At 41.3% G+C, this 225,444-nt stretch overlaps 8 protein-coding genes, 1 long non-coding RNA gene, 1 other non-coding gene and 1 pseudogene across 18 annotated transcripts; 6 read left to right on the top strand and 5 right to left on the bottom strand.

Moving 5' to 3' along the window:
• Positions 1-5,506: 5,506 nt before the first annotated feature.
• Positions 5,507-7,875, bottom strand: TBCC (tubulin folding cofactor C). The gene has a single exon (XM_020976893.2). The coding sequence runs from the start codon at positions 7,525-7,527 to the stop codon at positions 6,457-6,459; it is 1,071 nt and encodes a 356-aa protein (XP_020832552.1). The 5' UTR covers positions 7,528-7,875; the 3' UTR covers positions 5,507-6,456.
• A 50-nt stretch (positions 7,876-7,925) lies between these two features.
• BICRAL (BICRA like chromatin remodeling complex associated protein) lies at positions 7,926-111,891 on the top strand. 4 transcript variants are annotated; one of them, XM_020976805.2, is made up of 12 exons: positions 7,926-7,980; positions 77,608-77,653; positions 78,010-78,058; positions 78,151-78,219; positions 81,008-82,693; positions 91,756-91,861; positions 92,507-92,607; positions 93,860-93,921; positions 95,640-95,785; positions 97,783-97,877; positions 99,332-99,434; positions 107,956-111,891. In XM_020976805.2, the coding sequence occupies exons 2-12, from the start codon at positions 77,613-77,615 to the stop codon at positions 108,750-108,752; spliced, it is 3,255 nt and encodes a 1,084-aa protein (XP_020832464.1). In that variant the 5' UTR covers positions 7,926-7,980; positions 77,608-77,612; the 3' UTR covers positions 108,753-111,891. The 4 variants fall into 4 exon arrangements, with proteins under 4 accessions (XP_020832464.1, XP_020832463.1, XP_020832465.1 ...); XM_020976804.2 differs by lacking the exon at positions 7,926-7,980 and adding an exon at positions 35,338-35,425; XM_020976806.2 differs by lacking the exon at positions 7,926-7,980 and adding an exon at positions 73,091-76,710.
• LOC144458038 (U6 spliceosomal RNA) lies at positions 9,972-10,071 on the bottom strand (annotated as a pseudogene).
• LOC144457587 (uncharacterized) lies at positions 42,116-71,894 on the bottom strand. Its single transcript, XR_013487018.1, has 4 exons — positions 71,817-71,894; positions 43,592-43,697; positions 43,051-43,161; positions 42,116-42,228 (listed from the first exon to the last, which is right to left on the bottom strand). It is a non-coding gene; the product is annotated as an uncharacterized LOC144457587 (long non-coding RNA).
• Positions 111,892-123,244: 11,353 nt separating the features above from the next.
• On the top strand, positions 123,245-131,491 carry RPL7L1 (ribosomal protein L7 like 1). 2 transcript variants are annotated; one of them, XM_020976855.2, is made up of 7 exons: positions 123,245-123,469; positions 125,125-125,233; positions 126,432-126,595; positions 128,055-128,192; positions 129,754-129,863; positions 130,019-130,233; positions 130,897-131,491. In XM_020976855.2, exons 1-6 carry the CDS (start codon positions 123,456-123,458, stop codon positions 130,225-130,227), a joined length of 744 nt encoding a protein of 247 aa, XP_020832514.1. In that variant the 5' UTR covers positions 123,245-123,455; the 3' UTR covers positions 130,228-130,233; positions 130,897-131,491. The 2 variants fall into 2 exon arrangements, with proteins under 2 accessions (XP_020832514.1, XP_020832515.1); XM_020976856.2 differs by lacking the exons at positions 123,245-123,469; positions 125,125-125,233 and adding an exon at positions 125,991-126,080.
• On the bottom strand, positions 125,543-185,502 carry PEX39 (peroxisomal biogenesis factor 39). Of its 3 annotated transcripts, none has more exons than XR_013487017.1 (3): positions 185,411-185,502; positions 130,840-139,431; positions 125,543-126,656 (listed from the first exon to the last, which is right to left on the bottom strand). XR_013487017.1 is itself a non-coding variant. In XM_078155355.1 (3 exons), exon 3 carries the CDS (start codon positions 134,447-134,449, stop codon positions 133,913-133,915), a length of 537 nt encoding a protein of 178 aa, XP_078011481.1. In that variant the 5' UTR covers positions 134,450-137,592; positions 138,385-139,431; positions 185,411-185,502; the 3' UTR covers positions 125,543-133,912. The 3 variants fall into 3 exon arrangements, 2 of the variants coding, with proteins under 2 accessions (XP_078011481.1, XP_078011480.1); XM_078155355.1 differs by having other exon boundaries at positions 125,543-137,592; positions 138,385-139,431; XM_078155354.1 differs by having other exon boundaries at positions 125,543-139,431.
• On the top strand, positions 152,719-152,825 carry LOC144458014 (U6 spliceosomal RNA). Its single transcript, XR_013487577.1, has one exon. It is a non-coding gene; the product is annotated as a U6 spliceosomal RNA (small nuclear RNA).
• Positions 161,689-168,903, top strand: PTCRA (pre T cell antigen receptor alpha). Its single transcript, XM_020976857.2, has 4 exons — positions 161,689-161,804; positions 164,658-164,978; positions 165,854-165,895; positions 167,552-168,903. The coding sequence occupies exons 1-4, from the start codon at positions 161,747-161,749 to the stop codon at positions 167,716-167,718; spliced, it is 588 nt and encodes a 195-aa protein (XP_020832516.2). The 5' UTR covers positions 161,689-161,746; the 3' UTR covers positions 167,719-168,903.
• Positions 185,503-185,726: 224 nt separating the features above from the next.
• Positions 185,727-194,122, top strand: CNPY3 (canopy FGF signaling regulator 3). Of its 2 annotated transcripts, none has more exons than XM_020976853.2 (6): positions 185,727-185,898; positions 190,185-190,308; positions 190,734-190,830; positions 191,673-191,795; positions 192,407-192,524; positions 193,338-194,122. In XM_020976853.2, the coding sequence occupies exons 1-6, from the start codon at positions 185,727-185,729 to the stop codon at positions 193,553-193,555; spliced, it is 852 nt and encodes a 283-aa protein (XP_020832512.1). In that variant the 3' UTR covers positions 193,556-194,122. The 2 variants fall into 2 exon arrangements, with proteins under 2 accessions (XP_020832512.1, XP_020832513.1); XM_020976854.1 differs by having other exon boundaries at positions 185,869-185,890.
• Positions 194,123-196,974: 2,852 nt separating this feature from the next.
• Positions 196,975-203,024, top strand: GNMT (glycine N-methyltransferase). Of its 2 annotated transcripts, none has more exons than XM_020976851.2 (6): positions 196,975-197,260; positions 198,070-198,197; positions 200,253-200,369; positions 200,765-200,907; positions 202,452-202,573; positions 202,790-203,024. In XM_020976851.2, the coding sequence occupies exons 1-6, from the start codon at positions 197,055-197,057 to the stop codon at positions 202,959-202,961; spliced, it is 888 nt and encodes a 295-aa protein (XP_020832510.1). In that variant the 5' UTR covers positions 196,975-197,054; the 3' UTR covers positions 202,962-203,024. The 2 variants fall into 2 exon arrangements, with proteins under 2 accessions (XP_020832510.1, XP_020832511.1); XM_020976852.2 differs by lacking the exon at positions 196,975-197,260 and adding an exon at positions 197,323-197,408.
• PEX6 (peroxisomal biogenesis factor 6) lies at positions 201,016-218,858 on the bottom strand. The gene is made up of 17 exons (XM_020976850.2): positions 217,791-218,858; positions 215,368-215,531; positions 214,205-214,288; positions 210,033-210,135; positions 209,814-209,947; positions 209,118-209,229; positions 208,610-208,818; positions 207,956-208,151; positions 207,407-207,480; positions 207,112-207,250; positions 206,814-207,019; positions 206,625-206,686; positions 206,110-206,218; positions 205,568-205,684; positions 205,216-205,293; positions 204,838-204,977; positions 201,016-204,342 (listed from the first exon to the last, which is right to left on the bottom strand). The coding sequence occupies exons 1-17, from the start codon at positions 218,814-218,816 to the stop codon at positions 204,206-204,208; spliced, it is 3,090 nt and encodes a 1,029-aa protein (XP_020832509.1). The 5' UTR covers positions 218,817-218,858; the 3' UTR covers positions 201,016-204,205.
• Between the last annotated feature and the right edge of the window lie 6,586 nt (positions 218,859-225,444).

Here is a 225,444-nt window from a genome sequence, read left to right as displayed (position 1 = left end):
ACATGACACGAGCTGTGTGACCCTGGGCAAGTCACTTAACCCCATCACCTCACCAAAAATAAATAAATAAATAAAGTGAACTGTGCGGGGGGGGGGGGCAGAACCTTGTTGGTAAAAGGAAGGATACAATTTTTAAAGCACTGTGCCTTTGTAGGCAGGCGGGGCAGAGCATAATTGTTCAAGGTGAGAGGGTGACAGAATCATGAGGGCAGAGGAAGCGTTTATCTAAAGAAAGGACATTGTTTCACCTGAGAAAGAAACAAAGATAAATATGATATAGTTCCTCCTCTTAAGGACTGTACAATCTAACAAAGATGTGCAAAAATAACTATCAGGTGGATTAGAACACAGTAAAAGCACAGGAGAAGAGAGTGCTATCAGGGCTCAGGAGAGATCACACTTCTTACTGTGTTAGCACTGATCAATGAAGGCTTCATGGAGAAGGTACCTAAGTACAGCCTTTAAGAAAGGGTTTGCTTAACCAGGATTCCAGAGGGCTGATGATAAACCATGCCATACATCCCCAAGAAACAACATTCTCAAGATGCAACATGAAACATACATTTTTGGACATGGCTAGTGTGAGAATTTGTTTTGCTCATCTATGCATATTTGTTAGGGCAGCCAGGTGGTACTGTGGATAGAGTTCTGGGCCTGGAGTAAGGAAGACCTGAGTTCAAATCCCGCCCGAGATACTTGCTAGATGTGTGGCCTTGGGCAAGTCTTACTCAACCCTGTTTGCTTCAGTTTCCTCATCTGGAAAAGGAGCAGGAAAAGCAAATGGCAAACCACTCCAGTATCTTTGCCATGAAAACCCCAAATAGAGTCACAAAGATTCAGAAACAACCCATGGGGATGGAGAACCTTCAGCCTTGAGGCTACACGTGGCCCTGTAGGTCCTCAAGTGTGGCCCTTTGGCTGAATCCAAACTTCACAGAACAAATCCTATTAATAAAAGGATTTGTTCTGTAAACTTGGACTCACTCAAAAGGCCACACCCAAGGACCTAGAAGGCCACAGGTTCCCTACTCCTGCTTCAATAACAAGAAAAATGCATATTTGTTACAAGAGTTTTGTTTTCTTTTTAAAAAAAGTTGTTTTTTTTTTTTGCAACGAGAAATGGAGATAAAAGGAAGACAGGGGCTAGGGACAGTGTAACAAAAAGAAAAAAAAAAGGAAAAAGAGGCATTGAAGCATTTTTTTAAATGTACAGAAGACAGCTGATGGCCAGAATCACAGACAAGTTGTATGTATAGCTTTGAAAATTACATGTTAAATATATGACATATTTAAAAATAAGAGAGCTGTACTTAAAAGATTCCCAGTTTTATGTGAAATCCACGTTTTCTCTTCTAGTTTGTATATGGAAATGCTAATTTAATTTGATGCTTGTTAAGTTCAGAATTTTTTAAAAAATAAACTGATTTTATACTCTCTAAAAGAACCAAAAAATGGTTTTCAACAGGTGGAGTTGCAAATGTTGTGACCATAAGCATAAAGGTAGGAAAGGGTAGGAGGAGTTCATGGTTAGAGTCATTGGATACATTAGACCCAACTTGGGGATTAGAAAAATGGACATGGAAGAAATTCAAGGTGGCATGGAATTCACTGAAATGTCAGACTATGAGTTCAATGTGGAAAAAAATGAACCAGAAGGGAACTGTTAGACAAAAATTTGCAGAGCTCCTATGGTTCAAGGAATCAGAAGTTAAGATGGGGAGAAGAAGAGTCTCAATATAAGGGAAAGGTAACAAATAAGGTCATATTTAGAGAGCTTAGAGTGGAACAGTTGAGTGGTGCTGCTATACCGAAGGGTGGCTTAAGTAGAGAAGACATTCAACTCAATTTAAGTGCCTACTATGTGCAAGGCTATGCGCTAAGCTTTGGGCATACAGATTTTTTAAATGAAAAAAGAGTCTCTGCCCTCAAGCTTACCTTATACTGAAGGATAGAATATGTAAACAGATCATTTGGAGGTTGAGGGTGTGGGATGTGGATTGGTCCAGACTGGTATGGAAACTTCCTCTACCAAGGCATATCTGCAACTGTAAATTGTAGCCTTAGAGCATTGCTTGGGGCGCTGAAAGGTTCAACGTTTGGTCCATGGTCACATAGATAGTATGTGTCCAGGGAGTGACTTAAATCTTAAGTCTTTCTGACTCTAAGGCTAGTCCTCCACATCCATTACACCCTATTGCCTTTTAGATACTACATACAGCTCATACTACTTGAATGAGATAGAAGCAACTCTAAACCCTTGGGTGAGATGGGAGGATCGCAAGGCTTTTCCAACTGCACTCTCACTGTGTTTCACCAGCCTACGAACCTTACCGTCTATCTAATTCTGTGCCTTCCAGGCCTTTGTGAACTATCATCTGACCTAGGAGCATAACTTAAGGACCATTGAGTCTTGCTATCTGACTTGTTACTTAATCCTTAGGGGCCTTATTATAGTCCTTTCTTCTGAACTCTCCAATTACAGCATAAACTCCTGAAAGCAGGTACCATATTACTTTTCCCATTTGTATCCTCAGTCCTTAATGCATAGCAAATGCTAATGAATGCTTTTTCATTCATTCATAGATAAATATGAGATAGTTTGAGAGCACTCACAAGAAAGGTTTCCTATAATAGGTAGCACGTGAGTTGAGCCCTGAAGGAGGCTGAGGTGAGGAGGGAATATATTCAAAGAATGGGAGATAGCCTGGGCAAAGCCAGGGAGAACCAAAATGGAACAGAATGTAACTAAGACATCTGGTGGGTTGGAATCTGATTGTAAAGTCCTTAAATGTCTTATCTATAATTTGAATTTATGTGAGTGTGACATGGTTAGCTCAATGCTTTGGTTTCTGTGTGGAAGATAAATTAGGGTAAGGCTGAAAGCAGGGAAGATCAATGAGGAAGCTATTTACAATATTACAGGGATTGCTGCCAGAGGATCTAACTTTGGGTGGTGGCCCTGGGAGAGGAGACACAGTAGATCTGAATAGTGTAGAATTAGAATTGACAGGACTTGGCATCTGATTGGACTTGGGAGTTGAAGTGATGGGGCACTAGTGATGGACCCCTAAAAGGCTCTAGACTTTCTCATGTGGCCCAAGTCCCTGGTGCTCACCTGGGGCACCCAGCCCTATCCAATTCTTTGCATTATAGCTTTGACCCTGCCCCAGTCTCCAATTCTGTTACCTCTAACCTAGCCCAGCCCTTCTTTGTCTGTTACCTACAGATCACTTTCAGTCCCATCCACCCTTAATTACTTACACCTAGACCCCTTTCCACGAAGTCCAGATCCCCAGCGTTCACCTGGGGCACTCAGCCCTTCTGGGTCCTTCTCTGCTAGCTCCCAGTCATCCAAGCTATTGGCCACTCCTTGACTACTGTATGTAAGTGCCCATCTTGCCTCCACTAAATGCTCAAATTCTTAAAATCTAGCCAACAGCGCACTCACCAGGAATCTCACTCACCCCAATAGGTGTTCTAATACACTTTGTCTTTGGCTAAAAGGCTTGGGTCGAATTCATTCAAGGCAGGACTTTCGTCACTTGCCCCTGAATTTTGGAGTCCCAGTACCCCTAGATGCCAGCAGAGGGATATGGAAGTTGTTGGTGATATCTCACCATCTGGCTCCAAGATTACCTTTCCAGATCATCTCACATTCCTCACTTGAATTTAGCACTCCAATTTGTTTCCTTGAACCTTTGCCCCATACCTAGCACATAAGTGCCTCTTTATCTTGGCCTTTTAGAGCCCTTAGTTTCCTTCAGGACAGCTTAGGTGATCCCTCCTACTGAAAACCTTTCTTGACTCTTTCTTACCAGGCAGCAGTGGAACCCAGATCTTCCTTGAAAGATCACTATGCCACCAACAAAGTCCTTATTGTCCAGCAGCTTACATTCTCTTGTTCTAGGTAATGAGCAAACATAAGTGGATAAATGATAATTTGAGGAGACAGAGCACAAATAAAGATGAATCAGGAAAGGTTTCCAGTAGGAGGGATCACCTAAACTGGGTTGTCATCTAATCTCTCTTTTTTTTCTTTTTTTTTGGGGGGGCAGTTAGGCAATGGGATTAAGTGACTTGCCCAAGGTCACACAGCTAGTAAGTGTTATGTGTTTGAGGCTGGATTTGAACTCAGGTCCTCCTGACTTCAGGGCCAGTATTCTATCCACTGCGCCACCTAGCTGCCCCAGTTGTCATCTAATCTCCGAGCCTGTAAAAAGGGGCTATCTTCAAGAATCAAATGAGATATTATACATAAAGTACTGCATTTCAATTAATGTTTGTCTTCAGAACCCCAGCACTTGTTTAATTGAAGTTATCATGTATTCTTATTTTCATGGTTTCTCCCCAATAAAGTAGAGGCTTCTGAGAACAATGGGAAGAGCAAGATATTATAGATTAGAAAACACAAATTCAAATTCCACTTCTACTACTTCCTGTTTGATATTGGGTAAATCCTTTACTTCTCTGGGATTCACTTTTATCTCGAGGGAGGTTGGAGTAGGTGGTAACTAAGGATACTAGCAGATTTAAATCTTTTCTTTAGAACAGGAAGTGTCTTCTCTTGCTTGCAGTGAAAAAAAAACACTATTTTGAACCAAATTATCCCCCTTGCTGACTTTGAAACTTTCCTGAGTAAAAACCATGAAAACTATACATAATGATCATATAAATGAATATGTAATTATGACCATGCTCCTAAAAAGAAAAAATGCAACCACCACACCTTTTTTGCATAGATAGGAAAATGGATATATGATATTGAATATTCTCTCAGACTACAATGATATATTGCTGAATTTTACTAAACTACCTTCCTTTTCTTTGTTACAAAGGATGGCTATCTGGGGAAGGCAGGAATATATTTGGAAATGAATTTGTTTTAACAAAAGATATCAATAAAAATTTAAAAGAAAAAACTTCCCTGAGTCTATTTATCTTCATCAATAAAAAAGGGACACAAACTTTACCTGATAGGGTTTACCATGAGGCTAAATATATGTAAAGCTTAGAGTGAGTGCTATGTAATAGTTATAATACTAATAGCTAATATTTATATAGTGTTACTATATGCTAAGCACTTTACAAAAATTATTTCATTTGATCCTCATAAAAACCCTGGGATCTAGGTGCTATGATTATACTCATTTTACAGATAAGGAAACTGAGGCGAATAGTTAAGTGTTAAGCCCAGAGTATGTAAACGTGAACTATTTTTAAAAATTTAATTTTAATTCCCCCAAATACTAGTACAGCAGTCTACATCTAGAGGGCACCCAATGGGTAACACTGCTGAGATTTTTAATACCGATCATTTTCTTCATAAAACACCTTGCATTCTAGACTTCATTTTCTATTAATGTTACTTCTTAAGATCCTACAGCAATTTTACATGATTGTGGTTAACATGACTTATAAGAATTACAACCAATTTAACCAAACTTAGAAGGATAATTAATGTGACTAAGGTTTTTTGAAACTCTATAGTTACAAAGTATAAATAAAATACGGGTCTTAAGAGAATTTATTTTAGACCACTAAGATTGAACATTTCTCCTAAAAATTTTATAAAAGCATGTCTATACATTTAATAACTTGTGGATGCCAGTTATCCTCTAAAAAAAAAACAAACAGAAAACTGAGACCGAAAAAGACTTTCAGACTTATCTGGTATATGCCTCAATCCTCTTCATTTAAAAGTAACAGGAACCTAAAAAAGTTCTAGCAATTTACCCTCACAAAACAATTGTTCTCTGTTGCATGCTCCCCAGTTGATAAAGGCCGTTCTTACAAATTCTTAACAAATCACAGGGAAATTCTGTATTAGATTAGCTCGATGCTAGAACTCTGGAGGAAAATAAACTCAGACGCTGGGCTAGGTTCTACAGCTATATTCCACAGCCCTAAAGCCGATATTAATGCTTGAAGACACGTTTGTGTACCACCCATTAAGCAGTACCATAAAGCAATCCTCAAACGCGAAACAATGAGTTGGCCTACAAAATAATTCAACAGCAATCTGCTGGGTGTTAAGTAATCTCACTGATTTTTTACACTAGCAATTGATGGTATTCCACAGGGCACTAAAACTGTTTTTCTATACTAACTAGCAATCAGTGATATTCCACATGACACTAAAACTACTAAAAAAGGGAACGTACACTCACGACTTTTTTCATTTTTATTCATCCCAATGTAGCCAACCCGAATCATCTAGCCATTAACAAATAAAAAGTTAAAAAAAAATAAAGATAGCTCTATTTTTAAACTACCCACTACCAGAGGCACTGCATTATTTAAACGCGAGCTATTTACAATGGAAATGACAGCAAAGAATCCTTGCCATAGCCGGTATTAAGACACTGAAAACGTGTAATAAAGTGCAAGTGTGAAGAACAGGTGCATCGCGGCGTCAATTAGAAGAAACAGTGGTTTAACGGCAAGTCACTGGCCCGATCAATCCCACTGGATTATCCTCTCCTCCTCTGGAAGGATACTCCAGTTCGGGGAGGCCACACCTCGGGCCAGCCAATTGAAGTCGTCCACATCCTTCCAGTTGTTTTTGTTTCTGTCCAGCCCCGACCCCTCAAAGTCCTGGTCGATGCCCGGGTAGCTCCAGGAGTACGGGGCGAACTGGACGCCGCTGCAGTCCTCCACGATGGCCCGGCTGGTCACCTGCAGAAAGATGCGGGTGTCCCGGGTGCTGTGCGTGCGGAGCTGCTGACAGGCCACGGCCAGGACGCAGCCGACGCAGTCGTCCAGGAACACGGAGGTGGAGACGGGCCCGCAGAGCACCGTGCAGCCGCGGGCCTTGGTCAGCCGCAGCGTGTTGGGGTTCCCGTACAGCCGGACGGTGCAGTCCGTCAGACCGGTCAGGAGGATGTCGCGCTGGTGCAGCTCCTCGGCCCGCATCTGCAGGGTCTGCGACTCCCGGTTGGAGAAGCCAAAGCCGGAGGGGACGTGGAGCTGGCCGGGCGGCAGGGCCGCGGGCGGCGGCGGCTGCGGGGCATCGGCCGCGGGGCTGGGATCCGGGGCGGCGGCCTCCTTCCGCCGGGACTTGAAGGCGAAGCGTTTCTTGGGCTGCAGCTCCTGGCGCCGCTCGGCCAGGGCCCCCTGCAGCCGCGCCAGCGCCTCCTGGCCGAGCCGCACGTCGTAGGGCGCCAGGTAGAACACGGCGTCGTTGAGCAGCTTCTGGAGGGCCTGCAGCCGCGAGGCCGCCTCGTCCAGCCGCGACGGCGCCTCCTGGCCCGCGCACCCCAGCAGCTGCTCCACGGCCTCCCGCTCACGGGCAAAGGCGGCCGCGAAGAAGTCGCTCTTCTCCTCCTTCACCGTCTGGCTCTGCCGCTCCTGCTTCCGCCGCTCCACCTCCAGCAACCGCTCCTGCTCGCGCTTCTGGAGCCGCTCCGGCACCAGGCCTAAGCCCCCACCACCCCGGGGCCCGCCCATGTCCCCGTTGGCCGCCAGCATCTCCGCAGGAACAGCCGAGGCGGTGCACTCGGCTGCAGCCGCACTGTCCGGGGCCTCCATATCCCCCTCCTCTCAATAACTCTCTCAGCTTTTCTCGATCCCTTCCCGTCTCTCGCTAGACGCGCGCTCCGAGGGGCCCCTCACTAAGGTGCCCTCTCATTGGCTCACGCAGGCCACGCCGCAGCCCCGACCTCATTCTCTCTCGCTATTGGGTCGCTTCTACCCCCCTCCCCCGCCTCTCTGAGACGGCGGAGGGAAGGAGTGGGCCGGCGGGTGCCAGAAGGGAGGAGGCGGGGGAAGGTGGAAGGAGGGGAATGGGAAGGAGGAGGAGGAGAAGGTTAGGGAGGAGGAGGAGGAGGAGGAGATGGAGAAGGAGGAGGGGCGGGGCCGACGGGAGGGAGACAAAGGTCCCTGTCAAAGGGAGGGGAAGGGAGGGGTGGGAGGCGGGCTGGGGAAGGTTGTTTTTTTTCCTCTCTCTCTTAAAGGGGCAGGACTTGTATCCGGGATTGTGGGGTGAGTTGCAGCAGCGGCAGCTGCACATGTGGGTTTGTTTATAAGAACAAGGTTAGAAACTCGCAGGCCTCCCCCTGCCCCCCCACCCCAGCTCCTCCCCGCTCCCCCCTACAGGCCTGAGACCTGCTGCTGGGGAGTGTGTGTGCGCGCTCCCAGGGAGGGTTCAGGTAGCGGTGAGAAAGATGGGGGGGTGAAGAGAAGGGAGACAGGAGAAAAAATATTGCACGGGCCAGCGGTGGAGGAAGCAGCAGCTGGAACAGCTGGGGACCCGCTTGTCTGCCCCGCGTTCGCTTTCTACTCCACTCCCCCCTCCACTCGCCACAGCTGCTCCAGCTGTCGCTGCCGCCCTGCCCCTGGCCACCCCCCAAACCCCTGCAGTTGTGCAGAGCGCGGCCTCCGCAGCAGCTGCTGCTGCTGGATCCCTACAGACAAACGAGGCCTTCCCGGGGGGGGGTAGGAGAAGGGGGGGAAGAAGAGCCAGGCGAGGGGATGGTGACGGCGGAGACGAGGTCCCCCAAAGCCTACCTAGACTGGGGGAAATTGGTTTGGGGGTTGTTCACTGCGAGAATGGGAGGGGAGGGGTGGGGGGGATTGGATACTTCCCCCCCATCTGCAGCAATGGGAATAGTGGAGGTGGGGTGGAGATCCTACCCCCCCTTTTCTTCCCTTTTCCTCCTTCACCTTACAAGCTCCCTTTCCCCGCCCCAGCTGTGCACAGCTGGCTGGGTTGGTGGGTGGGGGAGAGAAAACCTTAGTCTCAGCGAAGCTCGAAGGCTGCAACCTACGGTTCCCTTTAGAAAAAAAAATTGGGGCAAAATTGTTACATTATTTCTAAAGGCAGGGGGAGGAGTTTGTCACCGGAAGTGAATTAGGAAGCCCAGCCTTAAATACGGACAGTGGGAGGATGGGGGTGGAAAAAGCTTAAGATAGCGGAGTAGTGGAAAAAGTCGTAGAACCAGATGGGGAGGGAAGTGCTCCGCCCTCCTAAGCTCTTTCCTCCAGAGGGAGATGCAGTGGTCAGTGGGATCAAATGTATATGCCTTAGATGGTGGCAAAGCAACCGAGCCCCTTATCCTTCTCTCTTTTCCTCATCACCTGCTGCCCTCCACCTTTAAAAAAAATCGAAATTTATCATCCAAAGACCTGTCATTATGACCACAGCATCACTGATGAGGGAAAGATATAAGGTTAGGGACAATCCTATAAGTTAAAAGACGGCTGTCCAAACCCATCATTCCTCTATCTTTTCCCTCTCCCTTGAAAAGAGTAATTCAGAAGCTGGTATTCATCAATGATGGCATCATTTGAGGGCTGGTGATGATTGTTGAGAAGAGGGGTGGGAGGAGAGTGATGGAGAGGAGATGGAGTGCTAGAGATACAGTATTGACTTGGTAGTAGATAAGCTTATTGAGTTTATTTCTTCTGTATCTGTTATTTTAGAAATCCAATGTTTTCTCAAGATTTGTTTTATGATCAAGATACGAGTTTTTTATTAGCAGGTTTTTTTTCTCTCAAAGGCAGAATAGCTATGGCTTAGAGGTAAAGTATAGACATCTAGTTTTGAAAGTCCTACTAAGGAATCAAGTCTCTGCTTTGTGTCACTGAGCATTAGTTAAACCAGAAGAAATGTATGAAACTTTCTGAGATTACCTGATAGGAAAAAGTAAATCTTACCACTGGCCTCTTGTTCTTTCATGAACTGACCAGTTTCCCCTTCTGTAATTGTTAGATGTGGTTTTAACTGTATTGGTACTGAACATGTCCAGCTTGAAACAAGAGAAGTTGTGACTAGAGATGTATACCCTAGGTTGGTAATGTGGACAGTCTATCTTGAGTCACTATTATGTAATAACCAATTATAAATGGTTCTGTCAGGCCACATGGGAAGTTAAATATAATACAGCTCTTTTAACAACTTGAATTCTAACTAAAGGAAGATTTCAGTTGAATGCTGTAGACCGTAAACCTGTGTGATTTTTTTTTAATTAAAGAAAAATAGGGAACTCTTCACAAATTTGAGTCATCCTTGGGCAGGGGCCATGCTAATCTTTTTATCAGTACAATTTTATTATTTTGCTGCCAAAACAAGTACCTGTGTGATTTTCAGAGTGACGGCACCATACTTTAGAATGGAAAAGAAATAAGGAGAAAAAAGGACATCATGTAGTTCACCCACCACATCCCTTTGAGTAGCATCTTCAGAATGTCCTGGGTTAGAATGAATGGAGGAGAGACAGTATATGGTACGGTGGAAAGCTTACTGGATTTGGAGTCAGGAGGCCTGAGTGTAAATCCTGGACCTCCCACTTATTAGCTGTGTGACCTTGGGCAAGTCATGTCATTACTTGGGGACTCCCACTTCCTCATCTGTAAAATGAGGGGGTTGGACTACTACTGTCCTTTTCAGGTGTAAATCTCTGATCCTATGAGGTCACTGGCATAATTTTCCATGAGATTAGGGTTTTCTGGAGGGGTAGGTCTCAGAGATCTAGTCTAAGCAAGTTCTTTTAAGAGGTCAGCACAGCAGCATACATTTAGGATTAATAACAACTTTTTGATTGTGTGCTGAAATAAAAGACTTCTAGATATTGGAAATAGCAATCCTTGGTATTGGGGCATTAAGCAGGAAAGGGTAAAAGTTCAGAATTATTTTGACATTGGTATTTAGTATATTCACCATGCATTTTTCAAGCTGATTTTTAGCTTGCCAGGGTAAACAATGGTTTTATTGGAAGAAAAGTAGATAATGTATTGTAAAATGAATTGTGGTACTACAAAATCAAAGCATATACAGAGGTTCGTGTCCAGACTTCCACTTCTAAAGAAATACTACAAGGTTCCACACATCAACATGATGTGTCATACCTAGGAGTGGGTAATTTTGAAAAAGTCTTAAGATGACCTTTCATCTTTTAAATTTCTAACTAGAAATTTCCGGGTTGTTTCCTTAGCTAAAATTTCAGTGTGTTATCTGTATACTATTTTTCATTACAGTTTACAGAATGACTGGTATCCCATTCATCACAACTTGAATGTGTAGAACACTTCAAGGTTTGCAGAGCATTTCAGTGCAAAACCCTGTGAGGTTAATAGGGCAAACATCGTCGTCCTCATTTTGCAGATGAGGAAACTAAGGATTAGAAAGGCAAAGTACCTTTCCCAGCCCTGATATCTCAGGACTTGAACCCGGGTACATTTGTTACATCAAGCTGCCTCTTAAAGGATCATAGGAAGGGACCTTAGAGTCCATTACATTCAGCCCCCTCATTTTGCAGAGGAGGAAACAGGCCAAGAGAAGCTGTGTCAAGTCAAAGTGCCGCCTGTATGCCGACTTGCCTGGGGTCGCACATAGCTAGTGTCTGAGGCAGGATTTGAACCCAGGTTTTCCTCTCACGTATGCCACTCTATCCACTACACTATGCTGCATGATGAATTAATTGTATGCCATTCTACAATAGGAAGTGAACAAAAGCTAAATAGTTTGTATACGAATAAGATACTATTTCCAAAAATTTTAACAACAAAGGAATTTGGTCCTTTGTGTATTTTTATCTTTTCCTTAGTGGTAAGAGTACTGGTCTTTGGATTTTAGATCTGGGCTAGAAACTCTTTAGCTCTACCGCTTGCTACCTTTGTGACTTTGGACAAATCCTTTCCTCTTTCTGTGCCTCAGCTTTCTCATCTGTAAAATGAGGGAGTTGGACCTCATGATCTCTTTCAGCTCTTGGTATCATGATTCTAAATTTACAGAAAAACAGTGGTATTTGTAGATGAGGAAAGGCATTTACCAATAAAATAGGTAAAATCCCTGTCTTCTAGAGACTGTTTTCTAAAATTAGATAACACAGCTGTGTTATTTTTAGGGTTAACTGTCAGCAAGTGTTCCCGAGCCACAAAAATGGTGGAGTGTCCTGTTCCCTAGGAAGGTTTCAAAATAGCTAGTTTGAGAAGGAAGAATTAATCCCTTTGTCCTTTGCTCATTGCCTTCCAACTGCCCCATGTCGTTCTTGAAGAAGACCAAAATGACATCACTATGCTAGAGTCAGGTTTCAGTATGTCTGATTGTGGCTGACCAGACCCATATGAGCTTGGAACGCTCTGCCACAAGTCAGGCACAAAGACTCCTATGAACGTTTGGGGTGGATTCTCAAAATCTGTGCATCCTGCATTTCAGTTGTTTCAATTGTGCTCTGCACTGCCCCTACTAATTCTCTTAAGTTATTGAAACAAAACATGGAAGTTTGGACTAAGGGCCCTGCTCAGAAATGAGCCCTTCCAGCTGTAAATCCTATAGTCACCTTATCATCAAATATAAAGTCTAATTAGTGCAAGTGGGGTTATCTAGGTACTGCAGTTGGAGGGGGTTAGAAGCTAGTGAAGAGCCTCTACCTCCTGGCAAATAGGTGAGATCAGAATTGGTACTGAGACAAGGTGGGGATGTGTCAGATCAGCAGCTCCACAAACAGCAGGCTGCAAAAAAAAAAAATTTGAGAGAGCATTTTAGGACAAATCTGCAACTGACGGGGCATTCCAGTTTTCAAAGATTGACTAACAAGAGTCTGTCAAGATGTTTCTTCAGTCTGGTACACATAGACTTAGGCAGAAACCCACTCAAAGACAGACATTCTTGTAGGTGAAAAGAGACCTAGATTTGAATCTGAGGCCTTAAGTTGATATCCGGGTTCTGATATAATTAATTAATAATAACTCACATTTACATAGTGAAAGTGCTTTACATATATTAATCACGTGAACCCTGAGGGAAGTACTTAGAGGTATTATAAGAGAATGCAGAGGTGGTGGATAGAGCTGTTGTACTAGATGTCTGGAAGACTTGAGTGCAAATCTTATCTCTGGTATGGCCCAGCTCTGTCACAATGGGCAAGTCATTTAATGTGGCTAAGTCTCAGTTTCTTGAATATTCTTGGTGCCAGCCTTACAGGGTTGTTCCGAGGTTCACGTGAGATTGTGTTTGAAAAGTATTCTATAAAGTACTCAGTTATTGTTATTTCCAGATGAAGAAAGAGGGGTAGAGAGGGAAATTGAAAATGGAGGCAGATTCTGGTGTCCTGGAGGCTTGTGGAAGCTGTGTGAGGCTCTCCAACCCAGCATTTTCCAATATACGTGATGGAGTTCTTCATTCTTTTTTCACTGGGTGATTTTAGACAGAAAGTTCAATTTCAGGATAGCAAATCCCTTTTGTTTTAAAATATTGGTGTGACTGGAGTCCTCAAATGAGTTTGGGCTACATTTTCTGCCATCTTTATTTGTCTTTGATATTTCTAGGTGGTATGTTGCTTTTCAGCCTCATGTCCTTTTCCTTATTATCTTAAATGCTTCTAATTGTGATTGCCTTGGTCTTACTCAGATGTCTAAATGTTTCCAGATATCTGGATCTTGTCATTGATAGGGATCATGTCTTTGCCATGTAGAGTGTATTATTCTCTGGCTTAGTCCTAGTCTTGTCCTCAGTCTTTATCAAAGTCAGTGGTTCTCAAACATTTTGGTCTCAGGGTCCCTTTAAACTCTTAAAATTCATTGAAGGCTCCAAAGAACTTTCGCTGATGTGGATTATATCTATCGATATTTGCTGTATTAGAAATTTAAACTGATAAAATATTTAACTATTTATCAGTTCATTTTAAAATAAGAAACCTATTACATGTTAACAAAAGTAACATATTTTTATGAAAATAGTCATATTTTACAAAACAAAAAAAATTAGTGAGGAGGGTGGCATTGTTAGAGTGACAAAATATGTAAATATCTTTATTTATATATTTTTGCCACTCTCTTTAACATCTAGCTTGATAGGAGACAGCTGGATTCTCATAAATACTTCTGTATTCCATCTATTGTGATATGTTGTTTTGGGTGAAGTATGTGAAGAAAATCCAGCCTCACACAGATATATAGTTGGAAAAGGAAGGAGTATTTTAATAGGCAAATAATTATTATGAAAATATTTTGACCTCCTGGTCAAAATTTGACCTCTTGGGTTCTCTAAAAGGCTCATGAGGACCCCAGGTGTCTGGGGATCCTACTTTAAGAACCACTGAGCTAAATGCATCTTTAATGCATTCATTGTACTTAAATTGAACTTAATCTTGCTTTTGCATTTATTTGAACAATTATTAATTTAACAGTCCCTACCTCAGGCCTATCACGGAGGTGAAAATGGGCTAGGCTTAATTCAGTAGATATTTATAAGGTATCTGCTGTCTTCAGAGCTTTAAGCTAGGTGATGGGGAAAATACAAAATTTATATATGGCACTCTTTGCCTTCATGTCTAGGAGGATGATAATATACATATACCAGTAACTGTAAAATAACACAACATTACATGATAAATATACATAAGAAAGTTTCAAAATGAAGTGTTGCATGGGAGATAAAGTCATTACACTTCCACAGAATCAAAAAAGGCTTTATGGAAGTAGCATGTGAGCTGGACTTTAAACATGGATAGGAATTCAACCATGGAAGAGGTACCAGGGGTGGGGAACAACATGAGCAAAGGCATGGAAGTGGGAGAGTACGTTATTTTCAGAGAACAGGGAGAAGTCCAGTTAGGCTGAAGCATTTTCTTCATGTCGCGTGTTTACTGTGCATTCTCTCTGCAGAGATGCACAAAGAAGGGCAGCTAGGTAGCACAGTGGATAGAGTGCCAAGCTTGGAGTCAGGAGGACCTGAGTTCAAATCCAACCTCAGACACTTGACAATTACTAGCTGTGTGACCCTGGGCAAGTCACTTAACTCTGGTTGCCTCACCAATGAAAAAGGAAAAAAAAAGGATGCATAAAGATGTGACAGACCAAAGCCTGTTGATCTTTCAAGTGAGACCAGGATTTTTAAAAGTTATTATTAGTAGTAATAACAATAATAGTAGCTAGTGTTTATATAGTACTTTAAAGCTTTGCTAAGCTTTATATCTATTATCTCATTTGATCCTCATAACAACCCTGTGAGGTAGGTGCTATTATTATCCCCATTTTATAGATAAGGAAACTAAGGCCGAGGGGTGGTTAAATGACTTGCCCAAAGTCATATAAGATTAGTATATGGGAAAGTCAGAATTTGAACCTAGGTCCTTTGACTCCACAATTCATTATACCATCCTGCTTCTTCTTAAAAATAAAGATAAATGTATTATTATCTCACAAGTTTTTTGTATACTTTGCTGTTGATTTTATATAAATGGTAGTTAGTATCACAACTCCTTAGAGGTTTGGAATATCATACTAGGGAAATCCTTTGAGAAATTTTCAAACAGAGCCACTTTGATTTGCTTTTTGATCTCTTATGGGACCTTTAGAAACTGGTAATTTCTCTTCTTTGAAGATCTTAAATCAGAGGCTAGATATCCATTTGATTGATATGTTGAAGTGAGGGATTCCTTTCTGGTATGGATTGGATCAGATAATGGTCCCTGAGATCCAGGAGTGTGGTAGCTCTTTAAGAAAAAAAAAATACACAAGACATACTTTTAAGTTTAATTTGTATTATTAACATTTCTCCATCACTTTATTAATCTAGATGATCAACAAAACAATAATTCTGATTTGTAGTATTTGCCAGTTTCTGAAGTGTAATTGCTTACACTGAAAATTTCACAATCAGGCTTTTGAGGATTGGCCCCAGCACACTTCTGCTGAGATTCTAACTCTGAGATTCAGTGATTCTGCAGTCTTAAAGGGATTGCTTAAAGCTGGGAGTGGGGGGGGGGGGCGAGTTTAGATACAACTAGAAACAAGTTAGACTCCCAACCTAGAGAAAAATGATTATTTGGCCACTAATAATTCAAGCACAGACATCAGTGAAGTACCCACTAGTCAGCACCACACTTTTGTATCTCACTTGGTAAGATACAGAAGTTTAGTTTCAGACACAATACCTTTCCCATCTCCCCTTCTGGTTTAAAGACTAATAAGGGGGCATGATAAATTTTACTTATTGCAAAGAAACATGTCCTCGCACAAAGTGTTATATTGAGAGCCAAAAGCCATCTCACAGATTTCTAATTGATAGAGTTATGGCTTTTGGAAACAGAAACTTCTTGTGTTGAATTCTCTGTGTATGTCAGTAGTTTTCAAACTTTTTGCTCATGGCCCAGTATTATTCTTTTCCATGAGGAAACAGGGTGCCCTCTTCAAGAAGTTGGGTTCTTGGGCCTGTCCATGGGATCATAAATATAAGTTTCATACAGTTCTTAGCACATCTAGGAAATGTGTCTTGACATACTGTTTGAGAATGACTAGTGTATAATTATTAAAATAATAAAGAGTAGAAAGTAGATGCCTCTTTGCATATTCTACTCATTCCTATTGTAATGGCATTTTACAAAGCCATTTGAAATAGCTGGGCCCTGGAATGAATAAGCAAATCCTTTGAAGAAGTAGAATGTTAGTGCTAAAAGGGACTCTTTTTTTTTTTTAGCAGATGAAGAAACTGAGGCCCAGGAAGAAAAATTTACTTGCTAGAGGAAGCTGAGTGGCACAGTGAATAGAGTGCCAGGCCTAGAATTGGAGAGACCTGACTTCAAATCTAGCTTCAGATACTTACAGTATGACCCTGGACAAGTTTATTAACTTCTGTTTGCCTCAGTTTCCTCATCTGTAAAATGGTGATAGTAACAGCATCTACCTCCTGTTATTGCAAAGATCAAATGCGAATTAATAATTGTAAAGTGCTTGTTAGCCCAGTGCCTGGCACATAATAAGAACTATATAAATGTTAGCTACTGTTATTATTATTGCTAAAAATCATACAAGTATTTCTTGAATTGCATACAAGTCTTTGACTATTCTTTGTGTAGCACCACCCAACTTTTGGGAGGATAGGTAAAGGTGTAGAGACCTATGATTTCATCAGTGTGGGAAACTCATCCTAATAAGGAAACTCCCTCTAATAGGAGATGGAATGAATGGAGATTCAACAATGGTTCTGCAACTTCCAGTCTTTGAGAGTTGCCAGGAATGTGTTTCAGAAAATGGACTTTGAACTCAAGGCTTTCTTATTCTGAGGCCAACTTTCTATCCACTGCACCATACTGAAACTCTTTTATGTTCTTAAAATGGTCTGATGGGTTGATGATCTGATGAGACTGCTCACTAGCCACATCAAATCTATAGACTATATGTCCGTGAGAGATCTTGTGGGCCAACCTTATAAGGAAGGAAGGAGGCAAGATTGACTCTTAAAGTCTTGTTGACAGGAGTCTGGCAAACTCTTGAGGCTGCCCTTCGCTGGCTGCTTTGCTTGGTGAGAGCACTATGGTGCTTACATCTAGTCTCAGCTCTGTCAAGAATTTGAGTGGGCAGCTCAGAGGGTATCAGGCACTGGGCAAACTTGTCCATGTCACACCTGAACTTGTTTGATAATAATTTGTACCAAAAGCCTAATTTATTGATTTTAGAGGGAGATAAACCATGCCAACAAATTGGATACTTGTATTAGCTGAGCAGGGCATTGACATTATTGACGTTAAGGTATATAGGGAAACAATGGGGACCATGAAGAAGCAGGCTCAGCAGATGTCTACAAGATATATATGTGAGCAGTGCTTTTTATTACTACTTTTTATAAAGGCATACATTCGAATGCCAAAAATGTATGCTTTCCATGGCATGTCAATATTTATTTTGTGACCAATCATATCAAGTGTGTTGCAGTGGAGTTTCCCTTTCTCTAGTATACAGTAACATATGGGCATTTTCTCCATCTTTCTTAAGTTGTCCAGAAGCCTTGACTGGGCTTTCCTGGAATACCTAATGAATAACCATAAGGATGCTTAATGAATAGAGAATTAGAGTATAAAGAGTTGGAAAGCCATTTTGGTCAATCTGTGGTAGCCTGATGAGCACCTTCCTTCCTTCCTTATTGACAAAATAGAGCTTGTCTTACATTCATATCATATCCAAACAGAGCCACTCTCATTTGGAGGAAAACTTACTAGATTGTAAGCTCCATGAGGGCAAAGACCTTCTCACAGAGAAATTTTGAATCTCCTTTTTCCCTGTCCCTATTCCTAGCATACTGTAGGTGTTTAATTTTTCTAGTGGGTTCTTTTTGATAGATGGTCAGCTCTTTAAGGTTAGAGACCATTTCTTATGTATCTTTGTATCTCAAGACCTGGCACTTAGGCCCCTTATCTTTGCTAAATTGAATTGTTAAAATACTATGCTCTGTCATTTTCTACACTCTAAACTACTACTGCCTTGGAGGTTGCTCTCGTCATCCTCATTTCACCCTTATTTTCAGCAGAGCTTAATTTCATGGCACATTGGTTCCCAAGTTTATGTCTTATTTCTCCTTGATCACCTTTTAGGTTGGCTGCTTCCCAGTGACAGCTAAGAAGCCACCCTTATCTCTGATAAATCATTTATTTGGAATTGTTTCCTGAAAATAACTAATCCCTTCCACAATATGTGGCTTCTTGTTTACCTCATATTTTCCTTTTTTTTTTAGCTTTCAAATTTTTATCTTGGGATCCACCTTGTTTAGGGTATATAATAGCCACTGTTCAGCTCCTATATCCCCAGAGATTGAGATAGAAAGAAAATTTTCTCCGGGAACCCCTTGGTACGGGCAAAACTGTTGAGTCCTCAGCATTTAATGTGTGTCCTTGGCCAAAGCAAAGATGGATTAAAGATGGTTACTCAAGAAACAGGTTATCCATGGTTCTCAAATTGTGGGACATAGACTATACTGATAGATTTTAAGAACACACAGAAAGAGCACTGAGTCATAGAATCGTAGAATTTTCAAGTTGAAAGGGCACTCACAGCCATCCAGTCCAATCTTTACTAGAAAGGAGCCCTCCACTATAATATGTGGAGTGATCATTGAGCCTATGCTTGAAGACCTCCAAAAGGAAGAGAAACTTACCACCTCTCAAGGCTCCAACCATTAGGAAGTTTTCCTTGACAGCAAGTCTATATTTTCCTCTTTGCAAATTTTACCCATTATTCCTGATTCTACCCTCTGAGGCCGAACAGTATTAAATCTAATCCCTCCTTTACATGACAGCCCTTTAAAGGTTTAAAGAGTGGCTGTCTTCCCCCAAGGCCTTTCTTCTGCCAGACTAAACATGCCCAGTTCTTTCAGCTTCTCTTTATGTGACTTGAACAAAGGGCTACTGCCCTCCTCTGGACACTCCCCAGTTTATGAGTGTCATCCTTGGTACACAGAATTAATGAGATCCGATCAGGGCAGGGTGAACAAGAGCTGTCACCTCCCTCTTCCTGGAAGCAGTGCCTCTCAATGCAGCCCAAGATTGCATTAGGATTTTTGGCTGCCACACAACTCTGCTGACTCACTGAGCTTACAATTCACTAAAACTCCTAGGTCTTTTTTTTTTCCGAACAATTAAAGGCACCAACCATGCCTTGCCTATCTTGTACTTTTTACTTTCAAAGTTTATTTTTTGTACCCAAGTTTAAGGCTTTACTTTTATCCCTTTCAAAATCATTTGATTAATTTCAGTGTAATGCTCCAGCCTCTTAGCATCCTTTTGGATCCTGACTCTGTCATCCAGTATGTCAGCTGTCCCTCCCAGCTCTGCGTCACCTGCATATTTGGTGAGCATTCTGTCTAAGCCTATTTTCAGGGCATTGATAACAATGTTAAACACTAGTCCTAGGATCTGAGGGCCTGGCTTTGCCACTATTTACTTAAATTATGTGACCTTGGGCAAATCACTTAACTCATTGAACCTTAGTTTCCTCCTACACAGAGTGAGAGATTGGACTGGTTGACCTCTGAGGTCCCTTCTAACTAGGTCTCTGAGCTTGAGTTTCTGAGTTCTGTATGTTAGGAATGATCAGAGAGAAACCCCGGGGTCAGGAAAGTTCTAACCATGTATATGACCAGTGTCAGAGTCTATTGGGCATTTATCATCATCTATCCTGATCAGTTATGACATGCCATGGTTTTTAATTCTGGCTGAATTTTCTTCTTTTCTCATTTGGTCCAATTGATAAGGATAACCTGGGGAGAGAGAAACTGTTCAAGCTGAGATATAGTAAGCCACTCTCTCTCTGGCTACCCTCTACCCGAACTGGAGAAAAGCTTTAAGCTTTTGAAATATGTCTCCATTCAAAGAAGTTAAATGTATTTTTCCACAGTTGAATTGCCAGATGTCCAATTAAAAGCCCAAAAAGTCAATGGTCTTGGAAACATTTTGTGAAGGAAGTGGGACAGAGGGGAGGGAGGAGATTGGGATCTTGAATGTGGATTTTGTACTTGCATTATATTGTATTATATTAACTTTTTGGGATTACATCCTGATTACTTCCAGAGAAGTGGCTTTTTCCACCCCCAACTATATCTGCTTAAGTACTGAATCCTAGGGTAGTTCTCCTGACTCCAAAGCAGTCTTTTTACTGTTCCTCCCATACAGTACTGTCTCCATGCTCGATCCATGCCTACAATGTACTCCCTCTTCACTTCTGCCTGGTAGAACTCTTGCTTTCTTTCCAAAGTTAGCTCAAGTACTACTTTCCACAGGAGGACTTTCCTGATTCACTCAGCTGCCAGTGCTTCCTCTGCCACCAAAAAATTACCTTGTATTTATTTTGTGGAAATCTTGTATATGTTTACACACATGTACATTTTGTTTCCCCAGAGAGAATGTAAGTTTCTTAATGGTAGAGACTGTTTCATTTTCATTTCACTTTTCATCCCTTCTATGTAGCACAGTGCCTGTTACAGAATATGGGCTTAAATAAATGCTTGTTGATTGAATAAGTGGGAAGGATTCTAGGAGGTGAGTAAGGATGAGATCAAATTACTACATTGACATGAGTTAGAAATAGTTAAATAGCCATGGGTGTGTGTGTGTGTGTGTGTGTGAGAGAGAGAGAGAGAGAGACAGAGAGAGACAGAGAGACAGACAGAGAGAGAGAGAGAGAGAGAGAGAGAGAGAGAGAGAGAGAGAGAGAGAGAGGAGGGAATTGTTCTCTAACCACCCCCGGCCCAGGATGTAATCCCAAAAAGTTAATAATGTGTCAGTCTAAATATGAAGACTGTGTATTTGCCTGTATCCCTTTGGAGTCTGAAAAGGTTCTCTGATTGAATTGAAAGGGGTAGCTGTCATTGGCTGGTTGAGGAATGGCCATGCCCCTGGTCACTTTTAAGAAGCTAAGCTTGCTGGTTCTGAAGTCAGTCCAGATGGGAGTCAGGAACTCAAGCAATAGCTAAGTCCCAGAGAGGAAATCTTTCTTCACTTCCTGGGGGCAAAAAGGGAATTCCTTTCTCATTTCTGCCCCACCCCATCCCACCCCATCAGCCAGAGTACTTTGCAGGAGTCATTCCTCCAGTAGGAGACACTGCACCACCCAGCAGGAGGCAGTAGCTAGTCAATTCAAGAGAAATATAGTTGAATGCCTCCAATAGTCAATAGTCAATAAACATTTATTAAGCACCTATTAGGTGCCAGTAACAGTGCTAAACTCTGGAGACACAAATCCAAAAAGAAAAACAGTCCTTGCCCTTAAGGAGCTTACAGTCTAATTGGGGAAAACAAGCAGGAAGGAACAGGGACAAAGACACAAAGAAGAGAAACAGTTAAGGCAGAAAGCAGCCTCAAGAAGCAAGACTGTCTTCTCTGGGGAAAAGTGAAGCAAGATGACTGGATTCAAGAGGTAATTAGCCCTGGCATTTAAGAGTCAAACTTTGGAGAGGAGTGGACTTAGGGAGCCCAGGTGAACAGCCTACCCAAGAGAGATATGAAGCCTAATGGGCAACAGCAAGAGGACCCTATGAGAAGAGGAACATCCTCAGAACCCTTCAGTACTAGAGACATGAGTTACCTTGGCCTTACCATGTTCCCCATGTATGTGTAACTACTAGTGTACTCCAAGTTTATGTTTATTCTTCTCATGAATGTTGTGTATATTTGTAGCAGAGTGTGCCCCAGGTTTATTAGCTAAGGTTTTGTAGTTATTTTTCTTATTGTGCTGTCTTAGTATATGCTTTTGCTTTGAGCTAATTGTGTGTAATGGCTGATTATTTAAGTTAAGTTCGCTGATAGGGACTTGCGAGCCATAGTTTTGGATTGTAAGTCCACAGAATAACCTTTGAACTTATGAGAGTAATGACACCCACTCACCTCCCTTAGAGCCAACCTGCAAACCTGTGAATGCTAAGTTGAGGAAGTAGCCCAGATGGCATACTATATCAAATGAGATAATATATGTAAGTAAGCAAAGTACTATGTTACCGTTGATCGTTGTAGCTCTCCATGTTCTATATAGCTGGGGAAATTTTTCAAGTATGTTTGGAAATCTTTCTAAAATGCATTTCTTACTTCTGTGCCTTCTTAAATAGAATAATAGATAACAATTGAATTTTTCCTTAATGATTCAGGGTCATCCTTCTCAACATTCAGTATTACCTTGTGCTTTTATACAAAATCCACTCTGGAATCACGCTTTTTCATTCTAACCATCTTCCAACACAAACATAGCCCACTTGCCATCTCTTCTTCTGGGAGCTATAATCAGCTTAACATTACCATTGCTTCTGGAAAGGGCATGTTATCCAACTGCCCTCTGAATCAATTCAACCATTCCAGGACCAAAATTCCCTTTCCTGACCACCATTCTCCTTTATGCATTATCTCTTCCTGGTAGAACTTAAGTTCCCAGAGGCCAGCAACTGGCTCACTTTTATATTTATATCCCTAGTGCTTAGCACAGAGTAAGGCCACACTGGCATAGAGTAAGGATTTAATAAATGCGTTTTTATTCAGCTCTTCATTCATTTTTTCTTTTAGGCAATTGGGGTTAAGTGACTTGCCTGGGGTCGCACAGCTAGTCAAGTGTTTGGTATGAGGTCAGATTTGAAATCAGGTCCTTCTGACTTCAGGGCCGGTGCTCTGTCCACTTCACCCTCTAGCTGCCCCCTTCATTCATTATTGAAAGATTATTTGCCCCAGCACTAAATGGCTCTAGATCAATCTGCCTTTTATTAAGGTCTCTCATACAGTTTTTCTGTCTTTTCCCTTGCTGCTCTCAGTAATAATGCCTCTCCTCTCTTCTGATTTGCTACTTGTAATTTACTGTAGCTTCAGCTAAAGTCAATCAGCAAGCATTTATTAAGCCTGCAATATACTAGGTCATGGAGATAATACAAAGACAAAAGGGACAGTTCCAGCCCTCAGGGAGATACAGACAATATGTTCACAGCTACATAAATATAAGCTTTATAGAAAATATACACTAACTTGGAGGAGGGAGCACTAATGATTGGGGGAATCAGGAGATACTTCTTGTAGAAGGTGGCACTTGAACTGAACCATGAATGAAGCTGGGAGTTTCAAAATGCAGAAGTAGAGACAGAGGATTCCAGGAATGGAGCTTAGCCTCTACCAAGGCATAGAGGGGTTTGGTCTATGGAGAACAACAAGTGGCCGTAAGGGCATGAGGGGAGCAATGAGTGTTCAACCCTGCGAGGTAGACTGGGGTCAGGTTGTGAAGGACTTTAAATGCCAGAGGAGCTTGTGTTTTCTCCTAAAGACAAGGAGGAGCCACTGAAGTTTTTTCGGCAGAGGAGGGACATGGTTTTAACAATTTCTCTTTGGCAGGTTTTGAAATGGGAAGAGGATGAATGGAAGGAGACCCATAAGGAATTGTTAGTAATCATCTAGATGAGAGTTGATGAGGGCCTGGGTAAGTGTGGTTGTAGTGTCAGGAGAGTGAAGGGGATGGATGCTAGAGATGAAGAAAGAAAACTGACAAGACTTGGCAGCTGATTGGTTGTGGGACGTGAGGAACTGAGAATAGCTCCTGGGTGATGAAACTACACTGTGCTGGAGCGTGGAGACAATCTTGGGTTTTTAAAGGCAATTTTGGTATATCAAGGCAATATACTTTTCAAGCTAATAAAAGAATCCATTTGGCATCTAGGCAGCATGGGGCCGAGAGTCCAGAAGACTTGAGTTCAAATCTAGCCTCAAACACTTATAACTGGACAAGTCACTTAACCTGTTTGTTTCAGTTCCCTTATCTGTAAAATGGGGACGGTAATAATAACACCTATCTTGAAGCATTGTTGTGAGGATCAAATGAGATAATAATTGGAAAGAGCTTAGCACAGTGCCTGGCATATAGTAGGTGCTATGTAAATGTTAGCTACTATTATTAGAGGGTAGCAAGGTGGCACAATGCCAGGCCTGGAGTCAGGATGACCTGAGTTCAAATCTGGCCTCAGATACTTAGTAGCTGTGTGACCTTGGGTAAATCACTTAACTTTGCCTCAGTTTCCTTATTTGTCAAATGAGCTGGAGAAGGAAATGGCAAACCACTCCAGTATCTTTGCCAAGAAAACCTCAAAAATAGAGTCACAAAGAGTGACATGACTAAACAACACTAAAGTCAGTATTTTTATTGTGTAGTTATTCAGTTATCAGTAATCTCTTAATGACCACATCCAATGGCTTTTTTTCATTCCTTATCCTTCTTGACCTCTCTTCTGCCTTTGACACTATTGACCTTTTCCAGCTTAAAACTCCTTCCTCTCTGGATTTTCTTGATTCTTCTCTCTCATGGCCCTCCTCCTACCTGTCTGACCACCCCTTCTCAGTCTCCTTTGCTGAACCTGTATCTATGTTGTGCCAACTAACTATGGGTGTCCCCAAAGGCTCTGTCCTTGGCCATCCTTTTTTTACTCTCTTTACTCTCTCAGTTTGTGATCTTATCAGTTCCCAATGATTCAATTTTCATCTCTGTGTAGTTGGTTCACAGATTTACTTAATCTAGTCCTAGTCTCTTTCCTGAGCTACATTTCTGAATCACCAACTTCCTATTGTACATTTTACATGTATACATGTATACATACAAGAGAATTCATTACCTTACTAATCCTTGACCCAGACTCTTCCAAATTTTCCTATTAAAGGACACCAGCATCCTTCTAGTTACCCATGGTATTAACCTTTGTAACATAGTCAACTCTCTTTTTTGCTTACTCCACATATCCAGTCAGTTGCCAAATCCTGTAATTTCTTTTTCTGCGACATCGATAGACTACCTCCCCTTCTCTTTACTCATATATCTACCAACCTAGTTCGTGCCCTCATCACTTTTTACCTGGACTACAGCTAGGTCCTGTTAAGTGTGAATAAGGAATCCCCCTGAAGGGATCTCATTATTGGAATTTGCACTGCATTTTTCCATTGGACTGGAATAATCACCATATTTTACATAATTGTAACATGGAATAGTATGGATTCAAATACATGTGACCAAAGTATTCATTTTTCTATATTTCAGTAGCTTTCTAATTGGATTCCCTAGCTCTTCTCTCCCTACTCCAATCCGTCCTCCACCCAGTTGCTAAATTGATTTTCCTAAACTGTAGATCTGGCCATATTTGCCTCTGCTAAGGTCCAATAGTTTCCTATTACCTCCAGGATCAAATATGAACTTCTATATTTGGCTTTTAAAGCCCTTCACAGCCTGGCCCTTTCCTATCTTTCCACTTACTCTGTAGTCTGGGCCTACTGGCTTGTTTACTGTTCTTCACATAAAACTGTCCATCTCTTGTCTTTGCATTTGATTATCCCCTATCCCTAGAATGTTCTCCCCCCTCACCTCCACCTCTTAAAATTCCTGGATTCCTTTAAGACTCAGCTCTAGCCAGGTTTCCACAAATACTACTGCTTTCCTTCTAAGGCTTCCTTCTATAAAGTTGAATTTATCTTAAATATATAGCTATTAACTGCTGTCTCCAAAGTTGCTAATAATCTTTTATTGCCTAATCCAATGGCTTTTTTTTCAATCCTCATTCTCCTTGACCTCTCTTTAGCCTTTGACAATGTTGATCACTCTCTCCTCCTTTATACTCTCTTCTGTCTAGGGTTTCAGGGCACCACTCTCTCCTGGTTTTCCTTCTACCTATTTGACTGCTACTTCTCTGTTTCCTTTGCAGGATCTTCCTCCAGATGACACCCTCTAACCACAGGTATCCCTCAAGGTTCTTTCCTGGGCCCTTTTCTCTTCTCTGTCTATATTATTTCACTTGGTGACCTTATCAGCTCCCATGGATTTAATGACCATATCTATGCTGTTGATTCTCAGATCTACCTATATTGCCCCAATCTTTCAGTGGACCTCTAATCTCAAATTTCCAACTGCCTTTCAGACATGGCAAACTGGATGTCCAGTAGACATCTTAAACTCAATATGTCTGAAATGGAACTCATTATTTTCCCCTAAACCCTTCACAATCCCTCCTCCTAGTCCCTCTGCCTCACACTCACTGTGTCTCCCCATATAAAAACTATTGCCAAAGCTATTACCTTTGCAAAATCTCTTGAATACATCTCCTCTCCTCTGACACTGCCACCATTATGGTACAGGTATCACCTCACACCTAGATTACTGGAGGTCACCTTCCTACTCAACAAATTTCAGTGGTTTCCTATTGCTTCCAGGAACCTGCTCTGTTTGGCATTTAAAGTCTTTCGTCACCTAGCCCCCTCCTACCTTTCTAGTCTTCTTACACCCTACTCTCTAATATATACTCTTCAATCCAGCAGCACTAGTCTCCTAGCTATTCCACAAACTAGACAATTCATATTTCTGCTCTGGGCATTCTCTCAGGCTGTCTCCTCGGCCTGGAACACTCTCCTTCCTCTACTCTTAACTACTTACTTCCCTGGCCTTCTTTAAGTCCCAAATAAAATCCCATGTTCTACAGGAAGCCTTCCCTAACCTCTCTTAATTCTAGTGCCTTCCTACTGTTAATTATTTCCTATTTATCCTGTATAATAGCTTGTTTATACATATTTGTTTGCATGCTGTTCCCCCATTAAATTGTGAGCTGCTAGAGAGCAGGGACTATTTTTGCCTCTTTTTGTGTTCCCAGGGCTTAGCACTGTGCCTGACATACAGTTGGTGCTTAATAAATGTTTGTTTATTGACTGATTGTACCTTTGGTGTCCCTCATTAGAATGTAAAATTGCTTGAGAGCTAGAACTGTTTTTGCTCTCTCTTTGCCCCACCCCAAGTGGCAAGTACAAAGCAAGGGCTTAATAAATGCTTTTTCAGTCAATCACTATTTTTTTGGGGGGGAGCAATTGGGGTTAAGTGACTTGCCTAGGGTCACACAGCTAGTAAGGATCAAGTGTTTGGTCTGAGGCTGGATTTGAACTCAGGTCCTCCTGATTTCAGGGCCGGTGCTCTATCCACTTCACCACCTAGCTGCCCCTCTTTTTCAGTCAATCAACAAGCATTTATTAAGCCCCTCCTCTGACCTAGGTACTGTATTTACTTTTGAGGATAAAATACAAAAGCAGAAACAGTCGCAATCTTCAAAGAGCTCATATTCTAGCAGGGGGAGATAACACATATAGGGGAGTGGTGACCTGGAGCAGTATTTTTGGGAAAGGGAAAAAAGCATTTATTAAACCTCTGCTACTTGTAAATAGCAATTGTTTCTGTTTTGGCCAAAAACCCTGAGTGTCTTCCTCTCCCAGATTTTGTGTGTGTGTTGTGTGTGTGTTACACACACACACAACACACACACACACACATATATTTTTTGACTAGATAAAAGGGACCATTCTTTGCCTCATTTCTTACCTAGCCTTAATCATTAGATGGGTGTTGCCTCAGTCAAACTGAGACCTGGGAAAGACCTTAGCTTAAAAAGGCCAAGGTCTCCCACTGCATCTGGAGCTAGCTCCAGTGTTGCCACTGGAACCAGATGGCTCCAGAGGAAAATGTGAAGCTGGTGACTTTGCATGGCCCTCCCTCACTTAAATCCAATTCACTTGCAAGCCATGGCATTGCCTTCCTGATGTCATGGTCCTCTTCTAGAATAAGGGATAAACAACAACGACTACTCGCTAATCTCTGTTTTTGGTCTGGGAAGTCTTGGAGGTATAGAGTAGAATGATGGGAGAGTCAATTAGCATACCCTTTCAGAAGGATTACAGTTCTCTGAGCTGTGATCTAGAATGTGGGAGGCAGGGGTGGAAGGCAGGTAGTGAAGGGGGGAGGGCAAAGGAATGGCCAAGGGATGAAAGACTATGAGTTTTCTTGATATTGTAATACAAATATTAAATTATGGTTTTATGTGTGTTATGATGAAAATAACTATATACCTTAACCGCCTGTTTTGTTTTTGGGTTTTTTTGGTGAGGCAGTTGGGGTTAAGTGACTTGCCCAGAGTCACACAGTTAGTGAGTGTTATGTGTCTGAGGCCAGAATAGAACTCAGGTCCTCCTGACTCCAGGGCCAGTGCTCTATCCACTTCACCACCTAGATGCCCCCAGCCTGCAATTTAAGAGACCACATTACATGCGTATGTATATATGTCATAATATAACAATTAGATTTGAGATCAACTAACCCAGTCCATCAGTCTTACAAATACTTTTTGGTAGGTGAGTAGAAGAAAAATTGATTTGATTTCTTTTGGCAATTATATGTGCCCAGAGTATGAAGAGAAAGGCTGGAAAAAAAAATGTTCTGATAGAATTATCTAGTTCTTTTTACATATGGCCATAGAATATTCAGTAAGTAGGTAGTATATTCCTTTCTTTGAATCACAGAGTCATAGAGTGGGAAGGGATCTCAGAAGTCATCTGACAGTCCAGCTTCCCTCCCTTCTGATATGGCTGGCAAGTGTTTACAGTTTCATAGGTCAAAGGTTAACACATTTAAAGCTGGAAGGGACCTCAGAAGCTCTTAGTTCAAACCTCTTATTTTATAGATGAGGAGACTGAGGCCCAGAGAGGTTATGTGACTTGGCCAAAGTCATATAGGTAGTAAATATAAAAGGTGAGATTTGAACTTAAGTCCTCTGATTCCAGAGTCAGTGTTCTTTTTATTTTATCATGCTACTTCCCTATTTCTAATTTTGGACCTCCAGTGGCAAGGTTCTCACTGCCTATAGTAATGGCCAATTCATTCCATTTATGGACAGCTCTCATTGTTGAGTAGTTTTTCCATATAGTGAGAGGAAATCTGTCTCCCTCTAACTTCCACCCTTTAAGAGTTCTGCCTTCTAGAGTCAAACAGAGTAAATCTAATATGTCCTTTATAACCCTTCAGGTATTTGAAGAAAGTACTCCTTTTCCTCCCTAATTTCTCTTGGGGTAGAGGGTCAGTTTCTCCAGGGTTTTATTTATTTGCGTCTGAGTAGGATTTGAACTCAGGCCTTCCAGACTCCAAATCCGACATTCTATCCGTTATATCACCAGTTAAGTGTTCAGTACCTCCTGTGTTTATGGCACAGTATTAGGCACTGTTAGAACAGATACATGTATCCTTCTACCTTCCAAGGGTTGAGTGTCTAATAAATACTTGTTGATCCAGCTGGAGAGTCTAACACCTCTGAACAGCTGAAGAGAATACAAAATAGCATCTTTTATGTGTGGATAGGAGTTCAGTGAAGAGGGAACTCAATTGAGGGCTATTATAGTTAGAGAAGTTTTCTTGAAAATGAGGCTGGCATCTAGACCTTGTTGGATGTAGAGCTTAAAGAAGAGGAGCAGAGAGGGAAGGGTATTCCAGAAGGGGAAAAAGCGTAAGTGAAAGCAGAGACTGAAATGAAAAGCTGAGACAGTGAAGAAACCAGCCAATTGGTAAATGGATAGAATAGAGCCAGATCATGAAGGGCTTTGAGAAGCTGGCAGAGCAGTGGTACAGAGAGTGTACTGTGTCATATTCAAGGCAAGCTGATTTTCTTGGAAGGCTGGGGGTGGAAGAAAGAAAGGGGTATGAGGGGGAAGGGGGTGGCTAAGATCTATAGTCCTGCCCAAGGCACTGGAAAAATACAGAAAAAATGATATAGATTCAGGAATATATCCTATTGTTGTCTCTCAAAGTCTATCCTTTCTAGATTAGCCAGGTCTTTCTTGTAAAGTTTACTTAGGCATTTAAAGACATCTTAATGATTGATTGTGTAATTAGTCAATCATATTGACTGTGGACTAGTCCAATTAGGTCATCAAGACAGGTGAAATGTTCATTTGGAAGTCTGATTATTTCAGGCAGATAGATGTGGCCTATGTCTATTTTGTTTTCTTGATATCATATCAGTTCATCTCCTTGGCCATTATATAAAGTAAAGCCGACTTACTTTCTAAGTGGGGCAGGAAATCATTCATATTTTGAAATTGACATAGAGGTGGGCAGCTGAGCCAGACAAGCCATGGGAGATGAGTCTTCCAACATCTTGTGGTATCCTCCCAGATAATTGCTGTCCTCCCTTCTTATACACAGTGGAAAAACAGGATAGATGTGTCAGATAGGAGGAGCAGGGGGGAGGTCTAGGGAGTGTTGTCTACCCTGGCACTGAATAATTTCTTAATAGCTCCAACATTTATCAGCAACTAATAATTACTTAGTATATAGGACGGCTGATATTTGTTTTTAATGTTTTGCTGGTATCTTTTTTTAATGTCCATCAAGCAGAATCGTTAGCTTGAAAGAAGGCCTAGCTTCCCTTTAGAATGGTCAGAGCCACTCAGTGATAATTGAAAATGTTTTTATGTTCATGTGTATTATGTTCATGTTTACGAAAATGTTTATTGTGATAAAATAGGTGAGTTAGCAATGGCATTTATAATCACCCCCCAAAACAGCCTTTTATAGCTGACGAAGTAATTCTGAGTTCATTGTTGCATATTAACTAGCTTTTCCTTTTTTCACTGACTTAGTAAATTAGATGCCCAAGTGAAGATATATTTACTTTCTTTATTCCCAGAGTCTTTGTGAGTTTGGTATCTTCCATGCATGGTGTTTTATTTATTCAGATGCTATCTTGATTGGCTGGTCTTGAAGTTCCTGGCATTAGAAAACACTGCTTCATTCATATTATTTCATATCTTTCTTTATTCTCCCCTCTGGCCAATCACTCATTCAAGTGGAAAATGTGGAGAGAGTAAAGTCAATTTCAATTTTAATTGTTTTGTGAACTTTGGACCAACATCTGCTTGGAGACATATAGACAAAATAGGATATAGTAATAGAGTATTTAAAATTACATCTTATTTTCTGAATGCAACGAACTGTTATCAGGTGGAGCCAAATTCCTCATCTTAAATACCGGTGGGACTGTGCATGACTTATTCTGGGAAACTGGCCTGTGTGATTAAAGATATTATATACAGTAAAAGCTCTCCTAAGAAACTCCTTTCTAAAAAAGTTTTCTGAGAGATGAGTCCTTGTTATAATGTCTTTAGTAGCTGGGTGGTTAACTGAGTAGCTAAATAGTTTTCAGTTCAGAGCTATTGGTCCTCCTGTAACAATTTATCCACTCCATTTAAAATATCTTACAGCAGGCTTAAGAGCAAGGCTAGAGCTAGATTTGCCTAATTGGATGACAAAAGTTATAGGTCTTCCTAAATTAAATAAGAAGGAATCCAGTCTTGCCCAGTTGTTTTTCTGAGGGAAAAATGATCCTTTACCAAGAAATCATCTTTATTATTATTATTATTATTGATAACAATAATCAATAACATTTGCATTGCACTAGTATATAACAACAGTAATTCAAATTTATATGGTACATTTTAATCAAATAAGCTAATATAGGTAAAACAATCAAAATATCTTTAAAGTGCCATCTATCTATCTGTCTGTCTGTCTATCTATCTTTCTATCTGTCTGTCTGTCTGTCTGTCTATCTATCTATCTCTATCTATCTATCTATCTATCTATCTATCTATCTATCTATCTGTCTGTCTGTCTATCTATCTATCTATCTATCTATCTATCTATCTGTGTGTGTGTGTTGAGGCCATATAAGCTCTGAGGGTATTTATCCTAATTCCTGCTCCCACTGAGGAGTCAGGTCCCTAGAGTTTGGCTATATCTCTCCCTCAGGGTTTTAGGGATACTCTTGAGTGGTCAGGGCTGGAGCCCCCATGGATATACTTTCTCTTCTCCTCTCTCCATCATCAGTTGAGAATTCGCCAGCCTTGTCCCTTTTAGAAAAGAATACTTATTTACTCAGGTGAATAGGAGCAGTTGGGGTACGATATCCCTCTAAAAATCTGACACCCTTTCCCTCAAGTACATATGAATTGTAGAGAGCACATGAGGGAAAGAAAGAGACAACATACCTCAGGTTTGCTGGAGGAAGTTCACCTTGGGCATGGGGTAGTTTCTTTGCAGGGCTCGTTTGTGGAGTCATGAATTTATGTACACTCTGTCCTTGGCTCCCACTGTAGACACTGCCATTAATTGATCAGGATATACTGCTAGGATAGTAATGGGAAGATGGGGAAAGCCAACAACCTTCAGCCAGAAGGCAGAAGGAAAAGACCTGACCAAAGCCTTTCATTTTTTCCTTCTCCCTGTACTGAGGTGGGCATGCTGAACGTCACACTTGCTCAAATTTCTGGATTTCTTTGATTCTGGGTAATTTGATGCTTTTATACTTCACTCAGAGAAAGGGATGAAATACCCCAGCCAATTGGAATAGACTTCCTTTCTGGCATCATTTTACTTCATCAAAAGGCTTTTCACACTAAGTCTAAGGCCTAGGACCCAAACAAATTCATTAGGCATCTTATCAGCATCTCACCACAGGCTAGGGTGACTTAATTAAATAAAATATCAATCTGCTCCACTCTTGCCACCTATTAATTATTATTAGTTTTCAGTTTACAAGTTGATTTTCCCTCACGACAATCTTGTGAGGAGTTGTATTGTGCAAGTAGATGAAAAAACTGAGGCTCAGAATGACCAGGTGATTTGTCCCAAATGACAGTATGGTTTATGATAGAGTCCTTTGGTGGCAAAAGGCACTAGATTTGGAATCAGAGGACTGAGGTTCATGGCAGCTTTGTTTCTTAATACCTGGGTGATTTTGAGCAAATAACTTAACCTTTCTCTGGACTTGGGTTGCCTCATCCTTAAGGGGGTTAGCTGAATGGGCTGCTGTGGCTAGTGATGGGGCCGCCTTATTAAAAAACTTCAAGTAGAGGCAAGTTGACCACTTTGTCAGGTATGTTATAATAGGAATTCCTTTTGGGTATGGGTTGGATTAGGTGGCTGTTGAGGTCCCTTTCTGAATTCTCAAAATTATGAGATTCTAACTGACTTACCTCAGAGATCCTATCTCTAAATCCTCTGATTCTGACTTAGCCCAGTTCTCTTTCCACTATTCTATCCAGATTTGTTATTTCATTAAAAAAAATCTTACTGTTCTTAGAATAGTGGTCATAAATTACCTTACTTTAGATTTCTTGTATCATCTCTTTGAATTTTATTTTAGGATTCGGCTTTTTTGTGGGAGTGAGATAGCTGTTATGGGATGATATATTTCTGAAACATCATTATTTAATATTAAACTCTGGAGTAACAGCTATAAAATTTGTTTGACATATTCTAATTTCAGTGAATAATCCATAACCTCTTCTGTAATATAATTATTTAGATTATTTAGTATGTTAGAGTCCAGCCAATAATGGAGTACTTGGAAAAAAGTTTAAATTTTTCCCAAACCAGTTAGAAAGCTGGTTGGACCAAGTAATAAGTGTGGAGAAATATGTTAATTTATGGACAGACTAGTATTCTGAAAAAGGCAGTGCCTGAATGAAGCAGATTCTCCAGAAATATACTTCAAATATTTAAGTATCAAATGATATAATAAGTGCATTAAATGAACATTTTAAGTCATTAGGAATGACAGTTTTGTGGTTACTAAAAAAGGCATTTAATTTGGAAGAATGTTTTCTTGTTTGTGACAAAATTTTTTGACATGTGCAGATCTATCTACCTCATATAGAGCCCATTTATATGATCATAAGGACATAATCCTTAAGGTTGCTATGTAGACTTATCCTTTAAAATTTTTTTCTCTTCCACTAAGATAGCTTAGAAACTAAAGCGTCTTCATTTGTATTTTCATTAAAATAACTGAAACCTAGGTCACACTTCCTAAAGTTCACCAAAGGTTTGGAAGAAATGAGCCCTTTATTCCAGGCAACATAAAGGACAAATCTTTTCTCCTTCTATGACATACTTAAATGTCCTACATTATTGTTAAATTCATCTTTGGGTTGTTCCAACTGTAATTATGCATCAAAGAGTGCAGAAGACTAAGCACATAAGATATGGCCTAAATTTCTTTTCTTCAAATCTATATAATTCTGAAAACATTTCTTTCTTTTTCTGGACATTCAAGGGTCAGCTGGAAAGGGAGCTAGTTAATGTAGATTACAAAGAAAAGTAATTGGAGGATATTTATTTAAATTCTCATGAGATGCCAGGTGCATTAAAGAAATAACATTTGTTCTTTAAAAATTCACTCAAAAAAAGACATTTTTAGGTGTGCATACATATGCGAATATAAGCGAACATTTGGATAGACAAGTAAACATTTGATTTTGAATTAAAGAAGGTAAAAATCTGTGGCGGTGGCCAACTGTACTTAGATTAAAGCATTTTTAAGGTGTTGTAGCCATGTTAGAATTTTTTTTGGTTATATTCTACTGATTTGAGAGTAAAAGACATATTTAGAAGGCAGTGAGGCTTGAGCTTTATGTGTGACTTCCTCTTCGACAAGTCTTCCTAACTCCACATCTTGGTCTTCACCGGCTTTTTTTTTTTTAAATGTTGACATAAAATATAAGGTTTCACAAGTAAGCTTTCTGGTGGTTTTAAAATGAGAACTAGGAAGTCAAGTTCATAGCTAAGGAGCTCTTAACAGCTTAAAAAGTTACAACAAACCGGTTATTTCCTGTGTAACTAAGTTAAATTGTTTTCTGAAGGGAAAATGCTAAGGCACAGGGGTGGCAATGAGGCTGCACATGTAAACCCCCAAACCCGCTCCATCTTCTAGGTGGGGTGGGGTAATGGTGGTGGTGTGCTAAATGGGAAGTAGCAGGAGTCTGGTGCATCTGTATTTCTCAGGAGATAACTATGTTTCCCAAGTAAAGCAATGAACTTTTGAAGTTTAAAAAAAATCAAGGGCAAGAGTGAGAGTGCAATAGAAGTAGAGTGGCCCTATTTTTTTTTCTTTTAAATAGATTAAAAATAAATGAATCGTCAGGTCTACACGTTTTCTAGGTGAGGCCCGAAGTTTTCAGGTGGCGGCGGCAGGGGGGTGGGGGGTGTGGGGTGTGGGGGGGAAGCCCCGCTATTTCTCTGGGAGAAGAGCCTAAGATGAAGGCCAGAGGGAGAGGGCGAGCAGAGCAGGGCTGCTGGTGCGGGGCTGGAGCTGGGGCTGGGGCTGGTGCGGAGCTGGGGCTGGTGCGGGGCTGGGGCTGGTGCGGGGCTGGGGCTGGTGCGTGTGAGCGCAGGCAGTGTGTGCTGCTGGGGGTAGGCTCGCTCCTCGCTCGCTCCTCGCTCGCTCCTCTGGCTGGGAACTCCTGCTCCCGTCGCTCCCCCGCTCCCCCTGCCGCCGCCGCCGCCGCCGCCTGCCAGCCCCTGATGTGATGGCGCAGAAACCCCGTTGACAAGGCACTGCTTTTTCATGACGGTGAGTTTCCCTTTGAGTGTATTATAATTTTGTGATAAAAATTTCAAGGAAAAAAAAAAACACACAACCTCTTTCCTCTGCCTCTTTCCTTCGGGGAGGGGAAAGCGAGGGAGGGGGGGTCCGGGGGAGGGGGGGCCGAGGAGGGGGGGCTCCCTCTCCAGACAGAGAGAAGAGAAAGAGGAGCAAATTAAACACCGAGTTGCCCAAACCAGGCTATTAGGTTTCAGCCCGGAGAGCTATTGGCTCAGACTGTGTTTTTTTGGGGGGTGGGGGTGGGTGGATGTTTAATGGACTCGGCAAAGGGGGGAATAAACAGTTTATTCCTTCCCCGCCGTCCCTGTTAGGGGCCCCGCGGAGACAAAGTTCACAGTGTCTTCCGAGGGGTGCGGGCAGGCAGCCTGGGCGGCGGGCACGGCGGGCACGGGCTGGGGGCGGGCGGGGGGGGGAGCCCGGCGGGGGGTGGAGTGGGGGGTGATTTCTTTCTTTTTCCGCTGATGCAAATTTCAGGAGCGGGGCGAGGGCGAGCTGGGGGAGGGGGCCGGGGGAGCCTTTAATGACTCATTGATTGAGCTGGTTTAAAATTAGTGGTGTGTGTGTATGTGTGTGCGCGCGTGTGTGCAGGGAGTGGGGGGGACGGTGGTGGTGTTTTTTCGAGGCCCCCCCCAGTCAGCCGATCCGCGCCGAGGAAGGGAGGGGAGGGCAGGGCGCGAGGCTGCTCCAGCGGGGAAGGAGCCGTGAGGCTGGAGGGAGGAGAAGGGAGAAGGGGCAGAGGCGGGGGCAGGGGAGAGGGGGAGGGCGGCGGAGAAAGAAAAATAATCTTTCCCAATCTCCTCCCTCTTTTTTTTCTCTTGTTCCTTCCCCCTCATCTCTTTCTCCCTCAGAAGCTCTTGGGCGTGAATCGCATTTTCTTTTTCCTCTGTATAATGGACCCCACGTCCTGGGAGGGAGGGCGGGAGGCAGAGCCGAGGAGGGGGACGCTGCGCTCGGTGCCTCCGGGCGGCTCTTGCCCGCTCGGCCTGCGGCCGCCAGCCCTCCTGCGGCGCTCCGTTTCTCCCGCGGCCGGCCCACCTGGACCAGGCCGGGCTCTCCTCGGCTGGATTTCCGTCTTTCGGGGGAGCAGATCGGATACCTGGGACTGGGGGCTGCGAAGCCGCCGCCTCCTGCCCCCGGCCCGGCCGCGACCCGAGCTCCGGGGCTCGCCTCCCTCGGCTAGGCCCCAACGGGGACGGAGACTGGGACGGGGACCCGAGAGCCGGCCCGATCCTCACCTTCCGCGGCCTCGGCGGCTGCTCGGGACCCTACCTTTTATTTTCAATGCTCTTTAAAGAGAACGAACCGGGGGCTCGCAGAGATTGGGGGGGCTGGGGGGGGTTGAGGAGAAAGGCGGTTTGGGGTGCCCATTAAGATGGCGCCGGCCTGGCTCGCCGCCAGGGTTTGTTGCGCAGTTTCTCCGTGAATGCTGCGCGCCCAAGGGCGCCATTTTCTCTCCTTGCTGGGGCGGGGCCCTCGCGGCGGGGTTCCCCCCCAGGAGCTCGAGGGAAAGCAGCCTGGGGTGGAGGGCGAGTGTGACTCACCCACGGGCCGGTGGACCAAGTTTGGATGGGGGGGGGAGGCTGAGGCTTTTCAAGGTTCTGAAGTACCACTCCCCCACCCCCAAAATCGAAGTATTCGTGGTCTTCTTTGCTGGAGGAAGATGAGGGGATTTTTTAGCTGCTTCTCCACTCCCCACCCCACTTTACCCCACCCTATACACTAATCCTAAAACTCTGGGACAGACAGGTTTCCTCAGCCTCGAGACTTGGCATGTTGTTTCTACCCCCCACCCCCAAGAGGATGACATTTGGGGTTTTCCTTCATTCTCCCCAAAGACATCTGGAATAGGGCTACATCTGATCCCCAAGCCCATTAAAATAAATGGATTGTTGACGCGTTGGTCTGCCTCTCTGTAAATTTCATTAATTGGCGTCTTAAACCTCAGAGTTTATAGCAGAATGGTCCTGGAGGAGGAAACAAACATCATCTCTCTATACCTGTTTTCTAAGTAAAATCCTGCCTTCTTGTCTAAATCGTTGACGTATCATTTTAATTTTTAATTTAATAGACTATTAGGGAAGAGATGAGTTAAGTATTTTGACTCCTCTTCCATGTTGGCTTTACCATCTTGATAGTAAATTCCAAGCAGTTTCTTAGGGTTGGTGGGTTTGTGTCATAGGTTTTCTTAGGGACTGATTTTGTATTCAAACGAAGGGAGAGAAAAAACTGCCCAGGCCTTTTGGGCTACGCCTTTTTCAGCTTTCTAGGGGTTTGGTATCAGATTATTTCTAAACAGTTATTGGTTTACTGATGTAAATTCGACTGACTTTAATAAAAAGATAAAAGTATTTCACTATATTTATATGTACTCGCTTTTCCCAGTGTAGGAGAGTGAACGGAGCTCTGTGCAGGGGCACGTGGAAAGTACTGACAAAGTAATAAGAGAGTTATGTGTATGTTACTTTGGTTGTGTGTGGTAGTACTAAGTTAAGGGATTTCAAAACCTCAAGCTCTCTTCATAGTCTTACTTTCTCCATTTCCTGTCTACCTAAAAATAAGCTAAATCCTTACAACTAGTCAGTATCTTCCATTTGGATAGTTTATGTTCATTACTTAATCTGTAGAAATGGTAACATCTACCTAATTTAAGGCATAAAAGTTACTTAGCATTATGTAGTGGAGCTAAGCTTGGCCCTGGCCCTAACCACTGACATTTTGAGTTGAGACCTTAAAGTTACACCCCTTTTTCAATGTGGGATCCCAACAGTGTTATTACGCACTCTTATCTTTTGTTATCTCACACCTATATATAGAATTCTTGGGATGATTTCAGGACATTGCTTGAGGTATCAAATTTTAATTCTAGATTTGTCAACAGAGTTTGTGAATTGGTGCCAGGTAATCCAATGCCAAAAAATGTTTCTAAACCTTAGTCTTCTAGTTAAATATGGTTAACAGCAAAAAAGCCAAAATAGTCCAGATTATGTCTCCAATTAAAAATGGATACAAAAACCTACATGATAATTATAGGAGAAAAGTGACCAGCACTGTTTCCTATTTAGCAAAGACTTCTTTGGCAGAGAGGAACCTTAATTCTACTTTTAAATTGTTATAGAGGTGCTTTGTGGTGGGTAGACTTCTAAGCAAGAGGTTTAGTGAAGGTGAAAGTAAAGAAATTAATGAAAAGAAAGGGTAGCAGATTAATAAGTTACTTGACTGTAGAATGGAGAGAAGTTTGTAGAAGAGGGAAAGGATACCAGGTAGCATTAAATCAGAAACTTATTTGGGTAGTGATGATGACTTGTACTTAGCAATGTTAGTCTGTTCTGTTCAGTTGCTTTGTCAGTCATGTCCAACTTTCCATGACCCCATTTGGTGTTTTCTTGGCTAAGATAAGGTTTGCCATTTCTTTCTGCAGTTTATTTTACAGATGAGGAAACTGAGGCAAATAGGGTTGAGTGACTTGCCCAGAGTCACATAGCTAGTAAGGGTGTGAGGCCAAATTTGAACTCGGGAGGATAAGTTTTTGTAATTCTAGGTCAAGCACCTGATCCATTGTGCCACCTACCTTGCCCTCTTAGTCTGTACACATGATGTTTCCTATTGGGTAGGGACTTTTGAGGCCAAAATTAGTTTTTTGAGTTTGATACCTTGTTTATCAAAAATTCTGTTAAATCTCAAAGACCAGGTTAGCAAAATTACATCCATAATTGCATGTACTTTATCTCTCACCTTCATTCACAGTGGAAGTATTTTTTTACTGGAGCTAAATAACTATTGTATGGAGTCTGATAATGGGCACAAAAGAAATTATGCTATTGATGAAATACCTAGCTTTAGGGTTTTTCCTGGTTTTTTGTATTGCAAGATAATAAATTAGTTATTACTTATAGTTTCTGATTAAAACTGTTAAAAGCAGTTATTACTTATAGTTTCTGATTAAAACTGTTAAAAGCAGTTATTACTTATAGTTTCTGATTAAAACTGTTAAATCAAAAGCATAGGAAAATCTAAAATGTTGTACCAGAATATCCAAAAAAAGGCATTTTTCACTGTCAAGTACTTTAGAGGCATTATGCTTGGCTCCTATTAAAATGCATCTTTGAATGAGAAACAAAAATAGTATGTATAGTTAACATTAGGTTATTAAAATGAATTGTTCTCCCACCAATTTCTCCTTTCTCAGCTACCAAATTGACATTCTTAAAGCACAGGTTAGTCAATGTCACTTCTCTACTCAAACTTTTTGGTTATGGCTCCTTATTCTCTTCAGGATAAAATACAACCTCCTCTATCTTGCATTTAAAAGCCCTTGACAGTCTGGCTCCAACCTATCTTTCCTTGCTTGGTTTCACATTATTCTAGTCTAGCTAAGCTGGCCTACTTGTGATTTCTGGCATAAGACAGTCTATCACCTACCTAAGTACCTTTGCATAAGCTGTTCCCCTTGCCAGGAATGTACTTATTCTTTACTATAGCCTCTTAGACCCTCTATCTTCCTTCAAGACCCAACTCAAGTACCACCTCCTTGTCTTGAGTGCAGCAGCTTCTCGGAACTCTATAGCTTCCTTCAGCAGGTAGGTATTGCAATGAATAGCATGCTGGACCTGGAGTCAGGAAGACCTGAGTTCAAATTCAACTTCAAACACTTCTTAGCTTTTTATGAATGGAAAAAAAAATCTAAGTTCTGTGTGTTAAGCAGTGGGGATATAAATGGAAATGTAAGACAGCCCCTGCTCTCAAGGGGCTCCCATTCTAATAGGGGAGATGATACATATGGGAGGTTTCAGCTGTAAGTCAGATGGAAAGGTCCCATGGTCCGACTATGCAGGGGCAAAGCAGATGTTAATACCTTTTCTTTGATGTCATTTACACTGATAAGGTATCACTTTCTGATGTTGAGCCATTTGATAATACCAGGGACTTTAGTGGGGAAAAGTTTCTTTCCTGAGTCTTTAGTAGCTGTGACTGCAGCACCTGAAGGAGTGATTGTCAGATTGCTTCTCCACAGGGGCTGGTTCCTGGGATGATGGCTGAGGGCACTGAGCTGGAAGCATTCCCATTTTCAAGGCTGTTGGGTTCTGGGTCTTGGGCTCCTTCCATCCGGTAGTCGGGATGGTGGTCAAGGTGGTGGTCTGACTTACCTGGCACTTGCCTTCTGATTTTTCCATCCAAGATCCTTGCTGCTTGAGCTAGACTGGCTTGCCTGTCCTGTGTGTGGCAGTCAGTTGGCAGTGAGGGGGGATGGCTGACCCCTTTTCCACACAAGTTGCTTTACTGGATGATGGCTGTAAGACTTGAGGCTTGAAGCAGGAGCAGTGATCTGGGAACCGCTGCCACTTCCAGAACTTCTGTACCTGTCTGTTGGTGGCAGTCAGGCAGCAGTTGTTGCTAGTAGTGGTGAAGAAGATGGGCCCCCTCTCCTCAGTGACAGCTGTGGAGGGTGAGCCGAAAGCAGGTTTGGTGGTTGGGGGACAGGAGGGATACTGTTATTCCCAAGGCTCTTGGGTTCAGAGTCCTGGGTTGCCTCCGTCACTTTCTAAGGGGAAATGGTGGTCAAGGTGGTGGTGGTGATTTGACTTGGCTAGTGCATACTGCCTCTCCTTTCCTTCAGGCTGCCTTGTTGCTTCTGGCTGTGTGACCCTGGGCAAGTTATTTAACTTCTGTCTGCTTGAGTTACCTCATCTGTAAAATGGAGATAGTAGTACCTGTCCCCAGAGTTATGAAGATAAAATGAAATGGCTGTAATGTACTTTGCAAATCTTAAGGCACTATATAAATCTTTATTATTATTATCGTTGTTATTACTATTGTTATTCAGGTATAAGCTCAAGTGCTACCTCCTCCTATAGAAGGCCTTTCCAGAGGTCTCTCCTTGTTGTTCTTCCACTTCCAAGTTACTTTGTATTTATATTATATAATTTTGTATCAAATCTGTATATATACTATTTACCTTCAGAAAAAGGCAAGCTCATTGTTAACTTTTTTTTTTTTTGGCTAGGCAGTGGGGTTAAGTGACTTACCCAGGGTCACACAGCTAGTAAGTGTCAAGTGTCTGAGGTTAGATTTGAACCCGGGTCCACTGTGCCACTCAGCTGCCACTACCTTTTTTTTTCTTTTTTGATCTTTGTGTTCCCCTGTGCCCAACACAGATGCCTGACCCATCATAGGGATAGGCTTGGACCTGTGATTTCATGCTCTGGGGAGCTACCCTATCCCAATTTGAGTCAGCCCCTTCTCTGTCTTAGAGAGTGGGCTAGGAGGGCAGCTAGGTGGTGCAGTGGGTAGAGCACCGGCCCTGAAGTCAGGAGGACCTGAGTTCAAACTTGACACTTACTAGCTGTGTGATCCTGGGTAGGTCACTTAACCCCAATTGCCTAAAAAAAAAAAAGAAAAAGAAAAGAAAAAAAAAGAGATTGGCCTAGGGCAACAGTTCTCAAAGTGTAGTCAGGACCCCTGGGAGTCCCTGAGACCCTTTCAAAGGGTCTGTGAGGTCATAACTATTTACATAATAATATCAAGACATTTAAAGTTCTAATATGACAAATATGGATACACACACGAATATAAACATACACACACACATACACACCTCCCACATAAAGACAAGGTCTTTCCAATCTTCCATAATTTTTAAGCATGTATAGGGGTCCTGTGTATAGTATATAGGGGCAGCTAGGTGGTGAAATGGATAGAGTGTTGGGTCTGGAGGCAGGAAGACTTACCTGTTTATTTTTCCTCTCCTCACTTTGAGATTCTTTTTTCATGCCCTGTATAGGTAAAATAGAAAAATAAATTCTAGCATGTGTTACTCATGGTCAGACAGAGATTTTCACACAGCTACAACACAAAAAGGGCAGCTAAGTGGTACAGTGGTTTCTGGGGTCAACTTCCTGAGTTCAGATCTGGCCCCAGACACTACCTGTGTGACCCTGGGCAAGTGACTTAACTTTGTTTGCCTCAGTTTCCTCATCTGTAAAATGAACTGTAGAAGGAAATGGCAAACCATTCCAGTGTCTTTGCCAAGAAAACCTCAAATGGTGTCAAAGAGAGTTGCACACAACTGAAAAATAGCAGGGGTCCTGAGACCCAATAGTTTGAGAACTTTGGGCTTAGAGCACTGAAAGGTTAAATGACCCAGGGTCACCTAGCCCATCAGTATCAGAGGTCATATTTGAATCCAGGTGTTCCTGGTTTCAAGGTTGACTTTTAATTTATTAAGACCTGATATCTAGTAGGCCCTTAAAAATACTTAGTGAGGGCAGCTAGGTGGTCCAGTGGGTAAAGCTCTGGCCTTGGAGTCATGAGGACCTGAGTTCAAATCTGGCCTCAGACATTTGACAATTACAAGTTGTGTGACCCTGGGCAAGTCACTTAACCCTGATTGTCTTAGCAAAAAGCAAAAAAAAAATGCATAATGAATGAAAAAGAAAACAGAAAATAAAGAAAAATGCTTATCAAATGAAAAGTCTGTACATCAGATATAAGACATTATGATTTAGTATATTAAGCAGATGTTTAGAAATGTTTGACATTTTAATATCTAAATTTGGAAACCAGCATTTTGTGTTTAAAAGTTATTTGCCCATTACCTTTTTCTCTTTGGAAGAAAGGTGCAGTAGAAATCAATTCTGACACTTGTAGGGCTGGAGAGGAAAGCAGTCACTTCCTTTTCATTTAGACTGTAGATTAAAGATTCTAATCTTTATTAAAAAATGAAGAGAAGATTTTACACAGAAGAATTTCAACAATAAATTGGAAATACTATTGGAACTCTGACATTTGAAAAATAAAATCTAAGGGCAGCTAGGTGGCACAGTGGATAGAGCACCTGCTGTGAAGTCAGGAGGACCTGAGTTCAAATTCGACCTCAGACCAAACATTTGACACTTACTAGCTGTGTAACCCTGGGCAAGTCACTTAACCCCAATTGCCTAAAAATAAATAAATACATAAATAAACAAATGAATGAAAATAAGCTATTAAAAAAAAAAAAGAAAACCTGCAGTTCAGATTTGTATATCTGTCCCTTGCCCATCCTCAGCTCTGTTTTATCATTTATGAGTTTGGTGTTGAAGTCATTTGGAATGGTGAAAATGGGTCCTGGCGAGTAAGTAGTTTATCCAGACTTACCTGATGCAAGCTTGTTTACACAAAAGGAACTGTGTGTATGCCCAGATGTGTCATGTGAAAACGAGAGATCTCCCCAGTCTCTTTTGCCCATGTCCTGTTTAGATACCTAAATAGACAGAACATTTATTGATTGCCAGAATTGTAGAAAGTACTGGGGATATAGATATAAGCAAACAAATAAATCACTACCCTCAAGCAGCTTTCTTTATAGTGAAAGCGACAATACATAAAGGGGAGTTAGAAGCGGGATGTGCAGGAAATATGGTCTGGAAATAGTTGGGAAGTGACATGGAGGCCTGGTTCTGGGCAAGAGAAGGTCAGAGTTTACTTAGAGGAAAATCCCAAATTAGGAGTCCAAGACTGGGATGGAGGGAGGGGGAAGTGGAAATGATAATGTGGGAGGGGATTCCTGGAGTAGAGGCTGAATGGTTTGAAAACTGACTAGGAAATGGGTAGTGATCAAGTTCCCTCCAGATGGTCTGCTCATTTCATGAGAATGAGGTAGGGAGGAGGTTAGTGATTGGGATCTTGTGATTTTACTGTATACATGTCCCTGTACCCAATTTTCATAAACTCAGTCCTGACCAGTCTGGCTATGATATAGTTTGGCAAAATAGCTTTAAATAGCATTTTGAAATTTAATTTATTCTAGTTTATGGTTTCTTTGATTTTTTTCTTGAAAATGTTAAGCACTTTAATTTTGAATGTGAGATTTTGAAGAAATGTTAAGTGGAGTAAAGCATACTACTATTTTCTAAAGAGGATTTGTTTTCAATTTAACCAAATTCCATAGTACTTCCTAATATTTCTAGAAAATTAAAAATGTTGATGTCAGCATGAAACTTGAACATTTTTTCCAAGGTAAAAAAAAGAAATGAGGGGTTTGCTGTAGATATTCAAGCTAGGTATAAATAAAAGCCATTTAATATACAAATATCTATATATTTTGACCAGGTACTATTAGTCCTTGCTATGACATTTGATATTCTTTTCCCTTTGATATTCTTTTCCCTTTGATATTCTTTTCCCCTCAGAATGTAGGAATAAGATAAAAGTGGCCTTTGTGTTGCTATCTTTAGCTAGTTAAAAAGAAACAAGGACATCTTTTGTGGTGGTTCTCAGCAGTTTTACTTCAGAGTAGTTAATCTGGCCTTTTTTAGATACTTCAGGTTTTATTTGCATAGTATGTTGATGAGCTTACAGGATCCAGATATGAGTCAAAAAGAGAATGGCAGTTTTAACTCCATATTTGTTAGCATCTGGGTGTTATGAATCATTATTTTCATTTTTTAAAGTCTTTTAATTAAGAGAAAATATTTTTGACCTGGATTGAACATAATGCAGTTTGAAATTCTTCATATACTTTGGAGTATTATTGTCAACTTACCGTACATTTATGTTACAAATTTGACAAGGTATTTAGTTATACTATGTTACCTGTTAATAGATTTGCTCTAAAGGAGAATTTTTTTAAAAGAGCCCATATTAAAAGATTGATTCAGGCACATTTACTAAATTTTGGCTTCTGAGAAGGGATCAGTTTTGATTTTTTGTAGGAAAGCTTAGTCTTGATGTAGAACTATAATATGCATTATAAAACATTCTAACTGTATATGACAAATAACCAACAACTCATGAGTTTCATCTTGCTTGTGAAAGTCTTCATGCAAAGCTGCAGGAATTGTGACCGGTCAGTTTTCCTTCTGGCCTACTCCACCTCTCATGTGCTCCAAAACTACCTCAGTACTTAACTAGTGGTAAGCCTGTTTGGGGGGATTAAGACTCTGAAAGCTTTGATTTATACTTTGTAAATGTTTTGCTCATCAAACCAAAGAGTTTGGAGACATTTTTGTACAGTAGTATCTTAAAAGCAATTTGCAATATATATTAAATTTTTTTTTAACTTTTTGCAGCTAACTAAACCAATCTAACTCATTTCCTATTTTCTGGAATAATTTTTAGCTTTATGCTACCTTTCAACAGTTATTAAGATGGACTAATAATTTTAAATATTTTCTTTTTGTATCCCTATCAGTAATTCTAATGCCATAAATAGCCTTACCTTTCACCTAAGTTTGAAGCAGTACAAAAACTCTGTGAGTATATAAACACATGTACAAATATACGTATATAGTTAATTTTAGCCTTATATGCATTGGAAATAGATTTTTAAAAAAGATTTTATGAAAGATCATTGGAGATAGTTTTAAAACTAAAGATTTTTACTTAGAAAAGTAAAAATTCAGGAATCATTTATAGTAATTGTATAGTAGTTTGTAGAATAGGGAAACTTTAATGTAATTGGAGAGGTTTAATTTAAAATGTACTTCATCTTAGCACAATATCTAGAATAATATTATGGTAGTTTTGTAAAACTGAGTATAAGCTAAATCAGGAATAAAATTCAGAGGAAGCTTTTCAGAATTTATACATATCTTAAAATGTAACCTGGAGAAAGACTGTGTAATAGATTTTCTTAAAACTTAACTACATTTTTCCTTTTCTGGCATCTGAAACATTTAAGAAGTTGTCATGTCAGTCAAATAAATAGAAACTTTGTGATCTTTAGGTTTTTCTTTGTTCTGCCAATTGCTGAAAGCTAAAGTTATTTTTGTGAGTATGTTTTTTTTTTATCAGAAAGCATTTTTCTTAAGATTAAGTATCAAATGAATAAGATTATATTGAGAGACTGTTTTCTCCAAAGAGATATTTCTACTGAGGTCCATTCAGATTTAAGAATATTCCACTTTCTTCTTTCTCCTAGATCCTTGAACTCAAAAACATTTTGCCTGTTTGTATACTGATTTTCCAAGGACTGGAAAGGTCAATAGGTATTGAAACATTTGTCCTCGTTCTTAGAAATGTCTTCCCCAATTACTGAGTTATAGTTGGCAAAATACAGGCATAAGCTTATATTCATATTTTATGGAACTCTTTCATTGCCATTTCTACCCAAATCTTTTGTGTTGAATTGTTCTTGATTTTTTTCAGTTGTGTCTGACTCTTTGTGATTCCATTTGGGGATTTTCTTATCAAAGATGTGAGTGGTTTACTATTTCCTTCTCCAGCTCATTTTACAGATGAGGAAACAGAAGCAAACAGGGTTAAGTGATTTGTGCAGGGTCACACAGCAAGGACATGTCTGAGGCCAGATTTGAACTCAGGAAGATGAGTCCTCCTGACTTCAGGCCTGGTACTCTATCTACTGTGCCACTTAGCTGGCCCTTTTGTGTTGTAGCTGTATAAAAATCTCTGCCAGACAATGTGTGACATATGCTATACTAGAATTTATTTTCTATCTTACCTATATAGGGCATGAAAAAAGAATCTCAAAGTGAGGAGAGGAAAATAAATGTAGGCAAATGACATTTGGGTAATTTATTGACACAAAAAGACATCAAAATTGTCTACTTAAACTTAATAAATGTATTTAATAACATCTTATTAAATAACAAATGAAATGGGATGATCTTTTTTATCCAGTATTTCATATATTTGCTTATTTAACATTTTGTGTAAGTTCTAAGTTATATTGTCATTGTTGTAGATGTATAATAATTTAAAAAAAGAGATGCTCTACTCCATACTGCATTTCTTAATTAATACCAAACCAATTAAAATTATTTTGTAAGATTTCACTAAGATTTCACTGGACACATATATACTTATGTTTGGCTAAAAAATTATTTTGCATATGAGACTTTTTCCATTATAATTAAATTCTCCATAAGTAGAGTTTTTCCAGCTAACATTGATCCTGTGGATCCTATGAACTAAAAAAATTTAAACTGAAGTTAAAGGTTCTGATTGGCAGTCTTTAACTTTTGTTCAGCTTTCTAGCATATAAATCTCTACTAACCTCAATAGTTTGAGCTAAAATACATTGAGTTTCAAATTTCCTGACTACACAAATAATTTACGTGAGTGCAGTTTATTTTTTAGTTTAAGCATTATGTCCACTTGCATTAACATAGATTCCTTGATTTTCTAGGTTGTATTCTGTTTTCTAATGGATTGTTATGAAAGCCTCAAAAATTTTTTTGTTTATCTCAAGTATATGGCACATTTTTTAATACCTTTACAATTCGCATTTCTATGAGAATTCTTCCCTTTCCCAATTTCAGATCAAGTGGTCAAAACATTTTATAGCATTACAAGTAGATCTTAAGGAACAATGGCATATTATTTTGCTGTAGAATATTTCTAGGATTTCTACTATGATGGTAGATTCCAGTAGATAGTAGATAGATTCTTCTTATACCACGACATCATCATTATAACTATCAAGGAAAGTATTTATTGAGTTCCTAGTAACTAGGTGGTGAAGTGGATGGATAGAGCAGAAAGGCCCAAGTTCAAATTCAGCCTCAGACATGCACTAGCTTTGTGACCTTGAGCAGGTCTTTTAATCTGTTTGTCTCAGTTTCCTCAACTGTGAAATGGGGATAATAGCACTTGTTCTAAGGGTCAGATGTTCTGGAGTTTTTTTAGTAAATACTTTTAATTTTTTTCCCCAATTACTAAAGTAAAGATGGTTTTAAACATCCATTTTTATAAGATTTTTAGTTCCAAATTTTTCTCCTTCTCTCCTTTCCCTCCCCCACACCAAGATAGCAGCAATCTGATATAGGTTATACATGTGCAGTAATGTTAAACATATTTCCACATTAATCATGTTGTGAAAGAAGAAATAGAACAAAAGGGAAAAACATTGGGAAAAATTGAAAATAGTATCTGTTGATCTGTATTCAGACTCCATAGTTCTTTCTCTGGATGTGAATAACATTTTCGGTGATGAGTCTTGGATTGTCTTGGAGCATTGTATTGCTGAGAAAAGCTAAGTCTATCATAGTTGATCATCACACAATGTTGCTGTTACTGTATACGATGTTCTCCTGGTTCTGCTTGTTTCGTTCAGTATCGGTTTATGTAGATCTTTCCAGGTGTTTCTGAAATCTGCTTGCTCATCATTTTTTTTCTGATCTCTATCATTTATTTTGTGATAATGTAAATAACAAGTTTTATAGGGAAGGCACAAAGCCTTTATTTTTAAAAAATAATTTATTTTTAGTTTTCAATGTTCACTTTCCTAAGATTTTGAATTTTAAATTTTCATCTCTTACCCCTCCACAAGAGGACATGCAATCTGATATAGGCGCTACTTCTACATTCATATTAAGCATATTTCCCATTAGTCATGCTGTAAAGAAGAATTAGAACTGATGGGAGGAACTATGAGAATGAAGCAATAAAACAAAACAACAAAAGGAAAGGAAAGCAAATAGTATGCTTCCGTCTGTATTCAGACTCCATAATTCTTTGTCTGGATGTGGATAGCATTTTCCATCGTGAGTCTTTTGGAGTTGTCTTAGATCCTTGCATTACAGAAAAGAGCTAAATCTATCAAAGTTAGTCATTGCACAAAGTGGCTGTTACGGTGTACAATGTTCTCCTGGTTCTGCTCACTTCAGTCAGCATCAGTCCATACAAGTCTTTCCAGGTTTTTCTGAAGTCTTCCTGCTCATCATTTCTTATAGCACAATAAATAGTATGCCATTACATTTATATCCCACAACTTGTTCCCCAATTGCTGGGCATCCCCTCAACTTACAATTTTTTGCCACCACAAAAAGATCTGCTATAAATATTTTTTTACATGTGGGTCCTTTTCCCTTTTTTATAAATGAGATCATATTTGTAAAAAGCACTATGTGCCTGTCATATAGTAGGCATTACATAAATGTTACTATTATTACATAGTATGTACAGGGCATTGTGTTAGTCATTACAGGAGATACATATAAAATACCATCGGTTTCTACCCTCCAGAAGCCCCATCTATTCAGAATAACAGCTTCAGAGTTGAAAGGGAACTTTGGAAGCCATACCTGAACAAGAATCCTCTTTGCATCATGTCCTCTAAAGTAGTCACACAAACTGTGCTTGAAAACCTCCAGTGAGGGAAAAACCTAATTTTTCAAGAGACATTTCATTTTTGTATAGTTCAATGTTAGGAAGTTATTCCTCACATCAAGCACAAACTCACTTCTTTGCAACTTCCCATTCATTGTTCCCAGATTTGTTCTTATTCTCCCCACCCTTCCACCACCGTGGGGCCTAGAAGAACAAATTTAATCCTTTATCCACTTGACAGCCCTTGAGACTCTTGAAGGTATGTCTTGTTCCCTCTAAGTCTTCTCTTTTCCAGAACAAACATCACTAGTTTCCTTTAGCAGACCTTCACGTGGCATAATGTAGAAAAATGTGATTAATGGGAACAGTACTGAATTTGGGTTCAAATCCTAGTTCTGCTATTAACTTTGTAAATTTGAAAATTTTACTTAACTTTTTTGTGCCTCACTTTATTCATTTCTAAAAGCAGAGGTTTGGGCTGGATGGCTTCTAAAGTTATTTCCAGGAACCAGTGATCCTCTGAGATCTTTTTCCATCATAACATGGTCATCCTCCAGGTTATCAGTCCCTTTCCTAAATTGTGGCTGCAGAACTGAATATAGGAAATATAATCATGAAAAATAGCTACAAAAAGTTTTTGGTTAGTGCCAAGTGAGTGTTACAGTTAATGAGGAGTTTATACTAAATTTATATTAAGACATCCCAAGAGGAAGAGAATACTTCCAGTTAGGGAAAGCTTTATTGAGAATGTAGGATTTGATAAGAGTCTTGAAGAATATAAATGATTTTAATAATAAGAGAATGGGAGTTTGGGCCTGGAGGGTTAGGGATAGAGAATGCCATGATCAAAAGTGCTCAATCAGAGAAATGCAAGGCAGGGTGCATTTGGGGGTTAGTGAGTAAATCAGGGTTAGTGAGTAAATCAGTTGGACTGAAGCATTGAATTTGTGCCAGGAGATGGTGATGGATAAATTGGAGATTGAAAGTTTGAGAACAGGTTGTAAGGAACCTTGAATGACAGACTAAAGAATATAATAATACCTAGCATTTATATGAAGTTGTATTCCAGGCACTATACTAAGTGCTTCACAAATCTCTCATTTGGTCCTCATAACAACCCTTTGAGGTAGGGGCTATTATTATCCTTATTTTACAGATGAGGAAACTGAGGCAGGCAGCAGTTCAGTGGTTTGCCCAGCGTCACAGCTAGGAAATGTCCAAGGCAGATTTGAGCTTGGATTACCGTACATTCAGACTGATAGCTCTCCCACTGTGCCATTGAGCTGCCTGTGGATTTTTTAAATTGTGTGAACTTTTCTGAGCAGAGCAGATACAAGGAGAGTTTTAAGGAGATTACCATGGTAGGTACCACTGTGCAATAAGTATTGAAGGGGGAAGGACAGTGCCTAGTTAGGCAACTATTAATTGTCAGTGTGTCAGTGCTCTGGGTTGATCAGCTTTTCCCTTCTATCCCACCAACCATTTGAAGAGAAAGAAAGAAATACGTAATAGTTTTTTCTTTACATACTCTTTGACATGAAGCTTTCTGTGTCAGCTGAAGAATGGTATCTTTGAAGTGAGCCTTTTTTTTTTTTAAAGATAGTTTAGCGTTCCTGTTTGCCTGCTTCATACTGGGCAGTTTCCCCCAATCCTGTTTCAGGCAGGGACAGCAATCAGTAAGAAGAAAATTATTTTTTTGGCCTTACTATTCATTGGGCTGTAGACTGTCAATCTAAGTTTTCACTACCCTTTCAAAGTCCCATTAGCTCTCAGTTTACTTTTATAGAAATACATAGTAATTAGGGAAAAAAACCTATATAAACATAAATTTTTTTAAAAAGACAACTAGAGAGTTATTGGATAGACTTCTTGGAGTTAGGAAGACCTTCAGGGCCTGCTCCTGACAGGAATTTCCTAGCTATGTGACCAAGAACAAATCACTTAGTGGCAGCTGGTGGCACAGAGAATGGAGCACTGGGCTTGAAGTCAGGAAGACCTGCATTCAAATTCAATCTCAGATACTTAACTAGCTGTGTGATCCTGGGCAAGTCATTTAACCTGTTTGCCTCATTTTCCTCAAATGTAAAAATGGGAATAATAATAATAGCACTGACCTCATGGGGTTATTGTGAGGATCAAATAAGATGATTTTTGTAAAAAGTGTTTAACTAGGCTCTGTATAAATACTTATTCCCTTCCCCTCTTATTTCCCCCATACCTCCACTCAATCTCTGAATACTTTAGGCAATTCTCTAAGTTGAAATTTCCTACTCTAATGATGAAATCACTGGTTCTGACAATAGCAACAACAAAAAGAAACGTCAGGTTGCTTTTTCTTTTCAAATTCAGTTTTTAATGAATTACTTTGCTTTGGGCTTCTGAAGGTTTTCCTAATAGTGAGTTAGGTTAAGTTTATCAAATTCATTTTGTGATTTTAAAAATATAATTCACTTAAATATCCTTTTGATGTCCAAAAGCCATGGGACTCTTTTTTAACTTTGTTCTCTAAAGATTTTGATGATATCAGTTCAATGCCTAAAAGATATATTTGATATATAGCCAATCTAATTAGGATATTGGAAAGATAAAAAGAAAAGTAATATGGGAAGTACCAAAGTCTTCTTAAATGCCTTCTATTATATTATCATTTAGCTTTATTGTCTTAAACCTTTTTTTTTGCCATCTATACTCATCTATGTCCTAGTAACATGATATTTGGTGGAAACTCCCCTCAAAAAAAAAAACTCAATGAAAAACACCCTTTGTAAATAAATGTGTTGAGTCCTGTTGATACCTCCTGAGCTCTTTTTGATTTCAGACTCAGAGCTTGGGAAGCTCCAGTTGACCACTCCTTTGGAGAATTACAAACTCTCCAGAGTGAAGGCCTGAGCATCAGCACTTCAGGGTGCTCAGGGACCAAGCACTATCCCCGCGTAATTTCACACTCCCAGCTCCCCATTAAGCCAGTTACAGGAGGAAAAAGGTGACATTTTCCAAGTCTGTAGACCGCTTCTACTGCTTCCATGCCAGACTCTAGTAACTAAATCGTGCAGAACGCAGTTTGATAACCAGTCAGTCAGCAAGCATTTCCTAAGTGCCAGCTACGTGCCCACTGCTTCTTGGCACTGAGGATACAGATACAAAGAATCAAACCATCCCACCTAAATAACTTTCACTCTAACTAGTGATGATGCTGGTTTAAGGAGAAAATTGACCGAAATTACTAATCTGTTCCTGGTATTCAGTCCAAGAAAAAATATAATTGTGTGCCTACTATGTGCTTAGGAACTGGGACCACAAAAATACCCCAAAGGCCCTTGTTCTCAAGGAAATGAAAATCTGGGAGAGGGGGCAGGACCAGTACACAAATAACTCCTATAAAGAGTGAAATAAGTGCTTAGAGTAGGTCCTGGTAAAGCAGTGCTCAAAAGTTTCAAAGCCTAAAATCACTTTTCACTTAACGGCAGGTGGCTTTGGTCAGACAAGGCTTCATTAAGGAGGTAAGATTTGAGTTGGACTTTATAGAACATCAGAAAGATGGTATTTAAAATAATATATTTTACTTTTCCTGTGTGGAAACACTTTCTTAGTCTTAACTTAATTCTTAATTCTATAACCATAGCTTTTAAAGATAGTCTTTCTGTTTTGTGAAGCTGTATCTCTCTGTTCTTTAATAAAAATATAATATGGGAAATATTTTCAGATGTCACATTCTATTCCAAAAATTTACAGTTTTAAAAAACCTTTTTTACCTTTTCTCCTTAACATATTAATAGGAAATGGTTTTAGAAATCACTATACAGAAATATACATTATTTTTTATTCTTCCTTGCCTAGTCTTTTCCAGTTAACCTACTTAAATTTTTTTTTCCAGGACCAAATCATTTTGATGTTTACTGTTGTATAATATATAGTTTGACATTTAAAAGTGCTATTCCCCCTTCATTTTTACCTTTTTTCATTATTTCCTTGACATTCTGTATTTTTGGTTCCTCCAGGTGAATTATTTTCTCTAGTTCTGTAAAGGTATCCTATTGGTAGTTTGATTGGTATGGCACAGTCCAGCTACAAGTACTTGCTATTCCTCTGGTTATTTAAGATCTTTATTTCTTTAAGGAACATTTTGCAATTGTATCCATATAGATATTAAGTATGCTTTGGTAGATTGACTTCCAGATATTGTATATATTTTGTATTTATTTTGGATGGGATTTCCCTTTTTATTACAGCCTCCCAGATTTTGTTATTGCTATATAGAAATGTTGATTTTTTTTAAGGGGGGAGGGGGAAGGGCAGTTATTTGTAGCCCACAACTTTACTTAAGTTATATTTGTCTCCGTTTCTTTGCTGATTCTCTAGGATTTCCTGTGTAACCTCTCAGCACAGAAAGGTGATTTTGTCTTGGCTCATCTTTGGCCTTTAAATTGCTTTCTCTTGTCTTATTGCTAGCGTTAGCATTTTTATGTCAAATAACAACACAGAAATAGTGCATCCTTGCTTTACTATTGTTTTTATTGGAGATGCTGTTGTTTCCCCATTGGATATAATCCTAGCTTTTGGTTTTACAATGATACTTTTTACAATGTTAGGAAATTTCTCTATGCCTATAAATCTGAAAATATAAATTTCCTGGGAAAGAGCTACATATTTGACAATATTTGCCAGAAAATCAAGAGAACAGTCTGGCAGAAATTATGTTTGGGCCAGTGTCTTACTCATATGTCACAATAAATTAAAAATGGATATATGTCTTGAATATTAAATATCAGGCCACACATAATTAAATGAGAAGCAGAGCTTTCACAGCCATGAGTAAGGGATGAATTTTTAACCAAACAAGGGATAGAGATGATTATAAAAGATAAAAGGGATAATTTGGATGAAATTGAAAAGGCTTTTGCATGAGCAGAATTAATGCAACCAAGATAAGAAGGGAAGTGATCACTGGGAGAAAATCTTCATGTCAGATGTCCTTAAAGAGTTCTTGAAAGAAGAACTGCAAGCTATGGCAACCATAGGCAAAGAATACTCCAAATCACTAATAATGTGAGAAATACTTATCAATACAACCCTGAGGTTTCACTTCACACTTTGAAAATTAGCAAGGGTCAGAAAAGGTGGAAATAGTCAACATTGGAGCTTTTATGGAAGGACAGTCACACCAAAGACTTGTTGGTGAAGCTATCATTTGCTCCAGCTATTCTTGAAAGCAGTTTGGGATTATTTGAAGAGAGTAACTAAAATATCCATAGTCTTTGACCCAGAGATTCCTGCTCTTGGGCATACGACTCCCCCTCCCCCAAGGATATCCGTGACAAAAATAAACATCCACCAAAATATTTATACTAATACTTTTTATGGTAATAAAGAACTGGAACAAAGTTGATGCTCTTCAACTCTGCCAATTGGGAGAAAGGTAAAGAAATTAAGGTACATGAATGTAACACAGTATCTCTTTGTTGTAAGAAAACAGTGAGTGTGAAGAACCCAGAGAGGCATAAAAAGACTTATATGAACTGATGCAAAGTGAAGTAAGCAGAACCAGCAAAACAGTGTACACAGTGACTACAACAATGTAAATGGAAAGAACAAAAACAAATCAACTAAAATTGAAAACTAAAATTATAATGATACTTCCACCACCCTGAGGCCCTTGTCATCTCATGCCTGGTTTACTGCAATACCCAGCTGGTAGGACTACCTGCCACAAGTCTCTCCCCAGTCCAGCCCATCTTCCATCTAGCCACCAAAGTGATTTTCCTAAAGCATACCTCCAACTATGACACCCTCTATTTAATAATAGGGGTTATTATGGGCCTCTGTCACCTCCAGGGCCAAATATAAAACATTCTTTTTGGCATTCAAAGACCTTCATAACTTAGCCCTCTCCCACTTTTCCAGTCTTCTTACTTCCCAACATGTGGTAATGTACTGTTTGATCCAGTGACACTGGCCTTCTGGCTGTTCCATGACCAAGATGCTCGTCTCTCAGTTTCAGGCATTTTCTTTGGTTGTCCCTCATGCCTGGAATGCTATTTTCATTTCTGCCTCCTGGCTTCGCAGGCTCCAGAAAGATATGCCTCATGAATACAGCATGGTATAGTGGGGAAAGTGCTGAATGTAGAGTTGCTAAAGACTTGGGTTCCAGTCTCACTTCTGGCACATCAACTATTGACCATAGGCAAGTGCTCAATCTCTTTGAACCTCAGTTTCTTCATCTATAAAATGAGAATAATTCTTGTAGTACCTGGCTGTTGAGGATCAAATGAAATAATGCATATAAATTAATAATGTATATGGTTTGCATGTCTTAAATTGCTATAAAAATATCAGCTTTTTACAACTGAAATACAGCTTCTGTCATGTGAGAGATTTTTAATGTTTAAAAGGGTTCCTTATTTTGGCAGTTGGGTGGCATAGTAGATAGGGTGCAAGACTTAAGATCAGGAGTGCCTGGATTCTAGACCTGCCTCAAATACTAGCTGTTTGACTCTCTGGAATTATTTAGCCTGTCTCAACCTCAGTTTCCTCCCAGGGTTGTTGTCAGGGTGAGGGGAGAATATATGTAAAACTCTTTACAAACCTTGTAGCATTATGTAACTGTTAGCTTATAATTACTGCTAATACTGTTATTACTTGAAAAGTTTAGTAACTATGTTGTATTGAACTTTTAAATCGAAACATCCTTAGTTCTGTGTAGAATTACAATAATAAATGTACTATACCATGTGATTTCAGCATAAAATCTTAAATGAATAATTTTTTCTTTTGCACTTAATAGTATTTTATTTTTTCCAGTTACATGTAGTTTTCAACATTCATGTTTGTAAGATTTTGAGTTCCATATTTTTCTCTCTCCCTCTCCTCTCCCCAAAACAGCAAACAGTCTGATATAGGTTATACATGTACAATCATGTTAAACATATTTCCACAATTATTCATGTTGTGAAAGAAGAATCAGAACAAAAGGGAAAAACCATGAGAAAGAAAAAATAAATTAAAGAAGTGAAAATAGTATGCTTCGATCTGCATTCAGACTCCATGGTTTTTTCTCTGGATTGGATAGCATTTTCTGTCATGAGTCTTTTGAAATTGTCTTGGATCATTGTAGTGCTGAGAAGAGCCAAGTCTATCACAGTTGATCGTTGCACAATGTTGCTGTTACTGTGTACAAGTTCTGGTTCTGCTTACTTCACTCAGCATCAGTTCATGTAAATCTTTCTAGGTTTTTCTGAAATTTGTCTGCTCATCATTTCTTATAGCACAGCAGTATTCTGTTACATTCATATGCCACAACTTGTTCATCCAATCCCCAAATGATGGGCATCCTCACAATTTCCAATTCTTGGCCACCACAATAAGAGCTGCTATAAATATTTTTATACGTGTGGGTTCTTTTCCCATTTTGATGATTTCTTTGAGATACAGACCTAGAAGTGGTATTGCTGGGTCAAAGGCTATGCACAATTTTATAGCCCTTTGGGCACAGTTCCAAAATGCTCTCTAGAGTGGTTCACAACTCTACCAACAATGCATTAGTGTTCTAATTTTCCCACATTTTCTCCAACATTTGTGATTTTCCTTTTCTGTCATACTAGGCAACCTTATAGGTATGGAGTGGTACCTCAGAGTTGTTTTAATTTGCATTTCTCTAATCAGTAATGAGTTAGAGCATTTTTTTATATGACTATAGATAGCTTTAATTTCTTCATCTAAAAACTGCCTGTTCATATCTTAAATGGACAATTTCAAAGCAAAGAGATGTCAGTGTTATATTAATAGAAATTTGTTCAACAAAATTATTCTACTTTGTGCAAATGAATTGTTTGCTTAATGATGGGAGAGATGACAAAGATAGATTAGACATGATCCATGCCTTTAAGTTACCTATGGTCTACTAATGAACAAAATTACCAGTAAACTATTAGTGAGATGTTAAATGATAGTAAGACTTTCACAGAAAAAGTATTTGCTCATTTATAGTATGAGGATGGATGGAAGGCTATCATGGTATCCAACAACTGTACTGTAATATGCTCTAGCCAGATGAGGCATGGTAAAGCCTGAATGTGGTACAAAGGTTAACTTGTATCTGGAAGGAGACACTGCTAGGTCTGATGAGTAGGGTGAATAATGAGAAACGTTCACGTTATTAGATTCACAGTCTTTGAAATATATTTACATATAAAATACGTTTACTGGTTACAGCCCAATAGAAATACGCAGTGAAAATTTGAATAATGCAATCACTTCATAGGATTCGTTATTCATGCTAATCAGAACCTAGCTGCACATCAGTATTATTGAATGAAAGTTCCCATATACCTCTCTTCTTATAAATAGCAAAGAAATGACAGTAGAAACTGTCCTATTCCCCTCCCCAAATTAGAGGCTTATATACATGTCTCAGAGTAAAGCTTTTGGGATTGTGTTCTAAGTTATTTTAGCCTGCCTTATTTTTAGCACATATGATTGTCACTCAGAATTTATGGTTTTCAGTGAAAATAACCCTAAGTTGGATTTAAAGGAAATACATTTAAAATTAGTGGAATATTTTTCTTAGCACAATGCTTTATAATTTAGGCTGTTGGGATTATTTTTGAGAAACTATTGATGAAACAGGTTTGAAAAAACCATAAGTAGTTTGTACTGGGATATTTTGTTTTGTTTTGAAATTTAGGCTCTTTCTACATTGTACTATACATCCAACTGGACACTGAAGAATTATGCTAATCATTCAAATATTGTCAATCCTAAATGTATGATGTTATATAGATTTGAAATTTAATTGTATTTTTTACTTTTCAGTCAGATTTGTTAAATACAATCTTTTATACATTAACAAAGAAAAATATTTTCCAAATGACTCTGCCATTTTACCTTTCCACTTTGGTGACAATAGAGGTGGTAGTAGAGGTAGTAGGTGGGACATTTCATTCTTGTTTGTGGCTTTCCATGTTGGAGGGGTGTGTGTGTGTGTACCCTTATGCATAGATATATTTTTTGCCATATATGAAACTAGAGAATAAGTAATTTTGTCTCTTTTCACATAGAGAATTCTTTGGTGACTGTAGGCCATGGTAAATGTAGTATGGCTCTCCCAGCATTGCTGAAATTAACAGCTTGTCAACACCAAAGCTAACTGCAGGGTAGCATGTCAGAATAACAGAGGAATTTTGAATTCCACTTTTTGCATGACTTTTCAGGGTAGTATTTCAGTATATATATTTTAGCATAATTAGATTAGATGTCAATATAGGCATATTACAGGTTTTTTAACTGCCCTGAGCCCTAACTTTTTGCTTTTTATTAATGTAGTTGAACATGATTTATAAGCATGGTTATGAATGACACTTAATTGGACATTTCATAATTTTTGAAAAAGTCTTAGATATATGGTTTTATGCCTCCCATCTTTTTGGATAGATGGAAAAATGGTTAACTGAATACTCCCAAATGTTCCTAGAAATAAATTAAAAATCTTGCTAAGTATAACAGAGTATGATTGTATCCTGTAAAAAAAAAATTTTTTTTTTGCTTTCATGTTTTTTCTGCTTGGTATCTTTCAGTTCTGTTTACTTGAGAAACTGAAGTTGATAGCAAAACCCAGGAGAAACTTCTAATTTTTTAAAAGGGCAGTTTTATGTTCCATTTTGAATTTCATATTTTTCTTTAGTTTTAAAATTAAAAATAAAGCTTTATAGTCTTTCCATTTGACATTGCTTTCCTCCAATTATCCTTCTTCTAAAATTATTCCTGTTCAAATTTAAAATTAGTTCTTACCTCAAAAGCATCTTCATTAATTATGTCAAATGGAATTTCAGTTGTTAGTCATTGATGTTAAAGAAACTCATTTTTCTTGGGGTTTATTATAAAATCACAACATTTTGCAGATTCTTCATTGACAGAAATTAAAAGCAAAGGAATTTGGAAATTGAGAAGGGAACTCATATCAAATGATGCCTGTGAAAGTGTACAACAGAAGAGAAAATTATGTTTATAATTTATTTTTCATTATGAAATATTTCACGATTACCTTTTCATAAGTAGCCAAGGACATAAGAGCAATAATGTACAAATGCTTTGCTGTTAGGGAACAAGGAATTGCAAAACTTGAGAAGATGGAGAGAAGAGATTAGGCCAGGGGATTTTGTGGGACTTAGGTTTGTTATTGTTCTTAATAAGGATTGATTATAAAGTATTGTGCTTTATTGAGTTCTGTGAAAGGTATTAGCCAGTCATATTCTTGACATTATCATTATTACTTGACTTGAAATGCAATAAATACAAAACAATCTATATTACAATAAGAATAGAGGGCACAACTGTCTGGTTGACCTCCATTTCATTGTGCAAGATATGTTTTCTTTTCTCAATGATAGATTTCAGAAAGTACTGTTCATTATTCAGAATATTTGGGCTTTTGGGTGTGATATGAATATAATACTACAAAGCACAGAGAAAATGTGTGATCACTTAGGTTTTTTCTCCCCTGTGTTATCAATTTTACTGATTAGAGGAAAATACTAATTTGCCTTAGTATTATGAGGTATTACAGGTGTTTTGGTATAGCACCTATAACATTGGCAGTGCCATCTTTACTGCAAGTTTATCTGTTTATTAGGAGTTAATTGTACTCTCTAGAGAGGTATAAACAGATTGTTTTTGTAGAAAAAATAATTCCGTGGTACTCTGGTTTTGTATAGTTTTTAGTGCTGTGTATAAGAGTTGTTGAACAAGTTTAGATTAATGTAGATTAATGTTGAACAATTGGCTATTTCTCATGGTTTGTATTTGCATAAATATTATATCATGGTAGATAATGCAGAATTTACAACAAAATTCTTGAAAAGCAACTTGAAATTGATTTTCGAGGTGTTTTAAAGTACATTAATAATTTAGACATTTTCTTTGTATCATTTGCCATGTAACAATTCCCTATGTATCTCTTCCGTTGAATAGCATAATCACATAGCTTTTTGCTGTAGAAAATACTATGAATTTCATTTTTAAAAGATACATTTTCTAATACTTTGTTCATAACCTTGCCCTTTTTTGTTATGCTGTTATTGGTTTCCATCTTTGTATTTCGACTGCCATGTCAAAAAACTTAAATTAGAAATCACCTTATCAGAAATGGATCAAGTTAAATAGAACTTTATTTGTGAGCATTTTAGTAATATGAATAAACACAGGATCTCTTATTTCCTGATCTGCTTTCTTCTCCTTACCCCTCTGTTAGTTACACCCCCTTCAAGGTTACCTTGTTTCTGTTTTGTGTCTCCTTGTGTGTGTGTACACAAATGCACATACTTCTATGTGCATGTTGCCTCCACCATTACAACAGGTGCTCCTTTAGTATCTGCTTTGCTTTTGTTGTTTTTTTCTCAGTGCCTAGTACAGTTCTAGGAACATAGTAGGTATTTAATAAATGCTTACTGATTGACTTTCATCCTAGGGAAACTCAACTAAAGCAGATTACAAACCCCTGTTAGGATTAGCCTGAGGCATATAGAATTTAAATAACCTCCCCAAGCGTTAAACAGGTATTCTGTGTCAAGACTTTGATTCTAATCCAGGTTTTTAAAACTCCAACTACAGTACTCTTTTATTTATCTCGGAAAGCTACGGTTACTACTATTTTAATAAATATAGCAACCTTTTAAAGTATATGAGTTGATAGGCTAGTATAGGAAAGTTGAAGACAGAGTCTTCTTTCTTACTCCTCTTTTTTCTCACTTAAATCAAATATCTCAAAACTTTTGTTGAAGAAAATCACTAAAAACATCTGTCTTTTGTCAGAATTTAAAATAATGTGGTTGCACTTTTGAATTCAGAGTAAATTAGAAGATATCTCCATATAAATAAGACTCTGGGAATGTCAGATGATGTAGGGTTAAAGACTGTTAATGATTTCAGTTCACAACATAGATGATTCATTTAACGTTTTAAAATATTTATTGAGGATACAAACAATTAACAGTGAATTATAAAGATAACCTCGAGAATTTAGGGTTTTAACAGCAATCCATCTGTCAGTGAATTCAGGTTCAAAACTTGCTTATTACACACCTGCTAAGTATCAGACATAATACTTGACACTGGGATTACAAAGACAAAAAAACCTTAAAGAATTTAAATTCTGCTGGGAGGTTACAGTATGTATTTAGCTAAGTGAATATAAAGTCATTTCAGGATCTTTAAAAACTCAAGAACTAGAAGAGTCTTCCTGAGTAGAAGTAGAAAATGGTACCCGAGCTGGGCCTTGCAGGAAGCACCGAGATCAGAGAAAGAAGAAAAGGACTCCTAGGTACAAAGATATTTATGGCAGCTCTTTTTGTGGTAGCAAATAACTTAAAACTAAAGGGCTACTCATCAGTTTGGAATGGCTGAACAAATTATGGTGTGTGAATATAATGGTATAAATATTACTTTGCTGTAAGAAATGAAATGGACAGATTCAGACTATCCTAAGAGGACTGGTATGAACTGATACCAGTTAGTTAAATGAGTTAAATGAGAAGAAACAGAACAATTTGTACAGAAAAAAAGTAAATAAAAATAACATGGAAAGACTTAAGAACTCTGATCAACACAATGACCAACCATAATTTCCAGGAGGCAGCAGCTCCTGACAGAGGTGACTCAGGGTATGGAATGCAACATATATTTTTTGTAAGTGGCCAGTGAAGGATTTTGTTTTGACATATTCGTCACAAGGGTTTTGTCTGTTTCTTTTTTTTCCCCTTTCAATGAGAAGAGAGAAGTAGAAGGGAGAAATAGATTTTTGATTTTTGAAAAGATAACTATTTTTTAAAAAAGGCACCGATGAAAATGAATGGTATTCTAGGTATGGGGGTCAGCCTGTACAGTGGCATGGAGACAGGATTTGGCATGCCCAGTACTAAAACACCTAGTTAGTCTGGTTGGAACATAGTATGTGTAAAGGAGATTAGTTTGAAAAAATTCTAGAAATATAGCTAGGAGTGAGTTTGGTTGGGAGTGAGAATAAATTTAAAATTTCCAGGTGAGAAGTATGTTGTAAAAATAGTACTTTTTTTTTTAAGGTTTTGAGTCTTAGTAACATGTCTTATAGACATTGTGATTTCTATAGCCAGCTTTGAATTTAGGGGCATAGGTAGCCCTATTATTTGCATTTTTCACAAAAATATACAAGTATACAGTGATCTGTTTATACCATTGGGAAATAAGTTAATCTATGACAGTTGTACCAGCAGTTACTTGTGTTTCAGTGGAAGATAACCATTCCTAACCTTCAGTCCTATTTATTTTAAACTGTAGTTCAGTTACATTACCAGAAACATAAGTGAGTATAAATTAGAATGTGCAATAATTTTTAAAAGATACTTAAATTTAGCTTTGGAACTCTCATTTGTTCTTTTTTCCAAAGTTGTATTGATGTATTTTGTTTTTCCATTACATCACTCCTGTTTCCTGAGAGGTCTCTTGTAACACAGTAAAACAGTTAAGTAAAACTAATAATAGTGACCTCATTTAAAAGTATGTGCATTATTCCACATCTGTACCACCCCTCCACATCTATTTTTAAAATGAAGGGTTAATTTATTTTCTCTCTGATCTCTCATCATTGAAAAAAAGGTAAGAAAAAGTTCTTATTACAAATATGCATAGTCAAACAAAACAGATTCCCTCAATGGCCATTTACAAAAATAGATATGTCTCATTCTGTTATCTAAATACATCATCATCAGTCTTCTGGAATTGTAAAGGTCATGGTATTGATCATAGTTTTTACAGCTTTGAAAGTTATTTGTTTTTACAGTCTTGTATAGGTTCCTCTCTTGGTTCTGCTCATTTCATTTTTCATCAATTTATAAAGTCCTCAAAATTCTTTGTTTTCATTATATTGATGTTATTGTATGAATTGTCCTTTTGGTTCACTTCACTCTATATCAATCATATAAGTCTTTCCATGTCTTTTTGAAATCATATCTTTTCTCATTTCTTACAGCATAACATCACTCCATAATATTCATATGCCAATACTTACTTGGCCATTCCTCATTTGATGGCCATTCCTCATTTGATGAACATTCCCCAAGTTTCTGGGTTTTTTTGTCACTACAAAAAGAGCTGCTATAAATATTTTTGTACATAAAAGACATTTTCTTCATTCTTTGGTCTCTTTTGGGCAGAGGCTTAGCAGTGCTGAGTCAAAGAACATGAATTGTTGAGTAATTTTTTGTCTGTAATACCAAATGGCTCTCCAGAATGATTGTATTATTTACAAGTCCACCAAAAGTACATCAATGTTCCTGGCTTCCCATAGTCCTTGCAAACACTTATCATTTTTTTTGGTCATCTTTGCCACTCTAATGGGTGTGAATTGGAGTCTCATAATTTGTTTAATTTTCATTTCTCTGATTATTAGTGATTTGAAGCATTTTTTCATAAGGCTTTTGATAGCTTGGGTTTCTTTTCTTGAGAACTGTCTGCTCATATTCTTAAACCATTTTATGACTCTTTTTCTTACAAATTTAAATCAGTTCTTCATAAATCTTGGGAATTTTACCTTTACCAGAGAAATTTGCTGTAAATATTTTTTCCTAAATATTTTCCTTTTAATATTAGCCTTATTAGATTTGTTTGTGCAAAACTTTTCCAATTTTAGGCAACCAAAATTGTCCATTTTGTCCTCTGTGATCCTCTTTTCCTTATTTAGTCATGAACTTTCTCCTATACATAGATTTGATCATTTTTTTTTCTTTTTACTCTTTATTTATGATGTGACCTTCATTTAATCTTAGAGGAAGCTATGTGGCAGAATGGATAGAGTCCTGGTCCTGGAGTCAGGAAGAACTGAGTTTAAAATATGACCTTAGATACTAGCTGTATGACTCTGGACAAGTGACTTAACTTCTGCCTCAGGCAGGGTTCTATCTCTGTAAAATAGGGATAATAATAACACTAACCTCCCAAGATTTTGTGAGGATCACGTGAGGTACTATTTATAAAGCGCTTAGCACAGTTCTTGGTACATGGTAGGACCTTAATAAAGGCTTGTTTCCTTCCATCCTTTATAGAGACATATGAACATGTGAAGTATGAGTTAATTGCAGTAGCCCTTTTATCATAGGAAAACTTTTCATTCAGTGCCTATATATTAAGCAATTGCTACTATGCCATCCTGTGCTAAACTTGGGGACACAAAGAATGGTAAAACAATTCCTTCCCTCAAGGAGCTTACATTCAAATGGGAAAGAAAATATATCAATAATTAGGTTCACATAAGATATATACCAAGTAGATGGAAGGTGATCTCAGGGTAGGGAAGGCACCCAGTTGCCAACTAGGAAAAACAGGAAAGACCTCCTGTGGAAGGTCATAGTTGAGCTGAGTCTTGAAGGAGCCCAGGGATTCTAAGATTCAGAGGTGGGGAGAGCCAATGTAAAGGAAGGGAGATAGATGGGAGTGTTATGTACCAGGAATAGCATGCAGGACAGAGGAAGAGAGAGGAAATTAAGTTATTTATATGGTGCCTACTTTGTGCCAAGCACAGCTGCCAGTATAACTAGATGGTAGAGGCATGAAAGATTGTAAAATGTAAGAAGGCTAGAAAGGTAGGAAGGAACCAGGGAATGAAGAGCTTTAAATGCTAAACATAGGGTAGCTAGGTGGTGCCGTGGATGAGGCACTGGGCCTGGAGGCAGGGAGACCTGAGCTCAAATCTGGCCTCAGACACTTACTAGCTGTGTGACCTTGGGCAAGTCACTTAACCTTTTTCCATCAGTTTCCTCATCTGTAAAAGGAGCTAGAGAAGGAAATGGCAAACCACTCCAGTATCTTTTCCAAGAAAATCCCAAATGGGGTCATGAATAATTTGAGGTGACTAAAGAACAAAAAAGAGCTAAACCTAGGACATTATATTTTATCCTAGAGGTAATAGGGAACCATTGGACATTATTGAATAAAGGAATGACATAAGTCAGACCAAGCTTTAGAAAAATCATTTTGGCATCTGAGCGGAAGGTGAATTGGAGTAGGGAGAGACTTAAGGTAGGGGGACCTCCTAATTCTGAATTTAGTGTTGTGTTCGGTGAAGCTTACTCTCTGACAATGAGGACTCTATATATTAGTCCACATACTCTTGTTACTTGCCTATTCTCATAAGCAATATAGTTGTTTTTTTTAAAGAAGCATTTCATTCATTCATTCATTTATTTGTTGTTTATTTAGAGGAGGCAATTGGGGTTAAGAGTCTGTGAACAGGTAATCACAATGTCATGAGACTTATGTGAAAACCAGATTTATTACAAGAGAAATGAATGTGTATGTGGAACTCAAAGGGTTCCCAGTCTTTACAGAAGTATGCATTTTTATAATAGTAGGACAGGGGGAGGAGGGGAAATCAGCAAGAGGCATGACATGGAGGGGGAAGGGACAGTGCAGCAAAGATGAGGAAAAAAGTCAAGACCACTCCACACGGGGAGGAACAAGGTGATGGCAAAAGCCAAATTCTTTTCCCCTGGGAACTGCTAGACTATGAAGATAGGAGGATCTGCTTATTTGCAAAGGACCCCCTGTCTTGCCTCCCAAGGACAGACAGGGAGTCCAGTTTAAGGTGCAACAACAAATTTTGTCTAGGGGGGAGCTTTGTCCTTGACACATTTAGGGTCTCCTGCATGCCCTGGGTGAGTGTTTCTGGAAAATAAAGCAACTCAAAAAGTTCAGGGGCCGCTCGCTGCAAGTAAGCATCTGAGACCAGATTTGAACTGAGGTCCTCCTGACTCCAGGAGCTCTATCTACTTTGCCACCAAGCTGTCCCACATAAGCAATATAGTTTAAAAGAAAATGGTGTAGAGTAAGTGTAGGAGCAAGAAAGGGAAGTAATGAAGTGAGTAGGGCAGAGCAGGAGATGGCTTTATATTCCTTTAAAGACATATTGACCATAATAAAAGTCCTGGAATGAAGGATATCTGTAACTTCCTTTTTGGTATACAGTACTTTAGTTTAGGAATTTGTAATTTCTAACTTGGGTGTGTCTCTGCTGAATCAGTCTACTAGGAATACTTGCACACTACTTGTCTATAATTAGACTTGAGATGGGATACTGATGGCCACTAACAACAGCACTTATACATACTCCTTTCCTAACCAGACTGAAGTGATTCACAGTCAAAAGTATATTTGAGGCCACCGGCCTCTGCACTCTGCAAAGGGAAGGGAGTTCAAAGGCTGGACTACAACTTGTTGAGTATGTTACAGAGCATCACAGTGTCTGATAGAAATGGATCCCTGTGGGCTGCATCCTGAGTTAAGAAAGCCACAAATTAACATTATCTGCATTGTATTGTATTTTTATTTCTTTTGTTAAACATTTCCCAGTTGCATTTTAATCTGGTTTAGGCCACACTCAGGAGTTTGCACACCAGGGATTGTGGTTACTGTTGTAGATGGTGAGGCCTCAAAATCTCCAAGTGTCTACAATTGTCTTATCATAAGACCATCTGACATCTTATCCCACCCCTTCATTTTATATGTATTACAATACTATTGGACCACTACTTATGTGGAGATTTTCTTACAGTAACTAGCCAACTGAATTATATGTAAGGGTCACCTTGTCTGCTCATACTAGTTATAAACTTGCAAAAGTTCACTCTGAGTTACTCCTCCTTTGTACTGAGTTCTCCAGAAGAACTGATAAATCTTTCATTCATTTGCTGTTGGGGAAATAAAACTTCGCAAACATAGTTTAGAATGATCAGATGCCTTTCAAACAGTTTATGTTACTTTGTAGATTAACAAAGAAATAAGTATTACTATGAAACTTTCTTTTAAAAGAACCCAGAAAGAAAGCTTCTAAAAAGAAAGCAGCAGTAATGAGTAAAAATAGGATGAGAAAGGGTGCCACACCCTCCAGTGGGACCACTTGTAAAAATTTGTAAGTGGTTCATTCTTGAGCCACTTAAAACTAGACATCTTTTCATACTCTTCTCTTCCCTTTTAGTTCTGCCATGCTGCTCTCCTCCTGTCTAACCTGATCATCCAGTGTTTTTAAAAGGGTAGATACCCCTACTTCTCTTAGAAACTGCGCATGCTGCATTTTGACCTTTTGGTATCGTAATTTAATATGACTTAACATTTTTATGTGAACTTCCAACTACAACTTATGTGTATTCTATGTTATTCTAAAAGTACTTGAACATGAATATAACACAGTCATAATGGAAATATTACCTAGCATTTGTAAAGAGTCTTATAATTTTACAAAACACTTATTCACAAGCAGCTCCATGAGTTAGAAAAGTCTTTTCCCCAGTTTTACAAATAAAGAAACTAGGTGTAAAAAACCAAAATTACTTGTTTAAGGTCACAAAGGCAGCATCAACTCTAGAATTAAAACTTATTGTAGTCTTATCTCCTATTTTTGGTTATCCAGAATATTCTCCTGCTCTTAAGAACAATGTGTTCTTGGTTTGAAGATCTAATTATATATAAAAAATTTAGGGAAAGCACTCTTTAAAACCATTTCTTGATTTGTCAGTACTTCATTGTGTGAGCTTGGGCAAATCATCTAACCTCTCTAGTACCTTAATTTCCTCATCTGTAAAAATTCATATAATATTTACTCTCTTTTCTATGTCATCGAGATGTTTTGAGGCTAAAAGAATATAATTTATGTAAAATGCTTTGAGTTCTTAGGAGCAATGTTATTATACAAATCCAAAGATTGATAATTGTACTTTATTAACAACTTAGAAATGAAAATTAATTACAGATGTTTATATTTTAAGTCAGATCCCTTTAGTTCATTAGGAGTGAGAGCTACTCTAAGACCTGTAAGTCCCTTCCCACCATGTCATGTAGAATTTTGGAGAAACAAAGAAGGAGGTTACTAAATTGGTAGATGAGGAAATACAGTCATAGGACTACACCTGTGATTTCAGTAAATGAGGAAACTTGTACAGACTCTTCCTGCAACTTATAGCCTTACAGAATTGCTTAGAACATTGTTAAATGACTTGAACAGGGTCACCATGGCCAATATATATCAGAAGTGGGACTCTGATTCAGGGCTTCCTGGCTCTAAGACCAACTCTCTATTCAATATACCATTTTACGAGTAGGAGATAGTTTGCCTGGATTGTGGCAAGACTTTTGATAAAATTTGTCATACTCTTTTTGTGAAGAAGATAGAAAGATGTGAAGTGCATTTTAACATAATTAGATGAATTCAAAACTATTTGAATGATTGAACTCAAAGAGTAGTTATTAATGGTTCGCTGTCAACATGGAAAGTAGTCTTCTATGGAATACCCCCAGGGATCTGTTCTTGGGCCAATGCTGTTTACCATTTTTGTCACTTATTTGGGTAGAGGTGTAAATGCATGCTCTTCTAGTTTGCAGGTGGCATTACACTTAAGAGAGGTGATAGCTAGCCCACTGGCAGATAGGATCAGTAGCCAAAAGAATGTCAACAGACTGGAGCATTGGGTTGAAATGATTAAGAAGAAATTCAGCAAGGATAAGTATAAAGCCTTAGACTAGGGTTCAAAATATCAACTTCAAGTATAAAACGGGAAAGAGTAGTGTTGGGTGGGCATCTGAGGTGGTTAGTGGACTGCAAGCTGAATATGAATCAGCAGAATATTGTGGCAGCTGAAAAAGCTTATGTGATCTTGGGCTGCCGTGAGAGAGGCTTGGCTTCCAGGAATAAGGAGATGATCAACTCTGTACTCTGCCCTGTCAAACCTTGTCTGGAGATTTGAGTTTATTTCTGTCCAGAGAACGACAAGAGACCATGTTATAGGAAGGTCAAGTGAAGGAACTAGAAATATTTAGCTCAGAGAAAAGAAGCCTCATCAGGAAGATCATAGCTGTTTTAAAGTACCTAAAGGGTTGTGTGGAAGAGACATTTGACTTGTTCCATTTGGCCCTAAAGAGAAGAATCAGGAGCAGGGGGTGGGAGTTTCAAAGGACGCTTGATGTTAAGAAAAACTTCCTAGAAATTTGAGCTGTTCAGAAGTGAATTGGACTGCCTTCAAGAAGTGGTAGGTTGACTTCTTTGGAAGGCTTGACACAGAAGCTGGCCACTTGCCAGATATGTTACAGTGAGAGACTCCTTTAGGGCATGAGTTGAACTTGAAGGCCACCAGAGTCCCTTCTAACTAGCAGAATGCTGGGATTCTGTGAAGAAGTTAAAACAGTGTGGATTTCCTCTGGGACTTTTTTACTTTGAGTTTGGAACTAAGGGGTTATCCCTGAGTTATTATCTATATTAAACTTAGATTTCCCCATGGCCAGTTTCACTTTTTCAGGCCTGGATCTCGCCATCAGCTTTAAGCTGGTTTAGCAATAGATATTAACGAATGGGAAGAAGAGAAGCAGCCATATTCATATATGCTATGTTCATACTGTAATCTGTCAGCCATCTATTCATTTGTTCAACAAGCATCTATTAAACAACCTTTTGGAACATCCAGTACATAGATTGGTTCAGAACTCTTTTGCTAAGCTAATGGTGAGATTGGGATCTAGAGCAGGCCACTCTGTACTTTTGTAGTTTGTCAACTGCTGACAGAAAGGCTGTGTTCCTTAATTTTTATAGTATAGAACTAAAGACATTTGTATTTGCCCTAAATTTTGTTGCCTCTCAGTCCTGAATTTCTTGGCTTTGCTGTAGTCATTGTGGGAGAAGCATTGTGGTATAATAGATAGACTGTGGGCCTTGGGGTCATAATGACTTAGGTTCAAGTGGTTCAAGACCTGGCTGTATACTGTGAGTTTTGTGACCAAGAACAAATTCACTTAGCCTCTGCAGGTAGGGGGGCAGTCAGCACTGAGCCACAGAAATGGGCTGGAGACCTACAAAGCAAATTTAAAGTTTAACATCTTCCTATGCTGAGCTAAGATGTTGAATTATATTTTTTTATGATTGTAACTGCAACATTTTTCTCGAACTTTTTTTATCTACAAAAAACTTTATATCCATTTTCTTTATCCTCTCAACCCTGTGGAAGCTAGTGCATTAAGGGGTGTGTGTGTATATGTCTGCAGCTAGATGGACTCAGTGATAGAGCACTGGGCATGGAGTTAGGAAGACCTGTCTCAGACTCAGATGCTTACTAGTCACTTAATTCTGTTTGCCTCAGTCTCCTCATCTGTAAAATGAGCTGAAGAAGGAAATGGCACACCATCCAGTATCTTTGCCAAGAAGACCCCAGTCACAAAGAGTTGGACATGACTAATTGACTAAACAACAACAGAATATATATGTATACATATGTACCACACACACACACACGTGCGCACGCACGCGCACGCACACACACACACACACACCCTACCTGAAAGAACAAAGGCATGAAAAGTATTACGACCTTCATCAACACTGTGCCAAGTGCTAGGGATACAAGTACAAAAGCTTGGTGGTCTATGCCCTCAAGGAACTTATTTTCTAAAGGCAGAGACAAAACCAATGGGGAGGTTGTGGCCAGGGAAGGTGTTTTAGTCAGAAAAATGGAGGGAGGGTGAAGGCCATGGTCTTAAGGTACAAAGTTCAGTGATTTATTATCTCTTCCCTCAGTTTATATGATCTGCATCTTCATTCCACCTCAGCCACACAGAGGTATGGTCATTTCCTTAACAAGTGTTCCACCTGAACAATCCAAAACTACAAAATTCCTGAATCTGATCACAACCGCCTATTACTTGAATTTCTCCCTGTCCCCCTCTTACAGTACTCTCTTATACTTTGCCCTTCCTATACTTCTAGTCACTCTGCTCTTTCCCTGATTTCCTAGCCTGTTACTACTCCTGCTCTGCCTGCACTTATGTTGACCCTTTAGCTAACCAGTTCAAATTTACACTGTCCTTGATCCTTGAATGCTTTGCCTATTGCCCAGTCACTCTTCCTCTCTTTCTAGACCCCCCCCCCATTCTGGATCATTGCCATTGACTGCCTTCTTCTTCACTGGGATTCTCAGTCCTTCCACATGGCAGTAGATTGTCATATTCTTTCTAGTAGCAACAGTAAGATGGACTTGATTTTTATTTTCTGAACAAGAGGTGAAACAGGGTAAAGGGAGGGTATGATTTCTTGGGAGGGTGGCAGGCCAGTGTTTTTGCCTTTCTTTATATCCTCAGACCTTAGCACATGTCCTGCTGAACATGACTGGAGGCAGTCACACACAGGTGCAGCCTATTTTGACAGTCATATCTTTAAGAAATAAAGATAAAGTCTATTGAAGAATTCAGTTTCTTTCTAGGCAGAGATACAAGTAAAGATGACAGGCCACTTTTTAGTTATTTTATGTACTATACTCACTACTGGCAGATTAATCTTCCTAATGCAGAGCTCTTAGTCCATCAGTCATCTCATAATGCTTCAGTGTGTATCCCCATTGCCTGCTGAATAAAATCCATATTTTAAAAGCTGTAATTCTAGGCCCCCCACAATTTGGCTCCAGTCTTCCATTGTAGCTTTTGTGTTTTAATAATCGTCCATTATTCCACCTGAGGTATCTTAAGTTCAGCCAAGTAGTACAACTAACTCCACTGTCCACTAAACAATGCTTTCCAGGCTCCAAGCCTTCAATCATTTTGTTTTCTCCCCCTTTCCACCTTCTCTGCAACTATTAACAGCCTAGCTATCCTCTTCCAATACTAACTCTACTTATTGTAAAGCCCTCTGTAATCCCCTGAAACTGGAAATCTTTCATAGTACTTTGTGCACTTAATTTGTGTACTGTGCACCTAATCTATTTTGTATTATTTTATCTGTGTACATTCTTTATGAACTCTAATAAATTGTAAGATCCTTGAGAGGAGCATGATATGGTAAAAAGGATGCTGTGCAGGGAGGCCAGAGACTTTGGTCAGTCAACAAACATTTATTAATCACCTGCTATATGTCAGCACTCTGCTAGGTGCTGGGGATATATAAACAAAAATTAAACAGTACTCTCGGGAAGCTTACACTCACCTCGTGATCTCAGCTCCCATGGTTTCAATTATTGTCTCTATGCAGATGGCTCTAAGGTTTACTTGTCTATTCCTAACCTCTCTGCAGACCTTCATTCTCACATATCTAACTGCCTAGTAGCTATCTCAGACTAAATATCTCATAAACATCTTGAACCAGCAAGTCCAAAAATGAACTCTTTATCTTCCTCCCAAACCTATGAATCCTCCTAATTTCTCTATTACTGTCTAGCATAGGGCTTCTTAAACTTTTTCCACTTGTGATCCCTTCAGCACTTCTTAAGCTGTGGGTCTCAACACTATCCTTCCAATCATCCAGGCTTCTAACCAGGAGCTTGGCTTCTCACTCTGTCACCCCTGTATTCAATTAGTTGTCAAGCCCTGTCCGTTTTACTTCCATAACATCCCTTGTGCATGTCCTGACCCTGGCAGGTCCTCATCACTTCATACTGTGGCTGTTGCAGTAGCCTGCTAGTTGGTCTCCTTGCCTCCAGTCTTCCCTACTTCAGTCCATCCTCCACTCAGCTGTCAGACTGATCCCAGGTCTATGTCACCTTCCTAGTCAATAAACTCCAGTAGTTGCCTATAGCTTGTTTGTATATAATTGTTTACATGTTGTTTTTGCATTAGACTGTGAGCTCTTTGAGAATAAGGACTATTATTTTGTCTTTCTTTGTAATCCCAGCATGCAGCACAGTGCCTGGCAACTTAGTAGGCACTCAGAAAGTGCTTCTTGACTCAATTTGACTTGGTACAGGCCTTCTTTGCCTCATTTTCAGACTGTTCCCGTAGCTAGTTGGTCTCCCTGCCTCAAGTCTCTCCCCCTTCAACATATTCTCTGCTCAGCTGCCAAAGTGATCTTCCTAAAGCACACAAGTCACTTGTCTATTAATAAACTCCAGTGGTTCCCTATTACCTCTAAGATCAAATATAAAAACTTCTGTTTGATTTTGAAGCCTTTTTACTTCTTCCTATCTGTCCACTCTTATGCTTTACTCTCTTCCATGTACCCTGTGATCCATTGACATTGGCATGGATATTGCACACAGCACTCCATCCCATCTACCTTTTCGCTAGCTGTCCTTCATGCCTTGAATACTCTGCCTTCTCACTTTTGCATTCTGGCTTTCCTGCCTTCAGGACTTATCTCAAATAGCACTTTCTGCAGGCCTTTCCTAGTCCCCCAATTACTAGTGCCTTCTTTCTGAGATGATCTCCCATTTTTGCAGTATATATCTTACTTAAATGGACCTAATTGTTTGCATGTTATCTCCCCCAATAGACTTTGAGCTCCTTGAGAGCCGAGACTCTGTTTTTGCTTTTATTTACTCCCCAGCACTTTGCACAGTGTCAGACACGTGATAAATGCTTAATAAATGCATATTGACTGCCTGAAGTACTTCCAAGTGGAAAAGGTTTCATTGCTGCCTACCAGGTGCCTGGCACTGTGCTGTTCTCTGGGGATACAAAGACAAAAACGACACAGCCCCTGTCCTCCAGGAACTTGCATTCTATTGGCCACAAAGTGATGAAATTTTTTTCAACCATAGCATTAAGATCATTTAGTTAGGTAGAGGAAGCTCTCTCTTCAGTGAATTCACAGCTCTGTGAAGTATTGAGGGAAAGAGAGCTGACATAAAATGATGGGATTCAGAGCTGGCAGGAACCTGAGGCCATGTAGTCCAGCCCCTTTATTTACACATGAAGAAACTGGGGCCACATAGGTGAAGTAACTTGCCAGGATGAACCCTATTTCCCCTCTCTTGAAAGAATCTCATTTTTCACTTTTGTTTCATGGGATGTAAAGTCTTGGGTTTTCCTCTTTACTGTGAATAATTGCCCAGTGTGCTTAATTTGGGTTCAGAAACATGGATCGAACCCTTATGTATTCAAAAACATTTAGAGCAGCTCTTTTTTGGCCATAAACAATTAGAAACAGAAGTTGGGGGACCATCATTTGAGGAATGGCTGAATTATGGTATATGCATGTGATAGAATAGTATGGTACTGTCAGAAATGATTGTAGTGATGAAGAACAGTTTATACAATGATAACAATATTGTAAAGACAGATAACTTTGAAAGGATTAGGAACTCTAATCAATGCAATGTCTAATCATTATTCCAGAGAACTCATGATAAAAAACATGCTATACCCACTTCCTGGACTCAGAGTGAAGATTAAGAAATATCTTTTTTGGACATGGCCGTTGCAGGAATTTTACTTAATTATATATGTTTGTAACAGGGGTTTTTTTTCTTTCTCATGGCAGGGGGAGGATGGGAGGGAAAGAAGGCAGATTTTAATTGATTTTTTAAAGATAAAGTTTAATTAAAAAAATAAACATGAGTCAAAATACAGTTTCCAAGGTTGACTGTATTTTAGGAATCTCTTTAAGAAAGTAATGGGGAGGAATGTGCTGTCAATTCGGAGCTGTCCCAAAGATCAAGAATGGGTATAGCCCTTTAAAAATGGAATTCTGTGTGTGCTATTGAGTATAAAGACCATAGCATTCTACCTACTTGAGAGTAAGAGAAGGCAGATATGTCTGGTAGGTCACTGATACCTTTGGAGGACAGACACCAGAGTTCCTTGACATTATAAGGAATAGTCTTTCAAGTCAGATTTTGACCAGCAGTGTTTATTTGGAGTGACACAGAGGGAGGGAAGAAGGGAAGAGAATGACTTTTAGTTCCATCTGATGTGATTAAATTGTCTGCTCTTTTATCATGCCATCTGGTTGCCTGTCCAGCTGACTACTTTGTTTAGGAAGTAGGAAAAGCTCTTTGTACCTGACAGGTTTTTTCCCAGAAGCTGAGAAGTCTTTTTCATCTTGAAAAGGCACTTAATGGAGGCTTTTAGGTAGAGGATGACATTTATTCCCCAGTTGGCTAAAGGTTAAGTCATTTGGCCTTTAAGGCATTCTCACCACTTAGGTTTAACTAGATAGGGGTAAGAAGTGAGGGAGGCAACGGGGAAAGTGGGTTTTACAAAACTGTTTTAGAATAGTCTGTATTGGTGTCATTTTTCTTAATAAATTTGCATCCTGAGGTTGCTAGTTAGGCAAGTGCTATTTAAAATTAGACATTAAATACAGGGAAATCTAGTTTAGAGCTTAATGGGACCCTAAAAGTTATCATGTTTAACCCCTTCATTTTATAGATAAGGAAGTAGGCTTTAAAAAGTTAAGTGACTTCATTTAAGATCAAATAGTTAATCATAAATAGTAGAGCCAGGAAATTGAAACCAAGTCTTCTGACTCTATATCCATTTCTCTTTCCTGCTATACTGGCCTGCCATTTAAATTCTTAGAAGTGATAGAGGGACACTATGAGATAGGATCACATCTTATATGCTAACTGAGCTATGTCAGAATTGGCTTTCTCTCCTTATGTGTACCTGATGGGGTAGCAGGCATTATTATCCAGTGGTAGATCCAAATCGGTATAATCTCCAGCAAGCATATCTTTAAAATGGGGTCCTATTTCAGGAATAAGATTAGCAGGATTCTAAGGTAGGCCCCACTCAAAAATATTGCTGAATATATAGGAAATTGACTCAAAAATATCTCTACCTAGTAGTTGAGGTCACAGAGTTTGGTTTTTTCCTTTTCCCATCCTTGCACTTCAAAATCTGTCATGTACCTCACCACAAAGGGGGCTACCTGCATGTCTGAATGTGTAAACAGTTTCTGCCTTAGCCTTCCTGCTCTGCTCAGGGTTTCCACTCCTAATAGCAGGTATTCCTTTTCATGATTTCCCCTCACTCTCTCCAGCCTCCTTGCTGTGTGCCTGGAGAGAAGAAGGCCAAGCTCACATTCCCACCCTTGGATCCCTCAGTAGCAGAATTAATTACTTACCTAAGGGCAGAAAGGAACCCCCAGAGAGACACTTACCCCCTTCAAGGGCTGTCCTTGGGGATGCTCTGTGGTCCTTGTGCAAGAATTCTTCTGTGCCTCTTCTCTACTGGAAAGAGATGATGTGGGGAGTTAGGGAGGAGGTTTAGCTGGTGGGAAATTTTTGTTTGTTTTTAAGGAAAAAAAAAAGCCCATTCTGAATCAGTTCTCCCTTCTTGCCTTGGGACACCTTCTCAGCATTTCACTCCTGCCTAACTGCCATTCACAACTGCCCTTTCCAACTGCCAGAGAACCCTTGCCTCTGGTATTCTGTGATGTAAATTATTCCATGCCCTGCTTGAAATGGGTACAGAGCACCGTTGCCACGTGTGCAAGTGTTAGTGTAAGTTTACAGGACCTGAGACTGGGGAGGGGGGGCTTGGGTGGGATTTACATCATTTTGGCTAAAGCACAATAATTTGATCATTTAGTCTTGGCAGGTGACTTTTAGTTTATGCTTTAAATATTTTAAGGGAGGTGGCGGTGACTGTCTTTCCAGAGATTTTTTTTTCCCCTGTGCATTCATGCATACCCAATATCAGGATTTATGTCCTAGAGCATGGATTGGATGGAATTGAAGACTTGGCAACACTGTCGTGAGGGACAGATGATCAAAATGTGGGACCAAGCCTCCTGTAGCTCCTTCGGGTTTGGGGATATCTATGGTCTTTCTCCCTTGCTCTTTGAAATCTCTCAGAATATGGTGAGGATGAGCTATTATTCTCTGTTTTCCTTAAGAAAGTAAGGAAAAGGGTCACTACTCAGAGTGTGCAAAAATGTCCTGTCCCAAGATGAAAGAGCTATATGTATCTATAAGACTTTTCTAAAATGAAGGTTAATAGTTTGTCTTCTGTTGGGGCTAATTGTAGGAAAGTTTACAGTTTAGGCTTACCAGCTTCTGAGTTTGTTCTTTGACTCCTCTGTCTTCACCAGGGAGTGGACCATCTCCAACTGTCTTTCATTTATCTTAAGCCCTTTATTACGGTATGTGACCCCTTATATAATAAACTATTTATCTTAACTAATAAGAATGATTTAAATAAAACATTTTCTATAACAATTATTATAAAATCAGAGGATTAAAATCTTATTTAAATATTCCCAACCTTATTAGATGGGTAAAAATCTCATATGAGTGGTACAGTTTTAGGAAAGTATATTTTACATGTTAAAACTGCATTGATACTGTTGTCTTTAATTTGATTTTGATGAAACATCAGCACTTTCCTTTTCGTTGTAGTTGTCATGGATGATGATGATGACTCGTGTCTCCTTGATCTTATTGGGTAAGCTTCCCATTTAGAAATTAGCAAAACACAGCAAGCTGTGTAAGAGCAACTACATTAACAAGATCTAGTGTGTGGGTTACAACGTGCTGGATGCTTTAAATATTAAATACTCTTCATGATCACTCATTTACTGCCTGAAAAGAGGGACCAGGTATCGGCAAAAAAAAAAAGTATTTAGTGCTATGAAATTAAAGAAAGAATACAAGACACATAAAGATGTAAAGAAGCATCAGTGGGAAGAATGTCTTACTAAAAATAAAGTTTTCTTTTTCTTAGTAAAAGTTAATCTTGAAAGATAGGTGATTCATTGTTTTTATTTTTTTTCTCTTTTTCTCCCCTTTTTTGTTTTTTAGAGACCCACAGGCATTGAACTATTTTCTACATGGACCTAGTAGCAAATCTGTATGTATTATTTTAGAACTTCAACTCACATAAACTTTGTTAATGGTTTCACTTAAAGTAACCATCATTTTGCCAAATCTGTACCTTTTCAGAGCACTGACGACTTGACTAATGCAGGGTATTCTGCAGCCAACTCAAATTCAATTTTCGCCAACTCTAGCGTAAGTATAAGAAATGAACAGCTCTTGAATGCCCTATGCATGCCAAAGGCAGTTAAGGTTTCCTGTCTTGCTGTGAACACTGTATCAGGCTTTTGCTGCTTTTTTTTTAAATGAGTTTCTGAATCCTTGTCTTGTGAAGTTTCTTGGAGAGAAAAGTTGCTAAACTGTGTAGAAATTTTCCACTGTTAACAACCAAATGAGATAGTCTAGAATGAGATTTCTTTTGTCAGCTTTCTAAGTTTTCAATTTTGTCTGTCCCAAATGATTTGGCAACATTGTGACCTTGGCAAGTCATAAAGAAATATTTCTCAAATCTTACTTCCATACTTCAAGGCCCTGTGATGGTTGCATGTCTCTCCCCCCCTCCCCATTTAGATGCTCCTTCCACCAGTGACAACTACAAGTCCTTGATACCTTAATAAATGCTCTTCATGAGTTGCTACGGCTAAAGACAATTCATCACCTGGTAGCCAGTCTTCTGGTGATGAGCCTGTCCACACTTAGCTAAACTTATCCTTAAAGGAGAGGGATTCAGGCTATCTATTATATCTTGAAGCCCTTTAAGCTTGTAGGCCTCTGCCTAACCCTGTGTTTTGTAGAAGTCAGTATCACCTTTGTCAGCATCAGGGAATAGGGTTTAATGGAGCCTACTTGCTCATTACTGAAAAAGTGCTGTACTTGATTTATTACTTATTAAAATGTTATTCTTATTACTAATTAAAATTTATTACAGATCTTAAACCAGAAAGGGTACAACTAATATGGAATTTTAACAGTTTTAGACAAAGCAGTTATTTAGTTATCCACATATCCCAATAGTATTTCCAAGTTAATTTTTCTAAGACCTTAAATTACTTAATTTTCTCAGTTACCCTGACTTTTTCTGAGTCTCAGTTACTTTATCTCTAAGATTATTACTACAGTAGTATACTATGATTATATAGCTCATTATATAATGTTTGTCAGATCATGCCACCCAGTGATAAGGTTGAATGAAATTGAATTTTGCCTGTGCCCTATGGGATCAGTCTCATCATGTTACATCTCATATGGTAAAGATCTGATAAAAAGTCATTAAGTATATAAGGTCCTGTCCGTGAAGACCAACATTAAAGGGTATTTCATTTGCCACTCTCACATGGATACTGAATCCACTGATTCATTCATTAAGAAATATTTACTGAATGTCTTCTGTACAAGGGACAAATGAAATACAAGTGTGAAAGATGGTTTTGAGTTTTCATCTTACAGGTTTATATTTACAATCTTATATATACTGGCCAAGCTGGGTTAATCACCTGTGTAATTCTTCCTTATTGAACCTGTGGATTTCAACTTTGATGATCTCAAATGAAATCTTAAATCTTGGCCTCATGTCTCATTCACCTGGATTTTTCTACTAAGTCCTAAGATAGTGAGGGTCACCTGACCTCTAACTACATCAGTTCCATTCTATATGACTGTACAGAATTTTAACTCCCCTCTTTACAACTCAGCCAGTCCCAGCTCTCTCTTTTTTCCCCTTCCTGATTCTTGACATCATCTAGCATTCACCTCTTTACTTCCTTAGGTTATTAGCCTTACTGGTTTAGGGCTGCAAAAGGGTGCAACCTTTGCTAAATAGACTCTCTGTCTTTCTACCACTTTAAAAAACAAAGACCTATTTTAAATATCACTTGACTTCATAGCTTTGTTTTTTTCTGTCATTCTTTTCCTTAATCTTGTAATTCTTGGGTGTCCTGACAAATACTGTGCTAAAAAATCATATGTGTAATATATAACATTGAAAAGTATTCTAAAGCCATTTTTATATGTCTCCAATTAAGCTTCACCCTGTAAGAGCACAGACTGTCTCCTATTTTTTATATCCTTGTCATACGGGGCATATGGTAAATGATGACTCTCTGACTTTTGAATACTAAAGTGGCTACTTAGATGGCTTTTGAAAATCTCAAAAAACTACTCATTTTCAAGCAACCAAATGACCATTAACTCACTATGTGACAGAAACAGATTCCCATCTGAACAAGTCTTTCCTGGTGTAGGCTGGGGTACAGGTGACCAGTGATCCTGGGGAGCTACCAATTTGGCCTGTGTCTAGAAAGTCTGGGAGACTGGTCTACTTTGATCTAAGATCCATGCTGGATCCCCTGCAGAACAACTACTGGGAGCTCCCAGAACTGACTTGGTTCCCATGGTCCTTAGAACTGGGGAGGACTTTTGACTGACTTCTGGACAATTGTACACATCTACAGGTCAGGAGTGGGCCAGCCTTGAATGACTACTTTGTGCTTCTGCCTCAAAAAATGGACATGAGTAGCTCTGAGTTAATTTATACTATGTAAAGCTTATTATATTTTACCAATCAATGAAAGGAGTAAAAAATATTTGAATGCTGCATTTTAGATACCATTACCATAGAAACAAAGTTAGCAGAATTTAAAAAATCAACAACTTAGCCTTTCAAGTTCTTTGTGAAATAGTATGGCTATTTTATTCATTCATACACATGGAACAGTAAGATGGATTTTAAAATGTTTTTGTGTAGCTATTCTAATGGAATAAATAGTTCTTTAACTCCCAATATTTGGTTTGGATATTACCTGTAGAAGATTTTATATAATGTACATAAATTATGGCCAATACTTTCGTGTAGCAGCAAAATATGGCTGTTTTCCCATGTTTTTTGTAATTAAAGATTTGTAATTTAGAGATTTGTAATTAAAATGTTTCAATATGTGAATGTGTTAAAGAGAGGTGGCATGTAACCTTCTTTGTGTTCTTTCAGAATGCTGATCCTAAGTCATCCCTCAAAGGTGTGAGCAGCCAGCTTGGAGAAGGAACTAGTGATGGACTCCCACTTTCAAGTAGCCTTCAGTTTCTTGAAGATGAGCTGGAATCCTCTCCTCTTCCTGACCTCAGTGAGGACCAACCTTTTGACATTCTCCAGAAGTCCTTGCAAGAGGCCAATATCACTGAACAGACTTTGGCAGAAGAGGCTTATTTGGACGCCAGTATAAGTTCTAGCCAACAGTTTGCACAAGCTCCACTTCATCCTTCTTCATCAGCATCCTTTACTCAGGCTTCTAATGTTTCTAATTACTCAGGTCAGACGCTGCAGCCTATAGGAGTGACTCACGTGCCTGTCGGAGCATCGTTTGCAAGCAATACAGTGGGTGTGCAGCATGGCTTCATGCAGCATGTGGGGATCAGCGTGCCCAGCCAGCATTTGTCTAATAGCAGTCAGATTAGTGGTTCTGGTCAAATACAACTCATTGGTTCATTTAGCAATCAGCCTTCCATGATGACCATTAATAACCTTGATGGATCTCAGATCATATTGAAAGGCAGTGGGCAGCAAGCATCCACAAATATGAGTAGTGGACTCCTGGTTCATAGACAGACTCCTAATGGCAATTCGTTGTTTGGAAACTCCAGTTCAAGTCCAGTAGCACAGCCTGTAACTGTTCCATTTAACAGCACAAATTTTCAGACATCTTTACCTGTGCATAACATTATCATACAGAGGGGCCTTGCACCAAATTCAAATAAAGTCCCAATTAATATCCAACCAAAGCCTATTCAAATGGGTCAGCAAAACACATACAATGTGAACAATTTGGGAATTCAACAGCACCATGTGCAACAAGGGATTCCTTTTGCCCCCACAAGCTCACCCCAGGGCTCAGTAGTGGGTCCACATATGTCTGTGAACATTGTGAATCAACAGAACACAAGAAAATCAGTTGCCTCACAAGCAGTGAACAGCACGGGGGGTAGTATTGTCATCCACTCACCCATGGCACAGCCTCATGCACCCCAAAGTCAGTTCCTTATTCCCACAAGCCTTTCTGTCAATTCAAACTCAGTACACCATGTCCAGACCATCAATGGGCAACTTCTTCAGACTCAGCCTTCCCAGCTGGTGTCTGGTCAAGTGGCTTCCGAGCATGTCATGTTGAACAGGGGTTCCTCTAATATGCTTAGGACCAACCCATCATATTCGGGGCAGATGCTAAACAACCAGAATACTGCTGTCCAACTCGTGTCTGGGCAGACATTTACAGCATCTGGTAACCAAGTGATAGTCAATCACACACCTTCTCAGATTGTTGGTGGACAGATGCCCTTGCAGCAGGCATCGCCAACCGTGTTACATTTATCGCCTGGCCAGAGCAACGTCTCTCAAGGAAGGCCAGGCTTCCCAGGACAGTCTGCTGTCACGAGTGTCTCTGCCCCTGGTCGATTCACAGTTGTCAGCTCCTCCAGCACAGCCCTTCCTAATCTTGGACCCTCAGTCCAGTCGGCAACATCAGCAACAAACTTTAATGGAGACCAGCTACCCCAGCCCAACCGGACTCCGGGGCCAGCCAGTGTTGTGTCTCATCGTCTTCCAGTTTCCTCATCCAAATGTAGTGGCACCTTCAGTAGCACCCCAGGAGTAGGGACCCAGCCCCAGGTCCCCTTTTGCCAGGTACGAGTCACTGTCTGGTGCAGGAGATAAGTAGTATAGGTAACCAAGTTGTGAATGACAGCTTGACCCTGACCTCTGTGCAGTGAATAGAATATGGCTTTGATTCCCAGATATTTAGATGATATAGGCTTACATTAGTTGAGAGTATTTTGTTTGTTTTTCTTTTGTGTTTAATTAAAATTGCTTTGGACTTAAGGTCTTTAGGGCAGAAATGGGAAGAGCAGAAAGGAAGTTTTTGACAATCTTTATGGCTAACCAAGGGAGGTACTGGGTACAAGAACCAAAAGATAGTCAGGGGCCTGGTGATAGAATTAATTGAGTATTTATTAAGCACCTGTTATGTGCCAAGTACTCTTTTAGGTGCTGAGAATATAAGTATATAAGTGAAATAATTCCTACTCACAGAGAACTTAAATTTTCTAGTGGGCAAGATAATGAGTACATATAAAAATATATACGGCATAAGAATAAAGTTAGTAAATACAAATGTATATAAAGTAGTTAAATGCCGAGTAATTTGGAAATGAAAGAACTAGCAGTTGCAGCAGCTCAGGAAGGTTTCAGGAAGAAGATAGTGCCAAGTGGCATCTTAAAGGAAAAGAAGGAGTTCAGTTAGAGGTAAGAAAAGAGTATATTATAAGCATCAGGGGAGACCATTAGAAAGGCACAGATGTGGCTGATGAAGTGTCACGTGTGAAGAATAAGAGGCTGGCTTAGCTGGATTGCAGAGTACCCGATAGGAAACAACTGTGTGCAGTGAGGCTGGAAAGATAGGCTGGAGACAGATTGTGTAGGGCATTAAAAGCTAATCATAGGAGTTTGATTTTTATCCTCAAGGTAGTAAGAAGCTACTGGAGTTTGTTGAGTATAGAGTCACATGGTCAGATTTATATTTAAGGAAAAATACTTTAGCAGCAGTGTGTAGGGATGGGATGGCCTGGAGTGAAGAGAGACTTGAGGCAGGGAGACCAAGTAGAAGGCTGTTAAAATAATATAGAAGTGATGAGGGCCTGAACTAAGCTTTCTAAATGAAGAGAGGGGGTCAGCTGCAAGAGATGATATGGAGATGGAAAAAGCAAGATTTGGCAACGAGTTGAATGTGTGGGATGAGAGAGAGTAAGCAGTATGTGTAGTAGTTAAAGTTAAAGTCGATATTACCAACTTGAGGTTCTGAAAGGACAGTGGTGCCTTTGACAAAAATAAGGAAATTTGGAGGAGGATAAGAAGTTGAGTTTTAGGCATGTTGAATTTAAGTCATCTCTGGGACATCCAGTTTGAAATGTCCAGTAGGCAACTGGTGATCAGGGATTAAAGGGCACTGGAGTAATGGGCTGGATATATAGCTATGGTGATCATCTGCACAGAGATGAAAATTCCTCCAGTGGAAGCCGATCAGGTCAGCAAGAGAGTGCATCTACAGAGAGAAGAGGGCACAGGCTAGAATCGTGGGGAATTCCCACATTAGAGCATGTGATGTGGACAACAGGCCAGCAAAGGAGACCAAGGAAGGATCAGTCAGGTGGGCAAAGAGCAAAGGGATCTAGATGCAGAAACTCTGCTGTTGGATTGTGCTATGAAAATGTGCCCTGCCCTCCTCATGTACTATGTTCTGGTGAACTTTTGGAATTAGTCTGGCTGGACTGAGATCCCACAGGTGAAAAGGTCTTTTGATTTAATACACTGCCTCCATGAAGTTCCGTACCTTAATCATTTGTGATGGATGGTTACTGATCCTTTGAAAGCTTTCCAGAGAGGAGAACTCAGAAACTTGTTACTGTATTAAATTCTTATGGCAGGAAGTTCTTCCTTTAATCAAACCCATTGTTGTAATTTAAGCCCATTTCTCTCATTCATTGGAGACATATAGTGAAATTCAGTGAATGATATTACAATAAAACTGTAACATTAACTGGAATGCTCAGTGACTGGAGTGTTCTAGTTAAGTCGATGTTTTAGTTAAAAAAGGGTAACAAAAAAACCCGTTTTAACAGTCTTTCTAAACTATATTAGTTCAGTTTTCTGTCTTACCATAGTGCTTATATGCACAAGACAATTGAACCTTCAATGATTAAGAATCTTGCAAAAATGATCATTTTTCTGGACATCTATTTTCTGGGGCTGGGAGAAGTAAGCATTTATATAATGTCCGCTGTGTGTGCCAAGAATCATGTTAGGCAACAAATCTCATTTCATCCTCACAACCTTGCAATGAAGGTATATTATTATCCCCCTTTTTACAATTGAGAAAACTGAGGGAAACAAGCTAAATAACTTGCTCGGGGTCACACAGCCAGTAAGTGTCCGAGGTCACAAGTGAACTTAGGTCTTCCTGACTCCAGGCCCAGTACTGTACCCACTATGCCACCTAGCTTCCTCCATAGTAGCTGTTCTAAAATTTCCCCTCTATTCCCTAGTTCCAGCCCCCAGCCACTCAGTAAATGATCTTTCCTTTTAATTTTCCTGAGTTCAAGACTACTGGTTATAAACTACTTTACCTAACAAATCTTAGCATATCTTTATGCCCATCTTCTTAACCTCCTAGTTTTTAAGGAAAATGTATCCCTCATTTCTAACGTAAACACTTCCATCAAGTCCCTAGATCACATCATTTTCTGACTTACCTCTTTCTTTTCCAGCATATTTAATTTCTCCCTTTTCCTAACCTCCTTCCCTTTTGCCTTCAAAAAGTCAACACTTTTTTTTTACCTGAACTGCCAGATTCAGATTCCCTTTGTCCTCTATTTCACTATAAAGCTTAAAAGAGGATTTCTATAAAACTTGTTGCTTCCATCCTCCCTACCCATTTTCTCCTTTTAATGAGCCAGAGTCTGAAAAATTGCCAGTGACTTTTTTCCCTCCAAATTCAGTAGTTTTTCCTTCATCCTTAACATCTCTGTAACTTTTGACACATACACATATAAATGACATCTCACACACACACACACACACACACACACACACACACCCCCTCCCTTTAGCCATTCCCCAGTCTAAGCGTACCTACTCTGTTTCCAATTATTTGGTAGCATGAAAACTGCCATACCTTTCTTTCTACCTCTGACCTCCTTGGGTTACATACCCATCCAGGTACTTTTTCGAAAACAATAAATTATATAATTTAACTCAGGTTCAGAACTTTCCAGTGACTTCCCATTTACCTACAAATTAGAAAACAAATTTCTCTGCAAATAGAAAATCTGGCCCCACCCTATCAAACCCTGTCTGCTGTTGTCCACCAGCACACTTAGCCAAGGTGATCATTTCTTTGACTCCCCAAAACTATATTTACTCTAGACTTAAGGTTTTTCTGATATAATTCCCTTAACTCCTTGTGGCTGGTTCAAGTCTCAACTCAGGAGACTCTTTGCAGCAGGCTTTTCCCTATCTTGAAAGCTGCTAGTACATATCCCTCTGGGATTACCTCCTGTCTACTCTGTATATATCTTGTATTTACCTAGTTACATCTCCTTCATTAGAATGTGACCCTCCTTGAGGGCTGGAACTAGTTTTGCCTTTTTTTTTTATTTTTTTTTTAAGACAATTGGGGTTAAGTGACTTGCCCAGGGTCATACAGCTAGTAAGTGTCAAGTATTTGGTCTGAGGCTAGACCGATGCTCTATCCACTGCGCCACCTAGCAGCCCCCCTTTTTTTTTCCTTTAATCTCTGGTGATTGGCATACTGCTTGGAGCCTAGTAAGCTTTAATTTAATAAATGGTGTTTTGTTTTGTTTTTTAATAAATTGACTATAAAGCCCAGGAGGGCAAAGATCATATATCTTACTAAGTACCTATTAGGTACTCTCATAAGTGATGGGGAAAATAAAAAGATAAATAAAATATAATCCCTGCCTTCATGGTGCTTACTTACAGTCTAGCTAGGAGGTAAAAGATGGACATAAAATATTGTAAAGTAAAACATAAATGCATTGTATCCTCTGAGTCCCACCACTTCATACTGGTTGCTTTACTGGTTGCCTTCTCCTCCCCCTTTCTAGCTACATACCCTCTGCCTAACATCTATCCCTAGGCTCGACCCTGAGAGAATTGATTATTAATAACCAATGATTTGGGGAGATCCAGAGTTCCCCTTTTTCTGTAGCCCTTATTTCAAAGTTCAGTCTCTTGAAAAGCATGACTGATAATGAGATTGAATTAATTCTCCTCAATCTTGGTCAGATTCCACCCAACCTTGCAAGGAATTTAATCTAAGGTTGGGAAGCCTATTGTGTTCACTCAGGTTTGGGTAGGGAAAAATTCTTTGATTAGATTGCCCAAAGCTGAGGGTGGCCTGGGTGGCCAAGAGTGGCATAATGTTACTGTCTCAGCCCCTCACGGTAGTGAGACAACTTCTCGTGGTAATATTCATTCTCTCATTGTTCACCAGTCAAAGTTGATTGCTATTCTCTGGAACACTCACTTTTCCAAGGGCATATAAGCTGTGAGCCTGCCACCATGATTGTCTTTAGCATTCAACAGTGCCACTGACCTCTTTTATTAAAATGCTAGCATTATTAATAAAATTATTACCCAGAAATTGTCTCTCCAGCCTTTTAAATGTCATAACCCCTACTTTAACTCAGTCCTCAGTGATTAAGATACTCCAATCCTTTCCCATCATCCCCATCCCAACGATGGGTTTTTTTTATTTTCATCCTCCTCACTTATTTCCATCCTTCTCAACTGAACCTTCCCCCCCCCATCTCCCACTCTAAGACTACTCATCTCTTCCACTATGCCCTCTGAAATGCATGACCCATGGGTCATAAAATAATAGCATTTATATAACATTTTAAGGTTTGCAAAACACTTTACAAATATCTAATTTATCCTCATAACCACCCTGTTATCCCCATTTTATAAATGGGGAAACTGAGGCAGTCAGAACTTAAGTGACTTGCCCAGAGTACACAGTTAAGAAAGTGGCTGAAGGTAGATTTGAACTCAGATCTTCCTGACTCGAAGTCCAGCCCTCTTATCTACTACACCACCTACCAAGTCTATGGGTTACGAACTTGCTTTCTTCTTAAACCTTTTCCTTTTTCACTTCTTCTATCTTCTTGCCTTCACTGAGACCTAGTTCCTTTTAAAGACTCCCTGGCCACCCCTTTACAAAACTAACAGCACTTTTACTCACTGGTCATGGTAGGAAGTTGGAATATTCCTTCTCCTACCATCTTCACTCAGTAACCTCTCAAATTATCTCCAATTTGTCCTGTCTGTATCTTTTTTTTGGTACATCGTTATTTCATGTGGCCTCCCCCCTTTAGACTGTGAGCTTCTTGAGGGAAGGTGCTATCTTTTGCCTCTCTGTATCCCCAGTGCTGCTTACCACAAGTCAGGTACATAAATGATAAATGCCTGCTGGTTTATTGATTTGGTATTAGAAATACAAAGGACTATCCGTGAGCAGTACTTTTAATAATAGTTGAACTAGAAAACCTTTGAGTCCCTTCTAACCGTAGTTCCAAGATTCTTTTAAGATCATTTCTGAACAGGAAGATAAGGTTTTGTGGAGAAGGTAGAATTAGAGCTGAGCCTTGAACAGCTGGGAAGATTTCACTTGTTAGGGATGAGGGTGAGGATCTTCTGGAATAAAGAATAGCATAAACAAATGCATGAAGTCTGTAAAACAAGGGATGTTGTCAAAGGATAGTATGTAATTAAAGTTTGACTGGAGTGTCAGGTATGTAGAAGAGGCCAGGGTGTAGTGTCTGTTGAGCATGGGAAAGGTAGGTTAGACCAGCATAAAGCTACTATGTACAGTTAGTACCCAGTGAATAATTACTGTAGGCATTTTTTTTGTAAATGTCTCAGTTTCTCAGAGCATATTGTAGGGAGGAAAATCTGGTTATTAATCATTTTGGTTTGTTGGATTCTACTTAACCAGGTTTTATTCTATATGTATCATGGAATTTTGAGGGCTCTTCAGAGACTGAAAGTCACTTGTTCTAATGTGAGAGGATGTCTCTTAGCCAGGTCTTAGAGAGGGAAGAAATTTGCTGAGTCTGTAAAGCAAACTATTTTAATGTTAGCAGTTTGTAGAAAATACATGTAGGTTTAAGTATCTCCTCTAAGTGAGCTTTAAATCTATGATCTTATAAAAGTCAGAGAATGATAATTTATATTATCAGAATTGGAAATACCATATATAAAGGACCCAAAAAAATTTCCTGGAGTGAGAGTAGATTGGCTATTCTTTGGAGTATAAAGGAGGAGAGAACAGGTGTGTCAGGGATAGGTAAGGCTGCTGCCGCCAAAGAAAGAATCGGAGTGACTGAGAGCAGTTCTCCAAAGAACATCTACACATAGCGTATGACTGAGAGCAATACTAGGTATCAGTACTGAGACACTGAGTATCTACACATAGAGTATGCTAGAATATGTAAGGGGGGGGTGTTTTCTTAGGCCTTAGATGTAAGGGAATGGACTACAGCTGTAAGAGAACAGGAAGGGAAGTTATATCCTACCCACTGATGCTGTGGAGGGAAAGAAAAGACCTCTACCTATCATACAAAGTTCTGAACTACTACCTCTTCCCTCCTCTCTTTTTTAAGATTGTTTTATTGATGCCTTTTGTTTTTATATTACAGGTTTGGTTGTTTGTTTTTAGAAATAATCCCATTTCTTTCCTGTCCTCCATTGTAGCAAAGAAAAACACTCAGTAGGTTTGCCCTGTCTAACGATGATAGACAAAACTGTGTACAGACTGCATTCTATCCTGGTGGTCTCTTGCCTCTCTGCTGAGAGAAAAGGGAGTTATGTTCACAGAATCACTGAATTTAAGAGTTGGAAGTGATTTCAGTGGCCACTGAGTCCAACTCATATCTGTTCTATTATTTGTACTCCAGGACTATTACTAATTTTTTATTTGCTCAGAGATTATCAGGGTTTCTTTTAGTGATCTTTTAGTTTACGTTGTTGTAACCATTGTCCTTACTGTTCTTCTGGTCCTGTTTCGGTTCTACAAACTCACATTTATTAGTTGATGTAAATCTTCCTGTGTTTCTGAGTTCCTTGTATTTGTCATTTCTTATGGCAAAATAATATTCTGTTACATTCATATACCAGAGTTGGTTTAGGCTGTTTACTAATTGATGGACACCCTTGTTATTTCTATTTCTTTATTACCTTGAAAATTGTTACTATATTGTTGTTTTTTAATCTAAGGCACTGGCATATCAGGTAAGACTATAAAGTAATAAGACTGGACTGGTAATTTCTTTCTCATTATATAACAAAGCTTTTGTAACAAATATGTGTAGTCAAACAAAACAAATACCCATATTGACTTTGTCTAAAAATGTATATCTCATTCTGCGACCGAATTCATCCCCTCTCTGTTGGAAGAGGCACATGCTTCATCACTGGTCTTCTGGAATCATGGTTGGTCATTGCATTGACCGAAGTGCTTAAATCTTCTAAAGTTGTTCTTTTTTCAGTGTTCTTGTTATTGCATAAATTGTTCTCCTGGTTCTACTCACTTCACACTGCCTCAGTCATATAAGTCTTCCCAGGATTACCTGAAACTATCCCCTTTGTCATTACTTATAGCACAATAGTATTCCATCACATTCATATACCTTAATTTATTCAGCTGTTCCTCAGTTGATTCCCATCTTGCTTTTAAAAAGATTCCCATACCCATCTATCTGGGATGACATAGGTATGAGTCTATTATAAGCAAGAGGATTATTCACAGGCTAACTCCGGTTAACCCCAACCTTCCTCCCGCCTTCTGTTGTGCAAGGAGGGAAAATGAAAAGAATTTGAGATTGTTTAAGGGAAATGACTGAACTAAAGTAACTAAAACACAGCTAACTCCCTTAATGATTTGCAGTACTGGAGGGGTCTCATTGTCATAGATGATTCAGAGTGGGGGATAATCAAAAAGTCATTTCTGTTCAGCTTTAGGAATGAATCATATAGAATCATAGACTTGTTTTATTTTCAGAGATTATCTCCTTATTGTACAAATAAGAAAGAAGGTGTTGGCATCAGTTTTTGCTGAAGCTGTTAAACGGAGAAGGCAGTGTGGTGTGTGAAAGGTGGCAAGCTGGCCTGAGGAATCAGGAAATCTTGAGTTCAAGGCTGGCGTGTGATACATACTGCCTTGTTTGACTCTGGGCAAATCACTGAAATCACAGTGCTCTAGGCAACTCTCTAAAAATATAACTTACAGAGCAATTGCTGATCTCTATTAATGGAGGGAATTTCCTTACCTGGAGCTCCTTATGCTAGTATTTCCTGATCTTATGCTGATTGTGAGGTGAGTCATCTCATAACTGTGCTGAGTAACCAGGATGGTAGATTTACTGCAGATGAAGCACTAAAAGAAAATAGAGTTTTTTGGTCAGTGAGTCATACAGACTTAGTTTTAGGGTTGTCAGATTCAGTTAAAGCACAGTGTGCAGGAATTCATTGTTTGTTGTCTTAATTCAAAGAAGAATTGGGTTTTGGATGTATATGAAATCACAGGGGATAAAAACCTTATAGTTATAATGACTGAATTCCTCTTGGATCTCAGTGACTTAGCCATGTTTACCATATGTGAAGCAGGACCCCAGGAGGGAGGATATTTGGATGTATTATTGTGGTGGCATGAAACTAACTAACTTCGATGAAGCATATCAGTGAATGTACCCCAGAGATTTGAGGAGAAGGAAATGTATTTATTAGAATTCTTCCTACATCAGGGGTTCTTAACCTTTTTTGTTATATCAGGGGACCCCTTTGGCAGTCTGGTGAAGCCTGTAGACTCATTATTTCAGAATAATGTTTTTAAATGCGTAAGATTATAAAGGAAACCAATTATATCAAAATACAGTCATTTAAATATATATATTTTTAAAGTTCACATATTCCAGGCTAAGAACCCCTGTCCTATGTAAAAGGAAAATAATACTATTTGTTTTCCATTTTTGTTTCTTTGATGTAACTTGAAGAAAATTCTTTAGGTTGAATTTTTAAGTTGTTAAAGGACTTGAGTCATTTGTTTATAACTAACCTGTTATGACTTTAAAATCTTTAAATTGACTTTTCCATCTTGATAATATTTTTCACAGGCTCAGAAAAAAAGCTTGAACCAGACTTCCCCCGTTTCAACTTCCAAGACCCCAGATGGCTTGAGACAAACGCAAATAACTGGTCTCTTGAGTAACCCATTGCCAGGTCAGGAGCCTCTCCTTATCTAATTTTTACTTTGCCTCCTGACATCCCAAGTCAGTTCCTGTTCCTCATCTCTGATCCTAAATGAAGTCTTTCCAGATTAACTTTACCCTGTTGTGATCACTCCTCTATTCTGTGACTCTCAACACTTTCATAGTTAGTCTATGTATTATTTAATGTATGTTGCTTTGGTAATTGTCCTCAGGTCTCTTCATTTGTGTGCATTTGATTCTCACACTTAGAATGACAACATGAGAACAGTTACCATGTTTCCTATTTATTTTGTGCTTCCTATTGTATCTTGTACAGAGTTCTAGAGACATTCTCAGTAAATGTTTAGTAATGTAAAAGGCAAAGCCCTAAAAATGTCCATTCAGATGCTACCATTTTTTTTATTCCCTTCCTCTCAGCTTTGTGGATACTCAGGTCCTCCAAAAGCCATTTGCTTCTGCCTCAAAGGAGGTGAAATTCCGGTGTTTAAATTGTCTTAGTGGATTCTGACAGTCACTTTGTCTGATCCCCAGGTCTAGCAGATCATTTCTTCTTGCTCTCCTCTCATCTTAGAATAATTAATTATCTATGATACAAGAATAATGGTTTACCATTTTGCTGCCTCTGATTAACATCATATGTTCACCGTTTTAATAGGACAAGATTCTGGAAGCAAAGTCATACAGCCACCCTTAGGAACACCACAGCCACAGCAGGAAAAAGGAGTGGGATCATCACCAGGACAGCAAAATGTACAGGTAGATGGCTATTGAAAGTAGCTTTTTCTTAGTATTTAGAGCAAAAGAATAAAAGTGTAACTGTGCCACTTCGCTGCTTGGGGTCTTGGTTGCATACTCAGGACAGAGCTCACCTCTTCTTGCACAAGGGATCTTACCATGGAATGCACACAGTGAAGTCTTTGGAAGATGGGTATCCCTGGTGGGCTCTCAGAGGTCAGCCAGCTGTTCTCTTTTGGTGTTAAAATGAAATGGATAATAATAACATCTAGCATGAACAAATGATTTACATAAAAGGCAACGTGGACTTGAAGCTGAAGGCCAGGGTATAAGAGCTGGATCTTCAATTTATTAGCAGTGTGACCCTAAGCCTCAACTTCCTCTTCTGTAAAATGAAGATAATACTTCCAATATATCCCTTGTAGGGTTGTTGTGAGAATAAAATAAAATTACATGAAAAAATAAAACTGTATAAAATACTATGTAAGGTCAGCTATTATTTCTTGTGATACCTCTCACCAATGTCTTAGCAAAAACAGTGCCCCTTCTTCCCATTCAGAATTTTTTTCCAAGTGGCCAACAGCATTTGACAGGATAGGTGATCAACATTATCCCAATGAAGTGGCCTGGGAACTGAAAAAGTTTGAATACTACTTTAAAAATTAATGGTCCAGAAGAGAAGAAGGAAGAAAAAAAAGAGAGAGAGGGGTTTTTTCAGCCTTATAATTTCCTTAAACATTTCTCCATCCCTTTAAATTGAAAAGTCTCCTGTGATGTAGGCTTGCCTGGTAGTGCCCAGTGAGGTGCTGTTCTTAGAACTAGGGACTCTGGTTCTCTCTTCCCACCCAGGCACAACAGAATCTGAATTTGCTTCCTAAACCACAGTAGTAATCTGTGCCAGGCTCACTCCTGGGCCGGGGGGCTAAGTGATCTGTTGATTTCTAATCTGTGGGGTTGTTACCTACAAACATAATGCCCTACATATTTTGTTACCCTGTAATAAGTTAACAACTGAGCCCTTCTAAAGAGTTGTGACTACATTCTGTGATCCCATAAGTATTTAAATGTAGTACCAAGTTGTTAAAACTGAATCTATAGAATTATTGCTCTTCTATTAGATGTTTTTTTCAATAAGGCATAATACTACCATTCCAGAAAATGCCTTTTATAGGTAGTTGAAAACATTTCTACTTTTAAAACTTTATTTTCCAAGTTTTCTGTAATCTGTTTTTTTCTACCGAAGGAAATAATCAGGAAATTTATTTTCCTCTAGGTGGATAGTCATACAGTGGGACAAAAGAGACCTGCTGCAAAACAGCTAACTAAAGGAGCTTTGTAAGTTAACTTCTGAAAAGTTGGATTTAATTTCAAATAATTTGTCTAGTTTTCCCAGTTTCTGTCATCAACTACAGAGGTCAAGTTAACGTCTTATGTAGATATATTTTGGGATTGTCTGATTCTGCATTAGCTTTTTCAAAAATTACATTTTTGTCTTTTCTAAAATGTACAGTTTCATTGATAATATCTTCCTTAGGGGGTGTTAGGATATCAAATGGTGTTTGTTGAATCTTGGAAAGTGATTAATCTCTTGGTGTTTACTCTTTTGTTCCTAAGGCTAATAGTTTGGGCTTGTAAAGTTCTTGTTGTTCTGAGGATCCCTCTTAAGCATGATTAGATAAACAAAGTTTAAGGTTAGAGCAAAAGTGTCAGCCCAGGTAACACCTGTTGATTTGCTTATTATAGGGTATGAATTTAGCCCTGTGTATATATTAGGCGTGTATCTAAACCCATGCAGATAGAGTTGGTTGGAGTACCATGTTTCTAGGAGACAAAGATCATTTGTTCATTTCTCCAGTGGGTCTTGAGAGACACAGGATAAATTCCCACCACCATCAGTTTGATTGCATTATACAGTATTGATCATGAGGGAGATACCAAACATCACCAATTGCCTACTTAATATTATGAGATGAATGGCCCAGCGACACCTCAAACTTAACACATCCATAACAAAATTCACAGTCTTTTTCCCAAACTCCCTTCCCTCCCCCTTTAAGCTTCCTTATTTTTTTGAAGACCTCACCATCCTTTGATTCTCCCCATATCAAATGTCTTAATGTCTTCAACTCTTAATTCTTCCTTAGCCCACATATTGAACTAGTTGCCAAATCTTTCATTTCTGCCTCCACTATCCTGTTCTCTTCATTCATACAACCACCACTTTAGTTCAGGCCCCTGTCCCTTTTACAGTGGTCTCCCTCCCTCAAACTCCTCCCCACTCTAATTCATCATCCAAATAGCTGCCAAAGTGATTTTCCTTGAACACCCAATCAAAACTTTGCCACTCCCTTGCTGCTCAGTAAACTCTGTTGACTTTCTTCTAGAGTGAAAATTAAATTCCTCTTTTTAGCTTTGGAAGCCCTTTCCATCCTGGCCTCAGCCTGTCTTTCCAGCCTCATCCTGCATTAGTCCCCTTCTATCATTCTGTGATCAGTCACAACTGGCCTGCTCTTTGTTCTTGCCACATGGTTCTCATCTCCTTTGTGCTTTTGGATCATCTCTCCCCATGCCTGGGAAGAACTCCCTCCTCACCTCTGCCTCGTACATTCCCTCTTGTCCTTCTAGACACAGTTCTGGCACTACCTGCTACACTAACTAAGCCTTTCCTGATCCCCTGATGTGCTCATGCCCTCCCTGCTAACTACCTGGTACTTAAATATTTTGTGTTTAGCTTAAGTATTCTGTAGATATTTATTTAGGGGTGTGTTGTTTTCCCCAGTAGAGATTGCTTGATTTTTTTTGTCTTTGTCTCCCCAATACCTAGTACAGTACCTGGAACATAGTGGGTGCTTAATAAATGCTTATTGATTGATTGATTATACAAGATAGTGGATGGATGGGTATAACCTCTCTCTACTATTAGAAAGACAACTCAGAAATCTAATATAATTTATGTACTGTTGTTATTCCTATTTTTTCTTATGTAAATGTGAGTGTGTGGTTAGGTTTCTCAAAGTAGTTCTGTGTTAATATTGGAAATTTATCTCTTAAAGTATTCTCCAGCAGTTACAGAAGGATCAAGCCCATGCTATGACGCCAGATAAAAGCCAGTTCAGGTCTCTAAATGATGCGGTCCAGAGGCTCCTTTCTTATCATGTGTGTCAGGGATCCCTGCCAACTGAAGAGGATTTGAAGAAAGGTAAATAGGCCTTCAGCCTAAGACAGCTCATTCAATGCCTGAGACCAATAGCATTTCTAAGAGGATGATTGAGAGTTTTAGAATGCAAATAAGAGAGCTTTCCTTTGAAAAATCCCAGCTGTCACTGACTTACTGCCTATGAGCAGCAGGAGGACAGTTATTAGCATCCATCTTAGTAAGAAATCTCTGGTATTCGTGAAGTGCCTCACCACATTCTTCCCATTGAAGGCCAAAAGGTAATATCTTCACCAAAAATGTCACTTTTGTGGTCAAATTCCTGAGCAGTAAAGCTAAATCATGAATTAAGCATCTGCCTGAAGATTTTACTTGACTGGTCATCATGCAAACACTAACCCCGTCCTTGCCCTTGGTGACCCATATTCTTGGCTGGATGCTTAAAAAGAATTACCTGAGGTCACGAATCCAGTCAAGCAAATCATTGAGCCAGAAGTAGAGCTGGGACCTTCTAGCAGAGCAGTACCAGCTCGGTATCTGGCCAAAGATTATATACTAGTTTCTCTGTCCCAGTGCGGTGCCAGCATCGTGCTTGCTTCCCCATCTTCATGTTCAGTCCTGACACTCCCATCAGCTGCTTAGGCTGCATCCCACCCACTTCCTCCCCTTTGTGAGTGTGCCTCCAGAGCCCTGACTCCATTTCATCCATGCTGCCTTATTTTCCTGTCCAGCTGTCCCTGACCCTTATCCCTTCTGGCTCTGCTCCACAGTATCAGGGCAGTGGTCACAGTGACCTCTGTTCTGCCTAAGGCAGGCATAGTACAAGGGAAAGAGCACTAGTTCTGGAGCAAGAGATCCTGGGTTCAAATCCCACCTCTGATCTTACTACTTGTGGGACTTTGGGCAAGCCATTCAATTTCTTTGGGCCTCAGTTTCCTCATATGTAAAATTAAGGGTTTGAACAAGATGGCCTCTAAGCTTGCAACTTTAGATCTGTGATTCTATGATCCCGTGAACTAGTAAGGGGTCAGGACCAGGACCAGATAGGGAGGGGGCTGGTAGGGTGGTGAAAAGGGAATATGAGAGGAAGAAAAAAACATGGGAAAGTAAGAGAGGGAATGTGGCAAACAGGTGAATAAGGAAAGGCAGGACTGCAAAACTGTAACCTTGAAGATATGACCCATTAATGTAAGGTTCTACATGGAAAGAAAGGAAGGAAGGAAGGAAGCGAGCATTTATTAAGTAGCTACCATGTGCCAGGCACTGTGCAAAGTAAGCATCTTACACATTCTCATTTTATTCTCTCACAACCACCCTAGGAGGTACATGCTATTATTATCCCCATTTTACAGTTGAGGAAACTGAGGCAAACAAAGATTAAGTGGCTTGCCCAGGGTCACACAGCTAGTAAGTATCTAAACTTGGATTTACATTTAGATTGACTCCAGGCCCAGCTGCCTCATGAAAGCATCCTCATAATTGAAGGGAGTGGCAGCACAAATCATCTAAACAGCAGGTCATCCTAAGATCATTTATATTTGATGTTGGAATAAATTGCATGATTTTTAAAAATATTTGTTGTTGTAAAGTATTGATATTCTGTAATATATAGATCTTCTTGATTGGATTCTATTTAATATTAAAACCAGATGACATTCTATGATGGGTATAACAGCTGACAGCAGAGAAAAGCAGCCTAGAAGTTTGGCCAGGCAGAATAGAAGCCAGCCTGGGATGGATGACAAAAGTTTTCACAGATAAGCCTTGATAATGGATAAAATTATTATACTCAAGAGAGTACTTTTTTCCTGAAGCAAGGGGATGACCTCATGAAGTCCTTTTTAGCCTGAAGAATCACTGAAATAAGTCTGCTGTCCTGTGACTGATCTGTATGGGTGACCCTGGGCAAATCAGTGATCTGCGTCTTTAAAATGAGGGGACTGGGCCAGATGACCTCTGTGGCAAAGTTTGTTACAGCTCTAAGTCTGTTATCCTGTTAAGGATAGTGAGGATAACTTTTCCTGTCTCCTCTCTCTTTTTAGTGGACAGTGAATTTGAATCAGTTGCCACTCAACTTCTCAAAAGGACCCAAGCTATGCTTAACAAATACAGATGTCTGCTTATAGAAGATGCCATGGTAAGACCTACAAGCCAAGTAGATTTGGGTTTCAGAAACACAGTGCGTATTGTGTAGCTGCTTTACAAATGAATAACCCAAAGAAGCAGCGTGCTTTCAACACATGGTTTTTCAACTCAGAAATTAAGAGATCACAGAGATTTGATTTTTTCTTGTTTTATTGATGCCTTCTGTTTTGACATCACAATAATTTCCTGATATGACCCCTCCTTTCCTTTGAACATTTCCTTGTAACAAAGAAAATCAGTTAATTAAAATTAGCTGATACAGCAGCTATATCTGACAGCTTTTGCAACATTTTGTACCCATAGTCTCCTGCCTCCCTTCCAAGAGGAGGGAGATATTTCTTCGCACAGATGAAATACTGGAGATCTTCTGAGAAAGACTGCAGGTACAGAATATAGTGCATTGGATAGAAGTTTTTAAGAAGGAATAGAGAAAACATGGAAATGGCCATTGCTAAAATTAGTTCTTAAATACTAGTTAACTAGAAAAGAAAACAAAAGACTTGGGAAAAGATGGAAAGGTCAAATCCATTTCGATAGTCCAAAAACTTGCTTTAAGCTATAAATTATTTTGTGGATGATGTGTCTATAAAGATACCATCTTCTTACATTAATATTATTATCAGTGAAGTTCTTAAGCCAATGATGATAATATGGCTTTAGGAAAATCTCTTAACTACACTAAATCAGCTGTTTAAAGCTATGAGAGAATTTTTTTTAACTTGAATAACTATCAGTGAAGCCAAACTGGCCAAATTGAAAGAAGCTTTTAAAAATTGTAAGAAGCTTTATCAGTACTGTTGAACTGTTCTCAGATGATTTTGGTTTAGACAAGTCATGAAACAGTCAACTAAAACAGAACAATTTATACAATAACAACAGTATTGTAAAGACAACTTTGAAAGACTTAAAAACTCTGATCAACACAAAGGAACCAACCACCCAGTTCCAGAGGCCTCATGATGAAACTTGCTGCCCACCTCCTGATAGAGAGGTGATGAACTCAGAGTTCAGATTGAAGCATATTTTTTTTGGACCTAGTTAATGTGGAAATTTGTTTTGCTTGACTTTATGTATTTGTAATGGATTTTGTTGCTTTCTCAGTGGGGGGGGAGAATGAGGGAGGAAGGGAATTTGGAAATGAAAATAAAATTGAATTAAAAAATAAAAAATAAACATAGCTTGCTCATCTCAAAACAAAAGGAATTATCTGTTAAATAAGGACCACAATTCTAACTTCTCTTTTGCTGAAGTCATTAAAATTAAAATTCACTTCAAGAAATTTCTTAAGAAATAAATTATCACAGAAGATGGAGTAAAAAGACACAACAGGAAACTAGAAACTAAATCTTCATTTTTGATTCCTCTCTTTTGGATTTAAAGACCCAGCTGACATGTTTTGAACTGATTTTAAAAGTATCTAAAATGATTTTGCTCTTTGTTTTTCAGCGGATAAATCCTTCTGCTGAGATGGTGATGATTGACAGGATGTTTAATCAAGAAGAAAGAGCTTCTCTGTCCCGAGATAAACGCCTGGCCCTTGTAGATCCTGGTAAGCAATATTATAACTCAAGTCAGGAAACTTTAACAAGAGTCTTTATCTGAATTAGGCTGTGAAAGCTGAGAATGAAGATGAATGATATTGAAGAAAGTATAAGACAAACTCCCAGCACCCTGGTCAGGTGCCCTGAAGGTCCAGTCTGTGTTCTGTAAAACCTAAATTTCATTTTTTAAATTTCATGTTTGACCTTTGTGATTAAATTATTTCCGTATGTAGGATTCTCAGCTTCTTAGCCACCCTCAAGTACTATACCAACTCAAAAACTAGTTAAGGAACTGTGCCAGGTAGAGCTTTCATTTCATCTTTAACATTTCATTGTCACTTGCATAAATTTTTAGCCTCTCCTCTTGTGCTCTTTTAGATTGGCTTAAATTTTCTATCTTAGAGAAAGAAAAAAATAAAGGTGGAACAATCTTTTAGTTGTTTTCCCAGTTTTACTTCACTCACTACTTTGAGGGATTCTACTTTTAGAAGTTTTAGGAAGTTTTTCCTTAAGTTGAAACAAATTCTAATCCATAGTCCCTCTGTTACTTTGTAAATAGTTGTCAGTATCTCCTGTGGAGGAAAAAAATCATCTCTATGTACATAGCGTAGGGGTGGACCCCCACAAACTTAGCTGGAGAGGCAAATAATCCATCACCAGGTGTTGAACAGAACAGAGCCTGGAATAGAGCCTCGTGGCATATTACCAGAGCCAGCACCTTGCTTCAGAGTTGAGTCAAGCTCAAGTGGACCAATGATTTCCTTGATATGGGTATTTCCTCTAACGGTGTAGATCATAAGTTGCCTTGTTCTGTACTCCTCTTGTCTATGGCCTCCAAGAAGTTCCACCCAGGGGGTCCACAAAGTATGCCTAGTGACCCCTTACCTTCTTTTGTTACGGCAAGGATATCAGTGGAGCATGCATCCTGTCAGGACAGTCATCCTTGCTTTTGCTGTAGCCCATCTTCTTTGATGGCATCCTTCATTCCTCTTCTTGTTTGTAATTTCTTATTTGTGATGTGTTGCATCCTACTCACAGCCACCAAGTCCTTGTTCTTTGTCCTTTGGAAGATTGACAGTCACGTGCCCTTCATAAATTTGGTCCACTGGTGACTCAAAAAAGTTTGGTCAAACTATCCACTCAGGAAAAACCAAGTGGAGAAAGAATGCCTGTTGTCTAGACTATGATATGCAGTTGGATACTACACTCTATAGTGTTTGTTCATCACTGTATGTACACTTGGACAGAAACTGCAAACGGATCATGAGTATATTTGGCCTAAAATTGAATAAGAAGAGGAGAGAGAATCAGATTGCCTTCAGGAAATTGCAAAGTTTTTTTTAAGGATGCTAAGCTTCTTCCTGAAACAAAAGCCTGTTTTCTTTAATACTATTAACATTTTTGATTTTAAAAACTTAAAATTTAATAATATTAAAATGTTAATTTTAATAATACCAATATCATCCTGCTGTTGTTGTAGGATTTGGAGTCATGGAATACTATCATCTTCAGGCTGACAACAACCCATTAATCACCACTCTTTAGGCCTATGGGAGTCAGTTAAGCCAATTCCACAACCACTGAACTGTACTATCATCTGAGACATAACATAAAAATAAATAAATAAAGGCCTTGCCAAAATCTGGCTATATCTATGAAATTCTTCCTACCTCCCAGTTAATGAGTCAAAAAAAATAAAAAGAAAGAAATGAAACTGTGTAGTTCCATATGTGAGAACGGCAAGATTTATTCTTACTAAACTCATGCCAACTTTTAGTGATCAACACTTTCCTTTCAAAGTACAGTACTCACGGGGCAGCGAGGTGGCGCAGTGAACAGAGCACTGGCCTTGAGTTCAGATCCTCACACACATACCACTCACTAGCTGTGTGACTCTGGGCAAGTCATTTAAACCCAACTGCCTCCACAAAAAAAAATTTTTTTTTAAATTGTGTTTAAGGGGAAGCTAGGTGGCCCTGAAGTCAGGAGGACCCGAGTCTGCTTACTAGCTGTGTGACTCTGGGCAAGTCACTTAACCCCAATTGCCTAAAAACAAAAACAAAAAATACCCCAACAAAGTACAGTACTCACAAATCATCCATTTAATGGTTTGTTCTAGAATTTTGTCAGGAATTAAAGTCAAGGTAACTATAATGTAATAGTTTATTACCTTTTTGAAAAATGGAATAACATTGTCCTGTAACATTTTTCCTTTGTCCATAGTTTTTCAAAAATGATTACCAGTGTGCTCGTAGATGTAGTTCATCCATACTTAATGACTTGAGCTCATTTAGAGCCAAGTAGGTATTCTCACCATCTCCCACTGATCTTGAGTTTCAATTCTATATTAACAATTTTTGTTAATTCTTCCCATTCTGAAGATTATTTTCCTTGGCTGGGAGAACAGAAGCAAAGTCTTCTTCTTGTAATCAGATATCATCCCCACATCTATCAGTATAGTCAGTCCTATTCCTTCCTGGATCTTCTTGTCTCCAACATCACTAAAAAGCTTCTTGGCAAGCGTTGGTTCATTCGAGGCTTTGGCCTTCTCGACTGTTTTACAGAATGGTGACACTTTTACATTTGTCCTCAGTAATCTGCTCTTGCTTCCTTGTTCTGGTCATCTCTTTTTAAAATCTCAGTTCATTACCTATGCAGCCATATTGATCTCTTTAGACATATTCCTCATCTTTCCCCTTTGGAATCATTTGTATTGACATTACTAGACTCTCCTTCTTGAGTACCTTCCATCTCTCTTAAGCCATGTCTTAAGGAGACCATGGGACAGTGGAAAGAGTATTGTCTGTGGAGTCAGAAGACCTGAGTTCACATCCTACTGCTGACATTCATTTTGTGTGACCTTGAGCAAGCCATTCACTGGACCACAGTTTTCTCTTTTCTTAAATGACAGCATTAGTCTTAAATGACCTCTGATATCTTTTTGAGCACCAGGTCTATGATCCTGTGCTTCTCCCCTTTGGGAACTCAGATTCTTTCCTCTGGACTCCTTCCTCTTTCTCCATTCTCCAAATACTTTGGAATCCATGCTTCCAAATTCTAGGGTACACATCAGAATGCCTGGAAGGAACAGAGGTTCCTTCCTCTGTCACGAACTCAGAAGTAGTATGGTCACTTCTTGTCGAGGTTTCCATCATGTCTAGTTTACCAACCAGTTCCTCTTTGTTAAGTCAGAATTATTAATTATGACAGCAGACCTCCTGGTCACTTCCTCTGTCTTCTGTAAGATTAAATATTTCAGCAAGGCAAGAACTTAATCAGTTGCTCTTTAGTTAGCAGAAACCAATATCCAAGAAAAATGTGAAATGCTCCATCACAACTGTATCTTTCCTCCATGTTGTCTTTGTCATCATCCCATAATTCATTTTCTGTTTCTTCCTCTTTTGTGGGTATACTGAGGTATATGCCTATCCCACATATCAGTATCACTTCTGTTGCTCCCACATTCATTCAAATTCTCTGCACCATGCTTCCCCACTCAAGTTGGTAGGTTTCCATATAGAAATATATATGCTTGACTTACTGTAATTCTCTACTGCTCCTTTTATTATATTCCTTTTGAATGAAAATGATCACTTTCATCGTTGTATTTTAGTCATGAGTCATGTACTAAGTCTCAGTGATACCAAATGAGGCTGTGTTTACCTCCTCATGTTAAGATTTACTTTATTAGTCATACTCTGCACATTTGAAATTGAACTGACATGAGCTTTATCCTTCAGTCCAATAAAAATTTATCAAGCACCTGTTATGTGTCAGACACTGTGCTAAGTACTGGGGATACAAAAAGAGGCAAAAGTCTCAGGCCTCAAGGAGCTTACAGTCTAGTTGGAGAAACAATATGCAAACAAATATATACAAAGCAAGCTATATACAGGATGAATAGGAAATAATTAACAGAGGGAAAGCACTGGAATTAAGAGGGGTTAGGGAGGGCTTTCTGTAGAAGGTGGGATTTTAGTTGTGACTTAAAGGAAGCCAGGGAGGTCAGTACTTGGAGTGGAAAAGAGAAAGTGTTCCGGGTATGGAGAACAGCCAGAGAAAACATCCAGAACTGAGAGATTGAGTGTATTGTTAATGACCAGTGTCACTGGATCAAAGAGTGTGTGTTAGGGAGTAAATTATAAGAAGACTGGAAAGGTAGGAGGGGGATAGGTTAGGAAAGGCTTTGAATACCAAACAGAGCATTTTGTATATGCTCCTGGAGGCACTGAAGTTTATTGTGGGGGAAAGGGGTGTGTGTGACATGGTCAGACATATGCTTTAGGAAAATCACTTTGGTGGCTGAATAGAAGATATATTGGAATGAGGAGAGACTGGAGGCAGACAGACCCACCAGCGGGCCATTATAATAATCCAGTTACAAGGTGATGAGAACTCGCACCACAGTGGTGGCAGTGTCAGAGGAGAGAAGGGAGACATCTTCAAGAGAGGCTGCAAAGGTGAAATCAACAGGCCTTGGCAACAGCTTGGATTTGGGGGGTGAGAAATAGTGAGGAATCCAGGAGGGCTTCTAGGTTGTGAGTCTAAGGGACTGGAGGATGGTGTCAAGTCTCTACAGTGATAGGGAAGGTACAAGGGCTAGGGAAGGGCTTAGAGGGAAAGATAATGACATATTGAATTTAAGATGTCTACTGGACATTCAGTTTGAGATGTCTGAGAGGCCATTGGAACTTCGAGAGTTGGAGGTCAACAGAGATTGGGGCAGAATAGATTTGGTATTTAAATCCATGGGAGCTGATGAAATCACCAAGTAGTTTAGAGGGAGAAGAGAAGAGGACCCAGGACACAGCCTCTGTGGGACACCTACAGTTAGAGGGTATGAACTAGATGACGATCCAGCAAAGGAGACAGAGAAGGAACAGTCAGATAGGTAGGAGGAGAACCGGGAGAGAGTGGTATCCTGAACACCTAGAGAGAAGAGAGTATTAAGGAGAGAGTGATCAGCAGTGTCAAAAGCTGAAGAGAGGTCAAGAAGAATGAGGACTGAGAAAAGGCCATTGGAATTGGCAACTAAGTGATCATTAGTCACTTTGGAGAGAACAGTTTCCAGTAGAATGACAGGGTGGAAACCAGGATTGTAAGGGGTTAAGTAGAGAGAGTGGAGGCACCTTTCTGTGGTCCTGTTAATTCTTTCTGCATATTGTCACCTGTGAATTACTATGAATTTTCTCAGCTAAGCTTCTCTGTTTAGACGCCTTGTAGTGTCTTTTTTAACATATCTTCATGGTCAGTTTTCTTAGTATTCCATTTTCAGTTTAAAATCCTCTTCATATGTGCTAAATTCCAAGCAAATATATATGTTTGCTCGTTCTTCTCTCTCTGTCTGCCTGTCTGTCTCATCCCTGGCTAATAGCCTATAATTCTTAGTAAGCCATGGTTCAGAAATACAACTCCGTTCAGATGAAAAGCCATATGATAAAAAGGAAAGAGTGATTAATTTTAGATTCAAGAGAGACCTGAGTTCAAATCCCACCTCAGACATTTAATAGCTCTGTGATCATGGGCAAGTCAGTTAGCCCTCTGTCAGTCACTGAAACATTCCCCTATCTAATTATTTTTTTAAGCATATCGGTGCCTTTTGTTGTTGTTGTTTTTACTCAACAAACATTTATTGAGTACCTCTCATGTGATAAAAGCATTACACTTGTAATGCTCTCTGAGTGCTTCTGAGCATTTTTGAGCACACACGTGAAGAAGGAGCACATTATAGCAGAAGAGCTTATGGTTGGAAGACTAGGATGGAATCCCGGCTGTCCTAAGGGTAGCAGGTTCTTACTTCACCTCTGCATGATAAGAAGGTCAGACTAGATAATCTCTAAGGTCCCTTCCAGTTCTAAAAACCACTGGATCTGTGCGATGGGTGAGGTGGCTGTTGTCACCCTTAAGGGACAGATAAGAAAACTAAGGATTCCTTTTGTTTTCACTTCACCGTCATCTCCAGATCTGCCCATTTTCTCTCCCCTCCCCCCAGCCAGCTTCTGAGCAGCAACCCTTGTGACAAAGGGGAAAAAAAACCAGTTAAGCCAAATTAAACAAAACATTGCCTTATTGACCGACAGCATATATGGCATTGCACACCCATAGTCTCAGCCCTTTTAGCAAAAGGAATGAGGTGCATTTTTTTATCTCTCCTTCTGGGCAAAGATTGGTTCTTGTCATAATCTTTTACATTGTAGTAGTCGTGTATATTTTTTTACCTATGTCTTTTTAGTTCACTCTGCATTAATTTGTATGTCCTCCCATGTTTATCTGAATTCCTCATACTTGTCCTATTTTGTAGCACAATAATATTCTGTTATGCGCACATGTTTGAAATTTGTTTAGCTATTTCCCATTGATGGCACCCACTTTGTTCCCAGTTCTTTGCTACCACAAAAAGTGCAGCTGTAAATATTTTTATAATACGTGGGATCTTTCTCTCTGACTTTGACCCCCATGGGCATATGCCCAGTCAGGGGCTCTTTGATCAAAGGGTACGAAGAGGCTGGTAATTTTTTGCCTAATTCCAATCTGTTGTTGAAGTTGAGAACTGTCTGTCCTCAACGGTCTGGCTTACAGTTCCCATTGTACCCAAAGCCACCTGCAAAAAGGCCATCAAAGAATCTAAACTTATAGCAATAATTTCTGCCACCCTTTTTGTCTCTTCTCCAGCTTTTCTTTGTTCCTCAGACATTGGCTTCTTGCCTTTTGTGTCTTCACCATGCTCCCTTTTTCCCACCTTTAGTCCACCTGAGCCTTTTTGTCTCTTTATCCTACTACACTAGCACTCTGTGTAAGAAGTTGCATGTTTGCTACTTTTTTATAGAGAAGGATGCATTGTATTTTCCCCAGAGCTCCTTCTTTGAACCTCAGGGTCAGCAGCATGCTACTATGAAGAGAATGTTGGGCGTGGAGCCCAAGGATCAGCTTTGAGGCCAGGGTTGCCACCTCCTGGCTGTGTGAACTCTACCAAGGCATTTAACCTCTTTGGGCCTCAATTTCCTCATCTGTAAAATAGAGGTGATAATATTTGTATGAAGCTGTCCCATAAGTTTGCGTTAATTGTTGTTAGTAAGGGTGTACTCCCTAGTTCTGGCAATCCAAGATTTAGGCAGTATGGCCTAGAGACCTAATGTGGTCTTGGAGGCAGAAAATGACTAGGTTCAGGTCTTTCCTCTCACATCTATCCTGGCTCCATGACTCTGGACAGTCACAACCTTTCAGGGTCTCCAGCACCTCTCCAAGACTGTAATGGAGTAGAGGGAATTTTCTTAGCAGGGGTTCCATATACCAGTGAATGAATGAACATTTATTAGGCACCTACTGTGTATGTATAGCAGGACTGGACTTGGGTTCACATGCTACCCCCAATACTTAGTAGCTGTGTAGACCCTAGATAAGTCCCTTAACCTCTCTGTAATTCAGTTCCCTCCTTTGTAAAATGAGGAGATTGAACTCAGTGGCTTCTCAAGTCCCCTTAAGCTCCAGATCCTAGGTGTGAAGTGCTGTACATATAAATAAGTAAAGCAAGATCACCCCCCCTTGAATAACTCCTATTCCAGGAATGGAATAAAAGACACATCAGAAGATTCAGTTGCAAATTGGATGGAAAGGTTTGGTGGTCCTTAGGAAGCCACAGCTGGGCAGATAGTAAGGGCGATGAAGTCATAGGTCCAGATAGAAAACAATGCATGTGTTCCCTCAGATTTTTTTAAAATAGATTTTATCATGTATCCTTTCAGCCTTCTCGTTTTCTAACTGAAGAATTAACTTTCCTTTCTAAGTTCTTATTGCAATGCTTCTGCAGGCTTCATGATCATTCAGTTCAAGTTCAGTTCAGCCATCCTGTGAACTGTTTTCAGCTTTGCTTGATACAGTTGTTTCTGCTCCATGCCTTCCATCCTATTCTCCTGCCTTTCCCGAGATGAAAGCATTTTTTGTGACCTTGCTAACCACTTTTTATTCTCAACAAAGCATGACTAGATTTATTGTTGTCTGTATGTGCAGATTTCTTGAGGCTCCATTACTTTTTTTGGAAAAAGTGAATATTCTTCACGACCTAATTCAGGCTGCTTGTACCTCGTAAGGGGAAAAACATTCCAGGCATGACGCCTATTGTCTAACATGTTTTCAAACTTTTTCCCAAAAAAGGGGGATGGGGAAGGGAAAAACAAACAAACAAAACAGCTGAGAGACCAGGGTTGGGGAGGGCTTTTGCCCAACTTATTGACCTATATATCTTCAAGTCACCACATTCCAAGAGAGGTCCAAGCTTCCAAGCTGGTGCCTACCAAAACCTGCTGATTGGCTTTCCAGTCTAGACATCAAGCTTCTGGATAATCCCAGTATGCTGACAAGATCTTCTCAAAGGATGGGGAGTAATATGATTGGTAGAGTCTAATATGTGTTCACCCTGTTCATCTTACCTACTCAGCTTCTATTCATGTGGCTCCTCCTGTCTTGTCCATTCACTAAATGTCTTTCATACACAAAAGCTGTAGACTCAGGTATGTTTTTTCCTACTTCCAGATGGTTATCAGGCCGATTTCTGTTGTTCCTCCAAACAACTAGATAAAGCCACAGAAGAGACACAGTTTGGCAGGAGTGACCAGCATGGCAGCAAGGCATCAAGCTCTCTGAACCTGGCAGTGGCCACCAAGGCCCAAAGCAGAGACCGAGTCAAACTAGGCGTGGCAGAACCAGCAAATCATGACCAGCCTCATACAGTGCCTAACCACATTATGGTCTCCCCAGGAGGAAATATTTCTAAAAAAACAGAATGCCTTGGCAAAGCCCTGAAATTTGACAAGGCAGGTACAGTCCAGTTTGGGGGCACAGCTGAAGAGAAGGTAGTCAGGAGAGACTCCGCCAGGGGGAGTGAGTGCTCTCCAGGCTCTGAGGGCCCCCTGAAAACCTCATCCAGACTAGATCATGGTACGGACAACCAGCGATCAAGTAATGTTATTGAACCTCACTCAGAGGGAACATGTAACAATTCCCTTCAAGACAAAACTCTGAGGAATTCTCCAAAGAATGAGGTTCTACACACAGACATCATGAAAGGGTCGGGCGAGCCCCAACCAGATCTCCAACTCAGTAAGAGTTTAGAAGCAACATTCAAAAATATCTTGGAACTCAAAAAACCTGGGAGGCACCTCCAAACTGATATGGCCGGCAGTGGTTCCATCGAGTTAGATTTCCCCAACTTTTCCCCAATGGCATCGCCAGAAAACTGCCTGGAAAGATTCATGCCGGACCCCAGTGAAGGTGGTGTAGAAACTGACTCCATTTTAGAAGCAGCTGTAAATAGTATCCTCGAGTGTTAATAGAAGCAGTCCCCTGGGCAAGTTAATGTTCTCTCCTAGCAAGAACGAATGGAAAGCATTCCCTAACTCCAGCCAGCCTGATCTTTCATCACAGGTCACCCTTTTAAACTCAATCCTGTTCTGTGTTTGAAAGCAATACTCGTTGTGGTTACAGGGAGATACCCAGTAAAGCTCATCCTTGTTAGAAAGCAGTCTCATAGGCCCTACACATCTCAAGTGTTAGGATAGTGCTTATGGTCGTTTTTTGTTTTGTTTTGTTTAAAAAAAAAAACCAAACACTGTAACTCAATGAGATCACAGTCCACTAGGCCCGAAGTAAAATGCTGACAATCACACATCGTATGAAAAAATACTTATTAAAGAAAAAAAATCAAACAAGACCAATAGAAGCTGCTTTTGTTTTTAGCCCCATCCATATCCCTGTTTGAGAGCTTTGTTTTTTGGGGGGAGGGAAGGAGCAACCCCACAGCCTCACTCTCGGAGGCCTCTTGAAGCAGTGGCAGACCTCTGGCTGAGAATCCCCATGCTGGCCTGGGAAGCCTGCACAGGAGCAGCAGAGCATTACAGGTCTCCCTCCATCATCATCCGAGCACTTTTTTTGGGGCGCCTGGAACAAAACTTCCTGTTTTATGGGTATGTCCGTATCTGGCGAATTTCATCTACGTTACGCTCTGTCCTTAGTCACAATAGCACGACTTGAATTAATAATACGAGGTTAGTCTCTAAGTGGCAAAGTGTACAGGGGAGGGAGGCCATGATAGAGCCATGATTATTATATATGTGTATATATTTAAATGCATATATATGTTAACTATTGAGAAAAAAAGTTTTGCATTTTATAATTGGATATAGTCAACCTAAATCTTTATGACATGGTGTGTTTTTGTTTGTTTGGATTTCTTTGATTTTGTTTTTAAAACCAACCCCATCCAAGTGTCAAAATGCACTTTTCATTTACAAACAGTGTTATAATTTTTTAATTTATACTTTTAAGGGGACTTTAGCCTTGTTTATGATTGTTGCTGTCAAAAATATTAGTTGCCCCAAGTAGCAGTTACAATTACCAAAATACATATAGACCAAAGTGAACCAGCTCAATCTACTGTTGAAAGGAAAGATCTGAAAAATAGGTAATTCCCAGTTTAGAGCCAAAGGATGCCCTTTGATGGTTTGTACTTGGCCAGTGTTTGTGTTGATGATGATAGACTCTTATTTATTTTTTTCTTCCAGCTCATTCTTTTATTTCTCTTCCCCAGAGCATGCTACTTTTGTTACTTTTGTCCTTAATGCTGTTGTATCTATCAGTTTTTCAACTGTTGCTGAAACCACCATATGAAAAAATATTCATATATATATATATATTATATACATACATACATGCATATATGTATATGTGCTTGTTCAAAACCAGAGACCTTTCATGATGACAGCAGTGTGCTCTCCCTCTTCTCTTTATCTCTGTCTCTTTTCTTTCTTTTCCTTATATTGCCTGTTGTTTTCTCTCTTTACACGTGCATCCTCTCACCTTCACTTTATCATTTGTTGCCAAGATCCCAAACCTGCCTCTGATTCTCACTGGGGCAGAGGCAGCCCATTATTCTCATGCTGAGTGTTTATCATTCAGAGTGGCCTGAAAGAGAATATAAGGCCTCTGATCATTGGAAAAGCGCAGCAACCTATACTTAATGGGGAAGGGAGCGACTGCTTCTCTTCTCTTCCTTTCCCTTCTTCCCTCCTCTGTTTTAACTAACCTGTAATAAAGGTAGTCCTCATAGATTCAATGGGCCATTTCTCCCCACACTCCTCACTCCTTCCCTCTTGTTATCAAACTAGAAATTGGAAGATCTAGGCTGTTTAGGGATTGCCATTTTTTACTGATTTGTGCCAATATCCAGGATGTGAATTGTCAAGCTCAACATTCCCCAGACCTCACCAATGTAACATATTAGAAAGAGTGAGTTGGTATATTGCCAGTTTGAAATTTCTGTTTGGGCACCATTATCTTAAGACCTCTGTCTTACCTCACCCCACTCCAGGCCTCCAACTTCTCAAACTCCCCTTGGGAATTAGGCTATCTTAATTTCCAGCAGGACTTTTAATAATGAGCTGGAGCACCAGACTCCACTCTTTACTGTGGGGCTATATACATAGAAGCCAGTAGGGTAAGCTGGCCAAAAGTTACATTAGTTCCTATGAATCAGTAGCATTCTTAAGAAAGAAGATGGACTCCATGGCCATGAACTCATCATCATCATCTTACCTGCATCTCCTAATCACAGACCCCATGCCACCCTGAACCAAGCTGCTCCATATTTTGTCTTTTATAGGGTTTAAGAGCCCTAATACTTGTCTAGCAGATGGACAGCTTAATTTACCAAAATGAAACTTGTAAATTTTTGTGTCCTATATGTAAGTTTACTTTTTATGGACAAAGGATTCTTGATAATGAAGAAGATTACAAAGTATATTTTAGTCTTGTCTGATTAGGTTACATACACACCCCCCACACCCCACACAGAGTCAGCCCTCATGTGTTGAATACCCTCTGGAACAGGTTAAATGAAACCAGCCTTGGATGGCTAATGTTGTTCAGGTTCATTAATCTAACCTAAATTTTAGGACTACTTGTATTCCGTAACAAAAACCATTTTCTTTTTGTTGTTGTTGTTGTTGTGGAAAATGTGAATTTGTTATTAAGCATTTGATTTTCCGTATCCCTTAAGTACTGCCTAAAGTTAAAGCAAATTTTGAACTGGCAATTACGAAAAAAAATATTTTAACTCTGAAGAATTTAGTACAATTTGTTAGATTAGGGAGGCCTTACAGACTGACTTGACTTCAAGAGGATGTGTCACTTATTGTCAGTGTGGTATGGACTTTATTTGCTTAAATACCTTCATTTGTATAGTATGTCTCACTTGAAATTGCTTTGTATACATTTTGTAAAAATATTTATAAAATGTTTTGTAAAAAAAAAAGTATAACAAATTGCAGTTTATTTTGTTATGTTGGATAAATACTGTTAAAAGAAACCAGTCAGTAACTATATTGTTAATCCATGGTTAGGAAATGTTTAGTTGGAGATTACAAAAATGAACCAACCATTGCAATACAGCCAAAGATTTGGGAAAATGTGCAACTGTGATTGTCTTGATTTTATAAATGAGAATGGCTACATTTCCCCCTCAGCCTGCTTCTCTCCCATTCACACTCCCTCAAAAGTGTTTATTGGGAGTAGGAGCTCTGTTTTACTACATCATTATCACTAGCAAGTGAGAGGACAAAGTTTTATAGTAAACTTTGCCAAATAAATAGGAAGAAAGCCTGGTTATGCAGTGAGAAAGTCTAGCTATAATCATCTCTGACCCTCATCTCCACACACAACTTTGTCCTCAGCAGATACACTTCTATTACATGCAGCTGACACATGAAGGTTTATAAAGTACTTTCTTCCCAATAAGTCTGTGAAGGCTCTGAGGGAAGAGTAAATCTCATGCTTGGGAAAAGGGCCAAATCTTGATTTCTGAGCCTTTATGTAGAAGTATAAGTTTGCCTAAGGTCTGTCATCACTAAAGGGGTGTGTGTATGTGTATGTGTGTGTGTGTGTGTGTGTGTGTGTGTGTGTGTGTGTGTGTGTGTGTGTGAAGGCAGGTAGTGCAAAGGGTCATTATCCTTATAAGATAACAAAGGAAATCGAGGCCCAGCAAAGCTTAATGCTTATCCTGAGCTATCTGACAGTCAGTGATGAGTCAGATCTCCTGAATGAGTTCAGTGTTCTTTATACCATGCCATACTTCAGGGGAGCAAATAATTGAAGCAGGGATAGCCAGGGAAGAGAGAGAACTGTCATACTGAAACAGAACAGTGTTCATGGGAATCATCAGGAAATTCTTCCCCATCATTAAACTGGTTTGTTCGGTTCAACAGTTCAGCAAATATTATGTGTCTACTCCGTGCCCCAAATTGCCCCAAGAATGAAGAGAAAGGTGAAGGAAAAGAGAGAGTAGGACTCTTCCTTGTCATTGACAAAACTAAGATGATGGCCCAATTTATTCTGGATATGTTTGGTTGAAAGTCATCAGATGTAAAATCAGCCCTGTGTTACTCTGCATAACCACTGATCCTTCCCCTCTTCCCCCAAGCAACTTGGTTACCTTAGAACAACTATGATGCCCACCATATTTTACACTTACAGGGACAGTATACTGGTGTCTTTGGCTGATTTTTTTTCTAGAGGACCAGAAATTAAAAGTTAAATAACTTTCTCTCTAATAGTTTATTCCCACCCCACCCCCCTACACACACACACACACACACACACACACACACACACAAAATAACATTTAGAAATTAAGACTTTGCTGGAATTTATCAGTGTACAATATACAGGAATTTGATCCAGACCCCTTGCTAGAGAAATTGTTTTTCTTAATATATTTTTAATGATTTTTTTACATTGATTCTGCTAAAGTAATTATAACATGGAGAGGCCCCTCACTAATCTCTATTGCAAGGGCCTAGCCACAGTCTGTTTGCTCTCACTAAGTCATCTGTAACTGTGCCTCTCCTCTTACTGTTTGAAATATTTTGTTCAGTCATTTTCAGTGATGTCCAACTCTTCTTGACCCCATTTGGGGTTTTCTTGGCAAAGATACTGGAATGATTTGCCATTTCCTCCTCCAGCTCATTTTACAGATGAGGAACTGAGGCAAACTGAGTTAGGTGACTTGCCCAGGTCACACGGCTAGTGTCTGGGGTCAGATGTGAATTCCTGACTCCAGACCTGGCACTATATCCACTATGCCACCTAGCTGCCCTTTTGAAATATAAGTGGACACAGCCAGTGAAGCAGATAGCTATCGTGTGTGTTAATCTATGAATGAAGTTACTTTGTCTATGGAGCTCTGAGGGAAGAGTAAATCTCATGCTTGGGAAAAGGGCCAAATCTTGATTTCTGAGCCTTTATCTAGAAGTATCAGTTTGCCTAAGGTTTGTCATCACTAAAGGCATGTGTGTGTGTGTGTGTGTGTGTGTGTGTGTGTGATGTTTCCAGAAAAGTAGGGAACCAACTGGACCCAGACTTGGGATTTAGTGCTTTTAACTTTTGGACAGAGATTTTTCTTTGGTCCTTGTTTTTTAAATGCTCCAGGACCTGAGGACAGAAAGCTAAATTCTAGGAATATAGAACTAGGCAGTGGTCACCCAGTAGTGAGGGCAGTACAAGGGAAAGAGATCTAGATTTGGAGTCAAAAGGCCCATGTTCAAATCCTGGAGCTTCCACTTCCCTGTGTGATTTGGGAGAAGTCACGTAGCCTCCCTTAGGATCAGTTTCCTCATCTGTGAAACTATCAATCTGAGCTCTATATCATGATTTTATGAATGACTAGGGGAGGAGGAGGAAGAGGAGAAAATGACCTCAGAAAGGTCTCAGACTGGGTCAGGAAGATGGACCCAGTCCAAGCCGTGTCTTCGCCAGGACTTCCTCACTCTGCCAGACTTTAGTGTCTTTAGCCTGGCCTTGTTCCAACCCAGCAGTGTGATCTCTTTGGTGATCACTTGAATATTCATTTGCAGATGGAGGGCACTTGGGGAACTGGATCACAGGAGAGAAGAGAATGGACCATGGCGGAATCTTCCTGGACAGCCACCCTGGAGTGAGCTGCTCCCCTATGTCCCCACACCAGGGCCCTTGACACCATTTCCAAAAAAGAATCTCTGGAATTATGTAAGTCACTGGGTATATATGATTCAATTTGCACAAATATTTCAGGAACCCATCAATTGCATAAAGCAACCTATACCTTGCGTTATAAATGATATGCTCTCAAATTTCTCTCCTTAGGAGGTCTTAACCTTCTTAATAGTTACCTTCGGTACAACAAAATCTGAAAAAGAGAGGGGGGTCCTCGAAACAAGTTCCCAAGTGTGCAGGAAGCAGGGTGACCAGGGGAGAGGGGGCCTGGACTGGGGCTCTGGAGACCTAAGTTCTAGGGTAATCACTGCCTCATTAACCTTATTAAGCCTGTTCCCCACCTATAAAATGGAAAATAATGTAAATGGGCAAGTGTCCTTCATCCCTCAGGATTTTTGTAAAATGAGATTCTAGATGTGAAAGAGGTATGAAAAGTCTGAAGGGCTGGATAAGGTTACCCCTGGAATAATTCAGAGCAAGCAGTTTGGTTTTTTCTCAGGTCTCCCTGTACTATTCCACACTTGTCTACATGGATCATAAATTTAGAGCCAGAAGGGATCTCAGGAGTCATCCAGAACCATCTCCCCATTTTACAATGAGCAGTCAGGCCCAAAGAGGTTGTCACCTGCCAAGGGATACACAGGTAGGACATGACAGAGCCATGATCCAAACCTAGGTCTTCTGATTCCAAAATCAGCACCCTTACATCTTGGCTATTATGAGGCTGCTGCCTCTCATCAACCCTCTGCCTTCCTCTTTCTTTCCTTCTCCCTTTCCCCCTCTCTCCTCCTTTTCCTCTCCATTCTTCTCTCTCTTTCCCTCCCTCCTCCCTCCCTCTCTCCTTCTCTCTCTCTCTCTCTCTCTCTCTCTCTCTCTCTCTCTCTCTCTCTCTCCCCCCCCCTTCCTCCTTTCTCCCTCTCCCTCCCTTCTTCTTTTCCTTCCTGCTCCTGCTTACTTCCTCTTCAGTTGTGCCCTAGGACAAAATAAAGCTCAGTGTGGTAGAGTATACCAGAGGGAGCACTGGCTTTCTTTCAGAGTGTCTGGGTCTGGATGCTGGCCCTGCTTCAACCTTGGGAATGTTACTTAACCTCAGCCAGTCTGTTTCTTCATCTGTAAAATGAAAGGATTGGACTAAAGTATTCTCTGTGGCCACTTCCAGCTCTAAAGCCTAGAACTGATTGGCCAAATCTTGATTCCTTTCCTTCCACATTCTATAACCTGGTTGCTCCCCTTCCCTGGCTTTTTTTTAAAAAAGTTTTTGGTATAGGCCTATGATCTTATTGGTATAGGACCCTTCCTGTGAGGAAATTCCCTTTCCCAGTATGGCTAAGGAAGCGCTTGACAGCTTAGTCAAAGTTTCCTGGTGCAGTGGTCTCCAAACTTTTTGGTTTACTCACTCCTGTCAGTAAAAAAAGTTTTTGAGCACGCACTCCAAATGCGTGTATATTTACTTCTTTAAAAATCAAATACACTACTTTGTTAATAATGGCATATGTTATAAAATTTACACACAAATAGAAATTGAAAGAGGATGAGATAAAGATGAAATAATATTAGATCCTAGACTCAATAAGGATCCACTAGAGTTTCCTGAGTAGGCGAATGACATGCTAATACCCGTGCTTTAAGCAAGGTCACTTTGGCAGCTGTGCAGAGGATGGAAAGAAGAAAGGCAAGAGGCAGAGAGACCGATTAGGAGGCAATTACAGTAGTCTAAGGACCTGAGGAGGGCTTGAAGTAAGGTAGTAACTGTACGTTGAGAGAAGGGCACAGATTCAAGAGGTGGTCTAGAGGAAGACGTGACAAGACCGGCAACAGATTGGAAATGTGAGATGAAGAAGAATGAGGTGTCAGAGATGACACTGAGCTGCAAACCTGGGTGACCAGGAACTTTGAAAGATGGGGGAGTTTTGTTTTGTTTTGGGGGAGGGACGGAGAATGCCGCAATGCAGATCAGCTTGTTCATCCTGGGTGACTCACTCTGTCCTACCCAGAATGTAAAGGTGGGGGGTGGGATGGTAGAGGTCTGACTCCGTAGTCACTATCCTGTTTGCAGACCCCACTTCTAAAGGGGCACCTACTAAAGCCATGAGATGATCTCTGGGGAAAAGGTCGATTTTCTCAGTAACATCTGAACAGCTGTTGCTGAGTGCCTGAGCTGCAACTGTTATAATTACCTTGAGGGGTGAACTCTGGGCTCAGAATGTGTTCAGTTGGGAATTCCCAAAGCAGAGGAAAGTGGTAGAGCCCAGGAGTGTTGGGGGATAAGGATTAGTAGGTGTGGTTGTGTTGGAAACAAATCCAAAGAATGGCTGTCATATAGGGAAGGTGGGACAAAATCCCACATAGTACTGGTTTGTGACCTCTTTGGGCCTTGCCACATTCCCCACTTTGAAGACCACTGGCCCACAACACCAAGAGGTTCAGTGTCTCTCCCAGGGTCATAGAGCCAATCTGTTATCAGAGATAGAAAACCCGCAGGTCTTTGGAAAGCCTTGGCTGGCTTTCTGTCCTCTCTGTACCAGAGTGCATTGTATCCTATCTACTTGAAATCCAGTCGATCGTTGGGAATCGAGTAGGGAACAGGTGCAAAGGGTGACTAACAGAAAAATGTGGCTAGGCAATGACCAGTGAAGATCCAGAGGGTTCCCTGAACACCAGTGTCTCCTGCAGGCTTATAACCACTAGCTCCAGGCCTCCTGAACTTCATTCAGTCTTTCTCACCTCTTTGATTTCCTGCCACCGTGCTATACCTGCTGACTTGTCGGCCCTGCAGGTGCTCAAGATAGCCTACTCACAATAGCTCACATTTCTGTGGCCTTTTAGGATTTACAAAGCATAGTCCTCACAAATTCCTGTGTAGGAAGCAGAATGGCTCAATGGAAAGAGTGAATGGATTTGGAGTCAAGGGGCTTGGGTTACCCAGCTCTGCTATTTACCATGTCTACAACCTTGGTTAACTTACCTCCCACCTTGTCCACAACATGAGGGGACTAGTGAGGGATGAAGGCTCTTCCAGATCTAAACCTGTGAGCCCATTTTATGGATGAAGAAACACGTTCAGAGGTAAAATAATTCACCAATGGCTACATCAAACTAGTAAGTAGTAGAGTCAGGATTTGAACCCAAGTCTCTAGACTTTCAGCTTGACTGTCAAGGCTAACGTGCTTTGAAGGCAGCTGGGAAAAAATACAGAGGAGACTGGGGTAGTTTGGGGCTAGTGATGGAAAACTAAAGTGGGGCTGGGAGAGGAAAGAGGCTAGATGTAGGCAGGAAGTCAGGAAGACTTTAGTGAGAGATCCCCTCCTTGACTTTGGCTGAGGGGAAGATATGTATTACTTCTGATCCACCGTCAGTCATCTCTACCCACTGAAGGAGGGGCAGTGCTTCAGATATTCCCAAACAGCAGGCCCTCCATAGACAACTCATTTGGCTTGAGGAGAAGGTTTCTGTGAGGTGGGGTGCATGAGCCATTAGAGACTGAACCCCGATGTTAGTAGCCCCAGGCTGTTTGGAACATTACAAGAATGAGAAACATCATTGTGTCTCATCAGTACAGATAAGAGAAGAAAACAGAAGAAATGCTCTCCATCTGCAAACAGGTTAGGTCAGATCTGATCTGAACCATAGGACAACTAGAGGAATGAAGGGGATGGGACAAAAACACAGCTAGAAAGTATAGTAGATAGAGCACTGGACTTGGGGACCAGAAGAACCTGAGTTAGAATCCTGCCTTCAGCCTTTACTAGCTGTGTGACCCTAGGCAAGTCATTTAACCTCTGTTTGCCTCACTTTGTATTTGTAAAGTGAGATAATAGTACCTACCTCCCAAAATTGTGAGGATCAAATAAGATATTTGTAAAGTGCTTTGCAAACCTTAAGGTGCTATATAAATGCGAGCTAATATTACTGTTATTATTTTATGAGGACATACTGAAAATAGTGTCTCTTCAGAGTATAAGTTCCTTGAAGCCAAAAGTGCAGTTTCTTATATGCCTAGCACATATAAATCTTAATAAATGATTTTCATAGATTGATTCTTCAGTAGTCTTTTCCCTCCCACTGCCTTCTTGGAGACCAGCACTGCTGGGCACATAGTATTTGTTGAATGAATTATTTTACCAGTGAGTATTTCAGTTGGTTCATTAAATGATCAGTCTTGCCCTAGAGACTGATCCCTGATGACCTTTGGTTTATTAAAAAAAAAAAAAAGTATTCTCATAGCACCATCTGCTGGCAAAGAGAAGCCAAAGGAGAAAGCAGTAAGCAACCAACCAGCAGCCGTCGTGTTAGGTGAGTGTTACGGTTTAATACATTAAGCATCCATAGTCTCATCAATTTATTGCATGTCAGACACAAAAAGCCCTGTTCGGACTCATCCTGCCCAGTCTGCCCATTTTACCAAGGGGGGAACTGAGTCCCAGAGAAAAGAAATTACCTGCCCCAAAGTTACACAGCTAGTAAGTGGCAAAGCCAGGATTTGAATTCAGGCCTTCCTGACAAAGGCCAGTGCTGTTCCTATTACACAACCCAGCCAGAGCCACATCTGTATTACTTTGCACAGAGCCTAGCCTGGAGAAATGCTGAGTCAGGATCAGCAAGTTCATGTGGCAGGGGAAGAAGAGCACTGGCCTATGCCAGTAGACCTCAGTTCTAGGACTGCCTCTTCCACTAATTAACTGTGTAGCCATGGGCAACTGACTTTCAGCTCTGGGCCTCAGTTTCCTCATTTATAAAACAAGAGGACTGGCATATATATACATACACACATATACACACATACACACACACACACACACACACACACACACACACACACACACACTCTCTCTCTCTCTAAGGTCCTTTCCACGTCTGACATTCAGGGATGATACTGATGTATGTGTTTAGATGTTTGACTTTCACAACGAACATAACCCCTGCCCTCTAGGTGTTGATTCAATCAAGCCACTACCTTGTGCAAGGCACTGTGGAGGTGATGAAGATAAGAAGATAGCTAAGACCCCTGCTTCCAAGGAGTTTTTTGTTTAATGCAGACTATTTATATTAAAGGGATATTCCAGGCCTCTTCCCCACATTCACTCAACAGATTAAGCAAGGTGATCAACAAATATTCATTGAATGCCCAACCTTGGGCTAAACTTTTGGTGGGAGATAAATAAGTGTGAGCCGCAGTGCCTTACCCCCGTGGCTCTTAGTCTACTTAGGAGAGGGATATGATAATGAAAGAAACAGAAGACACCATGTTCCTGGGCAGGAGACAGAGTTCTTACTGACAATATTATGATGATTACCTTGTTCTGGTCAGCTAGGGGATGGGGGCCTTTCGAAAGGGGTTATGGGAGCTGGGAGGGATTTATGGTGGCACATGTGGGGAGCCTGGAAGAAGAAGAAGATGGAAGATGACCATGGAACAGCTAAGCAGATCGATGAGAAATGTCATTTCCATGCTGACCTGGAAGCCAGGAAATAATGACTTATATTAAATAATAGATATTTACTTAACAGGTATGACCAAGAGTAAGCCTGGGCAACAGCTGGTTAAAACACGTGTCCTTTGTTTAAGCTTTTGATTACATGTTCCTATGAAAGGTATGAAAATACTCTGAGTACCCTATAATAAGGGCACCTTGTCTCTGCTACTGCCTTTCCATTGGTTTGACCAACACCATCTCTTGGGTCATATGGCTCCTGAAGTTGAATGGTATTGAAGGAAGTCAGGAAACCTTGTTGACTGGGTCCACTAGAAATTTATATTATCTAATCTCACCTGTACCTTCAGTGTGTATTTAGGCATTTTTCTACTCAATTATTCTCTATCCTCTTCACAATGGCAGCTGTTTCAAACCTCCTTTTTTCTCTTTCAGCCTCCCACCTGAGAATATATATATATATATATATATGTATATATAAAAAATATGTGTGTGTACATATATGTATATATACATGTATGCATTTCATTTAGAAAATTGAGATCATCTTAAGAGTTCTGTCTTCTTTCCTTATCTCATCCCTGCAACAGTATTTTCTACTACATTCTCAAATAGGTCACCTTTGTTCTTTCCAAGGCCAACCCTTTTACCTATACAGTGATCCCATTCCCTCCCAACTTCTTCAGCAAATTGCTCCCCTTTAACATCCTCTCTTTCTAATCTTCAGTCTCTTCCTAGATACTGGTGGTTCCTTCCCCAATGCCTACAAACACTCCTATCCTATCCTCCATCCTTTAAAAAAAGAAAAAAACCCTCACTACATCCTACCATCTCTGCTAACATTCTGTATTTCTTCTCCCCTTCTCAGCTAAATACCTGTCCTCTCTCTTCTAAACTGTTTGTGATCTGGCTTCTGTACTCATCCTTCAGCTGAAACTGCTCTCTCCAAAGTTACCTATGAGGAGCAGCTAGGTGGCTCAGTGGATAGAGCACCGGCCCTGAAGTCAGGAGGATCTGAGTTCAAATTTGTCCTCAAACCAAACACTTGACCTTTACTAGCTGTGTGACCCTGGGCAAGTCACTTAACTCCAACTGCCTAAAAGAAAAAAAGTTACCTATGATTTCTTAATTGTCAGATCTAATGGTCTTAATCACAATTCCAAAGGACTAATGATGAAACCTGCTATCTAGACCTGATGGACTCAGAGTACAAACTGAAGCATATTTTCTTCTCTTTCTTTTTCTTTTTGGACATGGCTAATGCAGGAATTTGTTTTCCATGACTATATATATTTGTAAGGACAACTAGGTGGCATAGTGGATAAAGTGCCCAACCTGGAGTCAGGAAGACTTATCTTCCTGAGTTCAGATCTGGCCTCATACACTTAGTAGCAGTGTGACCCTGGACAAGTCACTTCACCTTGTGTGCCTCAGTTTCCTCATATGTAAAATGAGCTGGAGAAAGAAATGGCAAACTACTCAAGTATCTTTGCCAAGAAAACCCCAAATGGGGTCACAAAGAGTCAGACATGAGTGAAAAAGGACCAAACAAAAACAATATATTTGTAATGTGTTTTGTTTTTCTTGCATTCTCAATGGATGGGGGAAGGATGGGGAAGAAGAAAATTCAGAAATGAAAATAAAACTGAATTTGTTTTAAAAAGACCTAAAGAGGAATACTCAAGAAGGTTTTTAAAAATCTAATGGTCTTTTCTCAGTCCTCATCTTTCTTGACCCCTCTGCAGCATTTGAAATTACTGACCACCTTCTCCTTGGGATAAGTCTCCTCTTGAGGTTTTCAAGACATTACTATCTCTTGTTCTAATTCTACTTGTCTCCTTTGCTGAATCTTCATTCACCACATGCCCACTCACTGTGAGAGTCCAAGCTCCCCCCCCCATACTATCTTACTTGGTGATCTCATTATCTCCCACAGGTGATGATTTTCTTTTAATTTAATTTATTTAATTAATTTCTTTCAAATATTTTCTTTACACTTACAATTCCCAAATGTATATCCAGACCAATTTTCTTTTCAGTTTGATCCATTTCTACCCTTTCAGTCTTCATACACTTCATTTCCCTTTGTGGTCCAGCCACATTGGCCAACTTGCTCTTCCTCACACACAAGGTTCCATGTACAGTTTCCTGGCTGTCCTCCATACCTAGAATGTTCTTCCTTCTCACCTTTCCCTCTTAGAATACCTGTCTTCAAGACTCAACTTGAATGGTACCTTTTGCTGGAAGCCCTTTCTAATGTCCCCAGTAGCCACAGCCTTCTCCTCTGCTTTCCATGTTAGAGTGTATCTTGTTTGCACCTATTTATATAAGTTGGCTTCACCTTTAAGATGTAAACTCCCCACAGCCAAGACCGATTTTTGTTTGTTTTGTGGCTTCTTTTTTTTTTGTATCCCCAGTGCTTAACACAGTGCCTGGTATATAGTAAGTGCTTCATAAATGACTGTTTGGTTGATGTACTGGGGTTTTCTTCCTGCCAACTCCACTCTTAGCTCCACCACGATTCTCGGCCTGTACTGTTCTGCTCTCTTGCCCTCCAGAGAGGGGGTCATCATTCACAATAGCTGGAGCCGATCGAATAATCTACCGTGTGATTTAATCATCCTGTGATTTAGTAAGTATCCCACCTCCACCTTTGAGTACCTCCCAGCCGCGCTCCCAGAAGATGTCCCCAGTGGCCTCATGGAGACAAATGCATCTTCCATCACTGTGGGAGGCCTGGACTCTCTTTTGGCCTCCTCCAATTTTGCCCAGGTTCATTTCGGGTCACACTCCGTACACTTCAGCTTTTACTAACTGCGTTCGCACCTTAATTATCCCATTTGATTCCCCACCCTCAAAGGCAGGTCCCGCGAGTATTATTATCCTGATGTTACAGAGGGGGAAATTAAGGCACAGATGAATGACTTTCTCTAGAGCACACAGGTGACTGGTGTCAGGCTCTTTACGCTGCACTCAAACGGGTTCTCTAATATCAATAATCAGTCCATTCAGACTGCAGAACAAGGGAGACTGATTCTTAAACAGGTTTTAGGTGGTCTTTTACATACAAAGTGGAACACAGAAAAGACCCAGAAGTTTTTTTTTCAGTGGGTGAAAAAGAAAGTTGGGAGGGGGGAGGGGGAGGGGGGAGAGAGCAACGCGGGAAGTGACGTCACCGTTAACAAACTGGAATTATGGGAAGTGTAGTTTGTTATGAACTCCCAAAACTCCCCCACCAGAAGATTGTTATGCTGAAAGGGTCTGAGTGTTTGCAGACTCTTGTCTTCCGGGCACCGCCTGCAGAGCTGCTCTGACTTATGGGGAATGTAGTTTACCACTCCCGGCTCGGTTTGGAAGAAAACGCAAGACAGTAAGAAAGGAGATTTAGTATCTTCCCAGGAGAAGGATCTGGGTGGTAACACCCTCTGCCTTCTTTATCAGTATAGAAGCCGGGCTCCCTCCAGCCCCAGCTTAGAATACACTAACTCTATGGTCAAATTAGCCTAGAAGCTATCAGCGTGAGCATCTCTTTAGGGAGAAGCGTGCAGCTGCGCATGCTCAGCGAGGGACGCAGGAAACATGGCGGAACCTGAGTGAGTGTTAGCCGTTCGTGGTGTGCCGAGCATCCGCCAACATCCGCGGGTTTGGGGTTTTGTCGGGGGGCAGGAGAGGGTGGGGACTTTGGGGTTCGTGCTGGGCGTCCCTGGTGTGAATCGGAGTGACCTCCTACCTGCTGTCGAGCCGTGGGGCCCGGCTTCTCCCCAGGTCTGACTCGCCTGGCCTCGGGCCTGACGAGGAACCCTCCTAGACTTAACCCTAGCGTCGGGGCGAAAGCTCTCGAGTGCGTGGCGCGGGGCAGGGGGAGCGGGGCGGCGGGCGGCGAGACCGAAGGATGCGTTGTCTGGTTTGGGTAGGGGGAACAGCAGCAGCCCGCTTTTAGGTAACGCGGCTCTTTCGGCTCCAAATACTCCGCAGCCACGTGGAGGGTTTTTTTTCGGGGAGGGGCGGTTTTGGAAAACTGGGAAGAGGGCAAAGGTCAGGATCAACGATGTCTTCTAAAGGTGCCCTACCTCCACAGGGGGCTTCTGCCCTGGTGCTCTCTCTCTTTACCTTTTCTTCTTGGAGGCCTTTAGCCCCCTTCAAGGCCCAGATTAAGTGCCTTATCCTTCAAGAGGCCTTTCCAGAATCCCCCAGTTGTTGTGTTCGACACCCCTCCCCCAGTGCCTTTGTATTTATATTGTAGGTGTACCTTATGTGTGATTGATTATCTATAAAGTGTTGTATTCCCCTAGCTTCTTGAGGCCGGGATTGGCGCCCTTTCCTGTCTATTTCCAGTGTATGGCCATAGTAGATCCTAAATTGGCGGTTGGTTGGACACACTTAATTGAAGTGTGGCCCTGGGCAAATCGCAGCCTCTCCTCAGTTTTCTCGTATGTAAAATGGAGTTAATTCTAGCTAGCACCTACTTCCTAGGTATTGGCGCCCTGAAAGTTGGTTAAAGAGACAACAAGCTAGATGATAAGTAAATCCATATTGTTTCATTCCCTTAAGTTAGCAGCATGTAACATGTTACATGGAGGCAGAGCTTTAACTCTGACTGCATCAAGCAGTTTTTGGAGGACATTTAAACCCTGACTCAGGATGTCTGTGTTACTCACTTTTATGGTCTCCATATGTTTAACCAGAGCATGAGAAAGGAAATTTAAATAAGATAGGCAAATGTGAGATCCAGGATATCTGTGTTTCCTTTACCACCATCACGGTAGTGTCTGGGTTAAAGGTGCCTTAGTGAGCTATTGACACAGGAAGGGGCATTCTTAGCTCACTCAGGAAGAAAAGATTGATTCAGGTTTTTGGCCCTTGTTGGGGCTCAATTGATCTTAAATGCTTATCAGTATATAGTGAAAAATCAAAGGGTATGAACATATGCCCCTTAACTGAGCGTGCAAGGGGACCTCGGGGCCCCTCTATTAAGGGACTTTGCAAACCTTAAAGTACTATTTAAATGCTAGCTACTGTTGTTATTGGGCATGGGCCCTCATAAAAAGGCATGCAGTTGCAAGGCATGATAAGTACATTAGGAAAGTGCAAAACAAAGTGAGATTTGAGGGAGAAGCTGGAAAAGTTTTCTAGTTTTTTTTTCTTTGTTGTTTGAGTGTGGCTTTAACTCGGAAGGAAGTGGGGAGGGGGCATTCCATTAGGTAAACTGCAAAAGCAGAAACTATATACTCATTGTTTTCTAAACTAGGCCGAGAAGAAAGATCCCTTTGGTTCCAGAGAACCTCCTGAAGAAGAGGAAAGCTTACCAAGCACTCAAAGCAACTCAGGCTAAGCAAGCACTTTTGGAAAAGAGGAAGGTAAGGGTTTAAGATGAAGGGAGGAGAGAATGAACATCAGGTGGTCAAGCATTCTGTGCGGTATTGAGCATAGTTTTTACCCAGCAGGCTCATGGGTGGCTGTGTGGTGAAATGGAATAAGGTACTGGACTTGGAGTGAAGGAGGCCTGACAGTATTGGGGTAACTTGAGACATATCACTTGTTTTAAATTTTGAGCACCTGCTCTTTGTAAACACCTGTGAGAGGTGTGTTAGGCCCTGAAAGACACACAAAAGAAAAACATTGTTGTTGCTCGCAGGTATCTTAAAGGCCACACACACAAACACCAATTGAAGAAGAAGTTGGAAACAGTTCTTTAATAAGTATAATTCTCCAAAAGAATGAAGGCTCCTTGAGAGGGAGGGAGAAGAAGGCTGCTTCAGTTTTGTCTTATGTATGGTACCTAGCATTTAATAAAGGCTTGTTGGAGGACAGTTTGGCATTTGAATTGGGGGGGGGTAAGGGTGTTTAAAGATAGGATTGGAATGAAATGACAGCAGTAAGAAAAGGCTTTAGACGTAACCATGTTTCTGATTAGAATATAAAACTACCTCTAGCCTTTACTAAGTAGCCTGGGTCAAAATACTTATTTAGAGCTTTCTATTAAAAGTCTTTGTCTCTAGGAAATCTTGCTAAGATAACCCATTGCCCCCTTTTCATCCTTGTGCTAATTTGTTTATTTTGAGCAATTTTTCTGTTCAGTTATTTAATTCATCTGGTCTTTCAGTAATAAACTTCTAAGGTGACCAAAGCCTCAGTGCAACAGATGCACAATAAATGTTTGAAGATGAAAAACCGTGGTGGCAGGAATAGTGTTCTATGCTCATGGTAGGCTCCTTGAAAATAGGTTTTGTTTTTGGGGGGTTTTTTTGTTTTGTTTTTTCTAAATGAATACATACTAAATTTTTTATTGTCATATCAGCTCAGTACTAACAATCTAGGCCCCGAGGAAGTTTTGTGCTTCTTTGTTGATTGCTTTCCCTACTTTTGTCCTGGGTCTTTTGATTATTCAAGTTCCTTGGGACCTTACTTTTTTCACCTGTAAAACAGGATAAATATATTTGTTGTCCCTGTTAAAACACTGACAGCACATGATGACTAATAGTAACAATCAGGTTGTGGGAAGTAAAGGGAATTGAGGTACAGACCAGAAATATTTCCTCTTTTGTCTACTCTTAGCAAAAGAAAGGGAGCCAGCTCAAATTCAGGCGGCTGGAATCATTCGTCCATGAGTCCCATCGGATCGTCCGTGATATAGCTCGTCTCAGACGCCTGGATTCAAAGCCTGGGTGCTATGTGCTGAAGGATTCGCATCGTCTGGCCTTTGTGGTCCGTATGGAGAGGTGAGCCTCCATATGGGTGGGGTTACCCTAGTGAAGGTTCTGAGACACCCCCTGCCAGGATCTGTAAGAGTTCAGAGAGATAGTTTAGAGAAGGCTTAGGGCCTTGAAGCATTGTTGGGAGGTATTCTGAACAGGTTGGGTGGCATGGGTCAAAACACTAGTGGCATCCCGAGTGTGGTCGGGAAGACAGAGTAATCCTTTGTGACTTGTGACTCTGAGGCTGGAAAGTAGGGTGATAAAGAGTTGAGCTTTAACCATGTTGCATTTGAGGTGACATCAGGACATCCAGGTAGAACTGTCCAGCAGATTCAGGGGATACGTCTGTACTAGAGATTGGGATCACTTACCCATTTACAACTGATTGTTCAGCTTGAACCACCTTATTCAAACAAGGTTACTTGCACATACAGAGAGAATACCAGACCTCAGAACTCCTTATAATTAATGATAGCGAAGCTTTTTAATGTCTCTTGCCACAAAGAATCCTATTGATCGCAGAATCACAAAACTGGGAGTTGGAAGGGGCCTTTCACCTAGATCAGTCTATATCTATAAACCCCAGTATAATACACTCCACAAGGAGTCACTTGTGTTTCTTAAATAAGCTGTAGAATCCACTCCTTATTACTATAAAAGTCCTTGGAAAATTTAATCAACTCTAATGATAACACCTTTAAAATTGAAAGACGTTAAAGCTTCTCACCTTTCTCTGCTCCTTTCCCCTCCCACATCAGCTAGGACTGTTTTCAGATACTTCAAGGAATCCCAAGAAAAGAAAAATTCACAAGCTTTGAGGTCCTTTGAGGTAGAAACAGTATTAAGCCTGTCTACACACCACTGTCACATCTTTCTGAAATACTGATTTGATTCATGTAATTCCTCTGTTCAGAAACCTCAAGGGGCTATAACATTAAAGACCCAAATTCCCCAGGATGACATTCATAGTGTTCTACAAATCAGGTAAAACCTACTTTTCTAGGCCATATTCCATATGTAATCTGAAATCAGGATGCCTTCCCATGTTATCTTTTTCAAGCAGTTTAACTCTTGGAAGGCCACTGTTCACAGAGATGAACAATTCATTGTCTGAATTTGACAACAATCTTCATGTTGCAGATCAGATGAAACGACTTGTCCAAAGGCTCACAACTAATAATAAATGGCAGAACTGAGACTAGAAGAACCTAGGAACTTGAAGCTCACTGCAGAACTGAGCATAGTCTTGGGCTGTAAAGCACTTAACAAGTTAAATTAATGCTAGCTTTTACTTTTTTTTCACTGCTTTCCTCTGTCTACTCTTCTTTGCTGGGTTTCTGAGAACGGTTTGGAGAGTAGAGTCTCAACTTCTGAGGAAAACATCTTACAGCTCAGAGGAAAGGGCTGATTTTTCTAAAGAGCCTTTCCAAGGCTTAGTATTGTCTGTACACAAGAGACTAATTTCTGTGCTGTCTTTTATCAGGATTAATGGAGTGAGTAACCAGGTGACAAAGACTATAGAGGAACTTCGTCTGAAGAAAATTTATAGCGGCGTGTTTGTTAAAATGACCCCTGATTCCTTAAAGAAACTGCGAATTATAGAGCCTTATGTAGCTTGGGGGTGAGTGATGAGTTCCTGGTAACCTTGTCCAGATGGAGGGGAGGGAGTGGGGAACCAAGACGGGGACAGGGGTTGTGAATTAGATAGAAGGGAGAGGGCATTTAAACTGAGTGGAAGAAAATAGTTGAGGAAAAACATGGTGGTCTTGTTCTTTAGTGCCCATTTTTACTATGTTGGAGGAAGAGATATTACTGACTCTCTTCTAAGTGTGTGATCTGGGGAGGGGAGAAGAGCATGAAATTAGCTGGAGGCTGTGCAGGAAATAATATATATGGGGATTTTTTGGTTTTTGTGAACTTCAGGTAAGAGGACTGGCTTACATTCCATATCCCCCACTCTGTACCACTGAGTGTTTGGCTGGTGTGTTTCAGGAGATAGTTAATGATATATGCTGAAAGGTTCCAAGATTGAAGGTAGCAATAATATTCAGATATGACAGAATTACACTCTTTATGAGAATTGGGTAGGAGGAGTTTTGCTCAGTGTTGGGGTCCTAGGAAGCAGAACTTTCCTGGTAGAGGTGGATGAGTATTTTCCCCAAAAGAAAAGCAGAAACTCAGATAGTCTGAGGCAGCAGGATTCATCCTGTGAAGCAACTACTAGTGAAAAGTGCGATGGAAAAATTAAAAACCTCTTTTTAAAAGCATAAGAAGGAAGAAGCCCTGTCCTATTTACCTAAAGGATAATGTGCGGGGCAGGGAAACCCCAGCTTGGATTAAGGTGTTTAAGAGGCCTGTACTGGGGCAGCTAGGTGGCGCAGTGGATAGAGCACCGGCCCTGAAGTCAGGAGGACCTGAATTCAAAGCCAGCCTCAGACTAAACACTGGACTCTCAATAGCTGTGTGACCCTAGGCAAGTCACTTAACCCTAATTGCCCCCCCAAAAAAGGCCTGTACTATGAGTAACCTAAGTTCCTTTTTTCCCCCTAGAGCAAAAATTCTGTCTTTATTAGGGATTGGTGATCATAGTGTGTTCAAGAGTAAAAATATTTGTAATAGATTTGATACTAAAACTCATAACTTAAAAATTAGGTCAAGTATACACTTCTGTAATAAAATTTTCCCCTGGCCTCTATGAGGTTCCAGAAGACACTGCTTTCCTGTTTAGCTCCCAGGTTTTTTGTTGTTGTTGTTGTTGTTGTTGTTGCTTTAATTAAGTAATTTATTTTTCATTTTCAGCATTCAGTTCCATAAGATTTTGAGTTTTAAATTTTCTCCCTCTCCCCAAGGTGGCATGCATTCTGATATAGGCTCTATACATTCCTATTAAACATTTTCACATTAGTCATTCTGTGAAGAAGAATTAGAATGGGAGGAGCCATGAGAAAGAAGAAACAAAACAACAAAAGAAAAGGAGAGTGAATTGAATATAGTATGCTTCCATCTGCATTCAGACTCCTAAATTCTTTCTTTGGATGAGGATTAGCACCCAGTTTTGTGCCTTCCAAGCTCATGGCGTGGAATGGGGATAGGATTGCTAGGGCATCATCTTTGCATTTATTATATTCTGGTTACTCTGCCTCTATAATTAACAGCTTGCTCTTTTTTCCTTCTTTTCACAGATATCCTAACCTAAAATCTGTCCGTGAGCTCATTCTGAAACGAGGACAAGCCAGGATAAATAATAAGAAAGTCTCTCTAACAGATAATACTCTGATTGAGGAGCGTCTAGGTGAGAATTGAATTATAGGTATCTGTTTCTTGTGATAGTGGAGGTGGGAGAGAACAGCTGTATAAAAATTGAAGGTAGAAGGAATGAGACAAAGCTTTAACAAAGCAGGGGTTCAGTGGAGCTTGGTGCTAATTGAAGCTGGTGTGTTTTTTCAGGGAAGTTCGGTATCATTTGCCTGGAAGATGTCATCCATGAAATCTGCTCAGTGGGGGAACATTTTTCTCAGGTCTCGAGGTTCCTGTGTCCTTTCCCCCTGTCTGTGGCCCGCCATGCTGCCAAGAATAGAGTGGGCTTTCTTAAGGAAATGGGCAAACCTGGCTACCGAGGTGAAAGCATTAATCAGATCATTCGGCAGCTGAACTAGGCCCAGGTAAGAACGGACTTGTTTCTGAAGGGCTTTAGGACCCTATTGTGGCATCTACCAGAAGAGAGAAAATGTTATTAAACATTTAGCTACTGGAGTACTAGAAAGAACCCAAACTTTGTAGTTAGTATACATGGGATTAAAAGTGTTGGCTCCACTGTAATACAGTGATGTTAAATTGACCTGTGACTATTTGCGTTCAAAGTGTGTTGCTTTCTTGAAATCTTTAAAACCAGAATAGGAAATCTTGTTTCTGTTCTCAGTTATGTCTCTGTACTGATTTAGGGTAAGTCTGTGTGGAGGAAATGGGTTAAACTCACATGATTTTTGGTGTGGTTTGAGGGGTCTCAGAGAGGCTATGAAGATCCAAGGAATAGGATAAAGTGCCACGAGGGGCTTAGATATCATCTAATTTATTTTTTTCCTTCTCACCCCCCCCCAACTCCTGCCACTTTCATTTTGCAGCTGAAGAAACTGAGGTAGCCAGAGAAGTCTCACAAATCAGAATTTGAAGTTGGGGATCCCAGCTCCAAAGCTAATGCTTCTCCCATTACTGTTCACTATAAGGTTTTTGAAGAGGCAATCCTTCCTCTTTCAACTCTTGAGACTCACCTGATAATTTGAGTTAGTTGCTGTAAGCTCCTATTAATTCAATTTTTTTTTCTCTAGGATCTCAGAAGATTTACATCTTTTCTGAGTTGGTACCCAGTATCTTCAAAGAAGATTTCTTTTCTGCTGGAACTTTCTCTGGAAACTAATGAGATAGGAAGAAAAGAGGATCACCTATGTAGAAGGAACTTTTCTTCCTTACTTTTCTTCAAGGAAGAAACCATATTGGTTTATCCAGCCAGCTTCATCTTGGATTAAAGTCTCATGTCCATCGAAGAGGAGTGGCTATACTTCCTATTTCGGGATTGGAAGCTAGATTCAACCCATTCCAGTTTTTTCGTGGTGGCCTCCCATCCAGAGAGCAATCAGTTGTTAGCCATATGTGGTTCTCTACTCCGAGAGTTGAATGTTGTAAAATATACTTTGTCACTCTGCTCTTCACTTGGAACAAGACAGTGGGACCTGATCTGGGTTTTGAAGTGACATTCAAATATGATGGGCCATCATCTCTGGGACTGTGTTTTTAATGATACTTATATGACTCAGCCTAGCAACTATGTTAGTGGGCTTCCCATGCTTCGGCACCACTCTCATGCCACCACTGTACACCAGGTCCCATTCTTTCTTGCCATTAAAGTAGAGATATTGACTGTAACCTGCCACTCACTTAGCCCTATCTGTGTCAGTATGAATCAGATTTTGCATTTCATTACCCTTATTTTGTGGTCTTCCCTTGCCCCTTATCTTTTCCCCACAATCTAAGGTAATAAGTAACTAATTATCAAAGTGTCCATAAGGGGTAATAATAATAATAGCCAACATATTTGAAGTTTGCAAAATGCTGTACCTATGTTCTGTCATTTAATCCTCACAACAGCCCTCTGGAGTAAATGCACCTTAAGCCCTATTATACAAAGAGAAATATGTCTCAGAGAACTTGCCCAGGGTCACGTGGCTAGGAAATGTCTAAGGTGGGATTCAAATCCAGGTCTTCCTGATCCCAAGTTCAGCACTGTCTACAACCACCACACAATGGGAAGATGTTTTAGCCAAGATTTCACATGTAGTCTAAGAGTCACTAAGATGCCCACTTTTATGTGGCCGTGGAAGAGAAAACAAAACATAGGTTTATTAATCACTTATGTGCTCAGCACTTTATAACTGTTCTCTCATTGAGCTTTGTCTTGGGAACATGACAGGAGCTTCGCCCCTTTCTTTCTAGGCAGCTCCTTGAATCCATCTCACTTTTTCTGACACACTATTTAACATGCAGAGCAGACATCTGGCACTTGAGAAATACAAAGCAGCAAGATCCTTACCTACGCTGACATTTAGTGAAGTGTGGTGATGAATGCATTGTGTTTCTCTACAAGAGTACCACCACTTGCTTCTTTCCAATGAAAAAGAATAAGCAATCTTGAAATTTTTGAGACTGTTTAAAATTGAGCAGGTCTGTGCTAATGGTTTAAGTGGGGAATAAGCCAAGGACTCCCTTTTCCCTTTTACACTAGCTGGAAGCTCTTAACTGGCATACTTTTGTTAGGGTCCTGGTCTTGTCAACGTAAAAGACCACATTAAAGCTATTTAACTAGAAAAGGTAAAAGGATGTCATTTGTACCACCAGTTCCCAAAGTGCAGATTAAAAACTTCCCACACTACTGAAGTATTTCCGTTTATCCTATTCATATGCCACTATTTTACAGGTGAGGAAAATGGAGCATTTGGAGGTTCTGACTTGCCCAGGGTCACATAGCTAAGAAGAGTCAGAGGCTGGTTTTGAAAGACCTTTGACAATTGTTCCTGTTTCTGTATGGCTGTTGTAATCCCGGGCACGTGACAAGTCTAGCACCTTGAGAATTTCCTGGTTGAGTTGAAATTGGAAGGCTTTTAGAGAATATGCTTCACAACTCTTGTCATTTTACAAATAAGCCAAGTTGGTGGAAATTTTGATTTCACTGTTACAAGGGATTTTGTGGCAAAGCTAAAGTTTGAATGCAGGTCTTCTGGCCCCATTCCTTTTTGCTAAAAATCATAAGCAAATCTGAAGCAATATAAAAAAAGTTTCTTGCCATAAAGGGTTTATAAAGTCTAGCTGAGGAATGGGTAACAGTACTAGATGGTAGGGGCAGCTAGTTCAGGTCTAAAGTCAGGAAGACTCATCTTCCTGAGTTCAAATCTGCCCAGACAACTAGCTGTTACTCAGGGTAAGTCGCTTAACCCTGTTAAAACCTGAGTTTCCTCACCTGTAAAATGAACTGGAGAAGAAAATGGCAAACCACTCCAGTCTCTTTGCCAAGAAAACCCCAAGTGGGATCATTGCAACGAGTGAAAAACAGGTTAAGTATACCATATTTATTTACAATCTCATAACCACACTGTAAACTCCATTTGGAAACAAGCAAGACTGCTGGTTAGCAAGCTCATGAAAGTCAAATCGTGGATTTTCAGATCGTCAACGCTGGTGTAATAACATGCAGAGCACGTGTTTTTATTTTGTACTATGGATGGTTTGTACTTTTAATGGTTTGGGAGAGTTACAGAATCTTCATTTCATAGTGTCAAAAGTTGTCAAGTCTGTAGCTTCGTAAGCACTTTTTTCCCCCATAAAGTATTTTTAAATTCGTTGCCTTCAATATCTGTCCTCCAGCTTGTCTTCGAAGCAACAGTTCCGTTCAGGTAGCCATGGCTCATATTGGTACAGTCCTTTAAAGTTTGCAAAGCATTTTCCTCACCACAGCCCTTTGAGGTAGGTAAGTGCAAGCACATCCCAACTGTATGGAGAAAACTGGCTCAGCAGTGAACTGATCTGTCCAGCAGAGGTGGCTCGAATCCACGTCTCTTGGCCAAGTCCAGCGCCCTTTCCTTTCATGAATGCTCCTCCAAGGGAGGGTACTCTTTTCCCCCAACTACCCCCACTCCCACCTCACCCCACTAAGCTGCGAGGCACAGGGTAAGTGTTTAACGTTTGCTGAATGAATACGTGACTGCCGGCGGCCGGATTCACCAGGTGGCTGGGGGGCTCAGCTGCGGCCTCGTCCCGGGCGGGGGGAGGGGGGGTCCAGTCTTGCCAGCGGGTCTAGGGCGAGGGCACCGCGGGGCTGGCCAGGAGCCGGGTTTCCCAAGGCTTGGGTCTCCGGGGGATTTGCGATGCGGTGGGCTCCCTGCAGGTGGCCGTGATGTGCAGCTTCTCCAGCCCGGGAATGTCCTGGCCTTGCTGAACCATCCGCAGAATCTCCGAGAGAGACACGGCGCGAGACGGCTCCGGGGCCTCCCCCTCCTCCGGCAGCGCCGGGGCCCCGGGGGCGGCCAGGCTCTGCTCCGGGTCGCGGGGCCGGGCTGGCCTCGCCTGCTCAGCCTCGGCGCAGCGCGGCTCTCGTGCCCGGGCTGCTCCTCCGAGGGGGCTCGGGCCACCCTCCTCCTCTTCCTCCTCCCGCGCCGGCGGCCCGGGGACGCGGGGCCTCACTGCATGCACGGCGGCGGGGCTTGGGGCCGGGTCCTCCCCTCCCGCCGGGCCAGACCCCGGGTCCTTTCCTCCCGCGGGGCCGGGCTCCGGGTCCTCCCCTCCCGCCGGGCCGGGCCCCGGGTCCTCCTTTCCCATCCGGCCGGGCTGCATTTGCAGCTGGCCAGCTCCCGGGCCCGGTCTGCTGCCAAGAGCGGAGAACACGGCCTGGCTAGACACACCCCAACTCCGTCCCGTGCGCACTGACCTCTGCAGGAGGGCACGGCTACACCTGGCACAAAGACAACTCCAAAGGAGGCAAAGCAGAACCGGGGAAGGCGTGAGAGCTCCCGCTTCCGATTTGGGAGGCCGGAAAAGAACTGGGGACGGGCAGGAGAAACGGGCTGGACCCTACCAAGCCAGCCCGGAGGGGGGAGCACAATCCCAGAATCAGAATGTCAAGGGAAGAATGATCATAGAATACCAGGCCAGCCCGGAATGGGAAGCACAATCACAGAATCGGAATGTCAAGCATAGAAATGACATAGGATAGCTCAATGGGCCCTACCAAGTCATCCCGGAAAGGGGGAGCACAATCACAGAATCAGAATATCAGAGAGAGAAATGATCAGGAGACCTTAGATTTACATAACCTCAGAGGTCATCTTTAGTCCAACACACTCCCTCACATTTTACCCATGAGGAAACTGAGGTCACTTGCCCAAGGTCACACAGGTAGAAAGAGGTGTCAGGAATCTCAGCTTAGGTCTTCTGACTCCAAAAGCAGTACTCTTTCCGCTGCACCAAGACAATAACTATTCCTATTTGTGCAGCACTTTAAGGAGTTTTGTTCAGTCATGTCCAACTCTTTGTGACCCCATTTGGGGTTTTCTTGGCAAAGATACTGGAGTGGTTTACCATTTCCTCCTCTAATGTGTCCCTCTATTGTTTGGATGAAGAACTGAGCGCAGAGTTAAGCGACTTGCCCAGGGTCACATAGCTAGTAAGTGCCTGAGGCCAGATTTGAACTCAAGTCTTCCTGACTCCAGGCCCAGCACTCTACCTACTGCACCACCTAGCTGCCCCTGTTTAAAGAGTTTAGCAATCATCTATTCCAACCCCCTTGTTTTGCAGATGAGGACACTGCAGCCCAGAGAGGGGACTTTACAGAATCACAGTTGGAGGGGAATTTAGCCACAATCTAGTTCGGCCTATATCCGAAAGGAATCTCCACCTTTACATTTCTGACAAGTGGTCATTCAGTCTCTTAACCTCCAAGGAGAGGGAATCTATCACCTCCATTCCTCTTTTGGCCAGCTCTAATCGTTAAGAAGTTTTTCCTGACATCAAGCCTCTTGGGAATATGCACCCATGCCCCTGGTTCTACGCTCTGGGGCCAAATAAAACCATCCTGATCCCTCCTCCCCATGACAACTCTTCAGATTTTGGAACACAGCTATCAAATACCTCCACAGGGTCTTCCTTCTCCTTGAGTACCCCTAGTTTCTTCCATCAACGTGTTGAAGACAATATAAGAGCTGGGATTCAAACCCAAACTGACTCTAAATTCATCACCTCCTCCAATATACCACAATGATTCACAAAATGGATCTCAATGCTTTCTTTCTTTTTTTTTTTTTGGCTAGGCAAGGGGGTTAAGTGACTTGCCCAGGGTCACAAAGCTAGTAAGTGTCATGTGTCTGAGGACAGATTTGAACTCAGGTCCTCCTAAATCCAGGGCCAGTGCTCTATCCACTGCACCACCTACTTGCCCCCTTCAATGATTTCTATTTTCTCATTACATACAACAACCTTAATTCATCACATGGCTAAAAAAAAACATCATATGTGCATACCCTTTGACCCAGCAATAGCACTTCTAGGGCTACATTCCAAAGAGATCATAAAAATGGAAAAAAGATCCACATGTATAAAAATATTCATAGCAGCTCTTTTTGTGGTGGCAAAGAATTGCAAATTGAGAGGATGCCCATCAATTGGGGAATGGCTGAGCAAGTTGTGGTATATGAATGTAATGGAATATTATTGTGCTATAAGAAATGATGAACAGGCTGACTTCAGAAAAACCTGGAAAGACTTGTATGGTCTGATGCTGAATGAAGCGAGCAGAACCAAGAGAATGTTGTACATGATAACAGCCATGTTGTGCGGTGACTAATATTCATAAACTTAATCCTTCCCAGCAATACAAGGATCTAAGACATCTCCAAAGGCCTTGTGATGGAAAATGCTATCCACATCCAAAGAGAGAACTATGGAAGTTGAATTGCTTTTTTTTTCCTCTTCTGTTGAGTTTTGTTTTCTCTTTCTGATGGTTCCTCCTACTGGTTTTAATTTTTACTTACAACTTCACTAATGTGAAAATATGTTTAATAAGAATGTAAATGTATAGCCTATATCAGATTGTGCACTGTCTTGGGGAGGGTGATGGGGAGGAAGGGGGAGAAAAATTTTAAACTCAAAAGCATATGGAAGTGATTATTGATAAATAAAAATAAATTAATAAATAAAAAATTTAAAAACATCATAACTGTGGGAGTTTTTTGTTTTGTGATACTTTTGCTTGTTTTTTTTGGCTGGCAAAACTCACATGGTATATCAGGATCACCAGAAATAGGTTCAAGACTGAGTCCCTATTCTTGTCTCTGCAGACTTCCTAATCCAGTGGCTGGATATCATCATCATGGTTGTTTATATTTGCGTAGTGAGTCCCAAACATCCTATGAGTTAGGTTAGCATAGGTGGTAGGATACCCCCATTTTACAGATAAAAAGGCGAGGCTCAGAAGGGGCCTTGTCCAAGTTTGTACAACTAATAAACATCTGAACCAAGATTTAAATCCAGGTCTCTCCTATTTAGAGGCAGCTAGGTAGCACAGTGGATGGAGTGCCAGGCCTAGAGTCAAGAAGATCTGAGTTCAAATGCAGCCTTAGATACTTGTGAGCTATGTGACCTTGGGCAAGTCACTTAACCCCTGTTTGCCTCAGTTTCCTCTTGTAAGATGGGGATAATGATGCCACCTAACTCTCAGGGTTATTGTGTGTTGCCCACAACCAGATCGTACACCGAACGGAGAGGCGTGAAATAACTTATGACATGGGCCAGGCGGAGTAGAATTACTGACTCAGTTTATTCATCTGAGGGCACAGAATATCTAGCCTAACTTCAAAGAGTCCTCCCCGTGAGATACTCCCCAGAACATCTGCTGAGGATGTAACAATCATGAATTTCCTCCTTATCAGGGTTCCTAGATTGGGCTGTAGATTCCAAGGTTTTCCCAGGTGCCTTGGTGCCACCTGCATAGAGGAGTAAATATGTAAATCTAAGGTTCAAAGAGAGAGAAGGGATGTCTCAGAGATCTCATTATCAGGAAGGAATTGGGGAGCCGTACCACTTAATCCATGAGCCCTTTTGGGTAAAAGCCTGAGCAGAGGTCAAACTCTGCCTTGGATCTTAAACCCTTATCAGACTCTTAAGATAGGCCCTCAACAATTGTGAGAATCAAATGATATAATAATTGTAAAGTGCTTAGCACAGTACCTGGAACATAGTAGGTACCATGTTAGCTATTATACATATATGTGCATATGTCTCAAGTAAATGTTAGCTATTATTATTGTTGTTGTTATATCTCCCTACCCTGATTGACAGGGCTATTCTTAAGAGGACTACACCTACCTGAAGGTGGGGCTATAGTCACATTAAGTGTAACAAGGGTCATGGAGCATTCACATAGGTACACTACATGCTTCTGATCAGCATTGAAGAACACAAGCATTTAGGGGATGGATGACGGGAAAACATAACAAAACAAACGTATTGGCTATTGAGCAGGAAGAGCCATTGATTCAGTAGCTATTTAGAAGGGAGTGAGATGCCCTCAGTGTTCTATTCACTTCCTGGTTACAGATTATGTCAGGACTATTCCAGCAAGACCTCCCACCTCACCCCCTAGCCAGATGCTGACTAAAAACTGGCAACCTAAGTGAAAGTCCTGCCTGGATGAACCTGAGAGTAGATCTCACAGCCCTGATTTTTGGTGACTAAATAGCAATCCTGTAATGGACATTTCCAGTCTTAGAGGCTACCTTGTGAGTGAAGGAGGTTCGGAGATCCTGAGTGTTGTAGAAACATCCACTGCTTCCACCAGTCTCTTCTTGGAGGGAAATGAGATTAATTCCTGACTTGGCTTGCCAAAAAAAAAAACGTGGTTCTGGAGGGAGTTATTTGGACAGTTTGGAGCCCAAGTGAAATATGAAATGACGATTTAGCAGTCACACACACACACAAAATTCTGATGTTTGGCTGTGGTCTCTACTGTCTCCAGCTTTGGCCTCAGTTGAAATCCTGACCTAGGGTAGTCTTCTGCTCTTTCAGAAAGAACCACAACCCATACCCCAGAACCAGTAGAAGTCTCAGCTCTGGGGCCTGCCACCTCCTAAGCAGTATCCCAGTTCCAGTCAACAAACTCACGATTCCTCTCACTGACTTGACTGGACTCCACAGCTGGACTCCCAGCTCCACTGGAAGATGCCAAGTTCTTCTGCAGCAAGACACGCTGCCCATAGGAGGGGGGGTGGAGAGGAGAGTAAAATTCCCTTCCTTCCTCACCCCACTCTCGAAGAGAAAAAAAATGAAAAGCCAACTCTTTTCTCAGAGCTGACTCATCTTTTAAAATTTTTCTTTTTTTAATTAACAAGCATTTGTTTTCCCTCCCTCAACCTTCCCCAATTTAAATAAGAAAAGAAAAACAAAACCTTTGCAACAGATAGATATAGTCAAGCAAAACAAATTCCCACATCCTCCATATCCAAAAATGTATGTCTCATTCTGCTACTTAAATCCATCACCTCTTTGGCAGAAGGTGAAGTGGTGCATAGTTCACCAGTCCTCTGGAATCATGTTGGTTATGGCATTTGTTGCCCAGCAGAGGTCACTGTCGGTGCCTCAAGGCAAGACCTTCTCTTGGGGGTCTCCATTCCTCTACCACCCTCTCTCTCTAGTGAGTGGACAGGGTGGGAAAAAAGCTCTTGGCTCAAACAGACCAGTCTCATTAGAGATAATGAGATTAGCTCCTGAAAGTTTTAGTCCAGGACAAAGATGCCAGTTCCACGTGGCTTCCTTTCTCTGCAAAGCTAAAAAGCAAACAAAACTTTAAAATACAAATTGTAAATAGAATGCATAAGATCCTTTGAGCCCCCAGACAATCTGTTAATCGACTAGTCAGGATGATAATCTTTTCTCCCTCTATTTAATCTAATACTTTTTTCCCCAATTACATGTAAAAAACAATTTTAACATTCTTTTTTCAAAATTTGAGTCCCAAATTCTCTCCACCCATCCCCTATCCCTATCATTGAGAAGGCAAGCAATTTCACATAGGTTATACATGTGTAGCCATGCAAAACATTTTCATGTAAGTCATGCTGTGAAAGAAAACAGACAGGAAAAAAAGAAAGTAAAGAAAAAGTATCTTTGATCTGCATTCAGGCTCCACCAGTTCTTTCTCTGGAGATGGGCAGTACCCAGGATGATGATATTCCAGCCAGCTGAATTTAGTACTATCAAATATCCATAGTTTTTCCTTACCTCATTTCACATTTTTTATAGCAAAACATCAAACTTATTATGCCAGTGAAAGTATCTTTATCAAACTATAGTTAAAAAACAAAAACTTACTAGGCAAAAGGTTTAAAGATCCAAACAATCCTTAGTAATTAGCTTTCTCACCTACTGTTCCAGGCAAGAAAACAAAAGCGAGGGAGAATGGAATATATTTGCCTTAGTTCCAGCAATTTCTCAAGGAAGCAAGAATTCAGTCATTGTCTGCCGGATTGTCTTAAAAAGCCAAACTACGAGTAAAAGGCTTCCAGCTGTTAAGAAATGTCTCTATCTCCTGGGAAGAGTTGTCCATCTGTGACTGCCACTTCCACCACAAGTGCACTCTCTCAAAACTCTCTTTTGGACCCTCTTCACAGAGATTTCTCCAACTCCCTCTATACCAGAAATTCCAGTCTATCTCAGGGTAAGAGCCCTCTTTTCTCTTACGTGGAAGAAACACAACTTCCAGGCTGTTTAGTCTTTCTTTGGAATCAGTGAGTCCAGCCTAGCCAGAAGGTCTATGAAACATTGATCAGAATTCTTGATTTTTCAGAGTTGTTGCTTTTACATTGTTGGTGTTACGGTATAAATTGTTCTCCTGGTTCTGCTCAGTTTATTCTGCATCCATTCCTACATGTCTCTTGCCCTGTCAAGGCCACTGAGGGCATGGCTGGTTCTTCAGTCAGCCAGTTGTTAGATATCCCTAAATTCCCATCAATTGCCTTTATCTAATAACCAATACCTAAAATCCGGGAGCCTAACTGAAGAACTGTGACAATTTGCTCAGGGACTAACATTGGCCCATGCTTTATTGTGTTATTGGATTATTTAGAAAATTCCTTTCTATGTTGTCACATGCTTGCTAGGATTAGAGGAGTGATGACGGTGATGATTCAGAAAAAGGACTGGGAAGCAGGATAATTTTCCAAAGGACCAAGAGCTGCACAAGAAAGGGGACAGGGAAGTGACAAAGAAATGCAAATTCTCTCAGACATAAAAATGCATTTCTCTTTTCCTTCCCTTCCCTTTAAGACAGAGACTTCCTGGTTGCCAAGCTAAAAACTGGGAGCAGAAAGCTACTGAGGTTAAACTGAGGCTTTGTATTCATCATATAAGTGAATGGCAGCTGATTTTTCCTTTTATTTGATTTATTAATTTTATTAATGGGGTAGACTTTCCTCTTATTTTAATGACGTTCAATAACTATGTGGCCACAGTATGTTGAATTTTTATGTTCTGTGAATGTGAAGGGGTGAGGAGAAAGAAGGGAAGAGCTTGAACTAAAAGAAGAGGTTCCAGATGTGAGGTGGTGGGGTGTAGAATCAGAGATTCCCTGTTTTTGATGTTTTGAGCCACAGTCTATAATTTCCCTAACTAATTTCCAAATCTGGCCACTACTACAGCGCCCCAGTTGTCTTATGGTGTTATGTACAAAGTGTTACACAAGTGACTCCATCCCAGTAGAATTCTCCCTTGCAACAAAGTACAGCCGAGCAAAACAAACACACAGACTGTTTATTTGTGAACGATCATGCATTTACCCTCCCAGCTGCTAGGGCCTCATCCCTAAAGTTATCTTGTATTCATTTCATATGCAGTTACACACAAACATGCACATATGTTGTTTCCCCCGACAATATTTGCTCCTTGAGAGCTGGTACTATTTAACTTTTGTCTATGTAAGGGGTGATTATGTCGTCCATTCAGGTTATTTGTATTTCCATGAGTCTGTCTAAAGGAGACAACAACAACACGAACAGAGATCTCTAGAGACTCCTCCATTCACCTTTCTGCAAGGAACACTTTGATTCCTGCCAGGAGAGGAAGCAGGAGGTTGGAACCAGAGGACACCTGCTCTGCTCTCCTTAGAAAAGACAGGGAACTGAGCTAGAATTATATCTATCCACCCTCTTTTATTGTTAGTCTAAGGGAAATAATTTTATAATATTATTAGTCTAGGGGAAATAGTTTTTAACTTAATGGGAAAGGAGTCCCCCAAGCTATATTTCCAAGGCTTGACTTTCTTTCCATCAGGTGCCAGTTCCACAAAGACCACACATAGTGAATAGAAAATAAACCCATTCATCCAAGCCAATAATAAATAGAAATCAGAGAAGGTATACAGAGATATCATCAGAGAATACACCATCAGAGTGAATAAGCTCTCCAGTTGGGAGAGATCTTAGCTCAGTCAAGAGCAAAAGACTTCCAGATCTTATCCAAAGAGAAAACTTTCCAAGATCTCCAGTAAAGCTAGCTGTACACGGGGATATGATCAAGGTGCTGGCTCCTCTATAGGTTGGCTCCTTCCAGAATCTTCCTTTTACTTCAAGGACCTCTCCCCAAAGGAAATTTAGAGTTGCATTTGTTCTCTCTCAAAGCGGGAAGGCAGAAAACCAAGATCTCTCTTCTTTCTCAAGCTCTTGCCAACATCATCCCTCACGCAGCATTGTAATCTGAGTATTGAGCAATCAATTTCCATCGATGAAGACAGTATTATACAAATGAGCTTTGAGCTACAGGTTACATTTGTCCCTAAAGCACCTAGAATAGTATCTGGTACACAGTGGGCACTTAATAAATACATGTTGATTGACTGAGGTATACTTCATTCCATACTTATAGTCTACTATCTCCCATATATGATCTCCCAAGCTTTCCTAAATTCTTCATATTCATTGTTTCTTACAACATAACAATATTACGTTACATTCATATACCACAATTTGTTCAGCCATTCCCCAATTGATGGGCACCCATTTTGTTTCTATAATGGGGGAGGGGTTGATGTGTGCACCTAGTATGTACTTAGAGTACCTAGTATGGCATCTCTCCACATAGAGAAGATAAGGAGCTTACTTCCAGGAGAAACGGGATGAGGAATAAGGGAAGTGCCTTGGAGAAACTGGGGAGCACGTGTAGACATTCCACAATTGGTTCCAGTTGGCTAACCACGTGGAGAGGGGGAGGCTTTGATTGGTTTCAGGGGCATTCAAAAAGGCCTTGTCAGCATCAGCACTACTACCACTTTTGTTACAGTCACCCTTGGAGGATCTTGGTGACTGTTGATGGTGTCTGCTCAGAGACCACGCAGTAACCTCTGAGGCCATTTAGCCCAGAGAATGGAGCTCAGTACTTAGCCTCTGTGTTTGCTCTGTTCTGTTCTAGGTAGAGGGAATGAAGCATCATGGGATATGGAGGGTGCCTCAGTCTGTAAGTTTATTGGCCAGGTTTTGTAGGCACCAGAATCAATGCCCTTAGGAGCAAAAATAGATTGTCTGTACTCATACTAGTAGAGGTTAAGATGAAGACTCATCCTCACATACAAATGTGGACTTGATAGAGCCAATTCTGTGTAGAAACTGAGCTAAGTTTTTAGCTTAGTCTCCACTGTGGGTGAGGTGATATAACGAAGATTATGGATTGAGAAAAATGTATGTTTACTTTTGCTATATCTTTGATGTCAATATTCCTAATCAATGTTAAGTGTTTAAATGGAGCTAGGTGTTGGTCACAGGCCCTAATAATATGAGGAACAGAGTCAATGGGAGCTCAAGCCAATGACAACAGAAAAAAAAAAACCATCCCAACCCCTCAGGGGCCACATGAAGCAACCTGGCTCTGGGAGAGGGATCTAGAGTGTACACGTTCTAATTCCAATTCTTTGCTAGGTTTTGCTTTTCACATGGTATTTTCCAATTCATGAAGCACTTCTCTAGATTATCCCTTCTTTGATTGTGTCCTTCCCTGCTCATATAATCTTCTTGAAGCAACATTATGAAAATATTACTTTTTTCCTCAGAAATCTTCAGTCGCTCACCATTGCCAACAGGATCAAGTCCAAATGCCTTCACCTGGCATTTAGCCCTCTATTTCAACCTATCTCATACTACTGTCCTTCATACATTCGATGTGCTTGTTAAACTAGATAACTTTCCATCCTTTATCCTCCTCTCATCTATTTCCCATCCCTTATATTTCCTCTGCTTTTATGCCTTTGTCATATTGAATGAACTCTACCTTCCCATTTCCATCTTTGGAAGTTCCTCTTTCCCAAGCCCAACTCAGATGAGAACTTTCCCCATTTCCTTTTCTACCATCTCCCTATTTGCAAGTGAAAGTTACATGTCATTCCTTAAATTTTTGTTTTGTTTTGTTTTGGTTTTTTCGGTTAGGCAACAGGGCTAAGTGACTTGCCGAGGGTCATACAGCTAGTGTCAAGTGTCTGATGCCAGTTTTGACCTCAGGTCCTTCTGAATCCAGGGCCAGTGCTCTATCCACTGCGCCACCTAGCTGCCCCTCTTCCTTAAATTTTTAAAAAACATTTTGTCTGAGCTTTGTCTCTGCACTTAATCTCACTCTCTCTTGTTACTTGTGGACTTGGTCTTCCTCCACTAGATTGTAAGCTTCTGAAAGGTAAGGTCTGTTTCCTAATTAGCAACATTAATAATGTTGTTGCCACAACATTATTAATGGGAGAACTTAACACTCTATTTTGAGTAAGAATGTAAGTAAAGTAGAAAGATAAATTAGAAAGAAAGAAGTTACAGAATTGAACAGACTGATGGAAAAATTAACTTCAATAGCTCTAGGGAAAGAACCGAATGGGTTTATTAGATGAATGAGTTCCTTCAAACTCAAATCTTCACAGACCATTAAGAATGGCTCATAAAGAATACTTTTTGAAAAGAATATTAAAAAATGTAAAAAAAGGAAAAATTTTAAACATTACTTTCATGGGTCATAGGACAATTATAATATAGATGACAAAGAATAATGTAATCAAAAGATGCAGGCTGAACTAAAAATTACTTGTTTACCAATGATTGGGTCAAGAGCAAATTACCAGGGGCAGAGCCAAGATGGCAGAGTGAAAGCCATGACTTGCTTGAGCTCTCCCCCAAACCCCTCCAAATACCCACCCAAAAAATGGCTCTAAACAAATTCTAAAGCAGCAGAACCCACAAGAAGACAGAGTAAAACAAATTTCCAGCCCAAGACAGCCTGGATGGTTGATCGGAAAGGCATATTGCGCGGGATGGGGAGAGGAATGCAGTTAGGCATGGGTGCGCAGGCCACAGCGAACCTAGAGCAGGCCTCAGAGGACTGAATCACAGGCAGCTGTGGTGGCTTCCAGACTCCTCAATCCACAAACACTAAAGACAATTTAGAAGGTCAGTGGGAAAAGTCTGGTTTTGCAGTGAGAGAAGAGCTAGGTCAGAGCCAGTTCCAGACCTCAGAGCATGGGTGCCAGGCGGTGGCTGTGTCCTGAGCTTCCGGCCACAGACTGAGGGGGAATTGTGGCTGATCAGAGGGGGACTGCAGGGATCTCTTTGCTGTGCTGAGGCAGGAATCTCTTGCTTTGCCCGTGCTTGGATCTGGGTCACAGTTCTGGTGGTGGTCCTGGGGTGAGGAGGAGTGATGGCGCGATGGAGCTTGTAGTGGCTGTGGAGAGGAAACTCCTCACAGTTCCAAGACAGAAAAGACTGCTTGTGGCCAGTCACTCAAAGACCAGAGCTCAGGCCAGGAAAAGAGTAAACACCTCGACCCTTATCATACCACCTTGGAAGAACTGAAAATTTACAGGTCCCTGCAAGTATCTCTGAAAACAGCTATACAAACCCCCAAAGCTTGGGACAGTACATTCTCCACATTGGAAGCAGACTTTTACCTTAACAAAGAGTTTAAAACTCAAGTAGTTGGCTGGGATCATGAGCAAACCTCGCAAAAAGTCAGACTATATTATCTTACTTTGGTGACAAAGAAGATCAAAACATACAACCAGAAGAAGACAACAAAGTCAAAGCTCCCATCCAAAGCCTCCAAGAAAAATATGAATCAGTCCCAGGCCTTGGAAGAGCTCAAAAGGGATTTTGAGAAGCAAGTAAGAGAAGTAGAGGAAAAACTGGGAAGAGAAATGAGAGTGATGCAAGAAAATCATGAAAAACAAGTCAACAGCTTGCTAAAGGAGACCCAAAAAAATACTGAAGAAAATAACACCTTAAAAAATAGCCTAACCCAAATGGCAAAAGAGGTCCAAAAAGCCAATGAGGAGAAGAATGCCCTAAAAAGCAAAATTGGCCAAATGGAAAAGGAAGTCCAAAAGCTTACTGAAGAAAATACTTCCTTAAAAATTAGAATAGAGCAATTGGAAGATAGTGACTTTATGAGAAATCAACACAGTAGAACAAATCCAAAAGAATGAAAAATTAGAAAACAATGTGAAATATCTCATTGGAAAAACAACTGACCTGGAAAATAGATCCAGGAGAGAGAATTTAAAAATTATTGGACTATCTGAAAGCCATGATCAAAAAAAGAGCCTAGACATCATCTTTCAAGAAATTATCAAGGAAAACTGCCCTGATATTTTAGAACCAGAGGGCAAAATAGAAATTGAAAGAATCCACAGATCTCCTCCTGAAAGAGATCCCCAAAGGAAAACTCCTAGGAATATTGTAGCCAAATTCCAGAGTTCCCAGGTCAAGGAGAAAATATTACAAGCAGCCAGAAAGAAACAATTCAAGTATTGGAAACACAATCAGGATAACACAAGATTTAGCAGCTTCTACATTAAGGGACCGGAGGGCATGGAATATAATATTCTGGAGGGCAAAGGAGATAGGATTACAACCAAGAATCACCTACCCAGCAAAACTGAGTATAATCCTTCAGGGGAAAAAATGGTCATTCAGTGAAATAGAGGACTTTCAAGCATTCTGATGAAAAGACAGAGCTGAATAGAAAATTTGACTTTCAAATACAAGACTCAAGTGGAACATGAAGAGGTAAACAGGAAAGAGAAATCATAAGAGACTTATTAAGGTTGAACTGTTTACATTCCTGCATGGAAAGACGATATTTATAATTCATGAGACCTTTGTCAGTATTAGGGTAGTTGGAGGGAAAAAATTAAATATATGTATATAGATAGAGATAGAGATAGAGACAGAGGGCACAGGGTGAGTTGAAGATGAAGGGGTCATATCTGGAGAATAAAATTAAGAGATGAAAGAGGATTATACTGGGAGAAGGAAAAGGGAGAGGTAGAATGGGGTAATTATCTCACAAAAAAAACAGAAAAGAAAAGGTCTTACAGTGGAGGGGAAACAGGGGAAGGTGAGAGGGAATGAGTGAATCTTATTCTCATAGGATTTGGCTTAAGGAGGGAATATATACACACTCAATTGGGTATGGAAATCTGTCTTACCCTACAGGAAAATAGGGGAGAAGAGGCAAGAGAGCAGGGTGATAGAGAGGAGGGCAGATGGGAAAGGGGTAATCAGAAGCAAACTTCTGAGAGGGCAGGGTCAAAAGAAAGAATAGAATAAATGGGGGGGCAGGATAGGATTAAGGGAAATAGAGTTAGTTTTTCACAACTATGGAAGTGTTTTGCATAACTGCATGTGTATAACCTATATTGAGTTGCTTGCCTTTTCAATGAGGGTGGATGGGGAGGGAGGAAGGGAGAAAATTTGGAACCCAAAGTTTTAAAAAAATGTTTAAAATAAATGTTTTCACATGCAACTGGGAAATAAGAAATACAGGAAATGGGTACAGAAGTCTATCCTGCCCTACAGGAAAAAAGAAGGGAAGGGGATAAGAGAAGGGGGGAGAGAGATAGAAAGGAGGGCAGACTAGGGGAAGAGATATTCAGAATGCATGCCATCTTGGGGTAGGGGTAGGGGCAAGATGGGGTGAAAATTTGGAACTCAAAATCTTGTGGAAGTAAATGTTGAAAACTAAAAATAAATACATTTAAAATTTTTAAGAAAGAACAAATTACCAAAAAAAATGAAAAATTAATTACATCAAAGATAATGTCAATGCGGTTACAAGACATGAAAATGTATGGAATGAAGCTAAACAGTTATTAAAAGAAAATTTATTTCCATGAATGCTTATATTGACAAAAAAGAAAATTATTAATAAGCTGACTGTGCAGTTAAAAAAGCATTAAATGAATATATCCAAAATGAGCATAAAATAAGAGATTACTAAAATCCAAGAGGAAATGGATAGAATTGAAAATTCAAATAACACATTCCATAAACAACTGGATAAATAGACACAATAAAGTTAGTTTTTAAAAGGTGGACACACTTTGTGTGGGATGCAACTCAAAAATAAAACAAAACACAGAGGTGTACAAGGAGAAACAGAAAGTTAGTTTATCATAGCTATAATTATTATTATTTCAAATCTCGAGATTTGGGTGTCCCTCCATCAGTCCGTCAGTAAGCTCTGATGGCAGGAGACCGCCCACAGAGGTAGAAATCAGCTTATATAACCCTGAAAACTCAGTTCCCCCTCCCTCACAGCTGTCCATTAACTCGGCTCACAATCTCACAGGCCAGACTCTAACATAGGACAAAGGACATAGTATACATCTCTATATTTCTTAGTTTGTTGAGAAAATGTCAAAAAAAGCAATTAAAAGACATGTGCAGTAGGAAGTTAATTTACAACTGTTTTGGAAGGTTTTAGGGATTGAACAGACAATGTTGGGAACAGGGAGACATCTAAATCAAATCCTGTCAAAAGGGAGACAAGGGAGCTCAAAGAACCTAGGGTTTCCTGAGACTGGTAGAAGAATATGAGACAAAAAAGAAAACACATCTGCATAAGGTCAAAGGCCAGGTCAGGGCCTTAACAATTAGACAAATTTCCACAACCAATGTCTGGCGCCAAGAAAAATAATGATCTTACAGAAATCTATACTGAACCCTATGTCACCTCCTGGACCCAATACCAGATCCAGAATAGTCTTGTCCCAAATCTTAATTACACTGAGAAGTCTTCACAATGATATTCCATACAACCTGATAAACCATTAACTAAATTAGTCAAAGACAAGAGATAGAAAAAATAAATTATCAAAATAAAAGTGTTCCAACACATCATATATCCCAGCTTGTTTAGCCATTCCGCAATTGATGGGCATCCTCTCGATTTCTAATTCTTAGCTGCCACAAAAAAAAAAAAGAGCTGCTATGGATATTTTTGTACAAATAGGTCCTTCTCCCCTGTTTTTTAATGTCTTCAGGATATAGACCTAGCTGTGCTATTGCTGGATCAAAGAGTATGTATGATTTTATAGCCCTTTGGGCATACAAACTCAGGTCTCTTAATCCTTAGACTCTTCCCCCAAGCTGACAATTGTCAATGGCTTAACTCAGTGATCACCAATTTTTTGAAAGCTGCAATAAAAATAGGTTTGTTGTCTTGAAAAAATTAAAAATAAATTTAAAAAGAAGGGGAAAATCACAGAGAATGCAATTATAAACTAAGAAAACAAAAATAATGGCTAAATAACTACAAAAATATAAAATACCCAAAACATAAATAAGGGCTAGATAACCTAAATAAACCATTATAATACAATAGTTTGCAGTATTTGGAGTTGAAATCCAACTCTTTTTTTTTTTTAGGCAATTGGGGTTAAGTGACCTGCCCAGGGCCACACAGCTAGTGTCAAGTGTTTGGTCTGAGGCTGGATTTGAACTCAGGTCTTCCTGACTTCAGGGCCGGTGCTCTAACCACTGCGCCACCTAGCTGACCCTCAAATCTAGCTCTTAAGATGATACAGAACTGTTCTACGATATAAAACTGAAATACTTGGGCTTATTATTTGTTAAATTTATTTTCAAGTTCACTGTTCTTAATTTTCAAAGTGCACGAATGGAACATTTTATACTTATTTTACCTCTTTCAGTCTCTTGCCCAGCTTTTAGTAGGTCAGGATTCAGGGGAAGTAAGAGTCAGATTTCACCTATTCATGGAGAAAGCACCAGGGTGGTAACTCATGGTTAATTCCTTCAGAGGCTGAGGGGTCTGTTTGATGTGGTCTGGGTTTCCAGTGAGGTTCTACTGGGGGAGGGGATACAGCATAGGACTCTCTTCTCCTGGTGGGGGAAGTATTTCTCTGGGACAGATCCAGAGAATGTCTGCTCATTATTCAAACTCCATGTGCTTCTTCTTTACAGTACCCATTTCCGTGTGCGCACACACACACACACAAACATTCTTTCAGTTTCTGCTTTTCTCCACTAGGTGGAAGAGATGCAGTTTATTTTGTTCACGTGTGTTATCTTTCTTGCCTAATGCTAAAGGAATCTGCTTTTATTGTCCCAAGGAGTTGATTCTCAAGAGACTAAAGGATTAAACTTTTGACATCTCTTCCTAATCACCTGAGTACAAAACAACCATTAGTAACTATAAGTACAGCCTGATGCTTACCACTATGGGCAACTGAGAGTGGAAGGGAGCTTTGCTCAGGGGAATCAACTCATAAAGAATTAGTCAAATAAATCAGAGGGGGAAAAAATAACCATTTGAAGATAATGATTAAAAAAAGGAAAGAATATACAAAAATTTACATGATGTAGCAAAAGTGGTCCTCAACCACTGCTAGGTCTATATCCCAAAGAGATCATAAAAAAATGAAAAGGACCCACATATACAAAAATATTTATAGCAGCTCTTCCTCTGGTGGCAAAGAATTGGAAATTGAGGGGATGCCCATCAATTGAGGAATGGCTGAACAAGCTGTGGTATATGAATGTAAGGGAATACTATTGTGCTATAAGAAATGATGAGAAGGCAGATTTCAGAAAAACCTGGAAAGACATGTATGAACTGATGCTGAGTGAAATGAGCAGAACCAGGAAAACATTATACACAGTAACAGCAACATGATTGATCTAGCTCTTCTGAGCAATACAATGGCCCAAGACAATTCCAAAAGATTATTGATAGAAAATGCTACCTATATCCAGAGAAGGAACTGATGGAGTGTCAATGCAGATTGAAGCATATACTCTTTTCACTTTTTTTTTCATTTTTTGTGGGTTTTTTTTCCTTTTGTTCTATTTCTTCTTTCACAACATGACTAATGTGGAAATATGTTTTATATTATTATACATATACAACCTATATCAGATTGCTTGCCATCTTGGGGAGGGGGGAAGGAAGGGAGGGAGAGAGAAAAACTTGGAAATCAAAATCTCTCAAAAAATGAATGTTAAAAATTGTCTTTACATGTAATTGGAAAAAATACTAAAAAAAAGTAGTCAGATGAAAATTTATATTTCTGAAATAATATATTTTTAAATGAAAAAAGTTTAATAAATTGATCCTATGATTTAAAAAATCTAGCAAGCAAATACCCCAAGAACAAACACAAAAATTTTAATATCCAGAGGAAAAATTGATGAAACAAAAAATAAAGAGTACTGATAAGCAAGTGCTTTAAAAAAAAAACCCAAAAAACCCCAACAAAATCAATAAGCCACTAGCTAATTTAATTAAAAAAATAGATCAGAAAGTCAAACTGCCAAAATAAAAAAAAAATTAACAAGGCAAATTCACAAGTAATAGAGGGAAAATAAATGGATTACCTGAAACTATTACACACAATTATATGCTAGGAAAACTGAGAACTTAAATGGATGACTACCCACATACATATTAAATACTCAGATTAAGAAAATAAGAAACTGTGATCCAATCTCCAAAACAGAAATCTAGTAAGCCATGAAAGAACTATTAAAAGGGGAAATAATACCCTGATCTAGATGGATTTTCATTTTAATCCTATAAAATATTTAAAGAATACTTAATATCTATGTTATTTAAATTGTTCTCAGTAATTGAGAAAGAAGGCATTCTATCAAATTCCTTTTGAGAGACTAGTATAGTCCTCATGTCCAAACTAGGAAGGAATAAGGCAGAAAAAGAAAACTACGGATTAATAACACTAAGAAATACTGATGCAAACATTTTAAATAAAGGTTTGACAAAGAGACTACAGCTACATATCCTAAAAATTATTCATCATGACCAAGTTGTGCTTATACAAGCGAAGGTTGAACATCAATTACTTAATATAATCAATCATACATTCTTAATAACAACTATTTTAGTAGATGCAGAAAAAGTTTTTGACAAAATAGAGCAATCCCCTTACTGCCTTAAATCAGACTATGCCCAATAGGAGCTATGACAATCAACTCTAAAACAAATGATAATAAAATGATCATACTATTTAAATTAATATACAAATTTAGTAGAATACTAATCAAAACATCAAGAAATTGCTTTGTGGAATCATTTATTAATCAACAAGTATTTATTAAGCACCTACTATGTGCCAGACAATATTCTAGAGATACAAAGATAAAAATGAAATAACTGCTCACAAGGAGCTCACATTCTAAAAGGGGAGGCAAGCAGTACATATCGAAAACCTATAGAACATAATTATAAATGTAACAAGAGGCTAGTACATATAGAGACCCCATCAGCTTTCTAAGAATGGCATTGCCATATGGAGGACTATAGGGAGTTGCTTCCTGGAGAATTAGGATGACATGTAAAGAAAGTGACTTGGAGAGACTGGAACATGCATAGACATTCTATAGCAGGTTCCAGTTGGCCCGTCACATGGATGGGAGAAGCTTTTTTCCATTGGCTGTGTAGCAAGAACTGTAAACATGCAATAGTCCAGGTACAATAGTGCATTGTTGATGGAGCTATAAATTGGTCCAATAATACGGGAAAGAAATTTAGAACTATGCACAGAAAGTTACCAAAATGTGCATACCTTTTGACCCAGTTATACTGCTACTAGACCTATGCCCCGAAGAAATCGAGGAAAAAAGGGAAAGGATCTATAGGTAAACAAATAAATTATAGACATTCCCTTCATGACAGCCCCAAATTGAAAAGTACATGAGGGATTTCCTACTAAAGAATGGCTAAGTAAATTGTGGTATATGGATATAATGAAATATTATTGTGCCATAAGAAATTATGAAATGGTGCTTGCCTTGGCAGCGCATATACTAAGGTTGGAACAATACAGAGAAGATTAGCATGGCCCTTGAGCAAGGATAACACTCAAATTCGTGAAGTGTTCTATATTAAAAAAAAAAAAAGAAATAAAAAAAAAAAATTATGAAATAGGCAATTTCAGAGGAAACTGGGAATACCTTTATGAACTGATGAAATCAAAGTGAGCAGAAGTAAAATAATTTATACAGTAATAACATTATAGAGAAAAACAACTCTAAAAGCCTTTAGATATCTGATCAATGCAATGATTAACTGCAAGAATGAAGATAAAATACGACACATCTCTGACAGAGAAGTGATGAACTTAAAATACAGGATTTTTGAACAAAGCTAAAATGAGAATTTATTACTGGACTATGTAGATACATATTGGGGAATTTGCTTTTCTGATTTAAAAAAATGCTCAATGGCAGGGAGAGGAAGGGGGAAACAGATTAATTATTTGAAAGAAAGAAGAAAGAAAGAAAGAAAAACTATTTTTTAAAATAACCCAGGTGAGAGGTGATAGAATCCTGAATTAAGGTGGTAGCTATGTGAATGGAGCAAAGGAGTTTGACAAAAGAGATGTATGAAAGTAGAAACAGCAAAATTTGGCAATTGATTGGATATATAGGGTGAAGGAGAATGAGGAATCTACAAAAATGCCAAGGTTATGAATGTGGGAAATTGGAATGATGGTGGTGTCTTTGAAAGAAATCAAGAAGTTTGGAAGAAAGGGCGGTTTAGGGGGAAAGACAATGGGTTCGGTGTTGGCAAAATAACAACAAAACTCATTGGGAGAAAGAAAAGTTCAAGCATTTCGATGGAAGAAATGAAAAAGTTATAAATTAAGGGGGCATACCATTAACATTTCAAGTTATATCATAAAGCAGCAATCAACCAATCTTTTTGGTACTGGTTTAAAAATAAAACACTAGAAAATTAGAAAAGTGGAACAGTTTAACAAATAAGATCTAGAAACAAATAAACACAGTAGTTTAACATTCAATAAATCACCAGATAAATATTACAGAAGGAAGGGTTCCCTATTCAGGAGGAACTGCTTGGAAAACTAGAAAGGAGCATGGAAAAAATCAGGTTTTAACAAGAACCTTACATAATTCAGCAGAATAATCTCCAAAATAGATTAGCAGTATAAGAGAGCATATAAAAAATTCCAGAAGAAAACAAAATATACCTATCTTTTTAAAGTTATAAGTGTGAGTAAAAGTCTTTCCAAAATTATCAATGCCTTTTGTTTTTACATTAGTCATTTCTTTTTTAATAGTTAATTATTTTATTTTTCAAGTAAGAATTGTTTTATTCATCAGTATCTCTCCCTCCTACTATCCTTCCCTTCATTGGAATTTTTTTTTAAAAGCAAACAAACCCAAAAAACAGATCCCTTCATACCTATCTACACAGTCCAGCAAAATAAATTCCCATATTGGCCACGTGCAAAAATATGTATTACTTTCTGCATTTTGAGTTCATCACCTCTCTTTCAGAAAACGTTTATCTCTATTAAGCATGTTTTATCTTCATTCTTTTGGACTTATGGCTTATCAGTGCATTGATCAGAGTTCAGTCTTTTAGAGTTCTTTTTCCTTAATAATGTTACTATTGTATAAATTGTTCTAGTTCTGTCCATTTTGATTTGCATCAGTTCATAAAATTGTTTCCAGTTTGCTCTGAAATTATCCATTTGATCATTTCTTATGATACGATAATTATCCATTATATTAACATGCCATAATTTGTTTAGCCATTCCTCAATTGGAGGGAGGACACACCCTTAGATTTCTTTAGAGTGTAGACCTGGTAGTACAGCTGGGTCAAGGGTTATGCACAGTCTGGTAACTTTCTGGGCAAGTTCCAAATTGTTTTCCAGAATGGCTAGAAAAGTATTCTAGTGTCTTTGTTTTCCCACGATCTCTCTGAAATTTGTTATTTTTTATAGTCTGATAGGTGTGACATAGAACCTCAAAATTGCTTTACTGCATTTCTGTAATTATTATTGATTTAGAACATTTTTTCACATGATTGTTGAGAGTTTGGATTTCTTCCTTTGAAAATAACTGTTCTCACACCTATCAGATTGGCTAACATGACAAAACAGGAAAATGATAAATGTTAGAGAAGATGTGGGAAAATTGGAACACTAATGCATTGTTGGTGGAGTTCTGAACTGATCCAACCATTCTGGAGAGCAATTTGGAACTATGCCCAAAGGGCTATAAAATTGTGCATACCTTTTGACCCAGCAATACCACTTTTAGGCCTGTATCCCAAAGAAATCATAAAAACAGGAAAAGGACCCACATGTACAAAAATATTTATAGTAGCTTTTTTTGTGGTGGCCAAGAATTAGAAATTAAGTGGATGTCCATCAATTGGAGAATGGCTGAATAAGCTGTGCTATATAAATTTCTTTTTTTGGTTAGGCATTGGGGTTAAGTGACTTGTCCAGGGTCACACAGCTAGTAAGTGTTATGTGTCTGAGGCCAGATTTGAACGCAGGTCCTCCTGACTCCAGGGCCGGTGCTCTATCCACTGTGCCATCTAGCTGCCCCTTGTGCTATATAAATTTAATGGGATACTATTGTGCTATAAGAAATGATGAGCAGGTGGACTTCAGAAAAACTGGAAAGATTTGTATGGTCTGATGCTGAGTGAAGTGAGCAGAACCAGGAGAACGTCGTACACAGTTAACAGCCACACTGTGCGATGACTGACTTTGATAGACTTGGCTCTTCTCAGAAACACAAGTATCTAAGACAACTCCAAAAGACTAATGATAGAAAATGCTGTCCACATCCAGAGAAAGAACTATGGATATAAATGGAAGCCTACTATTTGCTCTCCTTTTCTTTTCTTGTTTTGTTTTGATTCTTCTTTCTTGTGGTTCCTCCCATTGGTTCTAATTCTTCTTTACATCATGACTAATGTGAAAATAAGCTTCATATGAACATATAAGTAGAGTCTATAACAGAATGCATGCTGTCTTGGGGAGGGAGGAGGAGGAGAGGGAGAAAATTTGAAACTCAAAATCTTATGGAAGTGAACATTAAAAACTAAAAATAAAATATTTGAGAAGTTAGAAAAATAAAATTAAAAAAGAAATGAGACCTTTATCAGAGAAATTTTGTTGCAAAGACTTTTTTGCCCAGTTACCTGTTTGTGCAAAAACTTTTTAACTTTATATAATCAAAATTGATTGTTTTATGGTGTACGATATTCTCTATCTCTTGATTAGTTATGATTTAATCCAGTTTTCCCAGCCGTTTTTGTCAAATAGAGAATTTTGCTGGCAAGATATTCCACAATTATCAAATTTATTTCTCTTCCACACTTGAGTGTGCTCTGACTCTGTCTCTGTGTGTCTCTTTCTCTGTCTCTTGTCCCTCTCTCTCTCTCTGTCTCTATCTCTCTGTCTCTGTCTCTGACTCTGTCTCTCTGTCTCTCTCTCTCACTGAGTAATGAAATACATAAATCAGCAATGCAATGGTTAGCCACCTTTATCTTACCTAAGCAAGAGGTTAGTGGTGTCACCACATTGAGGCAATTCCCCCCCCCACGCCCCCCGGGGAACTCCCTCCTTCCTGGGCCCCTCTTATCCTGCTTATTCCCCTCCCAGCTCTTGCACGGCATCAGCTGCCCACTTCCTTAAGTTTTGGGTTGTGGGTCTTTTTTACCAGTCCTTTGAGTCAGGCAAATTCCCATGGCACCAAATAGGAGAATAATATTGAATATATATATATGTATATATATATGATATATTAATATTTATATATGTTACATTTACTTAAATGTGTTTGTGTTATTTTCCCCAATAGAATATAAATGCCTTGAGGGCAAGGACTATTTCATTTTTGTCTTTGTATCCCTGGCACCTAGCACAGTATCTGGCACATTTGTCGTTTTTATTGACAACCAGTCGTTTCAGTCCTACCTGACTTTTCATGACCCCATTTGGGGTTTTCTTGGCAAAGATACTACAGCGGTTTGTCATTTTCTCCTCCAGTTCATTTTACAGATAAGGAAACTCAGGCAAACAGGGTTAAATGACTCGCCCAGGGTCACATAGCTAGTAAGTATCTAAGGCCATATTTGAACTCAGGTCTTCCTGACTTCAGATCCAAAGCTCTGTCCACTGCTCCACCTAGTTGCCCTGTCTGGCACACAGTAGGTGCTTAATAAATACTTGTTGCCTGACTTGTTGCATGATATGATTGGCATGTCCTTGGTATCCACTGCTAAATATCTTGTCTTTAGGGATTAGGGGATCTGGAGTAAGCTCAACTGGTATTAATCAAAGGGGCAGCTCATAGCTTTATCATTGCTCCCTCCCCCAATATAGAGAATACTGTGTCTGGGCCCTGTAACAATATGTCAAGATGCCAGACCAACAAAGACACCTGTGAAAACCCTCCATTCACCACAATTAAGACCTAAGTGGGAAAAGACCCAGGAGCCCCTACACTGTGGGACCTGCAGCTGCACTGTTTCTCCCAACCTCAACTGGCCTGTTTGCCTACACTTTGCTTACCTCCCACTGTCACCACATGTTCTGCTCACTGCCATGTATAAGCTGGTAAAATCAATGGCTCCAGTAAATATCTATTTAGCTGCAACCCCTGAGAGGAGAGTCAGCCAAATCAGCCCTCCGCTGAAGTCCAGCTGTTCCTGGTGTGGCTGGAGAGTCCTCAGGGAATTTTACCTACGCATCCCAGAGTGCTATCCGTGCCTTCTCGGCCTCCAGAGAACCATTCTCCCTACTATACTGACCTAGGCAGTCAATGATGGGACAGTGTGTCTTTGGGTAGTGGTGGCCCAATCACCATGACTGGGGTTCAGAGTCAAGACTTCAGTCTCTGGAAGGAAAAGGAAGAGACCAAGGCCAGTTGGCAGTCCTAGATGAACTGAAGGACTAGACAGAGAACTTAAATATGGCAGGATGAAAAAGGGACCCATGTTCTAGCACTGGAGTACAAGGCAGTTGCTCAGTCGTGAGAAATAAGATAAAATCTTCAATTATTTAAACTGGAGCACAAAGTCAGAGAAGGACCACACTGGATGCCAAGGACCCTAACCCAAAATCCTGGGATTCTTGTATTCCCCTGCTTGGAGGCTGAATTTGTCCCTGAGGCAGGACTGAGTCTGAAGGTGGGATTAAATGATTCTACCCTGATGTCTGAGGGAATGCAATAACAAAGAGGTACAACAGTTGTTCTATCTTCTGCCGCTATTCAAGTAGATACTCTTTTTTTCCCTTGGAATTGTGTAATGATCTCCTGACAGTTCTTCCCACTTTCAGTTCCTTCTTCCTCTAATCTAACCTTCATATCATTGCACAATCATCTTCCACATACACAGTTCTGATCACACTACTCCCTTTCTCAAGTCACTCTGAGAACAACCTATTGCTGACCAAATCAATGTCAGACTCCTTGTCTTGGCATTCATATGTCTCTCCAGTCTAGTGCCACCTTTCCTCATACTTCACCAGTCCATGTGTCCCACACTGCCAAATTAGACTATTCATTGTCCTCTGAAACCTCCTACTTCTATGACTGTGCTCACATAATTGCCGGAAATGTTCTCCTCCGATCTCTGCCTGTTGAATTTCAGCCCTTTCTTCAAGACCCAGCGCAAATGTCACCTCCTCCTTAAAATTTTTTGTAATTTCCCCTCTCCTCCATCTCATGGCCAACAGTGATCTACCTTTATTATGTTCTCTTTTAACACCACACAAAATATGTAAGTTCCCTGAAGGCAGATGGCTTTTCCTATTGATTTAAACATATCTCCCCTTCTTCTCCCCCTCTTGCTCACCTGACACAATTCCTTGCACATAGGAGGTGCTTAGTATGATTTCAGTTTAATCCAATTGAGTTAATTTGGACAGAATGGAATTGAACAAATGCTATAGGGGATATCTCACACAGGCAAAGGCAGGAATTCTAGGGAAATACCTAGGAATAGCACTAGGGGTAGGAACCCTCCTTTAACTCTTTCCCTTATCGCCTGTTGTGACCCCTATCCCAAAGGAGCTGTTGCTGTTCTGTTGTTTCTGACTCTTTGTGACCCCATTCAGGGTTTTCTTGGCAGAGATACTGGAGTGCTTTGCCATTTCCTTCTCCAGCTCATTTTGCAGATAAGGAAACTGAGGTAAACACAATTAAGTGACTTGTCCAAGGTCACACAGCTAGTAAGTGTTTGAGGCCAGATTTGAACTCGGGAGTGTTCCTGATTCCAAGCCCAGTGCTCTATCCACTGAGCCACCCAGCTGCTCCTTCCCAAGGGAAGCTATGTGTAATGAAAGCAATGTAAATTCAAATCCCCATTCTGTCACTTATTATTTTGGACAATTTTCTTTCCCCCTGAGCTCCTGTTTCTCCTGCAGGGATTTCTAACCCTCAAGAGATGTGCAAAGTTTATCAAGGGGGTATAGAGAATATATTGTAAATAACTATATTATTTTCTTGAAATATTCTAAAAGTGTTAGTGGAAAAAAATTTAGATTGGAGAGAGAACAACAAAGAAGTGAGGAAAAGGGAAGGGGAAAAGTATTTATTTATTATTATAAGTATTATGTGCCAAGCGCTTCAGAAATATTATCTCATTTGATCCTCACAACAACCCTTCAGGTAGGTGCTGTTATTATCCCCATTTTATAGCTGAGGAAACTGAGGCAAACAGTGATTAAATGTCTTGTCCAAGTTCACATAAAGAGCAAGTGCTTGAGGCCTGCTTTGAACTCAGGTCTTTCTGACTTCAGGCCCCAGCACTCTATCCATTGTGCCACCACCTGCCTATAGGGTATGCCTGTGAGGAAAGGGTAAGAAAGAGAAAGACTATAACAGTGAATCTAAAGATTTGAAAGAAAGAGTTGAAGCCATAGTACCTACTGACCAAAACCAAATGAAAGTGGTTTATACATAAAACCCTTACCATATTATGCTAGAAAAAACCCCCAACAATAATGAGCCATTTAAAGACAAATTAATCCATCTTTTCAATAACCAGAAACTGAATTTATTTATAACCAAGTTAACAAAAGTTTTTTGTGTGCTCATGCAGAACCATATTCCAGTATTATTAAGTATGGTCACAAGGTTTGAATTCCATTTATAATTCTCAGTCCTATTGCAATAGCCTGCCACGAGCCTCTCCCTGTTGTGGCCCATCTTCCACTTGGTTCTCAAAAGTGCAGCTCTGACCACGTATGTCACCCTCCTACTCAATAAACTCTATGGGCTCCCTATCGTCTCCAAGATCAACCACAAAATCCTCTGTTTGGCATTCACAGCCCTTCATAATCTACTCCCCCACCCCACCCACTACCTTTCCAGTCTTCTTATACCTTACATCCCACATATACTCTCTGATCTAGTGACACTGCCCTCTTTATTGTTCCTTAAATAAGACTATCTCCTGACTGTGGGCATTTTCATTGGATGTCCCCCACACCCAGAATGCTCTGCCTCATCTTTCTTCCCTCCTGGCTTCCTTCCAATCATAGCTAAAATTCCATCTTCTATGAGAAGCCTTTTCTGACCCTCCTTAATTTTAGTGCCTTCCCTCTGTTGACGACACATACATACACATACACACACATATACATATCTTGTCTGTTGATTATTTCCAATTTATCCTGTATATACACACATTTATATACATATTTATTTATCTATAGACAAACAAGATCTATCTATCTGTCTGTCTTTCTGTCCATTTTGTTTGTCTGTCTGTTGTTTCATTTTGTCTTGCTGATTAGATTGTGAGCTCCTTAAAAGTAGAGAATGGCTTTTGAGTTTCTTCGTATCCCCAGCACTTAACCCAGAATCCAAAGCAAGAAGCACATTGGAAACTGAACATGATATATACTTGTATCGCTTTCAAAAACTATATAGTAGGAATAAAACTGTTGGTTGATAAGAAACAGAATCAGAGGCCTCATTAACTAATTTTGCCATGTTCTGATGAACACTGACAATTTTATGATACTAAAAATATTGTTACATAGCAAATAATGTTTCTCTGTAAAACATTCATTGATATCTCTATTTTAATTCTTATGTGCACATGTCTGGTAAACTCTAGAATGTTTATATTGAGCAGGTGATAAGAGCCAAGGGATACAAAGACCGAAAAGGGTTGGAAATTTTTGCTCTATAAAATGAGAGAGCTGATATAATGGAACACTGTAAAAAATTACAAATGGGATAGGTTCCGAGAAACCTAGGGAAGACTTGTATGAAGTGATGTAGCAAAGCAAGTGGAACCCGGGGAACAATTTATGAAATAACAACGTTATAAAGACAAACATGACTTATCTCTGACCAACCCTGATTGCAGAGGACTGATGGTCAAGCACGATATCCTCCTTCTGACAGAGAAGTGATGGATTCAGGATGCAGTGTGAAAAACATTTTTAGGCATGGACAATGTGGGAACTTTTTTTGTTTGACCTTGTATATTTGATACAAGGGCTTTGTTTTTCTTTGTTATTTTAAGTTGAGAGGGAGGGAGGGGAAAAATAAATGTCTGTTGAAAATTAAAATAATTTTTAAAAATTAATTTAATTAAAAACAAAATTTAAGAATTAATTTAATTTAATTTTTAAAAATTTAAATGCAGGAATTGGACTTCGATGAGGTCCCTTCCAGCTCCACATACTATTGACCTTATGATGTTGCACATAATTTCCAGGAGGGAGAATCCGACATGGAAGAAATTGACCACTCAGACTAATTGGTGAGTTGCTAAGGGAGGCATTCCTACCCAGCATAGGAGACATTTCTCCCCAGGCACAGGATTAGGGAAAGGGTAGAGACAGATTAGAGGGAGGGGCTAATCTAGTCCTGGGAAATATCTCTTGTCTTTGAGCAGCTTAGTTGCAGCTGGGTCTGTGGTGTGGAAGGCAGTTTTGTGGGCACCCGTGGCATGCCATCCTGCCTCCCACTTCTGAGGGAGCTACAGTTACAGTGTCTTTACCTCTCAAGCTGGGCCATGGTAAAGCCCTGGCTGCCGCTTCTCCTGATCCTGGAGACACCAGCTCTTCCCACAGGTGAGTCCCTCTCTCCCTGCTTGGCCTAGCCTGCTCTCCCCCATCTTTCTGGCTTCTCCTCTAGCCTGATGTACTTAAGCAAGAGTTGGTTAGATGAGGATAGGAAATGGGTAACTGAAGTTCTCCTGTCAGGAATCCTATAGATCCCATTCATTCACTCTGTCTCTTTTCCTTCCCACCCTAGGTACCATGCCCTGGGGAGGCTCCCAGGCTCTTGGTCCTTAATGTTAAAGACAAACAAAAGAGTAGGGAGGTTTTAGATCCAGCCTGGAGTCAGTCTGTCATCTCCATCAATGACAGATTGATTGCCTATTGTATCTAAAACAAAACCATGTTCTTAACCTGGCTTTCAAGGCCTTCTATAATCTGGCCTCAACCTAACTTTCTAGATTTATTTTGCTTTTCTTCTTTTGACATTCTACAATTCCAGCCAAACTGGACTACTAAGTGTTCTGATGCTCCTCCAACCTCTGTGACTGGTGGTCACTCGGTCCTCATATCCTCCTGCCCTCTGGGAGCAGAGTCTTGTTGGCGTGTCAGAATACATATACATAAAGCAAGAAAACAGAAGAGATGGTGAACAATTGAGTTAGAGATGGTGTGGTTTAGACCTAAATATAAATGGAAGTCAGCTCAGTGGATACAGCACTGGCCCTGGAATCAAGAGGACCTGAGTTCAAATGTGGCCTCAGACACTGACTAGCTGTGCAACCCTGGGCAAGTCACTTAATGACAATTGCTTCCAAATTAAAAAAAAAAATTAAAAAAGGAGGTCAGAAAAGAGAGAAATCAATGTAGGCTAAAGTAATCTAGAAAGACTTCATGGAAAAGGTTAGAACTAAATTTAGTCTTGAATGGACAAGTCAATAGGTAGTGAGAAGAGAAGGGCTCTGGCCTTCTATGCATCTGGAAGACCATAGACTCTCCAAAGCAAAGGAGGGTGAGGTTCTGGGAGCCCACCTCATTCATAGGCTCCCAGGACCGTGGATTCATAGAGAGAGAATGCCAAAACTGGAAGGAATCTTAGAATATAGAATGTCAGAGCACAGAAGATAGAATATTAAGACTAGAAGGGGCCATAGAACATGGAATGTTATAGCACAGAATGTTAGAGCTGAAAGAGACCTTGGAATATGGAATGTCAGAACACAAGACGTTAAAGGTCAGAGCTGGGAAGAACCTTAGAGATTATACAGCCCAACTCCCTAAATTAATAGCGATAGTTAGCATTTATATTGAGTTTTAAGGTTTACACAGTGGTTTACATAACTCATTTTAGTTGACCTTCACAAAGAACGCTGCTTTATTATTAATCCCCTTTTACTAAGGCTGAGAGAAGTTAAATGATTTGCCTAGAGTTACACAGCTAGTAAGTCTCTGAAATAGGATTGATTATGACCAAGCAAGAGATAGAAAACATTATGAAATGGAAAATGGATTATTTTGATTACATTAAATTGAAAAGTTTTTGCACAAACAAAGCCAATGCAACCAAGATTAGGAAGGAAGCGGAAAACAGGGAAAGAATTTTTACAACCAGTGTCTCTGATAAAGGCTTCATTTCTAAAATATATAGAAAACTGAGTCAAATTTATAAGAATACAAGTCATTCTCCAATTGATAAATGGTCAAAGGATATGAACAGGCAGTTTTCAGAGGAAGACATTAAAGCTATTTATAGTAATATAAAAAAATGCTCTAAATCACTATTAATTAAAGAAATACAAATCAAAACAACTCTGAGGTACCACATCACACCTAGCAATTGGCTAACATGACAAAACAGGAAAATGATAAATGTTGGAGAAGATGTGGGAAAATTGGAACACTAATACATTGTTGGTGGGGTTGTGAATTGATCCAACCATTCTGGAGAGCAATTTGGAACTATGCTCAAAGGGCTATAAAACTGTGCATACCCTTTGACCCAGCAATAGCACTTCTAGGGCTATTTCCCAAAGAGATCATAAAAACAGGAAAAGGACCCACATGTACAAAAATATTTATAGCAGCTCTGTTTGTGGTGGCCAAGAGTTGGAAACTGAGGGGATGCCCATCAATTGGGGAATGGCTAAACAAGCTGTGGTATATAAATGTAACGGAATACTATTGTGTGCTATAAGAAATGACGAGCAGGTGGACTTCAGAAAAACCTGGAAAGACTTAGATGAACTGATGCTGAGTGAAGTGAGCAGAACCAGGAGAACACTGTACATAGTAACAGCCACCCTATGCAATGACTGACTTTGATAGACTTGGCTTTTCTCAGCCATGCAAGGATCTAAGACAACTCCAAAAGACTCATGATGGAAAATGCTATCCACATCCAGAGAAAGAACTATGGAATCTGAATGCAGATGGAAGCATACTATTTGCTCTCCTTTTCTTTTGTTGTTTTGTTTTATTGCTTCAGTCTCCTGGTTCCCCCCATTGGTTCTAATTCTTCTTTACATTATGACTAATGTGAAAATATGCTTAATATGAGTGTATAAGTGGAGTATATCAGATTGACACTGTCTTGGGGAGGGGGGAAGAGAGGAAGGGGGAGAAAATTTAAAACTCAAAATCTTATGGGGGTAGCTAGGTGGCACAGTAGATAGAGCACCGGCCCTGGAGTCAAGAGGACCTGAGTTCAAATCCAGCCTCAGACACATATCACTCACTAGGTGTGTGACTCTGGGCAAGTCACTTAACCCCAATTGCCTCACCAAAAAAAAAAAAATAATAATCTTATGGAAGTGAATGTTGAAAACTAAAAAATAATTAATTATTTAAAAAAAGAAAGAAAGAAATAGGATTTGAATTCAGGTCTTCCAAGTCAATGCCAACTTACACATGTTTGTCTTCCCCCAGGTGTGTATACTGCTCCTTTCCCATCAATGGCTCCCCCACTCACCCTGTTGGTAGATGGGAAACAGAAGACACTGGTCATCTGCCTGGTTTTTGATGTCTCTCCTTCATTTGTGGATGGCTCCATCTGGTTCTCATCTGGCAATGGCACCACCTTGGATGCCTTCACTTATGGCCCCTCACCAGCTGGAGATGGCACCTGGAGCAGCCTGGCCCAGCTTTCCCTTCCTGATGAGGAGCTGGCTTCCTGGGAACCTCTAGTCTGCCACACAGGGCCAGGCTGGCAGGATCAGGGCCCACGCACCCGTCCTCTTCAGCTATCTGGTATGGGTCTAAGGGAGCAGCATCATTCCCTAGGGCTAGACTCTGTATGAAGATGAGGACCTGTCTTGATGGACCTTAGAGTTTAAACATTCTCTAGTTCCTTATCTCCTGGTACTCTCCCTCCCTTGACCCCAGTCTTCCAAAAAAAAAAAAAACAGATGGAGGAAGTCAGGGAAAGCTCCAGACTTCAATTTGGACTAATTAGTTAGGATTTCCAAGCTGAGTCTATTCTAGATTAGCCAGAATTAACTTCTTATTTGACCTTAAACAAGTCAGTTTTCTTCCCTGAACCTAAGATGCTTCATCTGTCTAGTGGAAATAATACCTACAATGTCTCTTTCACAGAACTGTTGTTTGCATTAGATGACATGTGAAAGTACTTGGAGGAAAAAAAAAGTTAAAAGCATAAAGTACTATGCTATGAATGCAAGAGAGGCCAAGGGAAAGTCTTTAGAGAAGGGAAAACTGAGCAAGTGAATCCTCACCCATAGGGGGAATTTTGCCTTCCACAAATGTTTATTATGCTTCAGGTACCTTATCTGCAGCATAAGAATAATAACTGTTTCTTCATAAGAACTTACCAAGGCTCACAGGGTTCTTGGCTAGAAAGAGCCTTGGATGCCATTTAGACTAGCTAAAATGAGGGAGCTGGGACATAGAAAGGTTAAATAATTTGTCCAAGATCCCATAGATAATAGATGGAAGAGTAAGGATTTGAACCCAAGTCCTCTGACTCTAAATCCAAGGTGCTTTCTACTATACTATGCTGATGATATAAAGAAATATGACATAGTCCCTGTCCTCAAAGAGCTTACAATCTAGCTGAATGCAACAAGGTTCCCAAGGATTTAACCCTTTTAATTTGGTTTTGGCAGGTAAGCCCATGAGAGAAAAGTGCCAGCAGGAGCCAACCACTGGTGAGTGATAGGAGGGCTAGTTTGGAGGCCAGAACGCTTGTGTCCTATTGAAACCAAAGTGCTTTGGGTGGTGGTAATCAGCCTTGACTTTTTATGGATCCTCATCAGAGATAGGCTTAGATTATGCTGACTCACTGGGTAACCCTGGGGCAAAGCACTGACCCCATCTGGGCTGCTTCAGTTGGCCTATCTATACATAGCATCCCCCTCTGGATTACTCTCCTAACCTGATGAGGGTTGGAAGTCCAGAGACTGACTACTAATTGCTTCAGTGTTCAGAGGCATAATCTGTAGGGCTACCCTACTATTAGTATAGCTCACGAACCTCAACCTGCATGCTTCCCATTAATAGGCAGCTGGTAGAAACAATTAGCTCTTAGCAGAGGCTTTTATTCAGATTGAATAATGACACTACCTATGCAACATTTCCCATGTGGATCTGGAGTACATTCTCCCTCAACTATACACAGAATCCTTGGGAAAAGTGAGCTCAACCTTTGAGTACAGTGGTATTGAGACACACTTGGGGTAAAAATAACTTAAAATTCATGACACTTCTGGGCCTGGAAGTCCTTTGTCTCTGTAATTTATAATGTCCTCAGGCTGGGTTCCCAAGATCTGATCTTCTATATAGCCAGCTCTGTTCTCTGCTGCCAGGGAGCCCTTTCCTTGAAGCTGCTTCTTCCCTCTGTATTCACGTCTGTCTGGAGTATGTGTCTCTGTTTCCTTAATTGTACTTCATATTCTCCCAAACCAACCAACTCTTGACCTGCTAGATAAGGTAGTTCCCTCTGGGCAAGTCACTGTTAGATGCCCCGACTATGGAGAAAAGAGGGGGAAAGAGGACAGAGACCTCTACAAAACAGTCTCTTCACAAAGCTAATTGAGCCTTGACTCCCTGGGAACTGAAGTTTTGTTCTTTATTTAAAATCATGCTTGTTCAATAAGGTTTGTTCCTTTAGTTCACTCAAAGAAATATATTCCCATATCCCAAAGACCTCATGGCATAGATACTTCTTTACAGATGATTTAACAACTTGTTATTATATTCTGGGCTTTATGGACTAGGGGTTGAATCAAAAATCAGTTCCCTTACATGTAAAATGGGAAAGAATCCTCTCCATCCCTCTCATTGCATTGATGAGAGTTCCTAAGTTTTTCAAAGTCTTTGTTATTTAGTCATTTTTCAGTTTTGTCCAACTCTTTGTGACTCCATTTGGGGTTCTTTCTGACTCCACGCCTGGCACTATATCAACTGCACCACCTAGCTGCTTGTCTTTACAATGTTGTTATTAAATAAATTGTCCTCCTGGTTCTGCTTATTTCATTCTGCATCGATTCATACAAGTCTTTACAGGTTTCTCTGTAACTGTCACTTTCATCTTTAATTATAACATAATAATATTCTATTACATTCAACCATTTCCCAACATACGGGTACCCCATGCATTTCCTGGTTTTTGCCACCACAAAAAGAGTTGCTATAAATATTTTTGTACATTTGGGTCTTTTTCCTCTTTCTCTGATCTCTTTGTTGTATAGGCTTAGTATTGGTATCAGTGAGTCAAAAGATATTCACAGTTTAGTAATTTGGGAAGCATATTTCCAAACTGCTTTGTCCCAGGCATTTCTTGACTTTCTTGTTTCTTTTGCCAGGACCACACAGCCTCTTGCAGACACTGATCCTAGGGGCCATTCGGCTCATCCTCTTCAAGCTGCTTATATTTGATGTGCTGATGACCTGTAGCCATCTCCGGGCTCTGGGGATCACAGCCACAAACAGTACTGACCTTGGGAACCAACCTAGGAGGTCAAGGATCTAACTGCTGGGACTGAGGGTCAACATGCAGAAATTCCTTCCCTCCTGACCCCACCAGATGAAGATGTTGCTGGATCTTGGCCAAACAAGGGAAGAACTTTGAGCCCATTATTGGGGGGCTGATGGATGGGTATTCTAAGTACATGACTGCCTCATCTTTACCTTATGGGAACAAGTGGTCTGATGATATTGTTCCCTATAGTTGGAACAATCTCCATTTCCAGACACCAGACTAATCACTCCTCCCTTTTAAAGTCCTAGTCAGGATCAACATCTTCTATGAAGCCCTCTTGAATGAAATATAGGAGGTATCAAATGTTTCCCCACCTAATGTTTATCTCTATGTTCAATATGTACATGTTGCACTCAACTTGGCTGGGAAATCAACTCTGTAATTTCTCATACTTGAGAAGTCTACGTGCCCCATCAGGCTTCAAGCTCTCTGAGGTCAGGGCCCAAGTCTCTTCCATCACACCAAGAGCACTCCTAGAGCTTCAGCTTTTAAGAAGTCCCCAGCCTGGAATAAATACACAGTCACAGATAGATGCGTAGAAGACACACATGAAAGAGCAGAAGATTAATTAAATACATAATGGAATGTAGCAGCCCTCAGGAACTGTCAAAGAGTGGGAGTGGGACCAGGATAGACACCTGCTAGTCAGAACAAAAAATATACAGCATGCCTTGACCCCATGACTGAATGGGTTGAGACAGTGTCTAAAAAGCTAGTCTATCTCTCATCCTAAGGGGTTAGGGGAGCATACGTCTTAGAGAGGTAAGATGTGAGAAAAGTGCGAGGATGAAAGTCTGGCAAGGAGGAGGCTGGAGTCTTAAGCTGCCACACTGTCTCACCCAAGCCATCACCACCCTGAGCTGGACCTAGTGTCACTGCTGGGGCAGGCAAGCAGAGCGGCTTCCTTTAAGCATCACAGCATCAAAGAGGTGGTGGTCCAGGGATGGAGAAGAGAAGGCTTTAACACTGATACAAAGGGGAATATGACCAGGGCTGAGCAGAAGCCACAAAGAACAAACACAGAGTTCCCTACCCACTTTGCTGCTAAGACAGAACTGATGATTTTTACTCTCCTATTCCATTCTCTCAACCTCTCAAGGGAGAGATGAGCTTGCTTCCTAATTTGTTTGAAAAGAAACTTGTTTCTCTGAGATAATAAATTCACTGAGTTACTGATTTGTGTGTCTGTGTCCTTGGGGCAAATGAAGTCCAGGGGGTGGCACTGGATGGTGAGATACACAGGTAAAGAGATAGATCTTATTATGACTAGAAATTTCCTGGCAAAACTGGGGACACAGTGAATGAAAGAGATTTTATTGATTTATATTTTTATAGTTTCCCAAAGAGAGAAAATCCAGACCAATACCTAGACATATATGAGCCAGCAGTCCTGGTGAAGGGAGTTATATAACTGAGGTGGAGTAGCCCTTCTGGGGGCTGTAACCACAGGTATCTCATTCCTGTTTTTCTGCCGGTATAGATTTGAAAACCATTTCCCCCGGAGCAGAGTTGAAAGTCTTTTGACTAGAGAGAACCTTACACTTGAAAGAAGGTTCTGTGGAAGAATGGAGAAATGGAGAATGGGAAAGAATGGTGGGGAGGGGCTAGCCCAAACGGAATAACTAGCACTGCTCACCAACCAAACACTGTCTACTCTGTCCCATCAGCTAGACAAACAAAAACTGATATTATGTTTCTGTACTGACAGAGACTTAATCAGTTCATATTAGAAGATTTTTGCCAAATTACATAAGGAGGGAATATGCTATACCTCTCTTCACAGTAGTGAAAAGAACATTGAATTTGGAATCAGGGGACCTTGGTTCAAACCCTTACACTGCTACTTCCTGTCTGACCTTGGTCAAGTCCCTCAACCTTTGGGCCTTGAATTCTTCATCTGTATTAAAAAAAAAAAAGATTTGGGTTAGATGACCTCCAAGGTCCCTGTCAGTTCCAAATCTATCATCCTGTTTTTTTGTGAGGGCAATTGGGGTTAAGTGACTTGCCCAGGGTCACACAGCTAGAGAGTGTTATGTGTCTGAGGTCACATTTGAACTCAGGTCCTCCTGACTCCAGAGCCACTACCCTATCCACTGTGCCACTGAACTGCCTCCATCCTATGTTTTCTGCAAAGACTTCTTAGAAGAGGAGAAATTTCCTAAGCTGCTGGAATGAAAGGTAGAACATGAAATGAGAGAGTCAGAACAGATAAAGAAGATATTTTTAAGAGCTGGTCTCTCTGACCAGCAGATTGGATCTCTAAGGTCCCATCCTCTGGAGTTCTATGAGTTAGACTGTATTAGGCAGAGGTGGAAAATTCCAGATGAAGAATAGAGCCTAGAGGAATACTTTAGGGAAAAGATATGGTCGGAGATAAGGACAGCTAGGTGGCACAGTAGATAGAGCTCCGGCCTTGGAGTCAGGAGGACCTGAGTTCAAATCCATTCTCAGGCAACCCTGATTGCCTCACCAAAAATAAGTTAATTAATTAGGAAATAATATATATAATATATATATATATATATTATAATATATATATATATATATATATTATATATATATATATATATATATATATTATATGGTCAGAGAAAAGGGCTAGTGAGTAAGGAATTCTTGAGAGCTCAGTTTCCGTTTTTGTAAAATTATATTGAACTAGATGGTCTATTAGCCTTTGGCTCTAGGCAGAGAAAGGGAAAAGGATGGCACGAAGGAATGCTGCAATAGAGGAATAGAGGATCTCCTAGAAATTTTAAATGAGCATGGTACTGAGCCAAAGCCTTGTGTAGACTTGATGGGAAGTTTGTGAAGGAAGCTGACTGGAGAATGAGGTCATCCCACATACAGTTGTGCTTTGCTTTGGGAAATGTCAATATTGAAATGCCAAACTAAGTTAACTACTCACTTTATGAAGATTATTCACATTACCAAAGAGAATTATTTGGTTTACAATGGTCCAGGGTGTTCCTAGTGCCTCTAAGTTAAGGACTGAGCAGTTAAGAGGGGAAAGAGAACCTTAAAGGCACAAGGGTGGAAACCACTTTTCACTAAAGAATATCAGGATCATAGACTTACAACTGAAAGACCTGAGAAATCAAATAGTTGAACTCCCTCTTTTTACAGCTAAGGAAACTGAGGCCCAGAGAGGATTGAAATGGCTTGTCCAGGATCACACAGATAGTAACAGAACTATAATTTTACTCAGGCCCCTTTGATTGAAAATCTGGCCCTCTTTCCGATGTGCCATACTATCTCACCAGTCTGGACAAATGAAAGCTATTCTCTAAGGCCAGAATGTAAGACTACTGGCAGGGGAATAGGTACAAAGGGAGAGAAATAAGGAGGCATAAAACTTGAATTGAAAAAAATTCTTCTTAGCAAAATTAGAAGAACATTGTACAGAGTAACAGCAATATCCTAACGATGAGCAACTGTGAAAGCCTTAGCTATGCTGATCGATACAATGATCCATAACAATTCCAAAAGACTCATGATGAAAAATGCCATCCACCTCCAGAGAGAGAACTGATGAAGTCTAAGGGCAGATTGAAGCATATTTTCTCTCACTCTATTCATCTTTTACTTTCTTTTTCTTGCTTTTTTTCTTTTTCACAACATGGCTAATGTGGAAATGTGTTTTGAATGACTCCATATATGTGATAGGTATCATATCTCTCTCCTTGATACATGGGGAAGGAGCTAGAGACAGGGTGAGAATTCAGAACTGAAAATAATTTTTTTAATTAAAAAAAGGGGAAAATTCCTCTTACATACAATAACCTTGGGAACTCAGTTCTTTCCTGGTGTGAGGCACGGTCAAAAAGCAAAAGCAGTTCTCAGTCCTCCTACCCTGACAATAATAATAATCATCATAGCTAATATTCTGATAGTATTTATTGCAGGGTTTATAACCACTCTGAGGATAGAGAATACAAGAATCATTTTACATATGAGGAAACTGAGGCAAAGAGAGGTGAAGTGAATGGCAATTCACAGGTAATAAGTGGAAGAGTCAGTATTTGAACCTAACTCTCCAAACTCCCACTCCAATACTCTTCCCATACAAAGCAGCCTCTTCTCATACCTAGGAAGAACTAGGTACCAGGAAGATCAGATGGCCCAAGACCCTGTGAGGGAGAATTTGGGAGGATTCCCTGTGAGGGAGAAGCTTGTGGGGAATCTGGGTTTTCAGCTCCACATCAGAGAGTAGGAGGGAGGACTGGAAAGAGATGGAGACTCCAGACTTGGATCACCGAGTTCTCTTCGTAACTACAAGAAGTGATGGTTAAAATTTGGAGTCTCTTCTTCTTGTGAAGGGGCCACCAGCAGAAAAGGGATTAAAAGCTATCTTTCAAGACAAGAAAGGTCATTCTTTTTTTTTCTTTTCTTTTTAAAAATTTATTTCTTCTCAATTACATGTAAAAATAATTTTTAACATTCATTGTTTTTTTTTTTACATTTTTACATTATTCTCTAAGGCCAGAATGTAAAACTACTGGCAGGGGAATAGGTACAAAGGGAGAGAAATAAGGAGGCATAAAGCTGTGCATACCCTTTGATCCAGCAATACCACTTTGAAGTCTGTATCTCAAAGAAACAAAAAAGATAAGAAAAAGACCTCTTTGTGCAAAAATACTTACAGCCACTCTGTTTTTATGGTAGCTAAGAATGGAAATTGAGGGGATGCCCATCAATTGGGGAATGGCTAAACAAGTGTGTGATTGTAATGGAATATTATTGTGCTATGAGAAATGACAAGCAGGATGATTTCAGAAAAACCTAGAAAGACTTATATGAACTATACAAAGTAAAGTGAGCAGAACCAGGATAACACTGTATATAGTAACAGCAACTTTGTATAATGAACAACTGTGGATGACTTAACTGTTCTCAGCAATACAATGATCCAAGACAATCCCAAAGAACTTTTGATGGAAAATGCTATCTGCCTCCAAAGAGAGAACTGATATTGTCTGAATACAGACTGAAGCATACTCTTTCCTTCACTCTTTCTTTCTTTCCTTCACTCTTGCTTTCTTTCCTTCACTCCTTCCTTCCTTCCTTCCTTCCTTCACTCCTTCCTTCCTTCCTTCTTTCTTTCCTTCCTTCCTTCCTTCCTTCCTTCCTTCCTTCCTTCCTTCCTTCCTTCCTTCCTTGCCTTCCTGCCTTCCTGCCTTCCTTTCTTCTTTGAGTCTTCTTGCACAAAATAATATGGAAATATTTTTACATGATTGCACATGTATAACCTATATCAGATTGTTTACTGTCTCAGGAAGGAGGAGGAAGGAAAGGAAAGAGGGATAGAATTTGGAATTCAAAATTTTCAAAAAATATTTCCACATTAGCCATGTTCTGGAATAAGAATCAGAACAAAAAAGGAAAATCACAAGAAAGAAAAAAAGTGAAAATAGTATGCTTTGATATGCATTCAGACTCCATAGTTCTTTCTGTGGATGTGGATAGCATTTTTCATCAGGAGTTTTTTGGAATTGTCTTAGATCATTGTATTGCTGAGAAAAGCCAAGTCTATCAAGGCTGATCATTGCACAATGTGGCTATTACTATGTATAATGTTCTCCTGGTTCTGCTCACATCACTCAGCATCAGTTCATGTAAGTCTTTCCAGGTTTTTCTGAAATCTGCCTGCTCATCATTTCTTATAGCCCAATAGTATTCAATTACATTCATTTACCACAACTTGTTCAGCCACTCCCCAACTGCTGAATATCCCCTCAATTTCTGATTCTTTGCCACCACAAAAAGAGCTACTATAAATATTTTTGTACATGTGGATCCTTTCCCCTTTTTTATGATCTCTTTGGGATACAGACTTAGTAGTGGTACTACTAGGTCAAAAGGGTATGCACAGTTTTATAGGCCTTTGGGCATAGTTCCAAACTGTTTCCAGAATGGTTGGCTCAGTTCACAATTCCACCAACAATGCATTAGTGGGACTCAAAACTTAAAAAAAACCCAAGAATATTAAAAATTGTTTTTACATGTAATTGGGGGAAAATAAAATATTAAAAGAATAAAAAAGATTTTGAATTCTAAATTCTCTCCCTCTCTCTTTCTCTTCCCTCCTTCTTGAAAAGACAAGCAAGGCAGCTAGGTGGCACAGGGGCAACTAGATGGCCCTGGAGTCAGGAGGACCTGAGTTCAAATCTGGCCTCAGACACAAAACACTCACTAGTTGTGTTGACTCTGAGCAAGTCACTTAACCCCAATTGCCCTCACCAAAAAAAAAAAAAAGAGAGAGAGAAGACAAGCAATTTGATATCAATCATACATGCACAGTCATGTAAAACCTATTTTCATATTAGCCATGTTACAAAAGAAAACAGAAAAACAGACCAAAAAGAAAAAAGAAAAAGAAAAATTAAGAAAGTTTTAAAAAGTATGCTTCAATCTGCATTCAGACCTCATTAGTTCTTTCTCTAGAGGTAGAAGAAGGATCATTCTTATGATGACAGCTCATAGTTTTAGAAAGCTTTATGGTTTGTAAAGCATATTATATCCATAACCTCATTTGACCTTCACAACAACCATCTGAGACAAATGCTGATCATAGCTGTCCTTTGGCTTTATTAGGATCATTCATTCAACTTGTTATTCAACAAGTACTCATGGAATATTTTATTGATCTTTTTAATCTATTAATCTGATTATCTTTTATTTAGTATTTCTCTCACTTACCAATGAGTCCTCTTCACCATCACCCCATTAGAACCTTCCTTGTAACAAACAGAGTCCCAGCTGATGGAATCCTAATAGAGTTGCCCCCAGCCCCAATAGTCTAACTTCCTTTTAGGCCCCACTGAACAGCAGGCCCACTGCCCCTACCTAGCCACTGCCTCTGGCCCACTACCCTAACTTCTTCATATATGCCTCACTGCTCATTAGAACAATAGGTATGTCCATGAACTCATTTTTCTCATAGAAACAGTAGGCGTGTCCATGTGATAGGATCCCACTGCCTCTAGCTAGTCACTGCCCCCAGACTCATTCCTCATATTTCCCACAGAAACAGCAAGTGTGTCCATGTACTCAACCACAACCACATCCATCTAAGTCCCAGATAGGACCACAATACTCAGCCAATCAGAAAGCAGCACCACCAGAATGCCCAAGTAGGATGTGGACCCCAAAAATAATAGAAGGGGCTTTCCCTAAGTAGGCACCTGTGCAGTAATAGCAAAAGCTGTCCTTTAGATGAACTTATGATGTAGAGAGGTTTATTATAATATCATTATCATACATACATACTCCCCCATGGGTTTTTCTGCATGCATTGTGGGAAATTGCATGTGCAGTTCCACTGAGGCTAGGACCCCTCCCCTATTACCTAATCCCTTAACAAACTCCTCCTGCCTTTTTGATATTCATAATTTCTGTTATGTAATTGCATCTTTACCCTATAAAAATCTGTCTTGCTTTCACTACAATTGCTGGTTCCTCTTGGAACTTAGCCCACTTTATAAGAGGTGTCAATCTCAATAAATGCCTATACTTGGATTAGAGGGGGTCTGACTCTGAGTCCTTTGAGACAGTTCTGCCACAACACATCATGAAACCGCAACACCAGCCATGTTTCACTTCCCTTCCTCCTCTCCAGCCATTTCCTCCCCCATTTCCTTTCTGATAACCTCAACCTGAGTATCATCCCCCTAGCCCCTTCAATTGTGGAATCATGAACTACGATCAAATTATGTCAATCAGCCTACTTGCCAAATGCCCTACTCATCATTCCTAAAACCTGAACCAAAGTGACTCTGCTTGGTCACCACTCCCCTATTGGTGTTGTTTTCTTCCTTAGAATGTAAGCTTCTTGAGGAAAAGGATCATTTTTGCTTTCATTTTTATAACACCTTTGGATAGATACAAAAAACATTAAGGAGGGGTCCTTGTCTTGAGGAGCTCATATTCTAAAGAAACAAACTTTAAAGGGAGCAAGAGCAGTTCAGTTTTACCAGGAAGAAAACTATGATTTTATATCTATATAGCATTTGCTATACAGTGTAAAATATGTGTGAACACAAAAGATATGCATGTCCATATGGGCTGTCTAAATACATAGACACAGCTCAGGGGTGGCATGGATAATTATCTTTGGAATCTAGTCCACCCTTCTCAAAGGGAGATGACAATTTCTGCTTTGAGGGAAACAGAAGAAGAGCTATGACTGGGTATTTGCTCCTTCCCTTGCCTATCTTTAAGAGAAATATCAGACTAAAATTAAATCTATCCTTCCTCTCAAATATTAGTAAGCTAGGGGTATAAGTCTGGCTCAGAAGCAAAGCTGCTTCTCTGCTTGCACTTACATGGGGAGGGCAGACCTTGTACACCCCAGCTTAGCTCTTTCTCACCAAATGCCGATTATATAAAAGACCATCACAAATAGCAAATAAAGCCATATGTGCAAGCAAACAGAAAATAGAAATCAGAGACTTATGTAAATCAGACTATATCAAAGAATATATAAGGGTGAATGAGCTCTTTAGCTGGGAGAAAGATGAGATCTCAGCTCAGACCAAAAGAGAGGGCCCAGTCTCTCCCAAGGAGGTCCATTCTAGAAGTTTATAAGAAGGTAAACTAGAAATCAGAGATACGTTGAAGGGCCAGTTTCCCTAATATGTCTTGCAGCCTCTCTCTCTCTCTCTCTCTCTCTCTCTCTCTCTCTCTCTCTCTCTCTCTCTCTCTCTCTCTCTCTCTCTGCCAAAGGCACCCTGGAAACACAGATGTTTCTCTCCCAAAAAGCTCTGCCACCAATTCCCAAATGAGATTCACAGAGTTGCCTCATGCTCAGCATTTTCCTTGCCAATTTAGAATCACATGTCCTTTCTGTCTACAAAGTCACATGCAAAAAAGACTCAGGCTTGGTTGGAAGCCTACTTACAACTATTTGCAAGCCATGTGCACATGGCAAGCTAGTGTTGTGGGGGGTACTAAGAAAAGCATTACTCTTTAAATCAGAAATCCTGAGTTCAAATCTCTGCTCTAACAATGATTAGCTACAAGTCTTGACAAATCACTCACCCTCTCCGTAATTCACTTTTCTCATGAGTAAAATAGAGATACAAGAGACCATGGTGGGTAGTGGCTAAAGGGACTGCCTCTGTGACAGGAAGACCTAGCTTCAAGCTCTGTCTCAGACACATATTGACTACCTGAGTCTGGGTAGCTTAATTTAACCTCTAGCACCACTCAGGCAACACTCTAAGACTAGATTGCAGGGAAGATGCTTTTGTAAAAGGAGCTCTTCACTGAAAGCTCCCTATATCAATTAAATCACAGATCAGGTTTAAAAAATCAGAATAACAGTATATATCACTTCACAGGGTTATCAAAAGAAAATTACTTAAATCTCCATTTAAGTTATGCCTTTTCTTAGAGCCTCCCAACAGCATTCAGAGGTGGGCAGGAATTCTATATTGGTCCAAATTTCAGTTCCACTTGCCCCTCAAATCTGGATTGGACAAAACCTGAGGAAGGTAGCAAAGAAAACCCTGGAAACTAAGAGAGTGCCTACCTATTGGGGAATGGCTAGACAAATTATGGTATATGAATAAAAGGAAATATTATTGTACCATTTAAGATGATGAAGTGGACATTTTCGGAAGAAGGTCAAAACATCCTTGTGAACTGATATGTAGTGAACCGAGAAGAACTAGGAGAACAATGTATACAATGATAACAATATGATAAAGAAAAAACAATTTTGAAAGATTTAAGAACTCTGATTAATATAATGACAATGATTCTAGAGAACTGAAAATGAAGTATGCAACTCATCTTCTGATAGAAAGATGATGGATTCAGGGTACAGAATAAGATTTTTTTTCTGACATAACTACTGTGGGAATTTTTTCCTTTGACTCCATATTTGTTATAAAGATTTTCTTTTTTTTTTAATTGTTCAGTTGGGGGTAGGAGTATAAAGGAGAGAAAAGAAATGCTTATTAATCAGAAATAATAAAATTAAACTGTAGTGAGGGGAAAAGAAACACTAAACACCACCACCAACAACATAAAAAACCTGAGCGTGGCCTGGAAGCCTTACAGATACAGCTTAAATCTGTAGGGTCCATCCAGCGTAGCAACAGCCAACACAACCGCCTCTTCTCACTCCCCACCCCACTCCGCCCCACCCCCACCCCAACTCCCAGGCCCAGGCTTCTTTTGCTACAAGTGAAAGGAGGCAGAAAGGTAGGCTATCGACCATAGCCAGAATCCCTGCCCCAACACTTTGGAGTTAGGGACCTTCCTGCAAATTCCATCTGCTCCTACTAAGCATTCCTGAGTGTGGAGAAAACAGCTAGAAAAGAAAGGGGACTCTTGGGAGTCCTTTTCCTCCTAGTGTCTGGACTTGGTCTGGAAGCTAAGACTCACTTTCTACTTGATCCCTAGATGACCCCTGGTGATGAGTCACAACTTTAAAGGTAGCATTCTGTGAAACTCACTGTCCCCAAGCCACTAGAAAAGTTAAGACGTGGAAGAGGAAGGCCCAGTCCTCTTGGGTTGATCCACTCCACAGAGAATCAGGTTAAGATTGCAAACATTTTTTTTTCTACCTCACCTCACACCAGGAAGATGAACTCTGGAGGAACTGTGTGTAAGGAATTTTTGCAAGTCAGATCCTATTCCTCCTCAATCCTCTCCCTCCCTCCCATCTCCTCCTCCCCTTTCCCATGCCCAACTATCTCCCTCCCCAACCAAGTAACTTACATTCTATTCTTAGACCAACGCTTTATCCTGATTCCTGATATTCGAGGCAATGTGGTACAATAAAATGAGCACTGGATTTGGAAACAGAGGGTTTAGGTTTAAAGATCCCCAGGGATCTTGGAATCTTGTGATTTGACTTCTCTGGAACTCAGATTGAGGGGCTGTCTTAAGAATGGGATGAAGAGGGGCCAGGTAAGAGTGTGAGCATCCTCAGCCCTTAAAAAAAAAACACCTTTGGAACTTCTACACTCATCTCCAGGACTGGCATGGTGGGGAACTTTGAACTGGCTTAGGTGATGGGAGAAAGTCTCCAGGGAGCCTGGATCCCAGCCCAAGCTGGTTGGGGAGGGTGGTGGGGGAAAGTGAGGTAGAGGTAAGTGTTGGGGGCAGAATGGGGAAGTCCGAACTTTGCATGTGTTCCAAACACGAGATATCTGCTGAGTTCTGGGTGGAGGTGGCTGGGTGAATGTGGAGCTGGGTGGGAGGATGCTATAGCACTGAAGGGAAGGGGGAAGGGTGGGAAGCAGCCATCTGTTCTCTCTGGCTTCCTGCCAGGTATTGGGGTCATCAGAGACATGGAAAGATCTTAGATTTAGGTCATGTGGTCTAACCCCTTAATTTTTCAAATGAGAAAGCTAAGATCCAGAGAAACCTGCTCAAGGTCACACAGAAGTAAGTGGCAGAGCTAGAGCTGAAAGTCAGGCCCTGTGATTCCAGAATTAGCTCTTTCCACTGTGCCCCACTCCTCAGAAATAAGGAGAGAACTAGTAAGGCATAATACCATCTTTACACTTACTTTGGATGGTCAAGGGATGCAGTGGACTCACCTGGCCCACTGAGTGCAAGGTATCATCGTGGTATTTGACCCTGGACAAGTTTCTTAACCTCTGTGTGCCTCAGGCAATTCTCTAGATCAGAAGTCCTCAAAATTAGGTCACCAGGGGGGTCCCTGAGACCCTTTCAGGGATCCTTGAAGCTAACAATACTAAGAGGTCTGGATGTCTAATAACATGCTAAATATGAACAGACATGGCACAATAGCCCTTGATTGGTGTCCTGTCGTTTTAGCCATGTCTGACTCTTTGTGGCCCCATTGGGGTTTTCTTGGTGAAGATACTGCCATTTCCTTCTCCAATTCACTTTACAGATGAAGAAACTGAGGCAAAGAAGGTTAAGTGACTTGCCCAGGGTCACATAGCTAGTAAGTATCTGAGGCTGGATTCGAACTCAGGAAGATGAGTCCATAATTTTTAAGATTGCAAAGGGACTATGGAAATGTTTTGCATGACTGCACATGTATAACCTATATAAAATTGTTTGCTTGGCTTCTCAATGAAGAGGGAGGAGAGTGAGAGAGAGAATCTGGAACTCAAAAAATTTTTTTAAATGAATGTTGAAAGTTTTTATATGTAATTGGGGAAAAAATAAAATATTAAAAGAACGTAAAGGGGCCCTGAGACCAAAAAATTTGAAAATGGCAACTTTAGGTCTTACCAAATAAGTTATAGACAAGGGTTGTGAAGGTGGAAAGAGCTCCATACCAGGAATTCCCTACACTGAAGAAATCACAGATCCTTCAAATAAGGCCAGTGTGACAAGAGGCTTACATCTTAATATGTGGATACAACTTGTATACAAATAACTTTGATACATTGTAGACTGCATGGGTGGGAAACCTGCAGCTTCGAGGCCCCATGTGGCCTTCTAGGTCCTTGGGTGAGGCCTTTGATTAAGTCTAAATTCTACAGAACAAATCCTTTTATTAAGGGGATTTGATCTGTAAAGCTTGGATTCAGTCAAAGGGCTGCACTTGAGGACCTAAAGGGTCACATGTGGCCTCCAGGCTGAAGACTCCCCACCCCTGTTAGAATATGAAAAGGACAAAGTGCCCTAGAAAAATTGGAGGAGGGTAATAGTTTTAAAAAGTATCAAGAATAGCTCCCATTTCTATCCTGCTTTAAGATTTACAAAGTCCTGGGGCAGCTAGGTGGCACAGTGGACAAAGCACTGGCCCTGAAGTTGTGTTCAAATGTGACCTCAGACCAAATAATTGACATTTACTAGCTGTGTGACCCTGGGCAAGTCACTTAACCCCAATTGCCTAAAAAAAAAAAGAATAAAAAATAAAGATTTACAAAGTCCTTTCCTCAAAACAACTCTGTGAGGCAGGAAGTATAAATACGAACATCCCTATTTCACAAATAGGGACCACTGGGTGGCACAGTGGATATAACGCTGGGCCTGGAGTCATGAAGACTCATTTTTCTGAGTTGAAATCTGGCCTCAGACACTCACTAGCTGTGTGACTCTGGGCAGGTCACTTCACCCTGTTTGCCTCAGTTTCCTCATCTGTAAAATGAGCTAGAGAAGGAAATGGCAAATCACCCCAGTATCTTTGCCAAGAAAACCCCAAATGAAGTCACGAAGAATCAGACATGACTGAACAACAACAAATTTTATAAATGATGGAATTGAGACTCAGAGATCAGTGAAGTAACCCTAATACTAATGGGAAGGGTCTCATAGCATCTTTCAAACAAATAAAAGTTTTTTAAATGTGATAATTTTTTAAAAATTACATGTAATCTGTGTTTCAGTGTCATTTAAAGACAACCTCTCCATTTTATAGCAGAAGAGATTGAAGCTTAGGAAGATAAATAGGCTTGTCTATGATCTTGAAGCTAATAGTAAATGACAGGAACGACTACCTCCTATGAATGGGGGTATGCCTTATTTATCTCTTATAAGTGCAAAGAACAAATATGACGGTTGAATGAATGGTATGAAATCTGAGGCTCTGACAGGTGAAGTAATCCACCCAAGGCCACAGAGCTAGTTAGTGGTAATCGAACTTGAAATGAAAAGACTGATGCCCAGTTCTGACACTAAGCCTTTGCTACGTCACTTAACCTTCCCAGTTTCACTTTCATCTGTAAAATGGGGGTAACAATATCTACAGTACTTGAATCATAAACTTTAAAGTGTCATATCTGTGCAAGCTGTTGTTACTATTATTTCCACTAAACTGAAGAACTTCCAGATGGGGAAGACTGTGACCTAGGAGAGAGTTGGATATCTCTTTTGGAACAGGATCCATCCCTTTGCTTCTAGTCAGTTTGGGGTGGAGGATGTGGTGGACTTGAATTGGGGGTGTGTGCTCGGTTTGAATTCCACATCTGGCACTTACTAGAGTACAACCATAAGCAAGTAATTTAACCTCTTTGAATCTTAATCTCCTCATTCACAAAATGGAGTACACCTCATCTCATGAGGTTGTTGTGAACAATTTCTTCTCCTTCCCTACTCTGCATGTCATAACCGTATGACATCATTTTCCATTCTCTCCCCGCTTTTTCATGGTAGTCCTTCTTGCCAGCTACTCTACATATGCCCGTTAATCTCATCCATCCCTGCCTTCTCCAGCAGAATTCAGTCATTTATTTTCAGTCATGTCTAACTCTCCATGATCCCATTTGGGGTTTTCTTGGCAAGAATACTAGAGTGACTTGCCATTTCTTTCTCCAGCTCATTTCACAGATGAGGAAACTGAGGCCAACAGGGTAAAATGACTTGCCCAGGGTCACACAGTTAGTAAGTGTCTCAGGCCAGATTTAAACTCAGGAAGATGAGTTTTCTAGACTCTAGAGTCTACCCACTGGTCCACCTAACTGCTCCTTCAACAGAATGCCCCCACAATAATCTCCCTAGTGTTCAATCTCTCCCTATCTACTGGTTTCTTCCCTGCTGCTTACAAATATGTTCAATCCTCTCCCATCCTTAAAACACTTTAGCTAAACCCAAACATTCCCTCTAGGTGTTATACCATATCTCTCCTCCTTTTCTCAGCCAAACTCCTAGAAAAAGCAGTCTGTACTCACTGTCTCCACTCTTTGCCCTCTTTTCCCCCTCATCATTATACTGAAACTCTTCTCCTCAAAGCACCCAATGACTCAGGCTAACACGTACATATGTAGCAATATTAATAAATTACCAAATTTCCATCCTCATCCTTGACCTCTCTTGCAGCATCTGACACTGACCATCCCCACCACCTAGACACTCTTTCCTATCTGGGATCCTGTGACACTGCTTCCTCTTAGTTCTCTCCTGACTCTCTCTAGCTCCTTTGCTGGATTATCATACATATCCTGCCTCCTAACTCTGTGTTGCCCAAGTCTCCGCTCTGGCTCCTCTCTCTCTACACTCTTCTCACTTAGTGACTTTGTCAGTTTCAGTAGGTTTATTCTAGGTGGATGACTCTCAGAGCTCCTGAGCCATTCAATAAATCAATCAACAAACATTTATTAAATGTTTACTATGTGCCAGGCACTGTATTAATCTCTGAGGATATAAAGAAAGGCAAAAACACAAAAACAGGCCCTTTCCTCAAGGAGCTTAAATATTAATGGGAAGGGAACAAGTATTTATTAAATACTTTCCATGTGCCAAGTACTACATTAAGTGCTTTACAGATATTATCCCATTTTATCCTTGCAACAACCCTGGGAGGTAGGTGCTATTATTATCCTCATTTTTCAGTTGAATAAACTGAGGCAAACAGAGGTTAAGTGATTTGCCCAGGGTCATACTGTTAGTAAGTGTCTGAGGTCAAATTTGAACTCAGGTCCTCCTAACTCCAGGCCCAGTGCTCCATACACCATGCATTCTAAGAGATGGAATATGTAAATAAGTAGTGTAACATGGGATAGATATAGAGTAGAAGAAGGGTAATCTTATGGGGAAATCTCAAGTAACTGGGGATAGGAGGGACTGGGAAAGCCTTCTGTAGAAGGTAGCATTTGAGCTGAGTCACACACTGCTGTGACAATTGAAAAGTTGAAGAGACATAGTTTCTGGGTAATTAATCATTTTATTAATAATGCTAGCATTTTATCAATAAAAGGATTAGTAACACTCTTGAATGCCAAAGACCAAGCATGGTGGTGGGCTCATACTTTATATGCTCTTGGAAGAGTAGCTGTTCCTGAGGGTGGCAATCAACTCTGACTGGTTAAAATTAATGAGAAAATGAATAATATAATGAGAGGTGGGCTTATTGCAATGAGGGTCCTGAGACACTGAGCACCCAAATCTTGGTCAGAGAGATTTGTAAATTTCCATATCACTGGTTCTGACAAAAGGGAGAATCCCCACTTTCCCAGACCTGTCTGAATAAACACAACGAGCAGGAATCCACCTATTTGCCTAAACTTAGAATTTCTTTACTGTCTTTGACTAGATCTTTGCCTGGGTAAGTCTCTGAACAAGATTTCCCACACTGGTTGATATCTGGATGGGGAAGTATAAAAGGGGAAAAACCTTGGTCCTAATTCAATAATGTTATTAAATACAAGAGAGAAACAATCATTTCTCTCACTGCCTATTAGATATTTTGAATGGGATGTTCCTCTAGCATCTCAAATTCAAAATGCCCAAAAAAGAACTCATCTTTTTCCCCAAACCTGCTCCTCTTATAAACTCCTTTGTTTCTATTGAGTGCATTACTATCCCTGTGGTCACCCAGGCTTAATCAATCCACATATCCAATCCCTTGTCAACCATCGCCCTTTGTTACCTCTACCACTTCTTACAGTTGTCTCTTTATTTCCACCCACTTAGCCATCACCCTCTTTAAGGAACTCATCGCTTCCCAGTTGGAGTACTACAGTGACCTCTTTATTGGTCTTCTTGCCTCAAATCTCTCCAACCTCAAATCAATCCAACCTCCACACAGCTGCCAGCATGGTTTTCCTAAAGCACAGTTCTGATGATAACTCTCCTTTTCAACAAATTCCAAGAGCTTTCTACCACCTCTACGATCAAAGGTAAACTCTGAGTTTGAAAGCCCTCCACAACCCGGCCCCTTTCTACGTGCCTTGTTACACATTACTTTCCTTCACACTCCCTGTGACCCAGGCAAACTGGCCTTCTTACTGTTCCTCCTATTTGGCATTCCATTCTCAGTTTTCCAGCTGTTACCCATGCCTACAATGGACTCCTTCCTCAGCTCCATTTCCTAAAACCTCTGGTCTCCTTCAAGACCTTCTACATCAAAGATATTAGTGATAATGATAATGATGATGATGATGATGATGATGATGATAATTTTCTACCTCTAGGCTTCCCCGAAGTCCCACCTTCTACAGGGAAGCCTTTCCCAATTCCAGTGCTTCCCTTTGCAGATTATCTCCAATTTATCCTCTACAAAGCTTATTTGACCATAGTTGTTTGCATATTATTTCCCTCATTTGATTGTGAGTTTCTTAAGGGCAGGAACTTTCTTTTACCTTTCTTTGTACCTCAAGCATTTAGCACACAGTAGGAGCTTAATAAATTTATTATATTTACTGACTTATACATGATGACTTAGCTGATCCCCAGCTTTCCTCACACAGTTACCTTGCATCTGTTTTTCTATCTATCTATCCATCTTATCTATCTCAGTCAGTAAACACAGGTATACATACATGCATATACACATACCCATATATATCCCCTAACAATTACCTTGCAACTATTTTGTATTTTGTATCTACACCCACATATGTGTCTATATAAACATCTATGTGTATATGGTACACTTGTACGTACATGCTCACACATACACACAATCATATAAGTACACACACATATCCATTCCACATATTGTACATATATATATATATATATATATATATATATATGTATGTATATGTATACGTACACGTGTTGTCCTCCAGAATGTAAGCCCTTTGAGGGCAGGGACTGATTCAGTTCTGTCTTCCTAACCCCAACAACCTTGCATAGTGCCCCGCACACAGGAGGTGCTTAATAAATACCAGTTGGTTGACTTACAATGCAAATAAAATGCTTTTCAATCCTTTAAGTACCACATAAATGTCAGTTCTTATTACTATTCCCACCTTCTCACCCCTCCCTAAGGGCCCGCTTCCTCCCCCCACCCCGATCGCAACGATACCATTGGTCACAGCAGCCACCGTCCGCTCTCTGATTGGCCGGAGCAGGCACCGGCCCTCCCTTCCCCCATTCGTCAGTCGATGAATTCCCGTCTAAGGCCCATTGGCTGTTCCGCACTTGGGCACTCATTGGTTACGAGAGCGAGCTGGAGGTAACAAGACGGGAGGTGAAGGCTGCTGGGCAAAGAAGGAGGGAAGGAAGAAGAGTGAGGGGCTCGCCGTTGCCGTGGTGACGCCCAGGCACGTGTGCAGTCCCGGAAGTGGCTCCAGGAAGCGGCCGCACGGTGGGGGGGGAGGAAGTGCCGGCCCGGCCCGGCCATGGAGCGGCCGCTGCCGCCGCCGCCGCTGCCCGCGCCCCGGTCCCGGCCCCGCCGCCTCCTCCTCCTCCTCCTCCTCCTGCTGCTGCTGCTGCTGCTGCTGCTCCCGGCCTCCGAGCTGGGCGCCTCGGCTGAAGAGGCCGATTGGGTCCGACTGCCCAGCAAGTGCGAGGGTGAGGGGGGTGGGGTCGGGATGGTGGGGAGGGTGAAGGAATGTGAGGAGGAAGAAGCGGAGCCTGATGTCGACGCGGAGGCGGGGCCTGAAGGGAAGGGGAGGGGCCTGTTGGGGAGGGGCGGGACTTAGGGAAGGGGCTGTGCTAGGAGGCAAAGGGAGAGGAGATATAGAGTAGGGGTTAGTGCCCGGCACTTAGTAGGTGCTTAATTAGCCATAGTTGCATTAACTAATGAGGAGAAAATAAATGGAGAGGGGCAAAGGATCTCAGGCAGAAAAGGGAAAGCACTAGGTAGTCCCCTGGACCTAGAGTTAGGAAGACCCGAGTTCAAATCTTGTCCCTGACACTTACTAGCTGTGTGACCCTGGGCAAGTCACGCAACCACTGTCTGCTTCAGTTTCCTCATCTATGAAATAGAGATAATAATAGCACTTACTAATCAGGGTTGTTGTGAGGATCAAATGAGACAGTAATTGTAAAACTTAGCAGAGTGCCTGGCACATAGTAAGTGCTATAAAAGTGTTAGCTATCATTATTATTAAAAATAATAATGAAAAGAGAAGAGAAGGAAAGTTTGAAGTTCTAAAAGCTAGCTGCCTGTCTACTTTGGTATCACTTTGGTGATCAGTTCTTCCAGGAAATCTTCCCTGATTCCTCCAGGCATGGGCTTAAGTCCCTACACTACTGATTACTGGCCAGGTGACCCTGGGAAGTTCACTTGACTCCTCTGGGCCTTATTTTCCTCACAAATAAAGTGAAAGGATTGTCTAGATCATCCCTTCCAACTCTAATATTCGTTTGATTTATTTTATAGCACATTCTACTATTGAGCAGAGTTATCTTTGTACATATCGTATAGTAAACACTTTGAGGGCATGTTCTCATCTATGTCCCAGTGCTGAGGACAGCTCCTGGTGTATAGTAGGCATTTAATGAAAATTTGATGAATTGAATTGAGAATTGCACTCCCACTACTTAGACATTTATTAAGTATTTACACCACCATGCTAGATCCCAGGGGAGATAGAGATTAATGAGACGATGTATCTGTCCTCAGAGATGTTCTAAACTTGTAGATAAGGCTCTCACTTGTTTCCTTCCTTTCCACTTTCTCAACTTAGAATATCTCACTTCACTTGTTTTTGCTCTCCCCTCAGCTCTCTCCCTTTCTAGGGTCATGGATCCTTCCATCTGTCCTACCTCCCTTGGCGAGGTAGGGCCCTTTGTGGTTTCACTTCCTCTTCCCACTCTTTTCTGCCTTATCGTGAAACTGAAGGGCCCCAAGGGCCGTTTCTCTTTTTCTCTTTACTCTCACTTTAAGTTCATGGTCTAAGAAAGAGGTCAAACTTTTCTCCTAACGGGGAGAATCAGAGAATTTTAGAGCTAAAAGTGAATGTATAAGAAAGAATACTGGATCAGGAATTAGAAGACCTGAGATTAAGTGATGGATATGTTCTGAGAAGTAAATCAGTTTACTTCTCTGAGCCTCAGTTTCTTCATTTGTAAAATGGAGCTAAGACAGTAACCCTGCCTACCAGCAGGGTTGGTGTAAGGGTTGTATGAGACAATGTATATGAAAGTACTTTGTAAGCATTTTGCTTTACCAATACAAGATAAATTTGAAGTTCAATGTTTATTGTTAAGTGGATACAAAATGGATACACAGATACTGTTCTCAAAGACTCTAAGATCTAATGGGGGAAGGATAAATTTACACAGTAAGGATGAAACAGAGAGAAGAGGAGACTAGGCAAAGACACTTGAGGAGGGAAAGTTCATTTTAAGTAGAATTGGGGTAGGGGTGACCCCTGAATTGGGCCTTGAAGGTAAGAAGAGACTTAAATACATGGAAATAGGGGAGAGGAAGAGTCCATTACGGGCATGGGCATGGGGTAAGCCAGAGGTGTCAGAAGAAAGGAGTTTAACAAAATAAATAATACTGTAAAACATAGGTAATGTTAATTTGTGGTCTTCTAAGCCCTCTGGGATTTGTTACTATTTGAGTTTGACACCAGTGGTATAAACAGAGGCAGGGAGATGAGAAAGGACATGATGGGAATTGAGGAGGAGGAGGAGTAGCCTAGTTTGGCTGGAGTATAGACTACACAGTGGGAAGGGGGATAGTATAATGTTGGAAAGGTAGGTTGGAGCCAGATTGTGAAGGGCCAAGAATACCAGAATGGGGAGGGTGTGCTTTTATTTGGTAGATGGCCTTGGTTGTTATTATCTATCCTCCTCATTTTATAGATGATTCAATAAAGACAGTTAGAACTGCTGCACGTTGACTTGGCAAATTCCAGCCCTCAGGCTTCTCTTTACTATGCTATTGTTAATAATAATTTTATACTCTTATATAAATGTTTATTGTGCCTGGCCAACAGAGCTGGGCTTCTGGCCCAGTAGCCTGAGAGAGACAGGTCTCAGCACATGAGAGGGTTGTGCAGCTGCCCAGGAGGGGTATGGGTGGGTGGATGGCTGTGAGTTTCTGGGTTCCATGCCACAGGCCTCCCCAGATCTGGTTCTGGGTGGGATCCCCAGAGGGGCTCCTTAGGTGGTGAAGTTTGGAGGAGTTGAGGAGCTGGCTTATGGTTGGATGGGTGGTAGAGTAGGAGGGTATTCCAAACCCCCAGGCCTTTCAGAATTCACGCAGAAGGCGTGGGAGAAGGGGGCAGAGAAGCCAGAAAGATGATGTGCTTTCTTGGAGTGAAGGGATCAAGTTGGAGAATGTAGGAAAGTAGACAGCAGATGGCAAGGAATGGAGAACTAGGGAGGTAAGCTGTAATTTAAATTCAGACTCTTAAAGAACCAGGTTATTTGATGAAATTATTCAAGAATCATTTCTTTATGTCCCTAGGTAGTCTCAAAGCTATTAGTTAATGCGTGTAATAGAAAATATCATCATGTGACTTTCCAGGGCATGTTATTTGTCACTGGTAAACTGGTTTTCCACCAGCCTTTGCCATCAATATTTTAATTGTAATGAGGCTCAAGGCCATATTGTGTTAAAGGGGTATGAGGACCTGCTTAGCCCGTAACCAAATGTTAAGTCATTTTGTCCTCCTATCAACAATATTTATTACTTACTGAATACCTATTGCATAATGGTCACAGTGAAAAAGATAGAAAGAAATAGAAAATAAAGGCCTTAATCTTGAGGCGCTTATAGCCTGGAGGGGAGGAGGAGACATGAGACAGGAGCCCAAGATATTTAAAAAGCATCATTCAAGTGAGGCCAAATGAAGAGATTCATACTGAATACTTAAGTGTTGAAGGGACCCTAAATAATCAATCAGAAAATCAATAAGCATTTATTGAACTCCCACAATGTGGCAGGTACTATGCTAAGCACTGGGGATGTAGGGAGTGGGGGGCAGCTGGAGGGAAGGCAAAACCTCTACCCTCCAGGAGCTTCCATTCAAATGGGGAAAGGAACATGTTCATAACCATATGTAAAACAAGTACTAAGTAACCTAATGGGGAAGTAGCAGCAGCCAGGAGGACAAGAAAGGGCTTCCTGCAGAAGGTGGCACTGGAGCTGAGTTTTGGAAGAAATCAGGGGTCCCAAGAGAAGGGGGTGAGGATGGGAATGTTTCTGGCAGAAGAATGTTCCAGGCCCGAGAACAGCCAAGCATCAGGGCATAGAAATGAGAGATGGAGTGTCTTATGAGAGTAAGAAGGCTGATATGACTGGACTAGAGAATGCATAATAAGGCAGGAAAGGTAGGAGGGGTTGTAGATTGTAAAGAACTTTAAATGCTAAACATGGTCATTTGAGCCTGGAGATAATAATGAAGAGCCACCAGAGTTGATTGAGAAGTGGAGTGACATGATCAGATCTGTGCTTTAGGAAAATCACTTGGTAATTGATATAATGGCGAGGTGAGAATCAAGTAGGTTAATCCAAAGAAAGCGTTTCTTAGAGACTAGGGATTTTGAAGAAGATACTGAATGTGGATTGGGTAACATGTGCAAGATAGTGTTTTCATCAAAAAGGAGGTTGGAACAGACTTATTATGTGGGGGATAAGCAGCAAATTTGCTTGACTGGAGTAAGGAAATGACAAGAAATATTAGATAGGCACTGAAGGGAACTTGGAATATGGGTCAGAGGATGAGGATGTGATGTATTTCATCTGAGAGTCTAGAACCAGCTCCTTTTGAATGGTCAGAGGAGTCAGCTTGTTTCCAGGAGTGGTGGGTAGGGAAGAGTCTTGGGTTTGCCTTGGCTGGGCAGTGCCCCTGAAGTGGCATCCATTCACCCACTTGTGCTCTGCCTCTTTCTCCTAGTGTGCAAGTATGTAGCTGTGGAACTGAAGTCAGCTTTTGAGGAAACAGGCAAGACCAAGGAAGTGCTGGACACAGGCTATGGCATCCTAGACCAGAAAGCCTCCAGAGTCAAATATACCAAATCGTAAGTGAGCAGTGGGTTCATAAACCTGCCTTGGTCTGTTCGTAGAGATGACAGGGACTCGGAGTTTTCTCTCTGACCCCCTCCCATCTCCTAGGAGAGAACAGTGGCACACAAGGCCGTGTAGTGGAATGGAAAGAACATTGACTTAGAAGTCCAGAGAGTTGAGTTTTGGTTCTGGTTCTGCCACTAACCAGTTGTTTAACCTTGAGCAACTGATTTCCCTTCTGTGGGCCTCAGTTTCCTTATCTATAAAAGGAGAGGGTTTGACCAGATGGTCTCTCTAAGGCCTCTTCTCGCTCTGGCATTCTATGATTCTGTGATCCCCCAGGCAGGAAAAACCTGTCCCCATTCCTCTGGTGGCAGCAGCAGGGGCCATCTGGAAGCGGGTGGGGAGATCACTACCCTTTGTGTTGGCATTTCTTCAGGGATCTTCGGTTAATTGAAGTAACTGAGACCATCTGCAAGAGACTTCTGGACTATAGCTTGCATAAGGAAAGGAGTGGCAGCAACCGGTTTGCTAAGGTTAGTGTCATGCCCTTCATTCCCTCTGAGTCCAGTCGGTGTCTCTGTGTGTGTGTGTGTGTGTGTGTGTGTGTGTGTGTGTGTGTCTGTCTGTCTGTCTCTATGTTTGTCTGTGTGTGTGTCTGTGTGTGGATCTGTGTGGGTGTGCAAACCTTGGGAGGTCTTATTTCCTGAAACTGGCCCTTACGTGCTCTTTATCAGTTTCTGTTTGTACTCTCTGTTTAACCCTCTCAGCCCCACCTTTTATAGATGAGATTTGTGTTCATCTCACTGACTGACATTAGGGAGATTCCCAAGGGCCTGACAGTGGTGATCAAGATCCCTGAAGCCCCAGTGGCAGAAATAGTCAGAACCACCTATTGGTGGTGGGAGATTATGCCAGCTTCCACACTTTTAGAGCTCTTCAACATTGACTAAGTCTTGATCGAGAAAGGAGACACTGAAGTATTATCAGCAAGAGGTTTAGGGAATAGGAAGGGCAGCCTTTGAGTGAGGAGTTTGGGTTGAGGCTAGGGAGTGAAGATAGGAGTAAGAAGTCACAACTGCTGATCAGGAGAGCCCAGGAAGAAGGCCAAAGTCAAGGCCAGCAGCAAGATAGAGAGGAAGTAATAAGGGTAGAATGTGAAAGGCCCCGTTAGCATTGTTGCTGAGTGACTCCTGTTCAGGTGTGTGCCAGATTAGATGCTCTCGGAGGCCCCAGCAACTCTGAGATACTGTGATTTTGTGGTCCTTGCAGCCTGACATAAAAATGTCTTATTACCTTGACCTGGTAGATCTTTTCTGGTACTTTCAAGGGTTGAAAAGGGCAGGTGGACTGATTCCCTTATGTTTCTTCTTCTTAGGGCATGTCTGAGACTTTTGAAACACTTCACAACCTAGTCCACAAAGGGGTGAAGGTGGTGATGGACATTCCCTATGAACTGTGGAATGAGACTTCGGCTGAGGTAGCTGACCTTAAAAAGCAGGTATGTGCCCAGGGAACTCCCCTGCCTACTCTCAGTGTCATTCCCTCCACTTCTGCAAATTTTCATAGAGGATTTTGTTTGGATTTCTCCACTTTTCACTTCATTGTATACTTATTTGTGCATGATTCCTCCATTTCCTTTAATTTTTGTATCTCCTCAAGAACCTAACAGTACGCTGCATGTAGAACCAAGTAAGTGTGGAATCGGATTATTACATTTGATACCATCATAGCAGGATAGAGTGTAGGAGATGAACTTGGCCTATCTCCTGGGGAAAGGACAGGGCATGAGTTCCTGAGTCCTCAGGCCCCTCAGTGCCACCATTTTAGTCTCTGCCAGTGAGTCCCTCTTCCACATCAGGAGCAGGGGTCCATGTAGATTAGAAGCATGAGCCTCCCTAGAAAATATCTTAATGTGGCCCTGCCAACAGAGATTTCAAGTGGATTTGTTAGTGGTAGTGGTCTATAATGTCAGTATCCCTTCCTGAGGCTCTTAGATAGGCCTAGGTTTCCTTTATAAAAATGAAGAAATTGGACTAGCTGATTCTGAGGACTCTTCCAGGTGTGACATTCTACGTTATGTGTATCTGTCTCTGTTGGCTTCTGCCTTAGTGCGATGTGCTGGTGGAGGAATTTGAGGAAGTGATTGAGGACTGGTATCGGAACCACCAGGAAGAAGACCTAACCTCTTTTCTCTGCGCCAATCATGTGCTAAAGGGGAAAGATACAAGTGAGTGTGAGCTGAGGCTGGGGCTGGGGATGTGGGGAGACTCAGGTTAGTTACCCCTAATAGAACACCTGAGATTGGTGAACCCTGGGAAAATAGGGGTGGGGATCTCAGATAATAGAGATCTTGTCCTTGGGGGCCTTGATTATTTGGGGAGGCTACAGTTCCTCATGGCTTTGAAAAAGATGCAGAATGTTTTCAAAGTAGAATCCAGATGGCACTTTGTGGCACTTTTTTGTTTCTCCAGCAAGTGTGTATTTATTACCTGTTACTACATGGAAGATACTCTACTAAGGATACAAAGACAAAATAAAAAACAATTGTGGCCTTTAAGGGGTTTACGTTATACATTATTCTTTGCAAAATTCCTTTCTCACTATCCAGTAAGGTAAAGAGTGTAAATATTTTTAAAATTAAATTTTGGTGAGGTTTTTTTTTATCAAGAATTCATTTTTTTTCCTCTGTTCTGCCCCTCCTCCCATTGGAAAAACAAAGAATAATAACCCCAAAAAGCTCTTGTAATAAATAAGCACGGTCAAGCAAAATTGGTCCAAGCAGGGGTATGCTGGCTGTGTCTAAGAACGTGCCTGTTCCACGTAGTAGTCATCATCTCCCAGGCCTGAGGTTGGTAGCGTGATGAGGATCAGGCTTTGAAATCATGCTCTTACGGTTTTCCCCATTTTATACATAAAGAAACTGAGGCTTGGAGAGATTAAGTAAATTGCCCAGCATCACACAGCTAATGAACATTGGGGCTGGGATTCGATTGTTGCTGGTTGTCAGAGCATCTTGTCCCTTCCTCTCTCCTCTCACCAGGTTGCCTGACAGAGCAATGGATCAACAAGAAAGGGGACACAGCAGCCCTGGGAGGGAAGAAAGCCAAGAAAAAGGGGGGCAAAGGCAAGGTGTCCAACAAGAAGAACAGCAAGCAGAGGAAGGATCCAAGAAACCTAGATGAGGACCCTCATCCCGAGGAGGATGAGGGCGTCCAGAAAGCCACCCCTCTTACACACAGCCCCACCGATGAACTGTAGAATCCAACCATGCACCCCACCTACTGCCCCAGGGGTGCAGAGGGAAGCCCTTGGCTGAGGGAGAATCTTATTTTCTCTTGTGCCTCTGGCAGACAAGGATGGACTCCCCGGCTGTGGGGGTTCACTGCACCCCCTGCTGTGCCCTTGTCTCGCTGAGGATTACAAAGCCTGCCCTTCCTTTTCCCTTCCTGGCAGCTGCTTCTCCCCTGGGCTTGGAAGAAGAGCTGTGTGGTGGCCCCAGAGCTAAAAACTGCATTGTAAACCTTCGAGGGATGGGTCTGAGCATTGCCGAGCCCTCAGGGAGGACTCCATCCCTCATTGTCCCATTGGTGCACCCCCACCTTCTTCCAGTGGGGGTGGTTCAGCAGCACCACTCCCCCTGCATCAGAAACACCTCTCTCCTGGCCCCAGTCCTACCAGGAAGGCCTTCCTCACCCTAGTCCTGGTTGAGGCCGTCTTCCCCAGGGCTCTAGCCTCCCCCCCCCAGCCATGTGATGCCCAGTCTCTACCCCTCCCCAACCCATTTTACTGCACAATGTGCAGAGTAAAAAATATTTGGCCTTTTTACTCTGTGTCCTAACACCCTTTTCTGTGCCTCTCAACTGGCTTTGCTCCCATTCTTCTACCCAGAATTCATGGGACTTGGCATAAGGATGGTGCAAAGGGTAGCAAACCCTTTTTGGCCCTTCATTTCCCACTTACTCTGGGGGGTTCTCACAAGCTGATCTGGAAGAGCAAAAGCAAAGAGGAAATCCTGGGAAGCCTAAGAGCAGTGCAGAGATTGTGCATGGGGGGATTAGGGGGGAGGGGAAGGTAGAGAGTGCTGGGAGGAGGCCTCCAGTGGCCACATTTTAACCTGGTTGGATGGAGGTTGTCCTCATCCCTGTTCAGCTTCACATCAGCCCCTACCCTGATACAGCCGGGCCTTGAAAAGTGACTGCAACAAGGACATTTATAAATACCCAATTCTAGAGTAATAGTCAAAAGGCCAGCTGCCTTTGTTCCCATTCGACTTCCTGGAGCCCTTTCCTTTTCTGCTGTAGAATTTGATAGTCTTCCCAACGCCCTGGCACCAGGCTCCCTTTGTTCCTATTTTCCCTTCTGCCTGGTCATCCTTTGGCCATCCTTTACGAAGCTGTTCACTCCTGTCCTGCCCCCCAGTCCCTCTTTTGTGATTCCAGGCTTTGTGTAACTTGTTTACTGCTTCCCCTCATCAGGGCTGCCGCTTGCCATTGAACTTTGTTCTGTGTTCCACTCCCCTGTTTTTTTTCTGTACCTTTTGAATGTACCATGTAGGATTCCCTCTCCTCCCCCACCCCAGCCAACACCTGCTCCTTACATGATGTCCTCTGAAGTTAGGGGAGGCAAATGGGGCCCTTTTTGTCCCTCCCTTGCTAGTCCTGAAGGAGCAGCTGGGCCCAGGGCCTCCAGCACCTGGCACTAACGGTGCAGGGTACAGTTGGTGTGGAACTGGTTTGATTTCTTCTCCCACATCTCCCCTTTAAAAAGGAAGCAGCCATAAGGGGCAGCTAGATGGCACAGTGGATAGAGCACCGGCCCTGAAGTCAGGAGGACCTGAGTTCAAATCCGGCCTCAGACACATAACACTTACTAGCTGTGTGACCCTGGGCAAGTCACTTAACCCCATTGCCAATAGCAAAAAAAAAAAAAGGAGCCATTATCTAGGATGAGGAATATTGAAGAACTCTTCACTATAGTTGCTCCCTTCTCAAATTTAGAGCTGAAAATAACCCTACTTTCTCCTATCACCAGCCAGCCTAAGTCCAGGCCCATTGGCCAACAAATGGACATCACTAAGAAGCATCTGGTGGAGTAGGGGTTTGTGAACTAGTTAGTCCCAGCATCCAGCCGCGCTCTCAACTCCAGGAAGAGTTAAGGCAGCTTTGGCCTTGAGAAATGGAAGCATTTTGTCTTCTCTGGCCATTTCTCCTGCCACAGACTGTAGAAAAGCAGAACCTGGCCTTGGAGATTACTTCTGCCACAGCCCTGCCCCCCTTGTCACCCACCCCACCCCCAGCTCTCCTCACATCCTAGGTCAGATAGGACCCAAAGTGGATCTTTTTCTAAGGTGGCCAGAACTGGTTAAATTTCCCCGTAGGGTTGGAGTTTAGCTCTTTTGGACTTCAATGCCTAGGGCTGACACTTGGAACAGAATTGAGGGTAGAGTAGGAAGAGGACTGAGACTGGGCATGATTTAAGTGACTCACATCCTTGTCCCTCAACCTGTTTCTCTTGCCCATCAATATCTGATACCTTTCAGTTTCACTAGACAGGACTGTCCTTTGCAAAAGCTTCACAGAGAGAGCCTGTCCCTCTATATCCAGAATTTATTTCATTGATTTCTTCAGCAGAGGTTTGGCCTATCTCTGGGGTGGCAGCCAGGCTGCTCAATCCTGTGTAGCGGAGTCTGACCCTGAACTTTTCCCCTTAATAGCCAGCCTATCACTGTTGTTCCTTTGGTGTTTCAGCTGGCAGGGTCCCTTCCTCCTCTCCTATGTGCATAACATGCTCTCTGACCTCTGCCCTACCTCCCCTCCATCCACATCCTGGGATCATTGGACGACCTGGTAACACAATGATTGTTCTGTGTCTGCCACCCTTGCCCACTAAGCATTTGAGTACACCCTTCCATTCCCCATGCCTACCCCACCCAGTTCTGTATCCCGCTCCCACCAGATTTAAAAAAAAAAAGTGATGTTGAAGCCAAGACTTCAAGCCAGTTCTGCTCACTCCAAATCCGGTGTTCTAAAGATGACTGGTGGTTCCATGCCAATCCCCCACTCCCCAATCTTGAGCCCAGCTCACCCGTATAGACTCTGCTATCTTGGGCCAACTCGTCAGTGCTCTGGCAAAGGCAGAAGCTGGGAGCTGGTTTGCTGTGCTAGACATATAAGGAATTGGGCTAATTGCTTTTCATAATAGCTACCTCCAAGTATGGGGGTACATGGAGTGGGGAAGAGTTGTGAGGTGACTGGAGATAGGATATATGATCTGACCTAACTGTGGTTCATTAATCCATCCCCCTTCTAATCTCTTATCTGTATTCCTGCTTCATGCCTGATGCCTAAGTGGACAAAGACATGAAGGACATGAAGTTAGCCCTTGACACACAGCCTGATCCCTCCTAGCTGAGATCTTGGGAGAGTTATTTGTTTGCCTTTCCTTATCTCATCCTTGGTTCCCAGAAGCCCAGAAGTTTCTCTTCTCCTTGGATACCTGGGATCGAGTTGGAGGGGAGACCTCCCACATAACATGCCCCTCTCTTGCTAGGGGTTAGGGAGGTGGGGTAGGAGGAAGGCCATTCACAGGGCCTGGGAGGTCAGAAACAGCGGGTTCCTAGCTTGGCGAGAAGAGCAGACAGGGGCGTGTCCTGGATCTTACCTGCCATTGGACAGGTTAGGCAGGCTGTGCAGAAAGAGCCAGGGCAGCCTTATAAGTATTTCGGCAGGTGGCTGAGGTGCCAGGTGGAACTGAGAGGATGGTAGACAGTGTGTATCGGACCCGCTCCCTGGGAGTGGCAGCTGAGGGGCTCCCGGACCAATATGCCGATGGGGAGGCAGCACGGGTCTGGCAGCTGTACGTAGGTGACACCCGAAGCCGTACAGATGAGTACAAGGCCTGGCTCCTGGGGCTGCTGCACCAACACGGCTGCCAACATGTGCTCGACGTGGCTTGTGGCACCGGGTAAAGTTGGGCAAAGGGCAGGAGGTAGGGGTGGACACCAGGGCTACAGAACTATTAGGCAAAAAGGCCAGAGCAGAATGCTCCTGAGGCAGAGGGGAGCTAGGTGGAAAAAGCAGGTCCCCGCCCAGGCAGAGTCACCAGGAATTGGGTAGAACTCACACTGGAAGATATCTCTTTGGGAATGGGAACAGGGAAAACGGAGTGGGTGAGGGTGGCAAAAACGGACATGGATGTATGTGGGATAGGCATGAATTGTGGGGATGCACATAAGAGTGCAATGGGGTGAGCTGGAAGTGAGGGCATGGTGGGAAACAGACTAGGAAGGTGTCAGAGGAACTTTCTAAAAGTAAAATGGGTTGTCTTTCTGGTGGTTGTGAGAAAGGAAGTCACTTGGGGAGTCATGGGTTGAACTGGATGACTTCTGGGTTCCCTTCCAATTCTGAGGTTTTTTGATTCAGTGAGTTAAAAGAACAGTGTGTATGTGCATGTGTGTTTGTGTGTGTGTGTATGTGTGTAGGGAGTGGGGGTCAATGTCAGGGGTAACTCGTTCACAAGTACTGGGTTCCTTCTTCTGGGTCTTCCTGGTCCCCAGTTCTTCCTTTGACCCTCAGCCCCCATTCCAAAAATGGCCTTCCTATCCTTACACTTCCTAAACCCTGCTTGTCTCCATCACTCCTCTCTACACTTCTCCCCTCTCCCTCAAACCTTTCCCTTTCTAATCCATCTTGTCCTCATTCTCCCCATCTTCTCTGGCCCACCTTCTCTTCCCTTCCCCCCAATCCTGTCATTGTCTGCTGGACCTGGCACAGGGTGGACTCCATCATGCTAGTGGAAGAGGGCTTCAAAGTGACCAGTGTGGACGCCAGTGACAAGATGCTCAAGTATGCCCTGAAAGAACGATGGAACCGTCGTCACGAAGAAGCCTTTGACAAGTGGGGTATGTGGGACTGGGTGACGATCTTGGCACAGGAACAGAGGGGCCGTACTGAGAACTAGCATCCTTCACATACTATCCTCTGAAACACACTGAACTAGGTGTCAGAGGACCTCGGCTCTAGTTCTGGTTCTGCCATTACTTGCTGTGTGATTCAGAGCAAGTCACTTCTGTCTGGCCTTAGTTTTTTCCTTTGTAAAACAATGGTGTAGGAATAGGTAGAATAGTGGAGCATTGAGGGAGTGTGGTGGATTTAGTGAGGAAGACTGGGGCAGGAATCCTGCTATGGGCTCTTACTAGCTGTGTGACCCTAAACATCACCCAGGGGTGGGGACCCTGCAGCCTCAAAGCCCCATATGGCCCTTCAGGTCTTCAAGGTTGGCCCTTTGACTGAATCCACACTTCACAGAACAAATCCCCTTAATAAAAGGATTTGTTCTATAAAACTTGGACTCAGTCAAAAGGCTGCACCCAAGGATCTAGAAGGCTACATGTGGTCCCCAGGCTGCAGCAAAACCTTTCCATGCCTCACTTTCCTTCCTATAAAATGGCCTCCAAGATCCCTGCCAGTTCTAACCCAAAATTCTATGACCAGATGATCTAACTTTCCTTTTAGCTCTTAACACTATGAGTCTGCAAGTATTTGTCGCTTCTTCCTATTCTCTAACCTTTTCTGCTCGTAAGTCATGCCTTAATTTTGTTCTGGTTTGATTTCTGTTTTTCTCTTCACTGTAGCTTCTCTTCAGGGGCTCATCTCTTAAGGTCAGGGACCTATGGGCTTATTGTCTCTTTCTGAGGTTGACTTCAAAGCCAAATCTTCTTGAGGCAAACCACAGGGATCTGTTCCTTGCCCTTAGCCCTCTATTCTTCTCCAATCCTCTTCATTTTCCCTGAGGTTTGGGTCCCCTAAACCTCATGCCACTCCTCCCTGCTTTGGTAGCATGGGGCACTGGGCATCAGGCTGATTTACCATTTACTCAGTTCTGACATTGGGACAAATCTCTCAATCTTCTTGAGCCTCAGTTTCCTCATCTGCCAAATGTCACTACTAATCACTGCCCTGCATGTTTCATAAGGCTGTTAGAGGGACTGAAAGAGAAAACAATAATGTGGAAAATGCTTTGCAAACTAGAAATGCTATCCAGATACAAGGAGGCATTGTTATTCTTGTCCTGTTTGACCAGGGATGGTCAGATGTAAGGACTAACACTCAGCAGGTCAGGCAGCCTCTTACAGGGTGGGGGGACAGCAAGCAGTCACAGCCATCTGCTTCCTGTAGGTGTGACAGCCCAGTGAGAACCAGTAGGGAGGGAGAGGGGTAAGGAGATCTGGACCTTGTGGCAGAGGAAATAATGAAGGGGATGGTGATTGTTCCCCTCCTTTCATGGCAAAGCAGCTCCCTCTCTGACTCCCCCCAAAGGAATAGCAGGGGAAAATAGGTGGTAGGGTCTGGGAATGGGAAGCAAAGGGGTGACAGTGTAACTGCTCTTCCAGCTCTACTGGATCTTTGCCTGGCACTCTGAGGAACCAAGGGGGCTCAGCAGCCATCACCTATCTCCCTCAGATCCCTTCTCACTGGCTCTGCCCTTCCCCAACCCTCCCTGTGGGGGTCCCCTCTACTTTTGTGTCCCTAGATACTTACCTTAGTCCAGGGGTTTGCTAATATTTAATAAACTCTGGGAGCTTACACTCAACACCCTTTTAGGTTTAATCATAGTTAGCATTTTCTCCATCACTTTAAGTCTAGACAATCAACAAAACAATAAACCAAATCCAGATTGGTGTCATTTGCCAATTTCTGGGTTGTGTTCACGCCAAAAATTTAACAACAGCCAGTGAGAGCTCCGATATACCCTATGCCTTGTACCCTTGGTGGGATCCATATATGTCTCTCTCCCCCTCTCCCCCCACTGAAAAATAAAAGAGACCACGTGGCTGCTGGCCTTCTCTTCAGGACTACAGGGGAAAGCTTGTGTTTCAGTTTGTTGGCCAAGGTGGAACATTTCTGGTTCCCATGGAAATGGTGCCATCCTCTTCTCTACTCCTCTATTCCCTCAGTCATTGAAGAGGCCAACTGGCTGACCCTGAAAAAGGATGTGTCCCTGCCAGCAGAGGGGGGCTTTGATGCTGTTATCTGCCTAGGGAACAGTTTTGCCCACTTGCCAGACTGCAAAGGTGAGAAATAGGGTTATAGCTTTTTTTCCTAAGGTTACCTTCCCAACAGATTAGTCCCCCTCCCAATTACTGATTGCTCCCTTGACCTCCCCATCTTCTCTGGCCCACCTTCTCTTCCCTTCCCCTTCCCCCCAATCCTGTCATTGCCTGCTGGACCTGGCACAGGGTGGACTCCATCCTCTTAATTATATTCTCTCCCCCACAGTCCAGGTCTCCTTACACACACACATACACACACTCACTCCTCTTCTCCTCAAAGCATTCTGCCAAAACATAATTCTCATTCCTTGTGTCCTTCCCTGTCCTGGGCCCAAAGGGCCAGTAAGGGTGAGTCAGGGAAGAGAGGAAGGAGCTGTAGCAGTGAGAATCTTTTTCTCCCCTTGTTCTGAGCTCAGGTGACCAGAGCGAGCATAAATTGGCCCTAAAGAACATTGCAGGTATGGTTCGGCCTGGAGGGTTACTGGTTATTGACCACCGAAACTATGACCACATTCTCAGCACTGGCTGTGCCCCATCTGGCAAGAACATCTACTATAAGGTGTGGCTCCTGGGAGGGGATGGGTGGATGGGTGTTGAGCAGCAAAAGTCACAGAAGTCAGTACTGCAATAGGAGCAAATGCATAGAAATGAGGAGCTAGGGAGGGGGGACAGTTAATAAACATTTATTGAGTGTGCCAAGCATTGTGCTAAGAACTGAGGATACAAAGGGAAAGCCAGTCCTGCTCTCAAGGAGTTCACATTCCAATGAGGGAGACAACCTGTGATTAATTAGGTACATAGAAGACACATACAGAGTGGATAGAAGGTAATCTGAGAGAGGTAGGCACTACCACGTGGGGGAATGGGAAAGGCCTCTGGCAGAAGGTTGGATTCTAGCCCAGTCATGAAGGAAGCCAGGGAAGCTAAGAGGCTGAGGTGAAGGGCAAAGCATTCCAGGCCAAGGGGGCCAGCCAGTGTAGAGGTACAGAGATGGTTGATAGTGTTCTATTGAAGATCTATGAGTCAACAGGCTGGGCTGTGGTTTGTTGAGGGGGATAAGGTAGAAAAGTGGAAAAGTAGGAAGGGGCTGGGGTATGAAGTGTTTTATATGCCAACTAGAGAACTTTTTTTTTTTTTTGAGGCAATCACGGTTAAGTGACTTGCCCAGGTCAACAGCTAGTAAATGTAAGGCTGAATTTGAATTCAGATCCTCCTGACTCCAGGATGGATGCTCCATCCACTTCGCCACCTAGCTGCCACAGAACTTTATTATTTGATACTGAAGATAACGGAACCACTGGTGCCCACAAAGCAGGAAGGTAACAGGGAGAGAAGCATACTTTTAAAAAAATCACTTTGGCAGCTAAGTGGAGAGATGAGGCAGGAAGATGAACCAGGATATTGCAGTTAGTTGTGGCTGTGTGGAAAAGGGACGTGGTGAAGGTAGAAATGACAAGATGCAACAGACTGTACATTATGGGGCGAGAGTGAAGAGTTGAGGATGACATCAAGGCTGTGGGCTTGGTTGACTGGAGGACAACAATGTCCTTAAGACTAATAAGGGAGGGTTTAGGGAGCAAGTTTTGTTCTAGACATGCTGTCTGAGATGCCTGTGGCACATACATTTCAAGATGTCCAAAAGATAGTTGGTGATGCAGACTAAAAATGGATGTACAAATCTGAGAGTCACAGAATGACAGATTTGGCGCTAGAAGGGGTGTGAGAGGCCATCAAATCCAAACCCTTCATTTTATAGATGAGCCATAGAGAGGTGACTCTTTAGTGTCACACAACCAGTATCTGAATTATCTGCAGATAAAAACTGAGCCCATGGGAGTAAAGAGATCACTAAGAGAGATATAGCAAAGAAGAGGGCCCAGGACAGTCTTGGTGGACACCCAACCGGGACTGAGCATAAGTGGATCCTTTTGAATGAGGCAGTAGAGTCCTAGGAAATGGACAGAGGAAATACATAGGAAGGAGGTAATTTATAAGAATTTCTATACAACAACCTATAAACAAGGTCAAGGCTTTTAGAAGGGAGTAAGCATGAGGAGGCCTGGGGTAGGAGACACTGAAAGCTCCCTTTTCTGCCATCCACAGAGTGACCTCACTAAGGACATCACTACATCAGTGCTGACTGTGAACAATAAGGCTCACATGGTAACCCTGGATTATACCGTCCAAGTACCTGGTGCTGGGCAAGATGGCAGCCTTGGCTTGAGGTACTCAGGCTTAAGAGGAGGGAGAGGGTGAAGCTTGGGCTCCCCCAATCCTGGACACGTTCGTCTGGTTCATCTTCCTCCATGGTTTCTAGGCAACTTTCAGGTCTAACCTGAAAGCCTACCGAGGAATCCCCATCCATATCCTTTGCCCCTATGCTCCCCAACCTGTTCTCTCTCTAGCTTCTCATGCCTGTCTACACTTTGGTCCTGTTGCAGTAAGTTCCGTCTCTCGTACTATCCTCACTGCCTGACGCCCTTCACAGAGCTTCTCCAGGAAGCCTTCCAGGGGCAGTGCCAGCATAGTGTCCTTGGAGACTTCAAACCTTATAAGCCTGGCCAATCCTCAGCACCATGCTACTTTATCCACGTTCTCAAGAAGACTGGATGAACCAGCACCAAAGCATTTCATAAACCCACCAGAGTCCTTCCAATAAACAGGATTAACCTACAAGGGAAAGTCTAGAATGGAGGCTTGTGAAGTCCTGAGGAGATGATGTGCCCTGGGCCTCATCTTTGGTCTGGGGACAAATAATATACAATCAGTGCCTTTTCTGTTTCTATGTGTGTTGAGAGCCCTTGCCCTCCCCTTAGGCCACTGAGACATCTTTCAGCTGCCCCCTCATCAGCTCCTCTCCAGATCCAGACCCTCTAAGCTTGCATCCCATCCTGCTCCATGGACAGAGAAGAGAGAGCTTGGGAATAATCGGTGTGGGGTTTGAATCATGGCATGGGACTTTGGACAAGTTGCTTAACTTTTTTTGAGGGCTTGGTTTCCTCATCTGTAGAGTGAGGAGGTTGGACAAGATTTCTCGGGTCTCTTCCAGCTATTAATTATATGATTCCTATTGTCACTTCTGATAACATCCATTGGTCCCAATTTCCCAAGGCCTTTGGGTCCCTGAGCTCCTGCCTCACCCCTATGACACCAGAAGAGGGCAGCACACACATATTTTCGGCTGGAATATAAAGAATAGATGGTGATAATGAATACTATTTCCAGCTCAGGGCTAAGTCCCCGGGACTCTTCCTCCACCTTCCTTTCTCTATGTCTGTCCCACCTTGGCCAAGCACATCTCTTTAAAATGTTTCACTGATATCTGAAAAAAACCAAACAAACTATCACTGCCACTTCCCACTGACTTTTTCTCCAAAGAACTCTCCATAGCAACAAAACACATAGGCCATATCTGCAAAGATGTCTCATCTTACACCTATAGTTTCTGACCAGAAACTGGGGAAGGCATGCTTCACCCAGGTCTCAGAAGTGATGACTGGTCACTCGACAGTAATGTATGGGGGCAGAATCTGAGCTCAAACTCCAACACTGGGCAAACACTATAAAGGATGAACTTGGGACAGTAGAATTTTCTGTCAGGTCCTATCACTCCCCACCTCCCCAGGTCCCTGCAGCCCTGACCTCTTAGTTTAGACCTCTGGTTTGACATTTGGTCTTCACACGCTTAGGTGACAGTGTCTTCCCTCCACAACAAGGTGGCAGAGCTGGGCAGGGAAGCTTCTCCAGGTTACGTGGCCTGAAGAGGACTGATTTGCACTGCCCAATCCAACTGGGTCACTGACTTTGTTCCAGGGCTGGTGGAGAGGATAGGGCTAGGGGTACAGCCCAAAGGGATCCTAGCAGGCTGCAAATTTGCGCTGGATGCGCTTGTAACGGAGTAGCTCCTGCTCAGAGACAGATGGCTGTAACTGGGCAGCAGCCTGGACCAAGTCTTCCATGGTAAGAAGCAGTGCTGAATTAGCTGGCTCCAAACCTGGGGGTGGGGGAAGAGAAAGAGAAGGGGAGTCAAGGAAGGAAGTCTTACTCTCCCTCTTAACTACGGCTGACAGAGGGGAAGGAAAGTAGAAAGGACAAGAATTTCAGCTGCCCTTGGAGCTCTAGGCCAATATCAGGAACTCCAGATACAGAGAAACATGGAGAGAGCTTCCCAGACTAAGGCCTAAACAGGACCTGAAAACAGGGGAAGGCAGGTACTCCAGTATTCTGTCTGGAGCATGGAATGGGGAACTGCTGTCTCATCCTCCAGGCAGCTGTAGGCTCTTTAAAAACCCCAGAACAGGTGACTCAGCCGTCTTTCCTTTGGTCTACATTTAGCAACTCCCTCCTGTTTTCTAACCTTGATGTCTCCCACGGCCATTTCAGTCTTCTGAGGCTCACGGGTGGGACTCTATGGCTGTGGTTTAGCCTGCCTGGTGGGCTTCTCCCTCAATCCCACTGAGCCTAGGGGTGGGGGAGATCCCGTCCTCACCATCTTCAATGTCCTGGACCCTTCGCTTAAGTGCTGCTGTCATTGCATCAGTACAGAGGGAGTACAAATCGGCACCTGTCAGCTGGGCTGGGCATCGGTCCAGGACGCTCACCAGGTTCACAGAGGGCTCGAGCTTGAACCTGGAATGGGGAGGTAGGGGATGGTAGTGAGGGGATGGTCATGGTTTTAGAAAGCATTCTTTTTCTGGAATTAACCCTTGGCTCTCCAAGGGACATCACTGACCAGCATTAAGTTAGTAGAGCAGAAATTCAAACCCAGGTCCTCTAATGCCACATCTGTAGCACTTTCCATTACACCAGTGCTAAAGTGGCTCACCCAGGCACTAACCCTAACCACCCCACATCCCCTAGGCCATACCTTCGTGTGATGGCACTTAGAATCCGAAGCTGGGAAGCCCGATCTTCACTCGGCCCCACAAACACCAGCTTGTCAAACCTTCAGAGAGAGCAGCGGTCAGGGTAGGGTGTTCAGCTAATAAAGCCTTGAAGCCCAACCAAACAAGTGCTATATTCCCTAACCCTGGGGGCCAAGCCTGAGCCCTTGGGAGGCTAGTGGGCTGTAGGCGTTGCCCGTGAGGCAGCTGATACCAATGATAGGTAAGCCTGGCTCTGAGAGGAAGTGTAGAACAAGATGATCATGGGAAATGAGGAGCTAATTGGAGTAGAGTAGGTTTCTCAAAGAGATAGAGGGTTAAGGGATAGGGACAGACCTGCCTGGCCGCAACAGTGCAGAATCTAGGAGATCAGGCCTGTTGGTCGCTCCAATTACAAATACTTCTTGGCTGCTGTGAAGTCCATCAAGCTCAGCCAGGAGCTGGGAGACCACCCTGTATGGATAAAGGTGGAGAATGAGATGGGTGAGAGCCAGGGGCAGAGAGCAACCCAGTCCAGAATGCTTCCCCACTCTTCAGATCTGACTCCTTTTCCATGATGCCAGATCTTGTCCAAGGAGTCTCTTATCCTTATCCCCTGCTCCTCATCTCCAGCCCCTTTTGGCATCTCTTGAGCCCCTTTCCTTGATCTATGACATCTGAGGTCCACATTCTCTCTTTCTCAGTTCTTCCCCCTATTACTTTTATAAGAACCCAAGGGAGTAAGACTTCTGCTCTTAAACTCTGACCACCTGTGGTCCCAGAACTTGACAGTGTGATATCCCTAATCCTTCTGAAGCTCCTAAAGCAGCTGTGTTGTGCTACCCATTTTCAATGCCTCCCATGAAATCAGTCTCATTCCCTGGTTCAGGATTACCCACCTGTCCATCACACCGCCAGAATCCCCGCTTCGCCCCCGACTTGGAGCCAAAGAATCCAACTCATCAAAAAAAATGATGCATGGGGCAGCAGCTCTAGCCCTGGAGAACACTGAAAAGGAGGAAATGGAGATGAGAGGAAGGGAAGGCAACAGGCTAGAAAACCCCAAGGCCTGAAGTGGAGGCTCAGTGGGGATGGGGCTGGAGCTTAACCACTCACTAAATCTGCCCCTGGGAACCTCATTTTCTGCATAGGATCACTGAATTAAAGACTTTTAATTTTGAAGAAACCTCCAGAGATCTAGTTCAATCTCCTTATATGGCAAGCTAAGAATTTGAAGATCAGAAGGGAAGTGACTTGTCCAAGGATACACAGCTAATCAGTGGCAGAGCTAGGCCCTGAGTCCAGTGCTTCATCACACTGCCCTTTAACTAAACCTTGAAGAAAGAGACTAGAAGGGAGCAGCCTTGCCAGGAGGGGAGACAGGACAGGGCGGGAGGTTAAGACTCTCACTCACCTTCCCTAATGTTCTCCTCACTTTGGCCCACATACATATTGATGAGCTCAGGACCTTTCACACTGGGAAGAAAGATGAACATAAGCAGGTGGCTTCCCCAATACCTCCTGGCCCTAGCCCATTCGAGTCCCCAGCCTAGAGTCCTCCCTTCTCCTCCTCCCCACTAGATCTACTGTCCCTTGTTCCTACCTGAGGAAGGTGAGGCTACATTCAGTGGCTACAGCCTTTGCCAGGAGAGTCTTTCCAGTGCCTGGAGGTCCATACAGCAAAAGGCCTGAGCGCCTCAGCCCCAGGTCTAGCAGCTCAGGGTGTTCCAAGGGGAGCTGAATCGTTTCCAGGATCTCCCTCTTCACATCCTGCAACCCTCCCACATCCTGCCAGGATACTGCTGGGATCTAGAGGATGGATGATAAGAGGCTGGAGGCATTCTGATTGTGTATAAAAGACAGAACTAATTTCTTCTTCAAATAAAGTCTGGAACCCCTACCTTGGGGGCCCCAATGGCCTGAGAGTGAGCCATCTGTAGTTGTTCTAGTGCTACTCCAAAGTCCTCTGCCAGTATGGGAAAGCCAGCAGTACACAGTTCCCCCTCATCTTCCTCACTCAAGCTGCCAGCAGCCATCACACTGAGCAAGGAAATGGTGAAGGAGAGAAAAGGTACGACTCAGGACTACCAGGGCTTTGGGCCTCTGTCTCTCCTTAGTGTCTTAGGCCCCTCCTCTCTCCTTAACCTTCCCAGTTTCTCGTCTCCTCCTCCTTCCCATGCTCCTTTTGCCCCTCACCCTGTCTGGATCCTGGCGCAGGCTGCTCGGCTGCTGTAGGCCAACAAGGCACAGAGATCACCCAGCACAAAGCCCTGGGGAAGGTATGAGTGAGAACAAGGATAAGGGCCGTGGGAGGCAGGTCTTGCTTCTACCACCCCCCAGTTCTCCTTTTAGATGCTCTGTGAAGGAGATGAGTAAGTAAATTTTCCTTGGCTCCAGTTGCCAGAACTAGGAGCCATGGGGAACTGCACATCTAAAACTTCTTAACTGGATCTGCCTTAATGTGGAATAAGCTATCCCAGAAGGCTCCCCTCATCGAGAGACTATGCAATCACTCGTTGAGGACATTGTCTGGGCTTCTATATGAGAAGGCCTAGCCGAGCTTTGAGTTCCTTTACAATTTTGAGATTCTATGCCCTGATGTCCATCAATGCCCTGAGAGTTTTCCAATTTCAGTTCAGAAGCAAGTACCGCCTCAAACCTGGGGCTGTGGGATTGAGTGCCCTACCAAGGAAGGTGTGGAGTCCTGTGTCCTTTAACCCCTGACCATCCCTCCCTTGGACTCACTGCACTCCTTCTCGCCAGCTGGGCTAGATTCACTTCCTGGCCCAAGGGGAGGCGGGCAGTTAGTGCCTGCAGGATGCTGAGCCGATGCTCCTCCAACAGCATGGGAACTTCCAGCTCATGAGGAAATGCTATCTGCACGTCAGGAGGCACATTCTGGGGGCAGCTTGTTGTAGCAACAACCAGCAGAGGAAGCGAACTGGAATGAGAGGAGCAGGTGCCACAGCACAGTAGAGTGAGAGGACAGAACTGAGTACTCCAAACACACTGCTGCTAGTATAAAGGAGGAGGGGGGGTGGAACCAGGGAAAAGAACATGAAGACCCCCAGGCTGGACTGTGCTGAGAACATTTTGTGAGTGCCCTGGTTCCAGCCCACCCAAACAGACTGAGGATTTCCCCAAAGTGGTGACTGTTTCCCCGCTTCCTCTAGACATCCCCATAACAGTTATTACACGACTAACCCCACTGCACAATGGGCACTGAGCACACAGTGTTGACTAACAGGACCCTGGCCAAACAGTATCAAGGCAGATGAGTGTATTGACGGGGGAAGGGGTGGGGGTGAGAATGGTCTTTAGCCTCTTGCCAACCCCCCCCCCCTTAGCCTAGTCCCCAGAGCTTAGTCCCAGGTTCCCATGGTGGGTCTGAAGGGATACCTGATGAGGGGATCCTTATTCAGAAGAAGATGTCGAAGCACAGCTACCACATGGGCATCCTCGCCCAGGCCATCCCGTTCCCAGCCCAGGAGTTCCACACCTCTCAAAAGCAGGACAGATGGGCGGCAAAGTTGAGCCCGGGAGAAAGTGGCCCGAAGCTTGCTCTCCACTGCTGCACTGGTGTCTGCACACAGCCTTGAGCAGTCTGCCTGTGGAAATACATAGGCACGTAAGCAAGGGATGGCCCACAATGAAGAATGGGACTGCCTTAGGGACTACTTCAGGCATTCGTGACATTTTCCCAATGCAAGCAAGAGAAAAAGGACTAGCACTCATCGCGCCCCACCCCGACTCTGCTAAACTGGTGGTATTACATAGGCTGGTCACCAAGTCCTTGAAGCCCCCTTCCACCTTGAAGGTCTGCCCTGGGAGGTAAAGGTCCCATGGTAGCAGTGGGACAGGCGACTCTTTGCACTGTCTTTACCCAAAGGACGGCGGGCACCCTCACCTTGAATAAGTGGAGCCCAAGGCGGCCACAGGCAGCAGTGATGGCTGTGGTCTTCCCACTGCCCGGTGGCCCCCGCAGGAGGACACTGCTGGTCCCCATCAACAAAGAGCCCCTGCAACCAGAAAAAGCTAAATTTGGCCCCCTGTCTGTCCTACGCTTTCTCAAACTTTTCTCTTTGAACGTGTACAAGATAAAGATTCCCTCAAAAGAGTAACAGAAATAGTTCCTGTGCCTCAGAGTAAGTTTTCAGGAAGAAGGCTAAGGGGCTTATCCTCCCAAGTTTGTGCTGACTCAACTTCAGGAAGGCTTGCTGAACACTCTGGTCATCTGAGCCATTCTGGCCAATGTGCACCACATCCCCGTTCTTGCTCAGTCTTTTTTTTTTTCAGTTGTGTCTGACTTTGTGTGACCCCATTTGGGGTTTTCTTAGCAAAGATAATGAAGTAGTTTGCCATTTCCTTCTCCAGCTCATTTTACAGATGAGGAAACTGAGGCAAATAGGGTTAAATGACTTGCCCAGGGTCACACAACTAGTAATTGTCTGAGGCCAGATCTGAACTCAGGGAAATGAGTCTTCCTGACTCCAGGCCTGGCACCCTATCCGTTGCATCACCTAGCTGTCCTACCACATTCCTGACCCCTCCCACAACACTAACTCAAAGCCATCCTTCACCTAAGGTCCAAGGTCTCTCTCACCCAGGATGGAGTCTTGGCCTCAGGATATCACAGAGTTGTGTCACTAAAGTCTCCAGCCCTGGAGGGGACAAGCTGCTCCAGAGACCCTGCCCCTCTGAAGGGAGCCACGGGACAAAACTCAGAGTAGAACCCACCTGTACGGTAATGAGAGAGGGGCCTCAGGTACAGCACTCTCTGTCTCAACCTCCCCACTCCAGCCTTCCTCCCCAAAGGCCTCACCAGGTACAAGGACGTGTGGCTTGTATCAGCCAGATATGCAGTGGTTGGTTCCTCTGGGGCCTCCCCAACGGTTGTCTTCACTTTGAAGAACAGAAAAGGCCACCTGTAGAATGAAGGCAGAGCAAATCCCAAGTTTACACATGATTGCTGTATTCTGGAAAGGGAAAAACAAAGGATACTAATCCCATTTTTTAGATAGGAAAAACTAAATCTAGATTAGTTGTGACTAGCCAGGGGACAAGAACACCATTTCCTGACCTTCAACTCAAGAGTTCAAATTAGTTTGACCATACAGCATAGGGATACCCTCACAGTTCTCAGGCTACAATGTCCAATTGCTGTTAGTGATAGGAGGTAAAAATAGTTCCGGAAGACTATGAGGGAAGGGAAGGGAGAGGTTAGCATTTCATGTGAGGAGGAGGCCCTAAGGTTTCTATGACTTCTGTAATACTCAACAGTGCTTACAATAAAAGACAGGAACACAAGACAAACTCTATATCCTTTTTATAATTATTACTCCTAAGTTGAATATCTGATGCATTTTTAACTTGGAATCATGGCTATTCTAAAACATCTTGAGTCTTGACATTTAATGGGAAAAAATGGAAATATGTCTGTATGATCTATGAGGATTACAGAGGTTATAAGACCATAGATAAAGGATACCCTTGATGACCTAGTGAGGTGAAAAGGGAAAACCACTAGAATAATCTGGATACTGCTGGAATACAAATGAGTTGTGTTATAGAGCAGGTGAGCAAGGGAGACGGAGAGAAGAGCTCATGGGCAGCCTCAGTCCTTAGAGCTCCACACTGGGAAGCCCAGAGCTTCTTAAGACTATCCTTAAAGAAAAGGTATGAATCATTCATCTCTATTATCCTAGGGTAAAGTAGGCCTTCATCCCACTCCCTCCCCATTAGAGTCTCCTAAGGGGAAAGTGGAAAACTTCTCTTTCCCACACTAAGCTCGGCACCTCAGAGAAGAGAGGTGAATTGATTAGGCCTCTAACAAAATTTAATAGCTGAGGCCCAGAAACAGAGCTGACATAGGAGTCACAATCTCTGAGGCATTTGGGCTCAATTTCACATTTAAGAATCTGCAGCATTCTTGTGGAAAGTCTATTAATGGTCAGTTGTTCAATTTAAAATGTATAGTGCTTACTAGCTGTTCCCCAAACTTGGCATTCCAACCCTAGCGCTACGTGTATTTTAAACTTGACATGCCTAAAAGAAAACTCATCTTTCCCCCTCAAACCTACCCCTCTTCTGCACTTCCTTATTTCTCCCCTTATAATAAAACATTTACATAGCATATCATTGGATATTCATAACAACTCAGTGAAGTAGGTGCTATTACTACCCCCATCTTACAGATTAAGAGACTGAGGATGGCAGAGGTTAAGTGACTTGTCCCAGAGTTAGTTAGGTATCTGAGGTAGGATTTAAAACTCAGGTCTTCTTGACTCCAAATCTAATACTTTATCCACTTTACCACTTTATCACACAGACATCACTTTAGTTCACTTTGCAACTAGATGTAAAAGGTTTCTAACTGGTATCCCTGCCTCAAGTCTCAAGTCACGTAGTGGCCAAAGTGATTCTCCTCAAGCATATGACACCCCCTTGCTCAGTAAGTTCCAGAAGCATTCTAGCAAATATGAATTTCTCTGCTTGGCATTTAAAGCCCTTCACGACCTGACCCCAACCTACCTTTCCAGCCTTATCGTATGCCATTCCCCTTCTTGAACTCTAGGATCCAGCCACACTGGCCGCTTTGCTGTTCCTCACACAAAATACTCCATTTCCTGACTCTACACCTTTATTTCAGCCACCCCAGTGCCTGGAATGCACTCACTTCTTATCACTATCCTTTAACCTCCTTCAAGACTCAGCTCAACTGCCAGCCTCTGTCTGAAAGAAGCCTTTCCTTGTCTCCTCAGGTGCTCCTGCAGCTCCATCCCCTTCTTCTCCCAAAACTACCTTGGATAAACTCTGGAAAAGCATCCACTGCTTCATTTTTTGTCTATCTCCAGCACCTACACCAGTGCCTGGTATACAGCAAGCAACTAATAAATGCTTATTGACTGAATGCACCCCCTCACCTCTACCCTTCTAAAATGCTTAAGTCAGCTGCTACCTTCTGTAAGAACTTTCTTGGTCTATGCAGTTATTGGTGCTTTCTCCCTCAAATTATCCTGCTTCACTCATCTGTGTACATTTCCTAACAGCCTCCTAAATGGTCTTCTTGCCTCAAATCTCTGTCCTCTCCAAACCACCACCCATATAGTGACCAAAATGATATTCTTAAAGCACAGGGCTGAGTAAGGCACTCTAACCTCTGGGAACAAACATATCCTGTTCTGATATCTAAAGCCCTTTGATCTACCTCAGCTTCAACCTACCTTGTTCAGGCTTATCATATATTACTTCCTCAGTTTAACCAAACTGGCCTTCCTGCTGTAACTCACACATGACACACCATCTCCCTGCCTCTGCACATGTTATCTGTCCCTCATGATTCTTCAAATCTTAGAATTCCTAGTTTTCTTCAGAGTTCAGCTCAAGAGCCATCTCTTACATGAATGAGGTCTTTCTTGATCCCCTAGCTGCTAGTGCCTCCTCCCTTGAAATTATCTTGTTTTTACTTTTAATAGACCTATACACAAACACGTTGTGTCCCACACCCTTGCTCCAGCCAAAGAGTATATGCCTCTTGGGGGCAAGGTTTTTTTTCCCACTTTTCTCTTTGTGAATCCAGCACCTGGCACACAGCATGCACTTAATGCTTGTTGACAGACATCGCATACTCAAGTAGAATGTAAGCTCCTTGAGGGAAGGGTCTATTTTCATCTTTGACTTTGCATCCTACTACCTAGTACAGTGTCTTAGACATGGTAGGTGCAAAACAAGCGCTAGTTGGATAAATGATCAGTAGCTGAGAAGGACTTATTTTCACACTCCTATTTTTTTATTCCCAAAAGCTGGTCTTATGAAGGACAATGGCAGTACTATGGTTAAAAAACCCATGGAGAGGAAGTGCCTACAGTGGAGAAGAGAGTACACAAGAAGCCAACCAAGAAACCAGCCCTGCACTGGGCCCTCCCAATACTGTAATGTCTGTCTGTCTGTCTATCTTTCTTCTGAGGCCATTCGCGAAGGTCAGTGTGGAGGGCTATTGTCAGAGCATCTGACACAGCTGAGCTGTCAGGTAACTGCCGAGTGTAAACACACTAACAAACTATCCCTGCACAGAACAAAGGCCGGGGCCCAGGACCACTGATGAGACATATGTACGCTGAAGCCACTGCCAGGATCTCCCTGGGACAGGACACTGGCCTGAATGTCAAAGCACTGGACTCTTAGTCCTGACATACCGACTGACCTTGCACAAATAACCTCTCTAGGAAGAGTGAGGCAAGCCTTATCTTTGATGTGGCTGGTCTAAGGCCCAAGAGTTCCCCCAGACCTGGTTGTGCCACACAGCTCCAAATCTTTCTGCCTTTTAAAAAGCATTTTAACTCTGTTATAAACATGCTATTCAATAAACATTTACTGAGTGCTTACAATGGACAAAGAAAGGCATGGATAAAGGCCTGTACTCCAAGGTAGAGGAGGAATGACAGGCTAGGGGAGAAACCGCCAACTCTCTTTTTAGCCAAGGGCCCAAATCACACTTAAACTTGGTATTGTTCTTACCTTACTTTATACGTGGGAACACCGAGACCCAGGGGCAGGCCTAATTCACCCAGTTATGATCATACAAAGTCAGTAGAGGAAGACTCAGTTATGCTGATCCCTAACTTTCTGTTGCAAAGAGTAGATAAGTGGAAAAAAGACATTCCCTCAGCAGCAAGTGCCATTTCTTCTGCAGGATGGAACCAAGGAATAGCATGTGTACTCTTTCCTACCTAAACAGATTACAAGTTCTGGGTCACCTTGTGTCATATATACATGTAAGGGAGAGGCATCAACTCAGGAAGATACATTAGGCCAACGATGAGAAAACAGTGGAGTTTAGAATAGAAACCTCAGTCCCAGGTTCAGAAAAGCCACGAAGGCCTAGGCTTTCAAGTAATTCTTAATGTTTTAGTCCAACCATACTATCCAAATTTGAGGGCAAAAGTACTACAGACTTAGAAGGGGCTTCTCAAGGTGTAGGATGGGGCTGCATACCTGAACAGTTTCTCTGGGCTTCTTTCCAATACATCTGCTTGCCCAACTGTTGGCACACACAGAATATCCCCTTCCTGGACTACCCTGTAAAACAAAAGCAGTCCCAGTGAGATCATAACTGGAGGTTGGTGACATGTTGAAATTATCTTTTGGGGGCAAACTGTCCACCCAGAGATCAATCTAGTATGGGAATAGGGGTGGGGGAGGGTGGGGGTGAGACAGGAAACTCTGGGAAGGTGGAGAAAATGGGGAAGAAAGAAGTATGAATTTTCCAGAGTTGACTAAGAGATCCAGTGGGTTTCTTGTGAAGTACCCACTCTCCTGCATCCCAATAGTGATCTCTTCCCCGCTACTTCCTAAAACACAACTTCAATAATCAAATGGACATGTCTAGATCTGGGATTCAGGAAAGAAGGGGAACAGGATTGATACAGAATGCCAGGTTCTGTTTCTACAAAAGGTAAACATCTTTTTGTTTAGATTATGATGCTTTGCATCATGATCCTTCATTGACCTTGTGGTCCACAATTGGAAAGGCTGCTGAGACTACAGTCTTGAAAAGAGTACAGATTCATTAGGGAATTTGAAACTTCTATGAAGAGAAGTTCTAGTGCAAATTCACTAGAAAAAGGGACTTCTCTCAATTTGCTGTCCTTCTTCCCCCATGATATATCTTTGTTTTTCCAGAGTTTATCACCTTTTAGATTTGGAGGCAGAGGAAAATCACTGAAGAGACAAATTAGTGTGTCCCATGTGGTAAAGAACCATGTAGAAAGTGACAAAAGAAATATTTATCAACTGGAAAAATGTTTCCTGCAAGGATCAAGAAGGGAGACTTCCATCTCTTATCTATCATCTGTCTCAAATTTGAAAGGTGGAAGGTTTTAGAGGAAAGATGCTAAGGACTATAGTCATATGGCTAGGTCAAGAAAATATTAAATATACAGCCAACTCTTTATTGTCAATCTTTGAATTAACTTATTTTTTATAATCCATATGTGATTTTTAATTTCAGATTGGGATATACTAATGATCCCCTAATATTAACTCTTCAAGGAATGAAAAATTAACTTAAATATTATCCTAAGTTAATCATAATTAAAATATAGAACCTATTGGGGAAAATGAATAATTCATTGAAAAAAACAGATTAAGGAGCTGACCTGGGTGTCTCAAAGTGCAGATAAAGAGCCTGGTCATAGTTGCCACTGGTGCTGTAGTGGGGGGAGGACACGATTTCAATGTGCAGCTCTCTAGCAAATGGAGGCCCAGACAGCACTGAGCAGCTTCCTCTGTTCTCAGGACTCCTGAATCCTTCTGAGTATCTCTATTAGAGAAACAATCAACATTTTACAGTCTTCCCTTTACGTGGTGATTAGACTATGCCCTCTTTGTAGGAGAGGTTATTGTTTAAACGTTCGTTGTATAACCATGGGTAAATAACATCTCTGAGCCTCAGTTTCTTCATCTGTAAAATGGAAGTAATATCTGCAGTAACTATCTCACTGACATGAGAGGCTCAAATAAATAATGTATGCAAAACACTTTATACCTTAAAATGCCATAGATACATCAGTTTTTACTGTTATTATTCACTTCTATCCACTAGTCCACATTTTAACACAATCGGAAAGATGGTGGGTTATAAGACCTGGGAAATCAGAATCAACCACCTCCAAAACTATCATTCCTAGACTGCTACCCCCAGGAACAGAAATCCTTCCTAATTTACCTACAGAAGCAGTGTTTCTCTCCTCTTTGAATACAGTATTACTTTGATTCTTCACTTTAGTTTTTAAAATGTCCCTAGTTACAGCCAGGCCTCTGAAAATCCCTTCAATGTCCTCGAGTAGGTCTGAGCTAGCAGAAGTATCAGGTCTCAATAGATAATTGGGATGTATTTAGTTTCCACTTCAACAACACTAGGTAGTCCATGTGATTGGTTTGAGAAGGAACTCAAAGTTCAGTTTATTCAGGATAATGGCAAAAAGACAAGATCTCAGGGAGGTGGTTGGGGCTCAGCAGAATGATTAGCATGAGAACTGTATGTCCTATATGCTCTTCTCCCTTCACTTTCTTTCTCTGCCCACCTAAAGGACACTGCATAATCCCTAAGACACAGGATCACAGATTAAAAGGTTGAAGCAAATACAAAAATATTTACAGCAGCTCTTTCTGTGGTGGCAAAGAATTGGAAATTGGGAAGATGCCCATCAATTGGGGAATGGCTAAACAAGCTGTGGTATATAAATGTAATGGAATACTATTGTGCTATAAGAAATGATGAGCAAGAGGACTTCAGAAAAACCTGGAAAGACTTATATGGACTGATGCTGAGTGAAGTGAGCAGAACCAGGAGAACAGCTACGCTGTGCAAAGACTAACTTTGATAGACTTAGCCCTTCTCAGCAATGCAAAGATCTCCAGAAGTCTCACGAAAGAAAATGCTATCCACATCCAGAGAAAGAACTACAGAGTTTGAATGCAGATCAAAGCATACTATTTGCTCTTTTTTTTCCTTCCATTTTGTTTTGTTTCCTCTTTCTTGCGGTTCCTCCTATTGGTTCTAATTCTTCCTTAAAATATGACTAGTATAGCACCAGCCCTGAAGTCAGGAGGACCTGAGTTCAAATCCGACCTCAGACCAAGCACTTGACACTTACTAGCTGTGTGACCCTGGGCAAGGCACTTAACCCCAATTGCCTAAAAAGAAAAAAAAAATACAGCTAACGTGAAAATGTTTAATAAAATTGTCTATGTAAAGCCTGTATCAGATTTCGTATCTTGGGGAGGGAGGTGGAGAAAATTTTAAAACTCAAAAGCTTATGGAAGTGATTGTTGAAAACTAATAAGAAAAAGAAAAAGAAAAAGAAAAAAAAAGAGGTTGACCTTAGAGATCACAGAGTCCAATTCCATCATTTTACAGAGAAGGAAACTGAGGCACAAAGAAAAGAAAGTATTAAGAAGCACAACTGGGATTCAAAGAATAGAAAACTCAGCTATAGATCCAGAAAAGGCATGAAGGTCAAGGTATTCAAGTAATTTTTAATGCATTATTTCAAAAATAAAGACACCATACCATACAAACTCCAAATCCATGACTCTTTTTACTGGGCCAAGACATTTCTCCTTTCTGACTTCGAATACCAATTATTTTCTGTGCCATACACAGGGATACTTAATTATATTTCATCTTGCAGAATAAGTCTATTTTGAGACAGCCATCTCAATAAATGCAATAAGCTACATAACTCCTAAAAGCAGTAATCTTCCCAGCTTCTCATACAATATTAAGCACACTGCAAGTGAGGGTTCTGGATATTATTCACACGTGATAATTATAACGTGAATTTCCAACTTTCACCTGAAGAGCTCTCAAATTCTGGATGTATATACGTGTGTGTACACATGCTATATGTCAATATATAAATTCTTCACACCTTAACCCCTTTTTAAAATAGTAATCTCATTGTATAGAAATGGAAACCAAAGCCAAGAAGCTGGCTCAAGGAGATCCAGGTGTCTTATTTCATAACTCAGTAAAAGTCAAAACTGAGCCGTGGAGAGGGTACCTCCTGGTCCTTACCTGAACGCTGAGCTCCCCGATTTCCAGGGGTTCACAGGAGAGATTGAAAGCCAGATTGGCAGGCACCAGGGCCATCCCGTCGGCGAGGGGCTCCCCCAGCTCCGGGGACCCGGGTCCCAGCTTCTCGGGGAGATTCCAGCGAGGGTCCTGGACCTGCACCTTGGCCAGGTGAGGCCGGGGGGTTGGGGCCCCTTCCCTGACCGGGGTCACCCACACCCACTCTCCCTGGAAGAGGCCGAGGCCCCGCAAGCAGCTCCTGCTGACCCCCAGCGCCTCCCCCGCCCCGCCTAAGATGCCCTGCAGCCGTCGGGGCACGCTGGGGGCCGCGAAGGAGGACACCACGGGCGGGGCCGGCAGCGGGGGCCGGCTGTCCCCGGGCAGGGGGACCCCCTTGGCGGCCCGTCCCCGGAGCTCGGTCACCGCCAGCCGCGTGCCGGGGCCCAGCAGCCCTTGCAGCGCCGGCCGCGTCTCCAGCACCCGGGGCCCGAGCGCAGGCAATGCCTCTCCGCGCCGCACGAGCACCGGCCCCGCTCGCGGGCCCGTCCCGGAGCCTGAGCCCGGCGCAGCGCCCAGCAAGGCCCAGCCCAGCGCCGGGGGCCGCCGCACGGGCCGGGCCCGCACTCGCGCGCCAGAACCCAGCGCCAGGAGCCGCAGCAACGTCCGGCTCACCAGCAGCTCTGGGGGCCCGGGCTCCGGCTCCGGCTCCGGCCCGGGACCCTCTCCTGGGCCCTCCAGCGCGGCCACCAGCAGCGCCGGCCCCGTGGGCCCCGCCCCCGCCGGCCTCAGCGCCAGCACCAGGCCCGCGGGCCCCGCCGCCGGCCACGGCCCCCCAGGCGGCAGCAGAACCGCTAGCGGCGGGGCCTCGGCCGGGAAAGGCTCCAGAGCTCGCAGCACTGCCAGCGCCATGAGGACAGCGACTGCGGCGTAGGAACAGCGGTCGCCGCTTTCCCTTCTGGAGCCGGCAGGAGCAACGCGAAGCGGAAGCACCCGCGGCTGGCCTTCAGAAGCGCCGCTTTCGGCTCCCATAGGAGTGGGAGGGGTAGGACGTAGGAGGAGCGGGAACGGGCGAAAAAGGTAGTGGGAACTTCTGCGCAGACTCCAAAAGGCGGAGGCGGTCGACTGCTTAGAGGATGTGGGCTTGACAGCCATAACCATGGTAACTAGGGCTGCTTGTGCTGCTCCTGCATCTGCGCCTGTTCCACTGTGACTCTGGTCTTCCAAGGCAATGGTCCACTCTACGCGGTGTTTTGAGAACCTGTTTGCGGTGCCTATTGGGCCGGCATTCGGTTCCTTCCTCCCTAGTAGTTCTATTTCTTTTTACCACGCTCTCCCAATTACCGTTTTGCTTTGGTGACCTTGCTTCTAATATGTCCTTTATGATTATTTACTAGCTGACAAATTAACAAATACATTGTCTTGAAGTTTAGGTTCTCTCCATTCTATAGGAAGAATGAATGCATGTTTGTATGCATGCATGAGCGAATGAATGAATGGAGCATTTATTAAGCTCTTATTCTGTGCTAAGCTCTGGAGACACAAATAGAAAAGCAAGATGGCTCATGCTCTCAAGGAGCTCCCATTCTAATAGGGGAGACAACACATATGGGAGGTATCAACTGAAAGTCAGATGGAAAGGGCCTATGGTCTTAGGGTGCAAGGGCAAAGCAAATGGTAATACCTCTTCTTTAATGCTATTTCCAGTGATAAAACTGTATCAGTGTTTGATGTAAAACCATTTGACAGTACCAAGGACTTTGGATAACAAGAACTTTCTTTCCTGAGTCTTCAGTAGCTGTGGCAGTAGCACCTGCAGGAGCAGTGGCCAGGATGCATCTCCACAGGGTCTGCTTCTGAAGATGATGAATAGAGACACTGGGCTGGAAACATTGCTCTTCCCAAGGCTCCTGGGCCATCTCTATCAGGGTCCAAAAGGAGATGGTGGTCAAGGAGGTGGTGGTGGTTTGATTTGTCTGGTGCAGGCTACCTCCTGTCTCTTTCTCAAGGTGCCTTGCTGCTTGAGGGAGGCTGACTTGGGCTCAGGGTTCTGAGTCATCTCCTTCAGAGTCTGATAGGAAATGTAAGTTTCTTGAGGTCAGGGTGTTTATTCTTGTGTTTGTATTCCTAGCACCTATACAGTCCCAAATATATGCTCAAAATACTCAAGTGGATTTCTCTCTTTCATTCTTTTTTTTATTCCTTCTTTCTCATGGTTTTTCCCTTTCGTTCTAAATATTCTTTACAACATGACTAATATGGAAATATGTTTAATATGATTATAAATGTGTGGCCTATATCAGATTGCATGCCTTTTTGGGGAGGGAGAGAAAATTTAAAACTCAAAATCTTATAAAAATGAATGTTGCAAGCTAAAAATAATTATTTGTTTATTTTTTAAAATACCCAAATGGATTTCTTGTTTCATGATACTGATGGTCTCTGAATGGTCAAACCAATCAATCATCAAGCATTTGTTAAACATCTACTATGTGCCAAGAACTGTACTAGCTGTTAGTTACTGAGAATACAAAGGCAAAAATTAAATACTATAGTGCTTGCTCTTAAAAAGTAATAATCGAAATCTCAACACAGTCTTCCTCTGTTCAGTTCCTGTCCATGTTCTCTCATAAATTTGTCCTGGGAGTCCATTCAGCCTTCTTAGATTTCTCCTGACGTCAGGAGAATACCAGTGGAGCATTTGAGCTGTCCACTGGGTTATCCACCTGTTGTCCCCTTTTACTGTCATGGCATTTCGGCCCCTTTGCTCATACATTTCCCTGATGATATCTTTTACTCCATTTCTTCCAAGTTCTCTTTTGTTAAATGTTGTACCCAGCTTACACCCACTGTGTACCTCTCCATTCCCTTTTGTGTGAAACTCATTTTAAATTCTTTGAATGACTCACATCTGAACAAAAGCACCAAGAGAATATTGGTATTAACAAGATGGAACTTTGTTTCTGGGGGAAGTTGAGGTTATTAAAGCATCTCTCATTTAGACTGTATATATCTTGTATGTATGTTATCATGGTGTCTCCCCCTTTTAGAATATGAGCACTTACTGAAATGCCTGACACATAGTGAGCATTTATTAAAGGCTCTTTGACTGACTGACACTTTTTTGAGACATGCCACATAGCCATATAGCTGAACTGTACTGTAGACGTTAGTATTGGGGAAGCCAGAGATACTTTTAAACTTTGATGCATCCAGGAGATGATGTGAGCATCATTCCCTTCATAAGTACAGATTACCACTACTGTATGCCTTCTCATCTTATATAATTATTGCCCATGTTTTTTCTGTAGATAATAGCAATAACTCACATTTATAGTGCACCTTAAGGTTTACAAAGTACTTTCCTCACAACCACTCTATGAGGTAAGAGAATACAAGTATTATTATACTCATTTTTCAGATGAGTAAACAGGCGCAAATACAAAATATACATCCAATGACACTGACCTTCTGGCTGTTCCATAAACAAGATATTCCATCTCTCAGTTCCAAGCATTCAATCTGGCTGTCCCCCATTTCTAGAATAATCTCTCTTCTCCATTCCAACTACTGACCTCCTTGGCTTCCTTTAAGTCCCAACTAAAATCCCACCTCCTACAGGAAGTCTTCTCCAATCCCTCTTCATTCCAATGCCTTCCCTCTGTTAATTATTTCCTATTTATCCTGTATATAGCTTGCTTTGTATATATTTGTTTGCATATTGTCTTCCCCATTAGATTGTAAGCTCCATGAGCTCAGGGATTGTCTTTTACCTCTTTTTGTGTTCTCAGGGCTTAATACAATGCCTGGAACATAGTAGGTGCTTAATAAATGTTTATTGAATTGAATTGAATTTGATTTGAGCCATTGGGGAGGAGGAGAGAAGGGAACAAGCATTTATTAAAAACTTACCATATGCAAGGCGCTGAACTAAGTGCTTTGCAAATATTATCTCATTTTATAACTTACAACTCTGGGATGTAATTGTTGTTGTTTTTAGGATGTTAGAGCCCAGGAAATATGAACCTAGCCCTTCCTGACTGGGCTTCCAGGGCTTTCCAAACCATACCACATTGTCTCCTGTAGACCTTCCAAAAATTCACCCAAGGCACTAGAGGCCATCCTGTGGTTCTTTTACTATTTTGTCAGTCACAGTGCAGCAATTAGAGTGTGCTTCTGCTTTCCTTGTCTTTTTCTGATCATATTGATCCTTGGTAATGTTTGAGTACCACTTCTGGTAGGCAAATTATTACTGGTAACAGGCTACAACATGGATTGTTAAAGGGGCAGCCAGATGGCTCAGTGGATAAACTGCTGGGCCTGGAATCAGGAAGACCTGAAGTTCAAATTCAGCCTCAGAGACTCACAAGCTGTGTGACCTTGGGCAGTCACTTAAGCTCTGTTTGCCTTAATCTGCCGGAGAAGAAAATGACAAACCACTCCAGTGTCTTTGCTAAGAAAGCCCTATACGGGATCACAAAGAGTCAGACAGGACAGAAAACAACAACAAACAGGCTGCAGGCTACTCACATCGGTTATATGTCTTTCCACTGCCCTTTGAGTCTTCTACAATTTGGATTCTTCTGGGATCATGGTGTTCCCAGGGCTTCATGAGCATCAGGCTATATGTGGGGACGGGAGGGGGAAGAAGTTATGGAAGGAATTAAAGTAACTAGAATGTAATAGGCGTTTCCGTGCATTTTATAAGTGCTTGTTCTATGGGGTAACCATTAGCCAAATAGATAGGGTCGCCCCAATAGCCTGATGCCTTGATTCATCTCTCAACTGAGTATGTTCCGCCAAACCTACCAAACCATTCCCCCATTCCCATCCCCCAAACCCCGTCCCATGAGGCTGTCGGTGGGTACTCTTGGGGATGGGGAAGAAGTAGTGGAAGAAGGCTGACTTAAAAGGTACAGTGGCACGTCCCCTGTGCTCCACCGTCTACTTCACAATCCCTTCCCCTCTGTCCTAGCAGCAGCTTCCCTGTCATATTCCCCTTGGGGCATCAGAGAAGGCAGAAGAATGAAAGAGGGGGCAGAGGCTTCAAGCATAGGCACAGAGCTGTCATGCTGTTTCTCACTTGTGCCTCCAGAGAGATTCCTCCCTTGCCTCCACCCCCAACACCACAGAACGTTGAAACTCTAAGGGAGCACTAGGCTCCCAGTTATTAATAATGCGTCCTCACTCAACTTAGATACATTGGATGGAAAGGGTCTTGTACAGAGTGGGCAGTCAAAAAGTAGCTGATTAACTGAGAGGATATATGATTCATTGATGATAAGTTTGTTTCTCTACCTTTACCCTTCTTTGATAAGAATTGTAGACTCACTGATCTAGGGAACTTAGAAGTCACCTAGTATAATCCCCCTGTTTTTCAGATAGGGAAATTGAGTACTGGAGAGCTTAAGTGACTTCTCAAAGGTGATACAGGTAATGGTGTTATTCAGTTATTTGCTCTTTGTGACTCCATTTGGGGTTTTCTTGGCAAAGATATTGGAGTGGTTTGCCATTTACTTCTCCAGCTCATTTTACGGATAAGGTGACTGAGGCAAACAGTTAAGTGTTAAGTTAACAGTTAAGAATTAACAACTAAAGGTTAAGTGACTTGCTTAGAGTCACAAAACCGGTAAGTGTCTGAGGCCAGATTTGAACTTGTGAAGATGAGTCTTCCTGACTCCACACCTGACACTCTAACTACTGGGCAACCCAGTTACCCTTCATACAGATAGTAAGTAGCCTCACAATCAGCCATTCATTACCTCCAAAGGAAAAGATTGCATAGTATGCGGTTGTAGGGATGAATGTGCAGCAAGGACAGGCCCCAAAATGTGTCACATAATAGGACATTCCTGCCCAGACAATGTGACATTGTTGACAGCTAGTATTTCTGATCCCTGCCAGCTTGATTCTTTCCTCTTGCTCTTCTGCATTTCCATGACCTGATGCCAAGGACTATTTTAGGAATCTGATTTCATTCAAGCTTGGTGTCCCCCTGAAAGACTGAAATCAGCTGTGATTAGTAGTATGTTACTCTGATTGAAAAGGTTTACCACCTTTCAATACTAATAACAGCTTATATAGGATTTTATAGCTCATGTTTATATAGGATTTTATAGATATAGATATATATATATACCTGGAAAAGCAAGAATGAGGAATAATAGATGGGCAATCCAAGTACTGCAGTGGTATCTCAGTTAGAGAGACAGAGAAAAGGGAGACATACACACAGAGACAGAGACAGACAGACAGAGACAGAGAGACACGGAGACACACACACACACACACACACACACACACACACACACACACACACACAGAAAGAGGACTCCAGCGTGTTGGATTCTCTGTGGATGATTTATGGATGGCTATGGACCAATATCACATGGAATGAGATGTGGCGAAGTTATTGAACTGTATCCTTGGAAAGAGTACTGAATCAATCCTGGATCCTTTTAAGAATTTATAGTTTACAGTGTTCTTTACACACATCTCATCTGATTCTCACAGTACTCTATGAGGCAATGAAGTCAATAAGTACTGGTTTCTTTGCTGTTACTTTGCTATCCAGATGACACTCCCATCTTCTGATTCCATCCATTTTCACTGGCATATAGTCAATAAGCATTTTAAAGCACCTACTATGTTCTAGGCCCTATGCTAAGTGATGGGGATTCAAAGAAAGGCAAAAAAAGGTCCCTGTTCTCTAGGAGCTCACAATCAAATGGAGACAACATGTAAACAATTATGTTTTTTGTTTGTTTGTTTTTGCTAAGCAATGGAGTTAAGTGACTTGCCCAGGGTCACACAGCTAGTAAGTGTGATCTGTCAGAGTCTGAATTTGAACTCAGGTCCTCCTGAATCCAGGGCCGGTGCTCTATCCACTTCGCCACCTAACTGCCACACATGTAAACAATTATGTAAGAACAAGATATATACAAATTGGAGATAATCTCAGAGGACACTAACATTTGGGAGATTTTTGTAGAAGGTGGGGAGGAGGTTTGAAGGAAGCCAGGAAAGCCAGGAGGTGAGAAGAGAGGGAATTCCAGGTGTGGGAGACAGCCAGTGAAAAGGCCCCAAGTAGGGAATATGAAATGTCTAAAGTGAGGAAGGAGGAGACTGAATCATCCTATCACTGAGTATGTGCAGCGGAGAATAAGGTGTGATGATACTGAAAAAATAGACTCAGGCCAGGTTATGAAGGGCTTTGAAAGCCAAACAGAGGACTATTTAATCCTGGAGGCAATAGGGGAACCACATGAGTTTATTGAGGGGGATGGGATGTGACATGGTCAGACGTGTGCTTTAGGAAGATCAATTTGACATCTCAGTGAAAGATGGACTGGAACACGGAGAAGACCAAACGGAAGGCTATTGCAAGAGTACAGGCAGGAGGTGTTGAGGGCCTGCACCATGACGGTAGTGTGAGAGTAGAGAAGGGAGCATATAAGAGAGCTCTTTCAAAAGCTGAATGGACAGGACTAGGCAACAGTTGGCTACAGAGGTGAGAGAGGTGAGGATTTGAGGATCACACTTAAGTTGCAGATCTGGGTTGATTATTGATGGATTCTATGATTCATTCAGGCATTACAAGTTTTATTTTCCCCATTTTGCAGATGAAGCAACCGTGGTTTAGAGTGGGAAGTGATTTGTC

This window comes from Phascolarctos cinereus, unplaced genomic scaffold (genome assembly GCF_003287225.1).
Source record: "Phascolarctos cinereus isolate Bilbo 61053 unplaced genomic scaffold, phaCin_HiC Scaffold_5;HRSCAF=322, whole genome shotgun sequence".
NCBI classification, from domain to species: Eukaryota; Metazoa; Chordata; class Mammalia; order Diprotodontia; family Phascolarctidae; genus Phascolarctos; species Phascolarctos cinereus.
Note: the sequence above shows the minus strand (reverse complement) of the source record. Positions and strands in the feature narration are given on the sequence as shown.

Coding starts and splice junctions, on each gene's coding strand:
- GNMT (XM_020976851.2), top strand. CDS start 197,055: ATGGTAGACAGTGTGTATCGGACCCGCTCCCTGGGAGTGGCAGCTGAG. Junction 200,370..200,764: donor CCACTTGCCAGACTGCAAAG/GTGAGAAATAGG, acceptor TTCTGAGCTCAG/GTGACCAGAGCGAGCATAAA. Junction 202,574..202,789: donor GATGGCAGCCTTGGCTTGAG/GTACTCAGGCTT, acceptor GTCCTGTTGCAG/TAAGTTCCGTCTCTCGTACT.
- PTCRA (XM_020976857.2), top strand. CDS start 161,747: ATGGTAAAGCCCTGGCTGCCGCTTCTCCTGATCCTGGAGACACCAGCT. Junction 164,979..165,853: donor CCGTCCTCTTCAGCTATCTG/GTATGGGTCTAA, acceptor TGGTTTTGGCAG/GTAAGCCCATGAGAGAAAAG. Junction 165,896..167,551: donor CCAGCAGGAGCCAACCACTG/GTGAGTGATAGG, acceptor TTCTTTTGCCAG/GACCACACAGCCTCTTGCAG.
- PEX6 (XM_020976850.2), bottom strand. CDS start 218,816: ATGGGAGCCGAAAGCGGCGCTTCTGAAGGCCAGCCGCGGGTGCTTCCG. Junction 214,289..215,367: donor CTGCACTTTGAGACACCCAG/GTCAGCTCCTTA, acceptor TTTGTTTTACAG/GGTAGTCCAGGAAGGGGATA. Junction 204,978..205,215: donor CTAAGTGCCATCACACGAAG/GTATGGCCTAGG, acceptor TCCCCATTCCAG/GTTCAAGCTCGAGCCCTCTG.
- TBCC (XM_020976893.2), bottom strand. CDS start 7,527: ATGGAGGCCCCGGACAGTGCGGCTGCAGCCGAGTGCACCGCCTCGGCT.
- RPL7L1 (XM_020976855.2), top strand. Junction 126,596..128,054: donor TTTGTGGTCCGTATGGAGAG/GTGAGCCTCCAT, acceptor GTCTTTTATCAG/GATTAATGGAGTGAGTAACC. Junction 129,864..130,018: donor TCTGATTGAGGAGCGTCTAG/GTGAGAATTGAA, acceptor GTGTTTTTTCAG/GGAAGTTCGGTATCATTTGC.
- CNPY3 (XM_020976853.2), top strand. CDS start 185,727: ATGGAGCGGCCGCTGCCGCCGCCGCCGCTGCCCGCGCCCCGGTCCCGG. Junction 185,899..190,184: donor ACTGCCCAGCAAGTGCGAGG/GTGAGGGGGGTG, acceptor TCTTTCTCCTAG/TGTGCAAGTATGTAGCTGTG. Junction 190,831..191,672: donor GCAGCAACCGGTTTGCTAAG/GTTAGTGTCATG, acceptor TCTTCTTCTTAG/GGCATGTCTGAGACTTTTGA.
- PEX39 (XM_078155354.1), bottom strand. CDS start 134,449: ATGCAGCCCGGCCGGATGGGAAAGGAGGACCCGGGGCCCGGCCCGGCG.
- BICRAL (XM_020976805.2), top strand. CDS start 77,613: ATGGATGATGATGATGACTCGTGTCTCCTTGATCTTATTGG. Junction 91,862..92,506: donor CTTGAGTAACCCATTGCCAG/GTCAGGAGCCTC, acceptor CCGTTTTAATAG/GACAAGATTCTGGAAGCAAA. Junction 92,608..93,859: donor CAGGACAGCAAAATGTACAG/GTAGATGGCTAT, acceptor ATTTTCCTCTAG/GTGGATAGTCATACAGTGGG.